Source organism: Patagioenas fasciata, chromosome 2 (assembly GCF_037038585.1).
Source record: "Patagioenas fasciata isolate bPatFas1 chromosome 2, bPatFas1.hap1, whole genome shotgun sequence".
NCBI classification, from domain to species: domain Eukaryota; kingdom Metazoa; phylum Chordata; class Aves; order Columbiformes; family Columbidae; genus Patagioenas; species Patagioenas fasciata.
Window position 1 is genome coordinate 162,911,055 of NC_092521.1, and position 288,358 is coordinate 163,199,412.

Below are 288,358 nucleotides of genomic sequence, written 5' to 3' on the forward strand. Positions count from 1 at the left end.
CAGGCTAAAAATTCTGTCCCCATCTTTCTTATAGGCCCCTCTTAGGTACTGAAAGGCCACAAATCAATGAGGGTTGCTCTGCGGAGGAGAGTGGGTGATGGACCAGGCCAAATGAAGTAGTCACTCCTATTTATAAACACAAATGTGGCAGGTTGGGGGACACATGGTCAACTCCTGTAACTGTGCTTGTGAGGACGTCGTCCACTCCCTTAGACAGCAATTCATATGCTGTTCCTCAGTAAGAGTCTTGGTATGTTTAATAGGACAAATTCATCCTCTGCCTGACCTCAGTGAGTTCTATAGCAGCACTGCATGTAGCTCCCTGTGCTAAGCCAAGATAGTTCTGGGTAAAGCCAGCAGCAGGAAGAGCTGCTCTGTCATTTGCTTAAGGATCACTGCTGCAGGCACAAAACACTATTTTAGTCCAAAATAATCCACGATGACTTCTGTAAGCAAGGGGCTCTTCTGTGTACAAAAAGCCTTTGCTAATCTGTGATATGGAGAGCAAATTCAGCCCATGGCTCAAATGCACTGTGCAATCTCTGGCTTTCCTGAACCCTTGTGAAATTAGGTAAAGCAAAACTCTGCCATACCCAGCACACAGTGTTCACCATCCAACAAACCCATATTGCTCTTCATAGGGCAGGGTGTTACCCAAGATATGGAAAGTTCACATTCCTTCTTGTCCCAGTTTCAGCAAGAGGGGAAATGAGGCTCAAAGCCTGTTGGTGCTCTCACTAATTCTAATTCTCTTGGTTAGATGGGTAAAATTCATCTCCACTATAAACATCTTCAAATATTTACATACAATAACAATTATGGACATTTTGATTTAAATGATTAAAACACCAGGCTTGACTAGACACTAATTGCTATTGATTGTTTAATGATATTGTGGAATGGTAATGCAGGTTTCATATTGACAGTCAAAAGCAATTGACCGAAAAGTCATTATCCATTTTTAGCCTTAGAAGTAAACTGCCTGAATTTTGATTGAAAAATATTGTGCTAAATGTAGAAAACCTCCTAAAGAAAAAGGATGAAAACTCTAACCTTCATATTATTGAAAGCATTTAAATTACTCTTCTGACCACACAGCAGGAATACAAGAAGAAATTTAACCTTCGTTTCCAGAAGGAAGCTTTGACTACAGTCAGTGGTTAGAGCACTAATCTTTTGGTTCTGGGACTGGGATTTAAGTTCCTTCTCTGATTTTTATGTGCAGTATGTTTATGGCCTCATCTCACTCCTATAATTGGCATTGCGTTTCATCACAAAACCATTATACATAATTTAGCTCTGTTCCTCATAGGTCAGACCTGAGTAGAAGGTCACATTGGAGCTACCTAAACCATATGCAATCTGAAGATAAACACTGAATCTTGATTTTCATTTTGCTGCCAATTTTTTTTTTCTTTATGTGTAAGGGGGAAGGGAATATGCAAGCAAAATCCTGAAAAATGCTGTATTTTATCAGTAGTAGTATACTTTTAATGTTCTCTGTGTATATTATTATGCAGCATAACATAGAAACCTCCTGGGCAAAATCAAAGGCCCACAAACTCACTATCTTCTCTCTGATCGTGACCAGTACGGGAATTGTGATGGTACTATTGGAGCTAATGTTCCTAAAAGGTGTATGAAAACTAAGGCAGAATCTAAGCTGAATCATGGACATACAGGATGCTGAGCTGTTGGAAGGATCAGAGCTGGACTGGGGCTTTCACAGATCTAACCACTTCTAAAATAATCATCCTGAAGTTGACCAAGCCCAACTTCTGCATGTCATCTCTCCCACTCTTGCTAGTGGTTGCCCAGGTTTCATAGAATCATAGAATGTCAGGGATTGGAAGGGACCTCAAAAGCTCATCCAGTCCAATCCCCCCGCTGGAGCAGGAACACCCAGCTGAGGTTCCACAGGAAGGTGTCCAGGTGGGTTTGAATGTCTGCAGAGAAGGAGACTCCACAACCTCCCTGGGCAGCCTGGGCCAGGCTCTGGCAACCTCACTGAGAAGAAGTTTCTTCTCAAATTTAAGTGGAACCTCCTGTGTTCCAGTTTGAACCCATTACTCCTTGTCCTATCATTGGTTGTCACTGAGAAGAGCCTGGCTCCCTCCTCATGACACTCACCCTTTACATATTTATAAACATGAATGAGGTCACCCCTCAGTCTCCTCTTCTCCAAGCTCCAGAGCCCCAGCTCCCTCAGCCTTTCCTCACACGGGAGATGCTCCACTCCCTTCAGCATCTTCATTGCCCTGCACTGGACTCTCTCCAGCAGTTCCCTGTCCTTCTGTAAAAGAGGGGCCCAGAACTGGACACAATATTCCAGATGTGGTTTCAGTACAGATCCACATTCAGGAACCAGATTATTCATCTCCAGAGAAGCAACCTTACTGGATTTCAGCTCAAAAGGTGAATTCTGCTCATCCTAGAAACAGGAAGATATAGTTTGCCTGTGAAACAAGAATCAACGTTGAATTAAAGGAAGCGAGGATTTCATTTGACCTGCTAGTTGTAGGGTAGGCATCAGCTAAATGATCTGAATATCCAGAAACCTCCAGCAGTTTCCTACATGGGTGTTCTCCAGGTCTTCTCTATGAATGGGTCAAAACATGGCTGGGTGAATTGCAATTTTAAGACTGGTGGGCAGAGCCATGAGGAAAACCAGCCATACATACAGTGCAAAGCCTGGCACCCAGAGGGGTATATCCTGAGTATTTATTTGTCTTTTAGCTGTTTGCACTGGGGTGAGCTGTCTCCTATGCTTAGATGGATGGACTTTGTCACAGTCAACAAGGAAAACAGAACAGCTCCACTAATATACTCAGGAGAGAGTAGCACAATTTATGCACTTGAATTAAGTAAGAAGAACATACCTTTTCTGTATCATTTATTGTGATACTCAAGAATCTTTTCTAAGAAACTGAAAACAGTCACTATTCTAATTAGTACACTGAAATCTCATCCTCTCTCCTTGTTCGAAGTATGAAGCTATTTCATTACAACTCCAAGAGGATGGGATGCTAAATAAGATGCCTCAATCAATATTAAATCACAACTGCTTTTCAGGGCTTTAAGAACAAAAACACACACTTTGATAATTATGCTGTGACCCCATTATATGACAGGTATAAACCATGGCTGCTAATGAGTTGTCATAAGATGATATGAAAGCAACCAAGTCAATTTATAAATAGTAATTTTGTTTTGAAACAATTCAGAATGTATTTTCCTAAATGGAACTTTAAAAAACTACTTTTAAATACTTTTCTGCAGAAAATGTGGAGGATATTTACTTACGCTACAATTCAGAAGGAAAATGCATATTAAAAGGTTTTACCTGCCTGCTGAGCACAAATCGTGACTTTCCAGCCTGGGAATGGTATGAAGTTTGCTTCAAGGCAAGACTGATGTTTTCAAATATCTGTTTTCACTGGCAGACCCCTAAAATCTAAACATAATCAACTAAAACTAGACTGATATTTATAAGACTGTTGAACCTTCAGAGGCTATAGAAGCTGAGAACAAGTTTTATTAATTTTTAAGGCCAGAAAATCCTCAGAACAGCTCAGGAAAAAGAAGAAAATAATCACATAGTTACCATTCCAGTCCTAGTGGTATATCCAGCTAAAAATTCTCTTCCAGAGAGAAATCTGCTTTTGGCTGAGTAACTCAATCTTTGGAGAATCTTTCTTTATCTTTGGTATTCTGCTAAATTTTTGTGTTACTTGGCTTTTAGGAAAGGAGAAGGGGCATTTTTCTATTTAAAATGAGTTGAAGTTCCAGGTGCTGAATCTAACTGATGGAGTTTATTTGCTAAAAAGCCATTTAGGACCTGATGTTCTCTCACTATGGAGACACCTGATGGTGCATAATTGTCATCGAGACTTCTCAGTTTTAGGCTCAGTTCTGGGGACATTTGTTCCTTCTTGCAACATTGCAGAGACTATTCCCTGTTTGGGAAATGAAGGGAAAAATTACATCCTCTAGTGCTTGGTGGCACTGAGAAGCTGTGAGTCAAGTACTCTGCTCTTTGCTTTTGAATGATGGAAGAGATGAGGCTGATATGAGATGACAGCTTCTCTGATGCATGTAGTTCTTCTCTAACACCCTGTTCATTCCTTGTGCTGATGTTCTTACATGAAGAACACAAATGAAGCAGATGGGCTTCTCCTCCCCATGAGCATTTAATGAGTGGTCATTGGCCAAGCTTGGTTGCTTAGTTTGTATATTGTTTCACTGGAATTTTAGGTGCCTCATCCTGAGAAAGAGTGGAGGTGATATAGTCCAGATTGCCTAATGTACCTAAGTACCTTTTCTTCTAATAGAGTCTGACCCTTCTGAATGACTGCAGACTACAGTCCAGCTTAACTAATTTTGGTGTTTTCTTTCTCCATACTTAGGAGACCATCACTGGGCTGCACACAGGTCCAGAGGACAATTCAATCTGCTTTTACCTCTTTGCTGAGAGGCAGTGGGAAGCCCTGGGTGCCACCACTCAGCAGGGAATCAGGTCTGCCACGTGTGTGGTGGTGACAGTGGCAACACTACTATTTTGTACAGTAGCACATCCAGCCAGGAAGAAGACCTTGGTCTCTAAGATGTGCTCAACAGGAGGGGGACAGCAACCCTTCTGTCCACCCCAGTCTGTACCCAACACTGTTGGGACTATCTCTGCCTTCAGCACTCTGCTAGGGCTGCAGAGCAGCCAGGACTGGCAGAGTTATAGGACTAGCCAGAGAGAAAAAGAGGAGAATTCTAACTTTAGCCTAACTGTAAGGGCTCTTAGTTGGAGGAAATAAAAACTGGGCTCCAGGCCCAGCTTCCTGGCGATCCCGTGCAATTTTCTTTAAACTCATCAATGGCGTAACAAGTGAAAAAATCTGTAGCAGGGACCTGAAGCCTAGGTCTTAATCCTAGACCACCAGCCACTCCTTTCCCCAGTTTTTACCTAGTCCTTGGGAAACATCTTTTGCCCTCTTTTCTTTCCTGGAAATACATTGATTCCTGTCTGGTAGACAAAGCCCAGCTCCAAGAGGAGAGTGCAAGAGCAGGCACTTGTGGGGTATCTTATATCCTAGTGTTTAAGGACCTCTCAGGATGTAGGAAACACAAAGATTGGTCTCCGATGGACTCAACAGACACAAACTACAGCATCCTGCTGTGGGTGAGCACCCAAGGGCTAGAGAAATGGGCCAGAGGCTGGTGACACTTCCACTACCACATACTGCCATCCTTGCTGCAGCACTGATCACATCTTTGCACCTCTAGCAAAATAAGACGTGGCATCATCTTCTAGATTTAGGATGTCTGGTGATGGTTGGTGACCACAACTATGCAGCCAGCAATCTTCCAAGCTTAAGTGTACTTTGACATCTGCAGGGTAAGGCAGATTTGGTCTATACACAGGCTGTTTGGGGCTTCTGATTAATTTCAAGTGTTTAGGTCTTGTTTGAAGCAGGACTTGGCTAGCTAGATCCTTTTGTAAATGGCTAAAATTGGTTTATAGGGTTTGTGCCTTAATATGTGACCTTTTGATAGGATTCACAAGTATTGGGCTGGGAAATGAAATACTTTAGAAATGTCTGGCTTGGAAAATACAATGGCTTTAATTCAAGTCATTCTGTTTATTTTAGGACACTCCGTCACCACTTCTGGTATAATCCTATGCACTCTGGAATTAGAGGTGGAAATAAGAGCTTTATGTGTTTCTTTCCAAGATCTTTTTTCTTCAGTGATTAGTACTCTCCCCTTAAATTGAAGTTTCTATTTGAAGTGTGAAACTTCAATTATGGGTAGTGTTGTCTTCTGTATATACAATCCATCTGTCTTTATATCTGACCTTTCTGGTGTTAACAAGAGACTTACTAGGCATCCAATAGGTAAAACAGTCTGAAAAAAAGCATGTAAGCACTTTTACTACAGCTTTGTTTTTACTGCAGATTGAATAAGCTGAAATGCAATGCAGATATTAATTACAATCCCTTTTGCTGTGTAGTCAGAATAATATAGGAAATACTTTCCACTTTCCTGGCAGTGGCCCTGATCCAGCAAAGCACTTAGGTGTAGGAACAGTCCCATTCAAATGGGCAGGAATCTTATAGGATCAAAGTGTATGTGAAAAGAATATTTTTGTGTGTGCAAACACATATGTACGCACAGATATGAACCAGAGGATTTTTTTGTTGTTGTTGTTAAATTCTTAAAAGGCAATTCTATAACTTCTCAGTATTAGGGACAGATCTGAAAGGAAATAAATGTTACTGTTCACAACAGTTACTGTGAGGCCTCTGTCTGTTTGATAGTACTCCTACTAACCCACATGCAACACCATGCCAAGGTGGCCATATGACCCCTGTTAAAAAGCTGGCTGGTGGGGTGAGTGGGAAGAAGTTGTTCGTCCATCCATGTAGACATGCCCTTAGTCATGCTGAGTGAATCACACTTTAAAGAAAAAAAACTGAATTCCTGGACGAGAACGTCCAGTTCTTTTGGATTTATGATAGCACAGTCTGAAGTTAGATCCAAAATTCATGGCTGACTCTTCCTTCCAACAACCCAAGCCAAAATTCTGGACAGGAATAAATATCCTGTAACTCTTGGAAACTTTGAGTTCCAGACCAAACTTCTGCAGCTCACATCCCTCTCCAAGCAATTGCAAGGTATTTTTGATTGAACGATTGTTTTCTTCAAATAACATAAGGCTTCATAATTTGTCCTTTCACCTCCAACTCTATTTAGTCACTCGTGAACAATCTAAACTAACCCATCCAGGTCAACCATCCAAGGTTTATGAATCTGGCTTTGCATACCTGTCTCTCGTTCCTTGTCTCATCTTGAAATATTAATAGCAATAAAAGCCCTGCTTGCTAGTACAGTGCAGGGAGCAGGTGCTTCCAGTGGGGTTCCCAGCACACGAGATTTGATGATTTTTAAATTGTTGTTTGGTTGGGTTTTTTTGTGTTTTGTTTGTTTTGGTTTTGGTTGTTGTTGTTGTTTTGGGTTTTTTGATATAAGAATGAAAAATAAAAAAAGTCCTAGGACTTGTATCTGCCAAAGTCTGATTGGATTCTCCCACTAAGGCAGGGAGCAAATATGGGTGATCAGAGGGGCAGCACTTTGGCTTCCTTTGTAGACCTCTTCTGATTAACCATGTAGACATTCCCTTACAGTCTTAAGGCCTCGATCCTCTGAAAGTATACAGCTTTGCTTAACTTTGCACACAGAAACTTGATATATGAAGAAAACTGGACCCCAGTGAACCAGTTAAAGACTGAGAGAAATACAGTGATGGAACAGCTTGCTCATGGTCAAAAATGGGAATAGCACCAGGAACAAAATTCTCCTTAGTATCCATCCACTGGACCCTCCCAAGCAACTCCTTCAATAAAGAAGTGTTGATGTCCTCTCTGATGGACACTGTGTAGTGTGGTGATTCTTTATGTGTGAAACACACAAAGACAAGCTCTGAAGTGCAACAGGAAGATGACTCAAAGAATATCTAGAGATTGAGAGAGACTGCATCTGATTAGACCAGAAAACAGGAAAGCTGCCTTCTGGCTTCTCCAGAGGAAAATCCTACAAGACCTGCTGGAGTCCCCTAATTCTGCAAAACCTGGCAAAGGGTTAAGCACTACGAAGGCTCCAGCCTGACAGCCACACTTGCTGTGAGTAGTTAGGAGCTCTTTGGCCCATTCTTCACACTTTAGGAGGCCCCTCTCAAAGCAAACATACGTCAATAGTTTAGAGGCAGAAACTATCAAGTCATGCTGTGTTACTCAGAAACAGAGAGAAGAAACCAGTATAATGGGAAAAAGAAATGATCTCACCTGCCTGGTGGTAGAGAGACATTTCTCACAACATTTAATCTAAGAACTAGTCTTAGCCGCTGGCCACATCTATCATTCATCATGACTTAATGAGAGAGGAATTGTCTTGCATTGGGTGCAGAGCTGTGCAACGGCAACAACAATAAACATTTTTGCACTTATAGTGGAATTCTCTTATCTTTCTTTTTTCTTTCTTTTGACATATTGAACACCACACAGCAGGGAATAGTTTGGTTTTATAGAGAGCTGTACGCTGGCTGTGTGCTTTGCAAAGTAATGGATTGGTATAGTAGCAATGATACAGTTGTGCTGCTTGGGCTGCCAGCTCAGCAAGGGCTCACTGGTGAATGTGGAGCATATGGAGATGAGCAGTGCTGGTCGGGGCACCAGAGATATCCTTCTTCAAGCTTTTCAGTGGTAATTTTCCAGCAGGATAAAAAAAAAAAAAGAGTTGCAAAAATCCCACTGATTGTGGGGTTTTTGTAATCCTTTGTATTTGAATGCTGTTCCCGAGACAGTGGTGCAACAAACAGATGACTGATTTACAAACAAACAAATTCAGCTACTGGATTCATTTTAGCTCAAGTGGCATCAGGGTCCATGCAGACCCATAACTATCTGCATCTCCATCACAGCCCTATAGCACAGCATGTGTGTGTGAAGGGTCTTGTTTTTTCGTATGCCCTACTTGGGAAATGAGGAGAAACATCACCCTTTGGTCACTTCTCATTTTCCCTATGCCTTCTGCTCATATCGGGTGAACATGGAGGTATCACCTCATGTCTGGGTGTGCTTGGAACAAGTAGAGTGCCTTCCAAAATTCTCTCTGTGTCTAGTCACTGTGTGGTATAGGACAACATGCACTCATGGCTAAACCATCAGATGTGAAGATCTGGTACAGGAAAGGCAATGCTAGCCTAGTTACCATGAAAGTATACAGAAAAAAACTACCCTACTAATGTCCAGACCAGAACCAAAGAGGTACCAAAATATGTTAGATTTTTAGCAATGTCAAACCCAGCTCTCTAGAGATTTCGCTTTCTAGTAGACAAGTGGAGCCATAGGAATGACAGCCTCGGGTTTTTGGTAGAAAAAGACCTGGCAAAATAGCAGAAAGGTGAGAGTTTCTTAAAACATAGAGACCACCCTAGGAAAAGAAGGGAAGGGAAAAGTATCCAGAGCACTCACAGGCTGTTTAGGAAGATGGCCTTACCTGCCATGAAGGCTGTGCTGTCCCTCCAGAGCACGAGGATCACAATGTTTGCCAGATCTCTGATGCACCTAGACCAAAGTACAAAGTGACAGTTACATTAACAAAGTGTGAAGTAAAAAAAGAGTTCTTTCTCTCCCAAAATCTACACATCTCTAGACAGAGATCATAACAGGGGAACAAGAATACATTTCAAAATCACAAGCAACTATAGAGTGGAAAAGATGCTGTCAAAAATGTCACCCTCCCAAATGTGAAGTCTCTCATCGTAAGGAAAGGGGTGAGGGAAAGTCTTGAAAAAGAGGGATATAAATGTTTAATATTAGCAAACTGGACTTTCCCCCATTTTTTTCCCCAGCAGTGTTCTGAGAAAACTCTGAACTGCTTTTGATTATATTGAAAAGAATCAACCTGAGGCAAACACTCAGTGTAGAAATGCTTTTCTTATACCAGCAAAACTTTGCAGAGTTATAAGAAATGGAAAACAGAACATTATAATGGAAACCATTGGCTTAGATTAGTAGTAGGCAGTGTTAGCTTCCCTAACGACGATATTATTTATCCATGGGAAGACTGCAAATAACCACATTTCTAAGTACAAATTATGGCATGTGCATAGGAGCTGCTCCCAAACCCCTTGAAGTCCATGAAAGTCTTTCCACCAATTTCACTGGATTTTTGCTTGGATCAAGCCCAAGGGCCTGAATTTGTTAAAACAGCTTAAGACAGGAAAGTGTTACTTTGAGCTAAAATTTGCAAGGTAATTATAAAAATAGTTGGCCGTTGAAGTAATGTACAGGGAAACCACTGTTCGTTAATGAGAATAGCAATGGGCTTAATATGTCTAACTGGAGGTAATAAATAAATCAACCTCAGATTGAGAGTCTGGGTAGTTACCTAAAGAAAGAGTAAAAGAAGCTCTGATGTTTTTACATATGCCTTATAATAGGGGTCAAATTTGATGAGGATTTTGGAGATTTGTCTAGAGACAATGGAAATTTAATAGTCCAGTGCTTTTTTGTAAACCTAAGGTGTCTTGAATATATTGCTGGATTACACGCACCAGCTATAGATATGTATGTGAACAAAACACTGGATTTTAAAGAGAAATTTCATCAAGGCTCCAGTCTCGCATTGTTTGACACAAAGCACCAAAACTCAGATCTTTGTATGTCCTGTTCCTATACATCTTGTATATACAACCCATTTGAACTTTTAGGTTATTTTGATCCAACTCAAATAGCTTGCTTCCTTCATCCTATAAATTTCAATCTGTTTCCGTCATACTAGTGGAATAGCACAGGTTTCTTCTAGCAGATAAAACAACTCCTTTAAATTCTTGTGGGTGTTAAATGTCTACTACCCCACTGCTAGTTGTTATAAAAACTAATTCTAAACTATGTTCCACCTCAAAATGCTTTCATTTGAAATTTCTTTAAGTCTTTTTTTACAGTGAGCAGGTTATTTGGAAGTTTTTACTTTTCATTACCCATATAAATTCATAGACTGTGCGTCTAATTCCTGTCTGAAGGCACATACAGGTCTCACCCTGGTGATGTCTGGAACTGACTCTTTAGAGCATCAGCTAAAGCTTGGTTTACTTGTACTGGTATTACTGGAGGAAGTTCTTCACCATAACAAATGCTGCGCCCGATTCCTCCTGTGCACTTTTCTATAGCTTGGCAAAAATAGAGTTAAGTAGTGGCCAAAATATTGAGCATATCTGGGTAACAGTTCAGCACACTGTGTGGTCACAGACACTAGTGAGGACCCACTCTGCAGGTGTGGGTTCAGCTTGATGAATATTGGGGTAGACAACTCAGATCTGGTGTGGTCAGCCAGTCAGTTGGATGAAGCACCTCTGGCATCTCCTATCCCTCTCTTTATAATTCAGATGCAGATGAAGAAAATATTTCTAGAACATCCCAACATTGCAAGCTGGGGTGGGATTTCTAGACCGCTGGTTCTTGATCTCTCCTTTGTGAGGACAAGCAAAACTGGATGCTTGGAGATAAGGCACAGGGCAGGGGGCACTGGGGACATGCTGTCTTTCTGGAAAGCCCAGGAAAGCTCTGTGTATCCAACAGATGCTGCAGCCCTTGTTATGAACAGGAGATAAATTCAGCCCTGCCTGCCCCCGGCTGAACCTGAAACCAACTGTCCTTCCTTCTCCTCCGGCAGTCTTGGCCCGAAAACAGAGGTGAGGATGTATGAGTACTTGTGTCCTGGAGTTGTCCTTTCCATTTGTGAGCTCTGCACACACTCCCACAGGCAGAAACATGGAGATTACTAAATCAGGAATGTTCTCTCTTTGTAGGTGGGAGAGAGAAATGGGAAGGAAGAAGATGTACCTGGAGACAGGGTGGGGAAAACTGCAAAGCTAATTTAGGAAAGATGACTTACTTAGCACATATACAAACACTCAAAGGGACAGCATGCGGAAACACTTGCCATCTTGGGGTGGAAGAGAGAGCTCATTGTAAAAAGCATTTCCAGAATAGGACTGAGAGTGAGGATGTAGAGATGTCCTTCTTCCTCTGTACCTAGAGCAGTTGCCTCTCAACCATCCTCCACCTTCAACCCCACTGGGATTTTTTAAGGGTAATAGTTAAGGTGAGTGAGGAAGAAAAAACAGCTTAGTGGTTTAGGGTGTCTCAGGGAGGTAAAAGATACGCTTCTCCCATTCGTTTCTTCAGAGCAATTAGTCAATGTTGGGAGGAGTTGAGGTTGCTGGTGGAAAAGGATAACCTTTCTGAATCTGCTCCAAACCAGGGAGATGGGATATGAGGCTGCTTGGGAGGAAGGGATCTTGAAGCAGTTTGGGACATAACTGATGGAGGATGAAATGGGATTTACTAGTAGGAGGAGAGGACACAAGGTCAAGGTGAGGGATGGTAGCGGGTCTAGGTGCCAAGAGACAGGCAGAACTGTGGGCAAGCAGAATGATGGGAACAGTGGGCTTTTCAGGGTTTTCCAGATGACTCTGAAAGGATGTATAATAAGAACAGTAGCTTATTAGAGGTAGCTGAGTGACCTTTGCAGCTTGGCCAGTCTTTCATGTGCAAACTGGCCCATTGCACTGCATGTACAGTATGTTTGAAAGGAAATAGATAAAACCCACAGCTCTTGAGGGGCACTTGGCACAGCATAGTGAGCAGCACAGCCACAGCAAGGGCACCATTGAGGCTTCTTGTGATCCTCCTTCTGAGGGAGCAAGCTCATTAATATTTACAGATATATAAAGGGTGAGTGTCAGGAGGATGGAGCCAGGCTCTTCTCAGTGACAACCAATGGTAGGACAAGGGGTAATGGGTACAAACTGGAACACAGGAGGTTCCACTTACATTTGAGAAGAAACTTCTTCTCAGTGAGGGTGCCAGAGCCTGGCCCAGGCTGCCCAGGGAGGTTGTGGAGTCTCCTTCTCTGCAGACATTCAAACCCGCCTGGACACCTTCCTGTGGAACCTCAGCTGGGTGTTCCTGCTCCGGCGGGGGGATTGCACTGGATGAGCTTTTGAGGTCCCTTCCAATCCCTGACATTCTGTGATTCTGTGTGTGAAGCTGCTACTGAAAGACGTGCAGCCTCTCAGATGGGCAGGGTTGTTGGGAAAACAGCAACAAAGTGGTTCAGCCAAAGACTGAAGTGATAGGAGTTAGGAGAAAGACATCTTTGGAAGATGAGTGATCTGCATATCACTGAGCAGCTGAAGTGCAGAGGCACCAGCATAAACAGAGCATCTCTGAACACCCAGCTTTCCCCTTTCTCCTCCAAGCTACCCGAGCACGGTTCACATGTAGAGCAGAGAGGAAGCCCTTCCAGCTGTCTGCCTGGCACGTTCACAGCAAAACAGAAATCGTTTTGGCTTTCAGTTTCTAGAAAACCCTCATACTTCTAAAAAAAAATAAAATTCAAAAGACCCTTTTGTAGCTGAGCAATGTGGGAACAAACTCCAAGTCTTCACCTTTTTACAGTTGTCTTTATTAATAAGTAAGAACAGTCATGGCCTAAGTACATATGTCATGGAGATGGCTGGTGTCATTCTGCCCCACCATTTTGCTGATGCTAAAAGGACACAATAAGGGACAGTGATGCAATGCTGCATCCAGCACACTCTGGTATTATTAATATTGCATTGTGAAAGGCCTTTATCAGCTAGATTAGAGTTAGGAAATGCCTACACAGGCATCAGTACAATAATAATTATATAATTGTGCCCCAGAACTATGCTGTCATTAAAGAAGACTCTGAGATATAGAAAAATCCAGTGGCTGAATTCTAAAGAAACTTATTTGGCCAGAGTCCCTCTCATCAGTAACCTATTTTTCTGACAATTGAGGAAAGAGGCTGATGATTTTCCTGCTATGCTCATTTAAGGATCACCTCCAAAATAATGCCCTTTATGAAAAATTTCAATCAGGTTTCAGACCTTATCATAATGCGGAGGCAGCTCTTGTCAGGGTCAGCAATGATTTACATATGTATAGTCTGCTGATCACAACTTACTGTCAGCTGTTTTATTTTTGGATTTCTCATCTACTTTTCACAGGACAGACCACGCAGTCTTGAGCTCAGCTTGGAGAAAAGTGACAGTACGACTTCCAGCATGGCTTTTGGTGATTTTGGCCCTTAGATTACCATATCCACCAACTGATTTAGCAAACAAGATGGGATTTTTCTTTTTTATTCCTCCCACAGCTTTGTCTTCCAGTTTCCTGAAAATCAAAGCCTTGGGTTCATGCTTTAGTAGAGTTGAATTGGTAATTAAGCAACCATAGGACTGAGTCATGTGTGAAGTTCAGCTGAGTGTCTCAGATCATTGACACCAAGGCTAATGTGTTGCTGAAATACCTCTCCTATCAACCCAAAGTGGCATAAGCCTTGAATCTTCCACATAAATGGTATAGAAATGGGACTGAATTTTCCTCTTTGCTTCATAACTTTTATATCGCTTATCTCCATTTCCTCCTTTTGGTGGAAAAAATAGGATCATACCACTGAAGCTTGGGTTCCTCCTTGTGAAATCATTGTGTGTTTTTATGAAATACTATTTAATATCAAGTGCATAACCAGTCATTTTCAAACCGTTTACTTGGGGTATGTGGACTCATATCCAAGCACCACAAGTAGGGAGGGAACATGGCTCCCATTTAGGGCCTTAATCCCACTGCCATCACTGTCTTTGAGACAAAATAGTTAGAAAATGCCTTCTTTTGGGGGATCTGGATCTTGTTAATGTGAATTATGAATACTCAGACATATGAACCAGGTAGGTATCCAGCAGTATGCATAGGACGGTGCTTGTTGGCATGAGTAGAGCTGGGACAGGTGTTTGCTATTAGGATGTTTCTTCTGGGTCTGGATCTTTGCTTTTATTTGCCTCATTTACACTTCTGTAAAAGGGCGGTGATGACTGTGAAAGGCACTTCAGGTTCTGAGCAAGTCAAGGGCAGTTGTTTTTCCTCTGTGCTGCAACAAAAAGAAACCTGATGGATAGCGGAAATGTTTTCCCTCAGAAAACCTCATCTTTGTGACACTTTACTGTGACATCGAGCAAGACGTGCCTTGCGCTGCCCGGTGCACACAACCTCTGATTAATCCCATTAACTTCAGGATCCTGCTCACATGCTTAAATCTAAATACACATTGAAGTATTTCACTAAAATGGGATTGTGGTGCTCTGCTTCTCTACTCATAAAGCCAGACTGGTTTCATGGCAAGTTCACTTGAGTGTCTTCAATCCATTTGGAAAACAGCAGCCTAACCTAGAGTGTCTTTTCTTTTTTCCTCTACCTCTTTGAGCTGGGTGAGGATACAGGCAGCAGAGAGTTTGTCACCACACAGCATCCAAATGCAACACATCAGAGGATTTGACATTGTAATTCAACAGCAAAAAAAAACCCTATGAAACCAGTTTGTCTGTTTTTCACTTTCTCTTGTTAAACCTCACTCATCCTCCTGTTTGTTTTTATTCTGTCTCATGATAACACCTCAAGGCTTTGGTCATGACAGAGGTTTCTCTTGCTTATACAAAGGCTAAGAGAGGATTCCTGCTCTGAAGACATTATGGGCTAATGGAAGATGATGCAGCGAAGATACTGCAGAAAAAGGAGGAAAGGGAAAGAAACAACACTTAGAGGCTGAGGAGAAGACATTGTGGCTTAGCTGGACAGTTAGATGTTTTTAACAAGTCATAACAAACAAGTATAAACAGTATAAAAGATTATTAATCTGTTACAGTTTCATTTTTTCTTTCAGTATTTGTCCCCTTACTTTAAAAAGTGTTAAATCTAGGCTTGGAGAATGTAATAAGCTGAATTCTTTCCTTTTTTTGAAGAGCAGAATGTTGTTCTTTTTTTTTTTTTTTTTTTTACCCTTTCATCTTTTTAACACCTCTCCAGGTGTTAAGAATTTCTAAAAAAATAAGTCAGTAGGACAGTAAATTCATCAGTATAGTTCCCTTTGATCTCCTCAGAAGGGATGTCTGCAGATATTCCCTCAAGTCCCCTGTCCACTTCTTATTGACAGATTTGACTGCAACTAAGCCATAGGAGGCCATAAATAATCTGTCAAAACTCCTTTCTCTTTTGCATGTTTCAGTAAACACTTTTCCTCAGGGATAACATCTGCTTCCTGAAGAAGACTTCCACTTTGGAGGAAAAGTACAGGCATTTACAGGCAAATTCCCTTTCCCTTCCCTTTACATCCCTTGCCCTGCCTTGTCTTCCCTTTATGAATTTTTCTCTTTATATCCTCATGAAGTTGGTGTTGTTGCCCATTACCCATAGCTCTGTCCTTACATGAGATTTAGTTGTCAAGTGAAATAATTCAGAGGAGGGAACAACTCCAGCTGCTCTGACCTTACAGTGGAATAAAAGGCAGTGAAAGGATGAAATTCACTGTGACACAGTCTCCCAAATGGATAAACAAGCCAAGTTTGGGGTCTATGACACTCCCCCTCTTTTAAAATCAGTAACATTTGCTTTCTGTGCATTTATTCTAAGAAGTACTGTATGTTTTCAAGGTAGGCTATTATACCTTGTGTTCATCTGACTAACCATCTGAATCTCAGCTAGTCACCCTCAGCTCTCTCTGAAATCAGTGGAGATCTAGTCCAGGGAGCCAATGATTCATTTCATCCTAAATTAGATACTTAAAATGGATGAGAGAATCATGCCGTAGGTGCCTGTTTGTCTCCGTTGACTATGAGGGAATGACTGATTGAATGACTAACTCACCTGCATCCAGCTACTTATAGATATATGAAGGTTGGTAAGGCAGATCCTGCCCTGTCTAACTGATTTCTGAGATTTAGTTTCATTCTACTGGGTTTTGTGCCACTGAACTCATTCTTTGTTAACTAATGAACCTAAATTCTGTCTTCAGATGCTGCGAGATGGGCTTTGGAGGACTGGATTTAATTATTGCAAAAGTTGCAAATATTTAAATCACTACTAGTGTATACTGGCAGGTGTGCCTTTTCTTGTGGAAATACATCATTGCGATTATGATATACACATCCAAAAATCTTTTTGATGTCCAAGTGCTTTTACTTATACCAACTATTGAGAAAATAATAATTTACTGGAGAAATAGTTTCTATTAATATTCATTATCATATACCCTGAAAACACATACAGAAAATGTAATCATAGGCTGTATGAGTTCTGTACTTTGTGTGCCTGACATGTAGTTATTTGAGAACCACTTTGTATTGACAGAAGCTCTCCAATTGCAATGTTTCATGATATTTGGATGGGAAAGGAAAAAATGGTGCAAAAATGTGGGGTGTTTCCATTGCAGTCTGAGAGAGATACCCAGGTCAAGCTGTTTGCAGTAATGAAAAGCATAAAAAGCTTTATATGGAAATTGGAGGAGGAAGAAGGTCTTAATGCACCACTAAGCTGTGTGTATAATGAAGGGCTTGAATGAAACTGAGGAAGGGTTGGAAGATTTTGAGTTTGACTCCAGTTTGGAAGTGGAATTTGGAAAATAAATACCAAAATGTATTAGTTTATGATGGTTCAGTTGGAGATGGAGGAAAATTGAAGCAATAGCTAACTCAAGCAACTGATTTAGTGTTATAGCACACTGGAAACTTAGCAGCAGATACAAAAAGGAGGAAAAAGACTTAGGGGTGAGATTCATCTCTCCTAACTTCAGGGATAGGATCCATCTCACTGAAATGTGGGCGTATAGAGAGTGATTCACTGACCAGACGTAGGAGTCTGCTTTACAGTGAGACAAATCGCTTCCTCGGCTCCGCCGACCACGTTGACTGGATCCCCAGCACCAGCAGTGGGAGTGCAGACTTCCAGCTCACATGTAGACTCTTGCATTGCACCATCCTACACTACCTCCTACCCAGGCTGGGTTTAGGGATGGGATTCACTTCGTCTAATTTCAGACGTCTCCTCAGCACACATCTACATCAAGCTGGTCACCCTGGGCTCCCTGCACAGTCAATGGAGAGACGCAGGTATTTTTAGGGAATGAGTCATGACAATGCAGATCTGTCCCTCCCAAATGCTGGGCTTCAAAGTCCAAGCCCCTTTTGCTTGATCCTGTGATTCCTGCACACTTGTCTACATTTAAAAGAAGGAAAAAGAGAGGCCATCACCCAAGTCTTTCCAGAACCTGAAGAACAGGCTGAGTTTTGCAGAAGGGCGCTTGGAAGACACATTTTCTCACAGCTCCCTTTCCCCATCTGCAGGTCCTCCTCAGCTCCCTCTCTGTGCCCACAGCCAGCTCTAGACATACGGTCCGGAGCACGGCATTGCTGTCGCCTTGTTCATGGCCCTGATTCAGGCATCAACATCTGCAGCCCAGTGCAATTCCAGACCTCCTTTCATGCTGCCCCACTCCATCTGTTCAGAGTTTTAAGCTCCTCTGGGCTTGACCTGAGCAATGCTGGAGCCCAGCTCTGTACTGTGATTTTCACACCAAGGCCAGGTACCCAGAACTGTGTCACCATGCACCTCAGCTGTGGGCACGCATGTCCTTTCTGGAACTCAGAGCTCATCTGGGTTGCAGTCTTGCTGAAACTATTATTTCAGCAAAGTATTTGCCAGAGGGAATTTGTTATGAAAAAGTTCTTTGTGATTTTGGCGTTATTTTCATAGAGTTATTGCTTTGGGGAAACGCTGCTATACCTGTTTTCGACTTCTAAGATCTTGTGCCAACAGTACTCTCAGTTGTGAGACCAATAAAAAGAGAAAACAAAAACCATCACCTTCATATTGCTTCTCTCCTTTCTCCAATTCATAAGGTCCCAAGGTGTCTTACAAACTGCATATACATATGCACAGGGGAGACATTTAGGGCAGTGAATATTCAGCAGCCAGCTGGACTGTTAAACTGCTGTTTTGGACAGGAAGAGAAGAAAATTGCTAAATGCCAGGGAAAACTGAGGAAGAAATTTAGATAAGTGGGACATAATTACCTGACCTGGGAGTGAGCCAGGACAGTGGAGTAAAATATCTTCATTGTTTGGGTTTGCCAGTGCCATCAAGTCTTCCTGGATTGGGACTTCAGTCTTTTCCTATGCGTGAAAGGGATTTGTTCTCACTGAGCAATGGCACTGTTGGTGGGCTACGGTCAGAGCCAGCAGCCCCAAATTTTTCCTTGTAGGACTCTATCCCTTCTACCTTCTCCAGCTCAAATTTGCTTAGCTCAAAGAGGTGCTTGAAATCGCTTCTTTTGAACAAGCAACTGTTGATTTAGCACCAAGCCACAGTTTTTCCAAGTGCAAAACACAAAATATAACAAGCTACACATCTGTCTCTGCATGGAGAGTTGCAGTCCAAATCCACTGGAGACAGGAAGAGCTCATTCAGCACTCTTGCTGAGATCCATTAATCCATATATTTAGTACAAACACAACATTAGAACTAATTCTGGCTCTGATGTAGAAAGCAGATGTAAAGGGTGTATGTGTGTCAGAAAAATCCAGCTTTTCAGATTACCCATCATTTGCGGTTTGAATGTTAATGTGGTAGTCAAACCTCTTAGGATTATCTACCTGTCAAGAAGAGAAAAGTAGTAGTATTTTCTTTTAGGCAAATGTTAAACCACATAAATGAAGTTAGTCCATTGCCAGCTGCCTTAGAGGATTGTCTAAAGATCCACTGAGGTTATCCTGTTTCAGAACTAAAACTTGTTTATCTAGCCAAGTGAATTTAATTATTTGGAGTACGTATGGAAGGCAAGATCATCAAAGATGACTCCATTTTTCTGTGCTTCAATATCGGGGTGCTGAACAAGGCTGCACTGGAGGAGTCCAAAATTTGGAGGCTGGTAGCATACCCAGGAGCTCTACCCTGCCGAGTGCTCTTAAGTCTTGTGCAGATACCTGACAAAAAGCTTCAGTTACTGAGCCAAAGGCACACAGAAATTTGTAGAGCAAAGAACGAGCAGTGAAAGCCCATAATTGTTTTTTTTCCCCATCCTTTAGGACCTGACCTCTTGAATTCTCTTTGTGTCTCAGCTGGCACATCCTCACGGAAAGAGATTTCAGTTTACCCTTGAAGCAACGTAGGTGACAGCAAGAGGGGAGGCAGATGTCTGCTGGGTGGCAAAGCTGGGACAGTCGAGAGGAGATGGGATGAAAAATACAGCTGGAATACTCAAATGTGGCCAGCGTGCCACATTCCTGAAAAGTCAGTGGAAAAGGTTTTCCTTTCCCATAGCAAAAAATCTATGAACCCCTCCTCATGCAGAGGCAAACACCACCCTGTAGATTAACTGGGGCAATAGGTTAGTCCCCATGCTGTGCAACTTGCGCCTCTGCTTGGGGGAAATACAGGGAAAACAAAGAGCAACATAACCACAAGGTAGAAACTCTTCAGTGGGGGAGGGATATTTAGTGCTGGTTCTTGTGATCTTTACCATCTGTAGAACAGATGGAGCTTCATTATGAGGAAGGGAACACCTTGAGAAGCATTATAATCTCACACCAGCCTGGAGAGAAGCAAAACCTGACTGTAGTCAAGATCTCTCCCAGGGAGGATTTCAGCTTGTGTTTATGAAGGTTTAGGGAGCGGGGAAAAGAGGCTAATGAATGATTGGCCAAGAAAAATGCTGCCATTAATTTCGTTAGCGTCTGAGACGAGGAGTGGCTTTATTTAGTTCTCTGTCTGAAATAGCAGAGTGTATATTTTTTAATCCTGAGAAGCAAGCCTCCTGCTTGCACCTCAGAACTCAAGTTAGCTGGGTGGTTTTTGTTTGCAGGGTTTGGTGCAAATGCTTTTGTTTTTGTTTGTTTAACCTTCGTGCCTTCACCCTCTGTCTGCCCTTCAGAGCGTCTCTGAATTTGGCATTCTTGCAAATTCCAAACTCGCAGCGCAAATCTCAGCTCTACCCTCTGTGTTTTTCCTGCTTTGGCATTCAAATACCAGAAAAACCACAAGATTCATCCAGCTCATGAGCGGTGGATGCAGCACAGATCTGCAAGGAGGCTGTGCAGGCATTCCTGCCTCACGTGGCCAGGAGAGAGGTGGCTGCAGCAAACCCTGTAATGGGGGGCAGGCAGACCCTTAACCCCCCGGCAAGTCTGCACCTGGTTCTGCACCACAAAGCCATAAATCAGCCACAGGATGCATGAGCAGCCCTTGGGTTCCACCACCCTGCTGACAAAACACAGCTGAGCTTCAAGTGTGAAATGAAATCCAGGTGAATTGGAGGGCTACAGAAACAACCCCTTGAAGCTCCAAATCTCTAAGGGTAAGAAACACAGCTTTGGGAGAGCAGGCTTTGGTCTTTATGATTTCATAGAATCATAGGATGTCCTGAGTGGGAAGGGACCCACAAGGATCATGGAGTCCAACTGCTGTCCCTGCACAGGACAACCCCACAGTTCACACCGTGTGTCTGAGGGTGTTGTCCAGTCTCTTCTTGAACACTGTCAGGCTTGGGGCTGTGACACCTCCCTGGGGAGCCTGTTCCAGTGTCCAGCACCCTCTGGGTGAAGAACCTTTTCCTCATGTCCAACCTAAACCTCCCCTGGCACATCTTCCTGCCAGTCCTATCACTGGTCACCAGAGACAGGTGACCTAAAATTCCTGAATTTCCTAAAATCCCCAAATTTCCTAAAATTCCCCTCTGCTAGTTCCCATGGTCAGATACCCCAGAACTCAAAAACCACTCAGATAGCTTGGCATATTTTTGTCACCCTTGCAATCATTGCTGTGTTTGCCTGCTAGAGGTCTGAGAAGCTTATTTTATGAAGCAGCCTCATCCACTACATACGGAGCACGGGACTGGGTGGCAGGAGCCCAGTTACTGTCTTTCTCCAGCATCTCCATATAGTTTTTTTTTCCTTGCCGCTCTTTACCTGTCTTGTGTCTTTCTCTGTGTTTATGCAGTGCCTGGCACTATGGGGCTGGGGTCTCAGCTGAGCCTCTAGCATGCAGCACCGTAATACAAAGAAGATATGTTCCTTTAGAAACTCTACCACCTCCATGAATAACTGCAAGTTTGGTTCTGATCCAAGCAACCTTATCCACAAAGTACAGAGAGAACCTGTCATGGTGTGAAATACTGAACTCTGCCTCTATTTGGAGGAAAGCCACAGTTTGTCAAGCTGAACACCACTAGGAGTGGATCTGTCTGCCTACCTAAATATTCTTTGCTAGTTAATAGCTATGCAGGGAGCTTTGTCTTCTATATATATTTTTTTTTTAAACCGAGAAGATCATTTATTCCAACTGTAATAACTGAAGTAGACGGGACTCATAACAGATTCAGAATTAACATAATGATATTTGATAATAATCATAACATTTCATAATATTGATTGCCGGAGAGAACTGACGGCAAAAGAATGTACCAGCTGTCTGTACATGTAACATCTCTCAGCTTTTTAACTTTTTATCTCCTGATGAAAAGTATCAGGCAGAAGTTCTATTTACTTATTTTGGGGGTTTGTTCATTCATAGAGAAAGAAAGGAAGGATGGCAGAAATCATAGAATCATTCAGTTTCAAGAGACCCTCAAGATAATTGTGTCCATGTGAACATTAAAGCATCTTCCCAGAAAGGTAAAGACCTTAAAACTATAATCTTGGCCCAAATGTATTTTCTGACCTCTCTACCTCTTGCCCAGCCACTCATAGGCCCTGATCCAGTCCATCTTCGATGCCTGTTTGGACCCCACGGGCTCCTGGAGCCTGTGCCCAAGCCTCATGGATGATGGCTGTGGCTGAAGCTGATTTTGGGAAGGGACCGCTCCCTCACCCTGGAGACAAGAAGGGTGTCATATGTTATACCTGTATTGCTAAGCTCTTTTTTCTCTTTTCTCCTTCCAGCCTCAGGGCAGTTGTTTCCAAACTGCCTCATGCCCATAGCCAGGAGCATGAACCCCTGAGCCAAAGTGGGGACAGTTCCAGAGAGCACAAGCCAAAAACATCCCAGGGATGGTGCAGCCGTGTTGGTCACTGCAGGCCAGCCCAATGCACGAAGCCATTATTTCATGGAACCTAGATTCTTCATGAGTCCCAATTCAACAGCACATTTAATCCTTTGCTAGACAGAGCTGCTGTGATGGTGGTGTGGCTTTTCCAGCGGCTGGTTGCTTTGAACTTCTTCATTTTTACCATAGTAGATCTCTGCAGGTACCAGGCAGGGGTTTAACTTTCCAGGTGCTTAGTAGTTTCTGAAAAGCTACATATGTCAAGAGGAACATTCAAAGTCACGAGTCATATCAGCTAGCATTGTCTGGAAAAAGTGAAGTGTTTCCTCAGACTGTGCCAGTTTGAAGAAGGGAAATCAGCCTACCTCCCTCAAATCTTTTTCCAGCTCTTTAATTATAAAATCTTGCAGTAGATGAGCTTCTTTTGACCACTCAAAGGAGAATGACTTGCTAAATTTGTACTACAGGGAATTTGTATTGTGGGAAATTATTGCCACTCCTACCACAACTTAGAGGTATAAGTGCTTTTCTGTACTAAGAAACAATTCAGAGTGTTTGTGCAGAGGGATGTGTGTGTACCAGAGAGCTTGCCTGAGCTGCCAGCCCCCTGCTTTAACTCTATACCTAAGTTCTTCAACAAGTTAGATTGCCACCGTGGAAGTGTTTGGTGAGGAATTTGTTATGCACATGCAATGTAATGACACTGTGGCAACATCTGCGGCTGGCATTTTCTGTGATGCTAGCAATGCAAAATCAGGGTTGAGAGGCATTATCTGAGAGAGAAATAGGGAAGGAAAGAGAGAGATTCTGTTGACTTAAGAATCCCTCCAAAGAGTATGGGATAAGAAAATAAGGAGACTGGTGGAACAGTCAGTCCCTGTTTGGATGGCTGGCTGCAGATTGAAAAGATCAAATATTTACCGGTGCTCCCAGTGCAGAGGAATAGCTGGATCTCTGGCTGATTGGAAGCATAGCAATACTGAACGCTGTTAAAATAACATAATGTTTAATGCATAATGCAGTTTTTCAGCCAGTACTCTGGTATTCAGCCATACCTGTGCTTGGGAAAACTGTTCATCACTGCAGTAATTTTCTCCTTGGAGAAAGGTGAGCTGGGGAAGAAAATACACATCAAGATTGGAGAGATGAGTGATTTTGTAAGGAAATAAAAAAACCCCACAGATGTGAATGGAAGGAATCCCCTCGGAGAAGAGTTCATCTGTCACTGGCAATGCCATAACCATAAAATCATAAATTATTTTGGGTTGGAATGGACCTTCACAGGTCATCTAGTCCAACCCCCCTGCCATGAGCAGGGACATCTTCACCAGAGCAGGTTGCTCAGAGCCCCATCCAGCCTGGCCTGGGATGGTTCATCCACCACCTCTCTGGGCAACCTGGCCCAATGTTTCACCACCCTCAGTGTAAAAAATTTCTTCCTCATGTCTGGCCTGAATCTCCCCTCCTTTAGTTTAAAATCGTCACCCTTTGTCCTGTTGCAACAGGCCCTGCTAAAAAGCTTGTCCCCATGCCATCCCTCTCTGTAGCAGCTGGCTATACAATGGTCAGGAGAAGATGGACAGACTCAGCACCCATCCCCGCTGCAAGTTATGAGCACTGCGTAATGCTAGAGCTGTTAGATGCCTGAAGATCCCCTTTCTATAATAGTAACCAGGGAATCAAAAGGAAGTAAGAAAGGCACACCCTAAATTTCAGAATTGTTAAGATCCTCTGGTCTAATAACTTCATCTGAATTTGCGAACATTTGGCACCTCTGTAGAATCAAGCTTTCCTTCTGGGCATGATGGATATAAAACCAGGAGGACTGTATTAAGCGTGGTAGGTGAAAGAAGGATGAGGCTCAAACGGCACATGTCCTCTAACTTGGTAATCTCCAGCCTTTTAAAGCCTGTGCAAAATCCTGAAGCTTTTATTTAACGCTGATTTGTTCTTGCTCAAGGAAAATATTCTCTTGTTGCAGTGGATAAGTTGCCAGAGGAAATTCTTGAGGATTTGTCTGATAATGAAAAGATGATCGGAATGGCTGTGTAAAAAGCCTAAAATGGCGAGAAAGTAGCAGCAGAGTGGTTTGAGAATAATACATTCACTTCTCCGTGTGTATAGCTCCACTGCATCTTTTGTGTAAATTCTCAGCATTCCTGGAAAAGAAGAAAATCAACCAAAGGTGGCATTTTCCAGGAAACTCTTTGAAAATAATCATCTTCATATTCATTCACTGGAGACTGTCAATATATTTGTGTGAGAAATTCTAAAACCTTTGGAGAGAGCAGTTGAACTGAAGTTTGCAGTTCTTTGTCTGTGAGAAAGAGAATTTTCCCCAATATATTGTGCTATCGTCCCCTCCTCCCCTTTATCCTGTTGGTCCAGAAGTTGGTCATCTTAAGTAACTGATAAAATTGATGATTTTAAGTAATTAGTCTGCCCAGCACAGTTTCTTCTAGGAACTAGAGTTGAACCAGTTCCTAAAGACAAAAAATGGAAAATATTGGAACAGAAGCGCTTAAAACATTGTCCAGAGATCATATACCAAAGTATAATGCAGTGATTCTTTCACAGGTGCCGAAAGGTGAAAGTTAGTGCATTAAATATTTCCTGTGGTTATTTATCTGTTGATCCAATAACCCAATAGTTGACTTGGTGGTGGTAGAACATGAAAACAAAGGATTCATGAATGAGAATGAGGAAAGAGTGGTCTGCCCTGCAACAAACTGCTCCATGCTTAAATTCCTGTAGCAAGTCATCAGGTCATAGTCTCTGCTAATGAGCTACAGCCTACAGTTTTTCATCCAGTGTGCTTTTAATTCCCATGTGTTTCATTTCTCTTGAGGGACTGCTGAAGAGCCAGGTGAGAAGTTCTGCTGCCATTCAGCCTGCATGCAGCTGCAGAATTCAGCCTGAATCGGCTCATCCAGAAGACGCTGATTTATTGAATGGAATTGAACACGTTAGAGATGGTCTGCTGGAAAGGCGAGAATATATTAAAACAATGGGAGAAACTTCAGAGTCAACCAGGTTCAAAATGGAAATCACAGCTGATCTTGGTTAATCAACTATTGGCAGAATGATAGGGGAAAAATTATGTTTGATCTTGCCAAGCATGTAGACTTGTTGGTAGGATGGCCAAAGTGCCTTAGATACTCTGCATAAATGTCAAGAGAGAAAAATGCACCTGCTGGGGAAAAATTTGGTGTATGAGATATCTGAATACCTCATGTGAGAATCCTGTCTCCCTCAGTTACAGAAGCAGCACAAGGTGATTAACTTTCCAACTTAGATGCCCTAATTAGATGCTGAGTGTGGGATCCTGAAATTGCCACGTCCCAGAGCTGGTTCCTAGGGAGGGTGAATTCAGATTGTTGCTTTTCCCTGGGAGAGGGAGGAGAAAGGCTAAAGCAATGCGAAGGAAAGGGAGGTTTAGAAAGCTGCTGAATGCACCCTGGTCTCTGCTTCTCATGCTAAGAAGCAATTGAAATATTAAAGGTAATAAAACATGATTTAGTTCATGCTGTGAACTTCAGTTATTTACTTCAGTTCACACTTTGCATTTTATCTGCTGGGCCTCAGACTGTCTATGTTGATAAATCACCATGTTCCAAGTACAGAAGGGGAGAAGAACACTTTATTTCATAACTATTCAATTATGAAAGCAGGGGAGGAGGGAAGAATGCATGAATCAATATAACTTTTTCCAGAATTATCAATATCTCTAGTGTCATCCTTACTTTACCTTTTCTCAGCTAGGGATCCTCATCCCCATTTTAAGGATATGAATAGTGATTTGTCCAAGAAGCCAGGGATAAAAATGAGGTTTCCAACTATGGTTACCTTTTTCCACTCTACAAAACTGCACAACAACACTGTGTTATGATTAAAAACCAGCCTCTCCACTCCAGGGAGCCTCTGGACCCAAATCTTCCGTGCTGAAAACCCCAAGTTGCACTCACAACTTGTAGTGTGAGGAGATTGTCAAAAGCAGCACAGCAATGCTCAGAGAGAAACTGTTTTTGCAGCTTTAGGGGCCTACCCTTAAAATGATGAATGGTGACACTAATTGACAGACTCCCCAATAATGGAATGGAAGGTTTGAAGGTTTTTCCTTTTTTTCTTATATTTCTATTTCCACCCCCAACAAAGGACAAAACGTCAGTCATAACTTCAACTCAGCAGAGCTTTGTCACTTTATCTCTGTTTTAAATGTTATTTGAATGTTAGCTCTTTACATTTGCTTTTCTTTCTTGAATAAAAAAGGCAAACTAATCATAATAGGCATAAAACTGTCATGAGAAGGTCATAAAATGCATATTGCTTACTGAAATGAAAGGGGTCATTGAACAGTTTGAGTTGGAAGGGACCTCCAAAGCTCATCCATGAGCAGGGACATCTTCACCAGCTCAGGTTGCTCAGAGCCCCGTCCAGCCTGGCCTGGGATGTCTGCAGGGATGGGGCATCCACCACATCTCTGTCCAACCTGGGCCAGTGTCTCACCACCCTCAGTGTAAAACATGTATTCCTCATGTCTAACCTGCATCTCCCCTCCTTCAGTTTAAAATCATCATCCCTTGTCCTATGGTAACAGGCCTTTCTAAAAAATCTGTCCCCATCTTTCTTACAGGCCCCTTTTAAGCACTGAAAGGCCACAATAAGGTCTCCCCGGAGCTTCTCTTCTCCAGCTGAACACCCCAACTCTCTCAGCCTGTCCTCCCAGCAGAGCTGTTCCAGCCTCGGATCATTCCTGTGGCTCCTCTGGCCCCTATCCAACAGGTCCATGTGTGTCCTGTGCTGAGGAACCAGAGCTGGACCAGCACCGCAGGGGGGTCTCACCAGAGCAGAGCAGAGGGGCAGAATCACCTCCCTCCACCTGCTGCCCACATTCCTTGTGATGCAGCCCAAGATACAATTGGCCTTCTGGGCTGCAAGTGCACATTGCCAGCTCATGTCCAGTCTTTCATCCCCCAGCACCCCCAAGTCCTTCTCCGCAGGGCTGCTCTCAGTCCCTTCATCTCCCAGCCTGTATTCATAGTGGGGGTTGTCCTGGCCCAGGTACATGACCTCACACGTGGCCTTGTTAGTCATTTCCCATTCTATATGGTAAATAAATATTGAAGGAAGTTTCTCTATCTTGCTGTTGTTTATACGTTTTTAAGTGTACTCTGAACTGAGATAAAGTGCCAGATTGACAACTCTGCTTGTTGCCAGAATAGTGACAGCATAGACTGCAGGCAGGGTGAGACACCATCATGCTCATATCTTTCAAGCCTGTTTTGGACCAGACTGGGATGAAAGAAAATATGCAGAGTGAAAGATCCAGTGTGTGGCCCATGTAATCTTTTGTCTCTATAGTCTAACATAGATGGTCGTTGTACGTGTCTGATTACAGAAGGGAAAAAAAAGCGTGTGTGTGGGGGAAGCTGGCATTAAAATAATTACTAAGGAAAGACTTGTCCAAGATTTACAAATACAGTGATTTCAGTGTGGTTGGATGCTATGATTTCTGGGTGTGCAAATCAAAACACCTTAGAGACGTGATTTTCGGAAAGCATGGAGCACTTCTCCTCTGTGAAAACTGTTCTTCTTAAACAGTATGTTGCTCCCCCAAAACCTAAATAATACTTCTGTGTATCCAGCTTACATACAAACAGAACATGAAAACACCAATATCATGTGGCAAGCAGGAAGTTTCTCTCTTTGGATTCTACTCAAGCAAACATTCATTAAAATGGAAAGAAATCCCTAGACCCACAGGTTGCTAGGAAGTCCTTTTGAAACCTGGACTGTTAGTTGGGACCTGATAATATTCCCAGCTCATGAGTCAAATAGGTAGCTCAGGTGCTTTTCCTGCTGCTCTTGGCTTTGTCAATGTGGGGGATTTAGAACTGTCCAGAGAATCTAGTGTGTAACACTGAACTAAAAATCAGGTCAAGTGCATTCTGCTGCTGCTTCTGAAGGTTACACAGCAAAGTATGTTTATGCATCTATCATATGTATATGTATGTATGCATTGTAGCTACTGGTGGAAACAGAAGAAAGGGAAAATTTCCCTCACCTCCACCCTCTGTTTGGGAAGAAAAAAGGACAAAATTCCTTTTTTAACAGAGAGGATACACGACTTACGGGAAAATCGTTATTTAGAGGTTTGATGAGGATATCCCCTTTAAATACAAGATGTGGTATGCTAAACAAATGTTTCCAGTTTTTAAACCTACGGGTGGCACATCTGATAGACAAAGCAGCAACGTTGGTGCTTTTTGCCTTGCCCAGGTGACAGTTCGTGGGCCAGGAGATGTCAGGTCAGCTTTTAGGAGCCCAGTCTGTGGCTCGAAAACCTGTGAACCCTCCATTTATCACCTCCACAAGAGCTGCTGTCTGGGCAGAAACATCTCAGCAGAAGCAGGTGAACGCACAGAGACTGGTGCTGGTGTGTTCCCGCAAGGTCTGTACCAACCAACGCAGCTGCAGGAAGGGGAACCCAACTGTGTTGCTTCATCAGCTCTTGCAATTAGTTGCTTCTAATCGCAGGACCAAACAATAGCGATTGATGAATTAATGAGTTGGCAAGAGATGATCAAGAGAACATAATGTGGCTTTCAGAGCCATATGACTGATGTTGCGATGTGAAAGAGAAGGAAAGAAAAACAGGAAAGAACAATTTTTTCCACCCACCCAGGTTACCTTCCTGTGTTCAGGAACTGGAGAGATTAGTGGACAAAAAGGAGAGCTCCTACAAAAGTTAAGACATGATAGGAAATAAACCTTGCACCGAAGAACCTGAAGTAGATAAAGGAGCAGAGATCGATGGGGTGGGAGAAGCACTGTATCATTTTCCCTGTAGCTCCCTGAATCCCCAGTTGAATGCATGAACTTGCACTTCTTTGTGCAGGAGATGCATGGCAGAGCCTTGAACTGAACCCACAGGTCCACATTTAGGACAACATGTAGACAAGTGTTTGACTTAACACATGTGCTGAAGTCCCCTTCAAATGCTTAAAAGCTATCCTAGGAACTCAGAAACAGCAAATGCAGTTCCCTGCCTTTTTAAGTGACCACACCTCCTTCAGAAACTGTTTTCAAGCCATCTTCAGCCCACTGGATATTTTGCTTAATCCCATTCTTGGCCACCACTGACTGGCTGCTTTTATATCACGAAAGCTCTCCAGCTTACCCTGGATAATGATACTGCCCTGAGCTGGGACCATGTGATCTTTATCATAAAAATCTTCTCTCTGATTCATTTTTGTCCTTTTCCTTTACATATTAATCTTATTCCTATTATTGCTAAGCTTACACTGCTGGGAAGCACTCTGGGCTAGGACACCAAACACATTCATAAGGTATTATACATCTCCTTCCTTCCTTGCGACAGAAGGAGTTAGGAAAACTTGTGTTCATTAGAAAGCTTGACATGGGAAGCGATCCATTGATCCATTGCCACTTCAGTTTGGAAGAGGAGCTGTAGATAAAATGCTACATTTCAAAAAGCCAAGAGCTTTAGAGACTCCACAAGGCTTCCTATCTTGCAAACGGCATGCTCTTTGGGCAAGGTTTTCGTGCCTTTCTTGGCACACATTTGGGTGATTCCTGTTCAGATGTTGCCCCCTGGACACTTAGCCAAATTCCAGAGAGCCAAGGAAGTGTTTGGCTGAGCAAAAGAGTTATTTGGGGCTCGAGTCATGGTGAAAATGAACCTCTCTGAACCTTGAGGCCCCAGCCAGGATTGTGAAATCACTGTGTGTCTAGAGTTCTGTCCTCTTCCGTGAATAACAGCTTTGCTCAGTTGACTTTTGGAATTCATCTTTTTTGCCCTAATAATTCTACAACAACATCTTGGGGGAAATTATCTCAATCTACAACATGCTCATATTTCTGTTCATCATAATCTAAATTTAGCCACAGAGAAAACTACAGTCCACTAATTCTCCCCACTGAAAGAGAGGCTAAGAGGGAGCTTTTACTGTTTGCACAAGCTAATGGAGATACATCTCCTAATTCCCTCTTTGCTTCGCAGGCTTGAAGCTGCTTCTTGTTTGCTGTTAAAGCTGGTGACTGATAATCAAGGTAGCAATTATTTTTACATTGCAGGATGCCCAGTACAGAAGCTATGCAGGAGCCTCATTACTAAACAGTATTCAATATTTATTCATGTATGTAAATTCCACTGGTCGAAATCTTGACACATTCACAGCATCACATATTTCATTCAGTTTATCCTCTGTAATTGTTCCCAACTGCTCAACAGCTCTGAACGATGAGTCCCATTGAGAGCAGTAGGTACAATGAGTGTAGTGGCTGTTGCTTCATAAATAATCTCAGAAGCCTGAGGACTGCAAATGACCTTGTTGCGTTTGAGCTTGGAGCAAGGAGAGTACTGTTGAAAAGCTGTTCAGTGGTTTTGACTTTTGCACCCTGTGTTTACATATGTTTTGTTATTCTGTCTTCTTGAGGCAAAGATGGATGGCACAAAGGGATATAGAGAACGCAAGGTGGAAGAGGTGTGCAAGAGTCATCAGTGTAAATAATAAATTTGATATTTTGACTCTGTTTTTTTCAGTATTTATGATACAGAATCATATTGTGCAGTTGGTAGGAGCTGATCTAGTAAACTGCATGCATATCGTATATTTTAAGAACAAAAATTTTAAAGAGGATGCACACAAGAAAGGGTGGAGATTGAAGAGCAATAGGTGAACATATGTTATGAATGATTCTTCATTTCTGTCTCAAAACTGTTTTGGCACGACTCTGACTACACTCAGAAAGACTAGTTCAGTGCAACTTTAAGATCTTATTAGTTCAGAGTCTGAAATGGTGGGCATAGCAACACCCAGACTTTTTTCTTCAAACTGTGCTCACGTTGATGGCCCTGGCATCACTGGAAGTGCTTGGTAACTATTCCTGAGCTGCCTGGCATTTGTGCTGCAGAGCTCAGAGTGCTTTGCAGTGGTGCAGTCAAAGATAAGCCCAAGAAAATAGAGTTTTCACATGTTATTTGGGCAACGCGTTGTTTACTTACTCCTTAGATCCATCAATGCTGAAATTTCTCTCCGTACTCACTGCTATGCCCCAGGGTGCTGCCTGCCTCTTAAAGCATCAACTAGTTCAGCCAAGGGAGAGAGACCCCTCTGAGAGATCTGAGCATTAATAAGACTCAAATTATGCCTTCCACCTTCACACAGGGCAATTTGGAAGACGCCACTAAACATCTTGAAAGATGAAAATCAAGAGACGAGTATTTTCAGAAGGCAAATCAACACAAGGAAAAGAGGAGAACAAAAACCCCAAGGTCTTTTTAACATATCTGCAACTTGTTTGTTGCTTTAAGCAAGACTTGAGCATTGAATTGAAGCCCAGAGAGGAGGTGGAAGAATATAAACATTATTATTGCTGTGTGTAAATGTGGATGTTTCTGAAGGGAGGCTTGCCACAAGTAATCGCGGATTAGAAACTTGCACTGGGGAACCAAAAAGTGAATGGCTGAAGTCCTGAGCCCAGTCAAGTGAAAGGTAATCATCAGGCTCCATCTCACAGAAGGAAAATAGTGAGGAGACGTGCACTCACATTTAAAAACAAACAAAAGTGATCTTGGCACAAAACTGATCTTGGCCTTATTGTTACTGCCTAAAGTTTAAGAACTGTATGGTAGTGATTATCATTCCATAATGGAAGGAGAGAGAGATTGCTCCAGGCTCTGGCTGAAATTACAGCATCTCATCTTCCACGCACCGCCCCTCTGCATCTCCAAGATCTCTGCCTATGTGGCAAGAGGCTGTCATTGGAACCTTGGCACGGCCACCTCCTGCTACACACAAGACACACTTGCTGAGCTGATGTTCGTGGTCCTTTTACATTTGTTCTGGTTTATTGTATTCTTTGAACTAGGTGATGTTAGACTGAAAGCATATGTTGGCTGTTTGTATAAAGAAAATCATGCACATAAATTACAGCCGGTCTTATTACTTCTTATTAGCAAGAACAAATTTGGAAGGATGTGGTTTGCGCTCACCCTGACAAGGTTCTTGCATAGTGTCTGTCTCCAGAGCAGGCTTCAGACCTGAAGAGTTTTGTATTTCTTCTCTTCTATGATGTAACCTGGCCCATCCAGTGGGTTCAGGTTGCATCACAAGCTTAGCAGAAATTACTGTGAAGAGAGTATGAATGATTAAAAGGAGCCTTGACCAGCTAAACTGGAAAGGCATTTGACAAAGAAGTCTATGTCGCTGTCACAGTAATTAATGCCGAAGAGCGTTTTGGTGCCATGAATATTGTACTTAAGGAATTATATCAGCATGTTAAAAATGCATCATGAAAGGGCACATTTCATTTGATTTAAGTTTCAAAAAGGAACAACCAAGAATATAAAGACGTAAAACCATGCCAGCGGAGAAAATCATCCTTTCTTCTCTTTGTTTGCTGTAACCAGACTCTTTCAATTACAGAGATCCCAAGAATGTGCCCAGTTGTTAAATTTAAGCTTATCAAGATTCCAGCAATACTGTCCAGTGTTGCCAACAACTTACCGGGTGTCTCAGATAGGAGCGCTTGAGAGGAAAATGAAAGCTTTCCAAAAATTGTGTGCTGAAGAGAAGGTGTTTGATCACATCTTTTATACAGTGTGTGGCTCTGGTCCTCCAATCTCTCCATCTTGAGAAGGATCCCTTAGAACTACAAATAAACTGTACTAAAAAGGTGAGAAGATTGCTTGCAAATATAAAAAGGCTTTATTACAAGGAGACTACATCTATGCTGGTAAATTGAACAGTCTGCGGCCCTAAGGACAGGTAGGCCAACATGGCTTTCATGTGTATAGCTAAACCCTTCTTCTGCAACAAAACAGGCGGGTCTGCTCCCTGATGCCTCTTGGCAATCCCTGTCTTGATCTGTCCCCAGGAAGATGTAGTATCTTCATTATTGGAGAGTTTAAAGAACAAGTTAAAAAAAAGTCAGAAAGAGTTAAACTCTACCTGAGCCTGCACTGGGACTGGGACTCAGTATCTTTCTTCCAGCTCCAGTGCTTTCAGTTCTGTTAGTTTATAAATATATTACTTCTTGCCCTAAGATGAGCTACAATTTTTCAAGGCGTTTTTCAAGTCTTACCTTTAACTCACTTCTGAAGCGGCTGCAGGAGGTGGTGAAGTAATCCTTGTTCATAACAATCTTTGTATTGTATGTCTGCACACAATGTCCCTCGGGATCCAGCCCCGGTACTGGACGTGTACTAGACATGACTATTTTAGCCATCACTTTTCTATTCAAGCTGTAGAATGCTGCTCTGCTCTTCCTTTCATTTGACGGCGTCATCTGTCTTATTCTTCTTCCAGCTTTTTGTTTGTTTTGTGTTTGAAGAATGTTCCTTGATTCTGAACTGAATAGAGAGGTCACTAATGAAAACCCTGCATCCACAACACTGGGAAGTGAGAGAAAAACTTTGCCCAGTTTTGAGGGACAACTTCTGGGTGTTAGGATATGTTATGAAATTGGCCTTCATTTTTGCGCCTGTGGCAAGGGAGACCACCTTAGAAAGCACAGGGACAGAAACAAGTCTACTCTGTGTACACCCCCTTAATTTCCTAATGATCTATATCATGAGCAGTTTCTTGCACTGGGGTGTAGAAGCACTTTACATCCACTGCATATGGCTATCAGTCTTCATAGGGCAAAGAGCAGCAGACCTCTGCTCTTCTATTATAAAGAGAAATGGACAGAAAGAGTAAGTGACACCAGGGGACAAAGCTGCCATCTGAGGACTGAGGTCCTCAGAGAATAAATGTTCCAGCTGAGCTTTGTGCTCTTCCCCATTAAGTGTTAGATGCTAAGTCTGATTAATACAGCCTTCTCTTGCTTTGTCATCGAAACCTTTGGTATTGTCTAAATTAATGAAAAACATGTTTCTTTTACCAACAAATTGATTTGATTTTCTTTGATAAATTATGACTTATCATAAAAGAAGAAGCACTTTGTGTGCCTGGTGACAACTTCCTTTGAGGTAGAGCATATTCATCTACATACCGCATTTGCTTTGAAGTCAGAACAAAATCCTGAATCGTGATGTGCGTGCATGAAAAAGAGACAGACGGCAAGCTCAGTTCTGCGCTGCTACATCCATGTAAATCCAGATCAATGCCAAGGCTGCAAGAGAGATAAGGATTGATCCCAGTATGTTATCTCCATGCACATCCCATGCTTGGTGGGAAGGAAGAGGCAGTAAAGAGAGAAGTGAAAATTCCCCATTTTAGCTGTATGTCATCGCCCTGGTGAAAGATATGTTGACTGGAGGATGATCTTGCACATTAAAGGTAATATTGTGTATCTGTATAGAACAACTTGAAGTGAACTAGAAATAAAGTCAAAAGAAGCAGTTATGGTAGTAAATATTAGTGTGATACAGACGAAGTAATTCAGAAGGCTTTTTACTGACACAACGTCAGCAAGACGTAGAGCCTGTTTCTCCACTCGTACCAGTTTTACAGCCACATAACTCATTGGATGGCAACAGAATAAACCTTGATTTGTGCTCGTTCAGGAGGGTCAAGCACTTAGCCAAATTTCTTAGTCCTCTCATTTCCTTTTGCCACAGTCCAGCCTCTTCCTTCCCAAAGCTGCTGTTGCTGAAGCTCATGGGCCTCCTGCTCTGACAGCTCCGGTGCCGTGGGTCTGGTTGTCTGCAAGAAGGTCCTCCTGCACCATATTAGCATCCCTGAGAAAGGACTCAGACCCCATGTGTGTTTGTCAGCATCCTGTTTGCAAAAATCTTGTTCAAAGGCAGTGTGTGTAACACTGGACATGCAAATATAAATGAAGGAAGGGTTATGTGGGAGGTATCTTACCTGTTATTCACCATTCATCGCTTGTGCTCGGATGTCCTCTCATTCTCACGCCTTTGGCCAATGTATGGACCCAAATATTCACCTTGAATTTGGATATATTATAATTCAGCTTGCAAATTTTACTTTGCAGATGTGTCCAAGAACACCGTGGTAAAGGAAAGCTGCTGGATGGGAGGAGGTTAACACAGAAGGGAAAATGGAGCAGGAAAAGCAATCACGGGCATCTCTGCTTGGATAACATGGGAAAACCACAAAATAAAATAAAGAAGTGGTGAAATCATTGGAAAGGACTGCTTTTATTATCGTCATTGTTGGAGTCTGTACCACAGCCTGTAACGCCCAAAACCACAGAAGCAGCTGGTCCACTTCTAGTGAGAGAGCTCCCTGTATCCAGTGTGGTGGAGTTGTGCTCTGTGATGGATAGAGGCATTGTACACCCACCCAGCACAGAATCATTGAGGAGCTGAGGCTGTAAGATGCCTCTGGAGACCACCTAGTCCAATCCCCCCACTCAGAGCAGGTTGCCCAGGACCTATTCTAGATGGGATTTTAATAACTCCAAAGGAGAGGCCACAAATGCTCTGGGCAACTTGTTTCAGTGTTTGACCACCTTCACTGTCAAAAAGATATTTTTGAGTTTAAATGGAATTATCTGTATTCCAATTTATGTCCAGTGCCTCTTGCGCTGTCACTGGGTAGCTCTGAGAGGAATGTGGCTCCATGTTCTTTACACCCCCCATCAGGTATATACACACATTGATAAGATACCCCTGAATTGTCTCTTCCTAAGACTGAACAGTCCAAGCTCTCGCACCTTCTCCTCTAAGATCATATGCTCTAATCCCTTAATCATCTTTGTGACCCTTCAGTGGACTCACTCCAGTATGCCCATGTCGTTTTGTACTGGGGAGCCCAGAACTGGATCCAGCACACCAGATGCGTCTCACTGGTGCTAAGCAGAGGTGAAGGATCAACTCCTTTGACATGCTGGTGATGACCCTCCTCCTAATGCAGCTCAGGAGGCTGTTGGCTTTCCTTGCTGTAATAGCATGTTGCTGCTCATGTTTGACTTGGACACTTGAGCCTTTTCTGCAAAGATGCTTTTGAGACAGTTGGCTGGACAGTACTGGTGCATGGAGTTGTCCCTTGGTGCAGAAGCTGGCATTTCCCCCTGTTGAACTTCTTGAGTTTCCTGTTGGGCTACCTCTTCAGCCTGTTGAGGTCCCTCTAAATGACAGCATGACAGCTACTCCTCCCAGTTTTCTATCACCTGCAAAGTGTTCCTCTGAGAGTGTCACTCTGTCTAGGCAATGAAGAGTACCAGCCCCTGTGTTGACCCCTGGGGTACACTGCTAGAGACTGTCTGCCATAAGTGTTTTGTGCTGCTGCTCATGCTTTGAGTTCAACAGTAAGTTTGTACTTCATCTTATCAATTAGGATGTTGTGAGAGATACTGTCATAAGCCCTGTTAAAATGAACATAAACAACATCCACTGCTCTCCACTCATCAGCCAAACCAGTCACCTCATTGTAAAAAGCTATCAGGACAATCAGGCATGATTTCCCCTTCAGAATTCCACGCTGATTATTCCAAATCACGTTCTTGTCCTTCCTGCGTTTGCGAAAGGCTTCCAGGAGTACTTGCTCCGTCATGATCCCAAGGATCCAGGTAAGGCTAACTGGCCTGTAGTTCCTCCTTCTTGCCCTTCTTGAAGACCAAAGTGACATTTGCTTTCTTCCAGTTCTCAGGAACCATTCCCAGTTGCCATGGCCTTTCAAAAATAATTGGGAGTGGCTTCACACTGCCATTGGCCAGGTCCTTCAAGTATTCATGGATGCATCCCATGAGGCCCCATGGACTTCTGTATATTCAGCTTTTAAGAAGTTCCCTGACCTGGTCTTACTGTACCAACAGCAAGTTTCCTTGCTCTATACTTTGATACAGATCTCAGGGTCCTGGGATTCCTGAAAGTAAGGTTTTTCATTAAAGACAAGTAAAAACCAGCACAATATCCAGCAACAAACAACAAGGCAGCCTCCTGTAATTTTTTCCCCCAAGAAAGGGTGTAAAAACCGAGACAAAACTAGGTAGCATGTAGAGGCCAATCTGAAGAAGACATTAATGCAGCTCTATCCTTCCTAGTGCTCATGTGATTGCCAAATAAATGTTTTTTACTAGAATAGCAGCCTCTTTGACCTATCAAGAATGTTACAACCACTAATGCCACAATTTAGTCTAGTGCATTTTCCTTACAAGCCTATAAATACTGTAGTCTCTTACTTGCACAGAAGGCAGTTGGGGTCTTGAAATGGCTTCCCTTTAAGCGTACCTAACTGTAGTATTTGAGGTGCTTCTCAGCATGTGACGGTAAGTGAAACAAGCAGAAAGGAAAAGGTGCAATCTGGCTGGGGTTGGATCTATTGCAACAACTCTTCTGGTGTGTGTTGTATGTAAGAGATCACTTGCATTTGCACCATCTTTGGCTTTCGGAGGGAGGGTTAGAGGGGAAAGACTTGTTTCTGAATCTTATCAAGAAATAAAATAACACAAAGTACATCTTACGAAAGAAGCAGCACACTGTGCCTTTTTTTCCACTGGCCTACTGCCTAAGGGAAACATTCACTGGCAAATCTAAAACTTGTTCAAAACCCTTTGGAGAAGCAGACTATTATTAAATTATTTATTTTATCTTTGAAGTGTTTCCATTTTTATACTGTTAAGGATTTCTCTGTAAAAGCCGGGGTGCCTGAGAGTATTTGGCCTGTAGTGATCTTTGGAACATAAGCCTCTCTTTTTTTTGTCTCTGTCTTTTCTTCTCCCCCTCTCTCTCCCTCCTAGTATCTTCCCAAAATGAATGAGGAACTGTCTGATGCAGAGAGGTTGTACTCATTGGGGAAATTTAAGGAGATCCTTAGTAGCTGGAAACAACTAGAGCCTGGTTTACACCGTGTTTGCTTAATTTTTTTTTAAGAGAAACAAACCTGGAAGAATCAGAAAGGGGGGCAGACGCATTCAAATGCTCTCAAGTGCTTATTAAAATGTTACGTAATTAAATGTTGAGATCACGCCTGTAGCCGTGTCTTTTGAAATAACTGTGCTAACTGGGCCTGCTGAAACCATCAGAGCAAAGTAATGCATTTGCAAGGTTATCAGTCATTGAGGCATCTGCCTTGGGGACCTAATTTAATGGGAGAACTCCCATTGACTTGTGTGGGCTTGGACAGGGCCTGAGGAGACCCGTGCTGCTGCTTCTCAACATGGCCCTTGCAGACTTGGAGGATAAAAAAATCGTGTAGCCATATGACAAGCGCAGTTCTTTGCGTTGGGGTGAGGTGTTGGTGTGACCCCAAGGGGGGCGGCAGCAGAGCTGTTGGAGCTAAGCCCTCCACAGATGGTGGGTACAGGGCTTGGGAGGGATGCTCTGCTGGATGTGGTACTGCTGCCAGCGGGAGATGCGCTATTTGAAGACACAGGGGCCATCACTGTCTCTGCAGGACTTCTTATTGGATACCAAAAAGAGGGGACACAACATACAGGCTAGCATATGAATCTGGTAGAGATGTGCCTTCTAAAACAGCATTATGGGGCTTCCCTTTGCAGTGGTGGCTTCCCAGTTGCCACAAGGAGGGTACCTCAATTAATGATGCTTCAGGCTCGGAGAGCAGAAGTGGTTTGAGTGTTGGGTGAAACGGATGTAAAGGTGCAGCCTGAAAGCTGTGAGCATCCATGTGTCAGCAGATCCATCCTTCAGTGTGGGAAGTCCCATGCTAAGAGGGTGATGTTTGTGGAGCTGCATGTGTGGAGGAGTTAAATAGCAAAAAGGATGGGTTGCCTCATCAGTGGGTTTAGGACCATGTGTGCGGCTGGACTAAAGCTGAGCTCAGCAGTGAGGAGCTAGCCCAGTGGCAATGGGAAGGGTAGGACAGGTCCCAGTGCAAAGGGGTTGATGAGGCTGTTCGTGCTGCTTCCTGCAGTGGCTGACACGCCAGCCAGTACTAACCCATAACGCTTGATCATCATCGTGGGGAATTCGTAGCTCCCAAGATTACTGGTAATGAGATGTTTTCCCTTGTAGCTAGCTCTCTGATTGAAGGGCATAGCTAAAATGCACTGAAAGCCTGTACACAACGCTCCATTTATGTTGCTGAACTTTATTCCACAAGGGAGACCTTCTGTGTTGGTCTGTTTTGTCTTGTGCAACCTCCTTCTTGCTGTGTTAACTGCGTATGATGATGAGGCAAATCAGTCTGTTCTTTCCAGTAAGTAATGGGCATCTTCACTCTTCAGAGCAGTCTGGGCCACAGTGGATCATGTCACACTTTTTCACGCAGCATATTGCCTGTCATTAGAAATCTGCTCATCTTTCCTTCATTTCAAAGGCCAGTTAAGTGCGCACAGCTGCAAATGCCTTCAGGTTCTGCCTCTGCTCCCACACCTCTCCTTTTACAAAATATTTGAAACTCAACATGCTGGAAGTGCATCTTGTCAAGGGGGACTCTGCTGCCACAAATTTAAAACCTCTCATCCATGATGACTAGTGTCAGGTCTCTGCAATGCCAGAACAGCCGCCTCTGCAGACCTGCCTCTGAGCAACCACATATCTGCACTTTCATGAGCTGGCAGCAATGGGACAGCATAGACATTATGCTCCCAGTTGTGGGAAGACTAAACACTTGATCTAGCCATACAATTCCTGATATGGGGTGAATCTGTGAATAGTTTTGAATTACTAGTAAGCCCCTACCAGACCAATGCTGCATGTGATCCCTTAGATCCAGCACTTTGACCCCAAAGCCAGAAGTGGTGTGCCATCAAACCACAGCTTAAACTTCCTGAAGGATCCATATTATGATGGGAAAGCATAAATCTGTAATGCCAGGCTGTCCACTTCGTATTTTTTGTTAAATAAATGAGTGCAAATCATGCTTGTGGGACCCAAAAGCAATATCGAAATAGCAATAATTGAGAGGTTTGTGTTATTCTGGGTAGTCAGGACAACAGTCCAGCTTGTGGTTCCAGGGAATCAGTGGAAGCCGGTGAAGTCACATTTCAGCCCTCAAAAAGGCCAAGTTTGGAAGGGCTTCACTAAAATCAAAGGAATTGTGTTTGCCTGGGAGTGTCCCTGAGGCAACTGCTTCTGCTAGACTGAAGGGTTTGCAGAACAGGGTACAAGGAGAGAATGAAAGCCATTTTCCTTGTGTACAACATAAAAATCAGATCCAATAAACAACATTATTTTTATGTCCCCTGAACAGCGTTGGGTTTTTTTTTTTTTCAGGCTTTTAACATTTTAATCTACTGCTTGCAAAGCCCTACACTCTAGCTCCCTCTTAGCAGATGGAAATAGGAAGAAAAAAAAGACTCTATGTGCTGGCATATCCATATGGCATTCAAGTGAGAAATCACTTGGAACATGGGGCCTCGTGTGGGGTCACAGCCTCCATACGTTCTTTGACGGGTGCAAAGGGTCCTGAAACTTGTTGCTGCTGTAACAGCGGGGGAATGGGATTGGTATAGCACAGGCTGAAAATCCCTGACAGAGGAGGAAAGGAAGACAAGAGATATGAACAACTCCGAAGGTGTTTAGTTACCTATCTGCCCCTGAAATCTCAGGCATCGTTGAGAAGCCAGGCCTGAGTGCTTTCAAACGATTTGCAGCCTCTTGCTGTAAAACGATAATTACATCAGAGCAAATATATGCCAGCTTTATCGTGCAGAATAAACTCCATCTGAGTGTAACCCTCCCCAGCATGGAAGATCTGCAGAGGATGCTGCTGGGGAGGGTTGAAGTGATGCAGGAGCCTCATGTGGGCTTTCTGCCTCACTAGAAGGATGTGTGAGGACCTCACGTGTTACAGCAGGAGCACGAGCAGATAAAAGAGATGTTTGTGCATTGTTGTGAGTGGCTCAGCAGTCTGCCTCAAGTCGTCTGAGCAGCTACTCGATGCCAAAGACTGACTTCAAGCAGGGTCTTTCCTCTCATCTCCTGCATTATCTAAACCTGTTCTGGAGTCATGTGGTACATCCATCTTTGGCTTTTCATTGACTTCAGCAGGTTTGGCATCAGCCCAGTGTACGTGCGTATCTGTCTCTGTAACTCTCCTAACTGTTTACATAGCTGTCTTATGTATTTATTTTCCCTCGTACCCACCACTGCAATGTATAAGGCAGGAATCATCCTCCACAATGCCAATTTCTTTTGGCTTCTTTCCTGTGCATGTTTGGCTTTGCACTTTTCCTCTAAAATTAGGGCTGGGATTATCAGTTATTCTGCAATGTTGCTCTAACTCTGCTCAGATGAAGGGTCTACAGCCAGCTTCAATGGAGTAGACCCAAAGCAGGGCTGAGGTTTTTTGGCTATCCTGCCCTCCATGCACAACAGAAACAGCCTGGAGTTGTAGTGTATCCTCCAATTCTATGACAAACAAAAGGCAGTGGACCATGATTTTCTTAGGAAATCAGAAAGGCTTCAAAGACCCTTCAGGTCCTTTCCCACCTGGACAGGCTTAAATGTCAGTTGTTGCATCTCTAATTAGGACTTAAAATAGCTGTGAAGGATATATTTTTTTTTAAAGCAGAATATAATGTACAAAAAGGAAACAAGTTGTATTCAAAACTTTATTCAGACTCACATCAACAGCCCCAAACTCCCATTTGTGGAAGTCAAGAGAACAATGCATTTGTTTGTATTCAGAGTATCAAGAGCAGGCTGTGGAGAAGTCACAGCACTTGTAGACCTCAGCATCCTCCAAGGCCAGCTCTGGTCCAGCCCATATTTGGCCTCTTGTCAGCTGGTTGCTGTGATCCTTCCCAAACCCCTTCACAGAGAAAACCATACAAACGATGCTCTGAAACCCACTGAAATGATGGAGAGTCTTGGGCTGAAATCCAGCTTCCTGCAAGATTTTAATCTAACACATGCTAGTGAATCAGCTCCAGGATGACAGACAGTAGTTCAAGCGTGACCACAAAGATGGAGACCCCCTTTTTACAAGGAGTCACATGGAAAAGATGAGGGGCAATGAGTACAAGTTACTCCTACGGAGATTCCAATTGGAGACAAGACAGAAATTTTTCAGTATGAGAACAATAAACCATTGGAATAATCTCCCCAGGCAAGTGGTGGATTCCCCAACGTTGGACACTTTTATTATTTGGATGGACAGGGTGTGGGGCCATCTTGTCTAGACTGTGCTTTTGCCAAGAAAGGTTGTACCAGATGATCCTTGTGGTCCCTTTCAGCCTGGTATTCTCTGATTCTGTGATTCTTTGTGCCACTCAGAGTCCTTTCCCAAAAAGCTGCTCATTTACGTGCCCTTATATTAAAGACTAATCTTAGTTACAAGCTCTGACATGGACTTCTCATTAGTAACCACCTATGAACTTGAACTGCTCCAGGTCAAGTCAGTTGCTGCTTCTAATTTTTCAAAAGAAAAGAGCTTTGTGAAATATTGCCCTTCACTTCTTTACTCGTGCCTAACCAGCCCTCAGAGAGCCTTATAAGAGGTACGTACCTGTAAGGATGTGTTCTTGTAGCAATGAAACAAAAGACAACAAAATACAAACGCATCTAACACTTGTTAATCTATTGGAAGTCTGAAGAGACAGTCATTACGTATGGACAGCTTTATACCAGACATAAGTATTGCTTGGCATGGGTCCTTCTTTAATTGCATTATACAAACATAACAGAAAATTGACCCAAAGGGGGAAAACAATTTTATCCTTAGAACACTCTTCTGACTAAGTACAGAGCTTTTAATTAAATTCCCTATACAAAGTGACTGCCTGTCTCTCATGTTGAGCCTAATTGATATCAAAGCCATCCTTAAAATCAATATTTTTTTCTGGAAAAAAGAGCAAATACTCTCTCCACCCCAACAGAATTCAATACATAATTTGATAGTACTTGACTCCTAACTGTAATCTTTGTCTCATTTGAGCAGAATATAAAGTGAAAATTTGTCCCCGCTGCCCCCCAGCATTCCCATTGCATCACAAATCAGTGACCAAAAAATGTCAGTATTCCTCCTCAGCGGGTCTGCTGTTGCTGTTTATTTCGGTGAACCACGCTGAGCAAGGGAGGAATTTGAAATCTTCAAGTGGCAACACATTTATGCTGCTTTTGTTACCTATTTTATATTTTTCGCTTATTTATGATTACGGTTGCAATTGGATCCCATTAGAAGTCTCAGTAAGATCAAAGGCTTGTTCGAGCAGGCAGGAGACAGACCCATCCTCTTTCAAGCCTGCTCGGGAGGGTTTGCCATGTACCGTACCCCCGCTGCAAACCTCTAAGCAAGAGCTTATTTCTACTCCTAGGAAAAGAAGCATGCAGGTCCCTGCAAGATGGAGCCCTGCTTTGATAAGGCGAACACGCAAATCAAAGGAGCAGGCCTTGTTTGTTACCTTTGCTTTCTAAACAGTCTCCTTCATCTGTCCTTCTTTGTTTGTGCAGGAACCCTGTCAGTCTATCTCGTCAGAGCTGGCAAAAGAGTTGGTCCTTTTTGCCAGGAGCAGCTTAGAAAACCGAAGGAAAAGAGCAAGAACAAAAATGAAGTTAAACGTTTGGGTGGTTGGGGTTTTATTATAATTATTCAGCCAGATTTAGTGAGGCGGGTAGTTGAAAGTCTGGCATGGCTTACTGCCCACCAGAAAGATGGTCTAACCGTAAGTCAAAGCAGAGTTAGGATGTGCAGTCCTTTTGCATCGCCAACTCTTGATAAAAGCAAGAATAATCTCTGCAGGGACCACTGCCTAGCAAGGGAGCACGGACTCGAAATCTCAGCCCTGATCTTCAGTTTCTGCTCTGTAATGTCTCTCTGTTGATATTGGCCCTTGGAGACTCTTGCTACAAGCACAATTTTCTTTCAAGAGCGTATGCTAATCGTGGCATTAAGGGTGTATTTATGATCTCTAGCTGACTGTGGCAGGTAGGATTCGGAGGGAAGTGATATTGAATCTGCAGACAGATCACACTCATAAAGCATGATTTTGTGCTTCCCGTGCACCGTGACACCCTGAAGCATGAGGCATTAGCATAAAGAGAAACCTACCTCGGCAACACTGGAATAAAAATTCATCCACTATTTAGTTAGCTGGCTCCATGGACCTCTCAGTGTGTTTGTGCATTGGGACAACAACCTGAGATCTGTTTTTCGTAGGTGGCCAGCAAAGCAGTGTGCTGTCCTGGGCTTTGGGAAACAGGAGAGGCTGAGGGAAATGTTGGAAGCATGTAAAGATGATGCTGTTTTACCATATTGTGCCTGGTCCTTTATTCCAAAAAGGATCATTTACTTAGTCCTGAAAATTATTTAGCTTCCAGAGTGGTCCTGTGCCTTCACACCTTCCCTGTGGTCCACCTCAGATGTAAATACCTGATGGCTGCAGAGAGAGAGTAGCCAATCGGCCATCCTAGAAGGTCATCTTTTGGGCAGGGGTCTGTATCCCATGATCGTTTTAAAGCTTTGCACACCTGAGTCCCATCCTCAGCTGAGATTGCAGCTGGAGGGGGGAGCTGAGCCGGTGCCCGCTGCAGAGCACAAAAGACCCTTGTAGATGGTGTGTGCTCCTGTATGCCACCATTTCTCACCTAACATAAACTTATTTTAGCTACATGCAAAACAAATAAAATATTTAGCAGAGGCTGGCCGTACATCTGAATGCCAGCGGTAAGTGAGAAGGGCTGGAAATAAATATTGACGTGAAGGTGCCAAGGCTCGGGGTAAGTCAGGTGTATGTGTCACTATTTTATAGGCTCTGCTCCTAGTTGTAAATCCAAATAATTCTGCTGGTGTCGGAGTTACACCACCCCAAAGCTGATGTATATGAGCTTCTGTCCAGTGGGGCTGAGCATTTCAGCCAGGAAGACCCAGACGTCCCTTCCTATTAAAATTTATGCAGGACACCTTGGGCGTCTTTGGAAGAGACATCATAAAATTTCAGTTGCTGCAGGGAGGGCCCAGGAAGAACGATTTGCAGACAGTTATTATCATTATTAGACATGGTAATTGAATTAGTAGTTATTTAATTATTATTATTAGTGTAACAAATAGTTCTTGCCCTCCTTGGTCCTGCAAATGCAGCCTGAGGAAATCCCAGTAAGAGGGAAGAGCTCCATTTGGAAACAGCTATTAGAAAAACACTGCAGTGAAGGAGTAACCAGAGGAAATACCATACCCACCGAGAAGACAATTTCTGCAGTCTAAAATATAGCTGCTTCCAGAGTTGTACTTTGGTTCAGGGAGGAGTTACACTGGGAGCTAGAACTGTTGATTTATATGTACAGATATATATATTTTGGGGGTTGCTTTGTCAAATATATTGCATAGAGGTCCCCAGTGTAGCCAGTTAACTTTTCCAGGGATAAGTTGCTTTGAGTTATGAGAAACATTTATTTACTGATTGAGGCTGTGTGGTGACAACACAGCCTGTGAGGCAAAGCAGGTGGAAAGAAGGGTCCGTCTTGGCCAGTCTTTAACATGAGCTCAAGAGATAAGTGTTTCCAATACTGCATGCCAAAGCAATGCAGGGAGATTTGTCTCCTACCCAAGCTAATGATGGAGCCATGTCACCATATGTGTGCTTAGTTTCCAGCAGCTCCTCACTTTTTCAGCGCGAATGGAGGATGACAGATTGTCTATTAGACAAATTACTCTTCTCTCGAAAGCAGCAGTCACAGTGAAATCCAAGAGCTTTCTTCATTCTCTCTTCACTGAACAATTTCTGCACCATCACTCAAAGCTTTTTGCAATAAAAAGGTGGTCGGTAAGCAAGAATTACAGTGCAGCTCCTTAGCTCCCAGCCAGCGCTTCCCGAGGCTGTGCCTGTATTAGTGACCGCAGCAGGCTGCCATCCATGCTCTGATTGTCCTGCCAACTGGCACGGCCATGCTGGCACCCACATGGACAAACCCTCTTCTTCTGAAAAAACAGGGTGGCCACATCCCAGGTGCCCACTGCGAGCAGCTCTGCAAGCTCCAGCAAAATCTCTACCGGGGACGGCGCTCACAGGGACAGTGTCAATGTCACCTGCTGGGGCTCGAGCCGGGCTGTGGCTCTGTGTCCACCCTGGAACGGGTGGCAGGGGGGGTCTCCAGGAGTACCAGAGGAGATCGATTCCCTGACCTTGGGCCTGTTCCCAGGAAAGTCTCCAATGAAGCAGACCCATCAGCACTGTGGGAAGGAGACGGGGCATTGTTGTCCTCAATGGAAGCCTTAGGGGTTGCCTCAGACAACAAATTCAGTAGTTTCCTTGGGGGCAAAAAGTGGAGGGCAAACACACTCCTTAAAAACATCATGTGCACACTTTGGTAGATATTGGTAGATACTAACTTCTTTCCACCATGTTTGCAGCTTTTAGAGGCAGACGGTGATTCCCCTTGCAAACACAAATTTTTAAGGCATTTCCGATATTAATCTCAGTTATCAGTTGAACCCTGAGTTCCCACAGGTCATTGCCTAAGGATACTGAGTGTGCAGGGTCACCCAGCTGGTGGTGACAACTGGTCTCTAAAGAATTACCCTCTTGACCTACCCTCCTTTGAGGGCAAACACACAGATTCCACCAGCCACATGTTGTCAGGGGTCTGGTGCTCCACATTATCCTCCATTCGTCTGCGTTTGCTTTTGTCTCACATCATTCAACACATCTTCCAGGCACCACGCAAATCACAGACTTCATTCTCGGGGTTGCTCTTTGGCTATCACTTCTGCTCTGCTCTATGTCCCCTCCTGAAGCTCCTGCTCCTGCTGTCTGTCTCCAGGACATCACTGTGGAAAGTACATTGCCCTCTAATGGATAGATTTCAAACTGAGCTCCTCCACCATCCACAACTGTTGGTAGGATCATTTGACCCACTAATGAGGCAGGAGACTTGTTATCCCCATCCAGAACACTTTCTATCCTCTTCTTACCTTGAATGAAAATGAAATACATTCTTTTTTCTAATAGCACAGACATTGGACTGAATGTTGCAGCTATTTTTAATAAAAGGTAGAGGAAATCTGTGCCAGTATGAACCCTGGTTCCTTCGCATCCATGAATGCTTTAATTGGCTTCAGAGTTAGGAAAGCATTAACAAACCTGATTTCTGTGATTCCATGCGTCTGGATTGCAGGGTGGGTTTTTTTTTAGCTTGCTTAATCCTGTTTAAAGTCTTAAGATTTATTTACATGTTTATAAGATGCTGCTTTTCTCATTATATGTACATTATAGTCACCATTAAAATAATACAAACAAAAGGAAAAACAGAATGGACTTGCAAGCAGCTGATAATTAATTACGGAGAACTTTTGAAAGGGTGGCTTAGCATCTTAAGCAATTCCTTTTGCTGCCAGATACATGGGCTTGTTTTGTAAACTACAATCAATCTGCCATTGGGGGTAAAACTGCAAAATGAACTTAGTCATCTGAGCTCATTTTCAGTTTCAAAAACTGAAAGGCTTTGGACTATAAAGTACCCTCTTCTTTTAATGTCAGTAAATAAGTTGATCTGTTTATATGGTTTTCAATACAAGTAAACTGCTTGCCATTTAAACAAGTTCAATCAGCTGTGAAAATTGACATTTTTAACCATAAAATCAGACTTCGTCCTACCATGATATTAAATATTAAGGAATCATTTAAAGGACAGTATATATTTCAGAAACCTGCCTGGAGAGATAAATGCCAATTTCTGCCATTCACAAATATGCATGCACAAAAAAAAATGGCCCCTTGGCTTGAGGCCTGCTTCTCTATAAAAGCCACTTTACAGACATATTCCAACATGGTAAATCATTGTTGTTCTGAGGAGACATGCAAGCTTCACATTCAGCCCTTGTGTGGCAGAAACATGTCCTTGAAGAGGACTGCCAACGACAAATGGAGAACAGGAGGCTGAGGGGAGACCTTCTGATCTCTGAACTGCCTGAAAGGAGCTTGGAGCATGGAGGGGGTTGGTCTCTTCTCCCAAGGAACAAGCAATAAGACAAGAGGAAATGTCCTCAAGTTGTGCAAGGGGGGGTTTAGATTGGATATTAGAAAAAGATTCTTCACGGAGAAGGATGTCAGGCACTGGAACAGGATGCCCAGGACAGTGGTGGAGTCACCATCCCTGGAGGGGTTTAAAAGACACGTAGATGAGATTTTTAGGGACATGGTTTAGTGCCAGTGTTGGGTTAATGTTTGAACTCAATGATCTTGAGGGTCTCCTCTAACCAAAATGATTTTATGATGGATGGAAAAAGGACACCACATGCCAATGCTTTCCCTAGTAACAACATGTCTGGATCTGCGTGAGGCTGTGGCAGAGTTCAGCATCCTCCAGTCCCAGGGCTTTGTGAGCCCAGGAGGCATCTGCCCGGCCATACCCTGCCTGTGGAGGTGAGCAGTGGGATTTCCAGCTCCCTGTGCCCATACACATGGGTGCGCTCACAAGTGGCACTTGGAAACTGGACATTCCTACTATCATCAAGAATTCAGGAGGCCTGCACATACTCCTCTGGCCCCTACCGCCTTCTTTTTCTTTTCTTTTTTTGTTTCTTTTCCTTCCTTTTTTCCCTTGTTTCTATCCAATTTTGGGGACAAAAAACCCCCACGCTGCTTCTCATTGGGCTTACAATTGACAGAGCTCTCCACAGCTCAACATGCCTGATGTTTTGCTGTGCCAAAGGGGTCTCATTGTGTAAGGGGTTTCCTTCTGAATAGGACAAAGCAAAACAGCAAAGCAGTGGGATTACTGGGCTGCTGAAGGGAGACAATAGGGAAACAAAACTCGGGCCGGAGCGACATTTATTTTTCGGAGGGGCATGGCTGCCCTTACACAATCCCTTTTGAAGCGCTGTGAAGTTTCTCTAACACAATCCAGTTCTGCAGCCAGGCAGAAATCCAGCATGTTTGAAACCTTTTCATTGCATTTTTAATTTAAAAAACATGCACTCATTTACTACCACAATCTGCAGGGCGATTTAGTATGGAATGATTTAACACTGATCTTTGGGGGTTCTCTGCTTGTGCACCTCTGGACATTTCAAGCACTGAATGATGACACTGGTCAGTCCTTTCCATGCTGACAAGTTGAGGTGGAAATCCAAGTGGGTGCAGGTTTGGGTGATCCGCTGCCTGCTGATCGAGCACATGTCTGTCATTCTCTGTCCCATAGTGGCTCATTTTTGGCTTCCGGCCTGAATTTTAGCTCAAAGTCCCCCCAAATGGCCTGAGGCTTTTCCACCTGGGGGCAAGGAGAAGGGACAGTCCTCTCTTTGTGGCTGTGGTAGTGATCTGCACCCACGGTGGGTTGAGATCGAAAAGGGAATGTTAATTCTGGGAGTGATGGGGGTGCTGGTAGGTTCCAGGTTGGCTCCCTGTTTGGGATTCAGGCTGTTATTGTGGTAGAAATTTCCTCCAGGTCACCTCTGACACTGGAAGTTGACCTCACCCGTACAGGGCCACTCAATGCTGTCTCACTTGACACAGGTGCTGGGTATGATCCTCTCAGATCAGCCCAAGGAATTAATTTCCTCTCAGATTCCTACATGCCAAGATATGACTCTTTCCCCACCCTGGGCATAATGGGGAAAAATGCTGGAGAGAGAACCCTGACACATCCCACGGGGCCACTTGCTATAGGGCTCATTCTGGGTACTCCTTTGTTCCCCTTCAAAGGCATGTGGGATGGGAAGAAGCCAGTCCCATCATAAGTAAACAAATGCACTGAGTTAAATTTTTTAAATGGAATCATAAATAAAGAATGATCACTGGAGAAGTCCCTACAGACATTGTTTTTGCTATTTTTTTTAATGTTGGCAGCTTCGGCAACTTTTACAGAGATGTCAGAGTAAATAGCCTGTGATCCTACAGCATCTTATAAAAGTCTTTAGTACAATTTTCGTGCTTTCATTTTAGATGGGTTCCTAATAGACATTCTGTTCATGTCTCCTTATTTTACATAGTGTAGAAAAAAAATAATAATCCCTATTTGCAGCATATCTTAAAATGTACATCTTTAGCAATTTCTGACTGAAGGAAGAAAGAACTAGATGCCTCTTGGACAGAAGACTATCAGGGTTTTCTGGGATTTGGAATATCCCATAGCGTCTGCACCAGCCATAAAAGAGGAGGGAGGGAAGAAATGTTTATTCGGGTTAACATAACAAACAGAAATTTAAGTGAGACTTAATCACACTGTGCAGCTAAATTTCCTGATACACTATTAGAAGACTCTTTTCATCTCACAGATTAAAGGCTACCTGGGGAAGCTGTTGCACACTGAGGTAAAGGGTGCATTAATTCTCTCGCTCAGGAAGTACAAAGTGGGCCTTTTCACTTTCAAAGTGGAGTAAATCTTCTCTCATGAGCAGAGTTACTATAAGGACCATTAGTACAGTGTGCTATATGTTTACAACTTGCATTTCGGATAGGGTTGATTTTCCTCCGTGGAAGAGGTCAAAACCATGATGAGATACAGTAGCTGAATTTCTCAAAATTCAACCTAAAAATGAGCATATACTCTTAACCATGGGCATTTTTAGCTCCTGGAACAACTTACCTAAATTCCCCATCATCTGACAGCTTTAAATCAAGTCTGGATATGTTCCTAGAAAATATGTTCTAAATCAGCTGAAAGTCAAGAGCCTGATATGCGATTCCCACAGAGAAGGTCTAGAGCCTACGTTGTGAGGGAGGTGAGACCATGTGAGCAGAATGGTCTTAGAGCTGCTGAAGCAAATGAACATGTCCCACACCACCCTCAATCAAATGCGCCTGCCTGCAGAGTGAGTACCTTTAATAAATCGTGGGTTTTTTCCTTCTGTATCAATCACTTGTTTCAATTCTGGAGCTTTTTCAAAGGGAATCATAGAATCACAGAATAGTTTGGGTTGTAAGTGACCTCCAAAGCTCATCCAGTGCCACCCCTGCCATGAGCAGGGACATCTTCACCAGCTCAGGTTGCTCAGAGCCCCGTCCAGCCTGGGCTGGGATGTCTCCAGGGATGGTTCATCCACCACCTCTCTGGGCAACCTGGGACAGGCTCTCACCACCCTCAGTGTAAAAAATCTCTTCCTCACATCCAACCTGAATCTCCCCTCCTTTAGTTTAAAACCATTACCCCTTGTCCTATTGCAACAGACCCTGCTAAAAAATCTGTCCCCATCTTTCTTACAGGCCCATTTACGTATGGAAAGACTGCAATAAGGTCTCCCTGGAGCTTTTTTTTTCCAGGCTGAACACCCCAACTCTCTCAGCCTGTCCTCCCAGGAGAGCTGTTCCAGCCTCGGATCATTTTTGTGGCCCAAAGCCTTCACCATGGCAAACATGATGACAGGGTTTGAAAACACAGACCTGGTTTCATTAAAGTCTTCTTTCTTCCTCATGCCTGGAACTCATCCCTAAAACCTTCAGACTCCATCCTTTCCTAACTATACTTCCAAAGTGACAGATAAGATGAAGCTCACCTAAAGTACCTTTGGAGTTGTCTACATTGCTGATATCTGCCTGACCCAGTCACTATGTGTAGTTGAAAGAGAAAAAAAACCCTTTGTAAAGAGTGACTCTTCTGACCAACATTAGGGTGATGTGGACAGTGCCCTAGGTAGCTTTGAAATTGGGTCCATCTTTTTGAAACGCCCTGTACTTTTCAAACATTGCTTTCATGGGTCTCTATTCTCTTTATTTCAGGCTATTATCAAATCAGTGTGAACTCACGATGGAAACACACACAGCATTTTACAATGAGGTAGGAATCATTCAAGCTACAATTGCATCTCGTTTTCCAGCAAGTGTGTGTCCTTTGTACTGTCTCCATGTTGATAACCTTGGAGACTTTGTTAAGGCAGCGTGAAAGTTTAGAAAGATAAAGAGAGTCTATACCAAATCTGGAGATGTGATTACAATTGATATGGATACCTAATTACCTTGGGCAGACCACCACACACCTATGGGTTCTGTAAGCTTCATTCAAGCTAATGCACCGATGTGGTGTTGCACAGTCCTGTATAGTCTAGCCAGAAAATTCAGAAGTAGATCAGGCTTCTCACATTGCATGCCATGTCCATACTACAGTGTTTATAAGACTATCTAAAGAGGGCTAAGACTGGGCCGAAGGACTGGTATCCTAGAACACAGGTTAATTTCTTAACAAGCAAATCTCTTATGCTATGGAATGATTTCTAGTGGCAGCTCTATTGCTTGAGATAGTTAAATCTTGATCTGCAAACAATAAAAATCAGTAGTAGGATACGACTATCCAAGTGGCATCCTCCAACTGCACTTCCACTGAAACCATGAATGGGAAAATAGTGATGGATTTACCAACCTGAGCAATTCTGAGGCTTTTTCTGGCCAATAGCACTGGGCCTGATCTGTAAGACTCTACCTAAGCATAACACTCCCTACTCCACTAAATGGCCATTAGTTTATGACTGCTACCAGCTAGCAGGTGAGCTACATTTCTCAAGCAAGGTGAAGAAGTTGTTCAAACCTTTTGCTGAGACAAGAGGAAGCCATTGTTCCACCAGGATGTAACAAGGGATACTTTAGATTATCCTGTGCATATCTACATTGGCCCTGCTACTATGACATCCAAGGGTGCTTCAGCATTCATAGAATCACAGAATGAATTAAGAGGGGTTTTTCAAGCAAATGGCAGGGTAATTTAATTCCTCAGTGCACAGAGCTTCAATAATTATATTGGTGGTTATTGTGTCTTTGAAGCACAGAACAGCCTGGATACCAAATGCAAAAGGCAAGTACCAACTGGAAGTAGGTGGAATCAGGGTTGCTTAGTTGTGTGGAGTTGTGAAGGGAGGCCGGGTTCAGACAAGGATCTTCTTGTTGTCGGATTGTGGTTTTCTTTTTCACACTGTTCTGCATTACCTTTTTCTGATCCAGCAAATCTGTTGTAGCTAAGCCACTTGTGTACCTCCTTATAATTGGTTAAGGACAGAACTGAGAGAGTTCAACAGTAACTGGATGCATCAATATCGCTTGACCACTCATAGAACTGCTATATCTGAGGAATATGCAGCTGGAGCAATACCCTGGGGACCTATCTTATGTTCCCTGGACAAAGGAAGTTTTATGTATCTTAAACCTAGAAGTTATGGTCTGCAGATCATGGCAATTCCAGTGCGTCTATAAAATCACAGATCTTCTTAAAACAGGGGAGAGCATTTGAAGGAAGCAGAAGCAAATAGGCTGAACATAGGTTGACTTCCTGATGTGTCTCTCTACTGTTTATCAGGGCCCACACCCTGTGTAATTCCCTTTGTGTTCTTTATACATCAAATAGCTGAATAGCGACTGTGAGTAAATCTGTCATTGTTGCCTTACTTAGCATTCAGACCAACTTTCCTGCTGGATGCAACTTGTGGGATCCTAACTCTGCAGACCTAAGGCAACTTGTGTAATTTGTGTTCATATGAGCAGAAGCTTGTGCATTTTGAAATGTTACAATCAAATACTCCCATCTGTACCTGGGAGTCTGTAGCAGGACCACTTAGAGTTGCCTTTTTGCAGTAATTATGGAACTTTTGGCTTCCTTGCAAGATGAGATTTGTAAAGCCAGTGAAAAATTCCACGTTTTGCATTTTACCAGTCCCTAGGAAGACTGACCACTTAGTGACAGCATCTCCTACCTTCTTCAAAACATCTCCAATCTCTTACACTTCAAAATCCCTGTGAGCTTCCAAGGTGACAGGAAGGTATTTTTATCTCTAGCCTTTCCCTGACTTTCAGGCATTTCAGTTTTTTCATTAAGTGCAGTGGAGACCCAGAGAAGATTGCTCTCATCTTCCAGTTTGAGTTTTGCCCATCATTTTGATAATGAAGTGCCCTGTTGTCTGGTTTCTCCCTGCACAGCATTTTTGGCTGTAGGTGGAAGACAATGAAGTCTTCATCAACACAAACAATTACAATAAAATTTCCCTGCTGTTTATTTGTCCTGTACTTTGAAAGTATAGGTAAAGATTTTTTTCTTTACAAACCGGATTTCCAAGGATCTGGGTTTGAGGTCCAAATACAGGTTAGTAAGGGTTTCCTATATACCAGTCACCTCTTCCTGTCGCTGGCGAGGGTTGCTTAGTATTTCTGAAAAATCAGATCCCTTGCTAAAATGTGCTGCCAGACAGAATTTGATATCTATTGTTAAAGTTCATTAGACTGAAGCCAAAAGAAAAAATCCCCGTCTGGTTTGGTGCAAAGCTCTTTTTCCCCTGAGTGCCTTTGGCTACGAATTCTGCATATTCTAATTTTAAAGTATCATTCATTTTCTATTTGGTGATAAATGCTTTCCTGTGTAAGAGTCTTTTGATTGCTCTACTAATTAAAGTGGATAGTTTCCTTTTATGTTCGGTGACTGGGCTTCTGGGTAACTGCAGTTTGCGGGGAACAGCCAAGGTTATATGGCAGTGTTTATTACCTTCACACTCATCACCAATGGCTACATGTCTGGAGCTCCAAATTCTTAGGAAGGAAATGAATTAAGAAAATGAGGAATTTGTCATTTTGGATGATTTTTGGTCCCCCTTTCCTACGAATGGTTTTTTCGCCATTTGTTCTCCCGGATTCATTACACCGTGTGAAAGCTTTCTTGACTTTAACAACATGGAGACTGAAGTAGGAACAGAACTTCCATGATGTCCCTTTTTTCCCCCTCTGAGACTATTTTGGTCAGCATAGATATTTTTGATAGTGGCACATTAATGTGTACTGGGAAGCTCACTCTTTTTGTGAATGCTATTTTAATTGTCAAATGACACTGTTTCTTTGCTTCTGCAAAAATGCCTCTCTCTTGATCTGAACAGCTCTGGCAAGTGCAGGGGACTTGGTCTGAAATATTAGAGAAAACACAGGAGGATACTCTGAATAGAACAGAAAATGAATAATCATGACTAGTTGGCGCAATCTATTCAGAGGAAAGTCTCCACAGGTGGAGATCTAACTACCACCCAGGGGATCATTTCTCTTCCAGGCTGGACTTCCTCTGTGATGGATATCAGTGACCAGCTACCAAAGAAGGGCCTCAAAATACCTCAAGTTAGTATCTAATAAGGGCACTACTATAAGCAAAGAGAACTACTAGATAAGCCAAACTCTTTCCAGTGAATGGGACTTACAGAGGGCGTAACAAAAGAAGAAGGGGAAGACGTAGAAGTTCTGGAGTCTCTCTGGAAGGACACTATTCACATCTTCAGGATGCTCCCACCTGTAGGTTCGTGTTCCTGAAGGTCTGTAACTACCATGGTGTGTCTGTCTCAAGTGTGCACATGGCTTAGGAGCGCTGTTAAAATGTGACACCAGGATCTTTACCTATTATCACACTGTCAAGGCGACCAGGAGCTCTGCTGATGGTATGCAAGTGTTTTCGATGAGAGAAAAGGTTCCTGTTGTTTGTGAAGTCTATGGAAGTTGATCTTCAGAGCTCAAATGGAGCAAGAAGGTTTGCAAGCTTTAAAGGTCTCCTTCAGAGCTAGTGTCTACAGGGATCTTAAACTCAACAGGATCAAAGCTCATGGACCAAAGTTTGGGTTTAACATAGCATCATGATAACAGTTCTCAGGGAAGGTCTGACAACCATCTTACTTCAAGTTAGATTTGGAGATATTTGGAGACCTAGTCTGACTGCTCTTCTCTGGATGCTAAATACCCTTTCAGACCCCAGTTTCTCTTGTCCTGAGTAGCAGCAGGAATCATGAGCCTTGCAGGTCACATCAGTGAGGGAAAGCAACCATGGGTGCGGCATCTGCCTATAGGATAACTTGTAGCCAGACCCCTGGAGCAGCAGGAGCCATAAACTGAAAACCGTATAACGGCATCATTTTCAGACTCCACAGGAACAGAGGAAACCCAGACTGAAACTCTTTAGGCTTGAATGCTTTGATCCTCACAAGACTATACATAACCTGAGCTGGGAGCGTTTACATCATCCCCCCAAATGGAACAGACCTTTGAGGTTAAGAAGAGCTTGAAAGGCAACATGTGCTGATAGCTCCCTGACTGTATCTGCTGGAGATCATGTGAGGGGGAAAAAATGAAGAAAACAAAAGATTTCCCTGTTATTGGTGACGTAGCTCTCTGCCTGTCCTTGTTAAGGTGCTGGGGTGGAAGCTGAGATCAGTCCTACCCCACACGCAACCTTCCCCTTTGTACCTGGCAGCAGCAGACTGCACAGCACACTGTTATGTATAAAGCTACACTGTGTACACTGCTTTTACTCCTCTATAGAAACCAGGATTTTCCTTTTATAACCCAGGCAGAACATATTGTCTATATGATTTCCCCAGAACCACCTCTCCCGTTGTCTCTGAGGCAGAGCCACTGGCTGAATCACCAGCAAGATTAAAGAATCATAGAATCATAGAATAGTTTGGGTTGGAAGGGACCTCCAAAGCTCATCCAGTCCCACCCCTGCCATGAGCAGGGACATCTTCACCAGCTCAGGTTGCTCAGAGCCCCGTCCAGCCTGGCCTGGGATGTCTCCAGGGGTGGTTCATCCACCACCTCTCTGGGCAACCTGGGTCAGTATTTTACCACCCTAAATAAGCTGCTATGGTCTTCTTGTTCTTCCTTTCCACAGATGTGCCCCTTCCTTATAAACAGTAACAGAAACTAAGAGCCCAGACCTAGGGAACCTGCACAACACAGCCTCCTGGGTCTTGTTTACACAGCATTTCCCCTTCCTAGGAGCTGGTGACCTGCAAGAAAGCCATCACCTCTACCTGCAAAGATGATCCTGCCCGTAAAGCAGCGCACACTAAAACAGGTGGAATCTTGGCTTTCTTAATCCATGTTTTGTAGCTGTGTTTGCAGTGACAGATGAGCGTTGCCACATCTTCAAAGCCAGGCCAGTCTCAGGTGGGTGCCTTTGAAACTCCCCTCCTTACACTTCAGGGGTTGGATCCCTGGATTTTGCCTTTGGACCATCTTTACCCAGCAGTTCTGTTACTGTTTCTTAGCAGTGATTCTGACTTTTCCTACCCTGTTCTGAAACCTTCCTTAAAACATGGAGGGAACCAGGGGAAAAAAAGGCACTGCAACAGACGGGTGAGTCTAACACTCGGCCTCTCCAGCTGTAATGGATGTAACAAGTTGTCATTCATTATCAGGTAAGCCTTACATGTGAAACAAATGTTGTTGATCTTCCAGGTATCCTCTTGTGGGCATGATGCTGACTGCCCTGTGGAGGTTAATTGGCTATTTAGAAGTGCCACTTTAGGCTAATACACTGCTAATAGGTAGCCAGCAGGTCCTGAAAAATAAATATTCAGCCAAATAATTCTAGAAAGCAGAATTTCTCTGGATGTTATGGAGTCACAACAAATCTTCCTAATAATGCATTTTAAGCCTGGCTGCATTGGTTCACTGCAGTCGTAATTCCAGAGTACCCGTGGAGCTGATGTGGATCTGGGGAGTTGTTTAACAGATGGTTTCTTTTGGAAGCCGGATAAGAAGAGCTGCCTGTTAGATACAGGACAAGCAGCTATGTGAGGATTTTTTGAGTGTTCAGGTAGCCTTCCAGCTCAGCACATCTCTGGATTTAGTCGCTAAGCCTGACTGAGTGAGAGTAATTTTTAATACGGAATTATATAGGTCCAGGAACAGTACAACTTGTGTTCAGGCAGAAGGTCTCTGACTTTAGGAAGAAGACAGAATACAGTAACAGTGTACAGAGGGCTCCTTTAAGTCTGTGGCAGAAAGGTTAGGCATGGGTGAAGATACTTGGGTCAAATGTCTGCGACCGACATATAGATTAGAGGCAGCTGCAGACTCTGGGAGCAGTGCTGTTCTCTGAGTGCTCAGTCAACATTAGAAGAAAGTTTCTTTCTGTGATACCCTGATCTTATCAGGGGATGATTATTGTAAGGTCTTGGAGAAACACTGCATCATTCCCTATTTCTTTTTAGTACAGCCAATATGTGCATCCTGGTGTATTTATTCAAAATATTTGAGTACTGAGGTCTTCTGGGAAGAGACATTACGATCATGTGCAGTTCTGCTAAACCTGGAAGAGCTGGACTTGCTCAAACCAGGTTCAAGATTTCTTGGTCTTGCAATGACTGAGAGGATGTGGGTCCCCATGGGAATTGTACCATCCACCACTGACATTTTCAACAGAGGCTAAGTGAAGACTTTTGGTCTATTCCCACCTTGTGAAGTCCCAGGGTTGAACTTCACCCTCATACAGCTGTGCCCTTATTTCCTCCAGTTCTTGTAACAGCATCTTATTGGCAACGAGATCCCTGTAGGCTTTTTGCCTTCTCTGTGAGAAGATAAACTCATGGTGAGAACCGCAGCCTTGTATTTGTGATGAAGGGGAAAGAGTTCTTATTGGCTTTGATGGACATTGATTCATGTATCACAACACACAGTTCAAGAGGGGGAAAGCCAGTTCAAGAAGAAATGACGTTTACTGTTCATTGGTCATTTCTCATTATGGCATGCAAAACCAAGTGAGTTGGATGCATTTCCTTGATGTGGGCACTATAAGATGCTTAGTGACACTCTAGTCAAAGATCAGACAGATCCTTTAGATCCATTGCTAGAACTATGAAACAAGTTTGCTGTACTAGGAATGTAATTGTAAAGAAGTTCAAATCAATGTAGGCCTAATCAAAGTTAGACTGAGCTTTAGGGATTAATCAAATCTTAATTACAGACCAAACCACACAGCCACAGTTATTTCTAAATCCACTGCATGAGCATTCATGTGGGTGCTAGAAGCTAAATATCACCTTTTTGCATTACTGTTATTACACATTACACATTCATAACCTTTTTGGTTGTAAATTATTAATATGTGCAGCTAAACTTTTAATTAAGACAAACTCTTAGGGACAGATTCCACTACTGTTATTTATCTTGTGCCTTTTCCCATCAGGAGTTCCTTTAACTTCAATGGGATGGTTCATGTAATAAGATACTATTAATTTGTATTTATTTTTGGAAGAGTGAATAGTGTGTTAGACCATATATTCAACAAGGGAACACTCATGTTCAAAACAACTTGAAATCTAAAACCAACAGGCAAGAAGACATAGCGTAAAAGAGAAACAAGAGAGAAACAGAAAAGAGATGGACAAGCAAGGTGGTAAAATTTATAGCTATTATCACTCCTGTGTCCAGAACAAGTAATAAAGAATCTCTGAAGGTGAATGGACAGCATGAAGATACATGACAAGTTAGTATTAGCAGTAGTATTATTTTGTGGGCTTAGATATGGATCAAGGTCTTACTTTGTTAGAAACCATATAAACCCAGATCAAGGTGAGAGTCCTTGCCCTGTTATCCTTCAGTTAAACCATTGCTGATGGATGTAAAATAATCCGTATAAAAAGAGTGGAAAGAAATTTGAATACACTTAGTTGCAGAAGCAGCACTATTGTAAGACTGCTGCAATGATAGATGGCAGGGGACCGCAGGATAATTTAAAGGGACTTCAAAAGGTTTACAAAAATCTTCTATTAATTAGAAAATATTAATTAAGCCAAAACAAACTGAGTTATGTTGACTTACATTGGCTCAATACAAGTCCTCTGTGGGGGCTAGTGAGTGTTTATCTCTGCAGCCACTAATTACAGATGCCTCTTCCACCCAGGAGGACCTGAGCTGCTGTCAGCAATGAAAGGTATTTAGCAGGTCCTTGCTTGGAGCATCGCACAAGGAAACATGAGCTGAAAAGGGGAATGCACTTGCAGAAAGCCTGAGAAACAACGAAGCACCTTAATAACAGCCCTGACCAACAGAAAATATCTCTCAATCATTATTGCACCCTTCTCACTTAAGTTTTCAGCTCAGGGTACAGCTTCTGTCAAAGAGGCAAACCAAAGGTTAGGGTGTGTAAGAAATGGGATGGAGTAAATTTCAGCATGGTATAAACCCAAGGCTTCTCTCTCATCTGGAATGCTATATGTCACTGCCAAGGGAATTAAAGGATGTTCAGATAAGGATGACAAGAATAATTTGAGACCTGGGAAAAAAAAATCTTATATGGAGAGAGATTTAAAAGATAAGTGGTGTTTACGGTGGAAGGGAGCTAAATAAGAAGGGCTGTGATAAAAGCTCGTGCTGTCAGGGCTGTGGCAAGGCAAAGAAGGGGAATTGTGGAAAGGAACCCAGGGGGTGTGAGCGTGCCCGAGCCTGCAGGCAGAGGTGCTGCCGAGCCCGCTTGGGAAGTGTTGTGGTTTAACCCATTTTCAGTCAAACCAGCACATTAAGACACCAGGCAGGGTGGTGGGAGAGCCAGGGGCATCAGGAAGGAGCCAGAATTCCTGCCATGGGCTCCAGAGGGAAATGACACACACTGGTTGCCAAAACCTCCCGCCCTGACTTTATGCACTATCAGAAACAGTGAAAAGGAGACTGGCTCAGTATTTGGTTTTTTTTTTTCATGTCTCACAACACAAAGCATAAAATATAAGAGTAAGAAGGCAGGAAATTCAAGGTTAGTAAGAACTGACACTGTGGAAAACATGATGGGTTTGTGCAGCTCAGTTGCACTGGATGTTGTAGTGGCTGCAGACTCAAAGAGATTTAGAGAGGGTCTGACCATTCTTGTGAGGAACGGAATGCCACAGTGAACAAGAACAGACTTTGGAGGAAACAGGCATTCTCCAGCTCCAGGGGTTGCACCATCTCCTAACTATCAGGAGCTAAGATGAGGCATTCATGCAGAATATGATCTCCAGAGTGTTTCATTGCAAATGGCCTGACATAGTCTGAGACAAAGGCCAGGGCAGGATGGAGGCAGGTTGGTTTTGCTGTGGCCAGTGCCTTTCCTGATATAAAGCATGTATGAGAGGCGCTGTCCTCCAAGAAGGTCAGCTCTCATGCAATTATAGTTTTCCCCATGGCTTTAGGAAAGCACAGCAGCTTGGCAAAGCAGCTCTGAACAAAGAAGAGGAGCCCTGGGTTATGCTTACAGCTTCACCTCTCATTCCTTAGGTGCTCTTCACCCCACCATGGTTTCCTCACATGCAAAATGGTATCAGTGACACCAATCACACTCAAAAGTTTGATGATCTGCTACTAAAAGTTGCCACACAAGTGTTAATAACCTATAAGTTTTGGTCACGTAATATGTCCTTAGGTCCATGGGATGAACTGGTCCCCAGCAAGAAGCTCCAACAGCCTTCGGTGTCACCATCCTTGCTTCAGACAGCAGTTGAGCATTTCCTCTCCCTCACCTCATTCAGTAAACTATTCCAGCAAGAGGCTAAATTAAGTTTACCCAAAAGCACTTAATCGAGCTTCACTAAGACAGTTATCCTATATTAGATAAATACCCACTGGGTTTTAAGAGCATATTTATTTGAAGATTAACTACAAGGCAGAGTTGTTTATCCAGTGGGGCAACTGGATTAACGAGGTGAAAGCTGAAACACCTCTCCTATTATACTACAACTGATGACCTGGTTTTGATACTTCAGCGTTTCGATTTATTCTTAGTCACTTTGCCTTGTGCTTCTCCTGCTCCTTCTGTCTAGGCAAAGCTGCTTATGTCAGTCTGTCCAGCTTCAGAATGGGGAACACAGCTAAAATGAGTCAGTGGGGTCAATTATATTAAAGGAGTCTTTGGGATGCAAGCTGGGGTATTTCTACCTCCTTGATCTGCTCCCAGAACTCCATCCTCCTCCCATCTTTCTGCATTACGGGCTCTCTGCAGACCTCAAATCTTTCGTCTTCAGCTTCTTCTGAAACTTCAGTCTTTCTTCTGCACTAGGTTTGTATTCATTTCTCCCATAATGTTCCTCCAAAGCAAATTCTTTCCATTAGCTAGAGAAAGCAAGTGATTCATGGCTGCTCTGAGCATGCTGCAGTTGCCTGACTATAGGTGCCTAGTGCCATCCAAGATGGTTTAGCATCTCCCACTTGCTGCCACAGAGGAGCACAAGTAGATTTTATACCTTGCCTACCTGTCTCAGGTGTCCTGGATATCTCAACATCCATTTACTACATACCTATTTTTGGCGACAGAGTACTGTATTTTCGTACCTAATTGGATGCTTCCTCCTTCATTTTGGGATATGATAAAAACAAACGGGGATGTGAAAGCATTTTGGCTGTAAATTTAAATTTTCAAAGCAAAGGAGCTAAGTGTTGACTTTCAGCATATTCTCTGTGTTTATTTGAAAATACCAGCCATGTTCTTTACAAAGCCATAGGTAGCAGCACTACACATAGTATTAACATGGCATCCCAAACTGGCAAGGATAGTCTTGCCTGAACCAGTCTTGAAGAGCTGCTTTAATGCCAAATCCATCAAGAAAAGATCAATCCTCCAAATCAGTGATAAGGAAATAAAAATCTCTCATCTTCCTCTAACTAATCAGGGAGATGTGAGATTTTTTTATTGTTGTTTTCACAGAAAAGACAACTGAGACTCTGAATCAAGGATGTGCAGCAGACTACTCCTTATGGGCATTAGTAAAATGAATATACCTCCAAATATGATGCCAGTTTGAGTGGAGCTCTCATCAGCGGGATTCCAGCATTTCCCATCAACCTAAACAGTCCTCTCATCTTGTTTTTTATGCTATGACACGTGGGAAATTATAAATGAGTTGGAGAATGAGCAGTGGACTATAAGAAGGGCAAGAAACAAGTCTGAGGAGAAATGACCATTGGTTGTGCTCAGCAGTGACCTCTTCCATGGGGCAAAAGGTGCAGATAGACCTTGGCTCCAAAGGTGGAAGAGGGGGAAAGAAAATGTGGCATTGACACAAAGTTGAGAAGCATTGTTAGTACTGAAGGGGCTCCAGATATCCTACAGGAAAGCCTGGATGACCTCACAGATTGGTACAGCAGAAATGGGATGAAACTGTAAAATCCCAAATGCATGACCTTGCACTTCCATTAATTCCTGCCATAATCAGAAATCCTGTGGGTTTGCTGAGATTGCAGAGGAGAAAGACCCAGGTGTATCGGTTAATCATGAGATGTCTGAGCTACCAACGTCATGTCACATCATGTCAGACCAATGCAATCCTGAGCTGCATCAAGAGTTACATTTCTAGCAAAGACACAGCTGTAGTAATGCCATCGTACAGGCGGCTGATGAGGCCTCTTCTGGAACAGTATGTACAATTCCCATCACTCGTGTTCAAAACTGATGAATTCAGATTGAAAAAGGAAGGACCACTGATCAGGGAAACGAATAAACTGCTTTGCAAGAGGAGATTACAAATTCAACTCCTTCAGCCTGGGAAAGACAAATGTATATAATGACTGCTTATAAATGTATCAGAGAGGTAAACAACAAGGAGGGGATAGACCTATTAGCCTGAAGGACAACCCTGACACAAGAATAAATTGGCCATAAATTTAAGCTAATAAGTAGGAAGAAGTGTGCAAGTGGCGGGAGAAGTGAGTCTGTAGCAGCCTCTTCTCTGAACCATGGAGGGGAAAAACCTGGTTAGGTTTAAGTTGGAGCACGATCATTTCTGAAAGGGGAAATATAGAACCTACCCTGTAGGGAATTGTTTAAAAAACAAACAAACAAACAGAAACCCAAACAAAAAACTAAACCAAACCAACCAAAAACACCAACAAACCAACCAACAAAACCCAGCCAACCAACCAACAAAACACAAAGAGGCATCTTTTAACCTGGAACAGCCTACGATAATGTTGCATGGTTATGACAGGGGGACATGTCATCTGCAGGATGCCTTATAAACAGAACTCCAGCATCCATACTAAAAGATACTCCTCACTGACATGAAGTATTACTGTTACTTAACTATTTATCATACACTGAACCTAAGAGCCCCATTTCTCCAGGCATTCTGCAAGTTCATGGGTGCAGTTCCTGCCCCCAAAGCTTACAAACTAAGGCAGGACTTTTTGTTTTGTTAAAAATGTTTTACGGTGTCTCAGGATACTTTCCAAATGGGGCCAAACCATTGAAATAAATTCACAATACACTTTTAGTGTTTGACTGATATATTAAACTGGATTATAGACTTGTATCATAGGAAATTATACTTACGCTTTGGTTCCATTAGCCTACTTTAAACATTGGTATTAAAAGCGGATACTTACTTAAATACCAAACTGTGCCTTGGTTATAATCTGTTTCTCTGATATCATAGATCATTTGCAAACCACAAAGCCCCTTTGATCTTGCAGAATGCTCAACTGAACTTAAAAGGAAATTAAATGCAGAGCTCAATTTTTCATTAAATTGTCACCCACTGTTTTAGAGTTATGACTCTTCAGATCTGTTTCTTCTAACAGGTGGACAAACAGAATGTTAATACCATGGTATCTATGGAGTTATAAAATCTGCACTGAGCAAGATATTTTCTAATTATTACTGCTTCTTTATTAGCAAGACTAAAATCTCGTTTTTGCAAAAAGTCTCAGGACACTCTAAACACAACTGAAAAATCAGGGCTTTAAAAAACTGGGGACAATTCTATAGCCTCGGATGGTTTAAGGCAATAAGAGCAAAACAGATTTTACAAAATTGAAGCTGCAAAAAATTAGGGCTTATGTGCAATTAAAGAAGTCCTTGATGGGTGTTTAGCTTTTATAAAACCAGGTATACTCCTTAAGATCTACAATACAGATGCAGACTCCGATTATGAACCTAAAACTGCAGTATCAAATCCTGCAAGTGCTTTTGCCAGGAATGTCAGTGGGTGCAGAACTCACTGTATCTCACTGAACAGGATCCCAGCAATTGCACCTCCAGCTCCACAAGACACTGGCTGTGCAAAGCCTCTAAGAGGCTGAATGAGGATGCTGGGTGATACAAGCCATAGGTGTGTGTTGTGTGACTCCCTTGCTATCTCATTCTCAGTGAAAAGATCTATTCCAGCTCCATCCAGACAGCCTTAGGTGTCTAATCCAAATTGGGGCAGCTCACTGTTATAGGCTTGAAAGCCTTCAGGCTTGGCAAAGATTGTGGCCATGATAAATAGACTTATCATGCTATCTCTTAAGGTCACAGTCTCACACTACAGATACAGCAAAGATTGGCTGGGGGAAAAGAGATTAGGAAGCTGCCTGTTGAGTGCATCCATTAGTAACACCCATTCTTTAGGATCAGGGATAGGGCTGAGTCGTGCTAGGAGCTAAGCAGAATTAAAAGCTCTTTGGATCACCACCAAGATGATCAGAGGGCTGGAATACCTCTCCTATGAAGACAAGCTGAGAGAGTTGGGGTTGTTCAGCCTGGAGAACAGAAGCTCCAGGGAGACCTAATTGCACCCTTTCTGTACTTAAAAGGCATTTGTAAAAAAGGTGGGGACAGACGTTTTAGCAGAGCCTGTTGCGACAGGACAAGGGGTGATGGTTTTAAACTAAAGGAGAGGAGATTCAGGCCAGACATGAGGAAGAAGTTTTTTTACAATGAGTGGCAAAACACTGTCCCAGGTTGCCCAGAGAGGTGGTGGATGCCCCATCCCTGGAGACATCCCAGGCCAGGCTGGACGGGGCTCTGAGCAACCTGAGCTGGTGAAGATGTCCCTGCTCATGGCAGGGGTGGCACTGGGTGAGCTTTGGAGGTCCCTTCCAACCCAAACTATTCTATGATTCTATGATTCTGTGATCTGTGAATTACCTGTTATTCAAACTCCCAATTTTTTCATTCCAGGAAGATACTGGTGAAAGGGAATGACTGCAGTGAGCAAGGCTGCTCTGTGTTTGTAGCACTTAATCTGAATTGTGCATATCATTCGGCTTCTCATTGCTTTGCTTTGTTGCTGGACTTCACTTACAATTGTTGGGGTTTTTCTGGTTTTGTTTTTGCCTTTTTTTTACTTTTTAATTACATCAGTTCTTTAATTTGAGGGATTTTGGGTGGGTTCTGTCAGGTCCAACAAGTCCTGTTCTTGGAAATCTGTTTGTTTTTTTTTTTTTTTAACAGGGTTTTGGATAAATCTCAGTCTGGCTTCAGAAAACTTTCTCTTTCAAGAAGTTGGCTGAGCTTTTGTTTGTTTGCACAGTCATCCTTTTCTTCCAGAAAATGCATTCGGATTGAACGTGTTCTTCTGTGAACGGCCTGGTAGGCTCATAGGGCTGCTAGGAACAGCGTGCTGGCTACTTCTACTGCTTTTATATTAGAGCCTTAATGCTCTGACAAGTTGAGAAATGAAGAGCAGAAGATGCTCTCAAATAGTGGAGGGAAAGATATGGTGAGGGTGTTTGGGCCTAGGTGGGAGAGGTAAATGCCTTTTAATCCTGAATTTCAAGGAGACTGTGAAAGCAGAGCTATTATTTCCCAAAACAGGAGTCTGGAAATACTGGACACATGCTTTTATTATAGTAATACAGTCAATGCTAGTAGAATAAAAATTAAAGGCAATTGTTTTCTCTAAACCAGGGAGAGGAGCCACTCCTTGTGTACCGTCCTTCCACAAACACCAGTGGAAGAAGCACTACTTCAAGATGCTTTGAAAAGCAATAGATTAAGTTAAAAGTGCATGAATTTCCCCATTGAAGACCTATTGCTAAGCACTGTTAGTAGTATTATAAAAGATTGCAACTGAGGTCTGCCAGCCCAGGCTTAAGTTTATTTGAGCCCAGCAGAGAGTAGGGTTTTTATCTATAGGCCACTGGAAAAAGGCCAAAAGAGGTGCCTTTTCTGGGTACATGTCTTCAACATCATAGCTGTCCTGACGAAATTTTCCAAATCCAATAGTTGCAAGCTGATCATCTTTGAGAAAAGTCCTCTCCACACTCTCAACACGTGACTGAAAGCAATTCTACTGACATGGACTTGGTTGGTCCTGAATGATTTCTCTGATTGGTTTGAAAATCTTTCCTTAATTAGTAAATCCATGCATAAACCAGCTCCAACCCTGTTTTGAGATTACTATGGCTTGGTTCAAGCTCCCATCGACAGTATTCTCTGGTAGTGGTGAAGATGGGGCAAGACTAGGGAGTTTCTGTTGAGGTCTTACTCATCGACCACCCATTGAGTCTCATGATGTAATTTATAAGCATATATACAAAGAGAGCATCCCTGGCTATAAGTCAACTATAGGAGGAGGTTAAAAATAGAACAGATGGGTACAAACACAGCAGGGAAGCATGAGACAACATTAAGACAGTTAAAACTAGCTTGGAAATACCTTGGACTTCTTGACCCCTACCACATCCCTACTGTGGTGTTTTAGCTATTGTGTGCAAACAAAGAGTGGGGAGGATAAGCTTTAAAAATGGCACTGCAGTCAAAGAACTTTTTAAAAATTCTTTACGCTTAGCCGCCATTAGGCTTGTAATGTTAATTAGGTCTCTTGGGAAGTAAATGTTCTTCCAGGACAGCCTTTAGCTGGAAGGCAGAGTATGGATTGGAGAGATGATCATTCTTTGGGAACAGAAGGCTCAGAAATCCCCTTTGATAAAAGGCAGGTCTGGCTTACTTGCAGATTCCCCATGACAATACCTGTCTATCTGGGTGGGAGAACAAAAATCCAGGAAATCCAACAGAGAGGGTTAGATCTTCCTTTGTGTGGTCATCATTTTTTAACTTCAGAAGATGGTGGGCCCTTACAAACCAAACTTCAACCTCTAGGAGTTTGTTGTTGAGGTCTCCTTAGGGCTCTGCCTATCATCGATGATGTGTTTGATATGCTTACTGCCTTGATTTAACTAGCTAATTACCAATAATTAGCCCTTAACCAGCAATACTTGGCCTTGTGGTGCTTAGAGGGTCTTGATCTATGTAAACATTTCCAAGGGACAGCTTACCAACAAGTAAAAAACTTTACTCCATCTTCCACACTCAGGAGGGCAAGGCTACCAGTATTTTAAGTGACTACATCACATAACCTCCAGACAGAATATGCTATTAGGATTTATTAGATTATAATCCTTTTTTGATTAAAAATTATAAATCAGGTCATGTTTGATGTTAACCCATAAATGCATAGCACATGTCAAGCAAAACACAGTATATTTGGCCCCTGGGCATGCACAGAGGAGCCCACCCTGCCGCTTCCATCGCTTTGCAGAAAATAATGGACCTGATCAAAGGAGTGTGGCCTGCGCTGTGTCGGGGATATGGCTTTCAAGAGGTTAACTCTCAGAGATGCAGCATGCTAAGCTGTTGCATTTGATTTATTGTCCCTCCTTTCTTCTTGTTTCTCCTTGAAACATAAAAGCTCGCAGCCCACAGACTCTTGACATTTCTTTTAAATGCTCTTGTCATTCAGAAATTGCCACAGTCATCTCCCGTAACTTTGCACTTAGTGTTCCCAGCCTGTTTGGGGTTACTTGCAGAAGTTGAAAAGGAAATACGAATAGATTACAGGGCTCAGTCCTGTGAGGTGGAGAGTCTTCTACCTCTGAACCAATAAAGCACTTAACCATTTACTTAACTTCATGGGTGGGAGTAGTCTGACAGAACAGTGTTACCACTACCTGAATTGTAATCTTGAGAATGAAATTGTGAAGATGTCTGCAAAATAAACAGCCACTCTAGCTACCAAGGGCAGGTGACACTGTGGGATTTTTAAAGGATCACATTGATTTATGAGCACAATTACAGCTTGCACTGGAACCTGCCACTTAAATGCTTTTCTAAAAATCTGCCTGCCTATGATTTGGGGTTAGGTCCCTGGACTTCTTGAATTCCCTTTTGCAGAGCAGGACTGTTTTTCTGCTCATCCTGACTGTACCATGCGGGTCTCCTCTCTAATACATGTTAATGAAGGATGGAGAGTCTTTCAACACCCAAGACAGTTCAGTAGGTTTGCAACTTATTATCCCAGACTCAAGCAGTTCCATGGGAAACCCAGTCTCTGGCCCTTGTAGCCATCTAGGGCTAAGAACAGAAGTTCAGGAACAGGAATAAAAGCTAAAAAAATTCTGGACATTTGGGAAAGCACCTTTATTTACTTTAAGACAATGCAGGAATGCCAGGTGGAGCTTTCATCCATTTATAAGCCATTGAACTCACAGCACATTTTTTAGCTCTGTTAGCTACATACATGAACAGGGATAGAGATAATCAGCTTGTAAATGGTGCTATATTGAATATGAAAACAATCATAATACCACCTTCAACATTCCCTTCTGGAAGACAGCCAATCAGAGTGAAGACACCTATCAGGACCTTCACTGATCCCTGATTGACAGGAAAGGTCCTTTGGTTCTGACCTGGGTAGTGCTTGTTACTCACAGATAGTGCTTGGGTTTGGTTTCTTACCTGTTGTGAAACTTCTCCTCCACTCAGTGCTCATCTCCAGGGAACGTTCACAGTGATCTGCATACAATTTTCTTCATTTTCTTGGAAATTTTCTTGATTTGTCTTTTTTTGGTGGAATTTATTTTTTTGTGACTAATGCTTCCAAAAGCCTTTCTTTTCTGCCCTAAGCACTAGGGAATCTGAATACCAGCCAGCTCTTCCAAGGACACATGGAACTCGTTCACTGTGCAAGAAATCTTTTTTGTTGTTGTTTTTTGGTTTTTTGTCTCACACGCACCATAAATTGGCACAAAAATTTAATTTTAACTTTTTCAAGTTGCTTGTGGCTGAGTGTAGCAGTTGTTTCATTGAAAAGGGCATGCAAGAAAAGGATGAAAGGGTGGTGGCAGATCATGGTTTCAGACCTCCTCAGACTGAGGAAGGGAATGGACCCAAGTTTTCAACTTCCTGGGTAAGCTCTTTAGGATGAGGTTACTTTGGAAAATACGGTCCCTTCTCTCTTTCCACTCTATCCTTTCAAATGCAGTGCTTGTGGAGTCCAGAGAGCACCTTGCCTTCTGGCTAAGGCATCCCAGGCATTTCAGACAAACACCACTGCTTGTGAACACCAGAGTGTGGACACGAGACATGGATGGGCTTAGTGAACACAGGGACGTGTCCAGGCATGGGGAACAGCAAAACTTCAAAGAGTCTCCTTAGATGGAGACACTTACAACTTTGCAGGCACCCAAGTGGGATAACATTATTTTTTTCACAGATCTCTCAGTTCAGCTGAGGTGTTTATATTCTGTGCAACTGCTGTTCTAAACATCGCCCTTTGTGATTCGCAGGATGAGGCCCCAGGTGGCTTCAGGAAGTTGTGCTGGACTGAAGAGGCACAGCTTTCTCTCAGTAATCCAGGGGAAAATGGCAGCTACAAGAAACATGAAAGGTGTGTTTTGCATGACATATGTGGAAAAGGCAATTACATGTAATTAATGTTGGATAAATGCTTTGAAGATGAAAAGCTTTTATATAAGTGTGATTAACATCTATTCTGTCAAAATGATTGTCTTTCTAATGTTTTAAGAAGCTTAATAGCATGCTTCAGCTTTCCAGTGTTTATCTCTGAGATGTGATGACCCCATGTAAAGCATTCACTAGAAAACTATACAAGAAAGGCCTTCAGTGGGAGTTGAAGTTGGCCACAAACCAAGAATAAAGACTGAGACACTGTGGGACAGAGATGATTCACCTGTCAACAGCTCAATCTCTTACAAAGGTTCCTAATCAGCAAAACAGTTGAGCGATGCTGAAGTATTGTCCTGATACAAGGTCTTAAATTGTGGGCACTCACTACAGGATGGCTTACGGAGCCTATGAAAAGATAGTCCGTGCATGCTAGATCCAGTTTTAGAAGGTGCATGGTAAGACATACCAGCTTACACTTAGCAGGAGCCCAGGATCTGGCACAGGGCCAAACAGACACCTCCAAATGGGAATTTTGCCACCGATTTCAATGAATGCAAGAAGTGACTACATTTTAGCATGTACAAAAATAAGCTGTTACTGACTGAAGGCTTATAGTCAATTGTTTTGCTCTGACATATTTTGCTTTCCACTGTAAATAAAGTGGATTTCATTGTAAACCACTCACAGGAGATGAGAAACAATAAGGGTTGGACACTGAACAATAGGTGTTCTGAGAAAATAGTCAGTTCAGACATCGGTAGTTGTTGTTATTTTCCGAAAATGAGTGCAGATGTTTTAGTATGCTGAAATCACTCAAGACTTTTATGGCAGAAAGAGGCCATGGAGTAAATAAACTGGTGACGGGTATAATGAAAGGCATTCAGTTTATTTGCTTGTTCAGAGTTATTTTATTCAAGGAAGGCCTGTTTTGCCTACCACAGGCAAATCCTCGAGACCATCTCCAAGAAGTATCTCCCTGGAAAAAAGAATCGTGCAAGATCATGGAGCAAGCCCAGGGCTTCTGGATGACAATCAAATGGGTTACTTAATTCTTTGTAAGCAATTCCTAGAAAGCATTGGTTCCCGGGAGAGACATATATGAAGGCTCTGCTCTTTATTTGCTGGTGAGGAAATACAAGGGCTGTACTTCCAGTACTGAGGGGAATGATATTTGAATAGTTTGTGGTGCTGTTGCCAAGAAAAGTGTCCAGATATCACCAAACATTATGTTATTAAATCAGCCAGATAAAGGTCAGGGAGGCTTGCAGGGCTATAGGAACGGGCAGAGATCATCTCATTCCCTCCATCAGTTATCCTCCCGATGAGCTGATCCACTGGTGGGTTAGGACCAGTCCTTGCAGGTTTTCCCTGTATAGTGGAAGTTGCAAGATAGCTCTGAAGTGTTTCTGGAATCACTGTTTTCTCCACTGTTCAGCCAACCCAGCAAAACCCTTCCCTGCCCTGGCCTCCTGGGGAACAGGATTATGCTTTTGAGTGCTGGGGCAGTGTCACTCGGAGCTGTCATCCTTCAGGACACTTCTCTTGAGGCTCACCACACCCCTCAGAAGTACCAGTGATGTGGTGGGGTGGCATTGAGGACTTACAAGGTGCCACCTTTACCCAGCCACAGGGTCTCTGCTTGCTTTGTCAGCCTAAACGTGGCAAAACAGGTGAGACAACTCAAGCTTTACTTGGACCTGCTAACAGACACGGAAGATGGATGAGGTCCTCAGGGCTTATCTCTGTCAGTTCACATGTATTAATACTTTGGCTGCTTTGCCTTCACTGGGATTTTACCTCAGGTTAATTACTCTGTATTTGCTAATGCCATGTAGGAACATGCTTTTTTTCCCCCCCTGGTGACGAGAAGCTGGATCCAGAAGCGTTCACCTTCACTACAGTTTGCTGGAGCACTGGCAGCTTCATCTTTCCAAAATGGAATTGGTAAAAATGTCAAAATCATTTCCACGAGGCTGTTGCTGCAGGTGGGGATTCACATGCTCTCCCGCCAGGCACCAACATGTGCTGCTGGAAAATGGGCATTGCTCGGGCTGGACTCTCCCTGGCATGTACCGTGCATCAGGTTTTCAAGTCCACCACCTTTCATAAACACTAAATGCCCTCAAAAAGACACGACAACCAAACTTTCCGAAGGGAAGCATATGATAACTTCAGCTTTTGTTATCGCGATCTGCCCTTGCAGGACTGAAAAGAGCTTTGAGCACACACCCAGGAGAGCAGGAAATCTCTCCTATGGATCACTTGTAAAACGGCCCCATTTGAAAAACACACTGCAGAAAGAATGAAGCCTGACTGCAAAGGAGAGTGGGGTTTTTTTCGCCCATGAATAGGATTTCAAACTAGCAGCCAAAGTGAATCATTATACATCCTTACCATATGCCATTTTCAATCAATAAGGCCTTATGCTCTGCTAACAATCATCCTAAAACCATACCTATTAACAAGAATGCACATTTTCATAGTAATATGCCACGCACGTCACCGCACACAGACTGCAAACAGTTGAGAGCGATCACAGCTGAAGGGAGACGGAGTTTCTGAAACAACAGGCTAAGCATGTGGACGTACTCCACACTGTAGAGGCTGCCGCTCTTACACGTGTAGGCTGGTTTTTGCTTTTAATGGCATACGCTCCTACAGACTGATTGTTTTTTTCTCTCTTCCAAGCATACGCTTTCTTGACGACCCAGCCAGTTTCTCTCCTGATGACCCAAGACTTTTCAGAAGTAGCTGATGGACTGAGGATAAGGTGCAGCAAATAGCCCCAGGGGGATGAGATATGGCTTCAACAGGACCCCTTCAGTTTGAAGGGAGAGAAATTACAGCAATCATCAGGAACTAACCATCAGTATGATTAGTTCATACCTGAACTAATCTCTCTGTGAAGACATGGAAACCTGCTATAAAAGAGGCACAGGGTTCTGAGGGACATGGAGTAGGAAGGAGAGACTTTATTTCCTATTGATCACAGGACACCTCTGCTTCCCACCTGCTACTTCTTTTGCCCAATTACACTGCAAACTCCTCCTGATGGGTGTCGCTTCTCCAAAAATACTGTGCTTGCCATGGAAGTTATTGACTGAAATGCCACAGTCTGAGGTGCTCAGAGCAGCCAAGTCTTAACACTATGGGCATGAAGCACTCGGTAGATTCACCCAGCTAAAGCAGAAATCTGCACTTGAGCCAGTCACCTGTGGCTCCCTTGCTAGTCAGCGGAGAGCCAGTCAATACAGTCAATGGAGTCCACGGTGATTCATCTCTTCCTAAACTAGATGGTTAAAACAGAGCAGATGAATTGCATAAGAAAACCACTCATTTCTTCTTGCTGCCTGGGAAGTCCAGAGTGACAGCTCGCATTTAGAAGTTTCCTCCCACCTCTGCCCTCAGGACCTTCCCCTGCCCTGATGCTCTCTGTGCACCTCAAGCATTTGCAGGTGCGGCTTGCTCTCTATCCTGTACTGCAAAGAGTGTTACGGTTGGGTCAAAGGATGCCGGAGCAGAGTGGTTGTTCCACACTCAGCTAAAATGTACCACCTCTGAGCAACAACCCCAAGCCCTCCATGCGTCCCCAGACCCCAACCCCATGTGAGTCATGGCCACATGACTCAAAATGCGGTATGTGAGCTGTGTATTGGGATTGCATCAGCCCTGGGGGTCTGGTTGTGCAGGAGCTCAGGCTAGACTATACAAAGTTCTTATGTCTACAGATCCTGGATTAGTAGAGCATGTACAGTATGGCATGGCCCCAACAAGAGCCTTCAGATGCTACCACATTAAAAACCCCTTCTATCATTCCCTCAGAGGGTGAATGTAATCTTTGCTTATTTCTGTGTTTCGTAACTTCTACAACCCTTGGGTTGATATCTTTTACATGGTCTATGTGATACCCTGCACAAGTAATCCTTGTGTGTTTTGCAACATTCAACATAAAAATTCTTTGCTAATCAAAAGACATTACTGCTCAGATGTTTCTGTGCTGCAAAATAACCCCCAGTCAATCAACATCCTTCAAACAATCTCTGCCTATGGTTATTGCTTTGCAACCTTGTTTCCTGCAGGTGAAGGCTGGAAAGGAGAACATGCTTACCTTTGAGCAAAAAGCTGTGCAACTCTGGGTATCAGCAATAACACCAAAACATAGCCGAGGTGGTTCAATGCCCTTTTGCTGGCTTTCTGTGCAAGCATATATCCGTAATAGCGTCATTTGTTGCAAAGATTTCACTTAGTTCCGTCCTGTCTGGCACAGTATGCACTCATTGAATCTTGAAGTCCTCATTCCTCAGATAGTTCCTCTTGCCTTTGATGAAGATCTGTAATCCTGGAAGGGCTGTGCAAAATTTATACTACTAATTTTTCATATTCGGAGATATTAATGATGTACAAGTTACTGGACTCAGTACAAGACAACTGGCCAAATTCCTGTAGTCTATTTTATATGTGAAGTAAATATAAGTGATCAAAGGAGAACTTCTGGCTTGAAAAGACATTAATACCACTAATATCAGCTGAAGTAATTAAACTGCATGTATGTGTCTAAACACTTAGTGTAGCTGTTGACCCTATGGCATTCTCTCCCTTCTTTCTAACATCCATAGACATTTTTACACCAGCAGGATCTTTAGGAATGAGGGCAGTAAAGGTGGGCAGAAAAAATGGTTTCCCATAATGAAAATGCTCAAAATCATAAAATAAATACACTCTTATTCCAAACCAGGATAAAAGCCCAAAATCGCAGACCCAAAACCCAGTCCCGGCAATGACAAAACCACACACAGTCCCATATAATTTCACATCTGGAAAAAATGGTCAAACACCTCCTAACATTTCTGGCTGCTGTCTCTGGCCGATACAAAACGCACCTGCTTCCAAAGCAGCGCTGCATCCCTGGGGATCCTGGGAAGGCACGGAATGGGGATACAGGTGCTCCTTTATGGCACCTTATTAAAGACGGAGAGAGCTGGGTCTATTCAGCCTGGAAAAGAGAAGCTGAGACGGGATCTCATAAATGCTGATAAACATCTCAAGTGTGGGTGTCAAAAGGATGGACCAGGCTCTTCTCAGTGGTGCCCAACAACAGGATGAGGGGCAACAGGTACAGACTTTAAACACAGGAGGTTCCATCTGAATATGAGAAAAAACATCTTTCCTTTGAGGTGCCAGAGCCTGGACCAGGCTGCCCAGAGAGGTTGTGGAGTCTCCTTCTCTGGAGACATTCAAACCCACCTGGACACCTTCCTGTGTGATCTGCTCTGGTGACCCTGCTTTAGCAGGTGGGTTGGACTGGATGATCTTCAGAGGTCCCTTCCAACCCCAAACATTCTGTGTGATTCTGTGATACTTGGTGATAAAGTCAAAAGATGACCTTAGCTGGGGCTGCGCAAACAAGGTGGTGGATATTTCACACAGGAAGGTTCCTTTTAAATTACTTTAAAGGACTCTTGCTAGTTGAAAGGCAAATTTGCATCTGCCCATGACAATCCGTCTTCTACGGTGTCCCCAGGCATGATGTATTGCATGGCTGGGGACACAGGACCTTTTTCTTACATGCGTCCTCTGTGAGTTTTTAGGGAAGATGGCAACTATAGAGATAATTATTTCTTTACCCGTACTATATCCAGAACTGCAGTGCAATCTCGTGTTCTTAGTCGGTTGTTTCAGACACAGCCAGTGGGGCTGGCTCTGCATGGACATGTTGAGCTGAATTTAGAGCAAACTCAACTCCCTGTGCTGCAGCTAATTAGAAGGTGCTTCCAGTGGGGGAGATACTGGAGAAGAGCTTCAGCCCCAGCAAACTGTGATCTCCAGTCAGATTCAAATCCACACCCCCCACCAACTGCAGAAGTGTGTTTTCTACCCTGCACAGACCACATTTATTAATATTTGTGTGTCTTCAGTTTTTTCATCCTTCATTTCCCTTTACATAGTTTTATTTTTCCCAGTCAATAAGAATGATTTTATTCTTCTTAATTGGATTTTTTTTAAGTTTCCCATAGTAATTAATGCACTTTTCTTCAGCAATATAACCTATTACAGTAGCTAAAACATTAAATCATGACTGCTGCCAGATCTGAGGGACCAAGAAACATAGGTTTTTCAAGAGCCACTTTGTCTTCATCTTTTGAATTAGTTTGCAGCCTGCTTTACATTTTTGGGTAAGTAATAAGATTTGTTGATTTGAATGAAGAATGATATAAAAATAAATTGCATTGTACTTTTAATTACATAGTCTTAATTTTTGTGGTAACACTCCAGGCTCTCATATAATGTTGTTTAATGTTTACATCTCTTTATTGATTTGGTAATTTAAATACAAAAATGTTGTTTAATTTGCAAATTTCTACATTCATTGTTGGGTTGCTATGCTCATTAAGGAATCAGACGAATTCTGTCTTTTCCCCTTTCTCTTCTGCACACATACAGGCATGTACGTTCCATATTTGCTTTTTTCTTGGGCACTGAATCCCAGCTACAGAGATGCTTTTCTTCTCCACTGCTGTGAGACCATGATTCTCCCTGTGCTTGACATTTTCAACCAGAGGGGTTGGTGTGAAATGGGCTCCAGGAAGCCCTTTTTTATGGGACTCCTTGGAGGTGGTTGAAGATAGTGCAGGGTAGGTCAAGAGCCACCACTGGACACACCAGCCTTGGTGGGCACTGAGAGTGGTTTGAATCCACCCATTCCCTGCAGAGGACATGGTGGAAGCAGATCTTGCAAAAGTTCACAGAGACCATAGGATGAGCGTCGTTAGATCGCCCTTGGTTTAGGATGAGGACGATGTCCTTACTGCTCTCCAGATGCCATTCAGAAATAGCTATGAAAATGCAACCAACCAAGAGACCTGTTGGACAGGGTCCAGAGGAGTCCGACAAGATGATAAGAGGGCTGAAACACCTCTCCCATGAGGACAGGCTGAGAGAGTTGGGGTGTTCAGCCTGGAGAAGAGAAGGCTCCAAGGAGACCTTATTGCAGCCTTTCTGTAATTAAAAGGGGCCTATAAGAAGGATGGCGACAGACTTTTTAGCAGGCCATGTTGCAATAGGACAAGGAGTGATGGTTTTAGCCTAGAAGAGAGGAGATTCAGGCCAGACATGAGGAAGACATTTTTTATGCTGTGGGTGGTGAAACACTGTCTCAGGTTGCCCAGAGAGGTGGTGGATGCCCCATCCCTGGAGACATCCCAGGCCAGGCTGGACGGGGCTCTAAGCAACCTGATCTGGGTGAAGATGTCCCTGCTCATGGGAGGAGTTGGACTGGATGAGCTTTGGAGGTCCCTTCCAACGCAAACTATTCTATGATTCTATGATTTCAAGAGCAAACCTTCAAACCTCCCTTCCTCCATCAAAACCAACATCTCTAACACACCTCTTCCACTCACCTCTGCTCTATCGGAGAGAAGCCAAGGACATTGGTCCATCCTCCCCCAGGCTGTGTTAGCCACTCAGCTAAATCCCATCTTAGTGGACTGGTTTTGAGGTGTTTGCCTTTTAGTTTTAGAGCTCCAGTCATATTCCAGAGTTTCCAGAAGTTAAGCAAAATTAAACTTTTCTTTCAAAAATCCATCACCATAAAACTGTTTTTACCCTTCTTCATTAATGATTTACTTTCTGTGGAATAAATGCACCAACTGAGGACAGAATCATTATTAAAATCTCAGTTAACAACACAATATTACTTGGATCCTTTCATTTCCTCCACTATTATAAAATTCAAGATTCATTTCATCTATTAATATTAGCAATCTATTTTTTTTTAATTTTGACCAGGCACAAATTAAAGGGGGAATGATATTATGGAAGAGGCACTAGAACTTATTCCTTTTTTGTAAAATCTATTTTTTCATTTCCATCGGTTCTTCCTTTGCATTTAATATTGGCTTCTTTTGCATTGATATTCCCAGTGACTTCATTTGATACCCGGCATTACTCCCATGGAAGTCAATTGGAAGAGGCCAACAGGTATCCTTGGATGGTGATTAAATTTAAGGGTCAGTGAAGAGCTGAAGGCTGGCAAACAGGTTTGGGAGCAAGGGAGCTGGGTTCTGGTTCTAGCCCTGCCACAAAATTGTTCTGTGACCCTGTACAAGTCATTTTATTCCTCTGTACTGCCGTTTCCACGTTTAAAATAGGAACATGAGAGTCTGCTGCTTGTCGTTCAAGTCTCCTAGCAAATGAAACATGATGTATAAGAGCAACGTGAGCAAGAAGGAGCAGATCCTTCTCTCAAGAAATTGGTGTCCTAGAGTAACAGCAGACAGTGAGGACAGGGGCAGAACAGAGACACACTCTATTTTTCCAAAAGCTCACAAATTGCTCCTGTTCCCTTATAACAGATCATTGTTGGCGGGTTCTAATGAGATTTCCTTTGTGCCATTCTAACACTAAACATAACTGAGATTTCATTGCAATATGCCACACAGAGAAGCTCTGTTCATGTGCAGCGTTTCCTTGACAAAGAAAGGCCGGATTTTTAATGCTCTAGAATAACCAAATTCTACAGTTACGGCACACTTATTTCTCAGCTTGTTTCTGCACCACTACAGTCCTCGGAGCTGCACATCAGCTACGTATGCATGTGATTGCTCTTGCCATCTCCTCGACTGCAAACAGGGGATTGCTATTGTGGGAGGTCTTCCCAGCGCTGAAGTGCTGAATTCCAATGATTTCAGTGGCAACTGGAGGAAAGAGGAAAAGAAATTTAGATTAAGCCTTCTGTAATAAGAAGCCCTTGGTACAATCAACCACAATCATCCCAGAGGTCTAACACCTCCTTGCAGTGTCAATTCCACAACTTCCCTTGGGAATACATCCCGATGCTGAACTATCCACAGCGCTGGAAAGTTTTTCCTGATGTTTTACCTATGTCTTTCCTGCTGGAGCTGAAGTCTGTGACTCACCCTACTTGCAGAAGGAACAAGGACACATATTGTGCCCCTCCTCTTTGCCCAAGCCTTGCATGTATTTGGCAACTTGTTTTGTCTCAGCTTGGTCCCCTCTTCAGACCACATGCTTCTCTCTCTCTCAGCCTTTCCTCAAAAGCAGGTTTCTACACCTTCAATAACTCTTTTTGCACCTCTCTGGGCTTTTCCCAACTGAGTCATATGTATCCAAAGGTGTGGAAATTGTTCTTGAGCCGAGACCCCGCCATTGCCAAGCTAGAGTCTTACATCTGGGTAGGAACAACCCCAGGTTCCAGTATCAGTTGGGGAATGACTTATTAGAGAGCAGTGTAGGCAAAAAGGACCTGGGGGTCCTGGGGACAGCAGGATGGCCATGAGCCAGCACTGGGCCCTTGTGGCCAGCAAGGCCAATGGTACCTGGGGTGGATGAGAAGGGGGGTGGTCAGTAGGTCAGAGAGGTTCTCCTGCCTCTCTACTCTGCCCTGGGGAGACCACATCTGGAATATTGTGTCCAGTTCTGGGCCCCTCAGTTCCAGAAGGACAGGGAACTGCTGGAGAGAGTCCAGCGCAGGGCAACAAAGATGATGGAGTAGAGCATCTCCCGTGTGAGGAAAGGCTGAGGGAGCTGGGGGTCTGGAGCTTGGAGGAGACTGAGGGGTGACCTCCTGAATGTTTACAGATACAGAAAGGGTCAGTGTCAGGAGGATGGAGCCAGGCTCTTCTCGGTGACAACCAATGACAGGACAAGGGGTAATGGGTACAAACTGGAACACAAAAGGTTCCACTTAAATTTGAGAAGAAACTTCTTCATGGTGAGGGTGGCAGAGCCTGGCCCAGGCTGCCCAGGGAGGTTGTGGAGTCTCCTTCTCTGCAGACATTCAAACCCGCCTGGACACCTTCCTGTGGAACCTCAGCTGGGTGTTCCTGCTCCGGCGGGGGGATTGCACTGGATGAGCTTTTGAGGTCCCTTCCAGTCCCTGACATTCTGTGATTCTGTGTGAATGGAAAGGTTGTCCTGTGCCTTCTGTAGTGTGTCCCTCTGAACAGGCAACCCAGAGGACTGATGGATTTTTGCAGCACTGGATTTCTGCTGTACTCCCAAGCATCACGGCTCCGGATCTTTTTTTCCGCATGGCAGCAGCTTGGCCAATTGCTCCTTGTTTTGTATTTGAGAAATTGATTTTACCTCCTCTGCCAGGGAGTGCAACATTTTAATTACTTCTGTGGATAAAGCCTGTTGTTCCCATTCTGATCAGGACTTAAGAGATAAGTAAAGCAAAGCCTATCAGAGATCCTGCAGAAGCTTGAGCTGGAACTCAGGCTACCAGAATACTCCCAACCAGTTCCTCTGCCATATGTCCTTCTCATGCTTGTCCCATGCCACTTTTTCTTTAAATCTTTCTTCCCAATATAATTGAATTCTTTTCAAATCTGGTGTTAGTGGCCACTTGCAACCATTTAAACTATGGCAGTTGAATAATTAAGAGTCTGTGCACTATCCCACAGCATGGACAGGCCACGATAAATGGGAAACAGATTGGTTGCTTGCTGGATTATTGATTATTTCCCTGCTGCCAGTCCCTGCTTCTCAGCACAAATGAATGGCATTTGGTTGCAAAAATAAAGGACAAGATCAGTGGCCTTTGGGAGTAAGAGAGTCTGAGTTAATATGGGGCCAGGAAAGTCAAGACAGGAACTGTAATATTCTTTCCAAAGGTCCTAATCCCAATTTAGGGCCCACTGAGACACCTGCAAACAGATAACACTTTGAGGCTGCCTACAAAAATAGTTCTGTCTCATTCTTCTGAAATCCATGGAGAGGCACTGCCCATGCCAGGGACCCACAATACCCTGGCATCACAGCCAGGGCTGGCTGCCCTCACTTGGGAATACATTTCTCACTGATAAGATGCCAAAATGTCCAAGATATGAATGCTGGTGAGCTTTGGGAAGGAAAACAGGTTCTTCTCCCAGGCATAACGGACTGCAGCAGTATTTTACCTGCATCTGTATTGGCAACGTGTCACTCGTCTCTCTACAAAACTGATGGAGCAGTGGTTGGATTCTTAACAGAATCGTTTCTACACTTTGTACTTTTTATTACATGTGTTCTGCGCTATGAAGCTAAGGAAATAGTCTGAGAAGGGCATTAGGGCAGCTGGGTAAGAAGCAGTTGATAGGAGGGTAGGGAGAAAAGACCGAGGTGGAAGCCCATGAAAGCCAGAAATTGCTTGGATGAGTCCATAAGGGAGCCCTTAAGCATTCCAAAGACCTGCAGTTTAACTGGGAAGTCTGAATGGAGAGAAGTTCCTCGGAGATGAGGATCCTGTGTCAGAGAGGGTGGCAGAGGGAGTGCGTGACTTCAGCAAGAGAATTCAGCCCCTGAGACAGAGCTACACAGCCCAAGGGATGGAGCGAGGGTCATGCTGCACTGCCAGAAATACAAGGAAGGGACAAATGGTCTGTTTTGGCTTTGGTAGACTGAAAAGAAAGAATCTTGCAATATGTAAAAGCTGGAACAGCAAGAAAAGGAACAACCTGTCCCCCATGTACTCAGTAAGAACCAAACTGGAGCAGGAAAGGCTGAGGTTATTGTGGGAGGGAAAACGGTCTGGGAGCCCAGAGCACCATGCAATGCCCAGCACTGCAGGAAGAGGTTGGATGAGCATTTCTCAGGAATGACACAGGTTGAATAAACACTGCCAAAGGGAGGAGGATGGACTGGAAGACACCTGGAGATCCCTTCCAACGTGAGCTCCTCGATGGTATGTTGCCAGCTGCCAGATGTGGGACAAGTTTCCGAAAGGCAGTTTACATCTTAAGGACATGGAAATACTAGAGAGAGAGCAGAGGAGGCGACAAAGCTGGTGAGGGTCTGGAGCACAAGTGTGATGGGAGCGGCTGAGGGATCTGGGGGGTTCAGCTGGAGAACAGGAGCTGAGGGGAGACCTTCTGATCTCTGAACTGCCTGAAAGGAGCTTGCAGCATGGAGGGGGTTGGTCTCTTCTCCCAAGGAACAAGTGATAGAACAAGAGGAAATGGCCTCAAGTTGTGGCAGGGAACATTCAGATTGGATATTGGGAAAAAATTCTTCAAGGGTTGTCAGACATTGGAACAGGCTGCCCAGGGCAGTGGTGGGGTCACCATCCCTGGAGGAGTTTAAAAGGCATTTAGACAAGGTTCTTAAAGGCATGGTTTAGTGGTAGAGTTAGGTTATGGTGGCACTCAATGATCCTGAGGGTCTCTTCCATCCGAAATTATTCTATTATATGATTCTAGGACTACCTTGCCAGGGATGTCCAATTCATTACTCAATACCATGTAACTCAATAATGCTGTACTTCAACGCTTAGTCCATCTGCCTTGTTCTATTTATACTGTGGTCTTGAGTGTTTATCGCCTCCTGCTAATGGCAGTAGATTATTTGCCACAAAAACTTGATTATTTGCCACAAAAACTCACTTATTTGCCTTCTTTGAGAGGGTATTTTTCCTGATTAAAGTCTTCCTGAGAGCAGTGCAGGAAGCACTCAGCCCCACCAGGCATTCTTATACCCTAACCACTGAAATCTGGGACAATGGCCAATAATCTGGGACAAATTCTAAAAATACACCAAATGCTCCAGGACATATTTTATTGGTCCTTCCGTACCTGCCTTGAATGCGTCAGGAGGCACGAGGCCACAGGTAAGAACAGTGAAAATAAACCCTCCAGCATGGTCCAGCTGTCTGCAGAACGGATACAGATGCTTTTCTTAGGCAGAACCATTTCGAAGAGAGACACAATACCTCTGTATGAACATTCCCATTGTTAAAGCTTAATTGCGACCAGTTTAAAACCCCCAAGTCTAGCTTTTAAAATAAAATATTGGAATTTGAAAGATGTTCCTCTGCCATTTAAACACCTGGGGAGAGAGGAAGGTGAGAGAGCTGGAGAGATGACAGGCTTTACCTCTAGGCTCCTGTAGCCACCACACACACTTTAAAACACCCGCACTGCATTTTCAGGTAAAACATCAACAGCTGAAGACAACGTGGGTAAATACCTACTATCTTTTTTACACTGAGGGTGATGAAGCACTGGCCTAGGTTGGCCAGAGAGGTGGTGGATGAACCATCCCTGGAGACATCCCAGGCCAGGCTGGACGGGGCTCTGAGCAACCTGAGCTGGTGAAGATGTCCCTGCTCATGGCAGGGGTGGCACTGGATGAGCTTTGGAGGTCCCTTCCAACCCAAACTATTCTATGATTCTACAATTCTATGATATTTTACAGAGGATGGTAACTCAAACAGATAGGGTTAGGGCACGCTGTTCTCGCTCTGCAGCTTCAAGGGCTGTTGTATTTCCAGGCTCATTTTTAGGTGTTGCAAAACCCTGTGAGTCCCGCTGGCAGCCACCCAAAAGAGTGCAGCACTTCAGGCTGCCCTGACCTGGTCCAAACACGCCCCGAGGACAGAAGAGCTTTAACACCTTGCCCTTCACCTGCCACCCCCAGCCGGTGTCTGCAACATCGGCTGTTGCACAAAACAAAGCGGAATAACCAGAGCAACTCGGCAGCTCCCAAGCTCGCAGCATTGCACCCTGGGTAGCCTTACCTGAGAATGGGAAGGTTTTCTTTCACACTTCTGCTTGTCCACCTCACATAGAAGCTTTGTCTATAACCTCCACGCAAGCAAAATGGTCTGATGATGTGACCCGTATTTATTTACCTTCAGCTTTTAATGGAAGGAGGACGGAGTGCTTTACAGGCACAGAACAAGAGATTAATAGATTCCCATTACTGGAGGCTGTCACAGCCACCATGACTGTCACCAAGAAGTGATTCTGGTATTGCTACCACCAACTTGGGAGTACATTTTCCTGACAGACATCCAGGCAGTCTTGAACACTTCAAGCAGAAGGGATTTTGCTTTTGTGGCACTTGGTAATCTGTTTGAATGGTTAAGTACCATCAGCTGGTAGAAACATCTTCCCTCCACCAAATTTAAGAGGCATTGACTTGAACTTGCTGTAAAATGTGCTCTTGGAAGTTAGAGAGATACTTATTTTTTTAGGAGCTAAGTATCAGCTATAGTGAAATGACTGTATTTATATTTTACAGGGAAACTGAGGCAGGGAGCGTGAAAGCAGGACATTAAAATCAATGTCTACAGTTTGGTATCATAGTCCATTTACTTTGCTTTTCCTGACTCCTGTCCATTGGCTTTTGCAACAGCTGGAGCTTCTGTACTTGAGGTTCACGGAAATCACTCTGTGAGAGCAGCAGAACCTGGTGTTTCAGGGGAATTTGAATGCCAGTTTCTCATCACTAAAAAGCACAGTAGTGCTCAAAGGCACAAGACAAAGCTGGCAGCCACAGTAACCTTCAGTACAGTGAACCTCAATGAAGAAAATACCTGAAAGGAACCTCAAGCATTAGGCAGACCTTTGACGCTATGTCCTGGGTTAAAAAAAGACAGAAAATGCAGTCCTTTACCAATTAAGCATATACCGTCATTGCAGAATTAGTCATATGATGTCCGTAATCCTCCTTGTCTGAGCACAGAAGTCTCCAACTCGAGTGTGGGCGTGCTTTGGTTCCCGCGAGCTGGCGTGTCTTGGGGGTATGGATTAGAGCCTGGATTCTTCTTTATTGGGAAGGAGTAACACGCTATCGGTGCAGCTCCCATCCAGCACGGACCGTCCTCCAGAGCCTTCTTGCAATTAAGTTCCTGCCCAATAGGCCATCCAAGTTCTCCCAGATTTAAAGAGAAATAATTATACAACAACTCCACTGGTTACAGCGGTAAAAATAATGAGCTATTCCCCAGAAGTCTGAACAAAATTCACAGACAAATAAAGCGACACTAAAGATCCAACCTGAACAAAGCTTTGGCGTGTGGCTCTGACACAGGGTGACGCGTGTCAGTTGCTGGTATTTACACTTCAATCGAAATACAACTGAGAACCAAGGGAAAAGTTCAAATTCTGAAGGATGGCAAAACTGTTAGTTTACAGGCATTTTGGTAATAGATCCCTTTGCTTGGTATATTCCCCTCTAATCTGTCAACATCTGATGCCTTGCTCTTTAGTCTGGAGCTAAGAAAAGCTACGAAAAAATACCTTCATATAGTTTAGGGCCCATTCTGTCTGCCGTATCACTCGCTATTTTTACCGGTCGCACTGAAGCCAGACCGCAAAGGGCAAATTTGTCACCGTGGGTGGGCTTTTTTAGAGCGAAAACCAAGGCCTCGTACAGACAGTAGCAAAGACCATCTGCATCCACGTCTGGAAGTCCAGGCTCTAATTTAAAGCCGCTTCAAATATAGAAATTCCAGCAAAGTTAATAGTAGCTGCATTATGGAGAGGTGACAGCAGCGAGACCTTAGAAAGCTGGGGAAGGTTTAAATCTGCCTCAGCTCTGTTCCCTTTAGAGTTAGGCAAGGCCTTTGGGAGCCCAATCGGGCTAATACTGGGTATAAATCCTGCTGGGAAATTCTGCAGGTGAGATACTGACCACACAGCAACGGCATTTCTTGAAAACAAGGATAAAGTTCTTCCGCAAAACCACCTTTTCTCCACACATTGAGAATCGTGCAACATCGCCCTGCTGTATTAATTGGTCTGTGCTTTTAAAAGCTTCCTAACTCAGCTCACAACCGAGAACTTAGCTTACTGTTATATTAAGAAACCACTTCATGGTGTGGGTTGGTTATTACTGGGAAGCGCTTAATTACAATAAAATGCGTAGTTAAAGTGACAATTTATTTACTCGAGGTTATGAATATAAATCGTTTTTTCTTACCCGTGCGTTTTGAAATGGGATGGTGGAGGCTGGGATCCCAGGAGTTTCTTTAGGCTGAGTGATTTCCTACAGGCAGCTTTAGGAACTGATATGGCAACTGCATGTGAAGTAGTTTGCTGACTTGGAGCCTCGGCACACATTTCTCACTTGTTGCAAGTAATGCAAGTTTTGCTTAAGACGACTGGAAACGGGTCCCTTTAATTGCATCAGAGCTCTGTAATCTGCAACGAACCAATGCCAAGCTGAAAAATAAATCCCTGTTAGTGAATACATGAAGAGATAAGGGAAACATTGGGTCCCCTTCCCCCAGTATTTTCCATGCTTTATAATACCTCTGTCAGTATAAATTTCCATTCACGGAAGAAATTACATTTCACGAGAGCTACAATAGGGTTTTAAGATAAATGACATGCGAGCACTGCAGTTTTGCAGAGGCTTAAGTGATCCAAGTATCTTTATCACGTGCGGGGTATCAAAATACATGAATTTGACTTGTTACAACAGTCAGACGAGAAAGATTGAGTGTCATACGAGGCTGCAAAGCATAAAACCGTCTTAGCTAGAATTTATTTTAGTGCAAGAGGGTTTGGTGTTTTGGTTTTTTTTAACTGTTAAGTAAAATTATTTCAAAATGGTCTGAGGTGTGCAGCCCTAATGATAACTGGAAACAGGAAAAAGCTCTTGAAAACACCGCTTGTAAGGGCACTTCTTGCAAGCACCGCCTGCTCTTAACACTTGCTACCTTCGTTCATCGCTATTTCCGAAATTCTTGGAGGCTGACGAAGTTTTTAAGTGTCATCTTGCTAAGGCTGTAACATTATCTCCAGTGACAATACTCACTCCTGGGCTTTTATGTTGCAAGTAGAGAAAACATTTTAGCTTTTCAGGAGGGTAAACATCTCCCTGTGAAACAATGTAAGCAAGGCGGGCTGAAAACCCCCGTGTTTGATAAACGAAAACTCGAGTATCGTTTATCCCTGGGCGAAAATTACCCTGAGTCCGTCTGTCTGTCCATTTGCTCTTTGCAGCATCGCCTGCATCAGGCAGCAGCGCGACATCCATGGACGCTCCGCCCGCCTTTTTGGGTGGCTTTAGAACAAAATCCCAAGCGCTTTGGGTCCGTTCCCCCGAAAGCGATGACAGGCACGTGATAAATGTGCTCCCAGGTCTCTGCCTGCAAAGCACCCATTCACGTATTGTAAAACAAGGACGTTTCATAGTGCCACGATTAAAAATAGGAGCAGAATTGGCCAGAGAGTGTATCAGCCTGCGCAGGGAGGTAGCCCAAGCGATCGCTACATTAGCCACACTGCCTGCTCCCCAGAGCTAATATTTTCTTGGTATTAACTAAATATCTCGTTTTAGCTAACCATGGGTACAGTGAAACACTGGGTTGTATTTTATTGCCCCACACATTTCTCCACACTTCAGCCGCTTGGTAGCTGTTTAAGAACTTACTCCTCTGATTAAATAAGCATAAATATTGACTCGTTATTTGGTTTTGAATTAAATAAGCAGCCTTATAAGAAATTATTCACCCATTGTTTATCTTTTCTCCTGAGACTCCAAATGCATCCTGAGCCGCACATTTACTTCTCCTCTGACCACTGTTTTTCATTCCCGTTTGCACCCTTGTGGTCTTCTCAGTGCTTTGTCCCACAAGCATCTGGTGACCAAATCAGTCCATCGCTGCCTCCAGATAAAAAACCCCAAACCCTCCTAGTGAGTGCTTGTTTCTGAATGAATAACGATCAATTTCTGACCCCCTCCCTTTGACAGACATGTCTGCTTATTTGCCGTCCTTGGTTTGACGAGCTGGGTGACATTATCCACCTTGCTTTTTCCTTGCTACAGACCTGCCCAGCAGCAGCTCTTCGTGGGCTCATTTTTGCTACAGTTTGCCCCCAAAATTATTTTCTTGAGCATTTTTCGCAGCTTTATCAATTGCATTGCCCATTGGTGCACAAGTTAGCTGTAACTTTCCCCCAATAGTCCTGTGTTTATAGTCACAACCACTACACACCTGTTGATGTATTTCTCTTATAGCAAACATATGAATGAGGCATGATACCATGAATGATGCTATTAATCAGTTTATTGCAACTCCACCTGGGAATCCCATTCACGGTTAAGACCTTATTACACGTTTTATACGTACATATAAAAAGTCTCCAGCTTCAAAGAGCTTACAAGCTCTTAGAAAAGTCTCCTGAAGTTTCCCACGAGCTTCTTACTGTAAAAAAAGTTACACGTATTTCTTCTTGGAACAACATGCTTCTCAAACTTTTAAAGGAATGATTCATATTTACTCTTATCTCCCTCCAGAGGAGAAAAGCAAATGGTTTTAGAAATATTTTCAGCCTTACTCCCCACCGGACAAATCAGCGAGAGCTGACGGGCGATTCACCATGGTGCGCAGGAGCTCTGTGCAGCATCCGTGCCGCAGCCCTATGAGTCAGGGGACCTCGCAGCCCCAAAGTCTTGGGAATGACCCAGCTTCAGCATCTTCCCTTCCTCTCTCCTTCCCTTTAAGATTCCTTTGGTGTTCCCTAACGCCATGTTATTTAATTATAACTAAAATAAATTGCGGCAAGAGTTCAATCCCTCTAACCCCGGCAATAGACAAAACCTTATTAACCCTTGGAACGGACTGAAAATTGATTCTGCTGAGGTGTCCTGGCACCTCTGGACACTGTCCCTGAGTCACCACCCCTACGAGATCCTGGGGTCAAGAGACTTTTTTGGGTGCAGGCGGGATATAGAGGAAAACACCTTCTCACCAGCTTGGAAAAGGAGGATGTTTATGGGTTTTGTTTTGTTGTTTGTTTGGGGTTTTTTTGCCAGGACGGGGTTTATTTCAACCCAGGGAGGGAACGACAGCGCTGCTCTCTCCCCAGGGAAGGCGGCGGGGGCAGGGGGGGGTCCGGCATCCACCCCTTTCCCCGAGAGGCCGCGGTGCGTTCGCGCTGCGCCCCTCCATCCTCCCGTCTCCCCCCACCCCGGGGGGCGCGGCGCTCCGCGGGGCGCGGCCGTGACGGGCAGCCCCGCTCCCCACTCAGCGGCCGCGGAGCCCCCGCGCCGCTCCGCCCCCCTCCAGCCTCTTTGTATCAAACATCCGGGTTTCCCCCGCTGGCTCCGCTTCGGCTTCTCCCTTTTTTTAGAAGCCATTTTGGACTCGGTTCAGGTTTTTTTTTTTTTTTTAATTATTAAAACAAAACAAAAAAACCACAACAAACCTCCCCTTCCCAAATTCCCCCTACCCCGCGCTTTTTTTTTCCGCCTTTTTTTTTTTCCCCCCTCCCCTGTACATGGCAACTCCCGCCCCAGCCTCTGCTCCCGCCGCCCCCTCGCTCCGCGCCCCGCGCAGCCCGCGATGCCGCGGCACGGCCCCCCCGCTGCCACCAGCCCCTCTCCCCGGCCGCCGCTCCGCGCTTTCTCCGCGGGCTCTTGCCTGCCGCCCAGCAGCCGCTCCGGACGCGGGGTCGGTAACGGTGCAAAGTTTCGCTGCTGCCGGCGCTGGCACCGCGTGTACGCTGCCCGGGGAAGCGGAATGTGTGTGTTTGGAGGGGAGGGGGGAAGGGAAGGGGTGGGGGGGGAGTGTTGCGCGCCTTGCACACGGCTGCGCGTGCATTGCGCGGGACTGCGCGTGCACTGCGCGGGAAGAGGAAGGGTGTGCGCGCACACAGGCGTGTGCGTGTGAGCTCGCCCCTGCTGCTGGGGGAGCCGAAGGGGCTGGGTTGGGAGGAGGAGGAGAAGGAGGAGAAGGAGGAGGAGGGGGAGTCGGTGTGTGGTGCACGCCGCGCTCCCAGCACAAAAGCCCAGGGAAAGAAACTCTTGGAAAGCTCGGAGCAAACGCCGGGCCAGGCGGGAGCAGGTCGAACCGTCCGGGCGCTGCGGGGCTGTTCCTCTCCACTGGATACATTTTACAACTGCGAAGGAATTAAATCCGATTTAATTTTTTTTTTTCAGGATTTTTTTCTTCTTTTTAAGAGAGAGAGAGATAGGGCAGAGCCTCGCTTCTCCCCCCTTCTTTCGCTCTCTCGATCTTTTTATTTTTATTTTTGTTTCCCTTGGGGATAGAGGGGCACACGAGGAAAAAAGTAGTAAAGGAATATGATTGCTTCGTGGCTGACTTTCGCCTTGCTTTGTGGAACTTTCTGTGCAGGTAAGTGCATTTCTGCGTGTTTACCTCCTGCTCGGGCTTACGGTCGTCTCTCCAAATGCCGAATTGAATGGGCCGTGCAATTATTCGCAGCCACCCTCCAAAACAGAGCAGAGCAACCAACGAGGCTGCAAACGGGGGAACAACCCCTCCGCTGCCATCTGCTTAATTTTCTTTATTATTCTATTTTCTTGCTTTTCACCCCTTCGCCCCCCTCCTCTCCGTTTTCTCCCTGCTCGCAGGACGAGCCTTCCCGTGCTGCTTTTTGTTCCCTTCAGGCAGCCTGTGGGAATTAATGGCAATGTAAACACGGCGTGATATCGAGGAAACTTTACGAAAAGGGGCATTTACTTCTGGGCGGGTGCTGCCGGAGTATATGTGAGGAGTGGGGGGAGACCGGGGAGGTTGCGGGGGTGGGGGGAGAAGTTGGGAGCAGCGGGAGAAGACCTGGGGGGTTGCTCGGAATTGGTGCGGAGCCGCTCAGGTAGTGGCCATGTGTCCGCCGGGCTGCGGTTGTGCAAGATGGGAAGGTGGAAAGGACCCCCTTCCCTTCGCCCCAAGGGGACCCCCCAGGTCTCCCCTTAGTCCCCCGGGACGCCGCGATCTCGTCGGGCTTTGCCTGTTAGCACGAAACGAAGCGTTGGGGCTGGTTGGCGCTGCGGGGAGCTGGGAGAAAGTTGGGAAAAAGGGGGTGTGCGGAGCGCGGGGGTGGGTGCCTGAGGGGAGCATCCCCCGGGAGGAGGCTTGTGTGGCGTGGGGGGGTGTGTTTGTTTGGTATGTTCTACATCCCATTTGGTTTATGGAACTGGGCTGACCTCCAAACTTCAGCTCCAGCCGGCGGGGCGCGCATTTTGCCGAGGGACGCGGGGTGGAAGTTTAGCCGAAAGCCCGGGCATGGCCGGGGAAGCAGGAGGGGGCACCCGGGCAGCGCTCCCCGGAGTGGGGGGGGTTCTCCGTGGGGTGCCCATCCCGTAGCTGTTGTGGGGCGGGAGGAGTCAGACCCCCTGTGCTCCCCCTAGCACTGAAAACGCGGGCACGCTGGAAATCCCGACGCTCCCCACTTGCCTTCCTTGTTTTTATTTTATTATTATTATTATTATTATTACTGTTGTTGTTTTCATTCCTTTTGTTGCATATTCCCCAAGAGAAAAACCGGGTGGGCAGCAGTTTTGCCCCCCGCCCTTGCGTGGTCACCACAGCCCCTCGACTCCAGGGGCTGAACCTGCCGCCCCCCGCCCCGGCGCTGTGCAGTAACTTGTTACGCTACCTCCTTTCCTCAGCTGGGGGGCGGGTCGAGGGGGGGCTGTTTGTGCCCGAGAGCTTCCCGGGGACAGGGAGTGAGGGGCAGCGATGCTGCAGCCGTGCCCTTTCCCCGCTCCGCGATGGGAGCCGGGGAGTTCCCGTTGACTTCATTGTATTGCAAAACGGGTGGGAGTGAGGGGGGGGTTTCCCCGCGTGTGTGTGTCTGTGTGTTCCCCCCGCTCTGGGGAAGGGGCTGACCGCGGGGAGCGGGCGGCAGAGCCGGCCCCGGGGCGCTCCTGCAGCCGGGCTTCCTTTGTTCCGAGTGCCCATTAAATATGCACTGCCACCGCCTGCCTTTGGCATTATAAACAGTGCCATCGCTTAATTATTGTATTTTTAAGTCATACCGAAAGTGTGTGTGTGTGGGGAGGCAATAAAAAGGGAGCGGGCAATAAAAAATAATAATAAAAAAATTGATGGAGAGCGAAGACAGCTTGGGCTTTTTTTATCTGATCGCTGGGACACTTGTACGTAGCTTTGTTTCCATGTGTTAGAAGGGGGTTGTGCGGGCTTGTATTTACATAGCAGTGCTGAGGGAGAGCAGGTATTTTGGAAGGAGCAGGCGGTGTGTGTGTGTGTGTGCCATCAGTATTCGTGGTGCTCGGCGTTGCTATCATCACAACAGCTCTCTTGGCTGGAAAATTCTATTATGTGCATAAAGGAGATTTATGGTCAATGTATTTTCTTTCCATATATCTTGGAATCCTTTTATCTCGGGTGATTCAATAAAAGAGATGGCTTCCGGGTTTGTTTTTTTTTTCTGTTTGTTTTGGGTATGGGCTTCGGTTTTTGTTTGGTTTGGTTTTGTATGTATGTTTCTTTTTTAACCTGCTCCTATGGCTCTGTACATATAGTGGTCGAAATCTAAGTTGGAGGGGAAAAAAAGCAATTGTTTAAAAAGAAATTAACCCTGAAAGCTTCTTAAATGTATCATGTTATGAAAAGGATGATCTAATAGGGCATACCTACGGTGACTTTTTCTCCCCCCTTGAAAATACAATAAAGAACCCTCCCCCCTCCAAATGAATATAATTGTGTTTATTTGGAAGGGTCCTCTTGGATCATTAAATCAGTGCATTAGCAATTCTGTAAATCCCTCCCTCTTTTAAAGCCTTTTTTTTTTTTTTTTGCCTTTCTTGTGGTATTTAGGAGCATTTATCAATGTGATCTTTATTGTCCAGTTTTTCCTAAAGCTGTTCAGTCAGGAAGAAAAAAATAACCCAGCCTCAAATACCCAAAGTTGCAATGTGTTGCTGGGATTCATAACACCGGGCTTTGCTTGAACTGTGTCTTTTGTGTGTGTACATGTTAGGACTGTGCAAAAGTGGTGGGCTTTTCAAAAATCGCTTGACCTCCATTGTTGATGCTTCTCTTCACTACCTTGGCTGGCTGTAACAAAGCAAGCACACTTCTATTCTTTAAAAAAAAATAATAAATAAATAAATCTGTTACGCTTAATTTTTGGAATACTGAGGATTCATTGAGGAAAACATTATGTTCATTTTTAGCCCTTTGTTTGCAAATTTTCTGCAGCCCAAATGTTCAGAAACCATATTTTAATCGACGAGCTTTAGAAAATACAGAAGGTGTAAAAGGATTTGTCTTGCAGAATGCATTGCTAACGCGTTTTCCCGAGCCATTGCATTACTTTTATTTCGGTGCAAGTTTAAGTAATGCCATGCAGCAATGAACTGTGCTGCAAATGGATCTGGGCTCCTCTTTCACTGTCTTGTATTTATCCTCTTGTGCTTGAGAAAGGGAATAAAACTGGCTTCATTAGCTTGCTAATTAAACACAATGAAGTGCATGGCCCAAGGTTAATGGCAATGGCCTTTAAAAACACAAAACTCTTGAACAGGTGTTTGGGATATATATATATTTTTTTAATCTGTCATCAAATCTAGATAATTATACCGCCGAGGTAACCATTGTCACAGTTCTGTGGAGAAGAAAATGCTACGTTAAAGATGTGAGTGCACAGTGTATTATTTTTAGTGGCATTATTTATAAGCACCTCTCCAGGTCCTGTACAGCCTGTGGTTTAACTCCCCCCTTCTCCCCCCTGCTCCATTTGAAAGCATCTTCTGCACGTCCCCTTTTGGGTGGGTTTTAGTGGATGAGGCAGGGTTAAAAATTCCGTATCCCTGGACCAGAGTGAGAGTCTGACCCATGCCTGGGTAGTTCGCTAAAGTATTTACGCGTGGAAATTTCTGCCATTTCTTGTGTCTTTGAGCAGCCCATCCAGGCCGTAATGCCCCTGCTCGCTTGATGAGATAGTAAGAAACAGCCAATTAACGCGGAGGTCTCTTACTCCCCGCGTTCGAGCTGTCACCAGCCTCCTGTCCACTCTGGTCTCCATCAGCTAAAACACGCTTGTCAGGGGGTTTTTTTGTGCTTTACATGACGCAACAGTTGTAGACCTCCCCTGCTGCCACTGAATAGATGGTTGAGAAGAAAGAAGCAGGACGGCCTTACTTTTTTCCTTTTATTTTTTTTTCTTCCTTTTTTTTTCCTCTTCTCTCCCACCATGTCCCCCCTTTCCCCACCACGCACACACTCCTTGCTTTGCAGATCAAGGGTTTCCTGGTTTCACCACTTCTGGGAAGCGGGATGAGGGTTCAGACAGAAGAGGAGCAACTTTTGGAGCATTGGTGATGGGACTGCCCTTAACACCAGCCCAGGAATCCCGCTGCTGTGATTTGCATCTTGCCTGTTCGTGGGGTGGGTTTGTAGAGCCACAGAATAGTTTGGGTTGGAAGGGACCTCCAAAGCTCATCCAGTGCCACCCCTGCCATGAGCTGGGACATCTTCACAAGATCAGGTTGCTCAGAGCCCCGTACAACCTGGCCTGCGATGTCTCCAGGGCTGGGTTCCTCTGCAGAAGTGTAAAGGAATGAAGGGATGTTTATCTTAATTTATCAAGAGCGAAGGAGGTGGATGGCACAGATGCTTTGGGGCTGGGTCTCCAGCAAAGATGTACTTGTGTGCTCTGTCCACATGGTGCTTCTTCTCTAGAAAGCCAGGACAGCTATAAAATCAAGAGAAATCAAAGTTGCTCCAGTTCTAGGTCTTGTAGAGGAAGGAGTTACAGCTGTCATGTTTCAAGGCCTACTCCTAGGGGCATTTCTGAAATTTAATGTTAATAGTCGTTGACCGTGTGGAGCTGCACTAGAATAGAATGAAGTGACATTTTAGTAACACCGCATCTTTCAAACCCCATAAAATATAACACCTCTCTACCAGCCACACCCAGGACAGTTATTTTGAGTTTAACCTAGTAGCTGTACTCTAAAAGTTGCTGAAACAGCTTCATAACCCTCTTGCTTCTGGCCGTGTGTGGCCAAGGCCATTTGCTGGGTACCCCTTCTCCTTGGAGTACCACACCTGGTGCTGGGTCATGGCCGCTCCTTATAGTACCTTCTGGAAATCTGCGTATCCCACCCCATCAGCCAGTGCTGGAGAAGTGTTGTAATTTGGGAAAGGTGGAGGCAGGGAGAGAACCTGTGTGAGTTCAGTGGTAATCTAAACTCAACTGAAAGCCCTTTTGGGTCTTACTCTCAGCTTCAGTGATCAGAGAACCAACTTGAAAAAGTCTTGTGAAGGTAACTCTGAAGTCAGGGTTGGTTGATACCCACTTCAGAGTAGGCTTTCTCTTGCCGTTGGACTGAAGAAGTGGTGTTAAAAAAGCACCGGCATTTTCCAGGTCCCTTGATCAGGCACGGGCAGCGATACCGGCAGTGTGGTGGTACCACAGTGCCCAGGATCCGGTGTTCTCCTTTTAACAAAACATTGTGGGAAGTTGGAAAATGGGAACCACAGAGCGTAATCTCTGCTTTAAAGAGGTGTTGTCTTTCCCTTTTATCCCTCCTTGGCCTTTGATTTTAGAACTAGCAGGGGGGTGTGATTTTCTTGCCTGGCCAATAGTGCTGCCTGCATCTGAATTATTCAGTGTAGCACTTGGCATTCTGCACCCTGTTCCCACTTAAGCTCTTTTTCGCCTGTTCCTTCATGTGGAGATTTTCACATCAGTGAAATTGGATGTGTTTAAGAGAGGTGTTTGTGGCCGCAGCATTCACCGTATAAGCTCCCTCTCCCGTGCCTTTCCCCTCCATTAACCATTGAGGATCAACTAATGTCTAATCTCTTCTCTTCATTATTACTTCATTCTGAAATAATTTTGTATCTCTTTAGTCATTTGTTCCTTTAAGGTATATTAAAAAAATATACATCACTTTTTTTTTTCCCACCCCCTTAAATCTTCCTTGTAAGCTTTCTTGGAGCCGCTGAAGTCAAAGGGGCAGAGAAGTAAATTAAAGATGAAACGCTCTGCCTGCATTCTGCAGACCCAGCACATGTTATGCTTGGATTTGAATATAACTGTTGGCCTTTTTCACCAATTTCATGTTCTTTTTGTTCTGTCATCTTCCTCCTTTACTATGGTATAGCTTCCATTCAAACTTAGAAGTTAAGAGCAGCAATTGTCAGTGTACACTGTAAAATAATAATATACTTCCCTCCAGCACACAAGTGCCTCTTATTTTGCTGTATTTGAGTCTTGTCGCTCTGATGATGTTATTGCGTGTGGCATTGGTCCATCACGCTACTTAAGAAAAAAAATACGTTACTGATGTCTAGGTGCCTTGGAAAAATACGGCTCCTCTTTTGCAAAGTGCTGTTTGCCTACAGAGAAAGTCTCTGCCTCAAAACCACTGAGCAGAGGGGCCAAGCACAGGCAAACGTTGCTATCTGCAAGCGCTCCCTGCTGCATCGTGCAGTGGCTCACCTAAGGTCGCCCCAAATATTTTGTACCTATACTCAAAAAATGAGCTGTGTGTGGAAGTGTTCCTGTATCAGCTAAAATCAGGCTTTAACCTGGTAGTGTGCTTTGGTTTTTTTTCTTTCATTTTGGTGACTTCGTTGGGGATGGTTTATGCTTTTTTGCTCTTGGAGGAGATCCATCCTTCTTGGGTTGGTTTGACTGTAAGCAAGAACTGGCTCACTCACACAGGTTTGTAAATTTAAGTATAAAAGGAACACAGCGGAAGGAACGAGCCTGTTTGCGCTCGGCTGGAGGAAGATGCGAATTACTCGTTTCTCGTTAATAATTCTGCAATTTCTAGCTTGGTGTGCCATTTCAGCGCAGGTTTGGTTTCAGGTCTTCGGGGATCTCAGTGGGCAGGAGGTTGCTTGGAGGAGGACATGGGCCGAGCAGGACGCAGCCCCAACCCAAAGCATCATTTTTTTGGCTCACTGATGGATTTGGGAAGCGAGGATGTATTAAGGAGCTGAGATGAGCCTGTTAAATTGTGTGCACAGGAGCTGCTAGAAGTAAAACTTGTACCTGCGGATGTTGCCGTCTTATAGTGCATAGTTTATGGTATGGAACAAAAGTTTACCAGGTATTCCCACTTCTTCTGTGGCGGGAGTGACTTTTCTGAGGTCTTGGGAGACAGTGGCAGGGCAGGAGTGTTGCTCCTCATCCTCTTGGGTCCATGTCTGGTGCTCAGATCACCACATGATCCTTTATTTTGTCCATCTGGAATTAAATTTGCTGGGAAAAATGGAGTGTTCTGATAATTTTATGAAACAGGACGTCTTTCTGTCTCAGTTTCATACAAATAAATCTGTATATGGGTTCCTCTTTATTTAAATACAATAAAACACATTCACAAGAAGATGCAGCACTTTGAGCTATGTTAACTTTCATCCAAGTGGATGTTCGTGCAAATTAAGACACGGATTTAAACTCAACTTCTCATGTCTAATATGTGCCCTTGTGTGAGGACAGAAAAAGGGGCTCATGAGAGCAGAGGGACTAAGTTAATCCTCCTCCACTAAAGCTGCAAATGGAATGTGTTGCTGTCAGTTTTATAGAGAAATAGACAAAAACTGGGGGAGATGAGTGTGGCTCTGGCACTCACCAGACCAATCCAGAATCCCAGGCTGATTGAGCCCCAAACCACAGCAGCAAAGGTCATTTTAAAAAGTCCATGGTAGCTGACACTGCCCTGTAGTGTCTTAGGTGCTGGGACTGCTTCTACCCTGTTTTTTTTATTAAAGCTTTTCCCATTATAGAACTTGTTTTCTAACTGGCAGCAGAAGTTTAAATTTTATATGTGGTGCCTGTAGTGCTAATGTAAGGCTTTGTCCTAATTTATTGCTCTAAGGTGTGAGATTATAAGCCTTTGAGTGGATGACAGGGATAAAGTTAGCTCCATTTGTGCCTCATCTATCGAATGGTCAATCTCGGTGGCTAACCCTTCTTTCCTCTGACATTATCTGTTAAAAATGCCTTGTGTAACGTGTGCGACTTTTAAAATTTGGCTTTTAGGAATATTTTGCTTATTATATAATTCACCTCTGCAGATGGTTTTGAATTCCTGGGGAGGGAGGAATGCAACGGTAGGTCTGAGGTGAAGAAATGTTCAATCAAGCTCTGTCTCCTTTTTGTGACTTTTTAAAAGCATTTCATAAAATGAGAGTATATGAGGCTTTTTAAGCCCTTTTAATGCAATTCTCATGTTTTGCAGCCTGTGGCTTTATTCTGCAGACTGGTGGCTGGTGCTGTAGTCTGGCTGAGCTGTCTGCAAACTCTACAGTTACTCTTTTTGCCATTGATACTTTCATTTTTTTTTGTGAAATGGTGTCATTTAAGCTGTGCACAGCTGATGTTGAAGTCTTTCTTTGGGGCAGCAAGCTGAGCTTTATGCTATTGAAGTTGTAAGGAGACGGTGGTACCTGTTTTGGAAGGACCCGTGAGCTTTGTAGGTGCTCAGGTGCAAGGAGGCATTTGCTTTGCTCCACACCCGTACGCTACAGTGTGGATTTGTAAACGCCCCTGTACTCAGCAGAGGGAAACTTTGATTGACTTGAGATGTGGCTGCTCAGCAAAGTGCAGATTTATGTCTATCTTGGTGGTATCCTTGTCTTGGCAAGTTTGCTCTAGGGACAACCCAGACATGGCAATGCAACCTGTGGGCACCTGGCTCACTTGTTTCTCCAAGTTTTTATTTTTCTTTCCCCAGTGCGACAACTGAAACACAGCAGGATTTGTATTGCCGCTTTAGTTCCTGAGAGTAATTAATGGGTTAAGATTGCTAATTCCCCTATATATGTGCAGGCTGGGAAATTCAATTGTCCTTGGGTTTTCATGGTGGGAGTATCCAGTTACAGCTCCGCGGCTATTGGGTTAGCTCTCGGGTGCACTAAAGTTTGAACTCGGAATCCCTTGCTTTCACGTGCACTCACAACTGAGCAGGCACTTTTATTTTTATAGGAAAGCCTCTGCTAAGGCACATTCTTACGCCTGGGCCAAGGCATTTTCACGTATACCTATTGCACTTGCACCTGCTTGGCTCCTAAAAAGCAAGTTTGGGGTGGTGGCGGTAGGCACTGCTGCTGGCATACCTGAAGCGGTTCCCTGCTGTGAAATTCCTGTATACTTAAGGATGCATGTGAGATAAAGCTTGACACAACCCGAGGGAGAAGAGGAGGACATGGTGCATTTGATGCTTGGCGCTGTCTTACTGGGCTGTTTGCTCTGGCTGCCAACGTGTGTGGTGTGGAGATGTGAGTAACCGGCTCTGGTGATAATACCGGAGCTGTCGCATCTCCATCCCAAGTTCTGTGTGTGGACCTTTGGGTGGGGATGCTGTCATGGGGTATGATCTGTTGCAGAGCCACCTCATCCATGCTCCTTGGTTTCCTTTGAAATATTTCAAAGACAAATGCTCTTTAAAAAAACAAAAAACAAACGGCACACAAACAAAACCCCCCCCCAAAACCACACCACACAAAGAAACCCAAACGAGCAACAAAAAAACCCAACCGAAACCAACACCACAAAACAACAACAAAGATCCCCAAAAAACCCACAAACAAACAACTCCTACAAACAAACAAACCAACCCCCTCCCAAATCCAACAACCCCAAACTGGTGGAGATGAATGTTTTTGTCTGGTGGCTGTCCCAGATCTTTATCCCTTCCTCAGGTTCCTGGAGCATCTTCTTAAAAGCATGAAGCAGGGGCCTGTAGAAAGGGCAAGCTTGGCACACTTAGTTACAGCAAGGTTTTAATCACCTTTCAGAATCTTTGAAGCAACATGGTGACCCTCCGCTCTCAATTTCCAGGCTTGTTTGCGCAGGTGATTTCATAAATGCTCCATCAGGCTTTGCTTTCCTCTAAGCCCGCTTGCTGTTGCTGGGCAGTTCCCCTTGTTGGCTGCAGCTTGGTGGCACAAAGCTCATTCAGCTTGAATTCTGAAGGTGATAGATGCAAAAACAACCCCAGCCAAACCAAACCACCCACCCCACTGAACGTAGCATCCCTGCAAGTGCTTGTCCCCATGATGGTCTCCTGGCTGAAGCCCTGGCACCGTGCCTGTTTGCATTGCAGGGAGTTTGGCCACCGCATCCATTGCACAGGGGGGGTATTTTAACATTTATATTGTACCTGAGATAACTGGGGAAGTCTTTTACAGATAATTTTTATGGCTATAGATAATTTTCTGTAGATAGCTTCTGCTATCGTTTAATGGGACAGAGTTAGTGCTGCTAAAAGCAAACATGAGAAACCTTTTTTTTTTTTTATTGGTAATAGAATTTCCCTTCCCGTGCAATCCTGTACAGATTGGCTATTTATTATGTAAATAACAGCTAAAAGAAGCTCTTCCAAGGTAACTGTAAGCCCCAAAGGTAAATGAGATCACTCCTACACTGTTAGATAAGTGAGATGCAAGTGTATCTGGCTGTGTAACTGTGTCTATAGGCTCCTTCTCAATGAATTGCTGATGAAAGAAGAAACCTCGAGTGAGGGACGTGTGGTTCTTGCAGCCGGCGCTCGAGAATCGCCCTGTTGCCGTCCCTGACGCTTTTTGTGCGTGGAAATGATTTCGAAACAGCTAACGTGCAAAACTTTGAAGTGTGGTACGACAAGATAAAGTCGTCTAAAAATAGGTCTGAATATGAAAGCCAGGCGAAAACTCGGAGAGGGGGGAGCTGGGGGTTGTTTTACAGGCATTGTTGATAGAGTTTCAGGGTCCCGAGAAGGGAAGATGAATGTCTTTCTGTTATAGTAACAGCTGCTCTCTGTCCATCGGGATCTAGTGTTTGCCCATCCAACTCATAATAATTAAACAAAAGAGTTATTTCATAGCAGGCTTGGTGGAGGATTTATGTTGGAATTTTATCTTTCTCCGTTTAGACTTTTCGTCGTCTATTAAAGAAAAATACAAAGTTAACCTCTCACCTGAACTGGGTCTGGCTGCTTGTCAGATCCAGCTAATTACTACCAGCAGGAAGCCAGCAGTTAACTGGGCATTCAGAGTTATATTTAAACAAACAAAAAAAATCTTCAAGTTTCACTAATGTACTTATCCTTAAAAAGCTCCTCAGGGTTTTTGTGTCCTGAATCCCCGAGCAGTTGGGTGACTTCACAAGGTTGTTAGTAGCTCCCTAGTATGGCCATGTAATATGATGTACAGATTTCTCTTATACCTTCGCCTTATTTTTTGGTGTGTTGTGTGGTTTTGATTGTTTGGTTTGGTTTTTTTCTCTCCCCATTTTGAGGGCTAACAGCTAGTACAAACAAGCAAACAGTCCCAAAGGAGTCCCAGACTCTCAATCCATAACAGCATTTTGGGAATGGATCTACATTGTGGGACTTTATTCCCGTGTAGTTAATTCTGCAGAACCCCCTGGGATGGGTCAGGCTTAGGGGAGTCACAGAGGTCCAGAGTAAGGCCCAGTTTAGTGGTCAGTACGTTTTCATGTATTCAGCCACAACTTTTAAGACAATTTGGGGTTATGTCTGTACTCCAGAATAAAACAGCCCTGGCCAAATGGTGTGGCATGAGCAGAGTGGCCACGATCCTGCCCTGTCCTGTCCCCAAACCATATGTTGAGAGAGGCACCATCCAGAGCCACATCACCCATTCCTCCTCTTTGCAAATCTCTCCTGCCTTTTTGTGTCACTGGGCTCTGTCCCTGCAGAGACTTTGCAGAAGATCGCATCTAGAAATAGCTGGTTTTTTTACATTTTTCATTGCAGTGGTACAGCTTCTTTCCTTTTTTTTCAATATGCTGAAGCTACTGTTCCTTGAAGATCACAGACTTGAATTTATCCATTGCTGAGGCATCATGAGAAGTGACCCAGGGCTCCCATCGCAGGATCCCTTCCCAGGTTTTAATGGGATAAATGCTTCCATGTAGCTGCCTTTTGAATCCTGCCTGTTAATTTAATACCATTTACCTTTCTCCAAAGGAGAACAGACCCGGATGGCTGGTAAGGTTAAAACCTGAGCTGTGCTATGTTTATATTAATAATTTCCACTGGTAAAATATGGATCTGAGACTTTCCTGATTCATTTAAACCTCATAGTTAATAGGCAATAGTGGAAATGTACCATGATCATGATTATTGCAGTGACCTGATTTCACATGCATTTCTGATCTAACTTCTGTTTTGGAAAAAGAAAAAAATGAAGAATTATATATAAAATTGATTTTGGAAGCCCTGGGAAGGAGAAGGAAACCATTTATTTCAACCCCCAAATTCCTTTGAGCTGTAGAAACATTGTCAAAGTAATTGTAGCCCTTTCAATTTTTTCTGTGTAGTCTCAGAAGAACTGTGCTCTGTTGATGGATGTCACTGTTTTTTTACTTGTGACAAATATCTCCCAAGGTATTGTTTGAGTGATGTAAAATTGGTTCATGTGTAAAATTCTAGCTTTTCATGAATACTTTATCATGGATATGTGCACGCCAGCTTCTCCTGGATTAAGGTGTTATACCTTTAGTGGTTTGCTGCGGGATATCATCTTAATCATTTTTGCTGTAATTTAATCATCTTAATTAAAACTGCATTGAATTGTGGAAAGTGATTTGGGTCTGGAGAGCAGTGGGTTTTGTGTTTGGTTTTGGGTTGTTTTTTCTTTTTTTGTCTTGTTAGAAGATGGTAACGGTCTTGGCAAGAGTCTGCTAAAAATTAGCGCAGTGTACAAAAACTCATGTTGCCAAGTTAGTACAGTATTTCTCCGGTTAATTGTGGATTTGAAGGGTATAATATAAAAGGTCATCTTTGTTAGTGAACTGCAGGCTTCTCCTGCGAGACAGAAATCCATGTCCGTATCAAGGATGAAATCTTGGCTCCTTGGTTACACAATTGAGCTTTGCTGTAATTTGGACATCATTAGGCTCTTCATTAAAGCAGCAGAACACTAATCCATCTTTGTGCTTTGCTTTCTTAAATGTGTGGTCCCCCCTGGCTCTGCGAAGGGGAAGGGTCTGAAGATGGGAGTGGGTTAAAAGTTGCTGATTTCTCCCTTTCGGGGTGTTCTTTGGCCAGAAGGTTTCCATTTCTGCCGCTGGTTTTGAGAGCCGGGGTGTCTGACCTTTTCTTCTCATCTTCTTTTGTTGAGCAGAACCAGGAGATGACCATTGTGGAAAAAGCAGCCACTAGTTTTGGTTTGTGCTGTTAAACTTATAAAACAATACACAAAACTTAATGAAACCAAAATTAAATTTAAAAAGCGGTTGGCTTTAATTTTCTCTTTAAACGCAAACAAATGGGTTTATTTTTTTTTTTTTTTTTTTTTTTTCTGGGGGGCGGGGGAAGAAAATAACCCAAACCAGATTTGTTTCTGTGGTACATGGTTATAGGGCACAATTATGGGGGAAAGACTTCTTTCTTTTTTTCTTTCTTTCTCTTTTTTTTCTGTGCCTTTGCCCCTTTTTTGTGTTCTGGGATTTGTTTTCATTAGGATGTTGGCACTGCCAGGAACATATTTTTGTGGCTCTGACTTGAGCATTGTAAAACATAGCTGGCACTTACCATCTCTTTCTTTGATTGCTGTTTCTTTAAACCAGTAGATATTTTTCTAGTTGGATGGATAGATGGATCTTTCCCACTTACTAGACAGATCTGATTTTACACAGCTGTAAAAGTTAGACTTGTGCTTTGGCAGAGCTTCATTTGCCAGGTTTTGAGACTCTAAATTGTGGTGCCTTCCATCACCTAGATTTGGGTACATGATGTGCTGGAGGTGCCCGTGTCCTTGAGACACTCACTGGCATAAGAACACTTGCAGATACAGGCACAATAGTATCAGATGATCTCTCTAAAGGACTGTCTTCTGCAATGTATATGCCAACTTCACTTTCCTACATCTTGATGATGATAATCTGAGAGTGCCCCTCCAGCGGGACATGGAAGCGTTGTTACTCACACACACAGATGAGGACCTGAGCGGAGTGATGCGCTCTACCAAAGCGATGCTCAGACCCTTGGTGGTTGGTTGGGCAACTTGAAGTCTGTGGTCCCTGATCCCCAGAGACAGGGGCTTGTACGTGGACCTCTTGATCATCTCAGCGTTCTCATCGTCCAGGGAAAATGCTGGGAGGTAAATAGCTACAGTTGTTATTATTTTCACAATTTACCGTATAGGTGGCTTCACCTCAAGCACAGGTGCTGTGACAAATGTCAGGTTTTGCAGTCTTGATGTGTGTGCTGTGGTTCTGCTCTGAGTAACCTGTTATGCCTTTAAAAAAAAAAATTAAAAGCTGAAAAAGAGACCGTGGTGTGTGGATGAAGAAACCTTGTCCCGCTCTGCTCTGCCCGGGTGCGGCCTCACCTGGAGCACTGTGTGCAGTTCTGGGATAAAAAAGATATTAAGCTACTAGAGAGAGTCCAGAAAAGGGCTATGGAGGTGGTGAAAGGTTTGGAGGGGAAGCCGTATGAGGAGCAGCTAAAGTCACTTGGTTTGTTCAGCCTGGAGGAGACTGAGGGGAGAGCTCATGGCGGCTCCAGCTCCTCACAAGGGGAGGAGGAGGGGCAGGGCTGAGCTCTTCTCTTTAGTGACCAATGACAGAACCCAGGGGAATGGCAGGAAGATGTGCTGGGGAGGTTTAGGTTGGACATGAGGAAAAGGTTCTTCACCGAGAGGGTGCTGGACACTGGAACAGGCTCCCCAGGGAGGTGTCACAGCCCCAAGCCTGACAGTGTTCAAGAAGAGACTGGACAACACCCTCAGACACACGGTGTGAACTGTGGGTAGTCCTGTGCAGGGACAGGAGTTGGGCTAGATGATCCCTTCCAGCTCAGGACATTTGATGATTCTATGAAGAAAGCTCTGTCTTTTGGCACCCAACAACTTTTTTTCAGAAATCCAACTTTTCCTTAAATCCATTTATCCAGGGCTCCCAACCTCATGCTGGTACCACTATGAGTGGCCCTTGCTGTGTGGATGTGCACTGAAGTGCTTGGTGGCATCTGGGATGGGTTGTGCACCACCTCATTTACAACCTCCCTGGTTGGTACTTGCCCAGTTTCTGTCTAACAGATAACGTGTGCACTTCAGGAGCTTTCCCCAGGTTTTGCTGTTTTGTGCAAAGAATTTGCTCTTTGAGCTATTACGAGAACCAAACATTTCTGCTGTGGAGGGGTGAGCGTTCTTGAGCTGCAAGTTTTTAAATGAAAGCTTTAGGTTATGAATGTGTCATCGTCTCATTACTGTTCCATACTGCTTGGCATCCTGTTGGTCTAGGCTAGTTTAACTGTCTCCAGCCTAAATTGAGTGCTGCTTTCAGTATTTATACACTTTACAACTGTTAAAGCAAATCAAGCCTCCAGTTGCAGGAATGGCAGTGGGGTTGAAGACAGGGAGTTGTCTCTAAGGAATATAGTCTATTATATGTTGAGTATAAATCAACCTCTGACTTGTGGGTGTTGGGAGGAAAATTTCCTTGGGGACTTGTAATCCAGAATCAGCCTCCTATAAATCTGCTTGGATCCTCTCCTGAAGCATGTGGCGGTACTGGAGAGCTGATTATGGATGTAGACTGTGGACTTAGGAGTGTGAAATACTACTGCTCCCTCCCCTCCATCACCACGCTGGACAGACGTGTCCGAGGAGCAGATTATTTTCAGTATGTTAGAAGTGATGAGTTCATCTCCCTCCCTCCCTCCCAGTAAAACCTGCAGACTTGGCTTTAGATATTGGGAATTGAAAGCAAACAATAACAAATATAACTGGCTTGGTTTTATTTGCTTTTTGGGGTTTCAAGGACGAGCACGCACTTTGGTTGCGTTTTTGTGCTTTTTATATATTTTTTTTTCTCATTCCTTGATGGCTGGAAAATATTTCTCTTTAAATGGAAGGTGATGTTTTACATCTTCTAAATGTCTCTGAGGGATGAGTTTGTAGCAGACAAAAATCCAGCTCACTGGTAGCAAGAAATCCTGAGAAGGAAGAACAGGGGAGGAGCTGATGCCACCGTATCTGCAGGGACAGATCTGCTCTTGGACGTGACCGTGTGTGAAGTTTGTCATTTGCACGCTTTCTTTAAACAAAGCATTTTTTTGGTCTTTTTGTGGTGCCATTCAGTTGCTAGAAGCTCCCTTAGTTCTGCAGGTTAAGGTACTTCTCAAAGGATGGGTGGTGATGTGAGCAGCTCTGGTCCTTTGGGTGTTTTCCACAACACAGTTGATGTCCTGAAGCTTTTCGTAGTTGGTTAAATTTTCCCCAGAAAGGTAAAAACCATTCTTAGGGCAGCTCATTTTAGAGCCATCCCTCCTCTGTGCTAGAACAACACCAGTGATTAGGGCAGCTTTATGCTCTTCAGTTCCTTGGTGGGTTCATCAGTCTCCAGATCCAGGAGGCTGCAGGATTGGACACCTCCTACAAGTTGTAGGACTTGTCTGTACCTCATGTTGGTCACCTCCTCTTCATCCCCATGTCCATCCTGGTTTGCACACTTCTCAGATGTGAGATTTACAGGATGTTTTTCCTAATGGGAAACATGACCAGTACCAAGTGATATATGGGTTAAGTTTGTGATTTTTTTTTTTTTTATTAACCTTTTTCTTTTATCACTTCTCATGCAACTTGTCTACTTCTCTTCTTGCCTTTTTTTTTTTTGTTTTTTGGTTGTGCTCTCTCCACCTTTCTCTCTATCTGGAAGAAATTGTCTGTTCCAGCTTCAGTAAATGTTTTCTCACTTGTCAGAACAAAAGCAGCTGAGCCCGGTGTGGTTTTTGCTCCTGTGTGTGTGCGCAGGGAATGTGTCAGGATGTTTTTATGGGCACTGCTGCCGAGCTTGTCAGCAGCGGCTGGGCCAGGGAAGCCAGGCTCTTTTACAGATTACGTATCTTTATAGATTTTTATCTCCAGTTTGCAGGGAAGGGTGGCCTGAAGTCAGTCTTGACAGTTCAGTAGAGGAGAAGGCTGTAACCGCTGCTCGTGCAGTGCCTTTGCCAGCTGACCCGTCCTCCCGCCTGCCCGCAGAGTGGTGATGGGATAGAATCATAGAATAATTTCAGATGGAAGAGACCCTCAGGATCATCGAGTCCAACCATAACCTAACTCTAGCACTAAACCGCATCCCTGAGAACCTCGTCTGTGTGCCTTTTAAACCCCTCCAGGGATGGTGACTCCACCACTGCCCTGGGCAGCCTGTTCCAATGCCTGACAACCTGTTCTGTGAAGAAATTTTTCCTAATATCCAATCTGAACATTCCCTGGCACAACTTGAGGCCATTTCCTCTTGTCCTGTCGCTTGTTACTTGGGAGAAGAGATGTGATCCTGCAGTGATGGTTGTATTGGTCCCTCTGCTGCCTTCCCCTCCCCATGTGCTCGTTGCTTCTCACAGCTGGAGGAGCCTGACTGGAAATGCAGGAACCTGTCTCTGCTCTTTCCCTGTCTGTCCTCTCTGCCTTGCTCTTTGGAGTCCTAGTGACAAGCCATTTGCCATTAGTCAGGAGCCCTTACAGCCATGCCCGATAAAGGCTTTTATTTATCTTTCCCCCAAGTGGCTGTTTGGGGGTGGATGCTTGCAATTCTTTGTGCATATTTCTGCTCAAAGGGCCCCAGAGAGGAGCCGAATCAAACCCTCTGGGCTGGAGCATCTCCCGCCCTGGGGTGAGCTTCTGGTTTTAGCAAAGTCTGGGCACTGCCTGCTGTGATCCGATGCATTTTGGCTGCAATTTAAAGATGTTACAGGGTCCTCTTGCGTGTACGGGCATTGAGATTCATCCCTCCCCCTCCTCCCCTGTGGTATCTGGGGCGCCGTTATCTACAGAAGTTCTGTTGTTTGGTGGAGGATGAGCTGTCAGGAGTTAAATCCAAACAGGCAGCAGGTAACTTGGCTGAATTAAACTGGTAATGCCCTATTAAACCCCTTCTCCCTCCCCTCACGTCTTTGGAAATGCCTTTTATCTGGACTGTGAATTAAATTATTGTTGTTGACATCGCTTCAAAGAAGCCGCAAGAATGAGTTAATGGGAGCTCCTGAGAGAGGTCTCCCCAGCAAGTTTCCTCTTAGTAAAATGTTAAAGTATCTTTTCTCCTTTTTCCCATTTTTTCCGAAGCTGGAATAGAAATAATCAGTCTTTTCCACTTCAATCTTCATGATGCATTTACAAAGAAACAAAAGTCCTATAAATGGTTTAAGTGTTACCTTTTCTTGCAGGCTTCATCGTAAAAATATTTATTGAGGCCCCAGTGGCTTGAAGTGTGGTCAGCATTATGAAAGTGATGGTTTTGTTTGCTTCTTTTCTTAATATTACTTTAAAAAACCCAACCAACCAACCAAACCCAACAAACCGAAAAATAAGAACTAACCAACCAAAACCAACTTGGAACCACCAACCAAAAAACCACCCAAGAAAACCATCATAGCCTGGAAATACATATTTCTCTGGCTTTTTGGTGTTTACCAGATATCAACCTGAAAATGAAAAGGAACAGTTCCTTTCTGCTGTCAAAGCTGAACTAACGGTGGAAAAGGAATGCTTAAAATAATACTATGGTTTAGCAGTATACAAAAGTTTTTCTACACGAGATAAGGTATAAACAGTGGATTGGTTTTGTTTGTTTGTGTAGAGTTATTTGTTTTGTTTAATAATCCTGGTTTTGGAGGTGTAGCAGGCTTGGTTCTCAGAGAGGAGGAGGAAGGAGAACATCAACAATTAACACGATTTGGAGAGGAAGGAGTGGGGTAGTTGGATGATTTGCAGGAAAAGCAACAAGGTGGCCTCTTGAAACTGCCTCCCACCTCTTCCGTTTGTGTGTTTCTGCCATTCTCTGGTTATTGCAGGTTACCTGGGACCTGAATTAGTGATATTAAAGTGACAGGGATGTGTTCCTGAGCTGTCTCAGCACTGATGCCCTCTTTGAATTTGTCCTGTAGAAACTAACGTTTGTTGTCGGAGGTGCAGTTGAAAACATAAACTGGCTATGTGGTACTTGTAGGTCCCAGAGCAGCATTTGGAAATCCCTGATCTCAGGAAAATACAGGGTGGGGGAAATAGCTTGGAGGGTATTTAAGAGTCTCAGGCTGGTATCTTTTTAAAGTTTTCTTACTATTTCCATCTCCGTGAAGATGTGGGGCTTACTCCTGTCATAAGCTGTGGGGGCGTTTAGCCAGGGCTGGAAGCTGGGGCTGATACTGAGCATAACAAAGATCAGATTTTAGTGCCAGAGATGGGCTTTCTGGAAGTGACTGATGAACTAATTCCACTCATTTGTCAATCGAAGTACAAACTTTGCAAATTATGAGCTTGAGCTGGCCAAGGAAGGACAAAAACCAGTCGGGGAGAGTTTCTTTAATGGGGATATTGCTCCAGAACCCAGCAGCGATGTCTTGTTTCTTGCCTGCCAGAGCACGGTGCAACCTCTCCTTGAGCAGTCATGGTGTCTGATACAAACCCTCTTTTTCAAGTAAGAAATCATCTTTTCTGCAAAACACAAAGGTTGCCGTGTGCGTGTGCAAACCTTCTGTCTGTGAAGGGAATAACGTAACCTCTGTCCTTTCAGGCTTCACCTCAGTTGATCCGTACCACATGTCCTTCAAGGTAAGCTGGGTAAGTGGCTAGTAGTCAAGGCAGGGAAGGAGAAATCCTATTTGAGGATGACCTGATGCCATCTGACATTTTGCTTATTTGAAAAGGGGGAGGTTTGGTATGGAAATGATGGGGCTAGTTCTGAGTTGCTCTGGCCCCTTAAGATGTATTCATCTCGAAGGTGAATTAAAGCTTTGTAAAACAAGATCTTTATTCTGCGGTAAAGGCTTTTCTTCCACTGACCACCTAAGTCTGCTTGAATCCTTGACGTGCTTACGTGCCTCACTTGAAGCATGTTGAGAAGCTGTTGTATACCTAATTAAACATGTGCATTAATTCTGTAAAATTAAAGCCTCCTTTATATATCCCTCTACTTAGGTGGTGGACATTCCCTACTTGTAAGTGGGCCAAATAAATTCTTGCTGTCTCTTTAGCTCTCCTTCTTGGAGAAGCTGAAGGTTCACAGCATGCTTTGAAGACGAAACAGTTATCGCTGTAGCCTCTCTGCTCCCTGGTGGATTCAATCTCTTCCCTTAGGAAGCATCCATCTAGAGGTTACAGGAAATGAAGCACCTCTCCCTGCTGCAGTGTTTTTGTTTTAATTGTGGTCTGCAGCTTATAAACATGGATAGGAAATTTAGACTGCTGCTCTGTTTGCTTTGTTTTGGTCTTTGTGAAACGGCAGTAGCTTTGAGGCAGTGATGCTTTCTGTTGACCTCGTGTCAGGTTGAGGGTTTCTCGAGCCTGCCATCCAGCTTTAAGTGGCTATACATTTTGGGGCATGCCATTGGCACACAGCAGATACAAGGGGTCCTTCCTCAGGGCCGTTTTGTGCCCAGCACTTATTCCAGCTCCTGGGACTTGGACTGGCAGAACAGGTGCAGCTGCTGCTGAGAAGTTCAAGGCAATGAAAAGCCTGTCATTAGGAATAGAAGTGTCTAAAAAGTTTGTGGTTTTGTCACTTTTCATTGACATGTGTGATGTCTCCATGAGGAACAGCAGCACCTTTTCTGTTCTGTTTGTCCCCTCTCTCCCAACATCTAGCAGCTGGCTTGTGAGGTGGCTGCTCACCCATCCCATCTGTATCTTGCTTGGCTGGGGTTGCATTTCTCCTCCGGCTCTCCACTGGGTGCGACCAAAGAGTAGGAAGAGCCAGAAGATCTGATGGTCCCCATGCCGTGAGGACATACAGAGGGCAGCACCAGCGCCACGAGCGAACCGGGCGCTCTGCCATTACGCTTTCTGCCAACGTCCCCTTCTACAGTTGCACCCCGTCCAACATTCCTGATTTTCCTTGGCCCAGCACTTGTTTCCATGATACCCTGCTGGGTGCCCTTTAAAACGTACTGTAATCCGGACCTTGGCTCCGTGTGGTCTACGGGCCACCGGCCAGGCTGTGGAATGGGAGCTGCTCTCCAAGGCGAGGCCTAGCCCGGCCACCGCAGGAGCAGGTGGACAAACGCCGTGGCCTTGGGGACGTTCAAACAGCCATCCCAACCCAGGTGGACATCGGGATGGGCCAAGGTGTGATGAGGACGTGCAGTTGGTGGGATATGGGGTGCAGCAGGAAGGTGAGGGTCACCTGGGGACCCTCAGTGGAGCCATCCCAGGAAAGCAAGGGTCACTGGCTTCCACCCACTTAGAGGGTGCAGGTGATGGCTCTCCCAGAGCCCTCATTTTCAGGTGGTAGTGTATATTTCAGAGAGCTGTTCAGGACTTATTTACTTGAAAATTGCTTTGCGTTGGTTGAAAATTCCTGCACAGAAATGCTGCTGTTGTTCTGGCAGGATCATGGTTGAGAGTGCCCTCTAATTCAAAATCACAGCTCAACCAAGTCTTGCATCTATTATTTTGTTTTGTTTGCATTCCTAAAAATCATCCAGACTTTTTCTGCTCTTTAAATGCAGCAGTGCTACAAACCTCTCCAGCTGCCGTTATGAAACAAGTGAATTATTCTAGCTAAATTGAGTAGATTGGACTGGAAGCACTTCTGGAAATACTGTGCAGGTTGTGGACCAGGTGTTGGCAAAACTAACCAGGGTTTCATACATACTGGACCCCAAAAACTAAATTATATTTTGCCATAGTCCATAGTGATTTTTTAAAACCCGTCTTTATTCTGCTACAAGCACAATCCTGCACGTTTTAATTAAAATTTGAGCTGTCTCAGCAGTAGGAGAGGGCTGTAAGTCTGTGGCATGAAAGGGCAGTTGTTTCCTTCATGGTAGCTGGTTTCCCTCCCTCCATTGGGTTGGTGACCTGAGACAACAGCATGTCTGAGGGGACAGAGTGGAGGAAGCTTTTTTCCTCCTGTAGCAGAGTGTCCCTTGCCTTTCCTCCCCTCTTCATGAGCTGACTCTTCTGCTGTGCTCAATGGGTGGCCCAGTAGCAGAAGGAGTAAAGGAAGAGTTTGCAGTAACTGATGTAACTCAGCAGAGCATCCAGGGGGGAGCAGGAGGGGTCTGTTGAGGCTGAGTAGACCCACACTGATCTTCATCCAGACTGGGATCTTATGAGGAAAGGCTGAGAGAGCTGGATCTGTTCAGCCTGGAGAAGAGAAGGCTGAGAGGGGACCTTATGTATGCTTTTAAATATCTCAAGGGTGGGTGTCAAAAGGATGGACCAGACTCTTCTCAGTGGTGCTCAAGGACAGACAGGATGAGGGGCAACAGACACAGACTGAAACACAGGAGGTTCCATCTGAATATGAGGAGAGACTTCTTTCCTTTGAGGTGCCAGAGCCTGGCCGAGGCTGCCCAGAGAGGTTGTGGAGTCTCCTTCTCTGGAGACATTCAAACCCACCTGGACACCTTCCTGTGTGATCTGCTCTGGTGACCCTGCTTTAGCAGGTGGGTTGGACTGGATGATCTCCAGAGGCCATTTCCAGCCCAAATCATTCTGTAATTCAGTCTTTTCACGTCTGCCTCAGTCTAACGCTCTTGGGCCCAGTTCAGTTTTTTGGAAAATTTCTGCCTTTCCAATAATATATCCTAACTCTTTAATTTAGGGCTGTTGTTGTGCACGAAGGCTCATGAGCTCTTTCCCTGCCTGAGCAGCCAAGGCAGGCACAGTGGGCTGGGTGGGGACCAAGCACAGAGCAGCCCCAGTGGCTTTTGAGTTATTTTTCTTTTGCATGCATAGTAAAATATTCTCCCAGCATCACGTCCTTTCTTTCATGGGGAGGAGTATTACCATCAAGCAAAATGGAGAGAGCCAAATTCTTCAGCCTGCTGCTGCTGTACTTCTTGTTTGTAAAGCATGTGTCCTTTTTGATTCCCTTCTTTAGCGTTTCTTTCCCCTTTCTAGTTCGGGGCACCTCTTAATCCATAGGGTTTTCAATCAAGTGCACACAGATGGAAATTTTGTTTTCTTGCTGCACCTGCTTGTTTTCCACTCTCAGGTATATGGCCAGGTCAGCCAGAGCCATTTACTCCATCATGGCTATGCAGGAACAGCCAAGTCCAGGAGCAGCCAAGTCCAGAAGCAGCCTTATCACCACTGGCTAGGGTAAACTACCATTAGTTTTTGAATGAATCTGACTTTAATGCCCTGCTGACAAGGATATTTGAATGCAAGAGGGACCTTTTTATCAACCTCCTAAAGGAAAAAACCCTAAACACTTGAAAACCTTGCATTCAAGAGTGGGCAGCTGTTTCCAACCAGTTGACGAAGAGGTTGAGAGAACTGGTGAGATGCTGCAGGTTAGGTCCCATCTGCTGCTGAGATACTGAAGAAGTTTTGACTCCCTTAAAACAACTTGAATTGCTCTTTGCAGATTGAGATGTTCCTGCTTTGCACTGAATGTAGTTTTTAAAAACAGAAGAGAAGGTGGATGTTAGACCCTCTGTCACTATTTTTACAGAAAACCTCTGAAGCGCTACAGGAGGAACCGCTTCCCCCAGGTCCTTGCAGTTTGCCCTGGCCAAAGACTTGCTTCCATTTTGATGTATTTTAGCAAAAGCGTTATACTTGGGAGCGTTGGCAAGTCATTTGTTGTTGCAGGGTAGCAGCTGTATGGTGCAAAATTCGCAGCGCCAACGCAAGCTTTTGAAATGTTGCTTGTGGTCCAACAACACATGGCTTTAAATTGGGCCACACTCTGATTTGGGGGAAGACAAGGCAATGGGGAGCTGTGCCTTTGCAGCTGAGTAGGTCTGTTCTAGCAGGGACATAAGCTATTGTGTCCTCCCTCTTCTGCTGTGAATTTTGCTGGAGATGAGACACAGTGTTGATGGTGACATGATGAGGTGACATCCCAGGACTTCGCTTAACTGTGGGTGAGATCTTCCTGGTTTTGCCTTTACAATGATTTCAGAGTGGTGTAACTATCATCCAATTTTTACCTTATGGTAAAACTAACCAAACACAAACCAACCAACCTAACAAAACCCCACAGAAAAACCACAAAAAAACCCCAAACCGCTGAAAAACCAAAAGCAAACCAAATAAACAAAGCTCAAAAAACCCCAAACAACAGGGGGGAGTTTTACTCTTTAGCTGCTTTATCTTGTGTTGTAGCTTGAATGAAAACACCCATTTCATCCTGCTCTGCAGGGGGGTCAGAGACCTTGTGTATCTCATCTGAAACCAAAAAGCAATCATTGAAGTCCATCAATAGTTTTACTGGGTGTACTTGAGATTGCGTTATGCTCATGTGCTGCTTTAAAATGTTACGTGAGCTATTTCGCTGGGACTTTCGGTTGTGAACTCCACGTGCTTTGAAAAGCACTGTTCTCCTGTAGGCAGGAAAAGGAGGATCTGAGGGGCTTCAAGTTGCCACGATCAGGCTCGGAAATCCTCTGCCGGACTGTGCTGAGCAAGAGCCTCGCTCCTGGTGTCGATGGGGAGGGATATCACCCTTTGGAAATGTTTCAGAAGCGTGAAATGCTGTCTCTGCCAGCGTGCCAATGCTGAATTTTTTCCCCTGCCCCCTCTTGCCAGTGTTAATTTTTATCCGTGCCAAAATTTCGCCTTGGAATTTTTCAAATTTGCGTTACCAGCACAAATTACTTTCTCTTCTCTCTTAGGTGTAAAAAAAAAAAAGCATTTTTGAATGGCCGATGTGCTTTCCGAGGAGTGATTTAAGCGCAGTAGGTCATCAATGTATTGCACATATTACGGCCATGCCTTGGCATTTGTTTTGCGTTTGTAATCCAACACCCAGCTGCTTCAGCTTCAAACTCCAGGCAGCTATTTAGTAGTTCAGCTAGTGTTGAGGAATGCATTGTGGTGCTGTTTACTTTGTTACGTGCAAAGCTTATATGGAGTACAGCAAGGTTCTATTAAAAACAAAATACAAACCCCAAAGCTGAAAAACGTGGCTAGGAAATAAAGTGTTAATATAGATGTTAACCCAAGCTGGGAGAGAGGGACTCAACGGGGAAAATTTGGGTTATATTCCGCAGTCATTGCAAGCATTCTTGATGGTGAGAGCAGAGATTACTTACAGTGTGATAGGGAACTGGACCAAGAGGGGGGGAAAGAAAAGTATCCATCTACTCCTCTGCTGCAGCTGTTCTGTTACTTCTCCATCTCTGGCTGAGCGAAAAGCACTGAAAAACCCCACCCAGAGCAGTAAATGGGGCTTTCCTCTGGGTATACTCAGGTTTTGCTGATCCTGATCTAGGTTAATGTTTCAATCGTAGACTTGGCGGGTGGTTTCACCCAGCATTTCAACATCCCCAAACTCTCTAGTTTTACTCAAGTGAGATGGAGCGCATTGCCCTGTGCCTTGATTTATACCTCGCGTGCTAGTGAAAGTGCACAAAGTCAAGGCAAATTGAGTTCATTACGTTTAGCCGGGTAATTAGGATGCTCCTAGCTGGTTATGTAAAAGGTGGTAGGAAGCAAAGCTTTTGATCAGCTGATGAGGATTTTGTGTGTATTCCTGCCGAAGCTCTCTAAGTCTCCCGGGGGGTGAGGAGCAGTGGTGGCTCTTAAGAGGATATAAAGTCCTGAAAAGGGGGAGAGGGCAAAGATCTTCCTGCTCCTTAGCAGGTGGAGATTGTCATGATGTTGTTTTCTTAGTGGCAGGGTAGCTTCTCATGACAGATGAATATGTTGTCTCCGAAATGAGGAGTGATTAATAAGGGGCTATTCCTGTCCCCGTGCTGCAACAGCTGCTGTTGGAGGAGGGATCTGAGGATACAGAAAAATTCAGGGAGCTCAGCCCTTGTCCCTGGCCGTCACTCTCGTGGATGAGTTTTATGGGTCATGGTGAGGGTGGTTAGCTGGACTCCCAGTTTGGGCTGAGCACAGTAGGGGATGTGTACTGGGTGATACCAAAAATAGTGAAAAATATGCTTTTCAGAACTGAAAGTGCAACTTATGTGTGTGATCTCTTAGAAGAGCTGCTGCCAATGCTCCAGCATCAGGATGTGATGCTCAGTCATAGGGCTTTGCTGGTCCAAAGTGTTAGTCCTTGGCCAGGTGACTTGGTGCTTTTGCTGGAAGAGGGTAATAAGCTTCTCCTCCTGCTTTATAAAGGGTGGGTGCATTGAACTCAGATTTCTTTTGAAAATAATGTATGACCTGAAAAAAAATAAAGGTGGTATTAGGATATAAATCTCAAGGCAGCTTGGTTGTGGGACCTGAGCAGCCTGCACAGCAGATTGGTTGGTTTGTTTGTTTTTTAAATATTGGGTTAGAGAGCAGTCGTTCTAGTTTTAGGCTTCTTGTTGTTTTTCCAGTTTACACATTTGTCATTGAGCTTTCTAAAGATGATATATATCATCCTTTTTAGCTTCTCACTGTTCTTGTGTGGAAGAAACAAGTGACATTGCCTGTAACGGTACAAGAATACATCCAGGTAGGCAGTGAGGAGGTCTGGAGTGCTGGATGAACACAGTTATCCAACAGAGCAGGTTTAAAATGTATTTGGGTTTATTTGAGCAAAAAGTCTCTTGGCATATGTAGCTGTATCTGACTTGGCATTTATTTTTTGGGTTCAGAAATCTGCTTTAAAGCTTTTGTATCACTGGCACATCTTTGGGGGGGATGCCATTATGTCCAGCAAGTAAACTGCTGGGCTCTAGGAAGGGCTTAATGAGTAAAGGTTGGAGCATTGACCTTTTCCACGTGTATTGTTTTGGATGTGATCCTGCCATAGAGCCTCGTGTCTGATTGCCCTGTGTTTGTGGCTGGTGTCAGGGCTTTATCAGCCTAACTCAGCATTGCTTATCAAATCCCTGGACAGGGGAGCAGTTTCAGTGCCAAAAGGAGAACCTCCTTTTTTTTTCTTCTTTCCTTTCCCCCCCAAGGAATTAAACTTGAGGGAAACGAGAGAACCTGTGGTCCTCTCCTGCCCCGCTTCCCAGGGTATTGAACTGGTGGAGACTGGGGAGCCGGGTGGGACTTCTCCTTGTGGATCCCCTAAAAACAAGTACAGAGGCAGCATCCTTTAGAAACAGATCTCTGTACCACACGTCTACATTGAAAAGAGGGAAAAGAAATAAATCTAAGCCTATTTGTAACAAAGCAAATAAGAACAACTAGTGTTTTATTGAGAAGGGACTGAGACATCCTTTAATTCCAATAAGCTCTTTGTCCTTTACAGTGGCAGTAAAGAAGGATCTTCCTGCCTCAAAGCTGATGCTTCCAGAAGAGTTTGCTCTGTGTACAGCAGCAGCCTTTAGATTCAGAGAGGTGTTGGATCCTGCAAATGTCTTCAGCTGCAAAATGGTTATTATCCAGCTATTTTTGTCACAGAGGGCACGTAAAAGTGGCTGTGTGGATTTTGTTTGCCTGTTTTCCCTGTCAGCGTTAGGTTAGGTATCTTGTCATACTCTGCGGTGCCTTTCATTAAAGTGGTTTCCAAGCAATAGCACTTAAGTGCTTTTGTTTTCTTTCTTTGTTTCCCTGCTTTTCTGTCGGCACATGTCAGGTTTGAGAAGAGTCGAAGAAAACCGGGCACGTTTTCAGTGCTTTCTCACCTAACCTGCAAACCCTTCCCAGCAACCTGGGACCAACTCCTACCTGTGCCCCATTTTTCTAGATTCCAAAACCTTTGCGGTACCAGGCTTTAAAAAAAAAACCCAACAAAGTAGCTGATGCTTTCTTAAGTGTTATGGGATAGTCTAAAAATAGCGTGCTGCCCTTTTTAACAGAAGCATGTATTATTCAAGAAAGAATGAATAGGCGACGGAACCAGAATAAAATCCTCCTTCTCCTCGCCGAATACGAGCTTTAAAAACCTTTAAGCCAAAATATTTGACCCTCTTGAAAACGGGAGCTCTTCCTCGGGAACCGCGTTATAAACTTCACGTTTCTCAGCTTGTGGCGAGGTGGTTGTTTGCCTTTGCAGATTTAGCACCAAGGTAATGTGTTGTGGTTTTTAATTTTTATTTTCTCCAAGAGGAGCAGCAGCAAGGATGGAGCTGGAACAGCGTTTTCCTAACCACTCCGTGCCCTTGCAGTCCTTCCAGGCACTCGTAGGTGGTTTATATATAGTGATAACGGGGCCGATTGTATTTATCTTGCCTGGGATGTAGCGGTATAAAATACTCCTAAATTGGGCTGGTAGCATCTGACACTGCACAGTCATTCACGCGGGTGCTGCGGTGTGTAAAACGATACCGTGCTGCTGCGGTAGCATCTTCTATTCACTGCTGGCACAAATGAAGTGAACAAGATGCCCTGTGCCTTTTCTTGTCTGAATGACCGGTTGGGACAAATTATTGCAGGATGTTTCTGAGCAGCAGGCTCTTCTCTTTGGCTCGGTTTTCTGTGTGTTGCTGGTTGAATAACAGTGTGTATAATAAGCAATTAATGTCTATACATTTAATTTTAAAGGACACTGTAAATAACAGGTTTTACTTCCCTCCCTCCCCCAACTGTTGCATTGAATTTCATTCCCTTTAATTATACTAACAAATGTGGAAAATATTATAAATATTTATAGTGGACTGCATGGCTTTATTCCATAAGTGAATGAGTGTCCCAAGGTTGATTATAATCTTCCATTCAATCACAAATCAAAAGTATCTATTATACAACTTCAAGAATGAAACTCCAAACTTCTGCCAAAAGCAGAATGAAACAACGTCGGATGTCGGGAATGTTCTTAGTGTCAACTGTGGTGTGGCTGGCCAACGCATTATTGTTATCCCTGCTCCTGAGCAGCTAAAAAGTGAATTATATGGCTGTAATTCTGGTGTGACGGTGCATTTTAGCTGCTGCCAGTAACTACTTTTTGGAAAACAAATGTCAAGCGTTGTGCTTTGACGTCGACGTTGATTCAGCGCGTCTTTTAGAGTTTTAATTTGTTAAAGGATATTTAGACAGGCATATGAAATGATTGTAGACAAGTATTTTTACCGCATTTTTGTGCTTCTAGTTTCAATATTTCATTTAAATCCCAGGTTTCTCTGTTTGAGTTTCTTCCTGCATCCTTTCCATGCATGCTCCTGGACAAACCATCCCCCTGGAAGACCAGGGTGTTACTGGGAATGCTGTATATTCATTCATCTTCAAGAATATTAACAGCATAACCCTTCACATGACCTTTTTTTTTTTTTACTTAATTTTCTACCTTTTTTTCCTCACTTGAGAAGTGCTGTGTCATTACAGAGATGGGCCTTCTCCCACTGTAAGAAGAATATATGGTTTCAAGTAGAACTGTGGAAGAGTTGGGCATTGACCCATTGGTGCAAAATAAGAGCTAAAAGTCTGATATTGTTTAAAACTGGTTAGTTTGCATCAGCGTATCCCTGCCTTTGCTTTGTAACTGTACGGCTGAGAAGAAAGGAAAAAAGAATATCTCTGCTGTCACCATGGGTTGTCGCTTTAGCGCCAGTGCTGTGATCAGCTCTCGGCAGGTGAATTCCGCAGTCCATGTGCTTCGTCTCTGGTTCTGTGGGCTCCGTTTGCGTTATCTACACCAAACTGCTCCAAACAGGACCTGCTTGAGCTTTTTCAAATGTTTGGTTGGATTTGGCACATGCAACCTTTATATGTATATGAAGTGTGTGTATATATATTAATATATAAGTCATAAAGCACACACACACATATATATAAGCATTGCATCTATAACCACTGAGTAATCTTCTCTTTGATTAAATCCTTGTTTAAAAGACAATAAATAAAGATTAGACTTTCAGGCCACCTTTCAGTTCTTTATTATCTATTCCTCTTCGTATCATCCAGCTGCTGTAAGCCAGTCAGGTAGACTTTTAATGGAACGGATTGTATTTTATAAAGAGTCCAGCATAATAGAGTCCTTAGTGGCAATAAAAATGGTAAATTCACTGAAAGTGTCTTGCAATTTTATAACGTCAGATGTCTTTCTTACATTATGCTTAAATAAACGGGTCTTAAACTAGGAATCTGAGGCTTAAATTAGACTAATGTTCTCACAAGTTTCAAGAGTTTTATTTTGAAGGACTGAAATAAAATCACTTCAGTTTATCACTCTTCCCTTTTTTTTTTTTTTTTTTTTACTGAAGAGGACTGAAGTGACAACTTCACAATATTTTAAATGTGGGTGGATGAAATGATGGAATGTTGGTCATGTAACTTTTCAACAGGTGCTTTCAACCGCAGATAGCAGGTTTGAGTTGAGGCTTCAGTAGAAGACATGTGAGACATAAACTTCCATCCTCTTTATTATTTTTTCATTTTGATTCTTAAAAATTGGTGATGCGCAAATGCTGTATACTCATCTGTGTCTCTGCTCTTGGCCTCTCATCTCCAGCCACCAACACTCCAGCCATCCCTGCTGCATCACCTCCATGAGCATCCCCCAGACTTTCCTCCCACCTTCCAGTGTTTCCTCCATGCCCAGTATCACGTGATGGTTTTTTAAGCTCTTTTTCCTCATCTTTATAGATTCTTCCTGGCTCCCTCTGGGGTGATGTGGTGCTTTGCTGCGTCACTTGGACGATGCCAGCCTTAATTGTCCATTTGTCTGGCTTTTCTGTGGGCGTCCTTGGCTGCTCTTTCTTGTGCTCCTTGAACGGGTCCATGAAGATGTGTTTTTTCCTCCAGATTATTCTTTTAAGACTCCAGGGATCCTACAGAGGGTTTGTACTCACACATGCTAGGAGAAAGAGCCTTTTCATTTGCTCAGGTAGGTAATTTAGGGAGTCCTGGAGATATAGTTCCATTGAAGGCTGAGGGTTTCAACTTTCCAAACCCTATGAATTTTAGATCACGCTTGTGTAAAATCACATTATTGGTATGTCTTCTTGTGGATTTCTGGTTTTATCTCTACTGCTCTCCCCTTTTGTTGTTTCTTCTCAAATTAAATTGGAAAGGATGGGGTGGCAGCACAGAGAGAGAGGAAGTGGGGGAACCTTTCCCTGTATTCTTAGCTAGTTCCTACCACAGTGAGAGCTGGGTCCTGTTTCACACTTTTGGATACTACTTTATTGTAGATCTTTTCACTGAATGGCATTCCCCAACAGCACCATCCATTGGGACCTTCCTGGGGCATGTTTGTGCTCCCTGCATGGGTAGGCAGCTTTCATATGTCTCTTATATAGACCACAGTGACCTTGAGATATTTGACAACAACCCATATTTTTCCTTCTGGCTGTTTCATAAAGTTAGAGGCAATCACTTAGGTGGTATCGATACTGGTAAAGCTCGTGGTAGTCCAGCTCCATATGTCAAACAAAGCTGGATGTGAAATGCTTCTGCTGAATTTTAATGTCAAGTGGTGCCACTCTAAGTCTCAATGGCCTCATCCTCACCATGCTGGCAAGACTCATAAAGCCACATAGCTTTTGTCACGTGTAATAAAAGTGATATTTATGGATCGGTGGCGCACACTGTCCTGTTCCTGAATAGCGCTGGTTTGTACTTCACAGCCCAGGAGGCACCAAGTGTGCACTGAGGATGAGAGCAGTTGAAGCCAACTGGGAGCCAAGTGCAAGAAGGAGGGGGAAGAAAGCAAGGTCCTAATTTTTCTAAAGGGAAGCATGGCTGAACACCTGCTGTTCCCCAACAGAATAATATGAATTTGCATCAAAAAGGGGTCCCAATCAGTTGTGCTGGCTGCTTTTGAGGAGAGCAGTTGTGTCTGGAGGCATTCTGTTGGGGGAGATGTCTTCCAGTGAAAGCATTTTCCACACAACGGGCCGTGGGGCCCACCCCGTGGCTGGCATTTAGAGAGGAGTGGAAGTGCTATTTAAATTTCAAATGGACTCAAGTTTTCACAGTTGCCATGTCAATAGATCAAGTTCCTTGAAATACATTTTAAGCGGAGTTTACACAGAGCTGCAGGAGCCCGCATTGACTCCAGGCCCTGCCTTTATTGTGCCTCCAGCAGCGGTAAGTCAATATGGCACATTGAAAGCAGCTCTGCTCTGCTGCCGAGTGAAAGTTAGCAAATTCCCCCCTGTCTCCTTCCAGCTCTTTTCTTGGGTAGCGGCATGTTTAACTAACTGAAATGGTCTTCCCCCCGCCCCCCCCTTCTTCTTTCTTACTTGTTTTGGGAAGGCAGTAATTAGATCAGGCTGTCAAACTCATCACACCTTCCAAACGCAATGCTGAAAAACCAACGTGATACAAGGGAAGGTAACAGGAAAACAAGCAGGACAGGGCTGTGCTGATAAGGGTCGACAGTTGCTTAGTACAGAACAATAGAAAATAAAACTCGGAAAACAAGACCGGCCAGAAGAGTGGTCGTATTTCATTGCGGGAGCTGATAAAGGTTGCAAACTGTAACTTCAGTGGTTCCAGGAACAACATCCTCTGGGACTGACCTGATCTGACCCTCCTCCCAGCTCTTACCCTTGCCTAATTGTGGTTTTTACTCATTTGTCTTCTCTCCCTATCCAAAATTGCTCCAAAATCTTGTAGGTCTAGGGCTTGCAGCAGGTGTGGGTTGTAGGCAGAGACTGCAGGAGATCATAGAACCATTTCAGTTGGAAGAGACCCTCAGGACCATCAAGTCCAACCATAGCCTAAGCTAACTCTAGCACCAAACCATGTCCCTGAGAACCTCATCTAAACGGCTTTTAAACCTCTCTGGGAGTGCTGACTCCACCACTTCCTTGGACAGCCTGTTCCAATGCTTGACAACCCTTTCCATGAAGAAGGGTTGTCTCCAAAAAATCTCATAGGTCTAGGGCTTGCAGCAGGCGTGGGTTGCAGGCAGAGACTGCTGGAGATAGGGTTGTCTCCAAACAAAGGTGGGATGCTGGAGGTGGCTGCTCCTGGGAAGGGCTCTGGACCTTATCATTAACTTCCCCAATTGATCCATCAGGGTGTGAATGTATCTGATGTAAATGTCATGGTTTAAAACCACTTGTGTCTTTTTTTCTCAGGGGGAATGGTGCATGGAGCAACATGTGCTTTTGCATGTTGTTGGTTATGGCTGATGCTGGAATCAAATATTGTCTCTGGTCTTATGGTATGTGTCTGCTTTTGGTGTGTGGGTGCATGCAGCGAGTCTGCAGTGCTGGAAACTGTCTTCTTACATTTCTACAAGACACGTTTGAAATGCTTCTGGAGATGTTGTGTGCATTTCTTTCTCCATCATCTGCTCATGAATGAAAACCCGTAATTTCTCCTTAGTGTGAGTACCGTACAGGCAGTCTCTATTAAAGACACTTGTTACCTATTTCTTGTTGGGCATTTCTAATGGATATGTGAATCTGAACATCCCCATCTGTGGTGAGTTAGTGCCAGCAGGTACTTCTGATTTTAAGTTTGACCTGCTTTGGTATTTTAAGATGTGGCATGGTGGTAGGTATCAGCGGTCCTCGTCTTTTCACTGGTGTCACATGTGAGGAAGCTGGAGCAGTATGCAAGCTGAAGTCTAGACTTTGAATTTTAAACACTCTGGTATGAGTTGTTTTATTTCTGTTTGGGTTTCACCTACCACTTTTATACCCTAGTGCTATCCTGCCAGGATAAATCCCTCTTGAGGCGACCACGCATTTCCTGAGAAATACTGTTAACTTAAGCAAGCAAACAAATGACCTGGCAAATCTCCATGTGATGTTGGGCACTGATGATGGAGCCTTTGACTCTGCAACCCAGGGAATGTTCCTCTCCTTTTTCCAGGGCTCTGGTAAAGCTCTGTGATTGTGTTACTCAAAAAAAACGATGGCTAGATTTACATCTTACCAGAAATAGAGGGTAGCATGGGAGAAACATATGCCTTGATTCCTAAATGAGGAAAAATAATATTTAGGAAGGAAAAACAGTTCTGTGACTAATTATTTTAAATTGTTTTCTTTGTAAAAAAAGATCAAGATTGTTAGAGTGCTTCATCCCCTCCAAAACATCTACAAGTGATCAGGCTACCAAACAGACTAATTAGATGTCAAATAGACTTCAGTTGTTAAATTGGTTTAGTTACACAATGCAAAACATCACATTGGTAAGCAGATGGCGTGTCATTTTTAATATGTCTTGTAACTTGCCTGAAACCACTTCAAAGTTTCCTTAAAGAAAATGTTGCTACTACTGACCAAAGAGATGCCGCTGAGTATCTGTCAGCAGAGCAGGAAGATGTTGGGCCAGTGTCTTGCAAATATTGCTGGTTCTTTCAGAGGCTTAGGAGAAGAGGTGTCTTTTTAAAGGTGTTTATATTCAGTGTATCCACTGGTGATCATAGAAAATTGAGACTCTTTAAGGTTGGGCAAATTGTACACCAAAAAAACCCCCAAACCAAGGCTATAATATAATTCGTTTTGAATGATCTCTGTGCCCAGATTATATAGTTCAGTTGGCAACCCTTTCAGGCTCTGCCTTCTGTAGAAATGCCTGTGTTGCGCTGGAATCTAAAAGATACATTGAATAGGAATCTGGAGAACCAGAAACCCCACAGCAGCGGGGGAACTGTTAGCCTTGTTGCAAAAACATGAAAATGGTTCAATATCTTGTAACTCAACTCATTACAGCATTAATAAAAACAGCATTAAGTGCTGCCCGGCTGTTCCATTGCAACCTTAATTACTGAAAGAGTAGGAAGTGAGTGTTTGGGTGAAAAACAGGTTTAGGATTGTGGTGGAGATGAAGTAATAGCAAAGTGGAGGGAGTGCTGTGCTCAAGTGATCAAAGTTAGGAGATGACCTCAATTGTATTTTGAATCCATATCCAAAGGCATGTTGCAGTGGCTTTGGAGGGTGTATTTGTTGCATAGGTGTAGAAGTCCATGAGATGCTGACAATAGCAATGAAAACAAAGTCAGTAGTAGGTGAAGGCTCTGGTGTATATAAAAGACCAGTTTAGATATCCTCGGTTGATTTAATGCTTGAAAAAACACATCTTCCCCATTATAAGTTTCTTTAAATATTGATAGAAGAGTATCAGTTTGGGTTGGGGTGAAAATCAGAAAATAAATCAGTATAGGCAAAACAAGGCAGAAGGTTTAATTTATCTGTAACGTTCTTCATTCATACACAGCATTTTGTTACTTAAAATTCGCATTTCTAAACGAAAGTAAAAAAAGCAAATAATTAGCCCTAAATTAGTATTTTAACATGTTGTGCAAACGTTGGAAATATCTCCTTCTTTTATCACAAAATAATCCAAAATAGTGGACTTTCCTGCCTCCCATTCCAAGCTCTTAAAAGGCAGGAGGAGCAGGGTAAGCTTTGCCATGGGGCATCCTCTTGTCAAAGATGCTTAATTGCCTCCGAGTCTACTAATCTAATATAGGAACAATTACCAAAGCAATTAATCGTGTTGATTTAAAACCCATTTCCCCTCTTTTCTTTCCGCTTCCCCCTCCCCAAATCTCTTTACATATTCATCCCGTTGGCGGGAGACCATCGGTTGTGAAATCGGGTGATTTATTGATCTTTTTGGGTTGGGAAAGCTGTGGCTTGTAGGGCGAGCGCTCCTTCAGGAGGGAGGGAAGAGGTGGAGGAGTTGGTTTGGATGCGTTGGCTCTGGGGAATGCTTTTTGCTATGATGAAATACGGTCTAAAACTGCTGTTGGATGTGGGATATTTTGGTGATCCACTTGGGCAAAGAGGAAAACCAGGCTGGATGACACCTACCCTGGGCACAAAGAGGGGAGCTGGCCCTTTCGAGGTTCTCTTTTCTTTTGCACTCTTTAGTCCCTCTGCTGGTAACAGTTTATAATTAACTTAATTAATGCAGTATACAGGGCCTGGATCAATCTCTGGGTGGTTGCTCCTAAGGATATCTTGCTAAAGAACTATAGGATGAGTGTATTTGGCACCAGAACGTGATGAAGATGTTTGTCCATGGCGCTAATTGCTTGTGTCATCCTTCTCCTTGCTGCCAGCTCCACACAGTTCTAGAGATTTTCCTGAACGGGGAAGAGTTTCCTTGGAAAGAAAACAACCTTGTCTGTACTTCTGGTCATTTAAATGGCAGCAGTTGGTTTTCAGTGCTGCTCGGGGGAGTTTGGGGAGGTGGAAGTGGTTTGAAGGGGGCCCTATGTGAACCCAATGGAGAGCTGGGTGGTTTTGAAAAGTGCTTCTTAACTCCGGGTGCTTTAGAAAAATCTGTTTCTAAAAGAAAAAAAAGACAAACAAAACTGTAAAGGTGTAAAATAAAAGAAGCAATAGGCAGGATTGCTTGCCCTTATTTTTCATCTAGCCTTCCCCAAAATGGGAATGCATGACAACATGGAGCTGCACTGAGGTCGTGAAGGAAAAGGCAAAAGTGAACACAAAAACACTGGGATTAGTTTGGAGGTTTTTTTGAGAAAATGGTCATCCAGGATGTTTCTGTTGTAGGCGGCTTTCTGTTGAGTGCAAATCAAGTCATCTCATTTTATTCGGCTCTAGGTATGCCTTTGTTTTTTGGTACCTGGTGGGTTTCATCCTACGTGGCTTTGTGGACCCTTCCACATTTTTGCAAAGGATTTACAGATCTTGGGGAGCACCTTTGAGTAATATTGGCAAGAGGTGCTTTTATTTGCTGCTTTCCTAGACCTTTCACATGTGCTGCTGGGATCCTTAAGAGTCTGTGCATCCATACCTTAAAACTCGTAATCCTTTTAATTATGGTGGCGCCTCAGCTTGTGGACTGGGACCTGTTCAACTCTTTTTTAAGGCAGAGCAAGACTGAAAAGTTTATTTTGTTGCAAAGAAGTTATGGAAATTTTCAGCATGATCATGTTTATCTCGTAGTGGGAATGAAGATGCCAGAGCATTTAAGAGAAATCTGGGGAGGGGAGGTGGGTCCTGCGGTGCCTTTGCTGATGGGTGGCCGTGGGTGTTTGCTCACCTTCTGGTGGTGCTGGTTTATTTGCTTTGTGTTCTGGCACAGGAAAAAGTGCTGTAAGAGGAAATTAGGAGCAGCTCTGTTGCCCATCTCACACATTGAATCCTGCCTTGCTTGTTACTTTAGTGACAAATGTTTTACTCATCCTTTTGTTTGTGTCAGGGCTGGATTCTGGCAGTAGCCCCTTGACCATACACTCAAATGAACAAGAATGACCTGAGAAATCTGACCTACCGTTGTCCGTCATTCTCAAATCTATTTTCAGTAACTGTGGTTTTTGTTTGTGCTACATCTAAAGAAAAAACCCTTTAAGCAGCCTCAACTGGTGGGCTACAGGAGACTGGGAAGGACCTGTAACCACTTCCCCCATTTTATTTCCCATACAGTGTGAGCATTTTAAACAGAAAACCTGACAAGTCATTTCCTATCATGCATTGTAATTATCTATTATAATAGGGAATAAAGGATTAATTATTTTTCAAGCTGCAGATATGATTTAATTAGTTTTCAAGCTGTATCTGAAACACCTGTCTCAGCAAAATCAATGTGCTTTCATTTAGGGGGAGAAAAATAGGGGAGAGGGAGGGAAGGAGCCAGCAAGTTCAGGGTTGCTCATGTTTGCTGGCTTGTGGGGTTGCTCCCCCATTTTACACCCTCAGCCAGGTTTGATGCATATTTTCTTTTTAACGGCCCGATGGCAAGTGTCTATTTGCACTGATGTGTTCAAGACGCGTCATTGCCAGTTTATGCCACTGCTCCCCAAAATGTAAGGAATTTCGCATGTCCTCTATAGGATGCATGTGCTTGACCCCAGGGAGTTCATGCCAGAGAGAAAGGGACCGAAAAACACAGTGGTTTGTGAAAAATCTCAGCTCCAGTCGCTTTGCCGCGGGAGGGCAAAGCAGTGGCCGTGAAACTCTCCTCTGGTTGTTGATTTGGGGACAATTCAGTGCTGAGTGGTCAGATTAGGTCAAAGGATGTTTTTGCTGTATGTGAGCAGCAGCTGAACTCTCGGTCACAGGCAGTGGCGTCTTTCTGTTGGGATTAAATGTGGTTTGGGAGGAAAAAGGGTGTAAAGCAGGAGGATTGATGGGCGGGTTTTATCGTGGTATCGCTGCTGACACTTGGTACTTTTGGGGTAGCGTGGGAAGGTAAACTCCGTGGGTCCGGATTAGCCTCTGAGTGAAACCACATCCTCTCTATCTTTTCCTTCTAGAAGGATAATGATAATAATAATAATAACCACCTTCAAGAAACTAAGCTGCTTATTCCTCTCACCCCAAAACCGTATTTCAGGGTCACTCCCTGGGAAGAGGTTTCCAAAGCAACAAGAGTTTTGCTTTTTGGAGGTGGGAAAAATGTACTATTCCTGAAAAAAGCATTATTGGTTTTTTTTCCAGTATTTAAAGATTATACTTGGTGCTTTTTTTTCTCCATCTCACTTTCTCCCTGTCACCTTTATTTCGAATCCTGCCTTACACATCAGCGCTACCTCCCAGGCAGGCGCAGGGTGCAGCGCGCTTTCTTCCCGTAGTAGTAGTAAAGGTCACGCTTCCCTGCGGTGGCTTTTTTGGCTGGGTTATTTTTAACTCAGAACAGCCCATCCACGCTTCTCTCCTTCACCATCGCGCTCGCGTTCTGCGGGAGCAGAACAACAAACCGATGGCGCTCGAGTTTATTCTGTCGTTGTTATGATTGTTTTTATTTTATTTATTTTGTTGTTGTCGTTGCTGGAACCGCTGGAGCTCTGCGGTTGGGTTGCGCCTGGTTGCTCGCCAGCAGCTATAAATAGCGTTGTGTACAAGCAAGAAGTGCCTGAATGAGGTTGAGCGGCAGGAAAGGAAAAGCCCCTTTTGGCTTCCAGCTGGCTGGCGGCCAAGCAGCGCATTGCTTCAGCAGATGAGTGTTTTGAGGTAGCGTGGGAAGGAGAGAGCAGTGAGTAAGATGGTCTTTCTCCGGTTAGAGGTGTGTGCGAACGTCTGCGTGCGCGTCTCTGGTTGAGGTTTGGATTTTTATGAATGGCTGCCCGCGGGCAGGGGGGGGTGCTGCGGGGGTGCCAGCGGCTTCCCACCAAGGTTTGATCCCTTGAGGTGTTAATGAAGGAGCCTCGGGAAGGACGGAGCGATGAGGATGCTCTGGAGGATCCCTGGCGAGGTGATGCCGGGTTGGGAGTCAGGTAGGTTTTGGTTGTGATTTTGCCCCTGTTCTGATGTGTTTAGCATCAATCATACTTCTTCTCTCTTTTTCTTTCCTTTTTAAATTTTTTCTTTTTCCTTGTCTGAAAACCATATCATTCAAACTGTGGTGTAGCACATGTTTATGGGTGTCCCCTCTCTAGCACTTCTCACGACAGGTTGTGATCCTAGTGAGTTTTGGACTTTTATGCTCAGGAAGTAGGAATTGTTCCTCTGCGATGGGAGGGATGGGACCATTGTGCATTATTCCCTTCTCCCCATCATCTCTGGGGCTGAGCCACCGGTTTTGCACCCCAAAGGGCACCCATAACCCCAAACCCATCCCCTTGCACCCAGGCTTTTCCTTCCTGGCAGATGGGGATGATTTCTTGCATTACTGTAGCACCAAGTGAGCCCTGGTGCAATTGGGACTGTGCATATAGCCTAGAAGGAAACACTCAGAGTTGACCCTTGATAAATAGATTTTAATCAAGGTCTTTCTTTAAGAAGTGTTTCACCTATATATATAGTAAAGAAAAAAATAAAAAGTGCCTTTAAGTGCCATATATAGAAGCATGGATTAAATTACATTGTTAGTTTAGAATTAAATGAGTTTTATCAGAACACTTAGAGATGCTTTTACAGTAAAGCCTTAATTGGTCTGGGGAAAACCTGACTTTTCTGTGTCCGGTTATTTCAGCTGCACTGAACGGCTTTCTAGGAAGAGCCGCAGCTCAGCCTGGAGAGCCTGCCAGCTCTGTGGGAAGGAAAGAGGATGAGGGGAGAGTTTGCTGTCTTTGGCTTTCGCTTTTGAAAAGAAAACCAATTAAAAATGCCACCAAATTTCCTTTTTGAGTATAGAGTGAATTGGCTCAGTTTTATCCTGAGACTTGAGGATTTCAATGAGTTTTGAGATACTAAAACCAGGGGCAAGAAATAGAAATATTTAGGGAATTTATTCGCTCTTCCCTCTCCCTATTACAATTCATTTGCAAACTCAGTGAGAGAAACGTGTATGCTAAAAATTATATTCTTTAAGAAGTACAATTAAGGATTTACTTAACTGCATAAGATTTCTTCAAACTACGAAACTGATGAATTAGCACTACATCGAAGTAAGCGGGACGTTAGGGATCAGCTGAGATGCTGATGAAGGCAGCATTAGTTTTTAATAGTGATGATAATGAGTTTATGGTTGCTTATAGGGCAGAACAATATATTCAAAGATTTATGATTGTCTGTGTTGTGCTATGAGTTAGCAGATACTGTAACTATCACTGCCCAGAATAACCTCAGACCTGCACAATCTGCTTCAGAAAAGCCCAATATGGTGGGGTTTGCTCTCTTAAATGTTTTGGGGACTATCCCTTTTTTTTGAAGCTTCCTGCCAATTGTGTTGATCATCCTGCAATGCAGATAATGCAGCATTAATTTAATAAATACATCAACCTCCCTGTTCTTGGTTTCATAGCTATTCAAATGCTATAGCTGCATTATATTGCTGGGTATTTTTTTTTCCTTCTGTAATCGAATAGTCTCAATGCAGAAACGGCACTCTATTTATTTGAACTGTTTAGAGGAAAATTAATTGGGCTGTTTTTATGATTGGTCTTTTGTGTCACCGTCTTATTTTTCACTATCTGATTTATGTATGTAGCTGGAGTAAGAGGACTGAAAAAAAATATCTGCCTCATTTGAATTGCTGATATTTCTTTTATAGGGGTTTAGGTTGGGATTTTGTAGTTTCTGCTTTAAGAGTAGGAGACACAGAGCTTGTGCAGGACAACCTGAAATATGATGGGGTTTTTTTGTGCTGTTGGGATATCAGGGCTGCTTTGGTCTCCCATGATGAAATGTAAGATGCTGCACAATCAAGGGTTGCTCCAAAGACAGAGGGGGACTTCTTTTTCATTTTTCAATTCTTCAGGTGACTTTGGTGGTGAATTTTGAGCAACAAAGGTTGGTAAAGCCCTTCCTTACACCCAAGTGAATGTCGTGACCCCCAAGTCCTGACTGAAACGCAGACGTGGAGGGCTGGCTTTTCCCTTTTCCAGTGCGGACAATTTGTTCTGCTGGGTGGTGTTTGCTCACCCAGGTCAGCCAGGCAGTTTCCAAGTGATAGTTTGGGAAGTCTGTGAAGAAGTGGACATGGGAGGACAACCTTCAGTACCAGGTTTGAAGCCTTCTCCTGAGCTGGGCTTGCTCTCCGGAGCGGGCACTGTGCGTGGAGGTGGGAGGTTTCTAGTGATGCTGCTCTGGTTGTTCGAGCAAACCCAGATTTCGGGTGGGAGTTTGGTAGCTGGCAATTAGTGAGTGCCCAGCCACGTGTGTGTTCTTGATTTGCTTGCAATGCCAAGAAAACAAGGTGGCTTGAACCCCAGGAAGGAGACACAGGGCTGATGTCTGTGCCTGTGCTAAGGAGTGGGTGACTCCTCAAACCTGGCTGCACCTGCCTTATCCTCTTGTCCCCCTTTAATTTTGACTTAGCAGAGGAGTTAAAGCAGTTCAAGAAGGAGAGGGAACTGCTGGAGAGAGTCCAGTGCAGAGCAATGAAGATGATGGAGTGGAGCATCTCCAGTGTGAGGAAAGGCTGAGGGAGCTGGGGCTCTTGAGCTTGGAGAAGAGGAGACTGAGGGGTGACCTCATTCATGGTGATCAATATGGAAAGGGTGAGTGTCAGGAGGATGGAGCCAGGCTCTTCTCAGTGACAACCAATGATAGGACAAGGGGCAATGGGTACAAACTGGAACACAGGAGGTTTCACTTAAATATGAGAAGAAACTTCTTCACGGTGGGGGTAACAGAGCCTGGCCCAGGCTGCCCAGGGAGGTTGTGGAGTCTCCTTCTCTGCAGACATTCAAACCCGCCTGGACACCTTCCTGTGGAACCTCAGCTGGGTGTTCCTGCTCCGGCGGGGGGACTGGACTGGATGAGCTTTTGAGGTCCCTTCCAATCCCTGACATTCTGTGATTCTGTGATAAAGTATTTTACTTTGTTTTGTCCGTAGTGAGCAGCTTTGGTTTGATGTAATCCATTTAAAGTGTTGAAAGTTGTGTGTGGTTTTAGTTTTGTTGGTTTTGGTTTTTTCTTTTTTTCTTTGCCATTGCCATATAGATTATTTGAAGCAGTTAATTATCGAAAACTTGTGCTCCTATCCCTTCACTCTCCTTGCGTGAAAGTCTGTAAAGACTTGAGCTGGGCTGCAAAGGGACCAGCCACCCCCCAGCACCGCCACGATGCTGAACCATGTCGGGAGGTCACCGGAGGAGCCTTTCTGACAGCAAGACCGTGCTATCCAGGGAAATACTGTTATCTCCATGATAAAATGTTGTTTATGTTTTTTTTGGCAATCCCTTTGCAGTCCCAACTACTGGAGAAGTTAAACGGTCCAGCCTTGAGGGTTTGGAGCGGCACTTGGAGCGCTGCTCACTGTGACCTCCCTCTCCTTAGTGGCCTTTCGCTCGTTTGTGGCAGCAGAGCTTGTTGATAGGGAAGTGCTGTCCTCTAATAAATGAGAGATAATGGATAAGGACATGTTAATACTGGAAGGTGCCGCTTGAGAAACAAACACCAAAAGCACTTTGGGGGCTGCTGGTGGTGTTTTCCTTCCCGTGCGGACTTTGGTGCACTCCTGGGCTGCCTGGTTCATGGACAGTGTAAGGGTTGTTAGAAGTTGCTGTTAGCTCTGGGAATAACATCTGCTTTGGCTAATTATGGTACAATACCTCTCCATTTTACACTGTTTTTTCTTCTTTTTTTAAAAGAAATATATATGTGTTAAGTATGTTTTCTAGTTAAAACATCTTCTGGCATGATATACGTTTTTTTCTCTAAGCACCCAATGCTCATAGTTAGCAAAGGGAATCCCTTGTGATGATGCCACATACCCAAGTTTTACAACCCCAGAAGGGGGATTTACATCTCCTGGTGCAGCTGAGAAGGTCACGCGTCAACGGAGAGAGACCGATCGAAACTGCACGGCTTGTTTGAACTATGAGGTACAAAGTACGAGACTTCATGCTTTAACTCTTCTCTCTGCCGAGTCAGAAAAATAGGGGGATGAGAAGATAAGCTTGTTCCCATTAAAAAAGAAAAAACTATATTGGTTTTATAGCCATACTTGAGGGCCACTTTTGTTTCGTCCCATTGATCAGAGGAAGGATGAAGGAGTCATCAGAGCTTTGGGCACATGGAAAAACCCAGGCTGATCCCCTGCTCTCTAGCAGGCTTTTCCTTGCGGTCCTTGGTAAGTCGCTTTGCCTTTTGGTGTCCCAACTCCCCATCTGTAAGCAGAGAAAACACTTTCCAGCTGTGCTGGAAGACTGCAAATAGTATATCAGTATTTGCAGGGTGCTCAAATTAAAGTGGAGGTTTTGTATGTGCATGCTGAAATTGTTTCCTGGTTATGTGTACAAGAAATCTCTGTTGTGATAAACCCACATGTGTATAAGTTACTTATTTTATTAGGTGACCAAGTTGCATGAGTTTGGGTTGGGTTGAAGGACTACCACATCATGACAAGTACATTCAGTATGCAAAGAACAAAATGCATAATCCATGACTCTTTGTTGTTGCTACTGTTCTATACTTCTTTCGTTTACTTATACATTGAAATTATGGAGAGGGTTTTGCAGGGTTATTTCAGGAGCAAAACACCGTAAGTGACCTGGATGTCTGTAGTCACTGGAGAGAATGGGTTGCAAGCATTTCACTATTTGAAAGTGTGGATGTATGAGATTGTAGAGAGTTGTGTTTTTGAGACATGCAAAGCAGCGTATTTGAATGCACAGTGTAATTAGCAGTATAATTAGCCTTCTAATTAGTGAAAGCCTTGATTCTGACATCCAAAATAATGTACTGGTGGTTGAGCAGAATACATGTGGCTGTGATGGGGTTGCACGGTGTCCCATATAACTGCACCAAGAGCTGGTGGTCCAGGGTGCTGTGGCTGAGCTGCCGCAGGGATCCCAATGAAATCTGTAGGGCAGGGCTGCTGCGGGGATGCTATTAGCAGAATGATGTAGGCACACTGCCATGGAGAAAGAGGTTAAATCACTGTGGCCTAATGCAGATTGGCACTAAACTTTGCCAAATTAAATGTTCTACCTTTCCTCTGTCAGAGGTTGCATTAACCGGTGGTGTAATTAAGAAAAAAACAGTAATTTTACTCTGAGAGAGAGTTGAGAGGGGTCTTGTACCTTGAGTTGCAAGAGCGAATAACGTGGATGTCTGTCAAATTCAAGTGCTCCTACTAACAGGTTTTTTTCCCAAAAATGAGTCAGTAGGGAAAATTAATTTTAGTGCCAAGCAGAAGTTCCTGCTGCAAAGTACCATGGCCTAAAGAAGTGGAGAAGATGGAGTATGCTTAAAAGGAAAGGTAAAAACGCTCTTTTTGTTAGTGGGGTGTCAATGGTAATTGGCTGTTTGGTTGCTCACTGCGGAGCAGCACTTTTGCTGTATCAAGTGGGCACAAGTTCAGACTGTCTCTTTTTGTTATTTGTTTTTATAAACTATAACATAAAAACCCCACCGATTTTAGGCAGTTGAGCCATTTAAACTAGATATTTGTGTTGCTTGTTTCTTTGGCTCTGCATAATCTCTGGTGAGACCGTATCTGGAATATTGTGTCCAGTTGTGGCCCCTCAGTTCCAGAAGGACGGGGAACTGCTGGAGAGAGTCCAGTGTGGAGCAACGAAGATGCTGAAGGGAGTGGAGCATCTCCTGTGTGAGGAAAGGCTGAGGGAGCTGGGGCTCTGGAGCTGGAGAAGAGGAGACTGAGGGGTGACCTCATTCATGGTGATCAATATGGAAAGGGTGAGTGTCAGGAGGATGGAACCAGGCTCTTCTCGGTGACAACCAATGATAGGACAAGGGGCAATGGGTTCAAACTGAAACACAGGAGGTTCCACTTAAATCTGAGAAGAAACTTCTTCATGGTGAGGGTGCCAGAGCCTGGCCCAGGCTGCCCAGGGAGGCTGTGGAGTCTCCTTCTCTGCAGACATTCAAACCCGCCTGGACACCTTCCTGTGGAACCTCAGCTGGGTGTTCCTGCTCCATGGGGGGATTGCACTGGATGAGCTTTCCAGGTCCCTTCCAATCCCTGACATTTTGTGATTCTGTGATCATTCATTTGCACCAGTGAAGTCTACTGGTCTGGAGAGGGCAAGAGACCCACAGGAGCAATTGTGCTGATGTGGTGACCCAGACCTCCACTTAGCTTTATGTTTCTCCTGGTGATGCTATTTTCTGTTTTTTTGAAAGCTCCTTTCTGCTGTAGCTGTTCAGTATTATCTCAACAAACTGCAAAACCGAGCACCTTGGCTGACTTTGCACTGCTGGGAGGAAGTGGTTTGGGTTTTGTGTTGGGATGAGCTGTTGAGTACCCGATCCTGTCTCTGCCTGGTGAGAAAACAGAGCTGCCCCATTGCAACTGATACTTTCCGTTGTGGAAATAACACGAGTGTGTGCATGGGGGTATGGAGGAGAAGAACATCCATTTTCTTGGGCTAGAGGACCAGTGTCAGGGGAAGAAACCCCATTTTCTTGGACTGGAGGAGCCCTACAAGGAGTAGAGAACCTGCTCCATGAAGATGGTCTTGGCAGCAGTGCTAGCCTTTGCATCTTTCCAAGATGACCCAAGTGCTGTCATGGTTGTTCAGATATCATGAAAAATCCTCTGTTTAATGGCACGGTCCTGCTGGTTTCAGCATCAACCTGAGCTCTGCCAGGAACAGCCCCTGTGGGTGTTGTTGGACTTGACAGATTGAAGGTGCTCGTTCAATTAATGCTGCATCATGGTTCGCTTTCAGGAATGCAGGAGGTGTCAGCAGTTTTGTTTACGAGCCTCGGTGTTTAAGTCATTCCTGACAAAAGGAAGTTTAAACGCTTGCATTGATTCCTGGCTCCGCAGTGCAAAATATCCGCACGTGGCAAAGACGGGGAGATTTTTCAAAGCAGCCTAAAGGATTTAAAGTGCTTTTAACATCTCAAGCACTGAGCTCCCAGGCCTTGGACCACTGCTTTTAAGCATCTGTAAGTCACAAATAGATTTAGAAGATAAAAAGCTGGAGGCTATTAGTTATCTCAGCGCATACTTTAGTTATTATTTCTTTTGAGGAGAGCACGCTTACTAAATTTACCCTTTGTAATGCTGAGAGATTGATATACAGAGATTTAGCCTTTATAAAAAGCATGTTTGGTTTTGTAAAGAATATTATGGCTTAGAAGCAAGATTTCTGGTTTCATAAGTCTCCTCCCTGTCACTGAATAAACTATCCCAAAACATAGTCCTTAACAATTTAATATGTGATACATGTAGGAAACTAAGATGCTTTTTAGTTTTCAAGTAAAAGCTGGGAAATAGTGGGAGGGGGTTTGTGTGATTTTGGTTTGGTGTTGTTTGTTTGCTTGCTTAGAAAACACCAGTTTTTAACAAAATTGGTTCATTTTTCCCACTTTTTAAATGGAGTTAAAATGTTCCACGTTCTAATGTTTCCTTGGAATTTTTTTTGAAGGGCTTATTTTGTCTTTGTTGAAAAAAAATTGGAATATTGTCTATCAGGAAGTCCCAGTGTTTTGGGGGGGGAAAATGCAGAAAGAAAAAAAAGGAAAAGAATTTAAATTTGAAACAATTTACATGTCAGATATATTGGAGTTAATTGGATTTTGTGTCGTGTTCATCTGCAGTGGATCTACCAAAATAGCCTAGATGATTGCCCTGCTCCATCTGGTTATTATCTTGCTTCTTGTAACATCTTTGTGCCGCGCTGTTGTGGCCGGTCGTGGCTGAGAAAAAGCCTGCTGGAGATTCCTGAAGATCTGCTCTGTTACACGTTACCAACTTGTCAGGGACTCGCTTGACAAACTGAAAATTAGCCAAATGCTTTTCCAAGCCAAAAGTATCCTGAGCTGATGTCTATGCATCATCCCGAAGAGGTCTTTTTAGTTCCTTAAGGTGACCGACTTCAAATACTCCTCAGATTATTAATAGTGCCCTAATAAACCTGGAGAGCAATCCTATAAATTTCTACATGTTCGTGGGTCAAACAGTGAAGTCAATATTAATTAATAGTCAAATGCAGTTTTTTATTTCATGTAATCAGCCTCCTGACAGCCTGAGCGGTCTTGGAGGTTAGTTACGCTCGGAGAGTGGGAGCAATGCCAGAGCATCCCATCCTCCGTTGTTATAAAATAGCAAATAATCCCGAGCTGCTGCATGTCATAACTGCAGATTTAATATATCACCTGAAATGCTTCGTGGCCTTTAATGAAGGATGGTGGAAGCATTTTCTGGTGGACCTCATGGTGTTTTCTCCTTGCCCTCCTTACCAGCTCTTGGCGCAGAAGCTTTGCAAAGCAGCGCAGCAAAGCAAACAAAGGAAAAAGCTGGTTGGCTTTATTATGAGAACAGGAGAAGAGGGCAAAGACCCAGATGTTGGGGTGACCTTGGGTGGTTGGTGGCTTCATGGTGGCAGCTCCAAGGCGGAAAGTTGCAGAGGGAAAGGAAGGACATGTGGGGAATCTCCACACTCGTAGCACAGATGGAAAAGGAGAGGAGCTCCAGAGGGAGGGAAGAGGATGCCCCCAAGGGGAGCTGTAGTATAAACTGAATGACTTCAAAATTGTTTAATGTGCACTACTGGGAATATTTAAAGGATTAAAATTCTCTTTTTGAAGGAGAGTTGTGTTTGTGTACCGGGATTGTCAGATTACTCTGCTCAAAAGCAAGTCCATTTATTTGAAAGAGTGATTTATAGATTATTCTACCTTTCAGTAGCTGATCTGCAGCTCCTGGAAATTCTTTATAAACTCTTCTTCTTTGCCTGGCCAGTGGTTGGCATGTCACCAAGATTTGTCTGTGGTTTAGGGACACCTTTGGTGGACAAGGAGGGGTGAGGCCTAAAACTTATTGCTGGATATTTGATGATATAAAGCCCATCCTGTCCAGAAGTTCTGCCTTCATTTTCATGATAGCTTGAAGCTGCAACATGCCTCAAATGCAACTCTTCATCCTCTAAAAAAGGCTTGAGGAAGAAAGAGGAGGAGGGAGAAAAAAAAAGACAATATATTCTAGGCAGATGCACAGATTCCTCTTGCTGAGGATATTGGACAGCATGAAGATGGATGCTTCATCCAGGTATTTGTATTTTCTCTCCAATCCGTTATTAGAGTGAATTAGGTTACCTTTTGGCTACCATCTCCAAGTCATTTATGTGGGATATGTCACTTTATTAATTATATTCCTATATAACCTTATGGGGTGTATGCCAAACGTTCCCCAGCCTGAGGAGGATTCATGTATGATGGAGCCCGGCTGGATCCACAGCACTCATCTCCAAACTTGCACCATGCTTCATTCTTGGGAAAGAAAAATAAAGTTTGCAGAAATTTGTGGCCGGTTAACCCAGGCAATACTTCATTTTTGTGGAAGATAAAAGATTTGTGGCCAGTGAAAGGTTTACTATTGAATTTTTAAAACACTGCTTATGTACACATGCATGCATAAATACAATGCGTGAATATAGAATAAACGTATATTCACTGCCAGTGCTACTGGTGATACATTAGTGTTTTAATTCGATTTAAATACATTTGCCTGGCATCCTATTGCGGCTGGAGTTGTGGTCTCCAGGTCGCAGTGTCCTCGGTGAATTCCCTCATCGTAGGGCAGCCATGTGGTGGCCCTGCAGGGTAGAGCCAAGTGTGCTGCCATTCAGGGAGACCTGGGCAGGCTGGAGGACTGAGCAGAGGAGAACCTGATGAAGTTTAATAAGGGAAGGTGGAGAGTCCTGCACCTGGGGAGGAACAACCCCAGGCACTGGTACAGGTCAGGGGTTGACGTCCTGGAAAGCAGCTCTGCAGAGAAGGACTTGGGAGTTCTGGTTGACAGCAGGTTGACCGTGAGTCAACAATGTGCTCAAGGAGGCAGATGGTATCCTGAGGTACCTTAAAAAGAGTGTGGCCATCAGGTCGATGGAGGTTGTTACTCACCATCTACTCTGCCCTGGTGAGGCCACATCTGCAGTTCTTTGTCCAGTTCTGGGCTCCACAGTTTAAGAAGGACAAGGAATTACTTGAGGGAGTTTGGTGGTGGGCTATGAAGATGATGAGGGGTCTGGAGCATCTTTCTTATGAGAGACTGAGAGAGCTGGGTCTGCTCAGCCTGGAGAAGAGAAGCTGACAGGGAATCCGATCAGTGCTTATAAATATTTCAAGGGTGGGTGTCAAGAGGATGGACCAGACTCTGTTCAGTGGTGCCCAACAACAGGATGAGGGGCAGCGGGCACAAACTGAAACACAGGAGGCTCCATCTGAATATGAGGAGAAACTTCTTTCCTTTGAGGTGCCAGAGCCTGGACCAGGCTGCCCAGAGAGGTTGTGGAGTCTCCTTCTCTGGAGACATTCAAACCCACCTGGACACCTTCCTGTGTGATCTGCTCTGGTGACCCTGCTTTAGCAGGTGGCTTGGACTGGATGATCTCCAGAGGTCCCTTTCAATCCCAACCAGCCTGTGATTCTGTGTTGATGTTTCTCAAGCAAAACTTGGTTTTCCGTTCTTTTTTACTTTTGAATCCAATCTGTTCATTCAAAGAAAATTAACTTTTGATTGAAGGCTTCCCATGTCCCAGTTTTGTCCCCCATTCAGTAGAGCACATCTTGTGATTATACTTTAGACCCATCATATATTTACATATTTTGTCCTAATGTCATGGCTAAGGCCTTTGCTGAAAGATATATGGAGTGAAGCACATTGCGTGAATGCTCTTGGAATCTGGGTTTTTAGTAACATTAACCAGATGTTAGGCAGCCATTTTTTGGGGGATGTATAATACAGTTGGAGGGAAGGAGTAGCTCTTTCTATGAAGCTCTGCTTTTGTGGTGCTTCAGGACACAGTTGTCCATCATCCACATTCCTATATCGAGATGCAGATGAAAATAAATGCTCCTGCTTTTAACCATTTTTCAACAAAATTGTTTAAATCCTTTCTTGGGGTTCCCTTCCACGAGCTTTCTCATCCCAAGGAGATGTCTTGTCTGCCCGCTCTGCTTTGCTCAGCATCTTGACCTCGGCACCATCTTGGCTGATGAAGTTTTCAAAAGTGACGTGTGTTTCTACAACTATCCCAAGAAAAGGCTGCTGGGTTGAAAGAGTTGTGCTTCTGTTGTCACCTTGGCTGGGCGTTTTCTCCCGTCTGGACTATTTGGGGTTTTGGGGTGCAAACCCCAGCTGCCAGATGGATCTACAGAAGGGATTCCCCTATGAGTTAGCCCTCCAGCAACCTGTTCAACAAACCTCTGGCCGATGGGCCATCCCAGCACTGGTGCAATCCTGCATGCTTGTACAGTCGCTGCCTTTTTTGGCATATTTTTCTCTTTTTTTTTTAGTAGCATTTTGGCTTCATCTCTGGCTAGAATGGATTTTGTGTATTTGAGGGGATAAACTGAGAAGCTCCACTTGAAGGTACCTTGTTGACAGCCTCTCCTTTGCAGTGGGAGTGCTTTGTCTTTCTGGCCATGTGTGTTTTTTAGCCATGGCAGCCCAGTTTTGAGTGCATATTGTCGAGCATGTCGCAAGGCTTTTTGGTCGGCAAAGCACATGTGCACACAGCACTGAATTGCCCAGCATTACAGTCGGTTTTCTTCTAATGCCAGTGACATCAAAACAATTTAGCTGCGTCCCTTCTTTCTACGTGGGTGCAAAAGCAGGATAAATAACTGGAGATGGATTCGTTTGGGAGACGGGCTTTTTGGGGGAGGTTTTTTTCTTCTGTTCCATGGTGATGAAAACTGGCCTTGGCTTCAGTGGGGATGAAGATGTGTGGATTTAGATTTGGCTGCAATCTGCTACGTTGTCTTCTAATGAGAAATTTGTATGCCTCCTCTCCCTCATAGCATTTTCTTTTTCCTCCATTTCTGTTCAAGTATGTGCCTTCCACAAAGCCCAGCAGCTTGAGCATCTTTTAGTCTCAGCTTAAGCACATGCTTACACAGCACCATAACTGAGGTGTTCCATAACTAAACCAAATGACTCGCGTTGTGCAGACAGAGTTATTTTGGATTAGATTATCGCAATTAGCTGGTATTGTTTTTCACTGATACCGCTTTGGCTGAACTTGAGCTTTTCTTGCCATAGGTACATCAGCCAGGGATTGGGTGGCAGCAGTGCCAGGGAAATCGCTACATCACATATTTAAATAGCTGCTTTTTGAAGTAATTCCTTTTTGTGAAGTAGATTTGAGTGGATGGAGGTTGATGAACACCTGCTGCTGGCTTTGTCTAACTCCAAGGATCATTTTTTTGATGGGGGAGACAAAAAAGCAGATACCTGAGTTGGTTTAACTGGTGGAGTGTTGGTGTTGTGTGGGAGTGAGGGACACAGTGGCCAGGGTGCCCGCCTTGGCTGCGCTTTATTCTCCAGGATGGGAAAGAAGTTGTAGATCATAACCATAAATTAAAACAAAACAAAACACAAAATCTTCATCATCTTAACATCTTGGCAGATCCGAGCCTTCTGAGCCTTAGAGCTGGTTTTCCAAAGGGTATCAGACCCCTTGAGTGCTTGTTGGTTTTAGGTGATATCTGCCCAGGCACATCCAAGTTTGCAAGCAGGTGTTGGAGTTCCATCCTCTGTCTTGATGCCTTTTTTTTTTTACCCGAGTGCTGAGAGGCTTTGGGTGCCCTGCTGAGACACCCAAACAGGTCCCTCCTGTGTTTGCAGGGAAGCTTGAGTGTGTGTACTGAGATAGGGTTTAATGCGAATGCATCCTCCATCAAAATCCATATTAAATGGATTCGTGTGGCTGAGCGATGGAGAGAGTCTTGGCCTACTTTGAAGCGAGAGAAAGGGAATGTGTAAGGGAAGCAGGAGCTGGAGTTGCTAGGGAAACACGAGCAGGGATGCTCGCAGGGCTCTCACCTGATCCCTGCCTCAGCAGCTCTGCCGCGCAGGTTCCCTTTCATACAAGTGTCATGTAGCCTCCTGGGTGAATTCACGGTCACAAAAATCTGCTTAAATTGTCCACTGTGGGAGTATTTCTCCCCTGAGGCTCAAGGGGCAGCAGCGGTGCCCACCAGATGGGGGACACGTAGTCAGCCCCTGGGCTGCTCCGGGGATGCTCTGCCCATCGGCATTGCTGCCAGCACTTGAGGGTTGCACTGAAGAATGAGGCAAATAGAGGTTTTCTTTTTCTGGGATCACTTTTGGGGAATTGACAGCTTGGCCTTGCTAGGAATAAACACAGCAGGTTAGGTGGTTTCTCCATTCATGCCTGTATTGCAGGACATGGGGACAATGCTGGACCCATCGGGGTTGTCCCCATTTTCATTGCTCTTAAAATTGTCATTTCCATTTATCCCTCTGGACTACAAATCCTGAAGTACTTTGCTATGTGAGTAATTTGTACCGGGCCATGTACCTAGTGCTCAGCACACTCCATACCAGGAAAGATGACTTTCATCGAATTTATGATTATGCAGGTATTTTCTTTCCTGCAAATGTTTTATTTATTGCAATGGTTATTGATAGCTGCACTTACCGATTCTGTTGAGGCAAAACAACCTTCTACAACAACTGCTTATTTTTTTTGTTTTGGATCATGTGAAATAAAAATCAATCCTGGCAAAAATTTGAATATCTGGATTCCTCTTGGCTTCCCCCCTTGTAAGATTTAATAGTATCTTGTAAATATTTTCATCAGCTGCTCCTTTGTTGTTTAATTGAGCACAGATGAATCTTGAATGAATGGGTTTTGTATGACTGTGGGATTTTTTTTTTCATGTTTGAGCAGCGATCCGTTCAGCTTAAGCGGTGGGCACTTTGAGGAATGGATGTGGGACTGTTTGTAGTGTGGTTATTTTCTTGAATTTAGAGTTAAACAGTTGTGGAGGAAAGCGATTGAAACTTTCCTGTGCTGGCTGATTCCTTGGGAAGCAGCCTGTACTGTGCAGGAATTGGAAGCAGCTGGCTTTGCTTTATAATTAATCAGGGGAACGATTATCTTGTGATAATCTTGCCCCCTTCATCTCCCATTGCATAAGTAAACACAACTTCAGCTTGTCTAAATTGAGTTTTGCCTTTCCACCTTTTGCTACCAGAGGTGAAAATTCAGCCATGCCATGATGAGCTGCCCCCTCCAGCAGCTCTGCCCGGCTTCTTGTCCCCCAGAGCAGCCACAGAGCCCAGTGCCACCTTACTCTGTCCCCAAGTTGGTCAAGTGGGGACCACACTTCACAGCCAAATAACTGCGTGAGGAGCAGTTGTACGTGGATGCTGCGACTGAAAGGCTGAGGAAGCTGGGTCTCTTTAGCTTGGAGGAGAGGAAACTGAGGGGTGACCTCATTAATGTTTATAAATATATAAAGGGTGAGTGTCAGGAGGATGGAGCCAGGCTCTTCTCGGTGACAACCAATGACAGGACAAGGGGTAATGGGTTCAAACTGGAACACAAAAGGTTCCACTTAAATCTGAGAAGAAACTTCTTCCTGGTGAGTGTGGCAGAGCCTGGCCCAGGCTGCCCAGGGAGGTTGTGGAGTCTCCTTCTCTGCAGACATTCAAACCCGCCCGGACACCTTCCTGTGGAACCTCAGCTGGGTGTTCCTGCTCCATGGGGGGATTGCACTGGATGAGCTTTCCAGGTCCCTTCCAACCCCTGACATTCTGTGGTTCTGTGACTACACTCCAGTAACTGTTTTGTTTTGTTTTATTTATTTTGTTTTATGAAGCACGTCTGGCTAGAGGCTGCTGCTTTGGGCTTCAAAAAGAAGAAAGGGACCAATTAAAAAAACGAAAGGGACCTGCTATGGGGTGAACGTGGGGCTGTGCTGCGGTGCTGTGCAGTCAGCATCTCGAATTTGGTAGGGTGCTGCTGGGTGAGATGAGCTCAGATTAGCTGAACTCGTGTCCTTAAGAGCCTTGGTTACATCCGAACTCGCTACGGGCTTGAGAGGCGGTTGGCACGCACACAGCAAAAGCCTCAAATCCCTTTTGGCCAGCTCACCCGAGTGCTGCCGGGGGGCGGACGTTGCCAATTCTGCAAATCCCAGCACCCCAGGTCGGGGCTTTGCCTTTGCAGGCTGCTTTCAGGTCCTGTTTAAAAGGAAGGAGATAGCACGTTTGAATAGCAGACTCTGCATTCATCTCCGGTTTTATTCCTTACCCTTTTCCTGCAATATCTTCCCTCTGGGAAGGTGAAACCACGAGCTGGAAGGAGCTGGCTCCTTGCTTGTCAGCGGCGCCGGCGTGGCCCGTTTGCTTGCCCGGAGGTGGGGGATGCTCAGTGCCAGCTCCTGGTCAAAATACATTTAGTTTCTAAATTAAGACAGGGATTCTGCAGAAACATTTGGCATAGGTGAGTTGGAAAAAGATTTTAAGGGTAAGCAGGTTATTTATGCTCTTGCTTTGCGTGTCCAGCCTGTGTTTGCGCTAAGCCATTTATTTTACAGAGAAGGACCTCTGCAATAAATACTCCTCTGTCAGTCAGCAGCAAGCACAGGATGGGTGTAGGGCACAGTGTCCAGCTTAGATGGAGGAGGGGGTTTAAATAGGATACAACCCCTTCCCAAGGCCTGTATCCTGCACCGTACAGCAATTGAGAGGGAGTAGCGGGCTGGTGGTGCAGAGACGAATGGTCCTGCCTTAGGTTAGAGGTTAGAGTATCCACGTGTATACGGTGTCCCCAGCCTCCTCCATCCTTGGGCATCTCAATTTTTAAACACTGAGAAGATTTTTAGGCTCCTTGGGCTGTGGGCAATCACAGGTTCATGCACGTTATAATATTTAGCAGGGATTGGTGTGTTTATGTGAGCCCTGCTAGGCTATGGCAATGATCCCACTTGTGAAGTCCCTGGAAAGTGCTGTTTAATATATATTTTCTTCCTCAGGACATAGGTATGAACTGGCTATTGCGCACTTAGACTAGTAAAAAGGGGTTTAGGGGTGCTCTCATTCAGGGGTGGAGGAAGAGGGGTTTGGCAGGACCTGAAACCTGCGATGTATTGAAGAAAATCCCTGTCTTCCCATAAAATGTCTGCAGGGACATTTATCATCACATTTATCATCACAATTTGTCTCACGGACTCTTTAGTGGGAAAGAGTTAAATGTCTTCTCACACGTGTTCATCACCACAGCCTTGGGGAGGTTTCTCTTCTTCAAGAAATAAATGTAGCACATGTTCAGCTAAAAATATTGCAGGAGGAATCCTTCCTTGGCCATAGCCCTGATATGGGAGAGCAGCTGTGAGTTGTGGGGATTTTGTTTGGTTTTAAACTTTATCTGTCTTCGAAGTGATGCTGTGGTGGTTGTGGAGTGTTACAGGAGCCAAAGTCCCCATTGATTTTCTTTTGCATGTGTGGACTGACGTGGACTAGGAGTTCTTGGCAGCTATTTGCAGCGTGGGTCAGAGGAGACTCATGGTTTTGTTTGCTCTTACCTCCAAAAGCAGAAAACCTGGAGGTTACTGGGATGAGTTGCACTTGGGTGTCTGCAGGTTGGAGCATCTTTGAGGTTGCTCATCAGCGTGATGTTCTCTTGCTACACAGAGGTGGACGGCGAGGAGAGGCATCTTAGCCTAATGCTTAGCAGGGATCACTCCACAACGCTAAACCTTCCTCATTCATCGAGCATGGGACTTGATTCACTGTGTTAATGGGTAAAATGGATTTTGACCCTGTGAATCAACTGTCATCTTCTAACTAAGGGTGCCTTTGGTCAGCTCCCTGCTTTTGAAAGACAAACTGCTCCCATGCATCTCTCATAGAATCATTTTGGTTGGAAGAGACCCTCAGGATCACAGAGTCCAACCACAACCAAACTCTAGCACTAAACCCTGTCCCTAAGAAATGCCTTTTAAACCCCTCCAGGGATGGTGACTCCACCACTGCCCTGGGCAGCCTGTTCCAATGCCTGACAACCCTTTCTGTTAAGAATTTTTTCCTAATATCCAACCTGAACCTCCCCTGGCACAACTTGAGACCATTTCTTCTTATTCCTTGGGAGAAGAGACCAACCCCCTCCATGCTCCAAGCTCCTTTCAGGCAGTTCAGAGATCAGAAGGTCTCCCCTCAGCTCCTGTTCTCCAGCTGAACCCCCCAGGTCCCTCAGCCGCTCCCATCACCCTTGTGCTCCAGCCACTCACCAGCTTTGTCACCTCCTCTGCACACTCTCTAGTATTTCAATGTCCTTCTTATGATGAGAGGCCCAAAACAGTGGGGTGGGATTTCTTAGTTTGGCTTAAGCTTGTACTTTAGGGCCTTTTACCCCTGCAGGTAACTTCAGCTTAGTGTTTCCATTCTGAAACCGGTAGTGTGGGGTTATTGCTGCCTCAATAGATTTGTGGCGTGGGATGGGACTTCTTGCCGGCTGTATTAACACCGGTGGATGCTGCTGCTTGTCATGAAGGTGCTGGAAAGCTGCACTTGCGGACTGGCATGCCCTGTGCTAGCTGCTCCCATTCCCAGACAGATCATTTAAAATTGTACCTTACTTTCCATTGTAAAAGTGACCCTCCTCTTTTTTTTCTTCGTTTTTTTTTAATTCGCATTGCTGGCCAATCATTCGCCCCCCACCCCAAATCCCAATTGAGACCCAGTGCTGAGGGGCAGATGAGGCAGCGAATGCATTCAGCCCGATGATTTCCACATGAGCAGGGCTCTGTGCTGGTGAAAGACGTGAACTCATTGCAGAAACCTCCCAAGAACAAAGCTTTGGAGAAAGGATCAAACCTTATTAGCACATTTAAGGAGAAAGGGGGCTTGTCACTGTATCAGTTCATGCTTCAGCACATTAGCGTTTTAAATCTCTTTGTGGAAGGATTGATTAAAAAACTATATTTACTTTCCACCCTAAAAACCTGGAAAGTAAAAAATTAAATCCCCAGCATGCTAGTTTGCTGTAAATCTTTTAGACAAAGTTTGTGGGGTTTGATGCTTTAAAGCCTCCTGCAGTTAAAATGATTCTTTTTTTTTTTCAAGCAATCTTTTGGTTTCCCAAGTATTCTTCTGGCCTTTTCACTTGAAAAGGAAAGGCAAACTTTCATGAATCGAGCAGGGGCACTCTTTGAATGAAACCAGGGTCAGTGCTTCTCCAGGCTTTTCTTCCCATTGTTTGAAGAATACACTGAGGATGGTAGGAGCAGATGTGCTGCTTCTATCTGGGCTTATTCTGCCCCTAGTATGGATATATATGAGCTGCCTTTGCATTAATTCCTCCCATGGTTGCTGCGGCTTATTCTACGTTACTTAATGCATTGAGGCTCTTCGTAAGAACAGGACAAGGCTCTGCTGATGAAAAGCTGGCGCTTTACACCGACACCATCCCTTTCAAAATCGACAGCAACAACAAAAAGAATTAAAAATATCAGCAAAAGGAAAAATCAGTGGAAATCTTTCTGTTCTGTGATTTATATTGGGGGATGTATACCCTGCACTCGTGACCCTTTGGAGAGGTGTATCTGCCATACGTGCCAGCTGTGTTAGTGATGGAGGGTGAACTAATGCAGCATCCAGCCATTGATTACTGGATGTGAGATGCTGTTTGTAGTAGTACCTGCCACTGGGATTTAATTCCAGAAAGAAAAAAAAGTGGAAGGTGAAGGAGATTGCATTTAAAATAAGTGTATGTGAACGATTTATCTGTCTTTCATAATAAACAGAAAGATTAGCCATGCTTTGAGCACTAGACTACTAATGGCTTTTCTTTGGCCAGTGACTCTCGGTTTAACTACGCTGTAAATGAAATGGAGAATGGGTGCTTGTGGTCACGGATGTTTTAATGTTAACAAAATAAAAAAAGTGTGTTTTTTATTAGGGCAGAGGTTAAGCAGAGTCTGGCTTTGGAGCGGAGACGCTGCATCCATTAAAGGCAGCCAGAAACCTGGCAGATTTTTTGCTTTTGGGAGGAAATCCTGCAAACAAGGAGCTTGGTTCTGACTATTCAAATCAACATGAAAATCTCTGCCTTGTGTTAGTTAGACATGGCATCCTCAGTTAGGCTCTGTCCCATCAGGGAAATGCTGTTTTGTCACTGTGTGTTACTAGCTGGGGTACCGCTGTTATCATATCTTTTAAGGTAGGTTTTGTCTCGTAGGCACAAATCGTTGCAAGCAGCGTTTCAAGGACAGTATCGCTTTCACAAGGACCGTATCTCTTTCACCTTCTGAATCTCTCATCCTCTTGAAACAGAGCGGTTGTTCAGCGGAGAATGTAAAGTACATCCTCATCCCTACCTGCTACTAATGATGAAAGCGGTTTGTTTCAGTTGGGGAAAATAAATATGAAATACATAAAATTACTCATCTGTTCATCTCCTTTTCTGTCCCATTCTCTTACCTTGTTCACGCATGTGTGTGGGATGTGGTTTGCCGAGGGGAGAGGGCAGAGCTGGGCTTGGGTGGCTCCAGTGAAGATGGTCATGGTCCACTTGTCCTCTTTTAGAGAGTGAGGAAAGACCTTTACCCCATGAAATGCCCATGTGGAAAATGTGTCCCTCTTCCCCAGAGGGGGATGCACCGGGAAGAAATCCTGGTCTGCTCCTCTGGATCTGCCTTTGCTGCAGCCCTCTCCTAATTCAGCCTCATCTGGATGAAATTACTGGCTTGCACCTGATGCATTATCAAAAAATACTCACTTGTGATGAGACTGGATTAACCGTGACATTTTACAAGGCCAGCTGGGAGAAATGCTTCATGATTAAGTGAAGAGAGTTTCCACCCGAGCCATGTGCGTTACTTTTCATGTTTCATTTTTGGGGGACAGGTTGCGTATTTCTCACTTTCTTCCTGACAATTACATTTTAAAACCAGCTAAACTGCAACCAGGCAAACTTACTCCATCCCTTGGTCAAGCAGAGTTGGAGAGATACAATCTTCAGCAGGATTTATGATGGATTTGCGTGCTTGGAAGATGTTATAGGGCGGTTTAGGGAAGTGGTCAGATGACAAAAGGAATCACGCAGCAGAAGCTTAGTGCAATGGGCCTGAGATTTTGTAGCCATTAAGGTTGTTGAAGAGGGCTGCGATGCATTAATTTAACCTTCCACCTAGCATGAACAGAGGAACTTTATTTTCTGATAGCTGCCAACTGTCTTTTTTCTACTGGGTACTCTTCAGGCCTAAAATCTGTTCCAAGATAGGAGTCTACTTAAGCCTCTGAGACTGCTTAGCACTCAGTAGAGCTGGAAACTGCACGGTCGGCTGAGGAGCAAAATGATACTGGGTATATCAGCTCCAAATCCTGCGGAGACACCCGTGAAGTGACAGAGGCCACCAGAAAATCTGACTGTAATGGAACCTAATATCCACGCTGGTCTTTGAGTAGAAAACCATCTGCTTGAGCTCTCCTGCTAGTCCAGCATGAGAAGGTTGTGTGCTTCCCAGAGGAACTGTGGAGCAGTTGTGTCTTCGTCTATAAATGGAAGATGGAAATAAGAACTAGGAGATAGAAATCTTCCATCCTAGGATAATGAGATGAGAGAATGTATCATCAGGAGAAGATACCTGGAAGGCACATCTGCCTGATGCAGATGATTCCTCTATAAAATAAATAAATAAATCAGTCTTTAATGTCCTACTGAGAATGCCCCAATTTGGGATTGCTCTTGTGCCCCAGAAAACATCTTGCAGATTCATTTGGCTTCCCAGTGCATTTAAATACATGAGAAAGAGTCGCTTGCTTTCTAGCACTGCCGCAGCATGCTCTGTTCTTGCCATCCCTTGGGCAGATGGTTTGCAAGGCGGGATTTCCCAAAAGCACTTGGTATTGACTCAACCCTACTTCCAGAAGCCGAGGGAAATATCTGCTGAGGCACTTGGAAGCCTCTCCTGGAGTTGCTCAGGTCTGTGGGGACTTCCACAAGTGCTTTCATCTTGCTGTCTGCTGCTCTTTGAAACAAAGACTTTGTGGAAAGCAGATAGCTGGGGTTCTTGAAGACTTTTAACTTCTGCAGCAGCTCTCAGTGTGTCTTGCCTTTATGGTGACAATCACAGAATCACAGGCTGGTTGGTGTTGGAAGGGACCTCTAGAGATCATCCGGTCCAACCCACCTGCTAAAGCAGGGTCACCAGAGCAGATCACACAGGAAGGTGTCCAGGCGGGTTTGAATGTCTCCGGAGAAGGAGACTCCACAACCTTCCTGGACAGCCTGGGCCAGGCTCTGGCACCTCCAAGTAAGGAAGTTTCTCCTCATATTCAGGTGGAACCTCCTGTATTTCAGTCTGTGCCTGTTGCCCCTCATCCTGTCATTGGGCACCACTGAAAAGTCTTGATCCATCCTCTTGACACCCACCCATGAGATATTTGTAAGCATTTGTAAGATCACCTCTCAGCCTTCCCTTCCAACACAATTTTGATGCTGTCTTGGGTGTATGCCAGGGAGACACAGAGAGCATCTCTGGAGCCGTGAGCGGGGTTTCTGGTGCGGATAAACTCTGGGCAGCAGCTTTGTGATTTACAGACTCTCCTACTTGATGAGCAAGAGGTTGCCCCACAGAAGGGGAAGGGACAGGAATTTAGGGGAAATTGGATGCAGCCACCAAAACACTGGGTGCAGTGGGGAAGATGTCTGAGTGACTTTGGGTTTCTGCGGGGAAGGTGGGTTGCTCTGTCCTTCGGCGGTGCAATCGCATCCACGTGAGGCTTTTCTCCAGTGGCACAAACCTGCCTCGCGCTGCTGCCAACAGCTCCTTGGATGTTGCGCTGGGAAGAGCTCTTTGGACTGCTGTTGTAATGCTGTCGCTCAACATCCCCCCTGTTTGCCTACCCGGTTTAAAGTGTTACTAGTTCCTGAATACAGAAACTATTTGCAGGAAATCATTAGTTTCCCTGCTCTTGAGCGCTACAGCTTTTAAGAAGCGGCAGCTAAAGATGTGGTCAGATGTGCTACTGAAATTAAAATGCAATATGAATTTAATGTGAAATAGCTGCTCCTACATGGCTACATGCATGTAGATATTCCTAATCTGGAGGGGAGATTAATTTTTAATCTGTTTTATTTCACTGCAATATATCCACGAGGCTGAATGGAAAGAAAACAATATTATTCCAGGATAAACATGCTCGCCTGCGGGTATTCGGGAGGAATGGGAGCCTGAAGAGCTCTGCTGGAGCAGCTTCTGTGTGTGCACAAGCCGCAAAGCGATCGCAGGCAGCAATCGTCTGCTGCGATTTTAAGAGGGAGCCCGTGATGTGGAAAATCCTTTGCAGCTGATATGTCAGTCATACCTGAGGATCAACCAGGAGGGAGGAATAACAGCACATTTGCTTCCCAGTCGAGGGCGAGCAGCTTGCAAGAAAAACCTCAAACCTTGAGTAAAGCTGGAAATAAGCTGCTGGGACTTAATAGGGAATTGCAGTGCAGAGTACAGTTATAATGTTGGAGAATGAGAAGTAAAAACATTAAAAAAACAAAAAGGAAAAGGAATCGGTGCTCCTGATGTTGATCAGTGTCTTAAAAGCAGTGAGACTGATCAAAATTTCTTGCAAACCACCATTTTCTGGAGCATTTGCACGAGGCTGGCTCCAAGTTAGCTGGCTCTGTGGGAGCTGTTTGCACTGAGGGTTGTGCGAGGGGAAAGGGAAATTTTCAAGGTGGTTCTGGGAACTCATTAGGCTGAAAAAAGAAATATCTATGGTGGGTATAAGTGGTCAATGTATTTTCCTGTTTTTTTAATATACCTGAGCTGGGCTCCCCCACCCCTCCATCACCTCCTCCTTTCTTGCTGCTTGCCTGTGTGCATGGCCCTGGACCCCTTTGGCCAGATTTTGGGGTGGCGAGAGAAGTTCCTGGCTTGCAAGGCTTGAGATGTGTTTGTGATGCCTTTGCCCTGGCTGAGATTTCCACGCCAAGCGGGCTCCTCATCCTCTCCCTGCCCACACCGCTGGCATCGTGCCGGTGGTCCCAGGCGGGTTGTTTGGCTCTAGTGCAGGATACCGCGTTTTCCTTGATAGAATTAAATAGTGCTTTTTTCTTCTTCCCCCCGCCTTTTATTTTCTTTCTTTCTTTCTTGGGGGATTGTGATGCTTTTCCTCTTCAGCTGCTTCTATGTCCAGGCAGCCCTGCCTGCGAGTGCTGGTCCCTATTTAGCACAGCACAGCTCCTTCCTTTGAGTATGCCTTCACCTTGTTTATTTTATGATAAAATGAGCCCATCTTCACCCCGGCTTTACCTTCAGGACTGTGAGTTATCTGAGTTAAGAGCTGTGGTGTTTTTCTCTTAGGCATATAGAGGCACTCAAAGCCCTGGTGCTAAACAGCATCAATCCAAGCACCAATTGCCTGGTGTTGTGAACACCTGTGGCCATTAGGTGAAGTATCTATTTGTTTTTGAGGTTTTTGTAGAAATCTGTTTTGCAGATTGGAAGAAGCTCTAAAAACCTATTTTCCTGTTCTGTTGCATAAAAACCCACAAACCCATCGCTTTAATAGGGTGAAGAGGACAGGTACGGCTGCAGCTGGTATTGTAGGTAGCAAAGCAGTGAAGTGCTGCAGAATCCTGGACTATCAAGGGTCGTCACACCCGTGTGGCATCTTCTTGCCATAGGGAAACACTTGATTTCATCATAGGAAAACCTGCTGGTTTGAGCTGGGATGGCAGCGGTGGCACACTAGGTATATTCCTTGTATTTGATACTGTGCTGTTTCACCTCCAGTAGAAATTGGATGCTTTTCATCTAACCCCAACATCACCCATGCTAAAATGTTGATGATTAATGTAACTTTTCTGCTAAATTCAGAAAAATCTCAGCAGAAGGTTGGAGCAGAGCAGGGAGCAGGGAGCAGCAGCAAACACCATCTCTCCCCATAGGGAAAGATCCTTCTCACAGAATCCCAGAATGTCAGGGGTTGGACCTGGAAAGCTCATCCAGTGCAATCCCCCCATGGAGCAGGAACACCCAGCTGAGGTTCCACAGGAAGGTGTCCAGGCAGGTTTGAATGTCTGCAGAGAAGGAGACTCCACAACCTCCCTGGGCAGCCTGGGCCAGGCTCTGGCACCCTCACTGGGAAGAAGTTTCTTCTCAGATTTAAGTGGAACCTTTTGTGTTCCAGTTTGAACCCATTACCCCTTGTCCTGTCATTGGTTGTCACCAAGACGAGCCTGGCTCCATCCTCCTGACACTCACCCTTTATATATCTGTAAACATTACTGAGCTCACCCCTCAGTCTCCTCTTCTCCAAGCTCCAGAGCCCCAGCTCCCTCAGCCTTTCCTCACACGGGAGATGCTCCACTCCCTTCAGCATCTTTGTTGCCCTGCGCTGGACTCTCTCCAGCAGTTCCCTGTCCTTCTGGAACTGAGGGGCCACAACTGGACACAATATTCCAGATGTGGTCTCCCCAGGGCAGAGTAGGGGGCAGGAGAACCTCTCTGACCTACTGACCACCCCCTTCTAATCCACCCCAGGTACCATTGGCCTTCCTGGCCACAAGGGCCCAGTGCTGGCTCATGGTCACCCTGCTGTCCCCAGGTCCCCCAGGTCCCTTTCGCCTACACTGCTCTCTAATAGGTCATTCCCCAACTTATACTGATTCCCCAACTTATACTTATTCCCTATTAAAAAATTAACAATAGTGAAATAATTTCTTTATATCCATAGCTGGTCAGAAATAAATTGCCCATCTCAGGAGTCTCCTGAAGTGTTTGCTGAAAGTCTTTTTCAGGTTGTAGGGCTCACCTTTTTCTATTTCAAGAAAATTGCATCCTTGCTGGGAGTGATGCTGTAATAGTGTGTTGATGGGAAAGCGATCTGGGCACTTTTGTTTTTCTGTTGTATTAAACCTTACAGTAGGTTTACCTACTGGAGTCGAGAGGGTTTAAAAAGAAAGCAGAGACGCTCAATTGAAGACAGTGCGCTGAGTCTGACGGTGATGCAAAATGGTTGTAAAACATTAGGGACAGTAGCCTGAAATCTCAGGTGGTCAAAAGGCGAATGAAAAGTAAAGATAAAAAGTTCCTCAGTGATGTTTACTTAAAAAAATAAAATATTAAAAAAAAAAATCTTGTGGAAGCCATTTGGTGCTAATGTGCACTTGCAAGATTTGACAATTCAAAGAAAGAAAATGCTAAAATAAGGAATTAAAATTCCTTATTTTATTTGAAAGGCAAGGGGACTGCTGCCTTACAAGTGCCATTGGCACGTATGGTGTGTTCTGAAATTGCTTGGGAGATAATATTGAACTGGGGAGGGGGATGGAGGGAAAGACTAATTATATATAATCTTAAAATGAATTAGGTGATATAAATGTAATGAAAGCAAATCCTGTTCCTGGAGAGACTTTTCAGTTTGCATTTTGATATCCTAGGGCAATGGCATGTTGCTCTCTGACAGACAACCATTTGATTTGGAAATATGTGAATAATTGGGAAGCGGAACCTCTTTGAATTTGTTACTTTCCCCTCTGGCGTTTGAAGGACTAATTATAGGAAGAGCCGCAGAATGCCCTCTGCGGGCACGCATGCATGCAGCCAATTTTATCCTGTGCCGGTTGCATGAGTCACTGCACTGCATCCTGTGCTCTTTGATATGTGTCCTTGCTTAAAAAGTTAGATGTTTATTTTACAGATGGAGAGATTAGCATGTTATACTCTGTGTTGCTGAGCCCTTGCGAAACATACCTATGGGAAAATTAAAAATATGCAGCTCTGTGGCCGAGGCTGGAGGTGGGCTGGGATGTGCTGGTGGTTGGGTGGGAATAAACACACGTGTGGCCGATGTAAAAAGTCGAGTGGCTGAAAGCTTAAGGATCTTGGCAAGGCTTGTGCTGCTTGCTTGACTGAGAGGCATCGCCCTATTTCAAGATGATTTTAAAATGGGTCTGAGGATCCTCCTGTCTGCAGTTTTCTGACCCTGTGCTGGGCAGGAGGGACCATCTCCCTGTGCCCAGCGTGGCCACTGCCAGTCCCCTGGATGGTACCAAAAAACATTGATGTGACCGACCTGAGCTCTCCAAGGAGGAGAGAGGGTTAATCAACTGCTTGGCTGGTCCGGAACACTTGGTCTCATTTATCATCTCTGCCTGTGTCCAGCCCCAGGGCGGGGGGTTTGAACGGGGAGGTTAGGGCCGGCATCAGGGCAGGAGGCACTGGATGTGTGAATAAAAACACTTCTCAATCTGGAAAAAACAACGTGTTTCTATTTGGAGTAGCTCGCAAATCCTAAATAATAGTACCATATAAATGTCTTACAAATATATGAAGTGTTCTGCAATGTGAGTGAAACCACTGCTGGGTTCATTGGTGCAGGGGGAGGAGAGAGGGGCAGTTGTAATGTGGTGATGGAGACAAAGCCACAAGCCTGTGTACAAGATCTGTTGTTCCCAAGCTGTGCTCAGCAGACCCATTACAGTATCTCATGTTAAGCTTTTGTTTTTTAAGTAACAGGGAAAGTTTGGGATCTTCAATGACTCAAATATTCCTAGTGGTTTATTCCTCACCCGATGTATAACCTTGGGTTTGGAGCTGTGCCACCTCCTCCATCTCCCCCCACCTATGATAACGATATTTGCTGGTGTTTGTGAAGCAGTGTTGGCATGGGGAGCTGCGGAGTGAACTGGGATGCTTTGCTGGGCTGGGACGCAGAAGGCTTTGCTTGTTTTTTTCGGCTGAGAAATGATACGTGAGGTTGCGCAAGATGTGGCGCATCTTTTGTCTCTCCCTTTTTAGGCAATATCTTATTTGGGAAGAGAGTAGCGCAGTGAAGACCAGATGTATGTTAAGCCCTTAGGGCCATATTGAAATGCAAATGGAAATGAAATAGTGTATTGCTTCCAAGAGCAGTAATGGTGGTGTGAAGACAAAAATGCTGCGTTGGTAGACTGTGTGCATCAAAAAGGGATAGCTGGTTATCAGTCCTGACAATGCTTTATCCTGTTGGGAAACCTGCATGCAATGCAATGTTGTATTTGGGGTTTTGAGGTCATTGTTACACAGATTATTTAAGCCTGGATGCATTTTTAGCTGGACTTTGTCTAAAGAATAAACAGAGCCAGGGCTGTTTTCCAGTCATCAGCTAAACAGCCAGATTGAGGGCTTGAGTCAGCGATCCTTGCAAAACGTTACTGGCTGTCTTCAAAACAAAAAATTTAACGCTCTTTGCCTTTGAAAATGTAACCGTGCATAGAGTGATACACATTATTTTTACTTCATAAACAATTCTGATGCCTGGACCGTGGATGTGTGAGTCTTGGCTCTGGTTCTCACTTGTATTTGTGGTGCTTTGCTTTCTACATGCATCCATGTATGGCTGAGATGGCAACCTAAAGATGGAATTCTCTTCCAAGATTAAAAGAGCTTAATTATCTCCTCCTGAAAAACCAGTGGCACAGGGACAGGAGTTATATTTTTACTATGCTAGGGACATGTGGCTTGTAGCAGCATAACACGTAGACCCTGTCCCACTAGCAAAGCTTGCAGCTCTTGCTGCATGGCTTGTAGGTCTGGCCCTGCTTTTGACTCAATCTATAGAACTGGTTTTTAGTAGAAACACCAGTATCGTTCAGATTTTGCAGTGAGAGCGCTAATCCCCGTTAATTATCCCATGCTAGAAATGTACCTTTTAGGGCAAGGAAGACAACACGTGAATTCCTTGCTAAGCTGAGATCAAAGGTGGTTGTGAGACACCAGCTCAGATTGAGCACTACGGTGACTTCTCTCTGCTTAGATTTTTCAAAACTCCTTAGTGGCTTGTGGATACTTAATTTGAGACATTTGAAACATATTTTTTGCCGCTTCAAAAATCAGGCAGCTTTCCAAGATAGCTTGGGCTGGCTACCCTGAATGAAAATCTTTACTCCTTTTGATACTATTGGCCTGCATCTTCTTCCACAATACAGCTGGACAGGCACGGCAGCTTCCTCTGCTTCAGTGTAAAGGCCACATATGATGTGTTGCTAATAATTACTACTGCACGGTTCCCTCTTTGAATGGCAGGGGCATCCTTGCTACATAAGACATTAAGAAGTTGTTAAGCTGGAAAATACCAATGAACAGATGAAAACCCCATGCAGAATCTCTGCCCGTTGGGAAACGGTTGCAAGTGTTGATTTGAAGGGGAGCAGGGATGGGATCTGGCAGGGAGGTGTTTGTGTCCTTCTCCCAGCAGCTGTTGCCTCCAAATGGCACTTCTGGGCTTGGGGCAGTTGTTCGAAGGGATTTGGTTCCTCGAATCCAGGCTGTCTGGATAGGTGAAATGGCAATCAAGAGCAAAGTCACAGTCAGTAACGCCGTGTGACATTTGAAATGTTTTTAAATTATGTTTTTTAGTTTGAAGACATTTAGTATAGGAACTGGGCAGTGACCAGACTGGGCCAGAATAAAAGCCCACCCAGCCTGGTGACCTGACCGCTTCTTGGCCAAAAAGTGCTTGAGGAGGAACAGCAGAACAAGTAAATGCACGTGGTTCTTCATAAAACATTATGGGGCATCTTCTGAGAAGGGTTTCCCCACATCACCTGCCCTTTGCATGAGGAACCGTCTTCTCCAGGTTCATGTTGAACCTGAATCTCACCAGCTGTGGTCTTTTAACCCTTCCACACTTGTTCATCACTTGTTTCACTCTTCATCAGTTGCCTCATCCTTGCAAAGCAGGTGCAATCTTAGAGGTGGGGAAGATTGATCAGCAATATTATTCTCCAGTTTAAATTCAGTGTCTCTTAGTGCTCACGAGAGGTCCTGGGATAGCTAGAATAATAGGCTATGTTTTACTGGGGTTATTATATTTTAAAAAAAGCAAATCCTGTATTAGAGTATTTATATTGAAAAGCTTGAACTGTGACGTGATAGCCAGGGGAAATGTATACATGTAGTGGTGGGCTGAAACTCTCCTATAGTCTTATCTTTGCTCCAACCTCAAAAAGGAAGATATAAAAGGTGAAGAGCTTCCCGTCCCTGTTGCTGCCTCACCTTGGGCAGGTGCATTCACCTGCTTGTTGGTGTGGAAGCAAATGGATGGTCCTGCACTCTCCAAAAAGTTATCAAAAACTTTGTTTGCTCTTCTCAGATAGCTGCAACGCCTTACCAAAGTTCAGGAAAGTTGGCTGAAGAGCACCGAGAGCCGTGTGTTCAAACCTAGCGGGTAGCTTAGTTGTTTTATTGCTCAACCAGCTGCTGTCACGGTGAAACTTGTCACATTGCCTTGGAATTTTTTATTACTTTATTTGGTGAAAAAATGGAATTTATTGGTGGTATGTCTTCCATTTTTGTTCCTGCTGATTAACAGGAGTGTGCAGTAATGTCTCATACTGTATGTTTTCTTTTATTGGAGAGGTGGGAGTAGTTTGCACGCCCGTGTCCCCTGGGGGAGGCAGTGAGAAGATGTGTTCAGGGTTGCAGTTTGCTCATCTCCATGTAGCTGCCAGACCTCTACGTGCAAATTCCTGCAGTCACCTCTCTCATCTTACAACTCATGCACAAAGAAGTAAACAAGTGATTATTGCATCCTGCCGATGAAGCTCTTGAGGAGAAAGGAGAGGGTTTGACTGCAGCTGAAAATGATCATGTTACAGGCTATAGAGGGAGTGTGAGGTGGTTTAAATAAGGAGGAACTGATCCTTGGTTGTGCTCCTACTGAAACCTGGAGGAGAAAGAAGAGAAGGAAATGTAAAGTGTCTTTAAGTTTTGAAATGGTTTGCTCTGTCAAGATCTGACCTACTCTCATATCAGGAAGGGTCTTTACTGAGTTTACAGGTTAGTGGAGGGAGTATTTATGTAAAATGATTGCTTAGATATTCAGCTAGATCTTGCATAGTGCTTCAGACATCAATGCCTGTTGATTGTCTTTTTTATCTATAGGGAAACGAAGACATGGCAAGTCATGGAGTGGCTTGGGGCAGTTAGTGGCCTTGTGGTGGAATGAGAATGGTGACCTTGGCAGCAGAGCAGCGCTGTGTGCTCTGTGTCACAGCTGGGGACACTCAGCATGATGAGAATCACCAGGAATCAAACATCTTGTCACCACGACAGTTGTGTGATGGAGGCTGACAACCATATACTGTTTTTTCTTTCATAGACCCAACTCTCTCCATTATAGAATCACAGAATGGTTTGGATTGGAAGGAAGCTTTAAAGATCATTTAGTCCACCCCCTCCTGCCATGGGCAGGGACATCTTTCACTAGATCAGGTGGCTCAAAGCCTCATCCATCCTGTCCTTGAACACTTGCAATGATGCAGCATTCGCAGCTTCTCTGGGCAACTTTTCCAGTGTCTCACCAAACTCATAATAAAAAAATCGCTTCCTTATGTCCAATCTAAACCTACCTTCTTCCAGTTTGAAGTAATTGCTCCTTGCCCTGTCACTACAGGCCTTGGTAAAAAGCCTCTCCCCATCTTTTCTTGTGGGCCTCCTTTATAGATTGAAAGGCTGTAATAAGGTCTCCCCAGAGCCTTCTCTTCTCTTGGGTTCTCATTGCACTTCTAGTGATAAATCCCTCTAAATACTTGTGTCCCTGGAAGTGTCCAGACAAGGGCACCTCCAGCTCCTTATTTTCCTATGTCAGCATCTGAATACATGGCAACAGCATCAGAGATGGGGCTTGTGGAGATTCCCACCTATCTGAGCTTAGAAAATTCCCTAGGAGTACAGTACTAAATCTTAGAATATTACTTTATGCTGTTTTACGTAATATTGGAGCCTGGTCACCATGGCAACGGGCATCTAAATAAAAAGTTGAACTGGGAGGGAATGTACCCAGTTTCTGGGGTGGAGCTGTTGTGCTCATGTCATCCATAAAGCTCCCATATGGATGGAGAGTGTTTGTCCTTCCATGCCATGTGCATGCTGTGATCCCAAGTGTTTTACTCTTCCTTGTGAGAAAACTTGAGAAAACTATAAAACACCTGGAAGGAGGCGACCTGTCCAAGAGCACGCGATTATTTTATTACTTCCCGCCTGCGAAACACGCAGAGTTTCAACTTTATGGGGCAATCTGCTCAGAAACGTTTTTATTTCAAAGTGGAATCCGGATGCTGGCGAGTGCATGTAATCAAGATGAAAGTTAATAGGTGACTTTATTTCCCTCCCCCCTCTTTACATAATATCTCTTCAGCATCTCTTTTCTAACTTGTCTTTAGAGAATCACTGCGGTTATCCAGCCGTTTCTTCCGTGCCTTTCATTATTGTAACAGAAACAATCACTGGAAATTGCATGATGCTATTGGATTGTGCTACATTCCTTCCTCAGGTCATTTGACGGTAGCTTTTTTCAATAGACCCAAAGGAGAAAGGTACATTTCTGTAAACATGAGACAAGTCCTAGATGTGCTGGAGCCACTTGGGAGAAAACTCCATTGTAAAAGAGGCTTTTAAAATTGCTCATGTGGGATTTGCCATTAAGAGAGTAAAGACGGGAGAAATGGACTTCTGATTCAGCTGACAACTTGCTTCTCATCCTCTGAAGAATTTTAGGAATGTCTTTACTTCCTTTTGGAGGGCTTAAGGCTAGTGTGTGATTGCAAGGGCTAGAGAGTTGCTTTTCTTCCTGCCTCCCTTCTCTTCCATGCAAGGTTCAGCTGTGTCGACTGAAGCTTGTTAACTCTTGAAATACCAGTGTACACTGGGAAGGAGGCTTTTAAAAGTCAGTGGTTCCCTTATGAGGAAAGGCTGAGGGAGCTGGGTCTCTTTAGCCTGTAGAAGAGGAGACTGAGGGGTGACCTCAGTAATGTTTACGGATATATAAAGGGTGAGTGTCAGGAGGATGGAGCCAGGCTCTTCTCGGTGACAACCAATGACAGGACAAGGGGCAATGGGTACAAACTGGAACACAAAAGGTTCCATTTAAATTTGAGAAGAAACTTCTTCATGGTGAGGGTGCCAGAGCCTGGCCCAGGCTGCCCATGGGGGTTGTGGAGTCTCCTACTCTGGAAGCATTCAAGACCTGCCTGGACACCTTCCTGTGTAACTTCATCTGGGTGTTGGACTGGATGATCTTTTGAGGTCCCTTCCAATCCCAAACATTTGTGATTCTGTGATTCTTCTTTTGCAAAACTTGAGTGATCTGAAGATATAGGATGTAATGTAAAATGTGTCTCTTTCTTCAAGGAGGTATCATGCGTATGGCAATGGGCTGAACTGAGGAAACTCTGATTGGGATGTGATAACGCGTGCTTGTCCTTCATCAGTGTAACATTGGCATTAAATAGTGCTTGTAGTTTCTTGTGTGCTGTACTTTGGCTGTATTCTTACTCTTTGAGCAAAAATACACCAGAGTATCAGAGCATCAGCAGTTGCTCATGCCCTGGGGAATGCAGGTTGGACCAGCAGCTAAAATTCATGCATTCTGTTCTCTAGAACATAGAGAAATATGGGAATTTTGTTGTATGGTATTCTGATGAGAATGGTTTTTGCCCAGAGGGCTTAATTATCCCTCCAAACATTGAACCCTCAAGCGTACTGTAGAGAGCCGTGGGCTTTGCTGCAACTCGGGGTTTTATGTAAAGAGCTGGGCAAGCATCCCCCACCTGGTCCCACAGCATTTCTTCTGAATCCCTTGGATCCTCTGAAACAAAAGTTTGGTTTTCTCAGATAAATAAAGTAGAGAGCCCAGGTGGGATCAGCCAACAAATGTCCATCATCGTACTGGAGCTGAGGTTTGATTTTACAAAGAGTTACCAAATTAATTCTTCCCTGAGTTTCCCACTTGCTCGTGTAATCTGCCCATTAAGTGAGTCACCTCTATGGTGCATTCGAATTTTGATCAGTGATGGAGTTTAAAAGAGTGATTTTGAACTCTGTCCTTCAGTTTAGAGTGACAGTGCCTTTTTTTTATTTGCTGCTGAGAGAACTGCCCAACTCCAGGCTTTGATTATTCAAGTGGAAGAGGGTGACAAGACGACAAACAAACATCATTTAGTTCTTGGGGGCACGCTTTCCTGATGCTTGACCTTTTGGACTTCCAACGTCTTCTTGTCCATTTACATGCATTACAGTTTTTCCAATTACCAGTGAATTAAATTTGGAATTGTGGTATTTGGAAATGTCAAGCAGAATCAATAGAAAAGCACTTGGGGCCCAATCTTAGTAGACTCAGCACATTTTAAAGCATACTTGAAAAGTCCCTGCTGATAAATCTCAGAGGACCACGTGTAGATTATGAATTGAGGTGCTGCTGTTTGGGTACTGAAGCTCTCTATGGTTTGCCAGGTGGGCTGTGGTGTGTTAGACCCACATCGGTCTCTCCCTGGAGAAAACCTTAGAAATCAAGAGCTCTGAAAGTCATTTCTGCTGGTGGCAGCAGCACGGGAGGATGAGGATGGTGGGATGGAGCAGAGGGGCATGAAAGAGCTGGGGAAGGTATCACCACATGGTTCCTTAAATCTCTCAACTCCTGTGTCTTCATCCCTTGGTCTGGAAGGACATTTCTTTTATAGGCTTGCTTTGAAAGCTTTTCAAAACTTTGCTGTGTGGGGGGGAAATATTTATGACCATACGTGATTTCGCTTCCTCCTCCCATGCTCTTTGGGGACCTCACGCTGGCTCCTGAGGAGAATGGGAGAGAACAAATGATTATGTTTTAAATGTCATTGCAGAATTTGCTGCATATTTTACTTCAGTGATTTGTGGCATCTGGTCGAAATCTGCCCTCTATTTGATTTTGAGGAGTGTAGTTGGAAATATCTTTATCTTGTCGTTAAACTCTGATATTTTCAGTCACTGAAGCTGTAAAGTTTGGGCCTGAGACAACCTTCTCGGTAGCTTATTTACCCAGTGTTTAGCCCATGATGGTCCACTTTTCATGCCAGAGAGTAACCATTGCTGTTACAAGCCAAATAAACGATCTGCTTAATGCTTTTATAAATGCACACCTCAAATTTAAGGAAAAAAAATATACTCTAAATACTTACATGCTTGTTTGAAAACTTGTGGTCTGGGGGAGTAAAACAACCTCTCCTCTATGGAAAACCTATAGGGAGTGAAGTATTTTCTTGGTATAGGGGTGCCAAGGAAGCCAGGAGATGTCTCCTAATGAGCAGCGTGGGTGGCAGAGCAGTTGTCATCCTCCTGCACGCTGTGGCATCCTTGGGGACAGTCACACATGGATAGACAGCAGCTCAGCATCTCGGGAGGTTTGGCTGGGCGATGGGCAGCTTCATGTGTTCTCCACCCTGTGCCGCAGTTGGTGGCGAGACCCTTTTTGGATGCGTAACTTTGTGTTCATCGAGGTTGACTTGATTTTGTTTTTATCCTTTGGGTGTAGCGGAGGAGTGTGTATCTATATTGAAATATTTTTTTTTTTTTAAATGGGCCTTTTTTGTATGTTATTACTAATCCAGTTTGAGCTCTGCTGTCCAAATTGCCTCGTTTGTGACCCAAAGTGCATTTAAACATGAACTGCAGAAGCACCACGGCATTAAATGCTTTTGATTGATCTCCCTGATGGTTTTATTAAAGAACTAAAACCCTTTTTTGGGGGGAACAGATACAGTTAGTGATGCGAAGGGAGAAATCTAATTACATTTTGGCTTTGTCCTTAACTGAAATGCTACAAAATAGGATTTTTCTAATGGATAACTAAAATGATCTCTTCTTTAAATAAAATATAGAAATGACCAGCTGAGTTCAAGTCAAAAATGCACTGCGGCCAAAAATTGATTAACTGCTGGCAACGATTCTGTCCTGCTGCACACCCCTCCAGCCGGTGACCTGGCCAAACCTCCTTGGATCGCTCTGCCTGGCCAGAAGAATGATTTACTAAACCTTTTCCTGAGTGATCCTCCGCTTTGGTCCAAGAGATTAATCTCATCAGCTGTGTGTGTATGTGTGTGTGTGTGTACACTCAGTATTCCACTAAATCGAATAACGCCGTCATCTTACTCAGCTCTGTCTTCCCAAAGCAGGAATCTGCCTGGTTTTATGGATTTGTGAGGAGCTGGGGTGCTGCGTGTTCTTCTCCGGATCCTCCTTCTATCCGCTCTATTCCACTTAAAATACCAGGGAAATTATTCAGAAGAATTAAACCTTTATTGCATCCTTTCCCCAAGCTGGCTCTAATGACTCTTAAAACATGTTCCCTGTGTTTTACAAAACAGGTTTTACTTGCAGTTTAGTGGAAAATTGTAATAAAACTCTAATTCTTTTGAATAATTTCCTTGTTATTTTCTACTGAGATAAGCCCAAGTTAAAAAAGAGATATATGGGGTGGGGGATTGTTACACAGATGTCCGTGGAAGCTGTTAAGTGTGAGTCATGGTGTGAATATAGAAGCCCTGAGTTGTCATCCCTGGTGAGCAGGGAGGATGTATTTCTTAATATTAAAGTTCCTTTTTTAATTTTAAAAGAAAATGACTTAAAGCCTCCTGTCCTTTTGAGACTGGTTGTCAATGGCATCATTGCAGGTTACCATGGCAATATATGCTGAGATAATAGATTAACAGCCATTGATTGACTAGAAAACTTAAAGCTCTTTTATCGTGGGATATGCCAAATCTATTGACAGAAAACAAAATTTAAAGTAATATCTTCCCTTGGCATTATACCGTTGCCGTTCTTGATGCTGGTTCTTGGCCTAGTTTTACCTCATCTGGCTTAAGAACCAAACCATTTTGCCACAGTTGATGCTTTACTATGTTCTTTAATTAGCCAGGGCAGTGCCCATCCCTACCTCCAGATGGTTGGAAGGGGCAAGCCCTTGGATGGATCCGTGTCTGGGTGAAGTTTTGGCTTGAGAAAGGTGGAATTTCTGTTACATGGGGCTCATTTCTGTTATATGGGGCTCTGCCATTTCAGGGCTTTTGTGAAAGAACGGGGGATACAAGCAACAAGTCTTTAAATCCTGATGTACAGTTACATACTTAACCACAGATGTCATCGCTAGTTTGATGCTTTGCCTAAAAATGTATTTAGACCCTATTATTTAAGTACAGCAGGAATGAAATCACTCCACTTGGGGAATAAGCGCCAGAGCAACATTTACTAATTGCAGATTCATTAGCAGCTCTGTAGAGATGCAGCGGGGTGGTCTCTCCAGAGCAGCATTTTCCAGACTTTCCCAGTTGCATGCCTTCCTCTGGCTTGATTTTGGGATCTGAAATGCTCGCAATAACTGATTGATTTTATTTATTGGTGCTGCACCCAACTTCTGGCCAGCTCTCTGGGAAAGGGTGAACTGGGAGGCAGCAGCGCCTCTTCCCCTCTACCCCAGTGCCTCCCAGTCTGTTCTATGAATGCTTAGGTCATGGTCCCCCCCGAAGGATGTGCCAAAATGCAGCCCTGGGTTCAGAGGCGGCTGGCTTAGCATCCCACAGGCTCTGAGCAATGGGAAGGGCGGGCAGGAGCTGATGCTGATCCCAGAGATGCCGGGCTGCAAGGTGAGCAATGGGCAGCCTTTTATTTCCCAGCTCTGCTCAACCATGCTGTGGTTTGAGGGATGGCTCTTGAAAACAAATACAAACCTCAAACAAAGGACCCGACTTTCATAATCACACATGCAAGAATGCATCCGCAGTTGCTTAATTGCTACATGCAATTACCCTCCAAATTAGAGGGCAATTACCCCAATTCAGTGTACATTCTCTGTCATTTTATATTATAAAATTACATGTACAAATAGCTATATAGGGACATAACCAAGTGTTTGCAAATAACTTCGGTTGCATACACAGTTTCATGTAGAAAGCCCGGTGGTTTTGACAGTTAGGCAAACAGACTGTCTGGTAAATCACTCAGTGTTTATGCAGACTATTTTGACACATTCCATCTTTTCATATATACTTTCATTTTAGCTTTTAAAAAGGGGACAGGCAGAGATAAAGAGCTGAGATTTATAGCAGCCTTCAGCCTTGGGGAAGATATTCCCTGTGTATCTAATTATGAGTTAGGAGCCCAGCAACTGCTAATGCCCAGACCTGGAGTCGCTACACTGGATCTTGGCTGTAATTTAGCAGCTGTTGGATAATGACACAGCCTTGGTGATCTGTCAGCAGCTCCAAATTAGGAGAGCAGAGTTTAGTCTCAGATCAGCAGCAAGGTCCCATGCCTCAGCAGGCTGAAGCCCTTCAGTTCAGGAGGACCCTTTTTAATGAGCTCCCTCTGTGCCTTGAAACTCCTGAGTAGAGGAGAAAGGTCTTCCCACGTCACACGGTGTTTCGACTGCTCTTCCCATCATTACGTGCCTCAGATAGGTGCTGGGGGTCTTGCTTGGCAAAATCCTAGTGATGCGTCAGGCATCTGGAGCAGACAAATAACCCAAGGGAATCAGTGTAATGATAGTTTCTCAGGACTGAGGTCAAAAAGTTGATTTCCACCCCAAAAATGGCTGGTGGTGGGTAGCCTCCCTCTGCCGTCATCATGTGTTGGGAGTTATTTTGGCTTGATAGTATTTTGTGCAAAGGTTCCTTCTTCGAGGAAGGTTGCCATGGTTTGACCCCAGCTGGCAACTATGGCCATACAGCCCCTTGCTCACTGCTCCGCCTTAAGTGGGATGGAGGAGAGACCAAGAAAGGGCAAAGAAAAAGAACAACCAGCCTTGTGGGCTGAGATAAGAACAGTTTAATAGGACAGCAAAGGAAGATAAAATTATAATAATGATAATGGAGTATACAAGACAAGTGAGGCACAATGCAGTTGCTCACCACCCGTGACACCAATGTCTCGTCTAATCCTGAGCAGTGGTATTTGCCACCCTGGCCAACTCCAGTGTAATATATGGAGCATGATGTCATATGGTATGGAATACCCCTTTGGCCACTTTGGGTCAGCTGTCCTGGTTTTACTCCCTCCCAGCTTCTTGTGCACCCAGCAGATCATGAGAAGCTGAAAAGTCCTTTACTACCCAGCAATAAACGAACCAGCAGTGTATTATCAACATTCTTCTCATACTAAATCCAAACCACAGCACTATGCCAGCTACTAGAAAGAAAATTAACTCTATCCCAGCCGAAACAAGGACAAAGGTGTTGGGTAAAGCCATGCTGTGCGTCCCCAAAGCACTGGGTGTGTGCAGTGGGATGTCAGAAACCCATCTGTTCCTGCAAAGCCTAATTCTTCCTCAGACTTTGATTTCAAGCAGGACTTCAGACTTTATTCCTTAAACGGCTATTTGTGGATCGTGGTATTGAAATGTTCATTGGTTTTGCCTGACTGCTATCATGAGGCTCTTTTGCATGGAAAGAACCGGGGTTTATAGCGGGCTGTGCTGCTGGAGATGCTATACTGGCAGAGTAGGGTTGGGCAGGTGGAGAATGGGGGACCAATGAATTAAACCAAGTTCTGACAGTGATCTTCAGACACTTGCTTAGCAATTGTTTTATATTTCATTGAAAATAATAATAATAATAGTAGTAATAGAATATACTAAACAAGTGATGCACAATGCAGTTGCTCACCACCCATGACACCAATGGCCTACAAAGGCTTTTATCTTAGGAAAGCCTTTTTATGTCCAAAATTAATCCTGTCCCTTCCCTCAGCTGTTTGGATTTGGTTCAACACCTCCCTTGAGCCAGGATGTGCTGCCGTGGGTTGAGGGGAGCCCACTCAAGTCCAACCCAACCTTGTTGCACTAACGCATGAGCTGTGTCCGGTGGAAGGAGACAAGCACTTCTTGCACTCATTTTGGGGCAATACCCTTCAGTTTTTCTTGCAACTTGAAATGAGAAGCAGGATGTGATTGATCTGTGCCTCTCCTACCTGTGTCACTTGGCAGAAGTATCCGGCTCTGTGTTTCCTACAGGCCTCTGGTGGCCTCAGGGGAATGGGCACTTCCATACCTGTTGTCCAAGGGGAAAAGAGGCAGAAAAAACTAGATGGCTTCCTAGAGATGCAGGAGTAGAGCTCAGACTTCCTCCTCCTGGTCACCACAACCCCACCATTCCTGTCAAAGACACAAAACCCTGTTTCAGTTCCCCCTCCTGCCATTCCGTGGAGAGTTTTAGCACAGTGAATGCAGATTGCTGCAAACTTTGGTCTCTGCGTGATCCATTACAGAGTGAGGTGTGAGTGTTTCTTGATGAGCTAAAGCAGCAGGTAAATTAACACCCAGTCCTGGAGCCATGGCCCTTCCTGCTGAGACCATCTTGGGCACAAACAAAAGGGTTTCTTGCAGTCCTGAGCACCCAGCAGGATGAGGATCCTTACCAAAGGGCTTTTTAAAAAGATCTGAAAGCAGGTAGCAAACATGCAGGTTTTTGAAGTGTCTCTGTAATGCAAGCATCCTTAAGAGCTGTCTTAAGGAAAACATGCATGTATTCAGTCATCCAAAACTTTATTCATGTTTTTATTCAATTCATCTAAACTTTGACAGCAGGGGAAAAACCGCGAAAGGCCTTTTTCCTGGCGCAGTTGCTGTTTGCAGAGTTGGGTTTGCGTGTTTGCAAGCAGATCTTAGTCTTCAGCTGAAACTTGTTCCAGAAAAGACAACTGTCTTGGGGGAAGGGAGCCTGGGCTCAGCACAGGATTTAGCAGCCTTGCTTTGCTGGTCCCAGAGCCGACACAGCTCCTGCTGTACATCTTTTTAGCATTCCCTTTTCAAAGCACAGCAGAGACATCAAATCTCACCGCAGCTTTGTGCATTGTGTTGGCCCTCGTTGCAGGTGGAGAAAACAGAGACTACACAATATTGCTCGAGGTTATGGACAGAAGTGGCTGAGCCAGGGTTAGATTTTGGGGCTGCTTCCCGGGCAAATGGTTTGTTAAGCTTTCCTGCTTTCTGGGAGATGGGGTCGGGAGGGAGAGGAAATTTCCATCTAGAGCAAAAGCGAGATTGGGTTTGGGATGATGGCAGTGATAATGACAAAATGTGTTTCAAGGACTGGACCAGAAGGTGACAGTGAGGGTCAGCTATCAGGTATCAGCTTGAAGCCATGTGAAATATTACAATGAAGTGAAGATATTTACTCATTCCTTTATAAAGAAAAAGATACCGGCCTCCCTGCACACAAGACAATGCTCCTTCGCTTCCCTTCTGATTTAACCAGTATTTAGCAAAAATGCTTAATCTGCCCTAACAAAGCGTGGTGTAAGTATCAAGAGAGCAAATATCCAGGCTTTAACAAGGAGTGTCAATATTGACACTGTTCTGTGTTGAGGGATATTGGTAGGTTGTTTTTATTATAGTAAGCAACTTGTCAGGGGAAAACTCAGATGGAGCTTTGTAAGTGCCGATAAAACCTGCAGGTGCTATTGAAATTGAGCTCTTGTTCGTGTGTGCTTTGAATATAATTTTCAGTTTCCGAAGTCAGCTTTATGGCTTTCTCATACCCCTCCTCCCTTTCAGTCTCTCCCACAATGCAAATTAAACATTCTTCAAAAAAAAAAAAAAGAGTTATTAAAGGATTGAACACCTCTCCACTTGCAAAGAAAACTTTCTAGTTGGATGAGTTTACTCCATACCATGCAAATGACCCATCACTGAGTGCAGGTGTTGGTATCAGGAGCAGGCTGGACACATCACCCCTAGCTTGTGCAGAAACCATGGTTTCTCCTGCACGCTTCTTGCAGTTCCACTCCGTGCCGGGTCATCTACACTCCTTGCTTGATACCTACTGGCAGCAGGTTGATTCCCTACAGCAGATCAAGCTACGCTGAATAGCTTGAATACAATCTCTAGCTCAAACACCATCTCTGAAAGGCTCTCCATGCACTGCAAAACTGGAGGCGAATCCTCCCACCAGGTAACAGCTTGGAGACCTGGCAGCTTGAGGAGCCGCAGGCTGTGGACAGGCAGGTCAGGCTTCCCCAGCATCCTGCTCGCTTGGGGCAAGTCATTTAATCTTGGCCACTCGCTGCTCAGTGTCTTATGCAGACTGAACTGCCTCACCTTGTGGAGACCTCTCAGAAGTGGCCGGTTTGCTGCGTTGAGCAGGAATCACAGTCTGGGTTGTGTTTAGGTCATCCAGACATGGCCTTGACTGCCTTAACTGCAGCATTGAAGGTTGTAGGGCCTTTGGAGAAGGTAGAGTCATGAAAGCACTGCAGATTTTTCCAGACAGAGACTTAGTTCAGTGTTTTGCAAAGGTCTGGCTATTCCGGGAGATGCAGCACTTTCATTTCACCATCCTGTGAGACTCGTTTGTGTTTTCTACCCAGTTGTCAACACATTTTATTGGGATACCTAAGTTTTCCAAGACTGCAATCTGTGAATGATCTTTAAGGTCTTTTCCAACCCAAATGGTTTTATGGTTCTATGGAAATAATGGCCAGGTCTGAGCTTACCTTGGGTTGGGTGATCCCAAGGAGAGATGGCTGCAGGGCATCTCAGAATTTACAAATCATGAGCTTCATGGTACCTTTTCTGAGTGTTTGCTTCCATGTCATGTATCTGCTGCATTCTCCTCATTTTAAACTAATTCTTAAAATGCCATAAAGCTGTGTATTTCCAAATGAAGAGAGGATTTCTAAAGCTTGGGACAAAACAGACCACTTGCAGATCTCAGTGTTCCCTTACTTGTTTTTGATGGATGTGTCTGTAATCATGTTTCAGTTCTGTGTGGTTGTGGCCACATGGGAACCATTTCAGTTGGGGCAGGAGGAATTCCTCAGTCCTTTGGGACAAGGCTCTAAGTGGTAAAGGACCTACAGGCTATGGAGACTCGTGGTTTGTGGTGGCCAAACATCCATTTGGGGTGGACAGACTTGTTCAGAGAATGGAGTTACTTTCTGGTAAAGGTCTTGCTCGGGTGGAGAGGCGGTGTGTCAACCACAGCTAAAATGTGGCATTTATCATATGGAGACTTATCAAGTAAGCCTGAACTGGGATTTAAGTGAGAAACAGGCACTGGTCCGGTCTTCCTCTGCAAGACGAATATTATACATGCTCACTGATAACCTACCCATGTAAGAAATCATTTATCTTTTAGTGGTGTTTCCCAAAATAGGGGTGGAGAGGGAGGGTAAATCTGCTGTATGACATCCCAGCAAGTAGCACCCCAGGAGGCTGCCTTTCCTCAACAGGGTTCCTGGGTTGCCTTGTACATCCCCCTGTTAGGGTCCTGTGGCTGAAGCACTGGCCAGAGTAGACCTGGGAAGTTCTCAGCTGGGCTCTTGACTTCACCATGGGCTCTTCTTGTGAGCCCAGGCAAACCTGACCTCTCTGTTCCCCACCAAAAAAAGGAGAATAACCCTCCATACCATACTGAAGCTCACACTGATGAGCTGCTTTGCTCCCGGGGAGGCAAATGTATGCATCGCCTAAAGCAAAGCCACGTGGAGATGCATCTCCTAGGATCTGTTTCTGATTTGGGATTTGAATTTTGCTCCAGGCCCAGGCCATGGGGAAGCTGAAACAAGGGAATGCATTTACTACAATGCCAACTGGGAGCTGGAGAAGACCAACCAGAGCGGCGTGGAGCGCTGCGAGGGGGAGAAGGACAAGCGGCTCCACTGCTACGCCTCCTGGAGAAACAACTCGGGCTCCATCGAGCTGGTGAAGAAAGGCTGCTGGTTAGATGACTTCAACTGTTATGACAGGTAATAGCCTGGTTTTTGTTTTGTTTTGTTTTTCTGAATACAGGTTTAATTGTTCCTCTAAGCACAAAGGCTCAGGATTTTTGTATCGAGGAAAAGAAACCAAGTCCAAGTCAATTGGCCCATTCCTCCCTTGTAATTACTTCTGTTGCTAATGTAGCTCTCTGAATTGTCACTTCTCTGCCTTGACTTTCCAAATAGAACCTGCAAAAAGCACTTTTAGGGTTTTTTTGTTGTGTGTTTGTTTTGGTTTGGTTTGGTTTTCTTTTCCTTAGCAAAGCTTTGATAATTCTGGCATGCATTGAAAAATGTGTCCTGTACCGTCAAATGAAGAGCAATATGTTCTTCCAAGAGCATTTGGCCATACAAAGAAAAACTTGGAATCGTTTGGAGCTCTCTAGCAAAGAAAGCACAGATATCTGGGGGTGGTTGGAGACTGAGGTATTCTGAGGTTGGTAATGTTGCAAAAAGTTTTGCTGTTCTTTGGGTGAGCTAAGAGATGGGTGAGAAGAAAGAGCAGGACAGCAAAAGCAAAACGCATGTTTGTGTGTCGCTGCCTGTAGTGAGCTGAAAAGGAGAGAGGTTTTGTAGTACGAAGGCTCCAGCCTCATTAAATAGCTGGGAAGATAAACCAGTCTTTTCTCATTCCCCTTGATGCAATTCTACAGAGGGGCAAAGAATGACAGCTAAAGAAAATAGCTCTCTGAAGTCTGATGGTTTAAAAGGACGATGCTCGGTAACTCTGGATTCACTCAGTGTTTCTGTAAACAAAACAACAACAAAAACAAACAAACAAAGAAAACCAAAAACAACAAAAAAAAAAGCCCCAAACCCCCAATGTCCAACTAACCAACCCAAACTGATCCCTTTCAATAGGGATTAACAGAACATAAAATCCAAGGATTTCACAGAATCACAGAATGTCAGGGATTGGAAGGGACCTGGAAAGCTCATCCAGTGCAATCCCCCCGCCGGAGCAGGAACACCCAGCTGAGGTTCCACAGGAAGGTGTCCAGGCGGGTTTGAATGTCTGCAGAGAAGGAGACTCCACAACCTCCCTGGGCAGCCTGGGCCAGGCTCTGCCACCCTCACTGAGAAGAAGTTTCTTCTCAAATATAAGTGGAACCTTTTGTGTTCCAGTTTGAACCCATTGCCCCTTGTCCTGTCATTGGTTGTCACTGAGAAGAGCCTGGCTCCATCCTCCTGACACTCACCCTTTACATATTTATAAACATTAATGAGGTCACCTCTCGATCTCCTCCAAGCTCCAGAGCCTCAGCTCTCTCATCCTTTCCTCACACAGGAGATGCTCCACTCCCTTCATCATCTTTGTTACCCTGCGCTGGACTCTCTGCAGCAGTTCCCTGTCCCTCTGGAACTGAGGGGCCCGAAACTGGACCTAATATTCCAGATGTGGTTTCACCAGGGCAGAGTAGAGAGGAAGGAGAACCTCTCTCAACCTACTGACCACCCCTCTTCTAATCCACCCCAGGTACCATTGGCCTTCCTGGCCACAAGGGCCCAGTGCTGGCTCATGGTCATCCTGCTGTCCCCAGGACCCCCAGGTCCCTTTCACCTACGCTGCTGTCTAACAGGTCATTCCCCAACTTATACTGGAACCTGGGGTTGTTCCTACCCAGATGTAAGACTCTACACTTCTCTTGGTATAACACCAATGTAGGTTGATCGCACCTTTGTACAATTCCCAGCTGTGCATCTTTGTAGCTTCTCTTTCCAGAAGTTTTTGGACTTCAGGTCCTATGTCATGGGGCTTAAGCTGGGACTAGATTTGTCCCATGGCTGGAGACTCTTCTCCCTTTGGTGCTGTACGCTGTCCCTGCTTTTGTGCTCATTGTCTTAGCTTATCCCAACTGTGAGTTGTTCCACATCTTCCTTCTATTATTAGCGCTGGGTTTACTTTCCCACCACACCTATTCCCTTGCCAGTTGTGTAGCCAAGCTCTATATATAGTTAAATTTTTATTCTTTCCCGATAAATCAATCCTCCTTGGCCCATTAGTCATCTTAATGCCGATTCTTCTGAGAACAGAAGGTCACTCTAGTTTCCTACTTCTAAGCAGAAGTGTTTACTGTAAACAGATTTCTCCTTTCAGTGCCTGCTCTTGTATACAGTGACACTTGTATTGTCACTGAGTGTCTCTGTGCAGGGATGTAGTGGTTCTTAAACTTTGTCATAATATGTTGCTCTATTATAACAGTAAAAAGTTTTCAGGGCTCCTCACAAGCCTTTTTGCAGCCCTGGGGTTGAGCATCCATTATCCTGCAGCCTCATTCTTCAGAGCTGCAGTTCCAGGGCAAAGCTAAAAGATCTTCCGAGAATTAACAAACAGTGCAAGTGTTGAAAGCAACATTTGAAATAAAGGTTAGCTTTGATTAAATAAAGGCTGTTTAAATGGAGTCTCCTTTTTTCCCTTCTTCTCTTGAATGCCTCCATCGGTCTTTCACACAGGTAGTGTTGCATCCCAATGGCTAAAAAGATGATTTTTTGATGGGTGGTGCTGTGCTGATGCCCTTTCTGTCTTCAGCATCTTTGGATGCTGAGCTCTTGAGTGCATCTCTTGGGAGATGGACCTGTGTCTGCAAAAGTGTCCTCTGCATGCAGGGCATGGTCCTATTCTGCCAGGCAACACATGCTGGTCCTTGTCGCTGGAAGGTGAAAAATTCAGGAGTGCAAGGGTTGGGCTGGTGGCTCCTTGCTCTGTTCTTTATCTTAAGGAAACAAGAACGTAGCATATGTACATTTAAGGCTATAGGAAAAAGGTAGTGTTTAAAAAATCGACTTGTGTGCTCTTCCTTTATTTACACAGCCCCACCAAGAGGTCATGTTCACGTTCTCTTGAAGAGCACGTGAACCGCTACGAAACGTGCCCTCGCTGCCATCGAATAATGTGTCATTCTCTCCCACTGTCTCATTTGTAATATTCGCTAAGCATAACATGTCATATGTACCTGGATGGATGCCCCAAGCGCACACCAACTCAAAGACAGGGATAATGAATTGCAGATGTGGAGCAGGCTGTTTTCACTCATTAGCTTGATTTCTTAACCAACAGATTTAGCAAAGGATGTGTTTTCTCTTGAAGACTCCGATACTGATGCTGTTAAATCCAAACGGCTTGTTATCTTATTTCACGAAAAAGCATCTGGAAACATTGCTTAACTTGTTAAAACATCTTCGTTCATTTGAATAAGTCAAATAGTTGTTTGTTTGTTTGTTTTTCTTTGAAGTTTAAAAAATAAAAGCCTGAAAAACAAACCAAGTGCTTCCCAGCTGAGATCTTGCCGGAGACATTTCGGCTAGAGCCGCTTTTTTCTTTCTCAAAAAGGAATGAAACACCAAAAACTACCCTGCATTACGACTGAAGAGAGCCCTTTCCATCCTCCTTGTGGCAGTATGTCAGTGATACCACAGAAAAAGAGGCTTGGCGTGGGTTCACAAATGAGTAATAATGTCAAACACATATGATTGTTTTGCTACTTCCTCCGAGTGGTCGAAGGAAGGAAGTTATGCATATAATTTAGCTGGGCTTCAGGAAATAGTTTGATACAGTTCTCTGCAGAGAGCAGCTCTGCAACCCTAATCGCCAAAAGCAGAGGGTAATGTACCAAAAGGTGGCGGGGAAGGGAAGCAGGGATTTAAGAAAGGGAAAGAAACGGCTGCTAAAGCACTGCAAAAATCTCTTTTGGCATTGACCTGTCAGAGAGGGAGGATGTGTGGAAGTGGAGATGGTCTGGTCCGCGGCCATCCCCTAACACCTTGAGCAGTATGGAAGGAAACCTCAGTGCTGCAAAGGCTGCAGCGCTACCTGGATAAGAGGCAAATAGGGAAAATGAGAGCTGCAACCTGATTTTCTTAAAGCCGTTTGTGCAGGAATAAGTTTTTTTAAAGGAAGAGGGGATGGCACTTGAAAATTTAACTTTAAAAGCAAAACCAAACCAAACCCTGCACCGCAGATGCTGCTGGTGTCTGGTCGCCCTTCCAGCGCGTAGAGTTAGTGATGCTCAAGGCTGTGAGAGCGGTCTGAGCTCAGCCCTCCTCGCATGTGCTTTATGGCACAATCATTAATTGCGCGATCAAATGCTCCTCTCCCCTGACAGCATACATACGGGCTGCGGGAAAGGCGCTGTTCAGGGAATGAGGCATCTCTCCATCGTTTTTCTGCTTCTCATTCAGTTAGTGGCGGCGGCGGCTGTTATTTATTACTCGGCATCTAATGCCTTCAGTACATATGGAAGCATTTGTTTCCTTTACGGTCTTTTCAAGGATCTTTGCTATCCACTGGGGTATTAGAGCGCCAGGTTGTGTTCTGTAAGAGGAGAGTGCCAATCTGTGCAGCACAGCAGCAGGGGAAGGTGCGTGGAGAAGACAATTTGGGGCAGGAGTTGGCTGATGTTGGTTTTTCTGTTCCCTTCATTGCCGTGTCTGTCCCTCCCTGATGCAGGCAGGAGTGCGTAGCCACAGAAGAAAACCCTCAAGTGTTTTTCTGCTGCTGCGAGGGCAACTATTGCAATGAGAAATTTACCCATTTGCCTGAAGTCACCGGCCCAGAAGGTGAGTGACCAGTGTGGGTGGGAAGGGAGAGTCTCTTCTGGTGTTCGTGATGACTTTGGGCTGCTGGATGTTGAGCAAAAAAATATATCTGACAGGACATAAAGTACCATTTGGGTTACAAAGTCCAGAAATCTTTCTGCTGAGGTTCTTTAAGGATAGTTTTTCAAGGTTGTTTCACTCTGTGGGTAAAGTGTGTTATATCAACACCTTGTAAGGATTAGGTTTTCTTCATGGTGGGCTCTTAAAAATCCCACACAGGGGGAAGAGGGCAGAGTGATTTATACAGCATGGTTAAACTCAAACTCTTAAAAGGTGTTTGACACCTTCTTTATTAATTTTCGTAGGCCAAAGGTCTCTGAATATCTTGGAGATCAAGGATTTTTGCATTTGATTGGTCTTTTCTTGGTCTGGGGATTGAAACGGAATGTGTGTGTGTGTGTGTCAGCTTTCAGAGTTTGTGGATATACTTCAAGGAAGAAAAGTAATAGCAGGTCCTTCTTCAGAGGCTAATAGAAAAATGATGATTCTTTTAGCTCTAGGCTTGCTGAAGTATCATTCAATAAAAATTATTAAAGCAGGTGGGTCTTTTCCTTAGGATGGTTTCTTTTGCTCTCAACTCCCTGCCTTTACTGAGATGTTCCAGTAGACTATTATCAGATTTTCCCGGGCTTTCCTGTTAGGTTTTTAATTGTTTACATGGGTTTTATTATCTCCTGTTATTAATGTACCCGTGGCAACCTAGTAGCAAATATTCTTTCTCTCACAGTTTTTTGTTTAATTTGGCAAGTCTCGTTATTTTTTCCTTCTCTGTCTCCAACATAGCAACATGGCTCCATTTAGTATTCCCATTGTTTGTGTCTCAACTGCACTGATGTAATTTGGAACAAGAACTACTGTGGGAATAGTGCATTTGATTGTGGCTCCGGCAGCATTTTACTAAAAACTGACATCTTGTCAATCACTACAAAAGGCAAAGCGCTGCTGCAAGGGATTTCGTGCTCGCTTAAGACTTTCACAAGGGTTAAGAGGAGGAAATTTTCTGCTTTTACGTATCCCAGCAAGAAATGCCCATTTTAACTAAAGGTCAGGCGGAGGCTCAGTTTGCAAAGTGTGGTTTGGACCATTGTAGCTCCATTAGTAAAAGCCATATGGAAAAGAGTGAACCGCGGAGCCTCATGAATGCTGTTGGATGTGACGGGACATGCCACTAAGTATTGTCAGCTTTGGAGTGGAGGGCAGGACGGGGTTTGGTTGCATCCGACCGTGTAGCTGACAGTGCTGTTACACACCCAAAGGATCCTTTCCCTCATTTACCCTCTCTCTTTTCTCAGTCATATATGAGCCACCACCACCAACGCCCTCCCTGCTCAACATCCTGGTGTACTCGCTGCTCCCCATCGCTGTCCTCTCCATGGCCATCCTCTTGGCCTTTTGGATGTACCGTCACCGCAAACCTCCCTACGGTCACGTCGATATTAATGAGGTGAGGGAGAAACCTGGCGCTTTTCCAACTTGTTCGCCTGTATTTGGACCTTACGAAAGCCACGGAGGCTGCTCAGTTTATGTTCACATCCACTTTTCCTTTACTCTTTTCAACTGGCCTAACTTTTCTTCTCTGTCTTTTTGAAGTTGGTGGTACAGTTGGCCTCCATGGCTCACCCTGCGAGGCTGGTGGGTTTACATGGGGGTTATCACCATGTCTGAGATTCCTGAGGGATGGAGTTGCACAGCCCTGCTCATTGGCCACTCTTCCCTCCAAACTCAACCCTCTTGCCTGATTTCAGCCAACTTTGCAGAGGAGCAGAGATCAGAGATGATTAAGTTCCTACCTATGGGGTGAGGGGAGATGCTTTCCCTGTTGAAGCTCCGTTTCTATGAGCCATCAGAGAATGCATGCAGGAGGTCATCTTCATGGCCCAAAGCCATCGGGAACTGGTCCTTGCTTGCTCTTCTGTGCCCTGAGCCTTCTGGTTTCTTCTGAAGAGCTGAGCTGTTACCTCTCCCTCACTTCTCTGCTCATTACAGCCCATACTGTGAACCTTTCCCATCTGAAAGCAGAGAGGACACAGCTCCAACCTCACGCGTCCCGCGGGGTTGCGTTGTTCTCCCGGACAAACACAGAGTTTAAATAGATACGATCTTTATGATGCTGACAGACCTGTTTACTGCCCATTGCTAGGGTTATGTGAAACATGCTTAATGAAGTGCAAAGCAGTGGGAGGTTTTAGGTGTAGCTGGCTGTTGGGTCACAAAGATCAAAAAGTTCCTGCTTTTGGCAGGAGGTGGCCTTGAGGTCATCCGTGTTTTACAGCCCAGAATAGCTTTTGCTTTGAAAACATAGGAGAATTCAGGTTTTGCCAGAGGATAGCAGGCAGTAGTTTGACAGACAAAGTGACACTTGCAGGCGTAGATTGTTATATGTGTTCTGTACAAATACCCTACAAACTAAATAGGGAATTTTGAGCTGCTTTTGCTGCAAACAATACACCTAAATAATTTGCATTTAAAAAAAAATGTTATCTCTTTATACCTTTTTCCTCATATGCAATGTTTCCATCACTCCTCTCCTTTCTCTTTTCTAGTCCAGTTTCAGCTGGTGACAATGTTTTTCTCTTGTGCAGGACCCCGGCCCACCACCCCCTTCTCCCCTGGTTGGCCTAAAGCCTCTGCAGCTCTTGGAGATCAAGGCGAGGGGCCGCTTTGGCTGCGTGTGGAAGGCTCAGCTGATGAATGACTATGTAGCAGTGAAAATCTTCCCTATTCAGGTGAGAAGTGCATTGCATTAGGTTCTGACTCCTTTGGCTTCCTCCCTGGCGCTGAGTTGCTCTAAGTGCCCATGGAGGTGTTTTTAAGATGATAACAAAGATGCATTTGGACTCTCCTGCTGGGGAAAAAGTTCAAAGACCTTCCTTTCCTACACTTTTCTCTGTGTTATCTAATTACCAACTGTCTACTGTGGTAGTAGTTGCTGCAAGAAGGGCAAAAACAAGCACATTTTGAAATCTATAGGATATTTTAACTTCACTGCAAATTGTAGAATTATAGAATAACTTGGGTTGGAAGGGACCTTCAAAGCTCATCCAGTGCCACCCCTGCCATGAGCAGGGACATCTTCACCAGCACAGATTGCTCAGAGCCCCGTCCAGCCTGGCCTGGGATGTCTCCAGGGATGGGGCATCCACCACTTCTCTGACCAACCTGGGCCAGGGTTTCACCACCCTCAGTGTACAAAATTTCTTCCTCATGTCTGGCCTGAATCTCCCCTCCTTTAGTTTAAAACCATCACCCCTTGTCCTATCATAACATGTCCTTCTAAAAAGTCTGTCCCCATCTTTCTTTTGGCTTTTAAGCACTGAAAGGTCACAATAAGGTCTCCCCAGAGCTTCTCTTCTCCAGCTGAACACCCCAACTCTCTCAGCCTGTCCTCCCAGCAGAGCTGTTCCAGCTTCATATCATTTCTGTGGCTCCTCTGGCCCCTCTCCAGCAGGTCCATGTGTGTCCTGTGCTGAGGAACCAGAGCTGGACCAGCACTGCGGGGGGGTCTCAGCAGAGCAGAGTCCCTGGTGTTACAGCCCAGCGTGGCAGCGTGCAGCTGAGATGCCCAAAATGCACACAAAAGACCAAAGCCTCTGCTTTGTGTGTCCTGCCTGGGTAGATTGTAAATCCAGACCTGAGCCTAGCGTACAGTTTGCAGCTTACAGAGGCGCAGCCCCGGTGCTGTGACAGCTAATTGCACTGCGGCGTTTCTGTCAGCTCACGTCTTCTACTCTAGGAAACCTTTGAATGCTCCTGACTTGACTCTCGAGGAATTGCAGATGGAAAGAGTAAAGCAATCAAAAGTCAAATGAAACAAGAATGACTGAAATATCTTTCTGCTTCTCTGCCATCTCCTTCTTTGTTAATTTTTCACCCCGCGTTTGTTGTCACAGCGTTGCTAAAGGAGATTTGCACATCCTCTGTCCAAGCCAGCTGTGACCTACTAGTAAATATTCAATAGGGCCTGGATTAGATTTTGCAATTGTAACAATTACAGCTACAGTGCAGATCTGGCTGCTGTATGCACAGGCTTTATTCTTGCAAGCATCCTTAGGAAACCTTGACAAATCTTATTTCTCAGTGTGGTTGGGTTTGTATTTCTCCTCGCTCCCCACACATGTGCTTTAGGAATAGCCGAGGATAATTTTGGGGGAGGAAGACTGAGAACAGCCACTTCCAGTCTTTCTCCAGCATCTACCCTTTAGGAAAACAGCCTCATTTTGAAGGGATACGTCACATCCAAACGCTGGAGGATGATATTAAAAGGAACGTGAGCAGCTCTGACTGAGCTGAAGGAGTTGTTTGCTTTAAAGGGAAGTGTGATCTTTGATGGCGCGTTTCTCCCTGCTTTAGGATAAGCAATCTTGGCAGAGCGAGAGGGAGATTTTCAATACTCCTGGCATGAAGCATGAAAACCTTTTGCAATTTATCGCAGCAGAGAAAAGAGGGACAAACCTAGAGACAGAGCTCTGGCTGATCACAGCTTTCCACGACAAGGTAACGTATCATTGCACCTACATTTTGGGAAGGCAGAGAGGCGGCCGGTCGCGAAGCAGCAAGATTTGGTGTCTAATATTCTCCCAGAAGCTCCTCTGTAATCTCTCCAGTCCCTGGTGAGCTGTGTCTCAGTGGTAGCTGAGAAGTGCTCCTGCTCCCCTTCTTCAGAGCCCCTTCCTTTAACTTTCAAGGCTTTCTTACACAACCAGAGGATTAATGAAGGTGGGACTTGGGGAGAGACAGAGGCACAAAAGGCCACAGCTCACGTAGGTCTTGGTCACCATCTCTTAACGGGTGTAGATGAGCACGTGGGAGCTGGGGACTGCAGACCATTGCGGTCCCAACTCACCCCTTGCAGATGGGCTCTGTGTTTGCTTTTGAAACTCGGGGTGTAACTCCCCCGTTACATGGATTGCTTTAGTTATCAAACACGACTAACACTTAAAATAAAACAAACACGCACAAATCCGGGGTTGAGACAGCAGCATTATCCCTCTGTTTAATCCAAGGTCTACTGAGTCAATCATTGCCACAACCAGCTGATACAATGCATCATCTTCTTGCATGGAAGGCTTTCCCCTTTCTTGAGTTAGAGGAATTGCTCTGTTTTGAGATTATTTTGTCCCTTCCTTACCTGCCTCTCCATTCCCTGGCAGATTAGTAGACTTCTTTTAGACATCCAAACACTTTCTGTGTTTTCAAGGGCTAAGGATGCGTTAACACTTACTGGTTTTTATTTCTTCTTCTTTTATACTTTCACTAGTGAATTTTTGCCCTGATAAATCAAGGTTTCAGTTTCTCAACCACTCATTAAAACGATTTCCTAAGCTGATGAGGTGGTACATATGTCACGTAGCGGGGTCTGCGATTAAGAACATATGATGTCCTGTTTCGCAGGGCTCTCTGACGGATTACCTGAAGGGCAATATTATCAGCTGGAACGAGCTCTGCCATGTTGCAGAAACGATGGCTCGTGGCTTGTCCTACCTTCATGAAGATGTCCCTTGGTGCAAAGGTGAAGGACACAAACCCGCTATAGCACACAGGTATGGCCTCTTTCATTGATGCAATTCAAGTGGTGTGTTCAGATGTTTTTAGGAAGTAAATGCCTTTTAAACCAACAAATCCCATGCTAAGACAAGATTTGTTTTTCAACCACATATGAAATGGTGAAGGGCGAGTAAGTGTCTTGTCTGTGAAACAGTCAGTATGGCTGATAGTGGTTTATGGGAATGTCTGAAGCGTCGGAGCTTCCCTCTTCTGTTGACTCTTCTCTGACATGTAGTGGGAAGGGAAATCCTAATTGCTGCAGAACCATTCCTTGAAAGGACTGTGCTTGATAAATCACATTATAATCCATGTATTTCTGTGGCCATACCAAGATTTGGACTCTATTTTCCCCTAAGTGTGTTAGACTGATAACTCTGCTGCGTGCCTTCCCACAGAGCTTTTGATCATTAGGTAGGAAACGGAGAAACTGCAGAAGTGCAGAAAATGGCTGCTATTTATTTTTCACTTTATAGTGCCCAAATCATTCCAGGGTGCTTATGAGAGACACCAGTGCAAACACTGAGGTCTCTCTGAGCCCTCTTGGCACAGGCTTCAACCCACCTGGGTGGCAGCGCTGTGGGGACAGCAGGAATCCAGAAAGCCGTGGGTTAAACCATTCTTATTGCAACAATACTTGTTTTAGCCCTCCCTGCAGCCCCACATTGCTTACCCTGGACTAAAGCATCACTACCGAGCGGTTTGCTGGTGGCACAGCAGGATGGGGGGAGTTTTCCAGAAGGGATTTACGTGGGCTACACACCGTAATCCACGGTCATACCTTCCCGCCACCCTCCACATCTCATCTAGGAGGGGCTTAAACCCCACATCCCGCTGCAGCAATTTATACCTGAGCTAGCAGGGCTGGCTTCCTGTATGGCGAGATAATCCCTGTTTGTGCAGGGGTGTCCCTGCTCCCGAAACAACCCCCCTGGCCGAACCTGGAGGTTTCTGAGAGCTGGAGGCTGTTGAAAGAGCCTGCAGCTGCCTTTGTGCTGCTCCTGGAGCTGACCCCTGTGTCCCTGACATTTGTCCCTGTGGAATAAAGGCAGTGGTTTATACGTGGAAATTCCTGAGGGTGGGGAGCAGAGAAAAGCTACAGAAAGGCTTTAAAGCAGCAGATCGTGCTCATTAGTGTCCCCATCCATTTAGCAAATGATAAAAGATGGAGAATGCACCATTTGTGTGAACTTAGCACATAACACAACAGAAGAGGGATTTAAGGACATGAGGGATTTTCCTTGGATTACCCCACTCCTTTTAGTTTTATATTTTTTTTAAAAAAAAAGAAAACACCAAATACATTTTAAATTTGAGGGTGGGTGTTTCTGAATGGCTTTACCCAATGTGTGCGAAGATGCTGGGGTTGCCAGGTGGGACTCCCCGAGTCGCTGCTGGGCAGGGTTTCAGCGAACTCCTTACTGGCCCCCACACTACAAGGATTAAGGTTATGGGATTCCTTGTTGGTGCGAAAGTGCCCCCACGTGGAAGCTGAAAATAAAATCTGCAATGTCTGAATCGAGTTAACGCACCCACCGTTCATAATCCGCTCGCTCTTTTATTCCCTAGTTTCAAGTGTTACATGGAAAAGGATATTTTCTTCTTTTCAGGCCACTTTCCTTTAGCAGTGACCGTTTTAGGGTGGTCTGAAGCATACGGTGTTAGTCGGAATTCTACTTGGCATAGCTCAGATCAAGGATATATCCCTATCTGGGATATGTTTGCATTGCAGCCCATACTTGCCAGTTCAAGGCAGTTTGTGGAAGGAAAGAAAGCATGGAAAAATGGGGAAATGTAGGAAAAATGGGGAAATGTATGGAAATAGGGTGAGGGAAAAAAGGAATTGCAAAGGGAAATCCCAGCATCAAGTATCAAGGTGTAGTAGTTAACTGTCGCGTGGCCAAAGGGCAGTGCGGGTGAGCAACAGCAGCAAGTGCCCAGACAATAATCCTGGTTTAAATCTTGTTTCACTTTGAAAACGTATCATTCAGGCTACTGTCTGATAATGTCTCTGTGGTCCTTGTTGAGCCACCGTTTTGCAAAAATCTTGTGTAAAATCTGTACCATCCTGGAGGGCATAATCCCCTAATGCTGACCAAGCAAAGGCGTTGATCTATGTCATTAGATGACGACTTTTTTTGAAGCCTGTGGGGAAACTACAGCATGGACGCAGTCTCTAAGACAACAGGTATTGGGTAGATTGTGTTTTTCTGTCTAATGGAGGGGTACAAATGTTTTGCAGGCTCCTCAAAACTATGCTGTGTCTTTAGAAACCTCATGTCTCCCCTTTCTGCTGGGGTTCCCTGGCTATATGATGCTCTCCAGCTTCGCAGCCTCTTCCTCCATCTTGATCCTAAAGCCAGAAATGCCCATAATGCTGTGTTTAGCTTAGAAAAGAAATATCCTTTTTCTGGTTTTTTGTTTCTTTGTTTGTTTTTGTTTTGTTTTGTTTTGCTTTTTGGGGTTTTTTTAAGCTCAAAATCAGGGGCTGGTTGTTACAGGATGATTTTTGCTCGTGGTGCTTTGAGCTGTTGCTCTGGCATCCGAGGCCTCAGCGAGCAGCCCTTCTCTATGGTCCAGCAGTTTCTCTCTTCCCAAAGAATTTTGACAGGTCTCTCTAGTGCGGAACAATTGTATCTGCCCTCATTAATTATTTTGTGCAGGCCTGCAATGTCCTGCAATCAGCAGGGTCACCGAGTGAATTGATGATAGGGAAATTATAATGCTGAGCATACAGGACAATTGCCATCTGCTGTCTAAGGTCTGTAATTTAATTAGATTGCCAAACATTCCTTTTCAGATGAAAATGTGTGAAGCCCGGGGAACAGGGCTTGACTGGGTAGGCATCTCGGTGTGACCCTCCTCCACCACCACTTTCCAGCCCCTGCAGATTTACCTGAACTGCATAGGACTGACACAAATGTCCCCGTAAAGCCACTTTCAAGCACAGAGCCACCATCTCCCCTGCAAATGCTTATATCAGCCCATCAGCTGCCCAGTGTGATCCTGACAGCTTGTCACCCCCTTCCCTGCTTGTTTCCCAGCCCTCCAAATTCTCCAGGGAAGATCAATCCAACAATTACAACATAAGTTTAATAGGTGACTATGGCAGAGTCTGTTGAAACACACAGTCAGGGTGAAGAGAGTCACACCAGCATCTGCTAATTTCCAGGAAGATCTAATTTTGTCAATGGGAGCAAACATCCTTACTAGGATAAAGAGTAAATGCACCCCCTTAACCTGTCTTGTTTTTGTTGTTGGAGTGAGAAATATAAGAAGTACGCAGAGGTGGGGTTCACAGAGCAAGAAATGGTGCCTAATAGTGCCTGCTCTAATTAAAACCTGCAGTTATGATGCCCTCTTCCTATCACTCCTTGCTTTTATTTTGAGCTTAATTCACCATAGAGTCTGTTTGATTCTGTGCCAGGCAGCATAGCCTACTTGGTTGTGTTTTAGGGACGTGGATGGCAGGGAGCAGCCAAATCTTCCAGCGCTGACCATGCTGGACAACTGGGGAAAGAAGTGGGAGCTGATTTACTGGGGGCTGCTGAGCCTATAGACTTACAGCGTGGTGTGTTGCAACGTGAATTAGATGCGTGCTGTAATAAACCCGTCCCAAAGTTGTTTCTTGGCTTCTCCGTAGGGACTTCAAGAGTAAAAATGTCTTGCTGAAGAACGACTTGACGGCAGTGCTAGCCGATTTTGGACTAGCTGTACGGTTTGAACCTGGGAAACCTCCAGGGGACACTCATGGACAGGTAATCATTATCTTTAACAATAACATTTTAAAAAGTTGAGCTTGTCATAGGTCCTCAGGACGGGGGGTGCGTAGTTTGTATAGATACATTTAATTCTCTTCAAGATACACGTTTTCCTCAAAAGCTCGTGCTCAAACATAAATCCAAGGAGCTACTTTGATCTGGGTGAGCAGGGAGAGCGCTCGGACCCTCCCAACCACTGTGCAGGTGGAGCCCCCCGCCCCCGGGGGAAAGCGGCTTTTTCCTTCAAACCTGGGACTTGCTGACTCTTTATTGTCTTGGTATTAAATATTAATACTCCTAAATTGATTCAATTATTTTTAAGGACTCAGCCAGGCCGGCCGTTTGGGTGACCTTTAGCAATGGCAGATCTCGCGAGCTGGTTGTGCACTGCATAAACAATTTACTACATTTTTATGGGTTCTTAATTTTCTGTCTTTGCGTGGGGGCGAGCGGCCCCTTGTTCTGCTCTCGTGCCGGGGCACAGCAAGGCCAGCATCCCCTCCCTGTGCCTCTGGGGTTTTCTGAATTCCTGTCTCCCAAGCAGGCTCCCTTCTTTACATTTATCCCAGAAGGAGTGAACACTTTTCTAGGTTAGCCCTCCCCCAGCTTTCCTCATTTTTGCCACCTTTTTTTGGCCTTTTCTGGTATTTCACGTGCTTTTTCACATCCTGGCTTCCCTCTGTCATCACTGCCTCAGGTGACAGCAAGAACAGATGAAAAATTCCAAAAGGAAAAGATTAAAGGCATTTAAATTCCCTTGTTAAAAAGGTGCTTTTTCCCCTTGGTCTCCTCTCCATTCTGCTACATTATGGGCTAAAATTCTGCCATGTGTATAACCACAACTAAATGAGGAGCTCAGTGTAGTTCTACCTGGACTAAACACAACAAGATAAACACTATAATGAGGACTGATTCCCCTCAAAGCAAAAGGGGATCTTTTCCAAACCAGATCATGGCAAGTGAGGGCAGGGTAGACTTTGCAGGGTTCATGCTTTACCACTCCTGCGTATAGAGACTTGTTTTATCTAGGGCTGTCAAACCAACACCTTTTCCTACCATTTCAGGATATATCAGTTTTACCCTTTTCTTTTACATATATATATATATTTTTTTAGTGAAAGGGGATTGAACTTTCAACGACTATGATAACCAAGTCTGACTTGACCTCAGGGTGTTCTGTGTGTCTCCAAAGACAGCATTTTCTCATGCAGCATGTGCTGACAGAACAAGATGCGGTGGGACGTGGGGAAGGCAGGATTTCATCCCTGCTCACTGTGCTGCACTGCATTTAAATTAGACCCGTAGCATACACTGAATGAATATCACACACGTAGCCGTGCACTTTGGCTTTTTCCTTCAGGTAGCTTATCTAGACTCGAGTGATCTTAATGAGAATCGGTGTCAGAGAAAACAGCTCCCTTTTGCTTGTTTTTCAAGTGAGGTGCAGCTTTAGCAGAAGTAGCCTTAAGGCTAATGAAACCAGCTGTCATTCATCTCCAGCCAGCGGACACTGATGGGCCCAACTGGAATGTAACCTGAGTTGTGTTTATTTTTTTCTCTGTAGGTGGGAACAAGGAGGTATATGGCTCCCGAAGTGTTAGAGGGAGCAATCAACTTCCAACGAGATGCCTTCCTGAGAATAGACATGTATGCAATGGGACTGGTGTTGTGGGAGTTGGTCTCCAGATGTAGAGCAGTTGATGGTAAGAACAAAGATATTTGTCCAGCAGGAGGGCTCTGTTTCAGTGTCATTTAGCTGTCCAAAGAATGGGCCCGGCTTTGTTTAAAAAAAGTAATCATCAATAGTGTGTTTTTATTAAGCAGCTAAACTGGTTTTTGCTTGCTTGGTTTTTAGCATAAGCTGTCACTCTCTGTGGAGAACAACCTTTGTGGCGTTCGGGTCTCCAAGTGTTAACTGTGTGCCCATTACATTGCAAATGGGCGAAGAACTCGGAGGGTGAAGTAGAAGGTGACTCCTCCATCAGTGATGGGTGTCCCTTAGTCCCAAGCCTGCTCTGTGCTGCTCTCCATGGGACTCTGTGTGCCTGTCCTTGACCAAGGCAAGCTTTGAGCTCTGGAGAGGAGCTGTATTCAGCTTGGGCTTGCCTGTCAAGCCTGTGGTAGCCTGTGGAAAGACCAGAAGTGAAGCACCTTGATGAAAAAATACCAGGAACACAGGGATGGAAGGATCTTCCTGGGTCAGCAAGTCCATTTCCCTGCTATCATAAGTTGTTAGGAATTAATCTCTGAGTTTTGCTGATCAAGCCCTCTCTCAGCAGTGGGTTGTTCCATCTACAGCTTAGGAGGATCTCACTTTCTCCTGGATGATCCAAAAGAATGAGCTTTCATGGTGTCCCTTTTCTCAGAGTTTTAATCCTATAATGATGCTGCAAAATGGGGCATCATTTCTGTCCAAATAGCACATTTGTTCCTTGGTGACATCCTTGCCATTTGCAGGACCTTGCCCCTGGTCAGGGAAGCAGTTGTTTAACTGTAGTAGCTCCAAGGCTGTTTGCTCCAGCTTCTTTTCTCTTGCATAAATATGGGTGCTCTGGACTGACTATCAAGTTCATAAATTAATAGTACCTCACCTGGACTTCAAATATTTTTGTTAGTATTGCAGTAGCACTGAGGAGCTTGATTATAATTAGGATGTCTGCATAGGCTTGTGGTAAGAGGAGGTGTTTTCTTCAAAAAGCTACTAGTTAAAGCTAAGATGCCAGAGGAGCAGGAAGGTTGGAGCACAGTGGGGTAAAACAGTGGTACCCAGATCACTGCAGGTCTTTGTTGGATGTAGGAATAATCCTCCTCTGTTGAAGCTCCCCCAGATACCCACTTGGATTTTTGCCTGTCATGTTTGTGATCTCTTTCCAAGTGCTCTCAGGCAGCAGCCGGCCAGGATGCTCCAGGTGTTGTACACAGCACCATTAAACCAGAGGAAAAGCTCCCTTTGAGATGAGAGAGAGTTTTGCCAAGCCTCATCTGCACTTATAGCTCAGAAGTGATGTTGTGTAAATTGCATCACTTTATTTAACAGATCTGCTCCATCTTTGTGGTCAAAATCACATCTGCTGGCTTCAGTGACCGTTAGCCCTAGTCCTGATGCGTGGAGCTGAAAGGCAATGAATGTAAATTCAGACACAGAGCTTTGACTCGATTCCAGTTGTGGGATAGTCGGTGAGGATGGTTTGGCTGGGAGATCACCAGTGCAGCTCTTCATAACCTTTATTCCTCCTGGAGGAAGAGGGAGGGAAGGCCATGAACGTTACTGTGCCATACGTTGTAATGAGTGCTTGAGTTTGGTTTAGTGACCAGCATTGTGCCAACAAGAATAATGATAACCAGTTTTAGTAATTTTTTTTTTTTTTTTTGAGTACCTAAACATCATGTTCTTGGTGTCACAGTTCATGACCAGCTAAAGTGCTCAGCTCTTTTATTTTAGTCTGGAAAAGCTCTCTGCTCTTGATAGAGATCACTCTTTGCTACTGAGAAATCACAAGTGATGCCGCAGAGCACCCTGAGAAAGCCCATCAGTTAAGCTGGGCTGTGTTTGTGAGTGAGCATCTATGCATCGCCAAAGGCCAAATGACATTTCAATAAGCAGAAGTTATTCCTACCGTCCAGCGTCTGTGCTGATACTCTGTTGTCTCATTCCCATGGCCCGGGGCAGTTCACAGCCATAACTGGTGTAACTAAAGCATTCAGAAATCATTTTGCATTCAGGAGCTGGTGCTTGGGACAAGTGCATCTGGCTCCAGCATGTCAGGGCGGACTCAAACCCATGAACAAGCAGATTACAAAGCAAGAAATTATAAGTGTTGTATATGCTTGACCTTGCTAGTCAGTGCCTAAAATGAAATTATGACCATGCCAAAACCTTTTCTCTGGGTTATTGTGTGTTGAATTTTTATGCTAAAACATGAGGAGGAATGGGCTGATTTGCTCTTTCTGTTAAAATAAATCATGGGCTACCCAGCAAGCCTCCTAAAGGAGAGTGGTGGGATTGGGAGGCCTGGTGGAGGGTTCAGATTCATAACTCAACAAGGTGGAAATGTGTGGTCAGACAAGCAGCCGGGACAGCAAAGTCCATTATGCGGGAGGAATGTAAATCACATTTGTCTGCAGCGCCATGTGAACTTCAGGTTTTGCTGCAGTGGGCTGAGGTTGCTCTGGAGCCACAACTCATTCATGCACAGGGAGGACGTGGCTCTGCAGAGGACATTTCTATAGTAACCTCATTCTCCATGTGCACCTTAGGTCCTGTGGATGAATATATGCTGCCTTTCGAAGAAGAAATAGGTCAGCACCCATCCCTTGAGGACCTGCAAGAAGTGGTGGTTCACAAGAAGATGCGCCCCGTGTTCAAGGATCACTGGCTGAAACACCCCGTACGTCCCTCCTGGTTAATGTGGAAATTTTGTGTGTGTGTGCGCCAAGGAATGAGGGATAGGGTTATACATCTCTTGTTAGCTTCAAAGAGAAGTCAATGCCAAGGAATAGGGGTGGCTCAGCACCTTCATGCTCCCCTTTCCATTTGTCTCTTTTATTTAGAGAATAAACCAGCTGATTAAAATCAGCCAGTGCTGAACGTGGAGCATGCGGTGGTTTACTAGGACTCATTTAATACGATGAAAGAACAGAAAGTAAAGTCCTTTTCATTAAGAAAAAGAAAGCGATCCATACCATCGGAGACGCGTTCCTCACAAATTAGATAGCATGCAAGACCTGAGCGATTTTTTGAGGAAAAATTAATTAGACTTGAAGGCGAGCAGACAATGAAGTCCAATGCAGCGTGAGTTTCCCAGAGGTAGATCATTTCAGGCTCATGTTTTTAATAAAAGAGGTGATTATTTTTTTTATTCCCAGACTGGGAAACTGAGCAGATGATGAAATCTCACAGGGCTTCAATAAGAAGCTAGATACCTCTATGTTGACAAAACTGCCACGATTTTGGCTAAACTCGGATGCGCTACCTCATTGCCTAGAAGTCCAGGAGAGCTGTGGGTTGTAGATAAGGATGAGCGTCTTGGTTTCTGGGTAAGCAGTGTTCAAGTAAGAGCTGTGCTCTTCCAGCAGTGCTTAATTCAGTTATTTTGGGGATGTCTACAGAAGCCGTGGCAAACAAAGCAACCATTTCATAGTAACCGATATGGTACTGGCAGCTCTCATGGTTTTACCATGGGAATTGTAATACTTGATGTCTTTTAAAGCTTCAGCTGTTCACAGAACCACAGATTGTTAGGGATTGGAAGGGACCTCAAAAGCTCATCCAGTCCCATCCCCCTGCTGAAGCAGGAACACCCAGCTGAGGTTCCACAGGAAGGTGTCCAGGCGGGTTTGAATGTCTGCAGAGAAGGAGACTCCACAACCTCCCTGGGCAGCCTGGGCCAGGCTCTGCCACCCTCACCATGAAGAAGTTTCTTCTCAAATTTAAGTGGAACCTCTTGTACTCCAGTTTGTACCCATTGCCCCTTGCCCTATCATTGGTTGTCACTGAGAAGAGCCTGGCTCCATCCTCCTGACACTCACCCTTTACATATTTATAAACATTAATGAGGTCACCCCTCAGTCTCCTCTTCTCCAGGCTCCAGAGCTCCAGCTCCCTCAGCCTTTCCTCACATGGGAGATGCTCCGCTCCCTTCAACTGTTGAATCTTGGGATGTATGTTGATATTAAAAAAGTACTATTTGGGCTATGAAAAAAAGCAGGGTGTGACCAAACCCTACAGCTTGAGAAAGCAGAAGCATAAGAAAACCTGAAAACCTATATTTAATGTAATTTTTAAAGCTAATCTCATAATTTCCATACCACGGAGAAAATATTATTAGTTCTTCTTTAGGGCTTTAAGCAGACCTCCCTGTCCGCTGCAAGGACAGGGTTTTGTCCAGATGTTGTCGCTGAAGGTGCTTTGTCCCCCTTGTTGTCCGCAGGGCTTGGCGCAGCTCTGCGTGACCATCGAAGAGTGCTGGGACCACGACGCGGAGGCTCGGCTCTCGGCGGGCTGTGTGGAGGAGCGCATCGCGCAGATCCGCAAATCCGTAAACGGCACTACCTCGGACTGCCTCGTCTCCATCGTGACGTCCGTCACCAACGTGGACTTGCCGCCCAAAGAGTCTAGTATCTAAGTTCCTGGTTCACTCTTGTCTTTCCGGACTCAGTGGATTTAAAAAAAAATATGGAAAAAAGGAAAAAAAAAAAAAATACACACAAAACACAAAAATCCAACAAACACATGAATGCAGCTGCTATTTTATCTTGACTTTTTATTATTATTGTTATTATTATTATTATTATTATTTTGGATTGGATCAATTTTACCAGCACATTGCTCTACTGTATTAAAAAAAAAACGGACATTTCAGCAAGCATTCAGGTGCCGACTAATGAATGCAGAAAAGGTGCAGGTACCTCAGAACCTCAACAAACTCACTTCAGTTGTTTTCTTTATTTGATTCAGTTTTCTGGTTTTCTCTTTATTGGTCTGTCTTCTGAGCGGAGCATCTGTGACATAAAGGAAAACCACCCACCATCTTAGAAAACGCAATGCTGCAAACTGTGGAGGAAACTTAAGACTGTTATATAAAGAATACACCTTCCTCAAAAGGATTTTATCCCCCCCCCGTTTTGTTTTGGTTTCGGGTTCAGTTTCTTGTTTTTTTTCGGAAGTGAGCTTCAAAAAAAAACAGCAGATGTGTCTTTTACGGATCTAACGGGTGTCATTGTAACATGGAAAAAAAAAGAAGTAACTGGGCGGAGAATGTTGATTCTTGATGGTAGAACTGAAGGGGGGAGCGTAGAATAGGGGTGGGGAGAGTGATGTTGGACTTGGCAGCATTTGGGGAAACATCATTTGCTATGGAGCTACTTCTCAGGTAACCATTAGAGGAGGGGAAGGACATTGCTGGGCAGAGTATTAACGGCTGCAGCGTATGGAGAAAGCGGAGTTAAAAAGCCAGTGGGTGTAAGCAAGGCGCTCGATCTTGCTTCCACCAATATCTCGGACTCGGGTGGTAAAAGAACAAAGCAGAACTATAATTACCTTTCACTTTTTGACTTCAGATACTAATGGGAAGGACACTTTTAAGCAGTGTCACTGGAAGAAGTGGGAAAGTGCGTTCTCAGAAGCACTTTGTTAAAATACTGGAAGACGGGAGAACTTTTGCATCGGGCTCTACGCGCGAGTCAGTTCAGGAAATTTGGCCTGGGGGTTGATTATCCATCGGCCCAAGCTACCGGTGCAGATGGTGAAAAGAGGAAAAGTGCTAAAATTTGGCTCTGTATTTTTAATTATGTTTTAATTTGGGGTCGGGGGGTGGAAATACCTGAGGAGGTGGCTCCTGTAGCATCCGAGAAGCCAATGAGCCACCCGGTTGCTGAGCAGCCGCTGTGATTATCGCAGCATCTCTCCGAGTGGTCTCTTTGACGCCGCTTTCTCCTTACGAAACTCCAAATTACGTCTTCAAGTGGTGCATATTCTGAAATAACCGTTATTCTTGTTATGCCATAAACTTGCTCTAGTCAGTGAATGTTCCTAATGCTGCTGATTCAACATTGAGATATTTTTTTAATTTGCAAAACATGCAATGTTTAAAAAAAAAAAAATAGAAAAAAAAACCTTAAAAAAAAAACCACCACAAAATACACACACACGTTACGTGGCTTCCGAGGTTTAAGCTGAAACAAACAAGAATTAAAAACTTCATGACCACAGACCACCTCAAACCAGAAATACCTCAGAATTTTCTACTTGTATGAGTTTTATTATATATTTTGTTAGTTGTGTTGTCTTGTAGTGAGTATATTTTAATGTAAGTTGGCTTTTATGACAAGGGAGTTTTAAAAAAAGACAAAAAAAAAAAAAAACAAGAAAAAAAGTTCCAAAATCTTTTAGGAAGTGCTACCATTTTTTTTGTTTGTTTGTTTTATAAAGCACCATTGTAAATAACTGTATACAGTTGTAGAATAACTGCCTATATAAGGTACCTGGGCATTATTCACTCTTATTTGTGAAGGCTGTTTTCCATCCTGTGTTATTATTTTGGTCTGTTTTAGTGAAAGGACAGTACATCTTTTTATTTTATTTTATTTCTTTTATTTTTTTTTTTACATTGAAAATAGCATGAATTCTGTGTGTTGCTAGACTGACAAAGCTACATCCATTGGATGCCAGAACGTCTAAATTTTTCTTTGCATTAAGCCAAAATGCAGTCCTGAACTAATCACCCTCTAGCGAAAGTGTAAGAAGTCTGTATTATATAAATGAATTGGACTTGTTGCCACTGCCAAATTGTCAGCGTGGCGCACCCTTGCGCAGATATAATTTATTAAGCAAGCAAAATTGCTAATTGGAGAAAATATAAAGAAAATTGAAATATATTTCTTGAAAAATATAGCTTTAAAACCCAGAGGTCACAAATGAGGACGCGGTCCTTTATCTTGAAGAGACATTAAGATAATTGCCTTAATTTGTCTATCTGAATAAAGTCTTAACCTATTCTTTCAAGTTACTGAATGTATATTGCATATGAGTGTGTACACACATGTAACTGTATTTCCGTGTGTAGGTTTTGGAAGTTTCTGTTTCTTAATGTGCTTCTGTTGAGAACACCTGAACAAAACCAGACAGAACGAGCCCATTTGGACCCAGCCGATGGCCCCGGTGATATTTGGCATCGTCGGGGCCGATGCCGCAACACACACCTATGCTGAGCATTAAGCGCATCGGTCGCTCTTCTGGCGTCGTGACATTAAGCGCTTAACGCTGGGCGTAGTCGTGCAGGTTTGCAGGATCGGTGGCTTTCATGTTTAATACATTTCTGCACTGAGATTTATATAAAAAATGTGACTATGTTTTAGAAGTGAAGTGATGTAAGGGTTGGGGTGGAGCGTAGAAGCAGTTGGGATGGAGTGAATCTTTGTTTCGAGGTGAGTTTGCTCCCGTTTCCCGCGAGCGGGAGCCAGCTCATGTCGCTGTAGAAAGAAAAAGCTGTACTGTCTTTTAACTGTTAATATCTGTTTGCTGTTCTGGATTTTTTTCCTTCAGCATGATGTATGATGGCTAAAACAGGCTTATTACAGCAGTTGCTTTTAATCCTGATTTCTTTAAGAAGCTTTAAAAGTATTTATTGAAAGTGCCATATGATTTTAATAGGCTATTAGACAGTCTCTGAAATGTTCTCCTTTGAGAAAGCATAAACAAAAATTCTCCACGTGTAGCTTATCTTACTGCTGGGAACTGCGCGACCGGACAAACTTTGACCAAATCTTGATTGTAAAGTGCTAAATCTTCCCTGGTGTAATGGTTCCTTATAGATCATCTTGTCAACAGGATTCAGAAACTTGATTTTTAAAAGAATTTCCAAATTGTGTGTGTGCTCAGTTAGGCATTTTAAATGTGTGTAGGTATGTATGTCTTGCTATTGCAGCAGAGAAGGAAATCCTGAACTTTTGCGTATTTACAGGTTTGTACCAGTTTAGCTAAAGTTGTTCTTTTAGACTGGTATTTATTTATTTTATTAACAAAAACAAGCTCTGATGAATTTATTGGTCTTTCAGCACTAGAGCTGTCAAGCAAGTAGCTTCCTCACCATTAATCTAGCATTTGAACTCTCATTGACACTGTGATTTTGGTTCTGTTCAGTACTGCAGAGGTTTTTTCCAAGTCAGTAATCAGGCACATCCATAGGTGTAGCTGTAATTAGCAGTTGTGGCTCTTTTCCTCTTAACGCTCACTTGAATGTGACGGATACAACATCTCTCTTGTTACTTCCCAAGCACGAAATTTCACTTCCCATTCAGCTCTTCAAACACTTTGCTGTGGAATTTTATTGTTGACTTTCCTCTCTTGTCTGGCAGTTCTTGGATATGCCGGGTAGAAATTCTCCTTGACTTTAGGAACCAGGGTTCCCATCTGTCTGGTGTAACTCCCTTTAGGAATTTACTGCACTGGCTGGGCTGGTTTCCTAGGTGGAGAAAGTTTGAGTTCATATTTTGAAACTGGAAATACCACAGGAACTAAAATTGGGGGGTTTTTGAGACGACAGAGCTGTGATGTGCTGATGAAATGGCATTAGTATGGCAAGACTGGAAATTGTATGTGGCTCATGTTAAAATATACGTGCATGTTGTAAGAGGTGGCTATAAACCAGTCTAACCATCTAGTTCAGTAGTATTAGGCTTATTCATTATGATTAAGGATTTTAGCTAGTCCTGATCATAAAGTTTTCTTTACTTAAAAGCAAACTACTTTTTACTCTGCCTGGTTCTTCAGCTGAAACTCTCTTACAGAATATACTATGCTAGATAAAGTTATACCTATGGAAATGCCGAGATCTTTGTGTATGTTTGTTACGAAGAGAAGGTCCCTCAGTGCTCCCCAGTAACTGCACTGTGTTTTACGTGGATCTCCTGCCTCGCCGCTGTTTCCACATGAAGTTGTTGGGTTTCAGTCGAAGCAACTGCTCAGTGCAGTGTTGCTGGGGGACATTTCCAGGTTGGCTGGGTCAGGCCTCACCGTTAGGAATCCTGATCCCCATAATATCACAGCACAGAAACCAGAGAACACACGTTTTATTCCTCTTGTGCTACTTTGGAGGCAGACTGTCAGAACTTGCCGTGTTTCACAGGGAAAAGATCTGGTTTCACTTAGTATGGAAATAAACTCATATTGCAGAGGAAGGTGGTGGTTGCTGATGCTGTGACCGTGCTGGTGTTGCAGTCCTGTTCAAGCCACACTCCGCTTAAGAAGTCGCTAAGCAGGAAGTGTCCCACGAACTATTATCATTTTTACATGCAAAATATTGTTTTGGTAACATTGTAAATAAAATAGACTATATAATAGAAGGAAATAATGACATTTTTACTTTTTTACTTTCGGAAAGAAAAAATATATATATATTTTAGTTACATATACAAACAAAAATTCTACATTGTGTGAGAATTCTTTTATACCACAAATTATTTTTGTAATGTCTAATATGTTTCTGCAGGGAAAAGGGAGAATTGTCTGTGTATGCACAGCAGATAAATAAATAAATATATAAAATGTTTAAATTCCATGTGCACTACGTCAAAGTCTAGAGGATAGAACAAGTTTAGCCTGAAACCAAGTTGAAGAGCAAGTCTGGATGTACTTGGACATGCTTTGAGGATGGCACTGAGCATATGTTTAGGTTATCTTGCATGTCACATCCCTTTTGCTAAAGATGCTTATTGCTTTCCTATGACCATCTTCAGTTTCACCAGGAAGAGTTTTTTCACGTTTTCATGCGAGTGTCCGTGTGTGAGCCGCGTGTCTTTTGGCGTATGCCGAGATGCTGCAGTGAGTTGTGAAGTCAGGATGTTCAAGAATTTACCGAGACCAAATAGCCGGGCTGATCTCGCTCGCTGCCATATCCGTTTATAGCAGCTGCGTCTGCTGCATTGACAATATGATCTGTAAGGAGCTGTTGCCAGTAGAGTCTTGATAAAACCAATTCCCAGAAGTTCCTTCTCTCTGAAGTGATACAACTAATCAGGCTTCACCAGAAAACGGAGATACATGCTCTGTGTTCCCAGCGTCAGATTTGATGGCCTCGGTCGAAGGCACTAAAGAAAAGGAGCGCTGTCATGTGCGAAGTCCTGCTTTGAAAAAGAGCATTGCAAATTTGTGCAAGCAATCCAAAGTATTCTAAAAGTATTAAAGAAAACAAAGTTAAAATGTATTATTTTCACTTAAGCTAACTTTTCCCATTGGACGGAAAATTCACTCCAATTTTTTTGGTTCCCTTAACCTTGACAGCACGGTGTCAGTAAGAGTTACTGGAAAAAAAGCTTTAAACCAAACAACCCATTGCGCTACCTTGAAACCTGTTTGACAGCAGTTTGCCTTTTGAATTTAGTGCTTCAGCGACTCCGAGCAGGCTCCTGCAATTGCCGAGTCCTGCATCCGTGTTCTGGGTGAAGTCGTGTCCCTGTGGAAGCCAGAGGGAGACTTGACATCCAGTTCTGTGGGACCAGGAGTGTGTGTGTGTTCCTGGAGCACTTTCTGGTCCCTCACTTACCATGGGACTTGTTTTTTTAACTCTAGTTTTAAGGGTGACGCTCGGTTCCCTGACTGAAGTTGTAACCTATCGACTAAGCAGTAATCCTTTTTGTCAGGACACTTCCACGGAAAGAGATCACACTTGTGTTATGTCCATCCAGCTGTTCTGAAATGTAATGCTATTCTGTTGTGCCTTTATTTTGCCATGTAAAAGCAACTGCTGTAAACTATTTTTTTTTCCTTTTACAAGTTTTTTCGGTCTGAAAAAACACTTTTCATTGCCCAGCTGTTATTTCTGGATACAGTCTGTGATCCAGGTATTTCAAGAACCAATTACCTCAAACCTCACGTTAAACAGTGTTGCTATCTGGATTCTTCTTGATACTACAATATCGTAACATACACAAACAGGAACCTTGCTATTTATGGGTGTTTATGTATATGTATCATATACATATATACACGTATCTCTATGATACATATATGTAAAGTGACCCCAAGGACTGAAGGAAAAAAGCAAAACTTTTGTTTTCCACCATTGAAACCAAAAGGGCTTCTCTGAAGCTTTATAATGGCATTGTGCTGGATATATATCAAGAAAAGTGCTTCCTTTGTTAGCCTTTTATTTCAGTATTCGAATGGGGCAGATGATGTGACAAAAACCCTTACTTCTGCATTTTTGGGCCCATTTTGAAGCAGAGGCCTCTTAATCTTTCCAGTTGTTAAAACAAAACAAAACCTCAGTGTACAACATTCCAGTACGGTTAGTATTGCAAAACTTTAGCATGTTCTGGGAAGACCTTACAGTGTCTCTTTTTCTGAAAAAGAAGGCATTGGCAGTCCTTAATTCAACTTTCCCATTGTTTTGAGGAACTGAAGTTTAACCAGTAACCATCAATTAAAATCCTAATTCAGTAGTGGCTGGCATCTCTGTATTACCACCCCTGTTAAAAGACCAAAACCAAAAAGCCCAAATCCAACCCAAACCAAAAATCCAACCATGGCTGAGGAGGTTGGAGCATTTCAGAGCTCCTGAAGGTGGACTTTGCAGCAGAGCAACTTTGTGCACAGCAAAAACCCAATGTGTTGGCAAGACCTAGAACCTGCCTGGCCCTTTTTCCAACTGTCTTCTCCCAAGAACCTCCTCATAAAAGCAGAACTTCAGCCATGCTGGCTTCTCCTTAATGGTACTTTGCTGAAGAGAATTCTGTTCAGGATAGGGGATGGGAGCAAAATAAAAATTAGACCATTCTTTTCAGTAACATTTTAGTCTACATGTTCCGCTCCTAAATATCTCTTTTTAAATAATGTATCAATTTAGCTGATGCAACATTACAATCTGTATTTTACTTGGACAAAATAGTAGCTGTCCAATCCAAATAGTAATTAATTTACAATTAGTAGTGATTAATTTAAAAAAAAAAAAAAACAAAACAGGAAGAAAAGGAGAGCTTTCTCTTTCCCCCTTTTTTCCCTGACTGTCTAATGTTTTTGCAGCTATTGAAGGTTTATTATTATCTTTGGTAAATCATTTACAAAAGCCCTAAAATCTCCCGGATGGAGGCATTTTGCAATGCTACTGGCCTTCCAATGGAATAACTATGATGCAAAAGGCGACCTGTTGGTGGATGAGAACTGAAGGAGGTGGTTACTGCAAACTAAGTAACATTCTTGACCTCGATTCTATGCCCTGAATCCGCACAATGCCATTGTCAATCTGTTCCAACTATCCGCTTATGAATTCTGCATGATCCTCATGATAGAGTTGAAAGCCTGATCTTTCACCTGTTAATGTTTTTCACGTTCATCCTTGAGTTTGACAAATTTTATACTGTAAAGTTGACTTAAGTACAGTTTGATGTCAATTCTTGTGGAAAGAGCTTTCTGCATGTACCATTAGACACATACAGTTAAACAACACAGCATAGTACAAAACTCACAAGCAAACGTTTTGGCACCAGCAGAAAGAAATCTCACCCTAACCATTCGTCATTTTAAAGCATCTTATTGTAAGTTTTACCAGCTACTTCTAAATTTGTGCTTTATTTAAAGAAACAAAAATCCTAAGACTTGTCTAGCGTAGTGAAATATGTGTATATCAGTTTTAGGATAAATAGCTAAGTCTTATTACGCTGTGTTACTTAACTTGTATATATAGAGTATACATAAGAGTTTGCAGTAACCTGTTTCTCCAGGATTTCCAGTTTGAATGGATTTAAACTCAAACTATGAGATTAAGTAAATGATTTAGAAGATTGCAGAATAAACTGAGTGTAAATTACAGGAAGCTCTATCAGATGGTGAAATAATTTTTAAAGAGTCTTTTGGTCCTTGGCTCAAATTCAATAAGTACTGTTTGTATACCAAGATATGTGAAATGTAAATGTTGTAGGTTATATTTCACTCTTGTAGCTATAAAAATGTAGAACAGAGATAGCTTGTACTACTGAGTTAACAAAAGTTATACTAAAGTATCCTGTTAAAGAAAAAGTATACAGAGAGTTAAGCTCGTTGCTGTAACCCCTTTTGGATTGAAGTGTGCTGATTTTTTATATATGTATATTATATATATATATTCTGCAAAAGTATATATATATAAAATGTATATATAAAATGGCCTAATGCAGACATCCATTGTATTGCAGTTATGAAATGAAGACATTTTGACAAGAACATTGTATCATAGTTCATGAATTTGCAGTGGATCTTTGTTCCTTTTTACTGTGGTATTTTAGAAATGAGTCTCAAGTTTGACATTAGATCTGCCAAGTTGGAGTTTTGCTGCTTCAGCTTTGCACTGGGTGTCCGAATAAACCAGTATGAATGTAGTATTTGCCCTGTGTGAAGCAGCTACACCCCAACAGATAGGAGGAAAAAAACTAGAAAGAACTATTTCAAGTTTATCTTTTTGTATATGAAAATAAACAGTAAATTACAAATAATTGCTTCTCTTGGTGGTGCGACGTTTAAAGTAATTGGTATTTTATTGTCTTCGGCATCTAGCTGGAATATTTCTATTTTTTATAGAAGAATGTTTTGGTGTTTTAATGGTATCTCTGCTATCCAAAATCCCTAACAAGATCCCCATAGAGACACAGCTGGGGTCTCTACTACACATTATTTCCCAAATCTTTCAAAGGGAAAAAGACAATTGGCTTGAATCGCTGAGTCCTTTTCAGCACATTGCCTCTTGCAGCCCTGTGGTAACGCTGCGTATCGTTCCCAGTGAATAACTGTTCGCACGGAGCGTTACACGCACGTTAAGCTGTATCAATACAAAGTCCAGCAATGTAGCTGCGACTGCCAGCGATGGGGCGTTTAAGCTAAAAATGGGTATTTCCTGGGGGACTGTGGGCTGTTGGCAAACTCACAAGTGCTGCGGGGTTCCCAGTCAGGGAAACGGCCTCAGCGTGAGGTACCTGCTGTCAGGGCGAGCATCAGACCTGGGGCGGATGCACCTTCCACATACTATGGGATTTTTTTGACTACAAAAAAAAAAAAGCCTGAGCTCCTTGTACTCATAGCAACCCAGTGAGCTCTGTAATCCCCACAACATGAGACAAGAAGATGCCTTAAGCCATAAACAAGCATGGCCGGACCAGTCCGGGCAAGCTGCCTGCAGTGAAGTGACTGCGTGGTGACACAGCCCTCAGGTTTTGGTGTTTTCCATTGCTAAACTGGTCCCTTTTTTCAGAAAAAAAAAAGCATCTTGCTTGGTGCTAGGCGGGAAGTGCTTCCAGTGGACCCACATTAGGTCAGTGTTGTTGGTGAAGGGTTTGGAGGGGATTTAGCTGTATGAGGAGCAGCTAAAGCCGCTTGGTTTGTTCAGCTTGGAGGAGACTGAGGGGAGAGCTCATGGCGGCCCCAGCTCCTCACGAGGAGAGGAGGAGGGGCAGGGCTGAGCTCTTCTCTTTAGTGACCAACAACAGAACCCGAGGGAATGGCAGGAAGATGTGCCAGGGGAGGTTTAGGTTGGACATGAGGAAAAGGTTCTTCACCGAGAGGGTGCTGGACACTGGAACAGGCTCCCCAGGGAGGTGTCACAGCCCCAAGCCTGACAGTGTTCAAGAAGAGACTGGACAACACCCTCAGACACACGGTGTGAACTGTGGGGTTGTGCTGTGCAGGGACAGCAGCTGGATTCCACGATCCTTGTGGGTCCCTTCCAACTCAGGACATTCTGTTATTCTAATGTGAATGTTAACAGACACTTGTGAGGGGAAAATAGTAATAATGGGGCTGGTGGTTTTCCTGATAAAAAGCCTGACGTCAAATAACCAAACAGTGATTAAACCCAACCCCGCACTTTCTTCTGGGGCCATTTCCCCCCGGCCTCACTGGCTGGGGACCAGTTTAGCCACCCCTCTCCGGGGGGGTCCCTGTAGTCCCGCTGAGGGCGAGCCCTTCGCCTTCTTTCACCCTTCTTCGCAGCTCTGGGGCAAATCCCCACTCGCTCGTTCCTGCCCTGTCGTTCCCCCACCGCGCTGAGGCGATGCCGCCATGGCGGGCGGGCCGGGAGGGGGCGCTTGCGGGGCAGCGCGGCTCCGCGGATCCTCCCCGGCCCGGCCCTGCCCGCCATGGCCGCTTTTCCCCGCCACCGCCGCTTTCTGGGCGGTTTCGTCTGCGGGGCCGCGGCGGGCGCTGCCGCATCGTGCTGGGCTGCGTGGCGGCTCCTCCGCAGCCAGAGCCAGTCGGAGCCGGGCCCCGGGCGGGCCCTGCAGGAGGGTAAGAGCCGCGGGTAGAGGGGAGGCCGGGACGCGGCGGCCCCGTAGAGGGTGGGGGAGCGGCGGCGGGAATGGCGGCCCCGATCTGCCCCAGCCCCTCGGTCCTCTCAGAGCAGAGTCCAGCGCAGAGCAACGAAGATGATGAAGGGAGTGGAGCATATCCCGTGTGAGAAAAGGCTGAGGGAGCTGGGGCTCTGGAGCTTGGAGGAGACTGAGGGGCAACCTCATTGATGTTTATCAATATGTAAATGGTGAGTGTCACGAGGATGGAGCCAGGCTCTTCTTGGTGACAACCAATGATAGGACAAGGGGTGTTGGGTGCAAACTGAAATACAAGAGGTTCCACTTAAATTTGAGAAGAAGTGTCTCAGGGTGCCAGAGCCTGGCCCAGGCTGCCCAGGGAGGTTGTGGAGTCTCCTTCTCTGCAGACATTCAAACCCGCCTGGACACCTTCCTGTGGAACCTCAGCTGGGTGTTCCTGCTCCGGCGGGGGGATTGCACTGGATGAGCTTTTGAGGTCCCTTCCAATCCCTGACATTTTGTGATTCTATGATTCTCCCCACGGCGTCCACCCTGGGCTGCCCAAAGAGGGGAGGGTGAGGAGTTCCCTGCCCTGCACTGAGAGGGGTGCAGTTATTTGGGGATGCTGGGCTGTGACTTGCATTAATAGGGGGGTCTGTCAGGGGTGCAAGGTGTGGGGAAGGGGCTGTTGGGGGGCACCAGGGCCTGGTGGGAATGAGTGGTTTTCTGTGCAACCTGAAGGCTTTAAAAGGTACTGAAGTGTTGGAAAGCACAGGAAGAGGGACTCTGAAAACTTGAGTTGCTCTTGAACAGATGGCTGGAGGATGAGGAAGTCAGTAAGACATGTGTAAATATTCCTCCATGAGAGAAAATTGTTCTTTGCAAAAAAATATCTCAAAGTGAAGCTTTTATTCATTCAGTAGAGTGTAAGTGTTCCTGGTGAGGGCAGGACTCACACTTGTGCTCAACTCAGACATGGCAGTTTGTGAGGAAGAATGCAATTTCCAGCTCTGAAGGGTGAAATGTGTTTATCTCATGTGTCTGTAACAACTTGTTGCCTGATTTACAGTCATAGAATCATTTTGGTTGGAAGAGACCCTCAGGATCATAGAGTCCAACCATAACCTAACTCTAGCACTAAACCCTGTCCCTAAGAACCTTGTCTAAACGCCTTTTAAACCCCTCCAGGGATGGTGACTTCACCACTGCCCTGGGCAGCCTGTTCCAATGCCTGACAACCTTTCCGGGAAGAATTTTTTCCTAATATCCAATGTAAACCTCGCCTGGCACAACTTGAGACCATTTCTTCTTGTTCCTTGGGAGAAGAGACCAACCCCCTCCATGCTCCAAGCTCCTTTCAGGCAGTTCAGAGATCAGAAGGTCTCCCCTCAGCTCCTGTTCTCCAGGCTGAACCCCCAGGTCCCTCAGCTGCTCCCATCACACTTGTGCTCCAGCCACTCACCAGCTTTGTTGCCTCCTCTGCACTCTCTCTAGTACCTCAATGTCCTTGTGATGAGGGGCTCAAAACAACACAGGATTCAAGGTGAGGCCTCACCAGGGCTGAGCGCAGTGGCACAATCACTTCTCTAGTCCTGCTTCCTTTGTCCTTAAATATCTCACAGCTTTTCTTCTGAAGGCCAGCCAGAGCAATTGCCAGGTAGATGTGTGTAGGCATTAAAGTAGAGGAGTTAGGCCTGGCCCTGAGGTTTTCGTGTGAGGGCATGATGAAAAGCACATCTTTTTTGGTAGAAGGGAGTTTCGCTGGAACGCTCTCTTAATATCCGTTTAGGTTTTAATTGTGGCAGTAACCTCAAGTAGTTCCCTATACAGTATGTTTATATCCACGGAGGTGCTTTTCTTACAGTGTTGTTTCTGATCATGTTTCATATTTGGATGGCTTTCTTTTTCTCCTCAGAACCAGTGGAAGAGTCTCTGCTGGAAAAATATGGATTCCCTGAAGCTGGAACAGAGACCAGATGTTACACAAATCATGCACTGTCTTATGACCAAGCAAAACGGGTGCCTCGGTGGGTGATTGAACATATTTCGAAACAGAAGACACTGGGTATGTATGTATGTATTTATTTTCTTACATTTATAACACCCAGAATCGGCCTTACAGTTCACAGAAAATGGACGCAGGAGCAGGCAGGGAGAAAAATCCTGTAGTGATCTCTACGTATGGATTTTTCCACCCATTCACAATCTCACTGGAGGCAGCAGGCCTCTGGCTGATGTCAGCTTCGTGACAGTAGTAAGGCTGATGTTGCCAGTGATTTAAAAGAGATCTGTCACGGCAGGTTCGTAGGTCTCTTCAGTATTCTTTCTGTTGTTGGGACTAGTCTGATATTGAATGTACAAAGTCCTGAAGCCTGCAAGACACTCTTGGCCCATGGGCTGAGTATGAAAGGGAAGAATGAAGAAAAACTAGAGCTGCCTTCCATGAGAAATTTCTATTATAGATTTATGAAACAGTCTGTAAGCACCAGATAAATACAGTTGTGTGAGTGTAAACACTCTTAAGTCGTGCTGTGGCAGGGAAGCCTAATTTACCTCTTGTAAACATGAATGGAGAGAAGATGAAAAACAGAAAATTAAACCTTTCTTTCCTGATTCAGACCTGCAAAGTTCAATATTACTGCTCAAGCAGTTCCGTGGTGCAATTTATGTCGATTGAGGTACTGCCCTGTACATGTGAATGCTTGTGGAGTCAATGCCTTTAGTGACCAGACTGGTTTATCCACAGCTCTTAAAGAGGTTTGCTCAGAAGGGGAAGAAAAGATGAATGTCCATTTGTGAGATAAAGATGGAGCAAAGGGCATGAACAGTTGTAAGTGTTTAAAGCTAGAGAGGGCATTACCTGCTCACTGCAGCCATTACTTTGATGCAGTTCAGTTGTATTTTCTGATGTGCATTACCTAATACTCTCTCCCCTGTTTTTTATGCAAGACAGAGGCTCAGTGATTTTTTGCTGTCAGTGGTGAATGAAATATGAGTGGTATACAGTCATTGTAAATTAAGTTTATAGCATTAATTCGGTTTTTATAAGGCAAGTTATTAGTAATGGAGGTAACTGTATAATTGTAAAATGTTTTATGAACGCAATAGCCCTCTAAATATATCTTAATCACTGTCTTCAAATTACCTTTCAAAATTAAAAGCGTGATCCTGAAAATATTTATAACCAACCCCTAAGTAGCATCATTGATTCCACTTCTTTCTGAGAAAGAAGCAGTAATTCCAGGTTATTTTCAACTGAGCCTTAACAGCGGAATTGTTAAAATGTTTTCAAAATGGCCAGATACAACTAACATGCAAGTTGAAATTAAGTATTTGAGGCATTTGGCTCTGATTAATGTCTGATAGCTACTCTAATTAAGATTTGAGGCAGAGCTGTATTGTTTGGTGAAGGTCATGAAAACCTTCCGTGTCCTGGAGTCTTGAAAGGACATGATGTAAAAAAAATGTATTTTATTGAAAAGTAAGAATGTAAATGTTTAAAAACTATGGTGGAAATAAATTATCTTTACATGTAAATGAGATGTACAAAACTGGTTATAGAAGAAATTAGCCTTTTTTATCAAACAGTGAACAGAGAATAAATGAGGATATAGTTCTCCATTTTTCAAGTTCAGTTGATAAAGTACAGTTTGTCTTACATACTGAGATGAAATATGATTTTTTTAAATAAGAATTCTGCTGTTTTGCACACTGCTAAACTTGTCAGTGCTGCTTCCTGAGCATCGGTCCTGTATAAAAGTATCATGTCACCGGCTTTATCAAAGAAGAAAAGAGAAGTGCAACTCCTTCCTTCTACCTGCGCTGCATAAAGATGCTCTGACCACCTCTCTGTTTTGACGTCACTTCCATAGACATATGCACAGATGGTCAGCAAATAAAAGGAAATTGCTTACAGGCACTGGTTTCCAAGAGATGCGTTATGCATATGGATGCTCATTTTCCACCCCTTCACTTCTTCCTTGTGGTCCTTGGATGTCATAGAATCATTTCAGTAGGAAGAGACCCTCAGGATCATAGAGTCCAACCATAACCTAACTCTAGCACTAAACCCTGTCCCTGAAAACCTTGTCTAAATGCCTTTTAAACCCCTTCAGGGATGGTGACTTCACCACTGCCCTGGGCAGCCTGTTCCAATGCCTGACAACCTTTCTGGGAAGAATTTTTTCCTAATATCCAATGTAAACCTCGCCTGGCACAACTTGAGACCATTTCTTCTTGTTCCTTGGGAGAAGAGACCAACCCCCTCCATGCTCCAGCCTCCTTTCAGGCAGTTGCAGAAAGGGAAAGGGTCTCCCCTCAGCTCCTGTTCTCCAGGCCAAACAGCCCCAGTTCCCTCAGTTGCTCCTCATCAGACTTGCGCTCCAGGCCCCTCACCAGCTTGATCGCCTCCTCTGCACTTTCTCCAGTATTTCAATGTCCCTTTTATGATGAGGGGCCCAAAACTGACCCCAGGATTCGAGGTTTGGCCTCACCAGTGCTCAGTACAGGGGGATGGTCACTGCCCTGGTCCTGCTGGCCACACTATTCCTGATACAAGCCAGGATGCTGTTGGCCTTTTTGGCCACCTGGGCACACGCTGGCTCATGTTCAGTCACTGTCAATCAATGTCCACAGATCCTTCCCCCCAGGCACTTTCCAGCCTCTCTTCCCCAAGCCTGTAGTGTTCATGGAGTTGTTGTGACCCAAGTCCAGGACCTGATACTTGTCCTTGTTAAACCTCATACAACTGGCCTCAGCCCAACGATCCAGCACATCCAGATCCCTCTGTCGAGCCTTCCAACCCTCCAGCAGATCAACACTCCCACCGAATTTGGTGTAATCTGCACATTTACTGAGGATATTCTCAATCCCCTCATCCAGATCATTGATAAAGATGTTCTTGGGTTCTTCAGAGAACTGCCAAGTGGGGAGCGTGTACCACGCTTTGTCCTCAATATGGAGCACAAGGAAGCTCATCGATAATATTGACATGACAAAAAAGCCAGAATGTGTGCAGTTTGTGTGTGCGTGCACAGTCAGCTATAGCAAAAAAGAATAATTTTAAGTACTACTAGCAGTGATCCCTGTTGAAAATTGCCCCTCACATTGTATAAGTGCTTTACAAAGTGCCAAGTTTGAGGAAATTTCTCTCTGTTGTTTATAAGTCCTGATTCATGCTTAAATGAAAAGAGACTATAAATGGTCATGTACATTGCATCTGTGAAATTATACCTAAGATGACACCCTGAATTTTACAAAGAAAATTCAGTATGCTGTAGATACTTGGAATGATATTGTCATTTGTGAAAAGAAAATGTGGACAACAATGATGGTGCCCTAAGCTAAAGTTATTCTCCAATTCTATTGACTGATTGCGCAGGCACAGCTGGGTCAACCTCTGCTACTTTTCTGGAGCACTTTTCTTACTTATGGATGTTCTTGGGTTCCAGGCCATTCCCTAAGTAAGATGATACCTTACTGGAGGTTGTCAGTGCTAGAATAATACATGCAAGTCTCTTCTGGCCATCGCTTTTCCAAGGAAGTGATCTCGTGTTGGGATTAAGTGGTCTCAAAGTTGCAGCCCACTCAGAATATCCTCTTTTCCAAGGGGTTGGCTGGAACTCTACACAGTGCAAGGAAGGGAATATAGGTGTACGGCCAGTAAATCTGGGAAGAAGTCAGTCTCCCCAGCAAAGGCAGCTACTTAGAGTGGACTCTGCAACAGTTAAGTTTGCTTCCCCCACAACCCACCCCTCAAAAAGCTTTTGTCTTCCACAAGGCTTCGGCTTAGTAATTTTCGTGCATAATTCCCAAATGTCTGGAAAGACAGAAGGGGCATCTTGGAAAGGAACAGGAAAGCTCTGCACTTCTTTCTTGAAGAAGAATTGTAGTGGATGAAACATAAAAATGGAACGGCAGCTGGTGAAGTTTTGTATATCTTCATTGTCCTAAAAAGTGAATCTGCATTGTGTCATGTCCTTAGCAATCTTGCCTTTAATATTAGTCTGTGTTTATGATAGGGCTATTTTTTTTTTCTTTTTTCTCTGTAACATAGTAAGCATGTCACAACTTTTAATATGTAGTGGGAATTCATTTAGGACTGAAGCACAGATATTTAGGTTGAATTCTTCTCTTGTGTAGTTGAGAAAAACACTCAATTTAGATAAAGCTGTTGAATCCTTAAGCACGGGTCATTTGGCAAGGTGTGACAGAACCGGTTCTGTTTTTTCTTGTTGTTATGATGGTTTAACGATAACCTAACAATTTAGTGTGTTATTCTTTAGGCAATGCAGACCGAAGACACTGTAAATTCCGACCAGATCCTAACATCCCTCTGATGTTTAGTGCTGTCAATGAAGACTACCTTGGGAGCGGATGGTCACGAGGACACATGGCACCAGCAGGAGATAACAAATTTTCAACAGTAGGATTTTTGTTCTTTCTTTTTAATTTATGTTTATCAGTCAGAAAGGGTCAGAAGACCCTTCAAGTAATGTGTAATGTTCCTTTTGCAGTTTTGAGATGGAATATGGTCTCTTTATTGACTCAGAGTGACGAGGTCTGTTCCTAACTGAGCACTGTGGGATGCTCTCACAGTCTGCTTCAGGCATCTAAATGAGATGCATCCCCTGCTGACATACCTCTCTTCATTACATCACACCTATATTAACTTGTTTGGCAGAGATGGTGTGAGTATATCTTGTACTGTACAGCGTTAAGGAAGTCTTCTCAACCTCTTGTATGTCACATTGTCTGCCTGTGAAATGAAGATTATAACCTTCACCAAACCAACCCTGAAAGTGTGTTCTGAAGCTCAGTGAGAGGGAGACAGGGAACGATGACTTCATTCCGGCTGACGGGTGCTGAGATGTTTAAGGCTAGATTGGGCAAAGCAAAGATGCTGTTAAGTAGTGTTCTGTATTGGCAAGGGGATTGCCTGGATGATTTAAAAGGCTTTTTCCTTTCTGGCAAGGCGTATGAGGTAAATTAGAACCTTCTTTTGCCATAGTTCTTTCAGTCTATAAAATGTCTTCACCTGCCATTTATTTGAGCTGTAAGAAAAGCACACCCTAATGCCTTGGCTGACTAACAAAGCAGCCTTGGATTTATTGGATCCTCTTGTGAAATGTGCCTAATGCAGCAATTTGTCAATTAAGAAGCAGTTAGAATTTGTGTTTCTGCCAGGCAGAATAGAATGCAGTGAGGCAGAGTGACAGCACAGTGGCATGTGGTGGTTGAAAGAACAAGTCATTTTATTTCTACTAGAAGTGTCTTGGTGGTTATTTATTTGTGAGATCTGGGGATCTTTTTCTGGTGAACTATGTATGTGCAGAGAGATCCTGGACCTGGCTTGAAATGCAATGAGATGATACAATCTTTCCAATACAGGATTCTAAAAATGTAATTTCACAGTTTAATTAGTGCAGGTAGTATTTGCTCATTATCCTAAGGAGTTCTATCAGCCCCTTCACTTGGAAGTAGTATGTGAAAAATATTGGCAATACAGGACTTATGAAGATTCTGGGTTAAGACCTTGGAAATTTATTCTCCTGTATTTCCCTGCATATATGTAGCTTTTTAGCACTACGTCCTTCGCATCTGGAGATACATGTGAGGGCTTCAGTTCAGAGAGGTTCATGGCACTTTTTAAAGATAAAATTAAGCAGATGTGTAAATGCTTGACCATTTGGATCTCCCAAATCATTACATCACCTGCACATTATGTGTTTGTAAAATATTGATTAATATTTTTAGTAAAAACTTTTCTTGCAGTGGAAAGAAAAAGCTAATAATCAGGCAAATTAGGCAGTCAAATAAATGAAAAGCATGGGTGAAGGCATCCTTCCCATTCAAAAATAAGAGTAGCTATTAATAGTTGCATCCAAAAGCATTAAAAAACTGACACTGGGTGACATAGTGATTCCTGTGCCTCTAGAATTGGGCATTCTCATGCTGTGTTTCTGTCAAAACAAAAAACGAAGTAGAGACAATTCTGCAAGGTTTGCGCCTCATTACGCACCTCTTAATCCAAAGTAATTTTGTAGATGTTCTGACTTAGGCTTTATCTGCTAATCTTAAGACTAAACTAGAAGTGGATTCTGATCTATAAACTTCTAAAATATGTTTTCAGCTTGTAGATGTTTCAGTTACACTATATTATTTTCATTTTCTATGCAGAGAGCTATGGCCGAAACGTTTTATCTGTCTAACATCGTGCCTCAGAATTATGAAAATAATGCTGGATTTTGGAACAGGTAAGAAATTACTTGTAAGTAAACTAAGTGAAAAATATCAAGCAGTAGCACAAATCAAAAATGCTGTATTTATAAAGCTTCACATCAAAGTATTCTCAAACACTTTATGGACTATCTGTAGAGATCATAGCAACTTTCTCTGACATGAAAGGCAGCTCAGTCCTCACAGTGCAGGAATAATGTAATGACTGCTTTAGTTCTGTATTCAATCAGTCTGTAGAGGACATTTGTTTAAAATGAATAAAATTACTTCTTCTGGCTGGTATGGGTAAAAGGTACCAGGCTTAACATGTGCTCTAAAGGAAAATTCAGTAGAAGTAAGAAAAGAGTTTAGATCTTGCTTTAACATCTCTCCCTTAAAAACGTGCTTCCAGTGTGAGACCATTCACATCTCTCTATGTGGACATTGGTTCACTTTGAATTGGGGAACTGAGCGCTCCCCACTGAGTCATGACTACTTCAGGTCTTGGATGTTTCTTCAAGTGCTGGTTTCCAAGGATCAGCCAGGCAGGTTCTGGGTCACTTGTGAACACTGGCTGGGTCGGCTTGGAGGTAAAGTGAGTGGCTGATAAATTTACACTTTCTTCACATAGGGTTTTTATTCTTTCCTTCCTTTGAGCAGAGAAAAACATGAATAAAAGTAGCATTCATCCAGTGCTTCTTGCATAGGGCTTCCACAATGCTAAGACTCAGAAACAGGAGGGGAAAATGATGTATTTCACAAGATTTGCTCAAGGGAAGGTTAGAAAAATTATGTACTAAACGTCTGTCAAAAACGCATCATCATTCAACCCAGGACTGCTTTCCAGTTTTACAAGAATGCATATAAAATCATATGAAGCATTCAATAAGGTTATACTGTTTTATAGACAAATGAAATACTCTTAACATTTTAGAGATATTTTTTCTTTAATCGTTTTAATGCCTCAACTATTTGAGCATAAAATTTCCTTATACAAAAACGAGGCATTTGTACCAATTCAAGGTTGGAAACCCCCTTTATTTCCCTTGAGCAGGATCTCTGCCTAATCAGGAAATCATGGGGAGTATGTGAAAATTACCACTGGCACCATCAGCCCCACAATTTAAGCAGCTATTATCACCTTCTCCCAACCCCAGCACTCTATCCCCACGGTTTAAATCCATGAACAAGATATTTATGCCACTTGGTCTGTCAGTCACTTGTTTAATCATAAATAGTTTTAAGGATACTCATGTGTGTTGTATCCCTTCCTGGCTTCAGTGCTCTTTTCCTTTCTCTTTTTCAGTTGCTGGCTTCTTGAATTCTCTTTTGAGGAACAGTTAGGCAACAGAATTCAGTCAGTTTAACAATCTGTTGCTTTTTGAAGTAGTATTCACCCTCCAGCCATGTGGTTTTGCTGCTTTCCCAGTTCCAGCTCTGGTAGTAGCCTGTCTGCAGCCAGTCACTCCATTTGCTAACACAGTTAAACTGTTTTGCATTTTGTTTTGCTCGGTTATGTTTCTGCCAGCTTAGAAATTGGGATCAACTGGTGAGATGAGTGCAGGAACCAGCACAGAAGATGGAGTAAGACTGTTGAGCTGGGGAAGACAAGGGGAGCAGTAGGAAAGGGGAGAGCAGGACCGTGTCTTTCAGCGAGCTCTTAGGTAGTAGCTATCAGACTGGTTCAGTGCTGTGCTCTAACTGCACCTTAGTACTTATTCCTCCTTCTCTTCCCACCAACAGCATGCTGCTTTCTTTCCTGATGTTTGTCATTTTCTACCTTATTTTGAGTGCGATTTCATGGTCACTGTAGTCTGATCTTTGTCCCTGCTTCCACCAAAAGCAGTTTGCTCCGTAGCTGAATTAATTCCCACTCTTTCCATGTACAAGGCAGTGTTTGTATTGCCAGGCTGTGAGACAGCCTGAGGAGCTGAGCTGCTTGGAAGCAAAGCTGAAAACAGCAGGAAAAAAATCAGGTTGTGGTCAGCGCTTTGGCATATCACATGCAGCTCACTATTACCAAAGAAGAAAGGGCTCATTCCTGCTAATTCTGATTTGTGTGGCTGATTTAACTCACTAACACAGAAAAACAAAACAAAACAACAAAAAGCTTTTGTTCAGGGATATTTTCAGGTGAAGAGTGCTAAAGATGGCCCAGGTAAGAGGTATGAGGAACAGGGATGAGACAGAGAAGGGGGTGAAACCTCCCCCTTTCAGAGGCAGACAGATTAAGTGGGCTCATCTGTCTCATGCTCTGGTCTGTTTGTCCATTTGAGTGCAGCTCTATCTTTAGTAAAGTACCAATGGGTACTCGCAGCCTGTGATTTCTATAACACTTGGGGTGTTAGATCAAAGATGGGCTATAATCTTTTGTTTTATGTGAAGTAGACATGATCCAGAAACCTTCTTATTTGGAGAAATATTTTATGCTGTAAACTGAATCAGTTTAAAAAGCAATAATAACATTAGTATTTCTGGAGTTACTACTTTGTTTTTAAACAGTTTTCTGTAAAAAAAAAAACCAGTAGACTTAGTGAGAGTGACATGTAGAAACTTTCTTAAGTACTTTGAGCTGTGGAAGAGCTGTCAGTTGCAGGACAATCGATTCCTTGGGGAGGAACAAACAAGTCCAGTAATGTGGTAAAACCTTTTGAAGTGAGAATGCCACAACCTGGTGTTTGAACCAAGTATTTTACTAATCCCAAGGGACCATCAACAATATCTTTCTAGGGTCAAGTGTGAGAGTAAGTAGAGAACTCAGATTTTCAGGATAGGTGGTAAGACTATGGAAACCTTTTTCAAATGTGTGTGTGCAGTAACATGTGCCTGTTTGTAAATAAGTGAGCCTGGGACAAGTGAGAACTATGACTTGGGCTACATTTTACCATCTTTGGCTTGTGAGTCAGTCACATGAGTTTGGAAATAAGTTCCTAAACTGTCAGTAGTTCATCTTGCCCTTCACAGTATGTTTCAAAGATTATTATGTTAAGTTTTCTCAGCTGACTTTATCTGATAAATATATTCCAGAATGGAAATGTATTGTCGGGAATTGACCGAGAGATTTGAGGATGTTTGGGTAGTTTCTGGACCTCTGACCTTGCCTCAAACAAATGATGATGGAAAGAAGAGTGTTACTTATCAGGTATGTTGTGTATGTTGCTGAGTTAACAGTGCGTTGGTAATACTTTATTTATTTGTTTAGAATTTATATTGTAGCTTGGTGAAACAACTATCCTAGTACATGCAAAATATACAAAATGTCTAGTACTACTTGGTGCAAGTTCAGGAGGGATGTTATATCTTTCCTACACATGAAAAAGTATAATTTTAAAACAATTTGTTTTATTTACAAAGAGAGATCTATTAAATGCCTGGTCACTGTCTGCAGTAAAGCTGTTTTCTGACTTCTATAATACATGACAGTAAGCAGAGAGTGGGTTTTGCTTAGGTTTAGGCATCTGTTCAGTCATGTATTGATACATTTTAGCAACGGTGCAATACAAAGGTAGTGTGAGTTTTGTGAAGCTATATACCCATGCTCCATTAATTTCAAGAGCAATTGTTTGCTGATATCCCATATGCATCACAACTGAGATTCTGAGCATCCCAAAGTGAACTGAAGGACTTCATTCGGGTTCAGTAGGTTTCAGGTGAATGTAGTGTTATCACTCATCTGTGATACTGGTACCCCCTGCTTTTGGTCCCCCATTTTTATTACCAGCTTAAAATACTCTGAAGATTTAGGATTGATCATGCACAGTCTCTAGAAACTGTCACTGATAGATAGCAAAGGCACTCAAGTTGAGAGATGAATTTGTTGCTTGTCCTGACTTACCCTTGGTACGCACGTGTTTACACATCTGTAGGTTCTGAGCGCAGTAAGGCATCTGAGTGAGTATTACCTCCTGCCCCTGCTGTAATGAGATGTTATTGCTGTTTTCAGTTCCTAGATGAAAGCTAGCATAATGCAAATAATAAATGCTGTATTTTGTGCCTCTTGAAAAAACACTTTTCCTTGGAAATAAGTACTCGGATCAACTGCAGCTTCAGCTCATGAGTGATTCAACTGTCCAAGCAGTCCTCTGAGGAGCAGTGAATGAGCTTGCTGTAACAAACCCGTTTTAGAGGGATATGAGAGACACAAAAGAGAGAAATGTTCAGCTTTCAACACTGGCTTGTTCAGCAGTAAAATTTAGGCGCTATTTCTCCATTATAAATACACAGCTGATTTCCATTTGATTGAACTTGGAACTCAGTCATGACAGAATGTAGTTTTTCCTGTTTGCTTTTCTCTTTTTACTTCTTTAAAAACTGTCCCTCATGTCCTCACCCACACGTCTATAACCTCGACTGTGACAAAATCACAGCTGTGGTTTTGGGTTGTGTTATTTTATTCACCAAACAGTCAGATATGCATAGAAAAATGTAGTAATAATAATTTGTCTTTTTCACATTCAGTTAGAGTTCCAAACTTAAGCTCTCCCCACATCTTTGTGAGGAAAGTGACAACTGTGCTCGTTTTCGAGTGGATAAATAAGCTGTGATTAAGGGATATGACCAATGCCACATAGAATCATCAAATCATTTCAGTTGGAAAAGACCCTCAGGATCATCAAGTCCAACCATAACCTAACTCTAGCACTAAACGATGTCCCTAAGAACATCGTCTAAACACCTTTTAAACCCCTCCAGGGATGGTGACTCCACCACTGCCTTGGGCAGCCTGTTCCAATGCCTGACAACCCTTTCCAGGAAGAATTTTTTCCTAATATCCAATGTAAACCTCTCCTGGAGTAACTTGAGGCAATTTCCTCTTGTCCTATCAAACGCTACTTGGGAGGAGAGACCAACACAGATAAGTTTGAAAGCTGGCAGAGCCAGCTTTAGACTTGGAGCAGTTCCTTGCCACCCAAAGGGACAGTGCTGACTCTCACTCTCGCCCATGATACTTTACAGTCCTCTCCCTCATCTGCCAGTGTTGATGACTCTCAGATCATTCCACAAGATGTTTAACCATCCATACTGGACTCTTTATTTGCTTATGGGTTTGTTTTCTACTGCTGCAGAAAGAAAGAGCAGCGCACAGAAGAGCCCAGCACTTAACTGATGCCAGTGTGAGATGCGTCTGAGAGCACATAGCTGAGAGCAGGAGGGAGATTTTTCCTTTCAAGAGACTCGAGCTGAGTGTTTGGCTTATTATCATGCAGAATGGTACCGTCAGAGTTCTCCTGGCCTGCACACAACTTGCTGGAATTCGCCTCCTTGTCGCTGTCAGGATATTGCATTTAATTTTTTATCCCTAAATATGTATATTCATCTTACATAGCAAAGAATTAAAACTCTTGAGCTGACTTGAACATTTTATACCTGGGAATTATTTTCCAGGAAGCAGCTGAATCATTTATCAATTGCATTTATCAAGTGCTTCACTTTAATTTTGGTCATCTTTATTCTAGTTTTTCTCTAGAGAAAGTGTTTACTTGGAAGAGGAAGCTTACATTTTCTGAAAAATCATTGTGGTTTTGAAATGTAAATTTTAGTATTCCACAGGTAAAAATAAGAGCAGGCACTTCATCTTACTGACTTTATTCAAAACAACTTGATACGAGGATACAGTGATGGAATAATAGTGGCACATAATGTCCATGCTGCTTTGGTTATCATATCGTTCTGTTCTTCTCTGCTGCCAAGATGTCTTCATCATCTTTGGGTTCAATGACAACTCTGGTCTTTCACGAATGTTTTATCAATTTTAGTCTTAATATAAACTAGGAAGTGAAGTTCAGTGTGAGATTGAAAATGGTAGGATGATGGTATTCATGTTTTCATTTCACCATTTGGACACATTAACAAATCCTTTATGCAGCTTCCTATGGTGAGATTTGTTATGTAAGTTAATTAGTATATAAGCTGTATTTAAGTACAGATAATGCTGTCTACAGGTAGGAAGAGCAAAATGTTGATTTTGGGAGTCTGTCTTAGATATTAAATGATTTTATTAGTGTCTTCTTTGGTTACACTTCTAAGTGTAAATAAATACAGACTGAGAATGTTTTTTTATTTCAAAATCTCTTTCTGGTCTAAGTTCTCATGCTTGCCGTTGAAGTTGTCCTTCGGGAGAGAGACTTCAGAGTGGAGCGGTGTGTTGGTTTTTTGTTGTTGTGTGTTTTTTGTTTGTTTCCTTCTTGTATCAACACACTTAGAAGAGGGAACACAACCTGTCAAAGCACTGGAGAGAAGTTCTTTTCAAACAGATGCCTCGGATATAATGGCAGTCATTGCTGTTGATTTTAGTAGCCTGGATTCTGCCCCTAAACCAAGAACACTGAGAGTTGGCAGCTGAAGGAGATGAGAAGGTCCCTCTTAGCTGTGTTTCCGAGTGAACCCTGCTGGGTTTAAACGGGTGACTTAGAAATGAAAGGCTTTTAGTCCTCATTGTTTGGGCTTATAAAGCTGATGTGAGGAGGTGTCCGTTTTCTTTGTATGTGCTCTTCAAGGAGAAGTGCTGTAGTACACACAATAGTGCTGAAACTCACAACCTATCATCTGGCAACGTGACTTAAGGCCGAGCTTCTTTCTAATGTTTTTTTTCTCCTCTGAGACTAGAACTGTGGAAAAAAAGAAAACACAGAAGTACTACGGTGAATATGTCTGCATTGATTTGTTTCAGATCCTCTATTCAATCTTAGTTTCCTTGTTTTTGGCTAAAGGAGGGGTGAAGTGTGTATCCGTGGCTTTACAGGCTGGTGTTTTTCTCATCAGACATCCAAAAAGGTTATTTTTAGATCACTATAGAAGAAAAACAGAGCATCAGTCATGGCATTGTTCCCAGTTTTGCTTGGACTCTGGTACCATTTGCTGTTTAATTCCAGAAAGGGAATTAACCTCGAACTCCTTAGATGCCAGCATTGTTCTATCTGTTGGCTGAACTTGCTGTATCCTGAGATATGTTCTGTCATTTCATCTGTCTCCAGCAGAGGCTTTTACTGCAAAGAGTAGCTTGATGACTGTGCTTGGTATCTGAAAAACAGATTTTGAGAATATATGTAAAATAGAATGGCAACAGGAAAAATCTGTTCTGTGTCACTGGAGAGGCAGATGCAGGTTTTTCATCGGTGGCCAGATCAAATCAAAATGTCATTGTCTTGTTTTATACATTAGTGCTCTCCACTGACTGTCACTTCAGTGATTTTCCTCTGTCAGCAGATTTGGAGTTTGATATACAAATTTTGCAATAATTGTACTGTGTCGTGCTCAACGCTCCACCCTTCTTATTCCAAACGTCATTGTAGTAAATATTAATTTAAGAAGAATTGGCTATGCTAGGTGAACAGGAGTACAGTTTAGATACTGTTTGTTGTTAGAAGACATTTGCATGTACTTTTTTAGCAAAATTCTGCATTCATACTGATACCGTGCCTGCTGTTTCATTTTCAAAATTGAATGACTGAGCCAGAGATGCACAACAACTGTATCAGAAGATAAACTTCCTTGTCACCTAGTTCTGTCGCAAGTCCCCGAGACCCAAATTGCACTTCTCAAATATAAGATGGTACTTTATGGTTTTCCCCAGTCAACTTTCAGAAGTAATAGAGGTTTTCTCCAAGCAAAGAGGCTACACAGGCAACTAAGGGATTTAGGTCTGTTATACAAGTCCCAGAAAACTTACGTGCGAAGGGCTAGATTGGTGTAAATGGCCAGAGCTCTGTCAGCCCTAAATTTAGACATGATGTACAAATGCAAATAATAGGCGGTGGGTTAAGACTGGAGGAGAAGAGACACCAAAAGTGCAGGATAGATTTATGGGGTTGCTTTTATTTAGCCCTGTACCCATCCTGGAGGTTTTTTTATGATAGGAAGAGTGATGATAGAGACTTCAGTGTTAAGTAACCTAAATGGCTTTTGTTGAAGTAGGAGTCTGTCATCATGTAAATATGGTATCGTAATTCATAATACACCCCAGGCTGTTTATTAGGGAAAAAAAAAGGGGGGGGATGTTGTCTGTCTTTCAATGCCATAACTATGTATTCAGGCACAGCTCTTTTTTTTTACCATCTCTTCTATTCTTTCTTGCTTGCTTTCTTGCTTTCTCGCTTTCTCTCTCTCGCTTTCTCTCTCACCTTCTCTCTTTCTCTCTCTATTTATTTCTCCTTTCCCTCTCCTCTCCTCTCCTCTCCTCTCCTCTCCTCTCCTCTCCTCTCCTCTCCTCTCCTCTCCTCTCCTCTCCTCTCCTCTCCTCTCCTCTCCTCTCTTCTCCTCTCCTCTCCCTTTCCTTTTTCTTTCCTTCTCTCTTCTCTTTCATTCTCTTTGTCTTTTTTAAGGTTGTCAAGTGATTTGGCAGTAGCAATCAGACCAGCCATAACAAATTACGTTTTCCTGAAATACATACATTTGCATTTTGGAGTGCTTGGCTCTGTGGTGTTATTGCAGATCGTTACTACGACTTTATCTGTAGTATTTTCTATTTTCTGTATCACTAGGTCTGCCTTCACACCCCTCAGTTCTTTTCAATGCCATTTAACAGAATTCTCTCAAATATTGAGGAAAAAACACTATCAACAGAATCGGTGCTGTCTAACACAAGTGTGCAAGGAACTGGAGTGAAGGCAGTTAATGCTGTCACAATGATTAAGTAAATACAATTATACAGGTAGCAAAGGGAATTTTTATACTGCCTGAAAGTCTGTTTCTATACAGAATTTTGTATCAAATTATAATAAATCTCTGGATTGTCAAACCTGGGTCATATTGGCAGGAATGATATTATCTACAGTAAAGTATCTGATGGGTCTGGTCAGTATAATTCCTCAAGTTACAGCTGAACCAAAATAAATGCCTATTCAGAGAAGGTTGCAGTCTTATTTTGAATGGCAGGAATGATGTCCTTGATTTCTGTCCATCAGGAAACATGATGGAAATCTTAATTTTTTTATCGCCAGATGTAGATGGAAATACTGTTACATAAAGAGTTGTGCATATGCTTGTTTTCAGTCAGTTCTGGGTTGCACTATGGCTTAGTTCTACACTCTGGTTATTACAGAAAGTGAAGAAATGGTTACTGGACCACAGAGGGAATTTCTGGAGCAATCATGGTGTATTTGGTGGTGGTGCCCTCTGATGCAAGGACTCTTCAGTGTGTGCTGGCAGTTAAGGTGTGATCGAGGGTCATTCTGTTTAGCAGGTTCTAAGAGAATCTCAGATAATTGCCATTCCAGAGCTGGCTCTCACTGATGAAAGACCAGTCCAGTCCCTTCTGCTAATTCTCTCCATGGCTGATGTTCATTTTCTAGTCACTAGGTGGCAAAATACTACTTCTAGATTAGTGAGCCATTTCTTCCAAAAAGTATTCCTACCCTTTCAGAAGGAGATAATTTTCTTACAGCTCTGGGAAACTTCAAGTTGGGTATAAAATGAAAATATGGTAACATTTGTGTATGTTTTAAAATTTCTAGTAGGAGTAACACTCTGTTTTCTTCCAATTTCTTCTATTCATTTTCTCTTATTCCTTTTCTCCTGTTTATGTAAGAATGGAGTTTTCTTTCTCATAAACTCCAAACTCTCATTTTTAGGGATTGCTTTACCCCGTATTTATGTGACTGCCACTATGAAGGTGACATTAGTTAATGCCATGTGCTTAAACTTAACCTAAATACCATTAGAAAATATCTTCATTATTTGTTATGGTATTTAAGCACTCCACAAATATTATCCAATTTGTCCTTTCTGCAATTTTAAAAACGATGGCCAACCCAAAATCATCAGGAAAGCCAAGCTTAAGGCAAATCCCCATCTAGTCACTTAGCTAATGAGACCAAATTTATCAAAGCTCACTGAGTTCTCTCTGTTTCAAGAAATCATGTCACCTCTGCACTTGTCTTTATCTGCCCTTGTGATCTCTTTAAGTTTGTATAACTGCTTACTAGCACTTTTACTGTTTTAGCAATATGTAAACATATCTAAATGTCAGGAATCGCACACGTTTTAATGGCCTGTCCTCACGACAGCTGTCCAGGTTTAATTGGCCATGGAGGAGTATAACAAATTTATACACACTTGTGGAATGTCAATAACAATGTCAATAACAATAAAAAACCCAATAAACACTCCGCTGAAAATGACATTATCATAATGTTGCATAATTAGGTGACAACAGTTCAGTCTTAGGGCTTCAGCCAGCACCAGGTCACCAAAGAAAACAAGAGCAAAGCAAAAACGAAAGGAATAAGTGGCTGCAAAAAGTTCAGGCAATGGACATTTTTATGGTGAACTCATACAGAAAGCAAAGAGAAATAGTGTCTGAAATTTCACATTGCTTTCCCAAATGATGATGGGAAGTATATTTAATGCTATAAAAAGAAGGCTTTTAGCTTGAGTGCTTTTTTTTTTTTCCTGTTATGAGGCTGTTGAAAATTTGAAAGATTAAGCGAAATTTTATAGGAATAGCAAAATGGACATTTTCACGGGATTACACAAAAATTTACATTGTGGCGTGTGAAAGCACGTGGGACAGCAGTGATTTTTTCAACAGACCATTGTTCTATTTTCTTGCTTGTATTAGCGCATGAGGTTTTTGGTTTTTTTTTAATCACAGATACTATTAAAAAACTGTTGCTCTTTTCCAGCTGGGACAGATAGCTGTTTCAGACATCGATTGCTGAAAGATCATCTGCTGCCTGTGGATAGACCAGCACAAATCAAAGTCAACATCTGTGCACGGATAATCTTAACCCATTTTCTCTTCTGTTACAATAGGAGCATATGCTCTCTGCTTCTGTTCGGCATGCACAGAGATAAATGGGGTAGTGCAGATCAGAGTAGTGATTCAGACTGCTGTACTTAGGTAGGAAAATCCTCTAGGTGGCAATAGGAAATGAATTGTTGAGTTTGGTTTTCCTACCTATTGCTTCTGGTGCAAACTTCACTTCTGCAGAATCATGTTTTACATCTTGCCCTGGTTGCTGAGCTCTGTGTGGGGGCAGCTACAGAAACATTCGTCTGCACCTTCTGTACCTACTCCTGTAAAAAGGTAAATTGTGGTATTTTACAGAGCATAATGATGTAAATATTATTATGGCATGCTCCAGATCTGCGTTTCCTTTTATAACAAATCATTGAGTCACACTGGCTGCCTAAATTATTGGTGATGCATCCTTTGTGTAGTTCGCCATAAGGATTAAGCTGCAGAAAAAAAGTGTATATTTTTTGTGATCCATATTTACCCTGTCGGAGAATTCAGGCACCCTCGTTTGATAGTATTGTCCTCCAGCAGAATGAGCTGGGGATAGAACTTTAATGTCCCGTTTTATGTAAGGAAGGGACACTTGTGGACTCGAGACACTTGGCAGGCTCACATGTGTTAGTCACTTTAACAGTGAAGTAATTACAGTAGTAGTTTACTGCTGTTCAGAGGACTAGTATAAAACCTGAGCACTACCTAAATTTATTCAAATCCTCAAAAGAGAGCTTCTGTGGAATTGAAACAGTATATAAATTACATGTATCTCCGTTGCCTGTATAGAGTTGAGTTGGACTCGATAATCCTTGTGGGTTTTTTCCAACTCAGGACAGTCTATGATTCTATGTATTTGGAACTACATTTCTCAAAAGACCAACCTTTCCTTCATTTTTAACGAGTCTTCCCTTTCCTTCTTCCCTTCCCTCCTTCTTGGGAGCATATACTATGCATAAATGTGCATTATTTTGCATAGACAATATATATTTGCATAATATTACATAAGCACGGGTTCAGTTTTCCCTCAACACCCACTTCAGGCGTTCAGCATTTCCATTTCGTACCTAACTATTCTGTGTGCAGCTTTGTTCATTTCCCAGCAGTTCTATCCACCCACTCTGTCCTCCGACTCAATCCCTGTTCCCTCTGCTCACTCATTGCGCATTCACCTGTTTGTTTTACGTATGCCACATACACCCTAACTGGAGATACTCGTAGCAGCTCCATCTGTGTGTTCACCCTTCCTCTAGGCTTTTGTACAACAGAGGATGCTGGTAGGTGTGTGGGAGGTGTTGAGAAGGGGAGGGAGCCGAGCTAAGGAGGACCTAGTATGTATACATTTATATAGAGTGGGGAAAAAGTGTGTGAAAAGGGCTGGAAAAGGCAGCACAGGCCATACGGCACAGGAACACTGCAGGTCAGGAGGCTGGAGAGTTGGGCAGGGAAAAATGTAAAGAAATGTAACAAGGGCAAGTGTAGAGTCTTGCATCTGGGCAGGAACAACCCCAGGTGCCAGTATAAGTTGGGGAATGACCTTGTCACAGAGGCACCCCAAGGTTAGTTCAAGGGACAACAGGGTCCAAGACAACTTTTATTAAACCGGTGAGAAACAGGGTTTTAGCCCTCCAAAAGTGACTTAAATATAGGTTCGGATATCAGTTGAGGAAAATTATTAAGGGGCAGCAACTAATATAACAGGCGGTCCACAGAGTGCATGCACGTGGCTTCACCAAAACAATGCCGGAGCCGTCTCTGAGTCTGGGAAGAGTACACACTTGCCTGAACACGGTGCGGGATTATTCTTAAAGAGATACATGAACTCGTAGTGAGTACAGAAAGTGTACACTCTCGATTCTGCGAGGGTTAATTTACTTACACGTGCAAATGTGCACAGAATATTACATGTGCTTATGTGGAAGCACGGGAGGAAAATACACCCGCGATTATGCGAGGATTAATTTTACATGTGCTCATATTAAGCACGGGAAGTTACATGTGCATATGTGCACGGAAAGTATAAATATACTCGCAATCCTGCGAGAAGTTTTACTCACACACGTGGCGGCGAGGCAAGCGGAGTCTCCATCCCGGGGAGAGGGGCTCTCGGCGGCAGCATCTTGCTCGTGCTCCGAGAGACCCACGACAATGGGCAGAATCTTGACGAGAGTCCCGTTTTTTATATTGGCTGATCAGACCTGACTGTAGGCATTCCAGAAGCTTCTCTGCACCCCCACACCGGCTGTGGGGTGCCCCTGAAGCCTCCAAACATCGCCCACACTGGCCACAGGCGCCCAGCGGCTCACTGGTGCCTCGGCACTCCCTTCTCCTAATGGCCCTGGGCAGGGTGCTCTGAGGCCAAACAAAAGAAGCTGTTAGTCTCAAGTAGCAGAGAGAGAGGGAGATGTGCCTACTCCTTCCATACTGAAGGAGGGAGGGGGAGAGGGGGGGGGTTTGCATCCTGCCACAGACCTGTTAGAGTGCAGTGTAGGGGAAAGGCACCTGGGGGTCCTGGGGACAGCAGGATGACCATGAGCCAGCACTGGGCCCTTGTGGCCAGGAAGGCCAATGGTTCCTGAGGTGGATTAGAAGGGTGTCGTCAGTAGGTCGGAGAGGTTCTCCTGCCCCTCTACTCTGCCCTGGTGAGACCACACCTGGAATATTGTGTCCAGTTGTGGCCCCTCAGTTCCAAAAGGACAGGGAACTGCTGGAGAGAGTCCAGCGCAGGGCAACAAAGATGCTGAAGGAAGTGGAGCATCTCCCATGTGAGGAAAGGCTGAGGGAGCTGGGGCTCTGGAGCTTGGAGAAGAGGAGACTGAGGGGTGACCTCATTAATGTTGATAAATATATAAAGGGTGAGTGTCAGGAAGATGGAGCCAGGCTCTTCTCAGTGACAACCAATGATAGGACAAGGGGGAATGGGTACAAACTGGAACACAGGAGGTTCCACTTAAATTTGAGAAGAAACTTCTTCTCAATGAGGGTGTCAGAGCCTGGCCCAGGCTGCCCAGGGAGGTTGTGGAGTCTCCTTCTCTGCAGACATTCAAACCCGCCTGGACACCTTCCTGTGGAACCTCAGCTGGGTATTCCTGCTCCAGCAGGGGGATTGGACTGGATGAGCTTTCGAGGTCCCTTCCAATCCCTGACATTCTGTGAATCTATGATTATTGGTCTGAGGAGAATCTGGGGAATGGGGTTTAGTCTTGCTGCTGCCTTCTCTCAGGAGGTTACAGCAGCTTCAGGGCGCTGCACGCAGCTTCGTCCTTGTGGTTTAACACGAGCTAGCGATACAACCACGACTACCGCTCGCTCCCTCCCTCTCCCCACTCCCCAAATAGGGGAGAGAATCGCAAGAGAAAGGAGAAACTTGGATTGAGATAAACACAGTTTAATAAAATAACGAAATAGTAATACTCTACTGGTAAATATATAAATAAAGTAGAAATAGAATATAAAATAAAAAATACTCAGTGCAATTCCTGATGACCTCTGTCTGCACCAAGCAGCCAGTCCCTGGAAACAGCACCTGGACCTAAAACTGATCCCAGAGAGAGAAAAGAGGAAAAAGAAAGGCCTAGAGGCCTCTGCAAAACAGCAGGATGGCAAGTGGCCAAACTAAACACCCTGAACAGAACTCCCCTGAACAGGTCTCCAAGAAAGAAGAGAGGAGGGGAGGAGATGGGAGGGGAGGGGAGGGGAGGAGGAGAATGTGAGAGAGACCACAAGATCCTGACTTTCCTTAAATATGAAGCATGATGCTAATGGGATAGAAAACTTATTGATCAGTCTGGATGTCAGTCAACCTCTGCCCCATCTATACGCCCCTTCCTTGATGCCTCACACCTGTGGACAGAGCTCAGAGTGCCCTTGGCTCTCAGACTAGAGCAATTAAAAACATTAACTCTGTCCCGGGGTGTTATCTTCTTGTTCTCAATCCGAGTCCAAATAATGACTGTGCTAGCTATGAAAAAGAAAGGTGTCTAACTGCATGAAGAAAATGAACCCATTTTCAGGCAGACCAGCACAGTCCTTCTCTTCCCCCCTGCCCTGGGAGCATGCAGGGGGTGGGATCACCATGCAGACTCACCCCCAAAACATTTTATGTACTCCCCAGTTTGAGTGCCACCTATCTCAGATAAGTTAAACTCCCTTTTAACCCACCAGATACAGCAGCGTGTGAATGCATAGTTTACAGTATATTTTAAAATTACCTGTGCATCAGTCAGTTTTGATTATTTATGTCGTCGACCCTGTATAACTCTGTTTTCACCCACACAGAATACTGAATTCAAAGTGCTTTGACACTTGGTAGGCCTAATTTCCCTATCAAGACTTCTGTTGTTGAAAGGGAGCGTAGATTTGGCTTATGGCATTTATTTAGTCCTTATCAGTTTCAATGACCGTTAGATGTCAAAGCAGAGCTTTATTTAGGAGAAGGTTGGTGGCGTAAGCAAGATCATTTTTGTTAAAATAAACAAAAGTTTAAACTACAGTGAAGCCATTAAATAGCCTAATTTTAGAGAAGGGGAAGAAAATATTCTGTAACAGAGTAAAGAAATCTAAGAGCACATGTTTGCCAGAGACAGTAGTGATGTTACTACTATGTTATTGTGCAAAACATGAAAAAACTGTATTTATCAGAGGTTTCCCTTTCTCCTGAAGGTACTTTCTCTGGTTGTGGTCTAACCAGTAAGACTTAAAGATCGGTCACTTAAAAAACTGGCAACAGAGGTAGAAGACACTTCAAGAAAGAATTCGTAACTAAGGTTAGTTAACTATTGGAACAGACTGAAATGAACTTTGGTTCAGTAGCCACAGGCAAAGTTTAATTTTAAAAATGTATTTTCTTTTGCAGAAGTGCTGAATACTCTCAGAATAAAGCATACATAAGAAGTATTTCTTTTCCGATTGAGTTACACCGAATATATGAATGGACAAAGCATGTCTGAACTGAAATACTGCATTAGTTTGTAAAATACTTTCAATTAATCTGATCAGTTGTGACAGTGAAATAAATATCTGCTTTCTCTGAATTTGTATTTTAACTGTACCTAACAAGAGCTGTTAAAAAAATCAAAACAAGCAGTCTTTGTTTTGGCAGGTATTGCAAATATTGGAAATACTACCAAATTACTGGATTTTCTGTATAAAACAAGATGCCCTTGTAGTTTTTGTAGGGCATCTGCATCTTTTTCTTCTGTTGCCATTAGAACAAAAGTACAGATTTTAGAAGGGTAGTTATACAGAAGGGTTATGCAAAACTCAGATTTTCCAGGTGTGAGCTTGTTACACTTTGTTGGCGTGACAGATTCAGTTCAGTGATACTGAAGGAAAAAAAGTGTGCAGGCATGAGCATCACTTTTTGAAGACTGGAGAGATTACATTTATCATCAGTAGGTATATTCCCTTGGACTAACTCCTGACACAGTCTGCTCTATATATACATGTGTGAGCTTTTAACGGATGTCACATGAATTAAGGGTCCTGGTCCCCCCCGACTTGGTGCTTCAGTTAAATTCCCAGGTCCTGGTCTGGGTGCCACAGCAGGAAACCCAACATGGACAAGTTGAATCATAGTGAATTTATGGAAGAAATAGGTGCATTTTCTTCATATAGACTTCTCTTCCAAAATACTGAGTCACCAAATGTACTTTTTCATATCCAGGTCTGCTCGAAAAAACTCTTACTGAGGTAACATAGCTTTTAAATACAGCCTATGAAATAGACATGGAAAAAAATGACTGACAGAGCATAGCTTGCGAATTGATTTAAAATGGGTATTAAAACCCACATGATTAGGAACTGTCAGGTCAAGGAGTTATTGTTACTGAAAACAGGTTTGCAAGTGTTAATGGTGTGGTGCAGTATGAGCGAGGGTATCTGCCATCCCTTCAAGCGACACTTGGAGATGTGCACTAGGGTTAGGGAACTAGGGTCTTGATTTGGTTCCAGTTTAGTTTCAGCTGTAACTGAAGTTGCATCTGCTTGGGAGATTTGACTTTCTTCTTCTACCAAAGCTCCCTGTTACAGATCTTTACAGATATGTAGGCAATTACTGACTAATCTTTTGAACTTAAACCTGCATCGTTGTTCTTAACACTGTAATATGAAGTCAGTCCTGTCAAAGGAGAAAGGTAGAGAACCTTCTAGGAAAGGCTCTCACCAACAGTGGCTGAATAACTGTGCAATGAAGTGTTCTTTGCCCTGCTTTGCTTGTTTGAGAGAGAGATTCAGGCATCAAATAATCAGTTCATTCCTGACCAGCTATATAAGGAGCTACAATGAAATGGTGCTTTCCAGCTCTGCTCCAAGTCTGATAACATTGCACATGATTTTGATGTGTAGTGTGTGTGCTGTGACTCCTTTTTAGAGGTAGTAGAACTAGTGTCACATGTTTTTCCTGCCCCCCTCAACTGATAAGATCTGTTTCTGTAACATAACTTTATTTTTGACAGGTGATTGGAAAGGACGATGTAGCTGTGCCATCCCACCTCTACAAGGTCATCCTTGCCAGACGGAGCAGAACGTCTACAGAGCCCTTGGTACTGGGGGCTTTTGTGGTGCCCAATGATCCCATCGGCTTCAGTCACCAGCTGACCGAATTCCAAGTGAATATTGAAGACCTGGAAAAAATGTCGGGTTTAGTTTTCTTCCCCCAGGTGGACAAAACCAAAGATGTGAAAAATATCTGTGAGGTGGATACCTGTAAACTGATGGGATTCAAGGAATTTACGCTGTACATCACTGCTCGAAAAGTGCAGAGTGCCCGTACGTTGCACCGCTTGGAGAAAGCCATGTCAGAGCTGAGGGAAGCAGGAATTGAGCCTGATGAGTATCTTGTAAAGCTTCACAAGAAGAAGGAAGAAGAATTAATGCAGGAAAAACAAATAGCAGCTAGAGAGGGGAAAGCTGGCTGAGTACTTATTCAAGAAGATTTTTGGGGTTTTGTACTTGAAAAAAAAAGAGTCGAAGGCAAACAAAGACAAGGGTGCTATGAAATCTCCTTTTTTTAATTGTGAAAACAATAAAACATTTGGAAGTTGTTGGATTTGGAACAGCGTTCGTTCTTGTGTAACGTGATGCACACACATGGTTTGCTGCAGTGTTTAGATGCGGGAAATGAAAATGAGCCCTTTCTGGCATGAATAGATTACGGGACCTCCACAAAAGGCTTTGTGCTATTTTCCAAGCGAGACGTCAGACTCGGGCTTTGTATGGAATCCCTTCTAGGAATATTATAAAAATAGACAGTAGACACCTTGGGAGTGTAACTGGAACATGTTTAAATGTAATTCCGCCTGCAAATGACTTTCAGTATGATGCTGTAGAAGGAATAGTACTATTTGGGATTTTTAAAAATTAAATTACTTTAGAATTTTTTTTATTTAATCGTCTTTTATTAGAGACCCGTAAGACATAATCTGAATCCCTTACAGTCTTTCCTTAATTGTGTTAAACCACATTGTCTCACCTCTCCCGACCTTGTGTGCTTTGGATACTTTAGCATGTCAGTTGCTGGTAAGTGTTGTCATTTGAAACAGGCTTCTTCATTTCCTGCGTAATTCTGCAATTTGTTTTAAAAAATAACAATAGAAGCAGAGTTTACACAAGTTGTTACCAATGGAGATTGGGCCTTCATCAATTAACGTAAGTTTAATTTTTCACTTTCGCCACTAAGGTTGGGTAAACTTGTTTTCTTGCCTATTTTTTGTTTTGAGAGGTGAACACTGTGGTTGTCACTCACTGGCTTTTTGCCACATGTCTTTAGTCTAGAAACTTCACAACAAAACTTCTACATGACCCCAGAAGATTGATTAAAAATGCATTTCCAGTTCTGTTTCAGGAGCAACAAGTTGCTCAGATTTGCATCTGTTTTGGAGATTAAATGAAACTATTTTTTTCATTGCAATTATTTGTGTATCCATCTTCCATTTCAGACATAAGCGAGTGTGACTTTTATCCTCTGAGATTTTATATCTGGAAAGACAGAATAAAAACTGGCAATATTTAGATTTTTATTTTAATAGTAAAACTCTATAAATTTGAAGAGTTGTACCATTAAAACACCTTCAGTAGTTTTAACATGAGAGTTAATAGTTTCTACGAAGGGTCACGTAGTGCCAAGCTGAATTGGGCTGTTTTCAAAAAGGATGAATCAGGGGCATTATTTGGATGTTGTGAATCATCAGCTGGATGTTCTAAAACCTGTATAGTTTCCTTCATCTCAGTTCAGTTGGAGTATCCAAAAGTAGATCACTTTATAAAGCAGTTACGGTTCCCATGACACTTTTGTGTTTGCCAAGAACATATTTACAAAATCCAGACATTTAAAAGCAGAGCAATGTGACTAGTTAAGGACATCATAAAAGCTCACTGCCCACATAAATTAGAGAGAAGTTGGGTGAAATCCTGACAAAACGTTTGCTCATTTCAGTTTTAGCCCAGAATTTGGGTTGTTAATCCTATCGAATGTAACAAAACCAGCAAATTGCAAAACAACAAGCCACCTCTTCCTTTGCAGAACGTGGGAGGTGTCTGTTGCCTGGAGTAACAAAGTGCTGGATACTTCATGTGCCTCTTGGTGGTCTTGCATGTGCTTCGCTGGAGTCCAAGCAGCCTTTTGGCTCTGCGGTGGTGTCACCCTTTGGAAAAGGTACCTGGACATCACTCTGCATTGTCTTTCTCCATCGTTTGAATTATTTATATTCTTTAATTCGACCTTCCTTTTCCTCTCGATGCTTTCAGCTGGGAAGTTACAAATCTCTCCTGCAGTGCTTGCACACACCTACAGACAGCTGAGACACATCTCAGTGCTACAGATACGTGTCCATCCATAGCGAAAACCATGGTTTGTGATAGCACCGGTTGCATACAAAGAGCTCCAGGTATCCTGTTGCCCTGAAAATAAGACAGGGATTTATATTAATTTTTCCTCCAAAAGATGCATTAGGGCTTATTTTCAGGGGATGTCTTATTTTTCCATGAACAACAATCTACATTTGTTCTTGAACAAAAAATCAACATTTATTCAAATATAACCATGTCGTCACATTCGGGAACAGCATCATAAGTCTCCAAACCATGAATTCCATTGGGAATTTCTTGTGACTCTGATTTCCTTTAGAACCATTGGCCCCAGTTTCTCATGTCTAGCAATAGCACCTCCTGTCCACATCGCCTGCTCGTAGCTCATTGGCAACGCAACTGTCAGTTATCTGTCCGGTGTCTGCTTTTCTTTGTGAAGGCTCTATTTGTCCTGCTGCAATCTGTTGCCAATTGATTTTACTTATTTACATGTGTAGCTGCCTGGACACTATATAAATTGACTTCTTTTTAATGAACTGTAACTAGGGCTTATTTTTGGAGTAGGGCTTATATTTCAAGCATCCTCAAAAATCCTGAAAAATCACGCTAGGGCTTATTTTTGGGGTAGGTCTTATTTTTGGGGAAACAAGGTATCTTCTCTTTCTGCTGACACTTTACCATTATGGCAACTGTGGACATGCCATGTGTGACTCTGCTGTGGAGCCCCGCTATGGAGACTCTGTTCCTCTCCAGGCCTTGTGTAGCCCCTTGAATTCCTACAAGCTCCAGTTACCACAATTTTCGTGCCTTTCTGCATAGACTTGACTCCTTATATATACAGTTTTCAGCTCTGAGCGTTCCCCAGCTCCCCTTGGAAGGTGGCAGCAGGTGGGGAACGCTGAAACCTGTGCCAATGAGTACGTTCACCTGCTCACCTTCTGGTGTCCTCATCTGAAGTGGAGTCAAGTGTGTAGCAAAATTGTGCTTTCTTTACAATAAGAAGTATAAGACAAGTAGTAGTAAGGGGGTGAGGTTTCACATGCTTATTTGAGCCATATCTGTAAGTAGTGGCTTCAAGATCCTTCATGAGAACTGTGCTCGTGTCTGTGTCCATCTGTCATTCCTTTTGTGCATTTAATCACTTCCCTGCGAGCACCTGCAGTGAGGGTACGAACCTCTGCGATGCAGCTTAGCAGGAGCCCTGGAAATGGAGCAGTCCATTCTTTGTTTCAGTATGTTTGTTTTAAAAGTTAAATAACTGAATCAGAAGGGAAGTTGGTGACTGGGCTGTCCACAGTGATTTTCTGATATCCCTGATATTTCTGATACAGTGATTTTCTGATATTCCCTTGACTTCTCTACTCTTGGTTGTTACTTCTAGGCTTGAATCAGGGTGTGAGTGATGGTAAATAGGAGGCTGGGAGGATGCAGGGGGAGAGCTTGCTGCACTTTTGGTATTTGGCCTTTTGAGGGCAGACTCTTTCCGCAGTGTCAGCCTCCATGGCCAAAAATGATGGGGCACATGAATCGGGTGTCCCTGGCCTGTAGTAACTGTCTTTCTGCTTGTGATACTAAGAGAAACACTTAGAATGAGTTGTTGCTTTGACTGTTATATTGACAGAAGTGCAGAATGAAGGTCATGATTCTTCCTAGAGAAGGGTTTTGACAATAATGTTTGGAAGTGCCTGTAAATTGACCACCCCGGTTGTGTATCGGGCCCCAAAGACAATTTCAGCCCCAGCTTCTTCATGAATCTCGTTCTACCCGAGGATTTAACCCTGTGCTGATGTCTTGCAATGCAGTTGCTTTCTGTCTGTAAACACAACTTATGGGAGGGGAAGGGATTTAAAGTTCTGCTTTTTATTTTTGTGTGGTTGGTTCACTTTGAAGCACCACTTTACAATGTTCAGTTTGTCCTGTAGTAGTAAAGATTAGTCTTGTGAGCTGGTTATGCTAAGTACTGTATTAACCTGAAAGAGTAACGTGTATCACAGAATCACAGAATTGACTGGTTTGGAAATGACCTCAGAGATCATCAAGTCCAACCCTTGGTCCAACTCCAGTCCATTGACCAGATCATGGCACTAAGTGCCATGTCCAATCTCAGTTTAAAAACCTCCAGGGATGGTGAGTCCAGCACCTCCCTGGGCAGCCATTCCAATGCCTGACCACTCTCTTTGTAAAGAATTTCTTTCTAATCTCCAGCCTAAATTTCCCCTGGCAGAGTTGAAGCCCATGCCCCCTTGTCCTGTTGCTGACTGCCTGGGAGAAGAGCCCAATCCCCACCTGGCTAGAACTGCCCTTCAGGTCGTTCTAGAGAGTGATGGGGTCACCTCTAAGCCTCCTCTTCTCCAGACTAAACAAGCCCAGCTCCCTCAGCCTCTCCCCATAGCTCTTGTGTTCAAGTCCCTTCACCAGTCTGGTTGCTCTTCTCTGGACCCGCTCCAGCACTTCAATATGAGATATCAGTATGAGATATGGTGAGCAACAACTCAAAGGGGAGAAAACACACACCCAGAAATTTGAGGATTTCTTTCACCAAAGGGCTTCAGAGGTTCTGCAACACCCATCTTTGAGTGTCCTTCCTCTCACTAGAATAATTTCCCTGACAGAGATGCTCAGGTGTCCTGTAAAATAAATGGAGGCAAGTAGGTGACAAAAACCAGAATTTGCAGAAGCTGCTAATCTGCCCAGCAGTGAGTTCTGGAGGAGCTGGACATCGGGTTTCTCAGAGGGTTTTCAGTCGTGTTTTCAGACATACTTTACAAGCCTTCTCTGATTCACAGAATCACAGAATGTCAGGGACTGGAAGGGACCTGGAAAGCTCATCCAGTGCAATCCCCCCATGGAGCAGGAACACCCAGATGAGGTTCCACAGGAAGGTGTCCAGGCGGGTTTGAATGTCTGCAGAGAAGGAGACTCCACAACCTCCCTGGGCAGCCTGGGCCAGGCTCTGGCACCCTTGCTGAGAAGTTTCTTCTCAAATTTAAGTGGAACCTCTTGTGTTCCAGTTTGTACCCATTGCCCCTTGTCCTGTCATTGGTTGTCACTGAGAAGAGCCTGGCTCCATCCTCCTGACACTCACCTTTTATATATCCGTAAACATTAATAAGGTCACCCCTCAGTCTCCTCTTCTCCAAGCTCCAGAGCCCCAGCTCCCTCAGCCTTTCCTCACACGGGAGATGCTCCACTCCCTTCAGCATCTTTGTTGCCCTGCGCTGGACTCTCTCCAGCAGTTCCCTGTCCTTCTGGAACTGAGGGGCCCAGAACTTCATGGACTGGAAGCTGCTGATCCTTCTAGTGGAAACTCCCAGTTGGTGCAAACCCCACCAAACTGGCCAGCTAGTGCCACGCCATTCCTAGGGCTGCTCAGCAGACAAGAAGCCGCGTCAGCCCCGGACGATTAGAAGGTCAGACACCCCCATCACCTGTGCCTGCTGAAACAGGGCAGCCTTGCTTTGGCCATCTTTTTGGGAGGTCCCCATGGTGAAGGAGCTCCAAAGATGCATCCCAGGTAGGGCCAGGCAGGTGGATAAACCAGAGCTACTTAAAGATGGGATAGCAAAGGAACAGGGAGGGCATTTTTGGTGACAACTTGCAGACAACTGAGATTCTTTAACCTGTGCCAGCTTATGTGAAGAAAACCCCAAACTCTCCTGGCTCCGTGTGTTTGTTGCCCAGCAGTTAAGCTGGGGAGGAATTATATATAAAGCCCAAAGTGTTCTTGCTGGTAACCTGGCTCAGTGGGGAAGTGAGGAGCAATTTTGCTGTTATTTTTGAATTGTCTTCTCCTACGGTCACACAGGAAAAGCATTTCTCACCATGCAGCAAAGGAAATGGAGGAAACATTCCTTTTTCTTTCTTGTTTTTGATTCAGGTCCATTTAATCAGCTCCACCTACACAGTGGTGGTATAGCCAGTTCTCACATGCTTCCTAATAGCCATCTGCCTGTGCAATTAATGGCTTGTCTGCTTTTGCCATGGCTTGGAGGAAAAGACCGAACAGGAGCTTTGAGTATTTGCTTAAAATATCTGAAGTGTGTGTGGATGTTTTGAGATGGATACTTAGCACTGGCTACAAAAAAAAAAAGGAAAGCACTTGCCCGTATTGTAAAATATTCCAGAGCAACCGGCCTTTCTGATTGTGACCTTTGAACAGGGCAGGTTTTCCACCTGCCATGTGAAAAAGTAACAGCTGTGGCAACATAATATTCCCAAAATAGTCACTGAACGCAATGATTTTTGGTTTGAGAGGCACGACGGCTGCCATCCTGGCTTCCCCGCCGCCACATTCAGTGGGTGGGGAGAGATGCAGAAAACAGGTCTGGAACAAAGTGCTCCCAGCTCTGTTTAAGGAACAGCGTGGAGGTGTTTAGCAGACCACAGAAGTCAATTTAGCTTGCGTCAAAGAGTAAATATTTCCTGAGACAACAAATAAAGACCCGTGCAAGTTTTCCCTTGCAGCTCTCAGCAGCCGATGGGGCCGGGCTCGGCATTGAGCAGCCTGGAGCTGGGGAGGGAATGGGAGCACCCACCGAGCTGCTGGTGCTCAACAGCATCAAGTCCTGTCCCATCTTTCCATGGATGTCTCCATCTGGAGGAAAACCAGCCTGTCTCCTTGCCAGTCTCCTTTTACACCCATGCATTAAGGCCAGACCTCAAATTCTGTGTTCAGTTTTGGGCCCCTCATGACAAGAAAGCCCTTGAGGTGCTGGAGTGAGTTTAGAGAACGGAACGGAGCTGGAGAGGGGCTGGAGCCCAAGTGTGATGGGAGCAGCTGAGGGGCCTGGGGGTTTAACTGGAGAACAGGAGCTGAGGGGAGACCTTCTGATCTCTGAACTGCCTGAAAGGAGCTTGGAGCATGGAGGGGCTTGGTCTCTTCTCCCAAGGAACAAGCAAGGAAACAGCCTCAGGTTGTGCCAGGGCAGGTTTAGACTGGATGTTAGAAAAAATTCTTCACCAAAGGGTTGTCAGGCATTGGAACAGGCTGCCCAGGGCAGTGGTGGAGTCACCATCCCTGGAGGGTTTTAAAAGACATGTAGATGAGGTTCTTGGGGACATGGTTTAGTGCCAGTGTTGGGTTAATGGTGGGACTCAATGATCTTGAGAGTCTCTTCCAACCAAAATGACTCTATGATTCTATTCTTAAGAAAAATTGGTGTTCCTTCCCCTATGGTCAATGCTCTTTGATGCTGCAGTGCCTCCAAAAGTGGAGTGGCCATGTCCAAGCACCTGGGGAACCACAATGGGACACAAAGCACGGTGAGATGAAACCATCACTGGATTAGACAGCCTGGCTGTAAAAGTGGGCTTGAGATTGGATTTGGTTACCAGCTGCAAGGTAAGCTAAAACTGAACAGTGTGAAAGTGAGAAAACTGACCTAACCAATTGCAGTACCAGATTGGGGGATGCCAAATTGTGTCCCTCAGCCATCAGCAGGTCCCTTGGGTTGAACCTGAGCTGCTTCAGTGGTAGCTGAAGGACCTTCTACAGAACATCAGCCTTGTGATACCACTCTGCAAGGTACACATATAGGGTTGTCACCCTCTGCCTGTGCATGTATGTCCATATGCTGATCCCAAAAGGAGATGGGCAAGAGAGGTAAGGTTCGCTTCAAGCACTTCAGCCGTGATACCAGCAGCCTGTTTCCTTCCATCACACCATTCTCCTCCAGCTCTGGGTACTGGGGCTTCAGCCTTTGCCTGTCTTTATTTTATCTACACCTCTGCAGGCTGAATCTTGTCATCTGCAAGGAGACACCACTCCTCTCCCATTCCTGTGAAGGAGGAAAGGGGAGAGAACATAACCACTCTCCTGGTTATTTATTTAGGACATAGCACAGCACTGAACTGAGCTCACCTCGAACTGTGATGTGCAGCAACTGGAGCTCCAGAAAAAGCTGCTGGGGTTCACCTGACTTGATTTAACTGCATTTTGTTATTGTTCCACCTATTGTTACACTATTACTAACTGCATTGTTATATTAGTAGCATATCAGACTGACTGTCCTTTCCAGTCTAGAGAAATCTAATCAGAGAATCCAGCAGCGCTCACTTAGAGCTCAGGACCTCACAGCAAGAGATGTGCTGGTGACAGGGCTGCCTTTCCCCACTGCCACCCCCTGCCCGGGGGGAGCCCTGCAAATACCTGCCAGGGTTAAAGAGCAAACAGTGATTGCTTGGGTGACAACATCTTATGTCCTTTTTGCTTTGTCACAGGCGTCCTGTGACGTCCAGCAAGTGTAACAGGGAAAAGCTGTGCAGGGAGAAGCTGTGCAGGGGCAGCAAAAGGCTGCGGTGAAATATCCCCGTCCTCCGTTGTCACAGCTTCAGTTTTCAGGTGTTTTAATGTGTGGGGAGAATGCCGTGGGTGGGAATGCAAAACTGTGTGTTCACGTGGAGTTGCAATCAGCGTGGGGCTGTGTGGGAGAGGAGTTCTCGCTCCAGGGTTATGTTTTCATTACATGAGATTTGTGCTGTAGCGAGTAGATTTCAGGAAAGAAATCGATGTTTGTGCTGTTGGGATAAGTCCCATTGGTAGCAAAGCAGCACTCTCGCCATCTCTGGGCTTGCCTGTCCTGAGCCCTTGCCAGGAGTTAGGTGTCCAAGGCAGGACGTGTCTCTCTTGCAAAAGCAGAGACGTACTAGAGATGCTGGAGACCAATATTCAAACAACCCTGCACCAAATTTGCACCTGGGATTTGAACTCCAGGTTACCGCTGCCAGGGGTGACACAGTTGCTGTGGGGGTGTAGAAAGCAGTGGGGCATGAACTCCCCTGTTAAAGCATTTCATAGAATCACAGAATAGTTTGGGTTGGAAAGGACTTTCAAAGCTCATCCAGTGCCACCCCTGCCATGAGCAGGGACATCTTCACCAGCTCACGTTGCTCAGAGCCCCGTCCAGCCTGGCCTGGGATGTCTCCAGGGATGGTTCATCTACCACCTCTCTGCCCAAGCTGGGCCAGTGTTTCACCACCCTCAGTGTACAAAATTTCTTCTTCATGTCTGGCCTGAATCTCCCTCCTTTAGTTTAAAACCATCACCCCTTGTCCTATCACAACAGGCCCTGCTAAAAAGTCTGTCCCCATCTTTCTTATAGGCCTCTTTTAAGCACTGAAAGGCTGCAATAAGGTCTCCCCGGAGCTTCTCTTCTCCAGGCTGAACAACTCCACATTTTGACTGTCCCTAAAGTGCTCAGAAGCTGTGGCTGTTGTTGGGCCAACAAGGGAGGCTGAAGTTCTCCCTGCACAGCTTATGGGACATGCAAGGGTCCAGTCTCTGCCCCACAGAGACTGTAAGTGCCATGAAGAAGTGGGTGAAACTGTACAGGAGTGAGTTTGGGGGCTCCCACAAAGCAGCAAACATGAACAGGAGCCCCTAGGAGGTCTGGAATTTCCCATGGCTGTGGAGTTCTCAACTGAAACCAGAGATGCTGCCATTGCATATGCTAAGATTTCAGGGACCTGAAAAGTAAGCCAGGTGATGTTTTTTTTAATGTAAGATGTGCTAAAAACATCAAATACCAAGTTCAGCCATTCCCATGTTCTTTTGCTTGCTGATCTCTCCCCTGAGCATGACCTTCCTCACCCCCATGGTCTTTCCCACCCCCACGTACTCTTTCAAAGCAGCAACTTCGCTTTGTTCTTGCCCCTTTGTACTCCTCCTCCATCGGAAGCTGCCACGCCAAAGCGGGCACTGCTCTTACTAATAGCAAAGTAATCAATTTGAGTCACTGTATACATTAGTAATGGCCATGTAATTCTAGTGCAAATTAGGTTTGGGCAGGCTGCGAAGCCCGAGACATCTCGTCTTCCTGAGCAGAGCTTGGATTTACTGTCCTCTGGGGAAGGCCACGGCAAAATACCCCCCTCGCAAATCCTCCCTTGATTGGATACAGTATGGTCGTCTGATTAAAATTGTGCAGTGGTTCAGAAAATGATTTTCAGCCAGTGCTTCACAGTAAATTACTTCTTTCTTTTTTTTTTCCCCTCAAGACAACAAATTTTTACCTCAAGTACAGCTGGATACCGAAACAAGAAACTCAAGGAAACCAAGATGCGAAGATGGAGGGGGGCCAGGGAAGCACCTCGCAGATGTGACACCCTGCCATGGGATATCCCCGATGTGCGGATGTGCATCTCCCGTGAGCCCAAATCCCAGCACCCCCTCCCACGGTGATACTGCCCAGTTCACACCCAAATCTCTTGCTTTTCCCCCGAATCTGAGGGAGTCAGGGCTCTTTAGCTTGGAGGAGACTGAGGAGTGACCTCATTAATGGTTATCAATATGTTGATAACCATATGTTAATAACCATATGTTGCATCAGCAACGTTTTGGATGAGGGAGCTGCCACAGGATCAGACATGGTAGGGACAGACGTGTCTCCAAGTGTCATTGGGATGCCCACGAGGAAAATAGGAGACCACATTCCATGGGTTGAGGGAAAACTGTGCATTTCCTCCAGTGACCGTTCAGTGTGAAGTGCGTGGTTTTAACACCTGGGACTGGAAAACCCTGCGTGGCTGGCACTGGTGGGCATGTAGCTCCAGGGCTTTTCTGGCCCCAGGGCAGCAGTGGCTGTTGGGGAAGAGGAGAGGGTGGCAGGAGGAACACACATTCAGTTCCTCTTACTTACCTCCCTAAAAGGCTCGGTGATGGGCAAGACAAGGCATGTCAGGACGGGGGTGCCCCACACAGGGGTACAGTGGTGGGTATCAGGATATTTGAGGAGATGCTCCTCACCTCCCCATGGCACTGGCAAACCTTGCCAGGGGCCTGATTCACAGAATCACAGAATCACAGAATGTCAGGGGTTGGAAGGGACCTGGAAAGCTCATCCAGTGCAATCCCCCCGCCGGAGCAGGAACACCCAGCTGAGGTTCCACAGGAAGGTGTCCAGGCGGGTTTGAATGTCTGCAGAGAAGGAGACTCCACAACCTCCCTGGGCAGCCTGGGCCAGGCTCTGACACCCTCACCATGAGGAAGTTTCTTCTCAAATTTAAATGGATCCTCCTGTGTTCCAGTTTATACTCATTGCTCCGTGTCTTATCATTATGTGTCATTTGAAGTTTCTTTCAGCAGGCGGTCTGGCAAGAGGTGGACATACACCGAGATGAAGGTCTGAATTTACCATTATTTATTTTGTTTTCCTGGAGGGACTGGGACAGCCTGGGGGAGTGGACTATGACAGGCAGTAAAGCAGCTTTATGTACTATATTGAAGATGTATGTTTGCATTCAAATGAATGTAAAACTGATTTCCCCTCTTTTGAGAAAGAAAAGTTAAACACTGACTAGAAGTCTGTCAATGGCAATGAACGAGCTGAATCTTTAACAACCCTAGAAGTAGAAAAAAACTGCACGTGGTACAAACAAGTGGAGAATCTTTGTCACAATGGACAGTGTCTTCCCACCTTTGCTGCCACACAGGCTCTCTCTGCTTTGTATTTGCTCCATGAGAAGTGGGTGGTGTGGGGGAGGGAAGGGCTGTTTATTAAATTAAGAAAAATCCGTTTCCCAGCACAGTGGCACTGAGCTGGAAAGGAGCAGCTCGGCTGTGCGCTCCCGGTCCCCGCAGCATCGTTCCTCCCTGGGGATGATTAGTGCCTTCGGCCGGCCAGTTTGAAATGTCACATTTCCTGCTGCAATTAGAAGGAGCTTTTATCCGCAGGATAGATGTGTGTGTCTGAGGGGGTGTTTTCATTCCCTGCAGGTGAATGTTTTAGTAAGCAACGTCCAACACATAACAAATACTTGAAAAGAAACATTTTACTATTACTAAAGACTGTTATTGCAGCTTTTACAACCTTTCAGAGACCCCTGGGAACTTGAAAGAAGAAGTGGGCTTATAAAAAGCAGCACGGTCTTGTTTTTAAGCTGGGGCACTGGAGGGAGGTGGTTTCGGTGTGCTTGGTTCCCAAAATGAGCTGCTCTCGCCCTTGCAGGTCTTGCCAATGCCAGCCCGCTGGGACCTGGCAGCAGTGGTTGTTCAGCCCCTCCTGAGACCACCTCCAGGCAGCGGGCAGGAAAAGCCCACCACGTTTTGGTGGAAGTAAGGCAGGAGGTGCCAAAGGGCACACGCTGCCGGTGGAATTGTCCACGGTAACACACCAGCTCTGCGCCCTGCTCCGAGGGTGCTGAGCATCCCTTTGCTGGAGCGGGCTGAACCAAGGCAGTGGGGCTGGCTGAGCAGCGCCAGGGGCTGGAGAACCTGCTTCTGGGGACTGCAAGGCAGCAGAAAACATGCTAGGAAAATGCACGGTCCAAGGCATCCTGGCTTGTATCAGGAATAGTGCGGCCAGCAGGATTAGGGCAGTGACTGTCCCCCTGTGTTGGGCACTGGTGAGGCCAGACTCCTTGGTCAGTTTTGGGCCCCTTACGACAAGAAAGCCCTTGAGGTGCTGGAGCAAGTTGAGAGAAGGGAACGGAGCTGGTGAGGGGCTGGAGCACAAGTGTGATGGGAGCGGCTGAGGGACCTGGGGTGTTCAGCTGGAGAACAGGAGCTGAGGGGAGACCTTCTGATCTCTGAACTGCCTGAAAGGGGCTTGGAGCATGGAGGGGGTTGGTCTCTTCTCCCAAGGAACAAGCAATACAACAGAAGGAAACAGCATCAAGTTTTTCCAGGGGAGGTTTAGACTGGATATTAGGAAAAAATTCTTCATGGAAAGGGTTGTCAGACATTGGAACAGGTTGCCCAGGGCAGTGGTGGAGTCACCATTCCTGGAGGGGTTTAAAAGACGCAGAGATGAGGTTCTTAGGGACACGGTTTAGAGGTGGACTTGGCAGTGCTGGGTTAACGGTTGGACTCGACGATCTTAAAAGTCTTTTCCAACCAAAATGATTCTATGATTCTAAGAATAGCACATGGGTACGGGGATGGCGGCATCTGGGCTGTGCAACATGTGGCACAGCTTCTACCACAGATGTGGCCCATGTCCTCTAGTGCTCTTCTGTAAGACACCTGGGCAAAAAGAGATACATAATTTTAGGTATCTGAAGGGGTTGTTGACCTTCAGAACATTATTTGGGCTGAAATTCAGTATTCTGATAAAGGGAGGTCTGAGAAAGTGCTTTTGCTTTTACAATTACTTTACTCTAGGCTGCTGTTCTTTGTGTATTTGCACATTTCCACACTTCTTACAGGGTAAAGTAGATCTGCACTCACAGCCAATTGTGCTGGCTTCTTGATCCACCTTATCTTCTTCATGGTTTTTGTCTCCATCTTCTGCCAATGGCGTTACATCTCTCCCAAGCTCGTTTTCCAGGTTTTGGCCCCTGTGTTGATGCTGGCTTTAGCAGGTACTACAAATAAAGAGTGTAGAATCAGGGCAGGATCAACATGTGGAGCCTCAGCTCAGGATGTTGTCTTGATATTTGATCCCCAGAGCTCTCATCATCTGACATCTAATGTCAAAATAATGTCTTGCAGATAAAACATCGTCATTGTCTTCTGTTTTGTCGTACCTCCCAGCTTGCTTTTTGTGAATAATTTGGCAATTACTCTTGCTCATCTGTGGGCTTTCCATGGAATTAGCTGCACCTTTTAGGTCAGAAACCACGTACAGGGAAAACCTTTTCTGTATTCAGGCTACATGCTGCTGGGCTAGCAGGGAAGGTGTGCACTTGCTGTAGGAGCGGCCATAGTGCTGCTGCATACAGCTTGGAGATGGTGCTTCATCGTCCTCTTGGTGATCCCCAGCTCAGTAACAGCCAAAATTTGAAGTCTCCCATTAAGAGTCTCACAAGCCACCTTGTACACTGAGATAAGTACCCCAACCTGACTTTCAGGAGTCATTCTGGGAGATCAGGTCCTCACTCTTCTACCTCAGACACAAAATAATTAGAAGACACATTATGTGGACTGCCTTAGTTCATCATCGGTTTTTGTGATAACAGAGACTGAAATCGTTCTGCTACTGACCTGATATTTATTTTAAAATGCGCTCACAACCTAATTTTAAGCGCTGACATAGGAAAATCTTGCCCTTGGTTTTCAAAAGAAAGTGAAAGAAGATGAGGAAGAGCATGACGAGAAAGGAAATTTGTGAGGAGGACTCATGACAAAGGGTGCAGATATTATGGGTCTACCAGCAATAATAACTTTTTGTCTTACAGCCACTTCAGAGCACAGGGTAGAATCTCAGAACTCAAAAGAAAACACTTTTTGTACAGATTAGAATATTTTCTAAATCACTGTTATTCCATGTTACCTGACATGTGTCCTACTACACGTGTTCTGTGTGTCCTACTACATGTTTGCTTGCACCATAGGCTGTGTGTTGCCATTTCACTTTTGGGGTGGCTTTGCACAGGTCTCAAACAAGGCACCAGGTAACGGTCCAGGATTCTTATGGCTTGCAGATAGTCCCCCTGCCACTTTTCCCTCTACCTTACTGTTTTTCATGTACTTCTCCCCCTTTTGCTCTCATTTCACTTGTTCTTCCCTCGTTCCGCAGTGTTCTGGCACTGCCTTTGCCCTGCAGCTCACAAGGTTTTGTCCAGACAGGGCTGCTCTGCAGGGAGAAATGACTAAATTTTGAATATTCAAAAGGAAAAGCATGAAGCCCAACATGTTGGTAAGGGGCAGGCTTTAATTACCTACCCATTATTGGATTACTCCAGAGTAGAGGAAATATGACTAATGCTATGTCTGTGCCCCTGGCATACGACTGCTGTCAAATTCAATAAGGACTTATTAAACATCACAGAGGTGTGACTGAAGAAAATGATGAGCAGAATGTGGAAAATAGCAATCATGGTTCTATTGTGTGTGCTATGAATTTCTAATCTGGAAGGGCGGGAAATGTCTGTAGGGGAAGAGAAGGAAGAAATTGCTGTATTTTCCCATCAAAGAAAGCTGAAGATAGGCTTAAGGGAAAACCATCCTAACTATGAAGTGATGAGTGATCCTCTGGTCCAGGTGACTCTGGGGTGCTGCTGACTTTTCTCTCATGGCCTTCATGGGTGCCAATCCTTGCTTCAAGCGTGGCTTCTTCCCTTTACAGGAGACAGTCGATGACTGAAAAGCTCGGAAATGGTCCCAAGAGGAGAGACCAGAGCACAGGTCTCTCCTCCTGTGTGTGGCCACCACTACAGGCTGATAGTCTGATTTTCTCTCTGGCCTAGGTATGGTGCATCTTGGGCATCCCAGCTCCAACTCTAGAGCTGGACATGGAGGAAGTGTGTCTCGTAACATACCCACAGCCTGTGGGAGGAGTGGAATAGAGGAGCTGTAGGTTGGAGCCTGTTCTAGCTGCTTAGAAACTCCATCTATCAACCCCCCAGTGAAACAGGTACCAAAACATACCCATCCTGCAAAGGCTGGGCGGTTGCTCACCGGTGGCATTTTGGAGAGCAGGAGCTCTGCTTTGATGACACAAGAGACTGGAGATGGCTGAAGATGTCTGATGTGAGATCCAAACTCTAGGAGAGGCAGGAATTCAGGTACACATCCCTGCCTCATGCCTCCAAACAGCTCACAAACAGCTTTTTGCCTTCACCCTTCAGCGATGTATCTCCTCCTGCTGAAGGCACAGGGAGCCCCCTGTTCTAAACAGTCTGGGTCATCCTAGTGTAGCAAGACACGAAGTATTTTTGCTGTCTCTGTGCACGTTAATCACCTAAGCAGGTCATCCAAATCATGCCCAGAGCCTCCTGAACCAAACTCTTCTGAGACGCACTTTTATTTAGGAGTCAACACTGAAGACCGCCCTGGAGAGGCAGGGCCTGATATGAAACATGCAATTATCTCCTTGGAAGAGGTATAATTGTAGAGCCAGATTTGCTGCTAATATAAAACCTGCCCGAACTGTGGTGACCCCATCGGGCCCATGCCAGCAGCAGTCAGCTCCATCCTGCCTGTGTCTACCCTCGTGGTACTGGCTCCATCTTTAAAAAACAAGACACAATTGACAAGCATTTTCCTGTTTTGGTGCATTAAACATTGAGAACAGCAAACACAGAGGATTTACATCACTCCTCCTTTCAATACCTAACATCAGTATCTTCCTCCCAAATGAGTTTTTAACAGCTGTGTTGTTTTGAAATGCGGCACAGCACCATTAACAGCTTTCCAGAACAACTGTGTTACATTTAAGCAGAGCATTAACAGGGCCAGCTACCATTTCTTCCAGGGATGCAATTAGGTAGGTGATGGAGCGTGATGCCTGGTCAGGTAATTGATCAAGTGCTGGTCAGCTACTGCCCCATATTAGTAGAACGATCAATGGTGATGATGCAATTTACTAAAAGAAATGGAAATGAAGGAACAGCAGGGTCAGAACTGGGTGCTCATTTGGTTTAACAGGCATTGCTGTGTGCTAATGAAGACCTGAGGGAGAGAAAAATCAACGCTTCAGCTTAGGTCTCTAGTTACCTGCTTACCCCACCTCTGCCATGGAGCCACCTCACCTGAACCTGCTGGGTGCAGGGACCATATGGGGAGAGCAGGGGTGTGTATCACAGCGTGAGGATGTCCTGGTGGGCACCCAGCCTGGTCCTCTGCAAGCTCTTCCAGGGATGGAAAGAATCACAGAATCACAGAATGTCAGGGATTGGAAGGGACCTCAAAAGCTCATCCAGTGCAATCCCCCCACCGGAGCAGGAACACCCAGCTGAGGTTCCACAGGAAGGTGTCCAGGCGGGTTTGAATGTCTGCAGAGAAGGAGACTCCACAACCTCCCTGGGCAAGAAACCCTGACCTCTGTTGAGCAAGCCACATTGAACTCAATTTATCATCAATGGAGAGATGTGTGTGCATCTAGTCCTTTACGCACCCGTTTTAGGGTGGGATGAGTATCATTTTATGCCCTGCTGTCTCTGGTGGTAAGATTTCCCCGTAAGCAATGCTACAGACAATACTTGTGAAGCGTGGGGAGACACCGCTTGTCAGATGCTCTTTGTGGGCCTCCCAGGCAGGGCTGCAAGTTTGCAGCACACCTGTGATGCAGGTTATAATTTTGAAGGCAAATAGATAGACACAACTGTCTGGAAGTCAAACGTGGAGTCAATGAAACCTAGAAGTCCTGGCCCCGTTGTGCAGGCTTAGCCACCTGATTAAATTATTCCACTCATTTTTTTTTCCTTCTTTTCCTGTCGTAATGCTATTATTGCCTGCTTACTAAACTGCACGTACTAATGATGCATTAAGAACATCTACAGAAATGAAAGTAACTGGGAATTTACATCTCTTGAAACTTTAACCAAAAACCTAAAAGCAAAACCTTAAAGATACAAATTTCAACAGAACCAAAGTTCTCAAAGCCAGAACTCAGCTGCTGTCTAAAACCATGGGTGCCCCAAGGGTCTAAGTTTCTTTTGGTCTACATTTATCCCCTCTTTTTGAGTTTCTATTGAAAAAGATACACCACTCTAGCCTATTAAAAAAAAATCTGTATAGAAACTGTTGTATTTTAGATGGTTTTCTGCACAGCCACACAATTGATCTGGAACTGTCCTCATAAGCATATGGATGACTGAGATGTGAAGAAGCCCATCAGGTCCCTCTTTTGCTGTATTATCAGTGCTGATCTGTAACACTTCACATCAAAAGAGCCTGGTGGAGGGCTGTAAAGCTGTAAATTTCTTTCAACTAAAGCCAGGTAATGCATTACACCCTGCTGTAAGGATTAAGTGCACTGGCTGAAACGTTAATGTCACAGAGTCCACAGTGGGACTCTTATTTTAGATATTAAACTTTTTTGCCAACCACACAGTATGTCAGAGAAAGGAAGAACAAGAACACAAACCTCACCTCTGGAAAGTATTTGCTTGTACGGCAGCAACTCTGTTGCTGTGATCTTTCATATATTCAGTTGAATTTTACGGGTGGAAAAGAGATGAGTCAGGCACATGCAACATGAGGAAAAAGAGAGCGACATTAAACTGTAGCTGGAATTTGTGGCTGAGTCATAGGAACAGTTTCTAGATCAGCAAGACACATTTCAGAGGTACAGAAGACATTCCTCCAAATACTGTGCTTCCCTCTAAAAGCATCTTGCTTGCAACTGCTATAAAATGAATTATTTCTGATCAGGAAAAAAGGGGAGGACATCATCCCATCTTATTTATTTTGTACAGTTTGTGAGAAATTTGAGCCTAACTTTTGATTGTAGTTCTCCTGTGCTTGTAGTGGGCAATTGACACGACTTCACACGCCTTTTTCTGCTTCTAGGCCCAAGCTTAATTTATGACCAATTTAAGGATTTTCAGCGTTGATGGAGTACTAAATAAGAGATCTTATCAGCAAGCTAAATGATGAAGTCCCTCATATGGTGTCTATTTAAGAGATGTTAAGGTTTCAGGATCTGATGTGTTCAGGCAAACAGTGAAACGGAATAGTTTCAACATTCGTGTTATACATCAAAAGCCATTAATGGAGGAAGCAAATACATCAGCAGAGATTCTCAGAGCTTGAGATAGTCAAGGCTCCAGCCACGGACTCTTCACTGTGGTCACTTCCCACAGAGCTGCCCAGGGGAACCAGTTGGGATGGAGAGGTTTCCTCTGCCTCTTTGAGAAGTCTCACACGGGCCCGGTACAAAGCAAAGCAGATATCCTTGATTTTGGCGTCTGGAGGAGAAAGGGAACACCTTTATCTGCTGTCAACCATTGCTTTGGCCACAGCTTCCAGGAAATTCTGGCAGTGTGTTTGGAGCAACGTGCCCACAACAGAGAGAAGTACAAAGACTCGCTGGGCTTTTCCAGCTCCGATCTGTATGTGCTGCTGGCTGGCTCAAGGCTCTAGTGTGGAGGCAGCCTGGAACTCTTTTTTCTTCCTCTTGCTTTTCCTATCTGTTTCCCAACACTTTTCATGCTTATCTATACACCTTTGTTCTGTTGTTTCACAGGCACGGGGACTCTCGCAACTTGCTATGAGGTTTTTAGCAATTGGGACTTTTCTTGGCAGCCCTCTTGGTGGTGCACTGGAAAACCAATGGTTCAGATCCCTCACAACGAAATGTGAGATGAAAGGGTCAGTGGCCTGTTTCTTTCTGTCTCATAAATACCCTCCCGACTCCCAGCTTTGTGAAGAGAGACAAAACAAGGTACTTGCTGGCCTGACCCCCCCTTCAGACATCAGTTGACAGCCGTTCTCCTGACTCGAGGAGTAGCCTGAGAAGGGAAGAGCGATTTCTGAAGTGAAAAGTGCCCTGTGATGAGATACGGGACCCAAAGAGACACAAACTGCTCCTGGACTCCCAGCCTGTGGATAAGAAACTCCAACTGACACTTATGAGTGAGTGGGGGAAAAAATGCCTAAAACCCATGTGACACTTACATAACTTCAGGCCCGGGATGTTTTTCTTACAAAGGAAGGACAAGCACTGCCAGGGGCAGCTTTCATGATAAGAGCATGCCAATAACCTCTGAAAATGGAGAGTTACTAAAAAACAAGCCTTCAGGAGAAGCCAGGATTTTCCACATCAGACTTGATTGCAGCACGGCAGGGAGCTTGGGCAGCTGCTGGTGGCTCCCAAAACTGTCACAAGCCAATGACCTGAGATGAACGTGTGTTTTGGATGGTACAAGAGACAGGCAGCAAAATTTCTTGGTGAGGGGAGATGTTGAAGAGTGGAGGTACAGAAAAGGAAGGGGAGGCAGGTGCCATGCTGGGAATGGGGACTGACACCCCACCTTTGGAGCAAAGGAGACCTCACCTGGCTTGGTGAGGTGGGCCCAAGGTAGCCATTTTTTCTGGGAGCTTCCTAAAACCAGAAGGTCCTCCTTACTCCTCACAAGACTTTCAGTCCCCTCCAAGAAGCAGACTGAGAGAGCACAGGAACATTGGAGCAGATGACCTGCTGAGGTTCCTTCCCACTTGAGTTTTCCTCTGAACCTACTGGATTATATAAAGTAGGTGCTTAGGCTCAACTATTACTACTGCAACTTTGTAGATGGACAATATATGACAAGGAAGGGAGACAGGGAGGATGATCACCATGGGCCACCTTTGAATGTACACAGGTCTTTCGCCAGGTGATCCTTAAGAAGCTGCTGTTTGGTTGCCCATTAGCTGGTGTTGGTGGCCTAGGTCGAGCATACTGCACTCAGGAGCTAACGGCCAGACTGAGCTCAACCTCGTCCAGCTGAGTTTAAGCACTTTGGGACAGGTATTGACATTGGAAGAAGTTCAGACCAACACCTATGTTAGATGTTTGCTCCCTTCCAAGTTCTGGAAGAGCAAGAGATGCCTCCAGAGGGGTGGCTTGGCACAACTTACCCAGGTGTAGGTGGATTCCTGCTGTGGAATTTGTCTCCCTTCAGAGTTTTGCCTGTCCCCTCTATCAAAGGAGGCTAAAATATTAGCACCATATTTGGATTCTACGTTCCTCATCAAACCACATGCTGCAGCCTCTCGTGCTTCCCTAGGAGTGGTGGGCCCACAGCAACCTGAACACGGACCAGTCTTCAAACTCACCTGCCTGACTGCTTGCGTGATTGCTGAATTGTTGGAGTTGTTCAGCCTGGAGAAGAGAAGGCTCCAGGGAGACCTTATTGTGGCTTTTTGGTACTTAAAAGGGGCCAATAAGAAAGATGGGGACAGACTTTTTAGCCGGGCCTGTTGCAATAGGTTTTGAACTAAAGCAGGGGAGATTCAGGCCAGACATGAGGAAGAAATTTTGTACACTGAGGGTGGTGAAACCCTGACCCAGGTTCCCAGAGAGGTGGTGGATGAACCATCCCTGGAGACATCCCAGGCCAGGCTGGACGGGGCTCTGAGCAACCTGAGCTGGTGAAGATGTCCCTGCTCATGGCAGGGGTGGCACTGGATGAGCTTGGGAGGTCCCTTCCAACCCAAACTATTCTATGATAGATCACTATTTATTTGCACTAGTGTGTGGAGGCAGAACATGTCACTGCAGAAGCTAACACACAGGCTCAAAAGGGATAGGCCTTTATGATTTTCAGAAAAGCATGTCCCCCACAAATAATTCTCTGTATTCCCATTTACTGAGGTTTAACACCAGTGGGTCCCAGCTTGCTCCTGACAAAAAAGTCATTCTAGCGCAAAGAGACTCTACAGGACTTGGGCGAGTCTTGTACAACTTCTAGGTCTGACTTCAAAGACACATTTCAATCTCAGCATTAGGGTCCCATGTACATGCTTTCTGCTGTCTTGCAATTGCTTTCCTGCCCTACCTCTGTGCATGCTGTCCTTTTTGTTGGCCAATACAAGGCAGCAGGAAAGCACAGATCATGAGCATCTCCTGTGCGGTGACAGCTCTCGTCCTTTGTGAGCTACACCCTGAAAAGCTGAAGCTGCCTGACCCTGGCATCTGCATTTGAATCACTCTCCTGTTCCTCCTCTAAAATCCCCACCTGAGGTCAAGCTTTGAAAGAAAGGTCAGTTCTATTTGAAGGCTTGTTCAGACTGAATCACTTAACGATGAGTCATGTGAAAATTAAATTGATGCGTATGTTAATTTGACAACCTAAAAGTCTGTAGGGAGTTCCAGCCAGACCAGGGTCTTTGTGCTAATGCAGCCGTTCTTCTGCTGGCCTGGAGGTGGTTTTGCAGTGGGTAAACACGGGGTGGGAGAGACATTCCTACGCCAGAATTATCTTTTCTTCCCAGAGTCTGACTCATGGCAGGTATCTCGCAGAGGGGAATCTCTGCAAAGAGCCCGGATCGTCACCATGTCACTGCCTGGCAGCGCTCCTGATGAGTGCCCGCGATTCTGGGCTGTTGGATTTTCTCATTATCAGCATCAAAGGTGCTGGACGCAGCGTTGCTGGCTGACTTGCAGAGCAGCCGAGCACTTCCAGCCCTCCTAATAAATCATTAACTACTCCAGAACGGTCGCTGAAGTGTAAAAGGAAATAAGCAATTACCTCCTGCCCTAGAGGAGCAGATCCTGTCGAAAACAAGAAAGCGTCTGTGGATAACAATAAAACTCGAATAATTAAATGCTCTTTTATGTTTGCTAAATTCAAGATTATACTCATAATTTTACCCTGCCTTCCCCACTCAAGGTAGGGGATAATTAACTTTGAGGCATCATTGCTGCCATGGACCGACTCTCGCATCATTTGTGTGAGCAAAGTCATGACGTTTTGCACCTGCTTTGCATGGAAGGGAATGACTAGAGAAAATGTAAGAAAAAGGGGAAGGAAGATCTGTGTTTGCCACATACAGGCAAAAGCCTTAAGGTTATGCAGCCAAGCTCACACAAGTGTGGAAACCCCAGAATTAAGGTTGTCTCTGTGGTACTTGCAGCCGAATGTCAAATAGATGCTGAGTCCTGTACAAACTTTTAAGAGAAATCCAGGTAAAGACAGGTTTCTTACCAAAATACAGCCATGCCAGAGCGCTACATCAAGTGACGTTTGAAATGCCCTTTATATTATGGTTGAGTGCAGAAATAGGATGACTTGCTTTGTCAAAAGTCAAGTCCACTCAGAAAGCCTGAATTCTTTCTATCTTTGCAAGTGATGGCTAAACCTCGGGACTTTTGTTTGCCCTTTGTCAAAAGGAAAGTTCTGGCCTGATACATATTGGGTAGGTTTTTAATTTTTAAAAATTTTATTTTATTTTTCAGTTGTCCCCCAGCTCAGGAAGCAGTTCAAAAATACTTTCAAATAAGGTTTATTATATTGATTGTATATGTAATTAAACAATTACTATAATTTTCTTAAACATGTACGTTATTTACTTCAACACTGCTTCACTTTGAATACCATTTCTGAGCATCACGATAGGCCTCCAATTAGTAAACAAGAGTTTAGAAGAATTTTAATGGGTAACATTTGTAATTAAATATTAAACGAAACACAACCCCAGTTTCCCTAAAGATAAATAAAAATAACATTTTCTTTATTTATGCAAAGTTCGTCTTTATACAAATACATAAATATAGAGGGCTTCATAAAAGCTCTATATAAGTCTTACCTTTTCACTTCTGACTGATCTGGGCTATATTTGTGTTATTATTTCATTTGGGAACTGATAAACTGGTGTGGGTGAAACCCAATCAGTTCTAAACTTCGACCCAGGAGATTAACAATATTTCTGGAGCCTCCCCTGCCTTTTTTCTTTGGGAAAACTGATTTATTTGGTCCGGAGCAGGTGGTGCTCTCAGTATTTTCTGGCTGGAGCAAAATCCTGGGATTTCCATGGAGGAGACTGAACTGGAGGCACTTTCAAGACAAGAACTGTTCAAGACAAATAATTTGAACAAAGCTGGAAGGAAGTGCTAAGATAGAACTGAAATCTTTGATAATCATCCAGGGGCAGGGGAAGTGTAAAATACCGAGGGACAAGTTCTGCTCTTTTAATGTGTATTTAGCATCATCTCTCTGCAAGCAACACCAGCAACATTCCTGCAGGACAAGCATGCTGGAGACATCTAAAATTTAAAATGTTCAATTTGCCTAAGCAGGGAAACAGAAAAACAGGAAAAAAGTTTCTCAGCATAAACAGAGATTCCATGTTTGCTAGGCTGCTTTTGTCCTGGGGTGAGGAGAATCAAACAGACAGAACCTATGGGATAAAGTATCAAAACAAGAGAAATAAGATTTTCCAAGTTTATTGATTTCCTTTCAGCAACCTGTAGGTTATTTACCACATTGCCAGCTATTACAGATTTACTGTATGTTGCAAAATAATGTGATGTTTGACTTGGTGCTATCAGTACCAGTGACAAGTCAGAGCAGAGTTTGGCTTGCATTACAAGGTGTCACCCCAGATGAAGCTCATCTGCTTGGGCTGAGCTGAAAGCATGAAAGTCCAGCTCTCCTGAAACCTAAATTCTCATCAATGATGAAACAAAGAAATAAACATGAACTAGAAAAATTGAAAAAAATGGAACTCACGCAGTCTCAGCAATGAGATTTTGGTTCTTTGGGGTGCTCCTCGGTGAGGTTTGGAGGGGTGGGATGGGGAGGCTGGTGTTGGTGGGGGTGGTTGGGGGCATGAGGTCCAGGAAGAGCACTGGGAAATGCCCAAGTGCAGTGTGCATCATCCCAAATTTATCCAGCAGCGGGTGTACCTCCCCCTGGGACTCTGATTTATTGGTGATGGCTTAGATGACTTGCACAGGCTGAGGATGAGGATGATGGAAAGGCCAATGGCAGCGCCGCTGTCCTTGCAACACCCATGGTGTGTGTATGGTCCCCACTGCTGTCACCCAAGGGATGCAGCACAGCCCGAGTCGGGTAGAAACACATAAAGCATCCGGCATCCAGCACCGCAGTCATTTGTTGGGTTTTTATTGTTACCGCTTCCTTCTTTGTAACTTTAGATTTTTTTTTTTTTTCAATTTATTTATTTTATTGGATATTGCTGAGCCTTTTTAAGAGAATGTATGTGGGAGGAGCGAGTGGGAGGTTATGGCACGGCTGTTGTTAGAGACAGGGCTAATGGCCCACAGATTTGATAAATAATTCTGTTTCATTTAAGTCTTGGGAGCTTCCAATTGAATTGCATCACCTGTTGTTCCGCTGCTTTCTTCCAGGCCAAAGAGAGAGAAGATGAAAGCTTGACAGAACACCCCGACCTTTGCTACAAGCAGCTGTGAACAGAGGCTTTTCTAAGCCTGAGCCAGCCAGGTGAAGTTGAAGGGAAGCGTGTTCTCTCTGATAGCCTGTTCCCCTGGAGATCCAAGGGGATGGACACTGCAGACAAGGCACTGTTCGAAGAAGGATAGGCAGCTGGTGAGGGTATCGTGGGTGCCAAGTCAGCCGAATACACAGGAGGGGATATGGAGTGGCAGCTTCGCCCTGTTCAGTGGTGAAGCAACCTGTGCTCACCCCCCAGTCAAAGACCAGCTTTTGCATTTCCTTCCATCATCTCATGAGTAAAATAAGCCTTTGGGTGAAAGCAAGAGGATCGTTTGGGTTGGAAGGGACCTTCAAAGCTTATCCAGTGCCACCCCTGCCATGAGCAGGGACATCTTCACCAGCTCAGGTTGCTCAGAGCCCCATCCAGCCTGGCCTGGGATGTCTCCAGGGATGGTTCATCCACCACCTCTCTGGGCAACGTGGGCCAGTGTTTCACCACACTCAGTGTAGAAAATTTCTTACTCATGTCTGGCCTGAGTCTCCTCTCCTTTGGTTTAAAACCATCGCCCCTTGTCCTGTCACAACAGGCCCTGCTAAAGAGTCTGTCCCCATCTTATCAGCCCCTTTTAAGTACTGAAAGTAGGATGCTTCTGACATCGATGCACTGTAACATGGATAAGGCAATAATAGCTCATCCTAGAGTGATGAGGGCTACAGAATATTCAATTTTAATAGTTACTGCTTTTTTAAAGGAAAAAGCAGAGTTTTCAACTAAACCACTGACTTTTAAAATGCTTTCTTTTTGCAGGTTGAAATCGGGGTCTGTGCCCCAGAAACTGCTTCTGTCTTGCTGCAATATTCTGAAAATACCTGGGGCCTCAGGCTTGGAAAGCAAAGCATGGAAAACAAAGCTTGGAGGAGGCTGCTAATGACCTGGAAGATGACTGATAGTTAACCTCACTGAATTGGCAGTAAATCTGAAAGGGATAACTACATCTTTGTTTCAGTACAAATTCTTCAGATTTCCAGCTCCACAACTGCAGGGATAGATGCCTGCTGTGCAGACTGCACTGGGCACACATAGTTTTTTGCTCTCAGCCATTCATGCACAGGTCTGTTCAGGTGAGAAGGGGCAAGAGACGTGGAGCGGTCCCAGAAGCAGATGCTGCTGCACAGCAGCCTTTGTCTCTTCTGCTCATGCCACTCAGCATACTTCTCTCCCTGTTACTGCTGAGAAGTGGCTCAAATGTAGCCGGGAGCAAAGCAGGCTGCAAGCAGGATAAGCTAAGCCAGAAAAAGGCATCCTTATTTTGGGTTTTTTTTTAAAAAAAAAAAAAAGTCTGCAGAGGGATTTAACTCTAGAGAGATCGTACAGCTATAAAATGTCTTTGTTTGAGCCAGAGCTTCAAAACCTGGTAAAACTGGAGACGCTGAAAAGATTGATGTGGAACGTGCAGGGAGGACATGTACAAAAGGGGACAGATTGGCAGAGTCAAGAGGGCGCAGGGGGACACAAGGAAACCCAGTGAAAGGATCAGAGCATGTATGGCAAAGTGAATTTAATGTGGCTGGGGATCATGATGTATGCCTTTGGGGACACAGGAAGGAAAAATAGCAGGAATTACAGCTCCCAGCATGTTTTTCTGAGCTCAGCTTTTGGCGAGCCTCAGTGGGCTCAGGATCAGTCCCACGGCCCAAGGCAACACACAGGGAATTACTGAGAGGGGTGAGTGGGGACATGGGCATGAGAAGAGACCCAAAGATGCAGCAGCAGAGACCTGTGGCTGCAGATTTCTGCTGTGGAGCACCTGCAGAAGCTGAGCTGGAAATACCCATCCCATCCTTGGAAATAACATCATAGAATCATAGAACAGTTTGGGTTGGAAGGGACCTCCAAAGCTCATCCAGTGCCACCCCTGCCATGAGCAGGGACATCTTCACCAGCTCAGGTTGCTCAGAGCCCCGTCCAGCCTGGCCTGGGATGTCTCCAGGGATGGGGCATCCACCACCTCTCTGGGCAACCTGGGACAGGGTTTCACCACACTCAGTGTAAAAAATTTCTGGCCTGAGTCTCCCCTCCTTTGGTTTAAAACCATTGCCCCTTGTCCTGTCACAACAGGCCCGGCTAAAAAGTCTGTCCCCATCTTTCTTACAGGGCCCTTTTAAGCACAGAAAGGTCACAATAAGGTCTCCCTGGAGCCTTCTCTTCTCCAGGCTGAACACCCCAACTCTCTCAGCCTGTCCTTATAGGAGAAGTGTTCCAGATGGAGCAGCAGTAATTCTGGTGGGTCAGCTCAGTTGTCCCAGTAGCACACCATCATGCAACTACTGTTTGGGGTGCCCAAAGACAAGACTGAGGCACAGGTGTTTATGTGCTCAGATGGAGCTTGCACTGGATCAGCCAAGGGCTTACAATGAGTCTCATCCCCTCAGACTCATTTTGAAAGATGTTTGTTACTCTGTTTAGACTAAAGACCAGCCCAGCCCGTAAAAACAACCCTCTCCCATGCAGCTCCACAGAAGGCTGTCTTCTGCAATCAGATCAGGAGAGGCAAAAACCTGCATGAAACTGCAATGCATGGGCTTTTTAAGATGCTATGGGAGAACAGGCACTTGCCTTTGGGGAGCAATCACAGGGTGAGGACCAGGGTGACTTTTATTTTAGCAAGGACAGGAACAAGAAGAGACCATGGTGATCATCTGATTCGCCTTTCTGCACAGTGAAGTCAATAAGAATATGCCCGGTGATTCCTACAGCCACCCCAGGCTTTTGGGGTGAGGCAATGGGCACCAGCAACAACATTTATCATTATATGTCCACTCCCTAACTGTGTGCATACTCATAGCCCAAGGAAACAAGGGCTGAAGGCAGACTTCAGAAGAATAATACTATAATTAAAATTATCACACTGGAACTGTATTGCTTACATGGGTTCGTGTGTCATGATTTGGGGGTATTGACCTCAAGCAATATTGACCCCGTTGTTTTCCTACCATTTATTTTTTTAAAGGAAACATTCAATTAAAATCCCACTTAGTCTGGATAAGCAGGAGCCTGTATTATTCAACCAATAAAGCGAAGATAAGGCTTCAGAAGCTTCACATGTGTTACGGGACTAACTGTTGAAGTTTGCTCTAGGACATAAATCCTCCTGGAAATCCAGTTTACTTGGATTAAACATTACAATATCCAGCCTGACTCTTTATTTCCCTGACATGTCATGGACCTCGCAGTCTTGAGCTGGGCACTGGGGAGCTGCATGCAGAAACTGGAGAGGTTTGGTGCCTTAGCGTGGAACCAAGAAAGCCGATGGGCAGAGAGCTCCCTAGGCTGGCTCAGAGCGAGTTGGGAAGAAGGGCCATGTCTTTAATTCTGCCCTTTGCCAAGAATTATGGGTCTTCCAGTGGGTGTTCCCATGCATTCAGGCTTTGCAAACTGTAATTAAGGAGCTGCAGAATGGCAATTTTAAATAAGCACATTTTCAATGTAGCTCCATGAAGTTGGAATTCGGGGTAATTCTTGTGCAGATTTAACCACTTCTATAACTGTCATGCCCTCTGCCCTGGATCTGACATCTTTTAAGTGTTTGGATCTATGTGATCAGAGGACCTCCAGGCTGGACTATCATAAGAACTGACCCTTTATCTTGATACCTGTACAGAACCTCAAAAAATTTAGTCCTAGTCATACCTGCTGAAGTTTTCCAAGAATAATCTTCTTATAAATATCCCCTGAAGTAAAAAAAAAAAATGCCAACCATAAGCAGCCTTCAATCTGAAGCTAAATTTACTTTCCTTTCTTGTATGTCAGACTGTTTGAATTACTGAAACAATCATGGAGCTGGATGGTTATTAGTGCAGCACATATGCCCACATTTTAGTTGCAGTTAAGCTAGTTTCATAAAGGAAGTGGCTCTTTCTGAAGCAAAGTCTCTAGTTTATTTAATGAAGCCAAACACTTGATTTAAAAAAAAAAATTCGTGCAAATACTATCATTATAATACAATTCCAGAAGAACTAAGTCAAAGATCAATGTAGGAATTCATTAAATGCCTTATGTGTCAAGATGACCTTTAAGGTTTGCTAGCAATCTGCATTTTCAAATTTTTAAGCCTTTTTTTTTTACAGACTCTCAGACTGAACAAAGAAGCACTGATCATATTTGTTGCTTAGCAAATGGGGAATTTTCTGACTATTTAATGTCTACATATTTTGTTGTGCATCAAGATAAGAGTTATGAGCTGCAGATTACAAGAGAAATAAGATGTATGGGAAATGCAAATATTGAGACCTCTTCTTCTTCCACAGAGGAGTAAGAGTTGTTTCAAACAAAGCATCAGGGATTTCACCTCCCATTCAAGCCCCTCAGAAAGCACATACCACATCTTCTCCCGCTTTCACTCAAAGAGAGAGAATTTTTCTAACCAGAGAACCAACCTGCCCCAAATCTGGAATCACCCTTGGGGTTGGTCCCTTAATGGAGTCTGGTTCCACATCCTCTTTCCCCAAAAAACTAAACCGTTTTGAAATATAGTTGTTTTTTACTGAGAAGGATTGTGTTCAAGTCTTTATTACATTCTGTTGGCCTCCAGGAGGGTTAGTGATTGTAAAATTGAGTATTTTAAGTATCTGGAGTCTGGATTAAATAAAGGAACCCAAGTTAGAGGAGCAAGCCAAGGACAGGATTTGCAGAAACAAGGCTGTTGCACAGGGCAGTCACTCACCAGGAGAGAGAAAATCGCCACACTGCTCCCTACTTTGGGTAAAAGCTCTGAAGTCTGTTAATCTTAGTGACCAAAATCCTGGTTTATGGCATCGTAGTTCCTGTGGGGTGGGAGACTCAGTCCAAAGTGGGATATGCTGCTGGATTTCATGCTGTTGCAGATGCACTTGCCCCTCATCCCATCCCAAGCCCAAAAGCAGCAGAAACTTCTAGGCTGATGGACCACTATGGTCATGTACACGCCCCTTGGTTGACAGACAGGGCCTTTGACCAATGAAACACCTTTGTTGTGAGAAGTTTCTAGACCATTACCATAAATGACCACAGCTCAGATTCAATTAGGGTATAAATGGATCTGCTGGAGACCCGCTTTGGTTTGTCTTCTTTGGAGTAGTAGCTCTGGAGTTGGAGACTGTTCTTGTTACATTGGCAGTCTGAGGGACATTCTTCAAGGCTTGAGACACTTTCCTGAACTGGTAAGTGACATTCTGGGTATGCTTGAGAGTTCTCGCTTTGTAAAAGCGGGAAGATGCACATTTTGAATCATCACTGTAGAGTTTTGGGAGCTGATTGCTTGAGCTTAAATTGGATGTGTAGTAATTGAACTCTTAACCGGTGTCTGAACCTGTGTTTTATAACAGTGATGAATAATTTTGGATAAACCCTCTTTCTACTTGGTTTTGGACTAAACAGTTCTGGTTAGAATAAGTTCTGTTTGGAGCTTATCACCTGTGTCAACTGACTTTTGGGGTGCCTCTGTGACACATATCTACTGGGAACAGTGGAAGTCCAGTTCTTGAGGGCAGAACAACTCTACCCCATAGCACAGCCAGCCCTGCATTTTTGGGAGAGAGAAAACTCGATTTTGCCACACAGCTGACAAGTCATGAGACAGTACATTAAGCATGACCCAATGCTCCCTGGTTCTTCGATAACCAGCTCAGCTCATGAGTTCTATATGTCTCCCAGGCAAACATTTGACCACCAGATAAGGAGAGACAATTGTTATTTGCTTACTGGGGATTGGAAATGGCAAGGGCAGAGCAGAAAACGCATCCAACTTACCCCTCTTACCCACTCCTGTCTTATTTTTCCTGCGACTGAGACTTTTTCTGTCTGAGGGGAAGAGCCTGATTGACAGCACCAAGGGGCAAGAGCTTGCCTTCCCCTACGAAACAGGTACATCCCCTCTTATGAAAGGACCACCTGCTAAGTCCTCAGCCTCTCTGCTATGGCTATTAATAATGACTTCCCATGATTTTCATAGCTTTCTGATGCGGACACTTGACCTCTTGTAATTGTGTCCAGATTCCCCGCTCGGGTTACACAGGATATCCAGCAGCCGCGGCACTGGGACGGGCTCAACGTCTCCTCATCCCCGCTCAGCCCTGGAGCCCCTGTGCCGGTATCTCCACTTTCATCTCCATCGGCATCCGACACGCCATTTTTCTCGTCTCTGCGCTGGCAGCTCTCCATTATCTGTATTCAGATTTAAACACTGGGTTGCACCTGTTAGTTTTGCTGTTTATTGGGAGGAACCAAAGCGGAAAGTGACCCTGCGTGTCCAGCTAAGCAATCCTTCTTTGCTAATGGAAAAGAGCTGGCTGCACTAAAGCTGCCAGCGTGTTCCTCCGGGCTATTTGTATCGCTGGTGTTTCTGCCTTATTGACTGCTTCCTTGGAAAATAATTCTGTTGCTTAATTGGTTGTAACATTTCTTTCTTCCTTTTTCCCTTCTCCCCCCACTCCTCTCTGCCAGTCCATCAGCCTCAGGACTTTATTTCTCACTTTGTATTTGGTTGCTGTTGCGCAGCAGGAGCTGGTTTTAGGATGGTACGCAGCACGCCCTTGTTCATCCACACCATAGGAGTTTGGTATTGTCCCAATGCAATGTTTTTTGTTAAATGAAAAACAAGTGGGTTTTATGCAGCTCTGGTTTTCCAGGCCAGCTCCGTTCGCCTCTGTCCTCTGCTTTGCACGAAGATTTGCGTTTCCCAAAGTTGTATCCTGGTTGTGCAGTTTCTTGTGTGTCTATGGGTGGGCCACAGAAACAGGGGCATCAAAATGAACGGGTAAGAAAGAAACGTTGGCTGGGGGACCTTCACTCATGCAGCATAAACCTCAAGAGTCAAAATGCCATATCAACAGAGCGAGCCAGGTTCTCCCTGGTGGGAAGAACCACCAACCAGGAGAACCATCAACCTGGGCCCTTGGGGCAGCCCAGGACACACTCTGGGGCTAAGGAGAGACAGCGCATTTAGCTTTCCGTCTGCTGTTAAAATCTTTGCAAGTCATATATTAAGCTTGCCCTTGGATCATCCTGTTACAGCCCATATCTGGATACCTCACAACAGGCCATAAGGAGCTTTCAGAGGTTCCTCAAGCAAGTCTCTTTTTATCTCCCATCAGCCAGCACCTTCTCAGGATAGCTCAGCTCGGATAAGAGATGTTCCTATTTTCTTCAGGTTTGCAGGGTGACACGTATTCCTCCCAGTCCAGCTGAGGAGAGATGATATCGTGTATTAGGCAACGAGAAGAGCAGAGGAGGGGAAAACAGCTTGGCAGCTGCTTCTCAAGAAGAGCATCAGTGACTATGTGCTAGCAAATTAAAAATAAATCATGGAATAGTTCTCATTTACAACTTCCCCTCTTTTTTTTCCCCTGGCCTTTTGCACCCACAAAAATAAACATTTCCATCAGCTGTTTAATTGACAGGGCATTGGAGAAAGGTGTTAGTGGGGTCACTTGATGCTGTGGTTATTGGTGGACTGATAGAATGGATTATGTGCTTATAATGATCATTTTTTTTGCTGCTGAATGGTCACCATTTCCTATTGTAAATCTACTTGTCAGGGCCCCAAGACATTTTTTTCTGTGGGTGTTTCTTACTGCTATTTAAAGGTAAGGAAATAATTTCAAAAGCACAAATTAAGCTTGGTTGCCAATAGAAAGGAGATAAAGTTGACTGAAAGACAAAAACAAACAAAAAGCCACTGGGAATGTGACAGTCCTTCCGACATGAGCCACGCTTCTGCGGGATGGGGGTGCGTGGGCTGCTGCCAGCCCCCATGCTCAGCTCTGGAGAGCTGGGAATCAATCACTTTGATGTCTTATCTTATCCCTGAAGATAGATAGCGGTGGCTTGTTTGGTGACAGCCGTAGCAATACTTTAACAGACCCTTTTGAAGCACTACAGCAGCACTTCAGTGTCTGTCGTGAGAGAGGAAAAGCTGACACCAATGCCGCTTTGGGAAACGGCCACCAGGGACGCGGGGGGGATGACGGGTTTGTGCTGAATGGCATCGTTCCTTGTCACCCATGGGTGTCGTGGCTGTGGCTGTCGGTGGGTGGCTTTGTGCATACATCTCCTGTCGACGTGCACCTCTGCCCTGGGTGCATTTATGGCTCTGACAGCTTTTGCTCTAGCAGAGGTGTGCTTGCTGAGCATGAAGACACCAGCAAAAGGCAGGGAGGTGTTCAAGTGCGTTTCTCTGTTTTGTGGGGCTTAGATATCTCACTGGAAATTTGGGTATCCAAACTGAGCTGCTCACTCTGTCCCTGGCAAGGCTCTGTGGACAACATCAGCTGGGTTCCTATCAATGCCCCTAACGAGAGTCATCTCCTACCCTGCAAACCTCTCCCCACACAGGTTGTTTCTGGTTCTTTCTGGTTTGTTCTTCCTTCCATCCACAAGGCAGAATCTTCCTTATGCTCCCACAGAGCTGAAAGCCAGAATTTGCTCAAAGTTTACCCAAATTTGCAGCAATGTTTTTGCTAGCCTTGGCGAGCAAACTCCTGCTGGGCGCATACCTGTTCACAGCATTTCTCCATCCCTTTGCTCTGGCTGGCACACCTCTCTGCTTTTATCTTTCCACTGGTTTGCCTTAACTTCTTGCATCAAGTACAGCAATCCGATTGTATTTTCAAGACCTCTGTGGTCTGTCACTTGTTGCCTATAATTCCCAGCTCCACCCTCGCTCACATCAGCCCCTGCTTCTCATCCATACGATTTTTGAACGAGCACCTTTGTGTATTCATGTGGACACCTACAAACTACCCACAAAGTGTCCCCGTTGCCCTCCTTTGCACTTGCCTTTGCTGCAGGAGAGCCCTTGGTAGTGATTAAATCACTGATAGACGAGTATCACAGCCATCGTGCTGACAGATAATGCTTCATCATTTCCCAGTAATCTGCTGCATCTGTTATTAAAGGTTGTCTTTAGTTTGGAAACTCCTAGGAGGACTTCTTATTCAGTGTTTTTACAGTCTCCAGAACAAAGCCATCCTGGTCCTCAGCTTGGACTCCTTTGAGTGCAGTAGGAACTCAGGTGATGAATAAAAGAATAGTAGTGTAGAGTTGACCACTTCTATCTAGATCAGTGCTGAGGATAAAATCCTGTTTAATTTTTTTCAAACCCCTTTGGTTTATGCATCAGATGAATGAAATCTGGAGACTTTTGTAAACGTCTCTTTGATGCATCGCAGTTTTCCCTCTCCCTGTCTCAGCATGCAGAATAAGAGCAGAGCCTGGAACCAGTATGTCAAGATGTGACCGAGCCCAGTTCACGAGGTATCAACTCCTGCCATCCACCCCCCCAAAATTTCTGAATGACGTTTTTTTCCTTGCTGTAAATAATCCGGTCAAATGGAAAGGAAATAGCTGTGGAAAGCAGACCCTCTTTGATTTAAAAATAAAACCAAAACATTTAATCAAAACCCCAACACTCCATTGCTGAATGAATTTCACAGAAGATACCTGTTCAGCATGACTCACAGGCAGTATCCAAGCTGCTCTTTGCAGAACTGTTCCAAGGGTGATTCCTTGTACTGACACAAACCCTTTGCACCAGGAGAAGTTCTTCCGAGGTCTCTGACCCATTCCAACATCCTCCTTCCTCACATTGTTTATTTTGGAACCCTTTCCACGTCACCCACTTTGCTCTCCTCCCAGTGTCTCTTTTTGCTCCTGTGAGCTTTAGAGGAAAGACCCACAAACCATAGCGGTTCTCGCAGACCTTGGTGGGTCACCATGTGTGTTTATCCAGCCTGAGCTTCCTTTATAAGCATCTTCTCTGGTGGTCACCAGTAACACCTGTACAGCTGGAACACTGCTGGATTAAATTTCTGCTTCCAGTACCCATGCTTGCAGTATAAAATCTAAAGTATAATGGCAATATCTGCATAGAACCTCCACAAAGATTTCTCTGTCAGGCCAGTTACACTTGATTGTTCTCTTCATCAGTTCAGGTCATTTTGAAGTGTCACATTTTCCTGACCTTACATGAGAGAGCTTGTTACATTTAATTCCTTATTTTTCTTCTTATCTTGTGGATTCTGAAGTGGAATAGTTTAATACAAAGAAGCCAAGTTCTGCTTCAATTTATATAGCCAAATATTAAAATATAATGCTGTGAGGCAAAGTTACCCTAACCCCAATTTTCACATGGCAATAGTAGTTGCTATTGAATTGTTGCTGAAAATGGTTGTTCTCAGTTATTTTACATTGTGCAGAAGAAGTGACTTGGTGGCAGGATCCCTTCAGATGCCTGAACAAAACCGATTTTGTTTTTTCTCTAAATCACTGTTCAGAAATCCAAAGAAATTTCCTGCTATTTAGTGGCATGTGAAAAGGCACACTAAATGGCACTTGAGGGTTAATTTTCATGACCCTGACTCTACCTCTCAACAAGATAGATTACATTTTCAATTCTATTCCTCGGTGTATAAGAGAGAATCATTTTGTAGAAAATGAGAATTGATCCAAATCTTCACCCTAAAGTCAAACTGCAGCTTTATTGACCAGGAAGGGGGGAAAAAAAAGGATGCATTTCTTTAGAATACAGTGTTCCCCGTGATATCCCCCGTGCCAAAACAGCATGAAACAGGAGCAGAGCTGCCACCTCCAAGGGGAAACCAAAGTCTAGAGAAGGGGAGGCCGTGCCTGGGAGACGCAGCTCACTCCTATGGGCTCATTTCCAGCTTGTCTGCAACCTTCACGCCTCCTCATCTCTTTCTATGATTTGGCTTGCTGCTTCCATGCCCTCCAGTCCTCTTCAGCCCTAACACTGCAGCCATCAGGGACCATACATGCAGATAAAGGCCAAGGGGATTTTGTAAGGTGTGAACAGGACCTGAGCACCTCCCTCCTGTTGAAAGTCCCTGGGATCCAGGGTCCACGCTACCCTTCAGGAGTCATGGGGCAAAGCGAAGTGCTGGGGATTGGGTGATCATAGAACATAAAATAGTTTGGGTTGGAAGGGACCTTCAAAGCTTATCTAGTGCAACCCCCCTGCCATGAGCAGGGACATCTTCACCAGCTCAGGTTGCTCAGAGCCCCGTCCAGCCTGGCCTGGGATGTCTCCAGGGATGGTTCATCCACCACCTCTCTGGGAAACCTGGCACAGGGTTTCACCACCCTCATTGTAAAAAATTTCTTCCTCATGTCTGGCCTCAATCTCCCTCTTTTAGTTTAAAGCCATCACCCCTTGTCCTATCACAACAAGCCCTGCTTAAAGGTCTATCCCTGTCTGTCTTATAGGCCCCTCTTAAGTACTAAAAGGCCACAATAAGGTCTCCCTGGAGCTTCTCCAGGCTGACCCCACAAGAAAATTGTCCAGGGCCATGGGCAAATAGGCACAGCTCAGGTGTACCCTCCTGGAGCTGGGCTGGGGACACCCCACCTGCCAGGCAAGCAGGCTTCATGAATTCATCCTCTGCCTTGGCTGGGTAGAGGCACAGATTTTACTTCTGGCCATGCCCTGGGCTGGCTGTTACTTCGGGAAAGGTTATTTCCTTGCTCTGCTCCTGTGTATCCTCACTCACTTTTTGCTTTGCTCTGCATTATCTGCACTGCCAGCCCTCCGGGGACACGCTGGGAGTCAGCCCTGCTGAAAAAGTGTGGCCAAGTGTCTCGGGTTGGGTATAAAGTCTGATGCCATTTTACCTTCCCCTTCCCTTGAGAGATTCAACATAATTAAAAACAACAAAAACGTTCCTAACTTGTACTGTGGGAGAAAAATGCTTGAAAATACAGAGTGAGACAAGCCCAAAATCCTCGGTTTCAAAAGACATATAAGAAAATTCTCGAGTTTTACTTATTGTAGGGCTGAAGACTGTTACAGCCCACTCACCCCATGGCTCTGAATATTTGGGCTGGCACTACCAGTGCCGAGCCGGCTGTACCAGTATTCCTGTCTCAGAATCTTGTGTGATGGTGTGCCGCGAGGCTGGAGAATTCTGGTTTATCATCCTGCTTCATAGGAGAGGGAAATAAAAACCCCAACAGGTCCCCGACGCAACAACAAAGCCTTTCTGTGGGAGGCAGAGGGCAGTGTTTGCACACACATGCTAATTGTGAGTGCAAGTGGGTCAAGTTCATCCCTGATGTTCTCTGGGCTGACCTCTTTGGGGTGACTTTGGTGACCCATCGGGTTTCAATGAGATGAAAGACAGATTTATGTCTGGATGCATTTAGGTTCAGACGTGTTTGGAGAACCTCGTGGGAGCAGTTGCAGTGCTCACCTCTTCTGCAGAACTACCAAGAGTCCCTATGTGAACACTCCTCCCTGGGGGGAGACCTACGGCAGGTGGCCCCAGTGTGTTTTGTCCCCGGCTGGGGGAATTGCTCTGCACCAAGCAAGGTCAGAAGCTGGGTCATAAATGTTACAGGCTTCACAAGAGGCAGTTGATCACAGGTTCAGCTCTTTGGTCCTGTCCTTGGGGCACCCATGGGTCTGGAGAGAAGGAGAAGGTGCCCACTACCCTATCCTGTTTGTTGCATAGAGTCATAGAACAGTTTGGATTGGAAGGAACCTTCAAAGCTCACCTAGACTAACACCCCTGCCATGACCAGGGACATCTTCACCCAGCTCAGGTTGCTCAGAGCCCCGTCCAGCCTGGCCTGGGAGGTCTCCAGGGACGGGGTGTCCACCACCTCTCTGGCCAACCTGGGCCACTGTTTTACCACCCTCAGTGTAAAACATTTCTTCCCAATGTCTGGCCTGAATCTCCCCTCCTTTAGTTTAAACCATCCCCTCATGTCCTGTTGTATGGCTCTCTGAATATCAGTTGTATGGGGGCAGCTGGTTTTACATCCCTCTCTGATGTGCATCTGCACCCTGTGTACTTGCCTAGGGGGCTAATTTGATCTCCTGGCTGCCTCCCCCCACACCACCTCAAAACAAACCTACAGCTCTACAATGGACCTTGCAGATTAACAAGGGGAGAACTATTAGAGAGTCTCGCTTCTGGAAAATGACACCGGCTAATAGCTGCAGGCTTGGAGCCGACCCTTTGGCAGGAGTCTGTAGGTCTGAAATCAATACCCTGCCTGCCTCCCATGCCCCCATGCTCATCCACTCCAGGGATGAGCTTTCCCAGGGTCATAGTGCAGCTTGGAAAAGATCTGCCTCATCCCAATGCCCCCTGTGGCAAAAGAGTCTCTAAAGGTAAACGTTGAAAAATGGGATGAAAGCTTCTTCCAAGCCAAACTCAGTTTGTGTTTAGAAAACTGCTTTAGAAAACTACGAAATTTCACACTTTCCTGCTGGTACCTTCAGGGGAAATATATTGCAGCTCTGAAACCCTGTTCCTACAGAAACAGTGTGTGCCTATGGAGCCCATTATAGTTTGTATTCATTTGAACAGGAGTACATAACGTTTTCCTTAGCATTTTTTGGCATCACCTGCAAGCTGCATTGCAAGAAGCAGCTTCTCCTCTCCAACAGCCACTGCATTTCACATCATGGTAAAAATGGCAGAGGGTGATTCTTCTGCCACTCGATACTAACAGACCCATGATTAAATTCATCTTTACTGTAGCTTCATTGTGCCCCTGGAGCTGAGTTCAGGATTAATTTATCCCACATAGTTTATGAGAGCCTCATGAGTTTATGGCAGAAGATGAATAAACTACGTGCCAGTGGTACACCCAGCTATTCAAAATTCCCGGCTCTGGTCTGAGCAGGCTGTAGAAGAAGACAGCTGCAGCAGGTGGTGTTTAAAGAGATGTATAACACAGCTGTGTCTAACTACTTGTTAAACCGTATGGCTGAGAAATGCAAAGTTAGCTCTGAGATAGCATTTCATGCCCGTCAGAGACATGGCACTGCTCACATCGAAGCGTGGGAATTGCTGTTTCCCATTTTGAGCCAAGCACCAATTGAATGCTAAGGGATCCCCAGGTTGTTTCCAGTAGGGATGGGAACTGGCTATAATCAGGTATTTGATCTGGTCTCCGATGCACATGTTTGGTCCTTCAGTGCTGCAGGAACCAAACAACAGCACATATATCCTCTTCCAGGCTCTCTCCAGTCAGAAACTCAACATTTCTCTATTATTTGTCCTAAGGGATAGCCTGTAAATCACTTCTCACCCTGCTTAGCAACCTGCTTGCTCCTTGTCTGCCAGGCACAGGCACATCCAGCACTGGTGCACAGGTTTCTGCTCTGGCATCCAGTCCCAAGACCAGGTTTTTCTTACATGGTTTAATTCTGATTGACATCACATGTTCTTCTGATCAGTCTTGCAGCTTCACCTATTTTAATTGCAAAGAGCTTATTTACCACCTCCTTGTACCCTGAGTAAAGAATGACTATCCCACCTACGTAGCTTGTAGTTGGGACCTGGTCCCAAACCTGTTAACCACACCAGTGGAAGGCTTGAGATTGGCATGGGAAGAAGGGAGGAAGGAATGGAGTTTGGAGATCTTGGAGACTTTGGGGAACTTGAGAGAAGATGGACTGACTGGTCTATCTCCACTGGTATTAAAGGTTCCCCTTAAAAGAGGTAGGAGAGGAGAAGACAGAAGATGATGGTGAACAGGGGTGCTGCCGTAGACCGCTTTCTTGTCCTTTAACACCTGTAGAGGACTGTCTAGACGGGAGGCAAGCAAAGAACAAGGCCACTCATCCCAGACTCCTCTGTTGTGCTCAAAACAAGCAGTTTACCTCCATAGGTAAGTCAACATATGTGGTCAGTCATGCTCTCCCTTTTAGGTGTTCTTTAAAACTTGAGCAAAGCTTCAGACAGGGTGTTTCTGTGAGCCTAAAACCCTAAGTTTAATAACATGACATCTCTGCCTAGTGTTGGTTCTGCATGGTTGCTTACAACATCTCACCAAGTTTGCAGCAACTGGACTTACCTGTTGGGAGGAGACCATGAATGTTCAAATCACCTAAGGGAAGTGCTTTGAGAAACATGTCATTTTAGGGCGTAAGACATTTTTTGCTCCTATTTGTAGGTTAAAAAATAAAGAAAAAAACCTTCACTAGAATGACTTCGTCAGGTTTGATATTCAGAGCTGGAGAGAGGCCCAGGGAAGTAATGGGCCTCTTTGCTGATGAGTGCTTCAGCAGCACTTTGGGCGTCAGCTGGCAAGAGAGTTGTTTGGGCATCACATGGGTTTCAGAGAAGAGGTGGTTTGCCTTTGATTCAAGGAAGATAATCTCCTCAAAGCTCCCAAATCTACTTAAAATTTTTTATTTTTTATTTTTTTTAAATTTTTTTCCCCCAAGAGAGGCTTCTGCTCCACTATCAGGGCTGTGATGTAAGCTCCACATGGTCTAGGGAGGTGATTCTGCCCCTCCACTCCAGTCTGGTGAGACCCCCTGCGGTGCTGGTCCAGCTCTGGTTCCTCAGCACAGGACACACATGGACCTGCTGGACAGGGGCCAGAGGAGCCACAGGAATGATCCGAGGCTGGAACAGCTCTACTGGGAGGACAGGCTGAGAGAGTTGGGGTGTTCAGCTGGAGAAGAGAAGCTCCGGGGAGACCTTATTGTGGCCTTTCAGTGCTTGAAAGGGCCCTGTAAGAAAGACGGGGACAGAGTGTTCAGAAGGGCATGTTGCAACAGGACAAGGCGTAACAGTTTTAAAGTAAAGGAGGGGAGATTCAGGCCAGACATGAGGAAGAAATGTTTTACAGTAAGGGTGGTGAAACCCTGTCCCAGGTTGCCCAGAGAGGTGGTGGATGAACCATCCCTGGAGACATCCCAGGCCAGGCTGGACGGGGCTCTGAGCAACCTGAGCTGGGTGAAGATGTCCCTGCTCATGGCAGGGGTTGGATTAGATGAGCTTTGATGGTCCCTTCCAACCCAAACAGTTCTGTGATTGTACTTCATGGGACATTGGGCAGAGAGAGGGCTCTGCAGCACAGCACAGCAGCACACAGACCCCGGTGAGCACTGCCGATGTGACAGCTCGTTTGGAGCTGCAGTCGCCTGGTGGCAGTGCCTCAGGGTAGGACCAGGCTAAACTTCCTACGTGGCAGGAGACACCTCTGCCTACGTGCTCCAGGACTCCGGCAACGTGCTGCCCTCAGGCACCGAACAGCAGATGCAGCGAGTGGGGTTGTGGCGTGTTGCTGCTGTAGGGGCTTCAGTTACGCTGCATGTCTTTTCTCACATCAGAAACCCCTTTAATACACAAACAGAGCTTGTATACAAATATTTTCTTAGGAAAAACTCCTGGTAGGAACCCTTTTGTTGCCAGAAGTCACAGTTTGTTGAGGAGGTGTCCCGCTGTCCCTGAGCACTCTTCACCTAGCAGAAATGCTGCATAAGTTACCACAGCAAAGCCTACAGCTGATAGCTTCATGGGAAGCCAGATCTTGGGAAAAAATACTATTCCTTACTTATTTTTGCACCAGTTTTTAACATCTCTGTGCTCAAACCAGGATACATCCACTTTGAACCATTCCATCTCTATAGATGGTGTTGCTGTGCCCTGGCATGTCTGAACTCTGAACCTCCAGGGATGCTCCATGCCATCATGTGCATTGTATATATTGTGGTATGCTCAGAAAAGACAATAGATTTAATCCTCGGTGACGTTGTGTAAATAAAACTGATTTTAACATCTGGTCTTCTGTCTTTAAAACACAATGGCACTTCATAAATAATATAGCATTATAGCTCCCAGAAGGCATTTACAAGTACTTTATTAGGTGTCACGTCAGTGCTCCATTTTGCAGGAACTGCCCAGAACTAGGCATCCTATAATTCAGTTACACGGTAAGTAGCCACTAATGAGGCATATTATTATAAAGAACCAATGTTCTTCAGCTACACTGCAGTAAATCTGGAGTAACCCCAGTGAAATCTTGGCTACAGCATGGATTTGTCATGATGAAAGGAAAAGCAAATTCTCACTCAAAATCGTTTTGAAGAATGATTGCAAGACTTTGAGGAGAGGTTTGTGGAAACCTCCTAATTCTTATTTTCTGTCCTTCCCTATTCTCTTTTCCGCTTCATTCTCATCTGTCACTCATGAATTGAGTGTCCTGACAAGTCTGCCTGATGATTAATGCTCCTATTTGGTGGGTTTGCATAGTGCCTCCTGAGTACTTAACAGGTCTTAGAGAGTTCAGCTCACTAAGCTCTCAGATTGTCTGGCAGTCCCCAATGGCTTAATAATATAAAATCATAAACCAACCTGCAACTGATTCCCCTTTCCTGTCTATTCTTTTATCAGGGCCTGCTATGTGTGATCTGGAAGACAGAGACATAATTAGATGTGTGCTGAGTGGGATTTCCCTTTAGCAAGCACAGTTTTGACCTCCAGCTCCAGATATAACCGGGGATTATATGGAGATGGGTTTTCTGGAGATAATAATGCTTCCTTCGCTATAGGTTGGAGAAGTTGATAAAGCAGCTTTCTGTGCATGGAAAGATTTTCAGCCTCTTTCCTGAGATTGCTTACTCAAATGTGCTCTCGTAGCAAAGCTGAAATCGTTACATGCTCTCGTAGTAAATAAATTTGGATGCAACGTGGCTGTATGATGTAATCTAAAAATTACCTCATCCTCCCTAAAATCAGTCTTATTCATCCAATTTCCAGCTGATGGATTTGTTCCTAGCCCAGAGTGACATTATCTCCCATAGTAGACTAAGAGGTTTGTTTCTGATCTCTGCTAATTAATAGCAAGTGTGTTTCCAGAGACAAGCCCTGGTGTGTGTGTGAGGATAGGTCACTCTGTGGGCATGTACACGCATACGTGTGCGTGCTGACAGCACGCCAATCCTCCTAGTAAGTCACAATCGAATTTACTGTTTCCTTTCGATCTGAACAACATCATTACCTCCCGCTAATGCGGTTAGGAGGGAGCAGGAGATGCTCTGGGATGTTGGCTGGTGGTAGTGAAACCAGCACCAGAGCATGCGTGCGAACCGTGGGCTTTGGGGGAAATTGTGACTTGCAAGGCAGAAGAGTGCTATATCCCAGTCACAAAATTGGAACAATGTTCAAATTGGATCACTGAAGCATAAAATGTCCTACATTGCAACTATTTTGAGCAGTGATAGTCGGCAGCAGGACCATCTAAACTTACTTTTGTGTTGCGTTTTCCCTAGTTTAAGATAAATCAACCTCTTGTCAATCTCTTTTCTCTGGTGACCAGTGACAGAACCTGAGGGAATGGCAGAAAGATGTGCCAGGGAGGTTTAGGTTGGACATTAGGAAAAGGTTCTTTACCCAGAGGGTGCTGGACACTGGAACAGGCTCCCCAGGGAGGTGTCACAGCCCCAAGCCTGACAGTGTTCAAGAAGAGACTGGACAACGTCCTCAGACACATGGTATGAACTGTGGGGTTGTCCTGTGCAGGGACAGAAGCTGGACTCAATGCTCCTTGTGGGTCTCTTCCAACTCAGGACATTCTATGATTCAGCAAAATAGATGTGAAACTTGAACTGGGCTTTCCTGGGGCTGCCCATGGACTCATGATGGGCAGATGCTTCCATGGACACCCCAGACACGGGAATGGTCGGCACTGTGCAGGTCAGCACCCAGCTGAGCTTGCAATGCTTTTGCTCTTCCACACTGGAGCACCAAAGGCACAGCAAAACCAGAGAAAAGGGTTGAGATGGAAGATCTGTGTATCTCTGAAGCCACTCGGGGAATAGCACAGTACAAACTGTATTCTTTAATATTAAGCAGTAAAATATCAAGTGGGCTGGAAGCGAGCTGCCCTTCCTCCTAGGGGAGCACCCTAATCATGAAGCTATAGAATCACAATTCTCCCTTCTTCCCAGCCTAGTCCAATTACAATTTAATTATTTCAAGAGACCAGCATAACATCAGGGAATGAAGCACACATCACCACTTCAGCATTCCCTGAGTTTTTGTGGCCGTAGTGACTAGAAAATGGGTTCAACTCCCACTGTTGGAGACAGAATCATACTTTACTCATCTATCAATGAACAAGCTTCCTCAGCTGTGCACCTACAGCAGAAGAGCAGGGAACCATTTAATTTTGGAGGGGGCAAAGCCTTGTCTTGCAAGGATGCATAGAGCATGTTTGCAGCGCTGACCCCATCGGGGATCTCCAGCTTTGTGAAGTGTGATAAGCCTGAGTGAGGAACAAGTTGGTGCTGGGATACTTGGTCCTCCACAGATTGAGGCGTGTTGGGGAGTGCTATGGGTAGACCTTTAACTACCTGTAAATCTTGATGTAAGAAGACATGAGCAGCTCTGAACTTCAAGGGCCTTCTGAGCCCTGCATCTGCACAAGAGGTTTTCGCCTTGGAGTTCCAAGCGGTGTTCAGGCAATTTGGATGCTTGTGTAGAGCTAGGGCTGTGCACTTCCATCTGCAAAACAAGTGTGACGAGGTTAAAGGTACAAGTACTTGGCCATTCAGGCAGTAGGAACAACCAAATAATGCCAAGAAGCAGAAATAGAAAAGTGTTTGCGCTGTGTTCTAGTGGCAGAGAAAGTATAAGAAAACAGATATGTGGTGTCCCAATTCTCCACTCTGGATATAAAATCAGACTCCTTTCTCTTTGGTGCAGAGATGTACTCAATTTCCGCTTATTCTGCAGAAGAGTTTGCTACACTTGTGTTTCAAAAGCACCACCATGTTTTCACACAGGTCTTTGTTATGCAATGTATCTTTACTCTTTGCATAAAATAGCTTTTTTCCTCCAGATACCTTGTACAAGGCCTATTTGCTATCCATGTCCTCTTGCTTGGCATAGTGAATCACTGTTCACACAATGCTGAATGAAGCCACTAATTAAATATGTGATTTTTATTAGGCTCTAGACAGGCTATACTTACAAGACTGTGCAGTAAATGACTTGTTTGTACTATTCTTTAACTTATCTCCTGCCCCCTACCCAACTGCTTTGAGTGCAAACAAGTCTACACTCGCAAGGTATGACAGCAATTCTCTCTGGATTCACGCTTTCGTTCGCAGATCCGAATTCATAAGTAAGGATGCCTGGAAAAGTAATTACTTGGCTGCTTGTGACTCATTTGGTTACCCTGAAGTAGCTCCGAGGCTGGAAGGGGTTCTCTGAGCTCATGCTGAGCTGTTTGCTGACTTTGCAAGGAGTTCATTGAAGTGAATGGTTCATACTCGCTCCAGTACTCACATGTGTTGGGCAGTAAAAATATTGAGGTGAAAACATGCCTAAGAGCACAGTCTTATGCGAGTCTTCATCACACAGTATCTCTTCTTCCCTGTAAGCAGGAGCAAGGTGGCAGGTTTGTGGCAAAGCTCTAGTAATAACAAATCATATTCCTCTACTGTGTGTGAGACGGCCCAGGTGGATTCAGCCAGATGCTCTGCACGACCGATGTGCCATGTCATACATGGAGCTGAGCAGCATCTGGGGGCACCCGGAGTTTTATCTCCTTATAAAACAGATCAGTTATCTTGATACCTCGAGGGGGTCTGTGCAGCAGGTGAAAAATAGGTGGAAGTAGGCAAAGAAAAGCATCACTTTGCAGTCACTCTTTCTATGACTAAACAGATTAAGAGCAAATATGCAAGAAGACACAGCATCCCAAATCTCAGCATGAGGTTTTTGGTTTTGTTTTTTTTAAATAGAAAAACATACAGCCTTACAAAGATAAGAAATATGATGTTCATGGGAAAAAAAAAGAAGCTCACCTTCTGTTTCTCAGACAAATCATCTTTTGTAGTGTGGATGTGTGTTATTTTCTTACGGCTTTTAAATTGGTTCCTTGATTTGTTTCTTTATCTACTCCCAGAGACTTTCCTGATTAGTTGAGATTTTTGCACTTACTAGTTGATTAAATAATGAATACATTTGTTTGATTTGCAGTTGCTTACTTAATTAAAATTTCTTTTCAGTGCCCCAATTTTCATTATGATTTCAATTTTGCATTTAATCACTGTGTTGTTCTTTGCTGCCCCCTCTCTTAATAGAGGTCTGCTCTCCTGTCAGCCTTATTGCAAAACTTGGCTCCAAGCTGCACATGGGCACACAGGAGAGAGAAACCTCCGTTCAGGCAGGTGATTTAGACAGGAACTAAAAATCCATGGAGAGCGTGAGTTTGCAGGAATATCCAGAGACTATAGATGTGCTTTAGGCTAGAAGATTAAGCTAAAATATTTCTAATGTTGTCTGGACAAGGAGCATCACACTTGCCTGTGGAAGAAGGTCAGATTTTATATTACCAGTGTGTATATATAGTACTATAAACCAAGTATAAAGGCAGGTTTCTTCATCTCACAGTGTAGAGGGAAGAAAGTGGTTTGTAGCAGTGGGACAATATTCAGCAGAAGTTGTGCAATGAGTTATATATTCAGTGCTTTACTGCTTCTTCCTTTTAGGATATTGCAATTTCTTTCGTTTGTTTTTGTTCTCCTGTTTCTTTCATCTCAGTTTTCCCCCAACTCATCTGATCCTGCTCCTTCTTCTATAATTGCTTTCCTGCTCTGGACCCCAGATTTCTATGTCCAGGAGTTTTTTCTCATTCTGCACCTTTTCCTGTTCACCACTGGGATCAGCCATGAGATGTTCAATGTTGTCCCACCACCAGACGTTAATGCCAGAATCCCAATCTGATTATTAAGAGTTAGGGAAATTCCACTTGTTACGGGACCCCTGTGTTGGTTTACAGTCGGAGGAGACCCTGAGTCAGAAGTGCAGTGTTGGTGTTTCAAAAGAAAAAGGCGTCTGTCATCCCATGCGCTGCAAGATCAGCAGATTTTTCATTCATTTATATTTTATTGCCAGGCAAGGCGGAAACACTGCATGACGAGCCTGTCCCCAGGCACACGATAATACTCTTATGATGGCATTCTTGGAGCATAAATTATTTATGATATATTTTGTCATCAAAATATCTAGCTGGAATAACTGGTCACCAGATTAGAGATGAAGAGGATGCAATGCAGAGGGGTTCAAGGAGACAGGCACTGAGGACAACTGATACTTTGGGAAGCTGAGAGGGGGGAATGACCAGGGTTAAGGGCTTAAATCCTTATCCATCCAGGAAATCCCTTTAACTCCACTGAAGTGAATATGTGTCAGCTTAGAAATCACAAGAACATCTGGTTTATGTATTTGCAGAAGTAAGGGTTTTTTTAAGGACTCAAATTTTGCTGTGCTTCTGTGTCTGCAGTTTTTAATTCAGAAAGAAATACAAAAGCATCCTTTAAAGCTGTCCACAAATAACAGTGACTCCTCTGGAGTTCTGAATTGTTTTTGCTAACACTCCACGTGATAGGAACAGATCTTGTAAACTTGACAACTGTATGTGATGAATCTATGACAAATGTGCCTTTTCATAGAAATCAGAAATCAACTATTCATAAACAAGACAAATCTGAAAGAAACCTTGAAAATTCATCTTTCCCAAGCACAGGGCTTGGGAGCCAGAATCAAAGCCAAAACCTCCTTTCCTTAGGAGAACGTTCAACCATTGCAGCTGCACACTTGTTCCCTAAAAGCTGTCTTGTTTTTAGAGTAAGAGACATAGAATAAGTGAAATAAAATACCTCATCCACCACCCTTTCAAGAAGGAACTAAAGTGAACTGACGCTGAAGCAACCTCATGAGGATGTTTTCAGAAGATGTGTACTGTAATGTGGACCTTTAAAATAAATATGTGACATCAAGTGCATTAATCTAATGCAAACAGTTAGGCTTCCTCATGCTGGATATTCCAATAACTCTCTTGCTCAAGGAACAGTAACCCAAAACTTTCCTGCTCTGGTTTGGGATTTGGATCTATCCTGGTCACCAGTTGCGATCACTATAAAGATCGGTTACATCTTACACCAATGAAAATACAAATTTCTGAACTATTCACTATATTTCGTATAGATCATGGAGTCTGGGAGTTGGAAGAGTCCATAGCGTTGGAGGCACAATTCTCGTTGTCCTCTAAAGCCGGTCGGATGAATCACGTCCACTCTGCACTGAATATCATGAGAGCTGTACCAGCTGACATGCAGGAGCCTGCATGGCAGATGTCTGAGGTTGAAAGGATATTAATCTGTGCCTCTGTATTTTTTCTGCTATCTGTATTGACGGGCCAGACAATATACACCCGGGTCTTATCACTAGGAGAAAGATATACATGTGCAGCGGTGGAGATAGGAGCAATGACCAGTCACACAAAGTGAACAGGAGGTTATCTCTTGTCACAGTTAGTCTTCCCAGGTGGGATTTCCTTTAATATTATTTCTCACAAAGTTAGGTGCTAAAAGGTCCATTTGCAGTCTGCGATGAGAGACAGGTGCCTCACAAAGGACAGTTCATTCCCTCTTAACTTAGGTAGCTCAGATAAGTGGGATGCATTGAACTCTAGAGGAATTTATTCCTTTCCACCAACCACTTATTAGGTTCAATTAATAATGTGGTTTGAAAGTTTAGCCTTTGCTGAGCAGTAGCAATGGCAGCAAACTTGCTACAAAAGAGCACTTGGCATCTAAAGCTTTGAGTTAATTTACTGGTAGGTACTTTGTTAAAACTGCCTCTATAAACCTGGAAGCTCAAATATAAGAAAAGAAAATCAATCTGACACAGGATATATATCTATATCTATATCTATATCTATACATATATATACACTACTTTTTTTCTCTCTAACCATTCAGTGACCTTCCCATTGTAATGTGTAGCAGCTCATACTGGTTTAACTTGTGAAATAACCATCCCTAAAACAATAAATCCCATTTTGCCAATAAAAATCTTGTCCCACTATAAAATGTATGCCTATGGAGCAGCTGAGCATCTCTTGATGCCAGCATCCCCGGGGAACACTTCTTTTGACTTTGCGTTTATCACAATCTGAAGCACTGTCAGCCTTAACGTCTCAAATTTAATTACTTCTTCTTCACACAGTTCATGATTCAGATGGTTTTGTTGTAAATCAACCACAACATAATAACCTAAGTCACTTTTAAGCACTCACCGGACAAGTGTTATGTCCTGTGCTTCAATAAGTATCGATAACACTTCCAAGTCGTAGAACAAAGATTCAATTATATCTAGGACTAGCAACATCTCAAGTATTTCTGATCAGTACATTCATTATGGATTGAGTGCTGAAGAAATCTTTACATAAATAATTTAAATGAAAAGAGGATGCTGTCATCCTCCTGTCTGATGAGTGAAAACAAAATGTAAAACCATAATCCTCGTTAGAGATGTCTTATTTGGAAGGTAGCTGGAGATTTTGATACAGCAGCACCCTTGTCCCATATGGAAGGAGCGTAGTCCAAACCTCATTGAATATCTGGATGCACAACCCATCATACAACTGTTTGAGCCAACCCGCAATTAGTGAAAATATTGTGGAATATGGTGATCTCCAACAAATACATTACTGACATAATTTAGACCTTGGGAGATACCGACTGCCCCAAAACTTGCTTGGTGAGGGTGAGGCTGTTCCTTGCACCTCATTGGCATGGTGAAGAACAGCTTTGGGAGGAAGCTGGTGGCTTTTGGTGATGGTTTTTGAGGAGGTGGACTGAGAAACTGAAGTATGAAAGAGATGTTGTTAGGGAGTTCCACAGGCTGAGACATGGAGAAATACGGAGGGAAAGCCCAAATGCTGTGAAGGAAAGAAAGGAACAGCTCTTGGCAAGGACAGACATCTAGAAAGTGCTTGAAAATTATGTGTGACTGAGCATTGCAATCCCTTAAATAGAGATTTTGACTTATGTTTACCTACGATGGTTAAGAATAAAGAAAACAGTGACTAGCACTCTAATGAGCTTTCACTCCCTGAGGCACATGTTGCCTTTTTTTTCAGGTAACAGCACCCTTTCCAGTGCTAATGATTTTCTTCTGTGTACCAAAGCAGAGGGTTTTTTTCACCATTTACCCTCCACCTATGCACAGCAGATGGTGCGATGTGCAGTTTTGGGAGCTAGTCTAGGGTGCATGAACTGATATGCATTAGGCTCACAAATTCAATTGTGTCTCACCTGTCTGCCCGAGGAATCCATCTACTAGAAGAAGTGACGAGCCGGAGAAAGGCAGCAGCTTCTGTTTGTTTATTGTGGTTTTCTTTGAAAAAATAATAATAATAAAAAAGTTTTGGTTTTCTGCCAGAACTTTAAATCACATTTCAACAGAATATGTCAAGGGCTTAAGGTCACACTCTTATGAAAGCACAGGCAGAGGGTCTGGGAAGCTTCATGCTGAAATAAGGGTTTCTGGTCTGGATAATTCAGGGCATAGAGCAAGATATTTTGCTCTTATGGATTTAGGCCCAAAGCTTGCAAGCTCTGAAGTACTTAACTTTGCTGACATGAATAAATAGATCAGCCGAAGCTGGTGCATCCTTTTCTGGGAGACAGAGGCTAGGCGTGTGCATAAATAACAATAAATCAGGTAAAAATCCATGCTTACCAACCTCTTCAGAAGGCTGTGCCTGCTCATTCAGTTGCAATAATGACAAATCCAGTTTGTGCCTATCTCCCCCCAATTTTACCTCTGAAGGAGGATGTGTGGCTGAGGCTCAGGGCAATCTGTGTGGATCAGGGCAGCATTGTGTGGCTCAGCATAATATAGTCATTGAAAGGGGCAAATATGATAAAATAAGAGTACGAATCACAGGAATGGGGCTACTGCACATCCCTTGGCTTGCCTGGTGCAATATTTTTTGCCTCTGATTATACAAGGCAGCAAGATCACACAGTTTGTGCCCTAGGCAAACCTCTGCTCCTGGGGCATTATTTATTTCCTCTTGCTGAATTAGAAGAAGAATGGGTAGAGAGAATGTCCAGATATGGGGGGTCACTCAAGAACAGACTGGAATAACTTGAGCCATCGCCCATGCTTGGTACAAGGCTGAGCCAGACTATTTTGCCAAAGCGAGGAGCCAGATGAAGACAGTCTGATCTCCTCTTGTGCCAGCACAATATTGCACTATTTTTTACACTGTGAGGAGTGTCATTATTGCAGTATATCCCTGCAATAATACAGCTAACAAGTTATGGGAGGTCAGACATAGAGCTTCTGTTGACCAGATCACAAATTACCTTGCAGGACAAATTTTCCCTGTAAGCAAAAGCTTTAAAAACATCTGTGGCATGGTGGCCTGGGTGGAGGAAGGCTCGTAAATTGACGTGCATATTGTAAAAACTTAACATTACTGGCTGTTTTCAATGAGCAATGAGATCTGGCGAGGGAAAACAGGTCAGCAATGTTGTTTTATTTATTTGAGTGTTTAAGCTATAACTCTCACTGGGTTTTGGCCCCACTCACCACTTCCTAGCTGTCCAGTCTTATGACCTGTGATCTGACTTAGGACAGCTCTAACTCAGATACTCATATTCTCCCTCCTTCCTTCTCCTTTCACCTGGATCCTTGCAATGTGTCATCTCGACCATCAACAGCAGCTCTTTGTAATTGTTTAACACCAGCAGATGTTAGTCTGAAAGCATGCATGGTAAGCTCACTTGCAGAAGGGTGTTAAATGGGGGTGCAATCGAAACACAAAAGATAAAAATCCCTGAACCAAAGCTTGCAGTCTCAAGTTGCACTACTTCTCAGGTCACTTTTCAACTTTTTTACCCCATGTGGAGGTACTGATCAAAATCTGAGATGTTCTTTGCTGCAGCATAGTATATACAGTAAAAAATAGTGAGCTTGTTCCTCCTGCTGCCTTTCCTGTACACCTAGAAGCAGGTTTCTCAACTTGTCCCACCCAGAGACGTATTCCTTTATGAGCTACAGGGCTGCAAGCAAAGGGACAGTGAAAGAAGCATTCTGGTAAGCATTATTTAAGGAAAAAATGACAAAAGATGTTAAAATATTACTGTTTGAGCTAGACTTTGCAAATTAAACTGCCTGGTTGGCTTTCATTGACAGCTAAACGAAAGAGGAGATTTCTCCTTCTCACGGTCTCCTCCAGCCCAGGGAAGCACAGACACCATTCCAAAGGCACTTTTTTTGGCAGTTTTCAAAAACCGTATTTTCTAGCATTTTGTAAAGAAAAAAAAAAAAAAAGAAATGTCAGCTAGATGAAAATGTCCTATGGAGAGCTTTGGCCAAAAGCCAGAGGGGAATTACCATTTCGTCCATTCAAATAGTTCTATACCAGAGAAACCAGCACAGGGCTCGTGGGCCAAGCCCTGGCTTTTGAGGACATTAAACAGCCCTGCAGATACGGAAGTGTGACCTCATTTAAAGCAGGCTGCCGTGGCATCAGTTCCACTGTTGATTAACGGGGTTTCTGGTGACTCAGCTCCATGGTGATGTCAAACTCCCCTCATGTCCAGCCCAGTTATCAGAAATGTAGTACAAGCACAGAGTTTAGCCCAGGATTCCATGGGAAAGGACTGAGTACAAGGTTTAATGTATTAGGCACTAGTGTAAAGAACTGAGATTGTGTGGAACAGAAATTTACTGTAAGGTAGAGAAGCACAGCAGTGATGTCCAGATGATTTATTTCTCCTTGACCTTGTGAGGGAGCCTCATGCACTACTGTAGAGACCAGACCACATGCCTTAATTATTTTTTGATCAACACCTGTATTGGCGTCATTCCGCATACAGCATTTCTTAAGTTTCCTTCTCAATTGCGTGTCAAAAAGAATGGAAAGATTTGGTAGACCCTGAAGCCTTGAACAGGAATGAACGTGCATTCAGACCATTCCTTTCTCAGTGCTGGTACAGGACGCAGCTTTCCCTCAAATCCTAATCCATTTATCTAATCACAGTGAAGAAGATGACACTACCAAAAGTTCACCAGAGGAAATGCACTCTTGAAATGATAAATATGCTGACCTTTTCTGCCTTCCCTGAGCTGATGTGACAGCAGAGGTCTAACAAGGAAAACCTTTTTCATTCTCCCACACCCTTCGCTATTTTCATGTTCCTCCTCTCTTCTCCACTTTGTGACCATGAGGCTCTTTACTCCCACCGGCACCCACGGAGAAAAAACACTTTGGAATTAGGTGCTAGAATATGATCTGGGGAGGCTAAAACCCAGCCTTTGAGCAGAAATGGCTGCAGCATAGTATATACAGTATATGCAGTATATACTGCAGGATGATTGGGACCAGCAGCTGAATGTTGGTGCAGTCATTTGTACCCACTTTGCACAGAGCGATGCAGCGAGGCTGGAGACACCCTGGATCACGGGGAAGGGGATGAGCACAAGGAAGCCAGGAGCAATCCCAGTTTTGAGAAGGTGGCCTCTCTACAGCATCTCCTTTGCCTTATTGCACATCTTAACCCGTTTTCTGATCACGTGGTCTTGTGGGAACAGGCCTGTAATTCAAGCCATATTTGTTTTAATTGCCTCTAGCTTTCCTTGCCATTTGGCATATGTACAAAATGAGGATAGAAGAGCTTTTATGGGAGTAAAATTCTATAATGAATCACTTATATATGAAACAGACCACATACTAATGGGGGGATGAGAAACTTCCTTTGACCATGAGTTGTTTTCTGCCATTAGCTTATTATTATGCACCCCAGAAATGCATGGAAAACTTCTGCTTTGCGAACTCTCTGCTGTCATACAGTGATTTTACCTATAGCTGCTGAATTGCAACATATATAAAGGAGATTAGACAGTGCATTTAGCCTATGTAAAGTTTAATTGTAGTATTTCCATGACAACAAAACTGACCATACCGTTTCCTGAATGCTGACATGAGGTTTGAGTGTTGACTTCTCCCAGTTACAATATATTCCAGAGCTGATTTAAGATCCTGTGTCCAACCTTTTGGCATCACCTGCCTGGCACTAAAGACCATTGTCTGCCCAAAATACCCATTTTCTGAAGAACTTTCAGGACTGGAAGATGGCAGATCCCGGAGAGAAAGAGCATCCATGCCAGCTGCTCCAGCCATCTCAGCGTGGGGATGTTTTGGGGCTGGAGCCAACTCCTCGCAGGCACACGGTCCTTTCGCCACTCCAAGGCACGAGTAGATTGAGAAGCACAGCCCTTTCCCAGCCCCTTATATGGAACAGATTTCAGGAAAGAAGATAATCCAGCCCGAAGGGGTTATACAGATAATACCCAACAGGCATGGTGGAGGCATGCTCTGCTGAAATCCCCTTATACGGCATAGCTGAATAGACTCAGATCTCCCAAATATTCAATGCATAAGGCAGCTCTGCGGGAGGTCGTGCAGCAGATGGAAAGCTATGGTGACAGTGACAGAGCCGCTCTGCCCCACCAGTTCTCCATGCACTGAAGGCGGCTGCCCCTGCACGGGTGCTGCAGAGTGGTAGATGCATTGCATACATTTGATACAGGGCAGCAGCAAAAGTGAAATGGGACGAATCCCCTCCAAGATGCAGTTGCATTCATCTCATTTCACTTTTGGTGTCCACCGTGCAGGCATCTACAGACGAGCTACTCACCTTAAACTCCTGTTGAAGTCACTGGGGAGGGACAGGTTTTGCTGGTTTTGGCTGGGATAGAGTTAATTTTCTTCATAGTAGCTGTGCTTTGTATTTGTGCTGAAAACAGTGTTGATAACACAGAGATGTTTTCATTATTGCTGAGCAGTGCTCACACAGAGTCAGGGCCTTTTCTGCTCCTCAGGTTGCCCCATCAGTGAGTGGGCTGGGAGTGCACAAGAGATTGGGAGGGGACACAGCTGGGACAGCTGACCCCAACTGACCAAAGGGATATCCCACACCATATGACATCACGCTCAGCAATAAAAGCTGGGGAAGAAGAAGGAAGGGGGGAATGTTCTGAATTATGACTTTGCCTTCCGAAGTCACCATTGAGAGTGATGGAGCCCGGCTTTCCTGTGGGTGGCTGAACATCTGCCCTCTGATGGAAAGTAGTGAATGAATCCCTTGTTTTGCTTTGCTTGTGTGCACAGCTTTTGCGTTACCTATTAAACTGTCTTTCTACCCACAAATTTTCTCACTTTTCTGAGTCTCTCCACCATCCCATTAAGGGGGAGTGAGCGAGTAGCTGCGTGGTGCTTAGTTACCAGCTGGGGTTAAACCACAATGCAGCCCTTTCTAGCACCGTTTTTCTTCCCTGGTTTAGACATTAGGACAGAACTAGGCCATGGACACCATAAAGTGCTTCACTCCTTGCTGGCTGTGCTGGGAGGTGCACCAACCAGACACAGGCATTTTCACTTAGCCAAACAAACCCGTAGTTTGCATGTGAAACCTGATGCATCTTTAGACGTTTGTTTCCCAAACCCACTTCCAAAACAATTACTCAACTTTTTTTTAAAGTGTGTTCTTTCTTCTTCAAAGAAACTGATGAAAAGCACTTAGTGTGGGTACTACCGAAACAAAATGATTTGTCGTTAAGGCGTTTTCAGAATGTTGTTTATGTCTCCAAAACTCTGTTTCTCAAAAGATTTTTAATTTTTTTTTTAATAAATGTGAAGTATTCCTTGCAAGTCCAGAACCTGTAAATTTACGACAAAATTCCAGTCCTGTCAGACTCAGCTCGACACAGCTATTTTACATTTCAAAACAAAGTGCCAAGTGACTGGTTCCTACGTTTTCTGACATACATCTCTTTTTGAACTTTATTATAATCACTGTGCAGCTGAAGAACAGTTCTGAATAAATCTGGCTTCGCGAAGCCCATGATGTTCCAGCAAAGGATGATGTTTACAAGCCCAATCCAGAGGGCCCAGCACCAACTCACCTCCCAGCAGGGAAATTCTCCTTTTCCCAGGAGAGCAATGCACCTTTCTCCACAATCCTCCTTCCTTCATCAGCGTAACCTCTACCTTGTTTCTCATGCATCGACATAAAGTATGTTGTGAAGGGATATCTTAACAGCTGGTAATTTTAGGGCAGGATCATGACTCGTATGCTCACCCTTTGCAAAAAAAGGTGTCAAAGCAATACCAGCCTGGCATATTGTTAAATCCAAGTCTTCTCTGACAGTACTCTGCTCTTGAGCCTTTGTAAAACTTAGGCCAGTACTATGGATTTTACATTTGTTTATATTTGATTGATCATGACCAGTAGGGTACATTTTGTAAGATGAGAAACTCGAGCTGTTCTGAAACTTCTAAAGTTACCAGACTGAAATTCATCTTCTGGAGAGTGTCATGTGTTAGAAAAGGAGCTGATCTCTTGTGGCTCTGCTCCTTAGGGGACAGCGGGAGGGAATTGGGTAGCAACTTATCTCCATCTGAGATTTCTGAAAGGGGAAAAAAATGCTGAAAAGTTTCAGAAGAGCTTTGTAGCTGGTGTATCTTATTGCTGCCTCATGGCATAATTTACTGCTCAGAAACCGTGTGATTTGCACATTCTTGTAGGAGTAGAGTCTCCTCTGCTGAAGCTCCTGTTCCTCATCCTGTTTGTTCATTATTGCATTAAGCAGGCAATAGACTAAACCTGAATTAATCCAAGGACCACTGTGGCTCATTTTGCACAGAAGAGGTGGATGGTTCTCCAGCTTCCACCCTTCCAGAATTTTCAGTGCCTAAACCTGCCTAAATCATGTTTAGATGCTTAATCCCTTACTGGAACTACTACTAAGTAATGTCCCAGGAGGTGCCCTGCATGCCAGGGTGGGAGACCCACTGTGCCACAATGTGCTGCCTTTCTCCAAGCACTGCTCCACATTCATTTTTAAAAGCTTAAGGATTATACGACCTTGCAGCTGATACATGAAAAATCACAAACAACACTCGCTTGTCCATGCAATGGACACTCAGGTACACCATGTGAACAATTCGTGTTTGAAGTACACATAGTTGCCTATTTACCCAGGTACAAAAGCATGCCTGCTAAGTGGGTGCCTGACTTTAAAATGTATCTGCTTGGGTTTGTTCTTTTTATTTACACTTTCTTCAATAGTTTCACCTGCTGTCAGATGCATGATGCTGTGTAATGGCTGCCTAGCAACTCAGTGGGATGAACAAAGTCAACTTCATTTAGGTGTTAAATAATCTGAAGTGCAGTGAATTTATCTTAGGTGAACATTGAAGGGCTTAATGCAGCATTGGTGTAATGGTGATGATGTCCTAACATAACGGAGCAAACTGATATTTGGTATTCTTGAAGCTGCGTTTTGAGAGGTTTCTTAAAAACATGTATCTACTAAAATGAGGGAATTGTTTTATGGATGTTGCCTTGGTAAAGATGGATGGATAAAGTACTAATCAGATCAGTGCACACACTCCAGATGCACTTATGTGGGGTGTCATGATATACATCTATCTAAATATCGTCAAATTTTGAAGTTCAGTAGTCCTGGAGTTGCTTCAGTTCTTCAAAATATTTGGCTTCAACCTGTTAAACAGTTGATTTCAGATTGTTAATTTTATCTTGTAGACAGAATAAAAATTTGCTTAGAAAAAAGGTAAAACACTCAACACTGTTTCTTCACAAGAGGTGTCTGTGTTGCAGAGTCCTACCTGGGATGGACAGAATCTGCCAGGTAGAGATGTGGGACAAGAGTGTATGAAAACGTATAGAGAATTAAACTCACTGCAGTCCATGACTGTTTCATACTCCTGGATAGTTTAGTAATGCTGATTAAAATGGCAGTTCAGACAGTGCAAGGAAGAAGTCAAGACTGAGCTTTTCTGTAATATATGTGTGATGAAGACAGCGAATTCACACGTTGTGAGGCTCGTGGGTGGTTGCTTCTATGCGCACTGAGAAAAGCAGTAATTTTCTTGGAGGTCACAGTTGTGCCAGGCAGTGGCAAACGCAAATTTAGGTAGCTGCTATCTTGAGACATAATCAACTCGATTCAGCTTGAACTTAATGAAGTTGCTACAGCAACCTGAGATGTCTACTGCATGGTCCTGTAGCGGCCAAGTTGTTTCAGAGATGTGGAGAACCAGGAGTGAAGATTTGAAATGCCGTTTCCCAGGATTGTGGTTTAACCCCAGCAACTCAGCCCCACGCAGCCACTCCATCGTTCCCTGAAGTGGGATGGGGGGCAGAAATGGAAGGGTAAGAGTGAGGAAACTCGTGAGTAGAGAGAAATACAGTTTAATGGTAAAGCAGAAGCTGTGTGCACAGGTAAAGCAAAACAAGGAATTCATTCACTGCTTCCCATAGGCAGGTGTTCAGCCATCTCTAGGAAAGCTGGGCCCATATCGGCTACTATGAAAAAAATTAACTCTTTCCCAACCAAAACCTACACCCAGGCATGGTGACAGTCTCTGGATGCAAATGAGATGTTGTACATCAAAGTAACACCCCCAAAGCATTGCACAATTATCAACACAGATGTTCCTTTTTCCAGTGAATTTGCTGTGAACTTAGACTGATTGGAAAACAAGGAACAAAACAAAGTACGGCGCAGCTTTGAGTTAGAAAAAAGCCTGAAAATCAGGTTTATTAATATTCTGCTTCCCCCTCAAAGTTTCCTCCTTTGGCAATAACAGAGCAAAATCAATTATTCAGATCTATTGGAAATCGACAGTAAATCCTAGCACGTCTGTATCATTTCACAATAACATCAATTAAACAGTCCCCTTGCGGTGGGGCAGATCTCAGTCTCTGCTCCTCATGGGAAGCAAAAAAGCAAATATTTTGCAAGTCAGTATGTGTGTGTGAGAGGTAGATTTTCAACAATTGCTTTAGGATTGCCCAAATAAATGTTTTTCTCAAAAAACCAGGTCTTAATTGCAGAATATCTGCTGTGTAGATGTAGATCTTTGTACCAAACTTCTCACTAATCCTCTTCCCATGTAAATGTGTTGTCAGAGAATACAAGTCCATTAAGACTCACATTTAATATTTACAAATCCCAATTTATCTATAAATGCCCTTGCATGTCTTTCTCCATCACTCTATCATCACCTGCCTGTCTACCTCCCTACATAATACATCCTGTTGGAATATGATTAGGTTTAGGAGAACCTGCTGCTTTACCTTTTTGCAGAGCCTCAACAACAGTTTTATTACTTTAAAAGTGTGGAAAACACGACATTCTCTCACTTACATGTCTGTTTTGCCAGAGGAAATTCAATTAACTTTAAGATTTTTCCAACCAAATGGAAACCTGGACTGTGTAGCCTGTATAGGTCGCCTCTGAGAATAGTCCTTGCCTTTCCTTTCCACTTGCTACTGAAATGACAGCAAAATCTTCTGGCCCTTTTATCAGAAACAAAATTAACTCATGTGTTTTTGATTCCAGTCTAAATCTGGACACTGAGAGCCTTTCTAGTTGATTTTGACCTCAAAATAGGACATGTAGGTGTAGTTGAGCCCACCTGGCTGCAGGGTTTGAGCTGTTGAAAGACCTCCAGGGACAGAAATGTTAACAAAGTCCACCCCCAACCTCTTTTACTTCCCTTTATCTCGCCCAGCAAGCCCCTGTTTCCTTTGTCTAAGAGGTTTTACTGTTCTAGTTTGTATCCTAATAAAATCCAGCTTGAACATTCAAAACCCTTTTAGGGCTTTTTGGGGGCAGTATGTTCAGTTTAATGACAAGATGCAGATGTTTCGACTTCCTCCCTGTCTCAGGCTCCCATGATAAGTACAGGTACTCGGTCGAACATTTTACGGGCTACATTTAAAAGACTATTACAGAGCATCTTGCTATCAGGTTGGCAGGCTAGAGCCTGCCACCCAGGTGTTTTCTGAATAAACACATTGCTCAGAAATGGTGAGATGGGCAGCAAAGACCATGCAAGGAGCAAGTGAGAGATGGGGACACTTCTGGTTGCAGCTCTGAGCTCTGGTCGGCAATATCTGTGCTGCCTGGCTGCCTGCTTGAAGCTGCAACCTCACACTCTATTACCCTTCATCATGTGCCCTTTTCTGTGCTCTCCAACAGACCATAATTTATCTGAAAAAAATAATATAATAATAAAAAAAGATGGTTTTGTCCTGGAGTCTTTTGTCTCCTCCTTCTCAAATTCCTGCTGCAGTTTGGGACTCCGACCCTTTCTGCAGCGAGAGCTCGTGATAGTGGAGGCAGAGGACTGTGACCTTTAAGTGTGAACAAGTCAGAGGAGGAGATAAGTTATAAGAAAGTTCCTGCATGAAATAATTCAGTGACAAGGTGTTTTGAGGGACAAAATAGCTGCAAATATATAGGCTGTAATTTCAAAGCTGAGGGGGCAGCCCTGTATGATCTCCAAATAATGAAGTGATAAACTAAAAAGTGGCTTCAAAGCCCACGATTTATTTTGTTGTCCAAGCCCCGTGCTATCCCCATGTATACGGGAATATATAAGGCTGAAACAATACCCAATTAGAAGTAATGCTGGCACTGTAACATTTGAAAGCCTGTGCTGTGGAACAGTGAAAATACAGTCAGTGAATGAGAGAGGGCAGAACATATATAATCAAAACAATAAGTAGGAGATTGAATGAATTTGTTTCGTTGTTGCATTTTGCCTACGCTAAAAGCAGAGCATTAGATGGCTCCAGATTTCAGTGTTGATGACATACGTGGATCTGCACATGAGCAGGTCTCTAGTAAGCCAGAAGACTAAGACAGTCTGTGGATATATTTGGATTTGGATATATATATGCTTTTCATTTTTTGACTATATCCCTTGCCCACACTTAAGAGCCAAGTACTTCGTGCTGGAAACCTGGATCAAAAGCAGAGGTGACTTTTTCAAATGTATATAGACTTAGCTGAGAAGAAGATCAGAGTCATCTTGTGACTACATTTTAGAAGTCCAGCAAAATGGAACTGCAGCTCTAGGAAAAGAGAAGGAAATGTAACTGGTCACCATTAAGGGGAGTGGTGACCCCAAGTTTTAGAAGCAAATGCAGAAGGAATGAAGTCAGGCAGAAGATCAGGAAGGATTTTTTAATGTCCTCATGTCAAGGATGAAGGATGAGCTTTGGTTTAATCATGAAATTAAAAACAGATGCTCTTCTTTTAGGTAGGGAAATAAGATGCAGAAAATCAGTGTTCAGCTTCTGCCTTTGGCCAGGTCTCAGTGGGTGCTCTTGAGTAAGTCGCAGAGGTTTTGTATTGCAAATGTATTTTGAAACTGTCCTTGTGGTTAAATTGCCTAGCCATCTATGGAATCTCAATAGGAGAAATCTTAACATGGACTGGTGTTGGATTTGGGGCTCTCCCTACAACTGGAAGAGGTCCTGTTTCATTACCCATGTGCATAACATGGAACAGCATCTCCAAGGGCTGCAGAGCTGAAGCGATGCTGTCTGAAAAATGCTTACATAATAATGTGTGGCTGAACTCTTTCACAAAAAGCCTTAGAGAGAAAATGTGAAAGAAGCACTAAAAGCATAGCTGGAGTTACACTGCTTGCCCATGTGAAGGAGGCCCATTACATGGCTGGGCAAGCACCATGGCAGAGGAGATGCTCAAGCAGGCAGAGATCACTCTTGTGGCTTGGGCTCTCTCTTGATGTGTAAAAACAGAGCTGCTACCTTGAGATACTAACAGGAAAGGAGAAAACTGCTCATTTGTTGCAAATGTTGTGTAACAAAACCATAAAAATCCTTA

At 44.1% G+C, this 288,358-nt stretch overlaps 2 protein-coding genes and 1 long non-coding RNA gene across 8 annotated transcripts; 2 read left to right on the forward strand and 1 right to left on the reverse strand.

Moving 5' to 3' along the window:
* Positions 1–76,654: 76,654 nt before the first annotated feature.
* On the reverse strand, positions 76,655–89,812 carry LOC136097916 (uncharacterized). Of its 5 annotated transcripts, XR_011737798.1 has the most exons (5): positions 89,526–89,812; positions 88,233–88,307; positions 86,075–86,316; positions 83,886–85,024; positions 76,655–79,065 (listed from the first exon to the last, which is right to left on the reverse strand). It is a non-coding gene; the product is annotated as an uncharacterized lncRNA (long non-coding RNA). The 5 variants fall into 5 exon arrangements; XR_011737797.1 differs by lacking the exon at positions 88,233–88,307; XR_011737799.1 differs by lacking the exon at positions 88,233–88,307 and having other exon boundaries at positions 84,782–85,024; positions 89,526–89,810.
* A 1-nt stretch (position 89,813) lies between these two features.
* Positions 89,814–199,965, forward strand: ACVR2B (activin A receptor type 2B). Of its 2 annotated transcripts, none has more exons than XM_065830815.2 (11): positions 89,814–90,239; positions 170,884–171,091; positions 175,551–175,660; positions 176,992–177,143; positions 178,282–178,425; positions 180,050–180,193; positions 181,091–181,239; positions 184,884–184,998; positions 186,566–186,704; positions 189,259–189,389; positions 190,932–199,965. In XM_065830815.2, the coding sequence occupies exons 1-11, from the start codon at positions 90,188–90,190 to the stop codon at positions 191,124–191,126; spliced, it is 1,539 nt and encodes a 512-aa protein (XP_065686887.1). In that variant the 5' UTR covers positions 89,814–90,187; the 3' UTR covers positions 191,127–199,965. The 2 variants fall into 2 exon arrangements, with proteins under 2 accessions (XP_065686887.1, XP_071661441.1); XM_071805340.1 differs by lacking the exon at positions 89,814–90,239 and adding an exon at positions 132,775–132,953.
* A 1,558-nt stretch (positions 199,966–201,523) lies between these two features.
* EXOG (exo/endonuclease G) lies at positions 201,524–228,098 on the forward strand. Its single transcript, XM_065831201.2, is given in 7 exon segments — positions 201,524–201,551; positions 201,554–201,748; positions 203,684–203,833; positions 208,053–208,192; positions 209,947–210,023; positions 213,013–213,127; positions 227,170–228,098. Coding segments are annotated over 7 exon segments (1,167 nt in total). The 3' UTR covers positions 227,632–228,098.
* Positions 228,099–288,358: the final 60,260 nt, after the last annotated feature.

Excerpts from the sequence above, each read along its gene's own strand:
- ACVR2B (XM_071805340.1), top strand. The coding sequence starts at position 132,869 with ATGAAGGAGTCATCAGAGCTTTGGGCACATGGAAAAACCCAGGCTGAT. Across the intron at positions 177,144-178,281 it reads GTCACGTCGATATTAATGAG|GACCCCGGCCCACCACCCCC; the intron begins GTGAGGGAGAAA and ends TCTCTTGTGCAG. Across the intron at positions 189,390-190,931 it reads ATCACTGGCTGAAACACCCC|GGCTTGGCGCAGCTCTGCGT; the intron begins GTACGTCCCTCC and ends TGTTGTCCGCAG.